The sequence below is a fragment of the Microtus oregoni genome, unplaced genomic scaffold, assembly GCF_018167655.1.
Source record: "Microtus oregoni isolate MIOR12 unplaced genomic scaffold, Mior012 000010F_ref0000083, whole genome shotgun sequence".
Taxonomy (NCBI): domain Eukaryota; kingdom Metazoa; phylum Chordata; class Mammalia; order Rodentia; family Cricetidae; genus Microtus; species Microtus oregoni.
In genome coordinates this window covers 8,488,557-8,715,592 of record NW_024543069.1, presented here as the reverse complement: position 1 = coordinate 8,715,592, position 227,036 = coordinate 8,488,557, and the positions used below count along the sequence as shown (strand labels likewise).

The window sequence follows — 227,036 nt, the reverse complement described above, 5'->3', positions numbered from 1 at the left end:
CCCAGCAGCTGCTCTTAAGACGTTAAACCTAGTTACAGTTCTTTACTCTCAACATCATTAAGTCCAATTCATAACAATCTAAATGTCTAAACACACTCAAGGTTTTATTGGTAAATATGACTTTCTCTTTCCCAGTCATCGCCTTTCACACTTTCGAAGATTACATATTTTAAAATTTTTATAGTGACATATTTAATACCTGTCTGGGGTCCAATTGCTTCTCTAGTTCTCGAGAGCCAGCAAGATGACTCACCAGTTAGAAGCTCTTGACAATTAAACTAAAAGGCTGAATCCAAGCCTAGGAGTCCACATGGTGGAATGAGGAAAATTTCTCTGCACTCATTTTCTGACCTCCATATGTAACACACACACACACACACACACACACACACACACACACACACGCACACACTGCAATAAATATTTTAAGGAATACTCTACATACAATAACTATGACTCTAGTACTCTGCTGGCCCTTAGGATTAATATTTTCTATTAAGTATCTCCTTCCTCCTAGTCTCCTGTTCTATTTTTTCATTATTCTATTCATTACGCTGTTGGAAGACTGACTTTCTTACTGCTTCTTCCACCAAAAGAAAAAGGGAAATCTTCTCTTTAGAAACTGTGTATGTTTTCATTTATTATCATTGACTCTATTTTTGCATAACTACTTAAATAGATGCTGTTTTCTACGTAGCCCAGATATTTGAGAAGCAACTTTTCATTGATCTTTGAATCTCCATGTGTTGTCACAGTTCCTGCATATCTGACAGTGTGGAAAAATCTCATACTAAGTTGTAAAAATTTTATTTTCCACTACTCCTAACTTACTGCACAATCATATCTAGGAAGAAAAATATTAAGTCTTTGACCCACAACAAATGTTTGTGTTTTTACATATCTGCTACAAAATACAAATGAGCAATCAACGAATGTTAATCAAATATCTCTCTGTGTAGTATGAAGTACAAAAGAGCAAGGTAAGTGTTACACCAATCTTCTCTGAATGTTTGCTCTCATGAAGGAATTAAAAACACGAAAAAAAAAAAGCAAACAAAATAACTGCAGGAAATGTTAAGCATCTGGGAAGAAGGAAAGAGGGAAACTAATTTTAGGGAATTCCTTTGTAAGACACCTAGCATTGTTATGGAAATCAGAGCCAGCTTCTGTGTAGCCTGCCAGGTCAAACAACAGGATCAGGGAAAGAGGTGAGATTACCAAGAGCAAACAATTCAGTTTAATCTTATCCAGATTTACTTCCACAAAGTATTTTTTTTTTTGACACGACTTGCCAAAGTCTCTCTTCATGCTCATTTTGGTTTCAAAACAAAACAATCAAAAAGGAATAAGGGAGATAAAGAGACTTAAACATCCACTGCCTCGGGTATTTCTGGAACCAGGCACTCCTGCCCTACCAGCCATTACTTGAGAGAAGCGAACTTCAAGAGAGAAGTGGCTAAATGAGAACAGACAGGCAGAAAGAATGATGCAAAGGGATTATGTGAGATGGTTTCCGCGGTAGCTACCTGTTTCACAGGGCACCAGTGACTTCCAAGGACAAAAGAGAACAGCATTTGAAAAGAAGGGAATTGGGGATGCTGTAACTGAGGGAGGCTGGGCTTTCTCTGTCTGGGCGTCATGCTTGGTTCTTGTATGTAATGACATCATTGATCAAAGACTTTTATTTAGAAACGTGAACTCCTGGTCCAGAGCTATTTCTGATCCAGGAGTCTGCTATGGCAAGGGTCCAGCATATACCTCCTAGACTGACTGATGCTCTTCTCCTAACCCCGGGGCGTCTCCTTTCTCACCTGCTGCTGCCCGCTCTGTACCACCCAGATGCAGCTTATCTCCCGGCTCTCCACGGCAAAATCCTCCACTGGCTGTGTACCTCCTTAATCCTTCAACTCACCTGCGACCCTCTTTGCAGCAGCTGCTGCCACAGCCGCCTGAAGCTTCCGCCTTCGTCCCCTTGGTTACCGCGTTACATCGGTACCCATAGCAACCAGAATGCTGGGCTTGGTAGTGCTGTTGTCTGCCTCCAGAGGGAGGAAGAGAGTCTATGATGGGTAAGAGAATGGGAATTCTGATCCTGGGAAGGAAACTGCAATGATATTCAACAGGTTGATGTGTTGGGGAGATCGTTCGGTTGGCCTGGATGGATCTACATTTACTGATCCGCTACAGCATTGCAAGTATGGATCAAAGATTCCTACATGTACCACTCAGTTCACCCTCATAGCAACCCAATCTATGTGTGAAAATTAAGGCACAGAGAATCCAAGTAATTTACACCAAATTACAAAGCTAGCAAATGACAATCCCACAAATTGACTCTAGCTGTTTAACTTCAGTAAGCCCTTCACCCATGTATAATGTTGTACTGCTTTCAAAAGACTGCCAAGAAATTAGGACAAGAATCTAGTTCTCTTGGCAAGTGCAGAATTCACTTGGTAACAAATAATTTATCCACAGGGATGTGTATTTTAGACATATGTATTAAGATATCACATGCATATACATACAAATACAGATAAATCATGCATTCAAATGTTTTAATTGAAGTTGCTCTTTGACAATTTTATATATTGTGTATAACACATTCTATCTCCCTTTTTCCCCAGCCAATCCCCCCTACAAAACCCCTTTGCAACCCACATTCAAGTCTTTTTGGTTTTTGACTAAATGAGTTTAACAGGAGTATCTGTGGGTTTGCTCTAACCCCCTGGTTGTTGGTGGGGTCACCAGTGAACACAAAAACTAAAGACAAGGACTGCCCTTCTTGCAGAGTCCCCGTAGCCTATAAATGAGACAGGAGAGGTAGGGCCCTTGAACTCTTCTCTTGCCATGACTGACTGTTTACAGGGCCAGTTTTGTACAACGCTGTAGTCAGATAATGACAGTTGTTGTACGTACATGATTACAGGGAGGGGCTGTGTTAGCCCCAGAAGGTGGTGCCTTATATGGGGCTGCACAAATTTCTTGTTTAGATCTGAGCACTCATTCGTCTCTTATTGTAGCATGTGGTGAAGCTGTGAGTCTTGGAATCCGCTGTTGTTAAATGGAAAGAGATTAAGGCTGAGAGTAGCATTCATCTACAGGTGTAAACAGTTATTTTTCTGGTAGTTTAGCACTACACCAATTCAACTAAACAGTATCAAGTTCCCCCTAATGCCTGTGAGGTACCAAGTCATGTGTTTTATTGGGTTTACAGTACCATGCAGGGACTGTCTCCTTTGACGCTAGCCTCAAATTTAATACGAGGTTGTTGGTTATCCCTGTAACAGTCACGCCACGATCACACAGATGGCTGCACCTTGATGAGCGGGTTGGTAATGTCACTTGCAGAGCTGAGTAAGATGGCCCTTGCTTTTTCTTCCTACCAAACGTCATCATACTTTACAGGACTCTGAAAGCTAGTCAACAGGTAGGAAGTTTCCGACTTAGTTTCACTTCCCTATATATCTATATGATGCAACCAAAATGTGTAATGTCTGTAGCAATAAGATTGTGTTGGACTGAATGAAAATATTCCCCATAGGCTTATAGGGAGTGGCACTGTTAAGAGATATGAGTTTGATGGAGTGCATATGGCTTTACTGGAAGAAGTGTGGAACTGGGGATGGACTTTGAGGTTTCAGATGCTCAAACATGATCCAGTGTCTCTCCTCCCTCCCTGATGCCTGCTGATCCAGATGCAGAGCTCACAACTCCTTCTCCAGCACCATGTCTGCCTGCATGCCACCATGCTTCCCCCAATGATGATATTGGATTAAACCTCTGAAGTGTAAGACAGCCCCAATTAAATGTTTTCCTTTATTAAAGTTTTCATGGTCATGGTGTCTTTTCACAACAATAGAAACCCAAATGAATACAAGGATCTTATCAACCAAGAAGAAAAACAGAAGAGTATGTGGATGTCAGGGCAACTGAGACTTCCCTGACTGTCAATACCCATAAGAACAGGGCCTACATCTGGCATTGGGGTTTGTGTTTAGTAACTCATGGCTAGAAGCAACATTATCCAGACATGTATGGTCTCTTATAATCATTTAAATTGTATTTTATCAGATTATTAGGTAATAGGTTTCCATATTGATTTTCATATATCTTTGATTTTTGATTAACTCTTTCCCAAGCTTTCTTGTCTCCATCAGCTGTCTCTACCCTCTTCCTACTTAAACTTTTCTATTTCCATTTTTCATGGCTCCCAGAGGCACTCCAAGTTAAAAACATCAAACTAAAGATTGAAGCTAGCAGTCAGATATGACAGAGAATATGGCCTTTGTCTGTCTGAACCTGGGTTAACTAATGGAGTATAATGTTTCTCCAGTCCCATCCATCATGTTTTTTATAACTGAGTAAAACCCTACTATGACTATGGACAACATTTTGATTTTCCATTCATTAGTTTAGTTAAATCTAGGCTGCTTCTTTTGTCCAACAATTGTGACTGGAGCAGCAGTAAACATGGATGTGCAAGCATCTCTGCAGTAGGACTTTGGGGACTTCAGGAATTCCCCTGGAGTGATGGACTCAGTCACATGATGATTCTATTTCTGGATTTGCTTGTATTAGAGAAATTCTGGGCTACTTTCCAAAGTCTTAATACTACTCAAACATTTTTGTCCTGAGCAGAGAGGTTGCTGTAGTGATTTTATTCTATTTTTGGCCCCTACATAGTGTTTTTTTTACATTAAATTTCTGTATTTATAGACTACAGGTAGAAAATGTGATTGATTCTACAGTTGGTTCCCCTATAACCTTGAACGCTTAGCCACAATGCATCCATCATAGCACTAGACAGGTATTCTTACCCATTAAAGTTACTATGGTAACCTCTGCACCATTGGTCTCCTGTACCCACCAACCTCCACTTGAGAAAGAGTACACTGTTTTCCCATTGCAAATTGGGTAAAAGTACAATTATTCCGCCTAAGAGAAGGCGTTAATCTGGGTTTTGGAGTCAGACATACTTGAAATTGTGGTATAATACTATAAAATTTATTTTGTCACCATAATATACTTTTCAGATAACATACCAGTACACCTATACCATAAATCCTGTAGTGTATTAAATAAAACAAGCAGCACAAAACATATTAAGTCCCTAACCCTTACTAGACCCATAGAAAGTACTTGTAAATAGTAAAAATGGTGGCGTGGCTTTCGTAGTTGCTATTGCAGATTCAATGATATAACTTTACCTGGTCCTTCCTTTAAACCTGGTAAAATGATGGATGTTAAGAGGCCAGATTAAACCTTTAGGTTTCTTGTGCACAGTGTCCTTTCTGTAACCTTATACTCTTCAAATCACCAGCCAAAATAATTTCAACATTCATTTATTCATTCATTTGTTCATGTATTTGTGTCTTCAACAAATATTTGCTGATAGTACATTGTCCTCAGTACCAAATATAAAAATACTAAGGTGGAAGCCATAATACACATGCAGAGAACCTGGTGCAGACTCATGCAGTCCCGGGGCTTGCTGCTTCAGTCTCTGTGAGTGCATATGAGCTTTGAGCATATTGGTTTAGAGGCCCTCATATTTTCTTAGTGTCCTCCATCCCTTCTTGAACTTATACTCTTTCTACATCTTCTTCCCTGGTTTTCCTAGCCCTAAGGGGATGAATTTGATGGAGACATCCAACTTAGGGCTTAGAGTTCTGTTTCTTTCCTAAGAAGATGAGGAAAGGAAGAGAGAAAGAAAGAAAGAAAGAAAGAAAGAAGAAAGAAAGGAAAGGAAGGAAATAAGGAAAGATAAAGAAAAGGAAGGAAGAGAGGATATGGATTTGGAGATCATCTGGGAGAAGTTTGGGCATAGGAAACTACAATTATAATATATTTTATTTTAATAAATCTATTTTTGATAAAAGGAAAGAAAACAAAAATGAAAATTAAGCCAGAAACTTGAAGGAGAGCAAGGAATGGTATATGGAAGGGTTTGGAGGGAAGAAAGGGAAGGGAGAAATTATTTAATTACATTGTAATTTCAAAAAACTCATAAAAAGAAAATCTATGATTCATTTGAGTTAAAATTGTTCTCAAAATTATAAATTTTAACTGTCACCCAAAGCATAGAATTCTTCATCAAATAAATTTTTGTAACACATAGAAATTATTACTGATATTCTACAAGTGGAAGAGGAACATTAGGCCATATGTTCATATTCTGAAGTGCACAGAATGCTTGCCAAGTTGAATAATAAATACAGAATCTTTTGAACATTCCTCCTTTTTTAAATCAGTAATAGTCAATACGTGTTTTATTCCATGCATTTCCCTAAGATGGATATAAAGAAGGAAACAGACATCATTTATACCATGAAGGAACTCAACTGAGAATTTACAAACATCTACTCTGCCGTGCATGATTCTAACAATTATGAGACACAGAAGCATTATATGATTATGTGAAAGCATTAGTATCATTCAGTGGAATTTCTGAAGAGTCAAAATTAGTTTATATGTCAGATAGATAGGAATAACAATCTGTGATGAGATCAAATTCAAAAGCAAGTTATCCATAATGGAAAGAAACTTCCAGTCATTTAAAATCAGGAAGAGAAGAGTCTCGGCATCCTTGCGGAAGCATATAAGATAATTTTGGCCATGATACATAGAAACAAAAGTATAGAGTGACAAGCAGACTTAAACAATAGTTATATAGGTCCAAGACAAAATGGTCCAAGTGCAGAGTAAAGCAATGCAGAAAGCAGAGGCCACATGATTAGACTGTAAACTCTCAACAAAGTTTGAAGATGAAAGAAATGTGACTGGCGAGGAACTGTGAGTGAAACTGGTGGTCTCTAGATTTGATAGCTTAGCCTAACTGAGGAAACAGCAACTGACACACACTCGAAGGACCATGGGAGAATGGACAAGTGTACTGCAGTGGGCCGGCCCATTGAGGAAGGGGAATGAATTCAACTTGAAGTCACTGAATTTTGTGATATGAATAGGGAGTAATAGAAATAAAATATAGGTCTGGTTAGTTAGAAAATGATGAGCAGCTGCAGTGTGCACAAAAGTGTATTCAGCATACAGGTACTGAAACTAATAAAAATTAGAAATTCTCATAGAAACTTTCAAATTGCTAGAATGGTTATGTCATTAATAAAGACATGTACCTCAACACTTTAGCTTCAAACCAGTTATTGGTCCTTATCCTAAAGACCTTACTGCAAGTCACTCAGAAATAAGGCTACCAATTTGGCTAAATTTGTTAGTAGATAGGAAAAGACTTCCACATTCAACTATGTGCCCTTCTGAAACTTTAGTTCGTCTTTTTGGGTTTTTCACCTCCAAGTTATTTAACAAAAGCATTTTAGTCTAATTTTGTTATTTCCAAAGCTTTGTCTCAGCTCTGATGCACTCCAAGATCTGTGAACACATCTCCTAACATTAATTTAAAAGAATTTATACTAGCTGGCCTATTGGGACTCAATTGTTAGTCATTAACTTGAGTTACAATCCTTGTAGCAGCTCCTTAGATGAGACTCACAGATGCTAGCTATGAAACATATCCTTGCATTTAGTTTTATTCATTAAAACTCTGGATAAGCCATCAGTTTTATTATCAAATTAGACAGTAAAGCTTAGGAAGGGGTCATCAACACAATCCATAGACAAAAATGCTCAGGAGATGTTTCTAATAGATTATATAATTACCACTTGCTGCTTCTCTGACATAACCAACAACAATAATCCAAATTTTGGTTTTGCTGTACGATGGTTATATATATATATATATATATATAATATATAACATATTCATATTATACAGAGGAGAATCCCACTCAAGGGTGCTTACTGCCAAAATCTAATGACCTGAGGTTGATCCTTGGGACCCACATAGTGGTAGAAAAGAATCAACTCCTGCAGGGTGTCTTCTCACCTCCATATGTGTGCTAGAGCACAGTCAAAAACACACAAAAGGTACATTTAATAGAAAAATTTTTTCAATTGGACCAAGAGCATGTATTCTGTTATATCCTTCCATATAGATAAACAGTGTACATTGCTTAGAATATGTACATGACCTACACACTGACCAGCTTGATAACTATTGGCATAGATTCCAAGCACTCTGGCCATGTCCTGTGATATGCAGAGCCAGGTAGATGCCATGAACCTAAGGCCTCATACATCTTGGGGAACCTGTTGTCTTCACACATTCAAAGGAAAGAGATTGAATGGAAGGAATTTATGAGTGACCAGCAGTCAGGCCTAGAAATCAGACCATCTTAACAAGTGTGTGCTTTAGAGGATGGTCAGGAGGAATTTTACAGGTCATCGGCTTCTAAAAAGAACCAGGAAGACTCGGGATTTAGATGAACATGTTAGGCTGTTGATGGCTGCAGGGTAACCCACTCTTCTCTAACCTTCCTCAAGGGTAGGCACTGTGACTCTTCAGTTGAGACGATGGAAAGGGGTGATCCCACTCACCCACACCTCCTGACTTACATTCCTCTTTCTCTCTCTGAAAGGTGGTGCCTGCTGGGTACTGGGCACGGAGAAGTCTGCATGTGCCATCCCTGGATTTTTATGTGAATATTAATGATCAGAATTTAGGTTTTTATGCTTGTATGCTTGCATCTGGCAGTGGTCTAAGAATTTGTCTGACTTCATCTATCATAGGCCCAAAGGATAGAACTTAAAGTCATTTGAAAGAAATTTCTTTAATATGAAATTAATATCACTATCTCTTATTTTTAAAACCAATTTCATGTTTTGTTTTTCAAGTTTTTTGTGTATTCTGGATATTAATTCCCTGCTACATGTAGAGTATAAATAGTCAATACATTATCCTATACTGTTTAGCTACTTCTTTACTTAGTTGACAGTTTCCTGTGTTATGGCCAAGAGCATAACATCACAAAATCCCATTTTCATTTGTTTGTCTTATTCCCTATGCTGTGAGTGTCCTTTTTAGAAAGCTCTGACCTAGACACATATCTCCACTTTTGTGAGTTTAAACTTTTGTGTTGAGCTTCTTACTCCTTAATCTAATGAGCCCACCTGGAGTTAATGTTGCAGTTTGGAGGGAACAGTTCTGCATTTTGCTATATTGCTCCTTGAAATTTTCTTACTTCCTATTGAAATGGAAATTTTAAACTGTGCTGTTATGCCTTAGAAGTATGGCAATCTCTCTTGTATATAAGGGGGTTTACACAAGAAGAAGTTCCCTTATACTTTCCACTTTGAATTTGAGGTTTCATAAATGTTGAAATATTAATATTATGGTGGAACTTTTGAGACTGCCTGAATTCATTTTAGATTGTAAAATGGACATGAGCCCTTTAAAGACCAGGATTAAAATGCTATGGTTTAAGAAAATGCATTAGAGTGTTAAATTGACACGCAGTAGATTCTTGGCGATTAATTTTATTAATTTAATTGGATTGGAAAAATGTCTAGGGATTAAAATAATCACACTTCACTCCCCTATTTCTGACAGTTATTCCAAAAATGATTGGATCATAAAAAGATCAGATACAATAATTAGTTTAATATATATATATATATGTTCCAAATTTGAATATAATTTTGTTAGTCAGTGAACTGTGTAAAGTAGTGTCTACTCAATAGCATTGGTTTCCAAAGGTATGTTCCTGAGAAATTTATGTTACTCGGGCCATTTGCTAAAACTGCTCTGCTCTTTTTCCTGGTTGTCATGACTTTGACTATTCTATCGCATCACTTTTTTCCTACCATGATGGACTGAAACTGATCTATAGCCTCCTCCTCTTTCTCCTCTTCTTCTTCCTCCTCCTCTTTTACATGCTCTCCTCCTCCTTCTTCTTGCTCTTCTTCTTTTTCTTTGGGGAGCAGGAAAGAAATGGAGAGGATGCCTATTAGAAAAAAAAATCTAGCTCTTTGTCAGAAATGCAAATTTTAGGACATAATTTTCACATGAAATTACTTTAAAAATAAAACAATGAGTCTGGGGACATGGCTCAGTCAGCAGACTGCTTGTCACATAAACATGAGGGTATTAGTTCAAGCCCTAGGCATCCATGTCAAAAGTTCCTACTGATTGCATGTATGTAAGAGACAGGTGGCTTCCTGTTCACTAGTCAGCCAGCCCAGCCAATTACTGAGCTAGTTCCAGGTTCTGCTAGAGACTGTCTTAAAAAAAAAAAAAAAGGTGAAATACAATTCAAAAGAAATCTGACCTCCATATACATGTTGCAGACACCCAGTTGAACATACACACATGCATTCTCTCTCTCTCTCTCTCTCTCTCTCTCTCTCTCTCTCTCTCTCTCTCTCACACACACACACACACACAATAAATAAATAAATAAATAAATAAATAAATAAATAAATAAAACCCAAACAGGTAAGTTGTTTCAGTGGGTATTCCCATCATGTTCTTGATCCCTTTGCACATATTAGTGCTCTTTCCTCTTTCTAACTGGACTTTGGGAGCTCAACCTAGTGCTTTGCTGTGAATCTCTGCATCTGCTTCCATCAGTTGCTGGATGTAGGCTCTATGATGACAATTAAGGTAGTCATCAATCTGATTACAGGGGAAGGTCAGTTCGGGTACCCTCTCCGCTATTGCTAGGAGTCTTAGCTGTGGTCATCCTTGTGGATTCCTGGGAATTTTCCTAGTGCCAGGTTTCTTACTAGTTCCATAATGGTTGCCTCAATCAAGACATCTCCTTCCTCTCCTTCTCTGCCCTTCCCCCATCTTAACCACCCCCCCTCGAGTTTATGGGAGCTCACTGACTCTGAACAGGGGAACCAGCATAGAATCAAACTAGGCCCTCTGAATGTGGGTGACAGTTACATGACTTGGGCAGACTGTGGGGGCACTGGTAGTGGGACCAGGATTTATTCCTAGTGCTTGAACTGGCATTTTGGAGCCCATTCTTTTTGGAAGGATACCTTGCTCAGCCTAGATATAGTGGAGAGAGGGAAGGGTGTTGGTCCTGCCTCAAAGCAATGTGTTAGACTTTTTTGACTTCCCATAGGAAGCCTTACCCTGACAGAGGAATGGATTGAGGAGGGGAGGAAGAAGGAGTGTGAGGAAGGGAGAGAGTGGGAACTGGGATTAGTATGTAAAATGAGAAAAGAACTTTAAAAAATTAATTAATTAAAAACAAACAAAACCCAAATAGACACATATTCCTTTTTTATTCTCTACATTTTTGAGTTAGTTGCTCTTGGAGGGTAGCTTCATGAGAAGAGTTGGGTAAATTTTCTTAGACCATTAAATGAAAGTCAAGTATTATCCAGTAGGCAACACAATACAAAGATTTTCGGCTTCTGTTATTCTGAACACAATTTAGTTTGGATTGCTTACACTTAAGAGAGAAGTCAATGATAATCTTGTTTCATCTACTGCTACTTTGGATCTTGTTATATAGCCATCCTGTATCTTAATACCATGATTAAGTCCTTAATGTAATCAGTTTGTGATTATCTTGCCTGCATGATTGCATTAGCTCTCTCTCAGGTTTGGCTGTACTCCTGTTGACCCTTTATTTCTTAGATCCTCTGGTCATTATTGTACTCATGAATATACAAATTATTTATTACTTCCCTTTTGAAAAACTTCTCAATGACCTTCATTATTAACCAAAATACTGTACAAATATATTTCTTTTTAATGTTTTAATAAACTATAAGTTATCATTCTGAGAAATGAGTTTTATACAATACATTATACTGTACATTCTTTTAATCATTCTTGTCTTGTTCTCCATCCTACCGTGTCCATTTCTCTAAACTAACAAGCTAGATCTGCTTACCCTCCATCTGTAGTGTCGTCATAGCTGACTTCCTTTTCTTTATCTGCCACACTCACACTCATTCTTCCCAACTAAGGGGAGTGATGCTCCTTCCCAGGTTGTCATGGGCTCACTGGAAACACAGTTTCCTAAGAGAGGTTCTCATATTGACATTGGTGTTTCATCACTTTCTTTCAAATTAAGGAAAATAAGTCAATGAAAGCAGTAAGTCAGCTGGTTTGTGAATGTTCTCTCTCCTACCAAAATACCTGTGCTGGAGTAGACACTCAATGTTAAATAAAGAGATGTCCCTGGAGGTCCATGTCATTTGCATAATTTTGCACTGTCGTTAGTCTTATAATTTTTGAGGATCATTCTTCAGTACTCTCTTACCTAGTTAATTCTATGTTTAGTGAATAATTTTAGTATATAACTAGTAGCATGATTTACTTTCTGTCACCATAGACTAGGTAGTTGGTATTTTTCAACACTGACTTCTTTTCCTTATTTCAAGGGGAGGATTTGTTGAGTGCTAGGCTAATCCAAGGTGTTTCCTGATAACGTGATGTATAGAGAAAGAACGTGGCTCTTTCTCTAACCCAGAAGCATCCAGTAAATGTCTGACTTCAGGACGTTGGTAGGTTTCCCCTGAGGTTCTTATATATGGAAAAAGAATACAATTCCTTTTCTATCCCCAAAAATATACTTGACAGAGACAGTAGCTCCACCCTCCACCATGGCCGTGGGGGAGCTACAGCAGCAGATATTGAGAACCCAACTCCTGCTATCTTTATGAGCCCCAAGGCATTGTATGTTCAGTCTGTAGCACCCTTGAAATATCCTGTGTTCCCTTTGTGCAACAGTGCTTGATGAGCTGCCTACTTGATTCAGTTCTACTGATTTCATCGGTATGCCATGCTATTCTTGTTAGTAAACTTGCTTGGCATAAGACATAACTCAAAAAGGACCTCCTGATCCCAAGCTTTTCTGTTCTCTCTCACTCTCTCTCTTTCTCTTCCCCCTGGTCATGTCATCTTTTTCTGTGGAACCTGTCACCTCTTTGGAACCTGCTGGTCTGAACAAGTTTTTTTCTTGTCTGCTCCTTCTAAGTTTTAGGTGTGTTGGATGTGACATTGAACTAAGTGCCTATCACATAGAAAGCATATATATATATATATATATATATATATATATATATATATATATATATATATAGTCCCACTTAATTACCCTGGAATCTAAATGTATCATTTTCTAATTTATTGTAGAAATGTTTGCATATTTTCTACACACAGAATACTCACTATTTTCATAACATTAAACCATTCTGATTCTTCTTCTTAACCATCGGGGTCAGAAATAGGTAGGGTTTCTTTGAAGATAAAACTATTTCTTAACCCCCAACACTTGAATCAGTATTCTTTCTTACTTCGTGTTCTCACAGTTTTTAGTAATAATTATTTTGAACACTTATTTGTATCATTTAGCAAGACCATGTGTTCTTCCTGTACAGAATATAATTATCAAAAACATTATCTGACAGAATACTGGGAACAGAGTTGGATTTCAATGAGCATTTGAGGAATGTCTGAATAAAACTCTCATCTACCCAAACCATCTAAGTTGAATGCTATGATGGTTAACTCTAATAATTTTCTTAGCATTATCTAGAATTTCCTGGAAAGAGAGTCTCAGATGAAAACTTGTCTAGATCAAAATGACATGTGTGCCTTTCTGCGGTGAATTGTATTGATTTCCTTAGTTTGGTTTGGGAGGATAAGCCTGTTGTTTGTGTCCTGGATTGCATAGGAATGGAGTTTGTGTCCGAATTGCATGGGAATTGAGAAAGTAGGTAGAATAATGGATTTGCATCATTCTCTGTTGACTCTGAATACATCTAACTACTTCAAGTGTCTTGTCTTGATTTCCCTACAATGGTGGACTGGGATTGTATGCAAATGAAACCATTTCTCCACTGAAGTTGATTTTTTTCAGGATATTTTATCACGGTAATAGAAAAAGAAACTAAGAGAGATGCTTTATTTTTTTTTTCCGAATTAACATGAAAATGGGCCCATGTCTGGGCAGGGCGCCCTGCAAGTGTAAGAGCTGATACATCAATGTATTCTCAAGTGGAGTGAGTCAGGACAGCTCCTCTGAAACATTTCACAGAGAAACTGTGAAGCCAAGGCTATTGTTATAAAATGTTTCTCAAAAATCTAATGAAAAATGTACCTTTGGGGACTAGAACTTTAGAACAATAAAAGTGATGAAAGAAAATTACTGTCAGACATCTTATGTCAAAGAAGCCTTGTAACTCTTGTTTTTTGCCTCCCAGCTTGAGTGCGTAAGAGAAAAATGCAAATTTTTCAAATGAAGTATAGCTAGCAGTGCATAAATCTCCAGAAGACAGGATGATACACTTATTAAAACTTGGCAAGGACCAGAAATGAATGACTTTTCCACTGAAATACCAGCCTTTTCCTTCTTAAAATTAGCTTTTCCCTACAGCTACATCAATTATAAATAATTGCACACAGCAGAAGGGGCTTAGCTAAACTTAAAACAAATAAACCAAGAAATTAAACTGGTTAAAAAGTAAACTGAATATTTTAGATTTTCGGGGAGATGATGATTTCCAAAGCATGCCAAAATGAATTTGCAATCTCATTCTAATTTAAAATTATGATAGTCAGAGATTAATGCTCTTGTAATGAGATTTTCTAGAACTCTTATTTTTGGACTTGATTTACATAAAACATTGCTATTATTTTTATAATTCTCCTTCTGGTCATTTTACACATGATTCTTTGTTCTTCATAACCCAAACCAATATATTATAGTCCAAGCAGCAAAGTGAGGATGGGTGGAGAGAGGGCACAGTAGTTCTTAGACTTCCTGCTTCTGTAGATGATCAGAGCTATATTATCGGCAACCACGTCAAATAGCTCTCAACTACCTGTAATAACTGTTGCTCTAAGGCAACTGACTTCTCTTCCAGCCCCTGGGGGTACCCCTAGTCACAGATGCGCACCACACACATACACAGAGAGAGGGGGTTATAAAGAGAAGAGACTTGGAGAATTTAAGGACCCAGGAATGCATCATGAACACATCCTTAGACAAAGTCCCCACTCACGCCCTTCTTTCACCCACATGTCCCTCCTTTTCTTTGCTCTGCTTCCTTTTCTTCTTATTCACTTTTTATCTCTGCAATCGAAATTGTCTGAACACTGCTGCTTCACCAGTCTCTCTCAGATTCAATATCACCTTTTCAGAAGACAGAATCTGAGTGAACGCGCAGATTGCTGCCATCTATACAAGGTTGTGAGGTTATTGGTGTCCACGGCAGCTGTTTACCGGTTCCTCAGTGGAAATAAGAAATGCTATGCTTATATTAAATTTGAGAGTACAATGTTCACAAAAGCGTTTTCCTTTGCAACTGATTTTTCTGAAGATGCTATCATATGGATTATAACTTTAAGTTGCCTGGATTCATTTACACAAACAATTGAAACATTTTGCTTGGGAGACTTGAAGCATTCACAAGACAGGCTTAGGAACTGGTGCTATTTATTTATTTTTCTCATGGATCCTCACTGTGACCACTCAGCGATGGATTGGCTTGTCTGCGCTGAGTGTATGAGTGACAGCTGAGGAGAACTGAGGGTTACAATAATGAATGTGTAACTAAACACAAAAGGTTTTCCCATTGCTATTGCTGTGCAGTGTGACACTCTAAAGCACAGCTGCAGATAAAATAATAGAGACAGGTTTATTACCTGCACCCAGCAAGGGAAGGAGTAAGCACTTCATTCAGTGAACCCAAACGTATCCACATTCGGAAATGCTTCTTGAGGAAGCACATTTGAACACACTTGGCACAACGTTACAGAGATCACTTTTGAAAGTGCCCAAGAATCCTTCTAGGTTTGCCTAGTATTGTGAAGATTGTGCTTACGAAGATGATACAAAAGAAAGTTATGGATATGGTTCAGCCTCCTTTATATAAAAACAGTTTGGATTAACTAAAGAAAATATCACTTCCATGTGTATTAGTTTTTGAGTTTGCTATTTGTGGCACTAGGAAACGGCCAGGGAACAAGAATAAAGCAGCTCAATCATTACTAACTGACACACTATTCTTACTAGAATTGGTTGATAACAAAAGGTGATGATTAATTTCTTAAACCCATTCCTGCCCTTAATCTCCTTATATAAAAAAAAACCATTAATGAATGGATATGTACCCTAAAGATTTAAAGTAGAGCTGATTGATTCTTTTTCATATATAAAAGTTTAGGTTTATGATTCCCTTAAGGTTCCTTATGAGAGCCAGACAGTGGTGGCTCATGCCTTTAATACCAGAACTTGGGAGACAGAGGCAGGTAGATCTCTGTGAGTTAGAGGTCAGCCAGGTCTACAAGAGTTAGTTTCCAGGACAGGCTCCAAAGCTACAGAGAAACCCTGTCTTGAGAAAACAAACAAACAAAAAAGATTCCTTATGAGATTACCTTTCAAGATAAGTAATAAAGTAATTGTCCGTTTCTTGGTAACAGCAAAATGCTACCTGCCATCAAAAGATCAGAAAAGAACACCTCGCATGCCCACATAGTTAATCTATAATGAGTTGCTTGAGTATGAATGTATGTAAGTTTATTGCTAGTAATACATAAAATGATTTTACCTATAATTCACTTGAGAAATGGAATGCAACCATTTTGACTCTTGTACTGCCTGGAAGATTTTGTTGGGGTATAAAAGCTGTGGAAAAACACGAGAGAGAGAGAGAGAGAGAGAGAGAGAGAGAGAGAGAGACAGAGAGAGACAGAGAGAGACAGAGAGAGAGACAGAGAGAGAAACAGAGACAGACAGAGACAGAGACAGAGAGATTTTGCATGTCATCTGGCAATGGATGGAGATAGAGACAGAGACAGAGACAGACATTGGAGCACTGGACTGAGCTCCCAAGGTTCAGATGAAGAGCAGAAGCAAGGATGAAGCAGATGAAGAGCAAGCAAGTCCAGACTGCGAGGGGTGCGTCCACCCACAGAGATAGTGTGACCGATCTAATGGGAGCTCACCAAGGCCAGCTGATGGAGCATGTGACCGGACTCTCTGAAAGTGGCTGACAATGAGGGCGAACTGACTGAGAAGCCAATGATAATGACACCTGGGTTTTGATTCCACTGCATGTACTGGCTTTTTGGGAACCAGTCTGTTTGGATGCTCACCTTCCTAGACCTGGATGGAGGAGGGAGGGCCTTGGACTTCCCACAGGGCAGGGCCCCCTGACTTCTCTTAGGACTGGAGAGGGAGGCGGAGTAGGGGGAGTGGGAGGGAAATGGGGGGATGGGAGGAGGTGGAAACTTTTAATAAATAAAAAAAATAAAAATATTGCATTAAAAAAAGAAAGGAGAATAAAAAAGGAAACCATCAAGAGAGTTTGTGAGTGCCTTTTCCCCAGCCTCCATCAAATAGAAAAATTTAGCGTTGAGGATTCCGTGGATTCCTTATCAAAGCCCTCTGCTGCTGAAGGCTGGACTCCAGGCAGTGGTAGATTATAGCTGTGAATGTTAATAGCAACTGTCAACACAACAAGGTCTAGAATCACTAAAGAGCAAACCTCTGTGCCTATATGTGGGCAGTATCATTCCACCTGCTGGGGTCCACAGCTGAATGAAAAGGAGAAAACCAGCTGAGCACAAGTATTCATCACTGTCTCTTTCCTAACTCTGGGCACACTGGGGCAGTTCTCCTCCCGCTCCTGTCTTCCATACCCATCTCCATGATTGACCATATCCTTCACTGAAATATAATCCAAAATAAATTCAAGAAGAGAGAGAGAGAGAGAGAGAGAGAGAGAGAGAACGGGAGAGAGAGAGAGAGAACGGGAGAGAAAGGGAGAGAAAGGGAGAGAAAGGGAGAGTAGGGAGGGAGGGAGGGAGGGAGGGAGGGAGGGAGGGAGGGAGGGAGAATGGGAGAGAGAGAAAGAAAGAGTTCTATTAGGAGGCTGGTGAACTGGTCCAGTGGTTAAAAGAATGACTCCCAACTCTGACAACCTGAATTTGATCCCTGGAACCCAAATGGTAGAAGGAGAGAAGCAACATTAGAAATTGTCCTCTGATCTCTTTGGGTACACCATGGCATTTGTGCTCTCCCCCAAACACTAAATAAACGTAATAACAAATTTAAATATTCATTAGAGGATAAACAATACAGCTTTTATATTTCTTTACAACTCTTCCTTATTTAGCTTGATGGTTTTAAGATTTGAATATCTGTAGATCTTCAGCTTTTTTCCCCTTTATTTCTGAGAATAAGCTTTTGGATATATGCCATGATTTATGTTTACATTAGCCTTTTGCTGATAATAGCTGTGGGCATGTGTATCTATTATAAATAAAGTTGCTGTTGATATTCTTGATACAGTCTTTGTGTGAATAACTATTTTCATTATTTGTAAGAATTTTAAATTTTTTGTGTAGAAAGATGTAATTGGTGAAATGGTAAATTTATTTTTAACTTCATAAGCAATTGTCAAACTTTTCAAAAACATTCCAGCCAGTAATTGACCCATTTATGACATAGATATAAACTGGAAGTTACATTATAATTTCAAGCTAAGTTGCATTAGAAAAATCTTAGTTTCTGAACCACATCTTTTTGCAAAGGAAGCTAGTAATACAGCCTGAATATGGGGTGATGGGTTCTAACTGAAGTACTGATTTTTAATTAAAAATAAGAAGGAGGGAAAATATGAGTAATTATCTTTATTTGAAGTAGAAGAAAATCTGGACAGTGAATTCCATGGAAATATTGGTGTCAGTAAGGTTTAACATGTTAAGTTTGAGATGGTGTCAGGTGTTGCTTACTGTACCAATCTGGAGATTAAGGAGGGAAGCAAGGTTAGATGTTTATACGTGTGAATCACTAGCAGAGGTACAGAATTTCAAGCTATGGAATGAGAGCAAGGAGGAGAAATGCAAGTTACAGTCGCCCTCCGATGTTTTTTTTAAGTAAAACAAGAAGAATGTTGGGCAGCTTAGCATTCCCTTTCTCCATGCACCCATGCAATACAGTAGAATCGTATGAGATTCCACGCCATAGCCTCCTTTACAGAAAAATAGAGCTGAATAGTAAATTCTTAACACTGAAATGTGAGTGACCAGCCTCTTTGTCTGGATGTCTCCCTCTAAACCAGGCCTGTGTAAAAGGAAAACTTAGCCTGTATCTTAACATAAGTGTGTCTGGCATTTATTCATTGAATAGCTTAAAGCTTCCCTTAACTGATTCATGAAGCTTTATCCAATCATATCTTAGCCTTGACTAAACAGATCTCCACTGGCATTTATTTTCTTTGTTTTAATTGTATTTATTACAATCTTGTCTGTTTGAGTTTTTTTTAGCATTGTTTACTTGGCTACTTTTTCAAAAAGTAATAGGGTGATTTGATATCTAAACTCCTGTTATCATATGGTAGAATATTAATCAGGATTTTTGTGGTGGATTTGTGACTATTTCCAGTTACTAATTGAGTAAATTATTGATTGTAAACTAAAATTTTTAAAATATAAAAGTTAATGGGGCTTTCTGAATTTCACTAAGGAGGAAACTGGAGTAGATATATTAAATTATTTCCCATAATAGCACACTAAGTTAATGGAGAAGGTGAAAGTGAAATGCAATTATCTCACTTATGGTTTTATTGAACTATTGGATTACAGGTCACAACCAATTACGAACATGACTCAAGAGCAGAAGCAGCAGGACTCTTCTGTCACGCAGCAAGCCAAGCGCTGTCTTGAGAACTTTGTAAAGTTCCTTGTAAAAATGATATCAGTTATTTATATAGATCAAAATGCAGAGATAGATAGGTATGAAATACACAAAATATATTCAAAACAGGAAATACATTTTCTCCCCTTACCAAGACATATTTCCATCTGAGTATATTTTCTCCCAAGCCCTTCTAAATCCTCAATACTGATTACTTTTGACATGGCTGCAATTATTAGCTGAAAGTTCAAATGCATTAAGAAAACACAGAATTGTGTTTCCAACAGAAGTGAAATTCAGTAGAAATCCATGTGGTGGAGTTGTGCTCTAACTAAATACTTAAAGATGTTTCTCAACGTTTATCTTTTTACTTTAGCCTTCATCTTTACACAGATAATCTCTACGCCCGTTTCTGCCTGAAGTCTTTAAAAGTGCTTTATTCCCACTAGACATTGCTCAACAAGGCTTAGTTTACCTGTTATTTTACTTCTGCTTACATCAGGTATGACCCTCATATACACAGATGCCATGTAGGATTTAAGAAGCCTTTCAAAGAACATAGTTCTGTGTTTTCTCCCAAATGTGAAGCTTTAGGAGATTAAAGAGAAAGTCATGACTGATTGGGAAAGAAGCTGTTTTGCCCTTTCAGCTCTCAAACTCACTTGTTCTGTCCTGAGAAAGAAACTTCATCTTCTGATACTTCATCTCCATGGAGACTAATGCTGATGTATTCAAGTCCGGCCCCATGGGATCCTTTAACAGGAACTGTAGAAAGCTGCCAGAATTTGAGATATACAGGGAAGTTAAGTCCACACAGAGTTCTTCCTGGTTGTGCAGTCAGGCTAATGACTGTTGAGCAGAACTGCTGATTAATGTGTATATGAATAATATCAAGCATCCATCCTGGAGGTTCTGATTTAGTCAGGACCGCGAGGGGTGCACCCACCCACTGAGACAGTGTGGCTGATCTATTGGGAGCTCACCAAGGCCAGCTGGACTGGGTCTGAAAAAGCATGGGATAAAACCGGACTCTCTGAACATGGCAGACAATGAGGACTGATGAGAAGCCAAGGACAATGGCACTGGGTTTTGATCCTACTGCATGAACTGGCTTTGTGGGAGCCTAGCCTGTTTGGATGCTCACCTTCCTAGACCTGGATGGAGGGGGGACAACCTTAGACTTCCCACAGGGCAGGGAACCCTGAGAGCTCTTTGGACTGGAGAGGAAGGGGGAAAGGAGTGGGTGGAGTGGGAGAGGAGTGGGGGAAGGGGAAAATGGGAGGTGGGGAGGAGGTGAAAATTTTTTCAATAAAAAAAAAAAAACCTTGATGATAAACATGGAAAAAAAGAAAATATTGGCAGATATTTCACTAGAGAAATGATGCGGGATTACTAACCATGTGACAACTCATTCATTGTCATTAAACACGATCACCTGTATAATTCACAAATAAACTGCTAAGTGATTATCATTAAACCTTAAGAGACTTAATATTTTAAAATATATGTTAGTAGTAGCAGTAGTATTTCGTAGGAATCACTAATAGGAACAAATTTCCTGTTGAATTTGAATTAGATGATGACCTGGATATTAATCATACAAGGCACTAATAACAAGAACTCTAAATAAAAGCTATTGGCATATGCAAAACTCAGGGATTTTACATACATACCTACATGCATACCCACACACGTAGGTATGTATGTGAATTTTTTGAAACAGTTTCTCTGAATAGCTTTGGTGCCTGTCCTGAAACTATTTCTTTTTGACTAGACTCGCCTTAAACTTAAAGAGATCCACCTGCCTCTGCCTCCCAAGTTCTGGGATTAAAGGCCCACACTACCACCACCTGACTATTTCTCTTAAAATAGTAAACAGTGCCCGGTGTGGTACCACGTGTGTTTAATCCCAGGGCTGGGGGGCCGAGGAAGACTGATCTTTATGAGTTTTAGGCCAGCCTGGTTCTTGGACAGAGTTAGTTCCAGGACAACCAGAAACCTTTGTCTCGAAAAAACAAATAGAGAATAAACATTGATGTTTTGAATGAATAATTAAAAAGCTGAGGAGTTCAAAATTTAGTAAACAAAAGTAGTGTTACTGCTATACTAAATTTACTCTCTGGGTCACAGTGAGTAAATACTAATGTATCTTTGATAAATGATTAGAAACAAGAAATAAAAACCATCTAGAAAACATGAACACACCAGGATAGCCAAAACAATCCTATACAATAAAAGTACTTCCGGAGATATTACCATCCCTGACTTCAAACTCTGTTACAGAGCTACAGTATTGAAAACAGCTTGGTATTGGCATAAAAACAGAGAAGTTGACCTATGGAATCGAATAGAAGACCCGGATATTAACGCACAAACCTATGAACACCTGATTTTTGACAAGGGCGCTAAAAGTATACAATGGAAGAAAGAAAGCATCTTCAACAAATGGTGCTGGCATAACTGGATGTCAACCTGTAGAAGAATGAAAATAGATTCATATCTATCACCATGCACAAAACTCAAGTCCAAATGTATCAAAGACCTCAATATCAATCTGAACACACTGAACCTGATAGAAGAGAAAGTGGGAAGTACCCTACAACATATGGGACAAGAGATTGCTTTCTATGTATAACCCCAGCAGCACAGACATTAAGGGCAAAATAGAATAAATGGGACCTCCTGAAACTGAGAAGCTTCTGTAAAGCAAAGGACACCTGAACTGGCCTTCCCCTGTAATTAGATTGGTGACTATCCTAATTGTCATCATAGACCCTTCATCCAGTAACTTATAGAAGTAGATGAAGAGATCCACATCAAAGCACCAGGTCTAGTACATTTATATGAGCTGTCATTTTAAAGCCCATTCCATATGGTGGGATGCCTATCTCAGTCTATATGTAGGGACAGGGGGGTTGGTTCTGCCTCAACTAAATGTACAAGGCCTGCTGACACCCCAAGGGAGGCCTTACCCTTTCTGAGGAATGGATAGTGATGGGTTGGAGGGAGGGGAGAAAGGGGGAAGAGAGGGGAAACATGATTGTTATGTAAAATGAATTTAAAAAAATAAATATATAAAAAGAGACAAAATCCTAAAGAAGAAAAATAGAAAGAAATAAACTTATGAATAAGGATTCTTTGAAATCTTTAAAGGTTTATGTCTAAATATTTTAAGGTTTATTTTGTATTTATTTACTTATTTGCATGTCTGTCTGTATGCATATACATGTAAGGGCATGTACTTGCCATATCGTGCATATATAAGTCAGAGGATAATTTTTAGGAGTCAGCTACCTGCTTCTAGGTTTAGGAATAAAAGTCAAGTGTGTTCACTTGCTGGCAATTTCATCAGCTCCTCTATGAAGATTTTTTTAAATTTTTTATTAATCCTTTGATAATTTTATGTAATATGTTTGATCAATTTGTCCCCTCTTTCTACTTTACTCCACTTCCCGAATTACCCAGCTTTGTTTTATTTCTTTAAATCAACAAGGCCAATTGTGCTGCCCAAATACTATTAGTTGTGTGGCCTTCCACTGGCGTATACTTGACTTAACAAGGACACTTTTAGATATAGCTTCTTCTTACTCACCCAGCATCTGATAGCCATCAAGAGTCCCAAGAGGAGGGATGGGATTGTGATACCCAACTCCCCTCTCCATGCTGGGATTTAGTCTAACTTGGGGTTGAACTGGTCTTGTGCCTATGGTCACAACCACTATATGTCCATACCTGCATCTGCCCTGATGTGTCTCTGTAGAAGAAGACGTTGTTTCCTGACAGTCACCCACTGCCATTCTCTCATACACAATGTCTGTCCCCCTTTCCACTATTCCTTTCCCAGTTTTTTCTAGTGCTTAGAGAAATTGTCATCACGATATTACATCTGGCTAATCCTGGAGAATAAAGACCAGAGAAAAAGGCCAGTGATCCTGTTCAATGACAAGAATAGCATTGTTTGCCTTTTCTTTTTCTTTCCTAATCAATAAATTTCTCCTTGTTCTATTTATAAACATAAACAAACTGATTATTTCTGAGATGTTGATTGCAACTTGCCTTATTCCCCATGCAAGTTTTCTTCCCAGGCTGCCTTTAGGTACGTCTACGGTCACCCAATGAACTATTAAGTTTTAATAAGTAAGCAGCACCTGGGATTAATGTCACCCCAGGAACTACTGCATGGTGTGTTGATATACCATGATATATTTCTAAACTTGAAAGTAGTCCTAACATTTCTCAATATACACAAGCATAAATACAGTTTTTTTTCCTACTTTCTAAAAAAAAATGCCGTGTGTGTGTGTGTGTGCGTGTGCTATTTCTTTGCTTTAATCTTTCTTGAAACATTGCCTAGTACTATATACTAATATTTTATTCCTAAATGTAACTTGTCAAAACAGAATTGTGTTGACTAGCAAAAGTCGTAGGGTGCAAAATGTTTCTGCTTCCAAAAAAAAAAAAAATTGTGAGCACAGTAGTCAATAAATAAAGAGGCAGGAGGGAGCCTTCTACAGTGAGAGAAATGCAGACCATGACAAAAGCTGGAAGCCTTGGAGAAAACAAATCATCCTCAGAACTTTCCCTGGAAACAACTCTGCTGTGAAAAGGAAAAATGTCCTGCTGAGTCAGCAGCTGTTGAGAGGGATGAAAGTTTAGGTGATTTTTGAAATCCTCAACAAGCTCACCGACAATTATGTAGAGCGTAGTTAAATGGATTCAATGTACTTGCCTATAAGAATTAGCTTAATCTTAGGAAAGCACAAGTTGCTGGCCAGAAAAAAATCAAGTAGAGGGAATGGAGACAGCAGTGAAGCACAGCAATCCTGATGGCGTCCTGACACACGGGGGAAAATGCGGTCTGTAGTAGGTCCTGTTTGTACTGGGACTTTTCCTTCTCGCTCTCTGGGGAGAAAATATGAATGAGCTCTAATTCTCGTTTAGTCAGAGAATGGTTCCATCAAGCAAGATGGTAATGACTCTCCACAATGGGGAAATGATTGCAGGCTTTCAAAATCTCACTTTATTTATGTTTCAGGGATGTGTCGATGTGTCAGGATTTCTTAGTGGAATTTTCCCTTCTTTTCAATATTTTATCTCATGAGAAGCAGATGATGAGTACAACTGAAAGGCAGATATATTTTGTCCTAAGTATCAGATATTGTCAGCCTGAAACAAACATAAAAGGAAATAAGGTTTCTAAAGAGCCAGATAATGTAGTCAGTAATACGTTTTCACTATAAAAGATAACCATCCCACTCCACTTAAAAATTTTGCATTGATTTCTGACCCTGTAAAAGGTAACTTCTTTACCAAAAGGATTATTAATATAAGCATTCACTTATTATGTTTTGAGTGTTACATGTATGATATACAAAGAAAAAAGGTGTGCGAATCATGAGACATGAATTGTTTTGCTGTGCTATCAAATTTTCAGGGAAGACTGGGTCCTAAAAATGACTAGGGGTACATAGCTTTTTAAGAGGGTACTCAACTGAATGAACTCACTGAAATATTGCATCTGAATACAGCGCACAACGCCTGTCTGCGCTCTCTGCGCTACCATTTGCGAGCTTCGGGCAAAGGGCTGGAGACTGAAGCACACAAAGACACACAGACAGAGACACGGACCTCTAGTCACTGGTAAGCCCCTTATTCAATAGCACCACGGAGGTTTATGTACCCAACAGTCAGGTGGGCCAACAGGTGAAAACCTTATCCTTTGATCCTCAAGGCCAAGGCAACACTTGCTCATGAAGCAGAGCTGGTAAACAACTTTGACACAGCCGTTAGTAACTCACATCAGAAGGAAAGTAAAGATCTCTAGCAGGAAAGAGCAGCTGGAAGCCGGGACTCCAAATGGTCCCAACATCTGAATTGCTACAACATGGCTATACTGTGGTTATAGCTGATTTGGTGTCTTAATTATTTAATAATGTGTTTACATCTCTTGACTACAGATGGGGCCAAGCATGGTCTCAACTACCACTGAGGTTTGATGTGTAATTTTTTTGTAATAGGTTTGTACGTAGTTTATGATAGGAAATGACGAAATAGACTATTACATATGATTTTGCTTCATGACATACTTAATTGGTCCAGGTGAAGGGTACCAATGCGTACATGTCTAAAATCTTCAAAAATTATTGATAGGAAACCTGATTTCTATCTTTCACCAGAACAATCTAAAGGCATAACGTCATGTGGGAAAGGAAATGCCATGGAGACCACTTTGGGACTCTTTTGTGATACCTGTAAAGAACTGTTGGAAATGTCAAGTGAGCAATGGAATTGGCAGGATATGAGTCCAGAAACCAGACATTCTAAATATAGTTACAGTGTTTGAAACACAGTTAAAGAGAACTATCAGATACCACACAGACAGATACAGACACACACAGAGAGACAGAGACACAGGGAGAGGAACAGAGAGAGAGAGAGAAAGACAGAGAAAGAGAGACTGTGTGTGTGTGTGTGTGTGTGTGTGTGTGTGTGTGAGAGAGAGAGAGAGAGAGAGAGAGAGAGAGAGAGAGAGAGAGAGAGAACTGGACTCTAACATCACAGTAGACAGTGGAAGATGATACTACAGCAGAGAACAAAAGGATGCCTGAGGAAATTCAATGGTACCGAGAAAAAGTACATGATGCAATCCAATGAGAAATGGGAATTTAAAAGAGCATTATCTTCAGGAGAGCTAAGTGCTGCAGAGATACTAAAAACAGAAAGATAAAAGCTACTTTTAACGAACAAAAGCTCTGCTACCAAGTAGAAGAATTAGGATGGGAATCTGACCGTGTCAAGTTAAAAACTGAAAAGAAAGACACCGTGGAAGAATATGTCAATGTGTTTTTACAGGGAGCTTGACTTTTAAGCTAAGTAGAAGTTCTTGACCTGAAATGAGTCATTAAGGAAGATATTCCTGGGACACTGTTGCCGCTCGTCTTCGGAAGCTTGGCACTTTAATTGTGAGAAAAGTGTCCCAGGTTCTCGAGCGGCCAATTGTACTCTTCCCAACCAGAAAGATGACTAGTGCTTCTTCTGGATAATTTTAATACAATTTGCATGACATCTTCACAGATACTTAGCTTTTAGCCACACATTTCATGAACAGTCCTGTCTGTGTGAATTGTCTAAGAGAGGCATTTATCTATTAAATAAGATAACAAACTTAAAGATGACATCTGCTTTTCTTAACAATCGGGTGAGCAGGTTGGGCCTCATTTTCAGCAGTGCTTACAATTAGAGAGGTTTTACAGGGAACTCATGATACTGGAAGATGTATAAACTGATTAAAGTGATTGAGAAATCGAAGTCAGTCCTGCCAATAAAAGTCCCTCTTTGGATAATCCCTGGCATGACCTCCATGAACAAATCCTGGAGAATATTTTACAGTTTATATTTCATGGTAATTGGCAAACATTCTCGGTTCTCTACTGAGATCTGTGGGAATTCAGGAAAGGAGGAGGCACCGGGAAGAACCCAGTCCTCAATGCCTCTGTAAATGATGGAAGAACTGGAAAACTTACAAGAGGGAAACTTTCGTGTGTAGAAAATTGAAGTTGAATATACATAAAAATACAACATTAAATTTTAAAAAATTCACCTTTCTCCTAGTATTTCTGGGATGGCCTCCTTGCCTACAGACACAAGGACTTGAGAAAGTGCTGATCCTTGAATTCCACACCTTTTCATTTCCCCACCTTCAAGTCCTTCCACAGGACAGTACACAGTAGTCAATGCACACTTGATCTGCTAGGTGGCGCCAGATCATCACGTAAGTTTAAGATCCCAGCAGCATGAAGCGAAGCGTTTCTAAAGTTTGAAATGCATAGATTCTCTCTCTCTCTCTCTCTCTCTCTCTCTCTCTCTCTCTCTCTCTCTCTGAATAGCCATGATTATAATCCTTACTATATATTTCAAATTTCTCCAAGAATCAAGTTAGAATGCTAGGGAAAATGCTTAAAGAAATATTTCAGATATAAATGCATTGAAGACTTTTTCTTCCATTAATGCTAAAATATTCACATGAAAAAAAATGCCTCAAACTAATGCCTATATCAATCTATGTTTTTTTTTCTAGGTAAAAAGGCAGACTTAGGTACCATATTGATTGCAAGAGCTGTGTATGACCACTATACTTACTGATATACTTGTTATCAGCGTTGAGCTGGTTTTTCCTGTTGTGCCACTAGCTTGTCACAGGACCTCTGCCCCGTCCCTAAGCAATCTCCTCCAGTGTCTCCATGCTTATCTTTGGCCATCTCATTGCCTTCTGAGGTTATCCTAAGCAAATGTAAACTCCCTCCCTATCCAACTCCTAAGGAGGTACAAACATCTTTCAGAGAGCCGGTCTTGGAGGTACAAACATCCTTCAGAGAGCCGGTCTGGCCTTGTCCCATGGAAACTATCCTCCTCCTGGGTCCTCTAATAGCAACATCCCACTACAATATCCTGGAGCAATTGCTACTTTGTTGCCTGGACTGTGCAGAAAATCTTGATGCTTGGAATGAGTCTGTGAGGGAGATTTCTGTTGTTTATTCAAGCCCATATGGTGTTCTTCCATAAGAACAGAGCTGACAGCGGTTAGGAGGATACTCAGAGAACAAGCATGTATTTTGGACTTCTCTGCACTTATTTCTGGTATACGATTTAGTTATCTCCAAGGAAAATGTATGTGAAAGGGATAAGTGAAAATTTTGACCCATTAGTTTTTTTTTTTAAAGCTCAACCTTATCATTTTTGATCACACAAGTAAAGACAATTTTTAAGGAACCACAAATTGCATTAAGCTAATGTATTTGAGACCTATATTTTAAATAGCAGTAGCTTAGTCTTTACCTAAGTAGTACTGACATTAATAGACCAGTGAACTCATCTCCCCTGTTTGAATTTTTAACACAGTCAGCATGAAGCTCTAGTTGCTTAATGACCAGGAACACCTCTAGTACAAGGATTTCCACTCTGTGACAAGCCAGCTACATCTGCTCTTCGCACAACACTAATGACTCTGAAGTCAAGCACATCGTCTTTCCACGTCCAGCAGAGTACAGCTTTAGTACAAGGCTAGGTGCACAATTGATGCTCACACACAGGAACAGAAAACGCTTGGAACTTCTAAAACTAGGGCACACTGGTCTGCTCCCTCACCTGCTTGCCCAGAAGGTGAGCCATGGAAGGGGTAAGATTTACAAGTAGTAGCCTCCTCATGTAGCTGCATAGAACATCAAGCCTGAAAACAGAGCACATTGCTGATGCTTCACCTGGCTCCAAATGTGCCAGTTCTTTAGATCAGCGGTGAATATCGGCATCACTCGTGCATCGGCATCGAATCTCTGCTTTAATGTCAGATGTCATAAAAGCACATGGATGGGGAAATGTCTTAAGATTTAATGCAACACAAACAGAAAGAACACTCTGGAACTGATCTCTCAGATGCAGGATGATAAGAAATTCAGCTTTATGATCCTGTTGGCACTCCGATGTTGTATAACAGAGTCTGAGGTCTTCCTGCTGCATGATATGAGGCCGTGCTTATGAAAGTTAGGGCACACAAAGAAAGATACCAATTTCATTGAAGGATCATCAATCTGTAAAGGGCATTGCTTGAGCGAATTCCCTGCCATGTGTTATTCACACTAATTTTGGGTACAGTTGTAGGTTTGGCCTGTCAGGTCTAGGAACCCAGATGCAGGAAGGCTCAAAAGTGATATTTAGGTAAATTTAGCAAGAACAGCAAAATGATTCATGAAAGAAAAATTTCAACCCATATAGTCTCCATAAATATAAGTAGTACCTCCATAGGATTATTCTGTACATCTTCATTAAGAAACCATAGCCAAGTGAATAAAAGCATCTATCAGGACTCTGGGTAGGTCTCAGAGAACAGAATACTGGAATAGATGTATTTTGCCTGCTTCTCCCCTGCTCTTATAGTGATGCATGTCTCCTTTAAAAGGTATTTCTTAGATTTACATTCCCTACTTTATGAAAGTCAAATATGACAGGATTAAATGTAGGTAAACTTGTGGGAAGCATAAACAAGCTTCTGCGTCTGTTTACATTCTAGCTTCAACTGTCCAGTTGTAAAGTAAAGGAATTTACTTAAGTCTCTATTTTCCCAACTTCACCTATAAAACAATTCAGAGTTGAGATAGGCCATTGCATGTTAATAAAGCATTTTCATTTTCATCAAACTTTAAAAGATCTAAAATGCTGTTACAAATTTCGAGACTCACTGGGCAAGAGGGCAAATCAAAACCCTTATATTATGTATGAGTCTTTAAAATTTGTAAAATATACCACAAATTGAAAGGGAATAATGGCCTTTCATTTGCTTAATAAGGGAACTTTCAGAACAGCTGTTATGTTTGCATCTATGCAAATTCTTTGTATTCAATGAGTTTCTTCAACAGTATAGAAGCTTTAGGAGAAGGAGCTCTTAGTCCCCACAAGGGCATCCTCATGTCTTCTACCCGTGCCACTCTGTTCTACCGTATTCTATCTAGTGGCATGTCCACCTAACCTCCAGGTCAAAACTCCATCTGTGTCCTATAAGCACACAGTCCTTAGATGTCACAATGGATATTCTACAGTGGAAAATTTCTCAGTGACAATGGACTTCATAAAGCAAACTAAGCAAGGATTGGGAGTGGACGTGAGGCTATTTACAAAATAAATTCGAAGTTGAAAAGTAAATTGTCACTGTAGAAGTTGGCTTTGAGACTTCATATATAAGCCATACCCAATAAGTCAGTTTACTTCCTGTTGCCAACACAAGATACAGGACTCTCGGCTGTTTCTCCAGCACTAGGTTTGCCTGCATGATACCATGTCTTACCGTGATGATAATGGAACCTCTCAGCTGTAGGCCACCCCAATTAAATGTTTTCCTTTATAAGAGTTGCCATGGTCACAGGGTGTCTCTTTACAGCAACAGAAACCCTAACTAAGACACTTGGCAAAAAGAGGACAAGAGGAGGTTTGTTATATGGGTCCAAACTTCCTTACCTCACGGTGAAGAACCCACTGAATCTAGGACAGAAAGCAGACAGGCAACTAGAATAGGATTGAGAAGTTAGGCTCTAGTCCTGCTTCCTATTACTGCCTCACAACTTCCGTATTTGAAATTCAGTCTTTTGAGTACACTAGTGATCTCCTATGCTATGTAATGACTTGTAAACAGGTCATACGACACCAAGTTCCTGAGTTTGGGAAAAGAAATTATGTCTGAGCACAGCTAAAAGAAAGCACAGCTCATCATAAATAAAAATATCACAGGGGTCTGTGAAAATTTCACATGAATCATTTATAAAACTCTATTATAATGATGTATGCTGTGTTGACCTAGCTAAAATATGTCTGATTAAGATGTAACTTTCTAATCTGAAGAGTAAAAATACACAAACGATTTTCCTTCTCAATAAAGTTATTGATGTAGAAACAGGGGCTCACAAGTACTGTACGACAAACCACAATGTAACTTTTAATTCCCACCACCATTAACTAAGGATAGAAATAGAAGGGTTGCAAAATACATGACTTAAGACTGGTCTTTTCTCAGCTTCTCTAGACAGGACTTAAGGGGAGTAAATCACATTCCCACCAAAACAGGTACAACTTTTGGGTGTTCTGGGAGAGGTCTTTGTTGCATGTCAAACCAAATAGTACACATTTTCTTCATTTAGGCTCTCATTGAGGAATGAGATTTAGGCTTCTCTCATATGAATGATAGTGCCTTCATACACAGAACATTTGAGAAGCATGGTTTCAACATATTTCCCAATGTTATAGGCTTCCATTGCAAGCATACACTTTTCTATAGTCATTTCCTGAAATTGCTCCAGTCTGTACTTGAATATTGGTTTAAATTAATTTGGCCAGAATCCTAAGTCCAAAGGAGTTAAAAACTCATTTCAATAAAGCATTGCTTAGGAAATCCAAAAATTCATAAGGAAAATTGTTTAGGAGACTTTCATAAAGAAAATTTGTAAATGATATGTAAAGAGTCATTTAGACATTTCTAAGGCTGTGATAATTATGTGATAAAATTAGTTGGGACTGAGATCTAGTAGGATGAAAAAACTTAATGATAGACATATTAGAAATATATTTACAAACATCACTTATAGAAAAACAGTGTTTATATAGTTCAGAAACTACTTTTTGGGAAAACTAGCATATTTTTCCATAAGCACTGGTTGTGTTATACTCTTCCTGGGTAAACATGAATGAATGTCTATTCATCCCAAATAGGGATTTAACAACAGATCAAAATACAGATAGCACTAAAGTCCAACCTGGTGAAAAAGTGGTGTTGGCATAACTTACAGTATATGGGTGAGAGATTATTAACATGAACATAAATGTCTCAAAGACAGCTGCATCACCAAAAACCCACACCACCAATGGAGACTGTTCTCAAAAGCTGGATGCCTGGAGTTCCTTTTACAACTAACAGGCAGCTCAGCAGTCTGAAGGGTGACCTTTCCAGATGGTTCTGTGGGTTTGAGCCTATCCTAGGCAGCTCCAGACTGCTTGGCGGGTCTCGGCTTCTTCCAGGCTTTTCAGCTTGAGTATATCTTAAGCATTCCACCGTGTCTGTGAGTGAATCTCAGCAGTCATTACTCTTGGTGAGATAAAGGCTAAGTAAATTTTGCAAATTTTAGGAACTTGTTGAGCTATTATGAGTTGTTTACTTCTGTCTTAAGTTTAAGGAGCTCCTCTGCTGAGTTTCACTCCTCCTCCCAGGGCATCCTTGAAAATACCCTGTCCTAAACCAAACTGTTCTTTCACTTCTCTTTTATTTCTATGTGTTAAGAAGTTTTTCTCTGATATCGAACAATTTAATCTCTGAGGAAACTGCCACACATTAACAATATTCATGTCTCGAAATCCTCCAGGAAATAGCTAATTTGAACAAAGGTGGACATATATCCTAAGATAGACCTGCCAAATTATTTTAAACCTTTGGGGTTGACATTGAAAAGTTGCAAGCCAATCTCTGCTATTGGCTTGTAAAAGGAAACTTACAAGCGTTCTATCAAGCCGTATGTATGAAGCAGCTACAAAGGCTATCTTCAAAGATAAATCAATTTTATGAAGGCTCAGAAGAGAAGAGAAGAAAAATACAGTATTATGATATTTAACAACTTTCTGCAGAATTTCTGTGTTGCTTACCTCTAGAAAGAGTGTTTATGATAGCTGTGTACTTTCTCCTTTGCCAATCAAATTTCTCTGCATACTCAAATTCTTATTTCTTATATATCATGGGAGAGTTTCTTGTAGGCAAAAGTCTTGACTATACATTAATGAATTTCTAGTTTACCCTAAAAAAGACCTCTGTAAACACTTAGTAAATTAAATGCTTTTCCATTTTGTGAATAAATGATCTCTAAAATTAGGGCCTATGTCTTTATGTACCCATAACATTTAGAAAACTTTTCCAATGAGTCTCTGAGACCTTCCTATGGCCAAATTTTACTCTTCCCTATCTGTCCTGTAGTGATGTTCTAATATCTGATTGCTATCCTTTCTTCTTTACTGTAATAGAAAAGGGTCTGTTACTACAATACTTGAAACAGTTACCCCCTAGGGCAGAGCTATTCATTGCCTCTTCCCCAGAAGCAGACACTCTGGTTGGGCAAATTCACTATTTTCTCTTTTGTTTACTTATTGTGTGTCTTAAAATAATGGTTCTCCTATGCCATTAAAGCTTATATAATCATATACAACAGTTGTATAAACTTATGGTTTCAGGAGCTATTTGTTTTTTTTTAACATTTTAAAATTTTTTTTCATATATTAAACCAAATCAAAATTTTTCCTCTCTCCCCTCCCATTTCCCATTTCTCCCAGAACCACACACCTGCTGTCAGAAAAGAGCAGACCTCCCAGGTACATCCATCAATCCTTCCTCTCCCTCCTGGGAAAGACACCATGAGTCTCACTGAATGTTGGGCTGTGGGACTCTTGCATTAGCTCCCATTAGTTATTCAATGAAACATTTTCAGTCTCTTTGGTGACAACTCTGCTAAGCTTCAGTCCCAGAACACTCTGCAGCATTTTTAAAATGTTCTGCATCCTTAGCCATCAGGAAAACATAAGTCAAAACGACTCTGAGATTCTATTTTACACCTGTCAGATGGCAAAGATCAAAAAAACAAGTGACAGCTCAGGCTGGCAAGGATGTGGAGCAAGGGGAACACTCCTCCAGAGCTGGTAGGAGTACACACTTGTACAGCCACCTCAGAAATTAGTATTTTTTTTTCTCAGAAAGTTGTGTACTATTTCTATACTTGAAAATCTGTCTTTTTCTGGTTTTGTGAAACTGGTGTAAACAAGAAATATCAAAAAGATGATATTACTACTTTAAATAGCAAAGAGAGAGACAGAAAGACAGAAAGAAATCACTGTGAATGCCCAATCCTTTAGTTGTACTAGGAGATAAAGTGAATGTAAAATGTATTTATGATAATTAATTTTAAAGTATCAGTAATATACAATCTAAATTGATAATATTTTAAAATCCCATTTTCAAAGTTAAAAAAATCACACAGAAGAGAGACTTGTCTTTGAATCTTTCTTATCTCTTTCATTTCTCTTTAGTAGGAGATAAGCCTGGCCTTTTATCTGTCTCTGCCATTATCTGTTGCATTGCATTATAACACGATTCTGGTTGCTCATAAGAGTCTGAAGGGTAACTGGGGAGAACAATTTTTAAAATTATAAGATAGGCAGTTTGACTTCATAGAGTATCAAGTTCCCTCAAGAATTTCCATACAAACTTTTATAAGCATTGATAGACAGTATAAAATAAAATAGGAATTAATGTGTTTCTTAAAAATTAATTTTTTGTATATTTTAACTGAGACAACTTAATTTTTATATTTGAAGCATTCTATATCAAATAGTTTAAATGGAAAATCATATATATATATGTTTTCTATGTATTAATAAAAGATGCTTTGATCAATAAAAAATTTAAATATTTATAGATAGTGACCTATATAATGGGTTGTTTAAGTACTGATCATCATTTAGGTAAAAATCACTAAGTTAGCAATTGGTTTGCTTAAATCCTTTAGATTACCCATGTTATTGCTTTCTATAGAAATCTTAGAATTTAGAATGTAGCTGGACCATCACAATGTTTTCCAGATTTGGTATATCATTTCACGACAAACACCTGATAGAATCAACATAAACAAGGGAAGAAGGGTGTCTTTTATCTCATCATGGTGGGAAAAACATGGGAGCGTACACGGCAGTAGACATGTGTTCGAATCCTCCTCACACAGTGGAAGAGAAGCAGCAAGAGAGCTAGACTGGAAAAGAAGCAGATATAGTCTTTAGTTACTCACCCATCCTGGCATACGGGGCCAGCTCAAAATACAGAACTGTGAGGGATATTAAAGACTCAAACCATATTATTTAGTATATATTTATCCTCACCTGCTGATTTCATTCATCTTTTTTTTCAAAATCAAAGTATAGAATTATGCAAACCACCACTGAAAACTGAACGCAGGTAAATATTTGGGATATTTGAGAAAGCCTGTGCACTTAACTCACAAACTACTTAATGATCTCTAGATAATGTAATTGATTTCTCCTACAATCTTTGGAAAATGCACCAGAGCACATGGTTTTAGATGCAGTCTACCTTTTAAAATATTTCATTTCGTGCCAAAAGCAGTGTTTACTGCAAGTATGATAATTGTTCTTTCTCCATTATGTTCATTCACAGCCCTCTGAGAAGGGAGGGAAGAAAGCATTTTTCAAAGAGGCCCTGGAAAAAGGAGAAATCTCCATGGAGGTCATGGAGGAAAAACAGGTTTGACTACTTCTCACTTTTTTTCTTTTCTTTCAGTGAGAAATGCCAGTGTAGACACAGGTGAGAAAAAAAAAGTATAAAGCTAAATAAGTAAATATTTGCTTTAAGAAGAAGAAGAAAATGGAATATTTGTTAGTGGTTTCTAGAACTTATCATGTAGGTTAACCGTTCACATGCCAGTCATATTTTACTGCTTTCATGCTATCATTTTTTGTATATAAGTGGATTTTCTATTTTTTTTTTATCTTGCAAAGATAAGTCTAGCCTGAAAGTTGTTTCACTGGCTAGTAAAAAGGCCTCTAATCCCCTTTTAAGACAAATATCAAAATTCAGAATACCAACATAGTATCAGTTAAAAAATTACTTAAAACTCAAATATAAACACTCTGTGTGTATATAGTATATATAATTTATATATACTCTGTATATCAGCACTTATATACTATACATATTTATATATGCTATATTATGCACTATATATATTTATAATCAACTCAGAAATTACGTTTAATGAACTCTCTCAATAAATACATAAACATGATGAAAATGTAATCCCCAAATCAGTCAATAGTAATAGAGACCTCAAAATGATAATGATATTGTGGTTGATTCAGAGACTTGAAAAAGATACATTTCAAAAGTATAAAGGAAGAGAGGAAGTGTGGAGAAACTGGGAGGAATAGAGGGAAAGCACGGTGTATTCAGATTATACTGCATGAGAAAACAGTCTATGTTTAATAACAGATTAAAAATTAGAAATAAACAAATAAATAAGGAAACACCTGAGTAAGTCTTTACAAAATGAAATCTCCAAAACTGTAACACAATAAATAATAGAATAAGATACAAGTTATAGCCAATATAAAATGTTAATAAGCTATAAGATAATATAAAACAAATTATATCAATCCATGAAGCAGTAAAAACATTTTAAAAATTAGAATTCTGTGTTAGGAATCAATATAGTCCACTATATATATAATTAAAAAGCAAGAAAACTAGGTGGAGAAAAAGATATTTGAAAAAAAATGGTCAAGACATTAAAATTTTATGTTATCAATAAAACGTTAGAAAATTTCCTCAATTCTTTATTTTGATGAAGTATAGATTTGAATGCTGTGGCAGGAGTCTGCAGTGATGTCGCCAGACACCTGCATTTGCAAACTCAAGCTACTGTAACACTGACTATGTTCAGCAGAGTACTGGTCTACAGATGAAAAATGAGGACTGACCGATACTATCGGTAAACACAGTTGCTGCATCCATGTAGAACTAACTGTTCAGCATCTCCAAAAAGAAAAACGTAGTTTAGCCACTTCTGCTCCATCTGACTGAGAAGTAGGGGTTTGACAGCTGCCACTTGCAAAACTAGTATCAAAGTAACAGCATAGACACGGTTTCTGTGTTTGGTTTGCTATTACTCTAACACCGCTATTCCTGCTCTGGAATAAAGCCCCCCAGAATTCCCTGACCTAAGAAAGAGGAGAGCTCCTGTCATTTTCTCAGGCTCTTTGTCGGGGAAGTTGCAGAGCTCGATATTTGGAGATTACTGAGGCATTTGAATCCCATCCTTTCTTATACAATTATCTGCAACCTTGATGTCTGCATTACCTAACGATAAAGAAGTCAGGCACTTTAAACGTTTATTTATTTGTCAAGAGGGAAAAAAAAGTGGAGGTCGCATTTAGACACAACACTGGGCAATTATCCATAAATGCATAATCACAATTTAGGCCAATCTGATTTCTGAATCTCTAAAAATAAATTGAAACCATAAACCATAAACCGTATGTACTTATTGGAAATAATTCAGTAAACCAATCACCATCAGACAAAGCAGCTTCAATTTAAAAAAGGGGCCGAATCAAGTTGGGTAGTGGTGGCACATGCCTTTAATCCCAGCACTCTGACGGCATAGGCAGGAAGATCTCTGTGAGTTCGAGGAAAGCCTGGTCTACAGAGTGAGTTCCAGGACAGGCTCTGAAGCTATAAAGAGAAACCTTGCCTTGAAAAACCAAACAATAAAATATAATATAAGAAAAGAAAAGAAAACTAAAATTATAAAGGGCAGAATTTTTGTGCTTTATTAAGTATATAACGTATGTATGGTGGTCTGAAAGAAAACGGCCCCCCATCGGGAGTGATACTATTAAGATGTACGGCCTTGTTGGGGGAAGTGTGTTGTGTTGGGGTGGACTTTGAATTATTTTGCTCAAGCTTCACTCAGTGTGACAGTCAATTTCCTGTTGCCTGCAAGATGCTGGACTCTCAGCTGCTCCTCCAGCAGCTTGTCTGTCTGCATGCCTCCTTGCTTCACGTCATAAAGATAATGGGCTGAACTTCTGAAACTGCAAGCTACCACCCCAATTAAATTTTGCCAGTGGTCAAAGTGTCAATTCATAGCAAGAAAAACCGTAAGGCAGTGTGTCATAGAACTGTCAGGTTAGCTCCTTGCTCCACAATTTGAAGCTCTGGCATCACAATCTGTAATCTTGACATTAAACTAAACTTATAAAGTTTTCCTAACTTATCCAGACTTTATTTTTGACAACTTAAACCCAGTGACCCTTCAGTGAGTACCTGTCAGGTTATAGGCTGTTGGTACCTAAGGGAAACAGGGCAATTAACAAGACTTCTTTGCAGAACAGGTTTTAAAAGACAGAATTCATCCTAAACTCATTGTAGTATAAGTATCTCACACACACACACAAAGAAAAACTGTTATGACATAGGAGAGTTTTAAGATTACTTTGATGGCCTGCTTAACAGAAGAAGGGCTTGAATTTGGACTCAGAATAAATATTGCTTGATGAAGTTCTACAAGAAAGAACAAAAAGTATTCCCTCTTAAGTTCAGCATCTTAAGCAGTCACCGGACGTGAAGATTAGGGTTGTGCTGGTTGACCAAGCACAGATGAATGATGGCTAAGAATGCACATTATGACTAGGAAAAGCTGGAGATATTGCCTAGAATCTTGCTTTTATTCTTCATGTACGAAAGGGTAGCTGTCTTTGTAAATTACTTACCATTTTCATTTTTATTCTTAACACAATCTTTTCTTGTTCTCTTTCTTTACTGAATATGATGACTCCTTTTCTATTTTCTTGTTAGAACATTCTGAGTACAGAGTTTTTAAGAAGGCCATAGGTTAAGCATTATTCAGTGAATATGAAAACATGAAAGTCAGTCACCAAAATCAGCATTTCTTATAAACTTGTAGAAATATAAATGTTTGATTATCATTTACTCTACGGTTAATATCATGTATAAGTAAACACATGACATAGTTGTCTTTCCAGAGAAGTTAGGTAAAGAGAAGGACTTTAGAGAGGGAATCGTGGATCTTCCTGGGAAGGAAAAATAAAATAGATTGTGGGGGTCTGTGGTGACGGTGGTGATGTGGGACAATGGTCTTGTCACTTATATTTTAATAAAACGTTGATTGGCTAGTAGCCAGGCAGAAAATATATGTGGGGTGACCAGGCAGGTAGTAGAGGTGGGGCGACCAGGAAATAGAGGTGGGGCAATGAGAACAGGAGAATTCTGGAAACAGGAAAGCTCAGTCTGCAATCATCACCCAAACACAGAGGAAGCAAAATGAGAACATCTCACTGATAAAAGGTACCAAGACACATGGCTAACACTGACAAGAACTTTGGGTTAAAATGTAAGATATGAGTTACAAGAAGCCTGAGTTAATAGAGCAACTTAATGTTGTAGGCCTCTGTGTGTTTCTTTGGGACTAAATTGCTGTAGGACTGTGCAGGGCACAAACCTCAGTCAACACAGTAATAAGAAGGAGCAGTGTCAGGAGAAGAAGAGAGAACCAGTGGAGACAATAAAAACAGGTGATAATTTGGGGAATTGTTAGGAAACTTAGTGTGGCGTAACTTCCTGAAATCAATGATGGAGTCCCTAGTGAAAACTCCTAACAATGGCAATATGGAGTCTGAACTGGCCATTTTCTGTAGCCAGAGTCAAAGCTTCCAGTGTTGGGACTGAGTTGCATTTTGTTGAGTTGTTGGCTGAAGTGGTCCCTTGGAGATCCCTAAACAATCCAGTCTCTTGCTGGGACAGAAAGCTGCTCTCTGAAAAATGGCAGAAGGACCCCATCGCCCACCCCAACTTCTGCGGAGCTCATTAATTAGAGAGAGGTCAAACTGGTACCTGTATGGAACACACACTCTTCCATTCTAATCTTTTTGGAGTGAGAAGGTACTCCGCAGGCATAGTTAGAGAATTCTGGATGCCAAACCAGCCACAAAATCCTTTGCCTACCATCTTTCCCACCTGCAAGATGAGCGGGGCAATGGTGCTGCAGAACTTGTGGGAGTGGCCAATCAATATTTGGTTTAACTTGTGGTCTCCTCCCTGAGAATGGATAGCTTAGAAACCTAGGATAGAACCAAATATCATTGCCAAAAACAAGAGATATGATTCCTAAGGATATTCTGCTATACTCCTTGATTGGTGCCTTGTCCAGTAATCATCACAGAAGCTTCCTGTGGCCACAAACTGGACTAGATACAGAGACTCCCAGTCAGACATTATGTGGAGAGAGTCTAAGCTGAATGTCTCCATTGGGTCCCTCACCTCAGAGATTGGAGAATGCTGAGGAAGAGAGGGAGTAAAGACTGTAAAAGTGAGACCAAATGATGACACCAGGAGAACATGTCCCACTGAATCAACTAAGTAGGACACTCATATAGGTTCACAGAGACTGGAGGGGCAAAGACAGGCCAGCGTGCGTCCGCACTGAGTCTTCTGAGTCTATGTTACAGTCATTTGCTTGGTGTTTCTGTGAGACTCCTAATAGTGAGAGTGGGCTATTTTGCCTGTTCTTGGGACTCTTTTCCTCCCTCTGGGTTGCCTCGTCCAGCCTTGACATAAGGGCTTTGGCTCTCTCTAATTGTATCTCGTTTGTCCTGTTTGGCTGCTGTCTCTTGAAGGCCTGCTTTTTTCTAAAGAGGAAACAGATGGAGGAGGGGGAGTAGATCTGGAGAAGAGGAGAAGAAGCTGGAAGGAGTGGAGGGAGGAGCAACTGTGGTCAGGATAAGCATATGAAAGCATAATCTGATTTTAATGAATAAACAGATAAAAATATAAATACTGAAACTCCCATCTCTAACCCACTAAATGAGGACTACAGAGATTGGGACTGAGTCGCTGTGCTTTGACAAATCCACCAGATAATTTTAGTGTTAAGCGTGGGAATACTGCTAACAAATGAGGGATAGTGCGATGTTAACATTCACCATCAACCTGATTAGATGCAGAATAACTAGGAAACACACCTCTGTGCTTGTCAGTGAGGGACTTTCCAGAAAGGTTTTAACTTAGCGGGGACTATGGAGAGTGCCATCCCTGGAGCTGAAGTCCCAGGCTGAGTGTAGAGAGATTTGGAAAGCAAGCCATGCACCTCCTTCTGTGTCCTGATGGGAGATGAAATGTGACCACTGCCTGATTGTTGCTGGACCCTAATGTCTTCCTCAGGGGAGGGAGTGAAAAGCACAGTGTCAACCAACACAGATGCCAGGAATCAGGTAGAAGGCTTAGAGCAGGCTCATTTACTTAACAACGAGGAGAAACTTATATAGCCTCCCAGCACCCAGGTGTTCTGATATGTTCATGGTTGACATTTCATGCTTACCCCTCATTGGTTAGGTGCACTCAGGACTTCTGAGAGTGTTTATTGCTAGGCACTCAAGAAACATTGCTTGGTTGCTCCTTGGTGGTTAGGCAATGGTCAGGACCTCTGACAGCGCCAGGCAGACTCCAGGTTGGCTCCTTTTGACTTGGTAGGCCTTAACTTCCTACACCGTATATCCTGCCACTGTACTTTCTCTATGAATTCCATACCATGATGAAATATTTTAGACCGCCCCAAACTGTGGTCTAAAATAAACCCGTCTGCCCTTCAGTTGCCTCCTATTAGGTGTAAGATCACCAGATTGAGAAATACATGTTAGAGCCAATGATTCAAAGTTTAAATGTCAAATCTACCATTCACTAGATGTGGCCCTTGAGAAGAATCTCCTTAATCTTTCAGAATTCAACTTCCTTATTTTTAAAGGTGTGAAAGACTTTGAAAGATTATGTAAGATAGTCTATATTACTCAAAATAATAATCTATCCCTAGACATTTAATACCATTTACAAAATGCAAAACATTCTCAGAAATTTTCTCTGAACATTTTCATAGATAAATGATGTAAATCATGTAAAATCAAATGATTCACATCCAATATGTGTATATAACCCAAAGAAAAGTCTGTTTCAGTTTCTATAAATGTCTGTGAAAAACTTGCTCAAATTAGGTTTTAATTTTTTGTGGTGCATTTAAGTACACACTTTTAAACATTATTAACAAGATGATGACATCATCTTTTACAAATGGGCATGGGTATTTCTTCGTCAAAAGTCTTCTCCAGTCAAGTGCTTCACTCCCCATCTATAGCTGCTGTGTGCATATGCACACTCACACACACACACATACACACACACACACACACACACACACAAGTTCTCAAGTGAGGTTATTTCTATTTTATTACAAAAATTATTCTCAACCAAGAAAGCCATGTGTGACCGCCCAAAATGCATCCCTAGTGAGCTTTCTGTTTGCTATGTATTTTCCTCTCTTTGCAGAAAAGACATTATTGTCATGGAGATGAACAATTTGCAAGGGAAAATGTTGTAGAATGTTATTCCTGAACAAAGCCACAGAATTAGGGAGATTGGGGGTAAAATACACATATTCCAAAGGGTTAGTTTACTGTGTTTCAAATATGAGGGCAACAAACACACACTAAATGCTATCTAAACCCAGGTGCCTGGAACCGTGCTGTGTATTTGCTGGTCTTAGTGAAATCCACAATATGCGGACACAGAAGACAGGATCAATGGAATTCACATAATGACTCAGGCACCGCGGCTGATATATCCTGTGTTCTCTGTTGTGTGGATTTTCATAATCACCCTTAACTTGATATCCACTAACAGAGTGGCTACAAAGGAAGGAAAGCAGGCAAACTACTTTCTTACCAATGCAGTCATATGCAACACTTACCATTTATAGATTCCTACTTCACTGCTAAAAACTGGTTCCACCATTTATCAGTCTCTAAGCCATATGAAATATAGTTTCTGGAAGGATACTGGGACAATATTTATGTGGTCTATTTTATATTTTCATGGGCAGAGATTTTATCAACTACGTTACATCTGAGCTATCTCTCCTCCTTTCTGGCCTGCCATGCCTGTTCTGATGGTTGTGGTTTGCTGTCCACCGTGAAACACCCTGCTAAAGACACAAAAAGAGCACTAGCAATTGGCACATATAACCCTCCAAATAGCAACGAAAATGTAATTCTGCTCACACCCCAGTTTGATCTTGGCATTTGTGTTTGGGGTTACCGCATGCAGTGGAGGTGTTCTGTAAGGAACTGGATGCAGAAGAAAGCATTTAGAGCAGTGTGTTTATGTGTTCATCATCTGCACACGCAGCCTATATATTCACCTCCACTAGTGATTTAAGCCTAGGAACCAATCACAATGCTCTGTGGAATAAATAAAAGGGAAGGTAGAACAAGATTCCAGGCAAGGTGACCACTGACCATCAACGACTCTGCACAGGAAAACTCTGGGCATAAATGTATGCTACCAAGATATCCTGGCCCAATGGAAAACAAACAAATTTCTTTTTAAGAAATCAGATACCAAAACAAAGAAGTGCTGAGTACATAACTCAGGGGTAGGGTACTCTCGCCTGCATAATGCCCTGGATTCAGCTCCTAGCATCATAGGGGCATTGTTACTAGACATTAAACCCTTAAAAAATGTTATTAATGCTCATAATGTGATGGACCAAGAGTCCAGTGGAAGGAATATGCTAGAAAATTAAGGTTAGATAGAAAAAACACTGCTTATCACAATAGTAACACAAATGTGTTAGTCCAAAGTTGATGCCCTGTTAAGAAGTCCAAGTTTTGGACATTTTTTTGAAAAGTAGAATTTCTCTAACTCTTCTCTGTACAGGCTAGGATGTTGAAGCCCCAGAGAACTGAAGTGACAAGCCAAGAAGCATAATGCTAAGCAGTGAGAAATATCTCTCATCCATTTCCTTCAATAGCACGCTGTCAGGATGCTCACCTGAGACATAAGAAGGCAGAAAAAAATAGATTTCTTTTTTTTTTAACCTCTATGCCTCAGATTTGTAGATGGTCGCATAAACAGTCAGGGTAGAATGAGGGGGAAGATGTATACAAGAGAAGGTGCTCTTAGCAAGCAAACAGATGAAAGCAGACTCACCTCTCTACCAAACACAGGGAGCCAGTTTGGGACTGGCCCACTCTTCTAGGTCTTGCATAGGGTAAATTTCAACACTGGGTACACTCTGTGAATTCTTACTTCATTTTAACAGATTTAAAACACAGACTTCTACTGTTACCCACCTGCAGTTTTCTTGGTGTCTTTAAGGGTTTCCAGTTGTTTATTTGATTCAGGAGAATTTCATAAACCTGATCTCCCTCAAACTAATTATTACTTATTTGTCCTCCTGTTTTCCAATGCCTAATATCACAAATGCCTCTAAAAGATGTCCTGAATTATAACTCTATAATGTTAAGTGAAGTAAATTGCAGAATGTCCACTGGAGTATATAGTAAAGAGAGATTCAAAGACAAAGAAAATTTTTAAATGGTTTACAGTGTGTTAAAAATATATGCAGACTAAAAGTTGAAGTTCTTAAAGTAAAAAACATAAAAAAAGGAAGAGAGTTGTTGTGTGTGGTAGCACACGCCTTTAATCCCAGTGCCTAGAAGGCAGAGACAAACAGATCTCTGTGAATTCAAGGTGTAGTAGTGTACACCTTTAATCCCGAATGCCTGGGAGGCAGAGATAGGCGGATCTCTGAGAGTTCAAAGACAGCCTGGTCTACAGAGTTACTTCAGGTCAAAGACACAGAGAACCTGTCTCAAAAAGCAAAGAGTTAAAAGTAAAAATAAACGAAATAGAGGTTAAAACAAAGCTGTACAAAGATGGAAAATAGACAGAGAATTTTGACACTGTATGCTATTATGCTCTCTTTGAATTATTTGAATGCTGAGGAAGGAGCAACAGCTGCTAAAAGATATTTGTTTATAAATGCTGCTGAACTAATCCAACATAGATATTTTGAATTTGTATCTAAGGATATGATACTTTGGAAAGGAGTTTCTTATTTTGTTTTCACAGAGGATGAGACGCTGTTCATTTCTTCTATTCCAATTTGGTATGATGGACCACGCCCTCCTGAAGGGTTGGTATGAACACCTTCAAAAAATTGCTTCGCTCAGCTGCCAACTGAGATGAAGCTAACACACAGGTTATACCGTGAAAGACCTAATAAACGACGCCCCCATTCAGCAGGAAGCAGTTTGGAGAGAAATAACTGCGCCCATGTTCCCAAATATGGTTTATAAACGTTCTTTTACATTTAAAGGGGGATATGATGTAGGTATGAATAATTTGCATTAGTATAGATTTTGCTTTACTGATAGAGATTTAAGCTCAATTTTGTTATATGTATAAGTGTTTCTGATTTTGATTAAGGTATTGTGATTGTGTAGTTCATTTAAATATGTACTGTATAATTAAGAAATATAGGTTGTTAATGGATAATCATCGATAATAGTAAAGATTATAGTCATGTTAGTTAGATTTTCTAGATATATAGAGATATATTTTAGATAGACATTCTTCATGTCTTTCAAAGATTACAGAATAGGACATTTAATGTTTTAATAACTGAGGACTTTTCATGACAATGAGACACTCTGCTCCTGGCAGCACCAATGTACTTCAAGAGGAAGATGGGCATCGAAGAGGATCCTTATGGAGTTTGATAGCCATTTGGGCAAGAAACTGCTCTTGCCTGGACTATTGCATAAACTGGACACAGAGAACCCGCAGAGAGAGGACTACTGAACTTGCCTAAGGTGAGATGATCTTTCGGGGTTCCTGATTCATGAAAGAGTCTGCGAGGCATTCTGCAGGACACAACAGATAGTGACTGAACTGACTTTGAATTTTCCTGCTTTATGGAAATGTCTGCTGGATACCATGGGCCTGAAGGCTGAAGATGGATGCCCCAACGGTACAGAGGAACTTTGGGTGACTGTCCAGGCAGCGAGATGTCTCTGTCATTTCTAGAGTTTGAAAGTTGCTTTTTTCTTATTTGCTTAGGTAGTAGTGTATCTTTCTTGAGTCTTTGATGGAGTTAAGAATAGTTAGTTATAGTTTTCCTTAGTTATGATAAAGATTATTGTAACTTTTACTTGATAACTGTTTTGTTATATGTAATTTTGCTATGTTTTTTTTATTGCGCAAAGAAGAAAAAAAAACATAAACAAAAAACAAGTTTCCACCTCCTCCCAGCCTCCCTTTTCCCTTCCCCTCCTCCCACCCTTCTCCCCCTCCTCCCACCCTTCTCCCCCTCCCCCCACTCCTTCCCCCCCCCTCCAGTCCACAGAGAAGTCCGGGTTCCCTGCCCTGTGGTAAGTCCTAGGTCCTCCCCCCTCCGTCCATATCTAGGAAGGTGAACATCCAAACAGGCTAGGCTCCCACAAAGCCAGCACATTAAGTAGAATCAAAATCCCCTGCCATTGTCCTTGGTGTCGCATCAGCCCTCATTGTTTGACATGTTCAGAGAGTCCGGTTTTATCCCATGCTTTTTCGGTCACAGTCCAGCTGGCCTTGGTGAGCTCCCCGTAGATCAGCTCCACTGTCTCAGTGGGTGGATGCACGCCTCGTGGTCCCGAATTCTTTGCTCATGTTCTCCCTCCTTCTGCTCCTCCTTGGGACCTTGGGAGCTCAGTCCAGTGCTCCTGTGTGGGTCTCTGTCTCTATCTCTATCCATCACCAGATGAAGATTCTATGATGATATGCAAGATATTCGTCAGTATTGCTCTAGGATAGGGTCATTTCAGGTTCCCAATCCTCAGCTGCCCAAGGAACTAACTGGGAACCTCATCTTGGGCACTAGGGAGCCCCTCTAGGGTCAAGTCTCTTGCCCACCCTAAACTGGCTCCCTTAACTAAGAATTGTGGTTCCGTGCTCCCCTATCCACCTTTCTTTTATCCCAATTCTCCTGTTTCCCAGGTCCCCCCTCCTTCCCTTCTACCTTTTCTCTCCCCATCTCCCTTTACCCCCATCCCACCCCATCCCCAAGATCCCATTTTCTCCCCGGAAATTTGGTCTACTTCCCTTAGCCAAGAGGACAACTATATGTTTTTCCTTGGGTTCACCTTCTTACTTGGCTTCTTTAGGTTCACCTCTTGTAGACTCCGTGGTCCTTATTTATGGCTAGAAACCAATTATGAGTGAGTACATCCCATGTTCATCTTTTTGGGTCTGGGACACCTCACTCAGGATAGTGTTTTCTATTTCCATCCATTTGCATGCAAAATTTGAGAAGTCATTGTTTTTTACCGCAGCGTAGTACTCTAGCGTGTATATATTCCATACTTTCTTCATCCATTCTTCCATTGAAGGGCATCTAGGTTGTTTCCAGGTTCTGGCTATTACAAATAATACTGCTATGAACATAGTTGAACAAATGCTTTTGTCATTTGATAAAGCATCTCTTGGGTATATTCCCAAGAGTGGTATTGCTGGGTCCAGGGGTAAGTTGATCCCGAATTTCCTGAGAAACCGAAACACTGACTTCCACAGTGGTTGCACAAGATTGCATTCCCACCAGCAATGGATGAGGGTACCCGTTCCTCCACAGCCTCTCCAGCAAAGGTTATCGTTGGTGTTTTTGACTTTAGCCATTCTGACAGGTGTAAGATGATATCTCAAAGTTGTTTTGATTTGCATTTCCCTGATTGCTAAGGAAGTTGAACACGACCTTAAGTGTCTTTTGGCCATTTGAACTTCTTCTGTTGAGAATTCTCTGTTCAGTTCAGTGCCCCATTTTTTAATTGGGTTAATTAGCATTTTAAAGTCTAGTTTCTTGAGTTCTCTATATATTTTGGAGATCAGACCTTTGTCTGTTGTGGGGTTGGTGAAAATCTTCTCCCAGTCAGTAGGTTGTCTTTGTGTCTTAGTGACCATGTCCTTTGCTTTACAGAAGCTTCTCAGTTTAAGTAGGTCCCATTTATTCAATGTTGCCCTTAATGTCTGTGCTTCTGGGGTTATACATAGGAAGCGATCTCCTGTGCCCATCTGTTGTAGGGTATTTCCCACTTTCTCTTCTATCAGGTTCAGTGTGTTCGGGCTGATATTGAGGTCTTTAATCCATTTGGACTTGAGTTTTGTGCACGGTGAGAGATATGGGTCTATTTTCATTCTTCTACAGGTTGACATCCAGTTGTGCCAGCACCATTTGTTGAAGATGCTTTCTTTCTTCCATTGTATACTTTTAGCTCCTTTATCGAAAATGAGGTGTTCATAGGTTTGTGGGATAAAAATCCGGGTCTTCTATATGATTCCATTGGTCGACTTCTCTGTTTTTATGCCAGTACCACACTGTTTTCATTACTGTAGCTCTGTAATAGAGTTTGAAGTCAGGGATGGTAATGCCTCCAGAAGATCCTTTATTGTATAGGATTGTTTTGGCTATCCTGGGTTTTTTGTTTTTCCATATAAAGTTGATTATTGTCTTCTCCAGATCTGTGAAGAATTTTGATGGGATCTTGATGGGGATTGCATTGAATCTATAAATTGCCTTAGGTAGAATTGCCATTTTTACTATGTTGATCCTCCCAATCCAAGAGCAAGGGAGGTCCATCCATTTTTTGGTATCCTCTTCAATTTCTTTCTTCAATGCCTTAAAGTTCTTGTCAAATAGATCTTTCACTTCCTTGGTTAGATTTACCCCAAGATATTTTATGCTGTTTGTGGCTATCGTGAATGGTGAAGCTTCTCTGATTTCCCTCTCTGCTTCCATATCCTTTGTGTATAAGAAGGCGACTGATTTTTTGGAGTTGATCTTGTATCCTGCCACTTTACTAAAGCTGTTTATCAGCTGTATAAGTTCTTTGGTGGAGTTTTGGGGGTCGCTTATGTACACTATCATATCATCTGCAAATAACGAAAGTTTCACTTCTTCCTTTCCAATTCGAATCCCCTTGATCCCATTATGTTGTCTTATTGCTATTGCTAGAACTTCAAACACTATATTGAAGAGGTATGGCGAGAGTGGACAGCCTTGCCGTGTTCCTGAGTTAAGCGGGATGGCTTTGAGTTTCTCTCCGTTTAATTTGATGTTAGCTGTCGGCTTGCTGTATATAGCTTTTATTATATTTAGGTATGACCCTTGTATCCCTAATCTCTCCAAGACTTTTAACATAAATGGATGTTGAATTTTGTCAAATGCTTTTTCAGCATCTAATGAAATCATCATATGGTTATTTTCCTTCAGTTTATTTATATGCTGGATTACATTGATAGATTTTCATATGTTGAACCAGCCCTGCATCTGAGGAATGAAGCCTACTTGATCATAATGGATAATTTTTCGGATGTGTTCTTGGATTCGATTTGCCAGTATTTTGTTGAGGATTTTTGTGTCGATATTCATGAGTGAGATTGGCCTGTAGTTCTCTTTCCTGGTTGAGTCTTTGAGTGGTTTTGGTATCAGAGTAATTGTGGCTTCATAAAAGGAATTTGGTAATGACCCTTTTGTTTCTATATTGTGGAATACATTAAGGAGTATAGGTATTAGGTCTTCTTGGAAGTTCTGGTAGAATTCTGCATTGAAACCATCCGGTCCTGGGCTTTTTTTGGTAGGGAGGTTTTTGATAACAGCTTCTAATTCTTCGCGACTTACAGGTCTGTTTAGATTGTTCACCTGGTCCTGGTTTAGTTTTGGTAGATGGTATTTGTCTAAAAAAGCGTCCATTTCTTTTACATTTTCCAGTTTTGTGGCATACAGGGTTTTGTAGTAAGATCTAATGACTCTCTGAATATCCTCTGTGTCTGTGGTTATGTCCCTCTTTTCATTTCTGATCTTATTAATTTGCAAATTCTCTCTCTGTCGTTTGATTAGTTTGGATAGGGGTTTATCAATCTTGTTGATTTTCTCCAGGAACCAGCTTTTTGTTTCATTGATTCTTTGGATTGTTTTCTGTGTTTCTATTTTGTTGATTTCAGCCCTCAATTTGATTATTTCCAGTCTTCTACTCCTCCTAGGTGAGTCTGCTTCTTTTTTTTCTAGAGCTTTCAAGTGGGCTGTTAAGTCTCCAGTATGTGCTTTCTCTGTTTTCTTTAGGTGGGCACTTAGTGCTATGAACTTTCTTCTCAGGACTGCTTTCATAGTGTCCCATAAGTTCGAGTATGTTGTTTCTTTATTTTCATTGAATTCAAGGAAGACTTTAATTTCTTTCTTTATTTCTTCCTTAATCCAGGTATGGTTCAGTAGTTGACTGTTCAGTTTCCATGAGTTTGTAGGCTTTCTGGGGGTAGCATTGTTGTTGAATTCTAACTTTAATCCATGGTGATCTGATAAGACACAGGTGGTTACTAATATTTTTTTGTAACTGTGTAAGTTAGCTTTGTTACCAAGTATATGGTCAATTTTCGAGAAGGTTCCATGAGCTGCAGAGAAGAAGGTATATTCTTTCCTCTTTGGGTGGAATAATCTATAGATGTCTGTTAAGTCCATTTGCTTCATTACCTCCATTAATTCTCTAATTTCTCTGTTAGGTTTCTGTCTGATTGACCTGTCCATTGGTGAGAGAGGAGTGTTGAAGTCTCCTACTATTAGTGTGTGCGGTTTGATGTCTGCCTTGAGTTTTAGTAATATTTCTTTTACGTACGTGGGTGCTATTATATTAGGGGCATAGATATTCAGGATTGAGACTTCTTCCTGATGAATTGTTCCTGTTATGAGTATAAAATGTCCCTCTCCATCTCTTCTGATTGATTTAAGTTTGAAGTCAACTTTGTTAGAAATTAGTATGGCCACACCTGCTTGTTTCTTAGGTCCATTTGCTTGATAAGCCTTTTCCCAGCCCTTTACTCTGAGTAGGTGCCTGTCTTTGTGGTTGAGGTGTGTTTCTTGTAGACAGCAGAATGTTGGATCCTGTTTTCTTATCCAATCTCTTAGCCTGTGCCTTTTGATAGGTGCGTTGAGCCCATTGATATTAAGTGATATTAATGACCAGTGGTTGTTAACTCCAGTCACTTTTTTAGTAGTAGGGTTTGTGTGTTTTCCTTCTTTGATTTGCGCTGGTGAAGAGTCTCTAGATGTCTGAGTTATTTTGGTCATTGTTGGACTCCTTGGTTAGTGATTTTCCTTCTATAATTTTCTGTAAGGCTGGATTTGTGGCTACGTATTGTTTAAATTTGTTTTTATCCTGGAAAATTTTGTTTTCTCCATTTATAGTGAATGAAAGTTTGGCTGGATATAGTAGTCTGGGCTTGCATCCATGGTCTCTTAGTTTTTGGAGAACATCTATCCAGGACCTTCTGGCTTTCATGGTTTCCATAGAGAAGTCAGGTGTAAGTCTGATAGGTTTACCTTTATAAGTAACTTGGCCTTTTTCCTTTGCAGCTCTTAATATTCTTTCTTTATTCTGTATATTTTGTGTTTTGATTATTATATGGCGAGGGGATGTTTTCTTTTGATCCAGCCTATTTGGTGTTCTGTATGCTTCTTGAACCTTCATAGGTACATCTGTCTTCAGTTTGGGAAAGTTTTCTTCTATAATTTTATTAAGTATATTTTCTGTACCGTTGAGCTGCACTTCTTCTCCTTCTTCTACTCCAATTATTCTTAGGTTTGGTCTTTTTATTGTGTCCCATATTTCCTGAATGTTTTGTGATGAGAGTTTGTTGGACTTGCTGTTTTCTTTGATCAGAGTGTTTATTTTCTCTATGTTATCCTCAGAATCTGAGATTCTTTCTTCTATCTCTTGTATTCTGCTGGATATACTTGATTTTGTAGTCTCTATTCGTTTACCTAGATTTTCCATGTCCAGCCGGCCCTCTGTTTGTGTTTTCTTCTTTGCCTCCATTTCAGTTTTCAAGTCATGAACTGTTTCCTTTATCTGCTTGATTGTTTTTCCTTGGTTTCCTAGGGTATCATTCACTGATTTACTCAATTCCTCGAACTTTCTATTATACTTCTCATCCATTTCCATAAGGGCGTTTTTTATATGCTGTTTAAGGGTGTCAATCACTTTCATGAAGTCAGTTTTTTCTACTTCTTCTTGATTAAGGTGTTCATGTCCTCCTGTTGTGGGGTCACTGGCTTCTGGTGGTTTCGTGTTGTTTTTCAGATTGTTGGGAGAATTCCTGCATTGGCGTCTGCCCATCTCTTCCTCCCAATACTCCCCTTTGGATCTTCTTTTACAGGATCAGGTCTTCTTGCCCACTGATGTACCTTCCCTGTGATGTCACTCCCCAGAGATGTTTCTCCACAATGATATTTCACTCGGTGCCCAGATCGAAACTCCTTGCTGCTTGGTTAGCTCGTGAACAAAGGGCCCACCCCGCTTGCTGAGGGCAGGCTATGGGAACAAAGGAGCTACCGGACAAAGCTTTGTCCTCCCGGTTCGGATTCCGTCCCAGTGTCCTAGCACGCTGGGCAGGGAGGCGCTATGCCCCAAAGGAGGGAGAGAGGGAGGGAGACAGGGGGTGTGGGGATCTGGATGTAAGCTGAATGGGATAGAAATAGAGAGGCGTTTTGGGCAGTATAGCCTCTGTAGGATGGCCTGGAAGTGTGGGCGGGCTGAGGTATGTTCCCAGCTGCCGCAGCACTCACTCACCACAATGATGTTTCACTTGGTGCCCAGATCGAAACTCCGTGCTGCTTGGTTAGCTTGCGAACAAAGGGCCCACCCCGCTCGCTGAGGGCAGGCTATGGGAACAAAGGAGCTACCGGCCACCCCTTTGTCCTCCAGGTTCGGTCCCAGCGTCCTAGCAGGCTGGGCAGGGAGGCGCTATGCCCCAAAGGAGGGAGAGAGGGAGGGAGACAGGGGGTGTCGTAATTTTGCTATGTTAAAGCCTTTTTTTTGTTTAAACCGAAAAAGGGGAAATGATGGAGGAAGGTCATTGGCTAATAAAGGCACTGCCCTGGCCCATTTTATTGGTTAGAGGATAGGTGGGAGGAGTAAACAGATCAGAACGCTGGGAGGAAGAGGAAGTGAGGTCAGAGACTCCACAGCTCTCTCGGGAGCAGACGCCAGAGAGAGGCGCCTCAGAGAGAGACGCCATGCTCCTGGCTCCTGGGCAGATGCATGCTATGAAGTTCCTACCCAGGATGGACTAGGCTAGAATCTTCCCGGTAAGACCGGTTCTCACATGTTATTAGAGATGGGTTGATCGGGATAACAGGATTCGCCAATAAGGGCTAGGGCTAAAGGGCCAAGCAGTGATTAAAAGAATACAGTGTCTGTGTAATTATTTTGGGCATAAGCTAACCGGGCAGGCGGCCGGGGATGCTGAGAACGCAGCCCTGCCACCCCTATTACTACAGGAGTACTCAAAGCTGATTGAATACTTTGTCTTACATGGGAAAACAGTATGAAATTTAAATAGACATATATGATACAGCAGCTGTTTATAATGAGTATGAATTTAATGATATTTTATATATAGATGATGTGCTTTTCAAAACCCTAACGTTTTCCAAAGTCTTTTGACAATGAAAATTACCTTTATATCATTATATTTAATGAAAAGGCATATATCTTAAAATATTTCTGATATTATAACCTTCATAGTATAGGGAAACTTTAACTACTGAGTTTAATTGAAAGGGACAATTGAAACCTAATCTGGAAGTGAATTTCCAACGGTGCTCCTAACTCTGTCAAAGAGGGAATATGTAGCTTGGGCCCATACCAGAAAGCTTGTCTCCCCTCCTCAACAGCTAGAATTTTCTATTTTTAAGCAAATAACACACCAGTAGAGAGAATGAAATTAAACAGGAGCATAATCAAACTCCCATATAAGATATTTACCTCAATAACAGAGAATTACAGTGAAACATTTAGCGATTTTTATTGAAGAAAAGCAAACACACTTTGCTTTTTAAAAACATGTTTTTGAACTTAAAATTAGCTTCACCTAATTGCAACATCTCAATTATTAAAGCGTCTCTTGCTTCCTAATCACTGTTTTCATTAAGGTCATTCATCTTGCTCTCTGAAGTCAGCTTTTTATTGTATTTGCCCCTTGTTTATTGTCTGGTAGCAATTGACAATAACACCTCAGCTCTCTGAGGCCAGAGACCTAGTTAGTGTTATACATGGGTGTATCCCAGGGCCCAGACTAGTGCCTAGAGCCTTGCAGAAGCTTCATTTAATATTTATGAAATTAAGGACTGAGTCCTAAATCAGCTTAAAATATAGAGCCTGGAAGAGGCTTAGGACTCCTGTAATACAGAGGAAATAGAAATCAAACTTTATCTTTAGAAAAAAAAAGACAACTTTATTCTTAAGTGAACTCATATTCTTCCTGAAATGGCAATGTGTTTTTATTTTGGATAGTCATCCATGTGACGTGTGTATGTATGTGCATGGATTTTGTATGTGTGTCTGTATGTGATATATGTTCACTGGCATGTGCACGTGTCTGTGCATAGGCAGGAGTTGAGGATCTCAGGTGTTCCGCTGTACCACTTTTCAATTTGTTCCCTTGAGACACGATCTCCCACTGAACCTGGAGCTGGGCTGGTGGCCATCGAGCCCTGTGATTCTCCTGCACCCATCCCCAAAGGGCTAGCACTACAGCACTGCCACACCCTACAGTTTTTGTGTGAGCTCTGGGATCTAAGCTCGGTTTCTCATGCCAAGGATCAAAATATGCCACACTGTTGGGAGGGGTAGTTTTAGCTAAAGGCAATTCAGTGCAGACACAGGAAAAGCTCTCTGCATTCCCTCCATTTACCTTGAGGGCAAAAAAAATGTTGACAGAAGGAACCTTGTCTTCTTGCTGTCCAGAAGGACAAACATTGATCACAGAAGGCTGCTTCCAGCACATCCGGACTGTAGAAGGCATCAGGCATGTCTGAATAACACACTTGAGCAATTAGCCCTTTGTGCTCTGTACCTGATCTCCTACCTCATGCCAGCTCTTACGACTCAAGACTTTTCTTGTTTTTAAATCCCCCCCCCGAATGTATTGTTTTTTGTCAAAGATTCTGTGTATAAGTTGTCATTCAAATCATATATTTGACAGGCACTAGTATTTCCACAAGCTTTTCCTATGTGAGCATGAAATATATGCATGTTTATTTTCTGCTATTATTCTACTTTTGGTACAGGAAGTCTCAAGTAAAAACTATATATAGGTCAGAGAGAAAAATTACTTTTCTTTTTCTACAAAGTCTTCTAGATCAGAGAGTTAGGAGACCAAATTTTTCCATTGTATTAATATTTTATGCCACTGACTATTTTCTGGAGCTTCTTTGAGTCATAGGTTCCACTGGAAGCAAAACAAGCTTCTGGGTACATTGAGCATAATGTACAGAGATTACCTATTTCAAAGCCTGACACATAATTAGGGTTCAATGTGGGTAGCTATTATCATTAAGCTCTCTATCAAAATTGCCATGACAAACAGATGAAAAGGTATTTTTCATCATTAGCTCAAGAGTGGTAAAAACCTATGAAATTTGTGAACTTTTATTGGAATTTAGCAACATTTTATTTCTTCTAATATTACTGACCTGGTTAGTTTCATCGTTAATTTGACAAACCTGGGAAGAAGGAATCTCAGCTGAAGAATTGCCTTAATTAGGTTTTGCTGTGGCCATGTTTGGGAGACAGTTTCTTGAATGCTACATAATCTACCAGGGTCTGGCACACTCTGGGCTGTGCCATCCTTAGGCACCTAGGCCTGGGATGTGAAGGAGGCTAGCTGAGCAAGCCAGGACGCTGGGTTCCTTCGTGGTTTCTCTGTGTGTTCCTGTCTCTGGTTTACAGCCTTCGTTTCCCTCAAGGATGTGCTACATCCTGTAGCACAGTATTTTATCAAAGCAGCAGACAAACAAATGAGATCAGGGATCAAGCTTCTCAAAGCTTCAGCAATTGTTCAAAATTTTGTGGTGTTTTCATATTTGTGTGCCATTATACTTTGCCTATATTCACCATCTCACTGGTCACCTTCCTTCCTGTTCTGATTCTGGTTTTCTCTCTCTCTCTGTCTCTCTCTCTCTCTCTGTGTCTCTGTCTCTCTCTGTCTCTGTCTCTGTCTCTCTCTCTCTCTCTTTCTCTGTGTGTGTGTGTGTGTGTGTATGTTTCTCCCCCCCCCCCCATTATTATCATCCCTTAAGATCTCAATCACAGAACGGGTCAGTGGTTACAAGCACTTACTGCTTTTCTAGATGACTTGAGTTTAGATTCCAGCAACCATATCAGAGATCCACAACCACATGTAATTCCACCTCCAGACATTAGCACTCCCTCTCTGCCCTCTGTTGGCACACACACACACACACACACACACACACACACAGAGAGAGAGAGAGAGAGAGAGAGAGAGAGAGAGACAGAGAGACAGAGAGACAGAGAGACAGAGACAGAACTGAAAGCATTTTTAATCTTTGGAAAAAGAAATCTAGGTACATATACAATAGATATACTTGGACATCCACATCACTGCCCATAATTGCCAACAAACAGAATCAGTCTAGATGTCCCTCAATAGATGAAGAAATGGATAAAGACCATGTGGCTTATACACACATTGAAAAATTTAAAAGAAGAATAAAATTATGTCACTTTCAATAAAATGGATAAAACTGGAGATTATCAGGCTAAATATGATAAACCAAATTCAGAAATGTGACTATCCTGTTTTCTCTCATGTGCAGAATCTAAGAATTATGTATTAATATATACATATGATTGAAACAGAATATAACTGTGTGGAGAAGAGGTCAAAAGGCGGCAAGAAGGAGGAAGAAACGCTCTTTGAGGAGGACACTCTCGGCTCGAATACCACCTTAGCTAGGTATTCAAAAATTATGGAAGGTCATCCTCTCTAAATCACATTAATTTGATTGCTGTTTTTATCTAAGAAACTAAGAAGTTTTATCAAAGTTCTCAACATTTCTAGCTTCCATATATGTGTATAGAATAAACCAGTAGGAAAAATGATGACAAATTTCATATGATATTGAAAAGAACAGACATATGAAATAATATGTGGAATAAGAAGATGAGTAAAATACACAAAACTCCCATACTGTCATGGAAGCTGGGTCTCTATATCACATGGTAGAGGGGGATCCACCATGTGTACGTTCTCTTGACTATATTCCTCTAATAAAACCATGATGAGAGCGAATCTGAGAGCTCAGTCTTTTCATTGTGTATCTTACACATTTTTTTGTGTGTGTACCTGTTTGTGTGTGTGTGAGGGTGGACATGTCTGTGTATGCATACACTTGGGTGCATGCGTGTGAAGACAGAGAAGCACTTAATGAGATATTCTACATGCTACAGACACTATCTACCTTTTCTGTTGTTGTTGAGACAAGTTTCTCACTGTCTTAATATTCCATGAGGACTTTAATACAGCTTCCCAGTGAGTCGAGGAGGGCGGGGATTCTGGCTCCACCTACCCAATCCCAGAGTATAAGCACACCAACAGTTGGCTGGTTTTTCTTTGTTTGTTTGGTTTCAACTGGGTTCTGGGGATTGAATTTATGTCCTTTAAGCCCTTTATCCACTGACCTACGAGCTCTTACCACATAAATTTGATATGGAGTTTTCTTAGAATTTTTGATCAATTGAGGATTTGTTTATGTTTTATATAATATTAGTGTCTTAGAAAAACATAAAAAGAAAATATTTTTTATCTGTTTTCAGTTATTTTATACACACAGTTTTAAACCAAAAAAAAAATGTTAGAAAATTTTCAAAATGATGTCATTTTGCCAGTCAACCATTCTCAAAGGGCTGTCTTGTATTTCTTTTATTTTGAGACCATGATTTTTATTCACAGTGAATCTAAGTCTCTCCCCTTCGTTGTCTGGATATCAGGATCTGTCACCCTTCCCATAAACAAAATTGATTCTAGAAAAAAAAAGAAAAAAATGACTTAGAAATTTCTGAAAGAAAAGACAAACTATTTTCTTCATGATTAAACAATCTTTAACTCATTCTTCTCTACAGGTGAAGTCTGATTGTAAGACCCTCCCCTTTGTTGAAAACACTTAGATTATTGATCATTTTTGTACTTTGAGAAGTAAATAAAACCCTTTGCCATTTATCATAGAAAATGCATTAATCTTGTTTTTCATGAGAGAGCTTTTCTTAATATAGAGCCTAACCAGGCAATCACAGCACAATGGAATGGTAATGAGCACAGTGCCGCTTCAAGCCAGAAGAATGGGCAGCCATATTTACATGCACAGAACAAGAGCCCCAGGGTTGAAAGTGTAGTTTCCCCGACCTCCTTCAGTTTGAATCAAAGCATACTTCATTGCTAAAGACAACATTTTCATATCGCTAGTACTTTCAAGTGCCCGGCGAAATGATATCACATCAGACACAAGTGCAAATACCTATTTCCAGCCATTCTATGTTTGGCAGTGACTTAGAACAAGAGGACAGACCAGGAATTAATGGTGCATCAAAACTACTCACCTTGCATTTTAACTGGGAAAGGGAAGCAGAAGAGGGTCAATATCAATGGCCATAAACTTCTTAATTGCAGGTGTAATGAAGGTTAATTTTAAAAAGTGGTAAATTTTTGCTTAAGTTAAAGCTAATTAATGAAGTAGGATTTATTTGAAATAACAGTGGGCAAGTTTCCTGCTTCGTTAACTACTTGCCATTCAGTCAAGAGACAGACATGAATTTGAAGGAGAATGAGGAGGGATATATGGAAAGGTTTGGAGGGAAGAAAAGGAAGGAAGAAATACCATAATTATATTATAATCTCAAAAAGAAATAGACACACTGTGAAGATAATCAATTACATGGATAAAGAAATAATCTCCAAATGATGTTTCCTTTATGTTATCACTCAAAAATCTCAAAATTATGTCTGAAAAAAATAAAAGTGAACACCCAGTCTTCTAATAGACAAGGGTGGACCTTCCCCAGGATGAATTTTATCACAGCAGGAGGCACCAGTGGCTGTGTCTTCATAGTGTTCTGGCATAAAATACTTCTCAGAAACTGGGAGGGATTCTCATTCACTTCTATAGGAAAAACACCAGTTAAAATATACAGGGCGGTGTCCAACAGTCCACAAACGACTTTTGTCCCAGTGTTTCCCATCTGTTCATTTCTTTTTTTTTTTTGGTTTTTCGAGACAGGGTTTCTCTGTGGCTTTGGAGCCTGTCCTGGAACTAGCTCTGTAGACCATGCTGGGTCTCGAACTCACAGAGATCTGCCTGCCTCTGCCTCCCGAGTGCTGGGATTAAAGGCAAGCGCCACCATCGCCTGGCCCATCTGTTCATTTCACCATAAAGAACAACACTAGGATGTGAGGCTTCACACACTCACTACTCTGGTCACTACTAAGTTCTGAGGGTCAGTGAAATGTCGCTTAACAAAAGAACAACAGAAGCACAGGACAGGAGCAAGAGTCAATACCGTTTCTGTTTTCTCTTCTCTTATACAGGTGCCCCCTACCTTTAACTAAAGTGTTTACTCCAGCCCTCCATCAAATGGAAGTGATTTATAACTCCTAATATTAAAATCCACAGCATTGCCAAAACATACAGTTAGATTCCAAGGTTTATTCATAAATATTATCCTAGTTACTTATTCTTTCAGCTCATCTGCAGAATTCTAAATGCAAATGAATTTTGTATGGGGAGCACGGTCGGCTTGGAAATTGTGACTCACTCCTTCCTCAGAAATGCGCATTTCATGTACTGTCTTTGTCAATATTTGTCTGGAATTCTATAGAGCTGGTGTACCCCTTCAGCTTAGGAAAACAAATGAGTTCTTTATCTCCTGTAGCTATAACAGCTGCAGATAAATAGACTGCAATATACAGCTCCCTCAGTATGAAATTCAAACATCACATAGAACTTTTACAAGAGGCATATTTGATAAAAATAAAAGTTTAAATCCAAATTAAAAAAATAGCTGCGCAAACCTAAAGTCATCTGCTGGCATACTTCAGAAACTGTCAGCTGAAAATACATACTTTGTGTAAAGCTTAAAGCCATTTCATGATCTTCTAAGTCAACAAACTATTATCATTTATGGGAAAAATTAATCACAAAGGCATAATATCTTAATATAATAGACCTTCCCAATTTCTAAATATTTTTAATTTTTTTATGTGTAGTGTATTAGTGTTTGCCTGCATGTATGTATGTGTACCATGCGTGTGTGATGTGTGTATGCAGGCCAAAAAAGGGTGTGTGATTCTCTGAATTGAAGAGCCATCATGTGTATTCTGGGAACTGAACACAGCTTGTCTATAAGACCATCAGCTGCTCTTTAACACTGAACAATCTCTTCAGCCTGTACTCTAAATTTTATGTCACAATTCAAACCTCCTGATAAATGAGGCTCTGTTTATATTATGCAATATTTGTAGTGAGCAACCCTTCTTTGGACGGCCTTATTACAATAATAATCATAGAAATTGTTGCTAAGGTCGAATTGTTAAACATTATCACAAATAAACAAGTAGAAATAAGTAAATGGGTCATTTTGCTTTTAAATTGTCGCTGCTCTCACACAAGATGAAAAGACAAGACCTAAGAACAAATGATCAATTGGAGAAACGGGATCAAAAATAATCATTCTTTAAGTCGTTTACTTATGTTTTGATGCCCAGAGTTGACTCATTTCTTGCTGTTCTCCATACTCAATAATTATAAATACCAATTATAAAAAATGAAGATTGCTCAATGGTTAGAGATGTATAGATCAAACAACCTACTCAGAATATATTTTATTACAGACACATCTACTTCTGGATTGATACTGTTTTAATACAGACTCGGTGATTTTAAAGCTGTTCCGCATTCTCAAAATTAGGTTTTTGGAAAAGTCCACCAGTATTAGCAGTATAGAGTTGAAAAAAGAGATTAGTATATCCCTCAGAGTGCCAGTAACAAAACCTTTAGTTAATCTAACAAATTCAGGCTCTCAGAATCAGTTTATAGAAACATTTCAATTATTTGTTCTTTGTTTATTGCTATTTATGTTTATTGATTCATTTTTCGTGAAAGCCTATTGTGTACTAGGAAACATGTTATAAGCTTTATGTATTCTTTTATGTTACTTTTTAATACTTATTTTTGCCAAACGTAAAAGGAAAGTGTAATTTAGAACAAATGAGCAACATGAGCTGACTTGTTAGTGGAGCTGCAGTGTGGACAGGGGTCTGCCTCTGTGACCCCATTGTCATTATGCAGGGAAACTGACATTTCCTCCAAGACTTTCTAGCATACTCAAGGTCTAGGCTGAATAAAACTCTCTCTGCTCTTCTGTGTTTTGTGACTCTCCCAGGACATTATTGTTATAATCCTAATTCCCTAAAGACAACTTCCCTTGTGTTTTTCCACTCTGCCTGATGTTTCTGTAAGAGCAAGTGCTGAAAACCTGTCAGGACAACCGGGATTTCCATATTCCACAAGACCATCTATCCCATCCCTCCTATTATAACTCATTACATTCTCTGAAGGTATGAAGTGATGTTTGGCCCCACCCCCCCTTCTCTGAGCCTCCATGAGAGCCTTTTTTCAGGACTCCACGATTCCCAATATTCACCTCCATTGTGGCATCACAGCAATTTAACTCCGTTTGTCATGCTACCTATTTTTAATTGTGTGGTACTAATCAAGCTAAGTTTTCTGTCTCTGAGCTTCTCTAAATCTCTCTTAACCAAATAACCGCTGGGAGTTAGCTTTATATAGGAAGAAGCTGTGCCAGAAGCCAGATTACCACTAACCTACTTCAGATTCTAGTTATGTCTTATGACACTACAGCTGAAGTATAAAATATACTGAACAAACATCTGTTGAAGGAAAGCATGATTTCAGATATCTGAATAACAACTGACAGCTTAATTTATCCACTACCTGAAAAGAAATTTTCGAAAGAGGTACCTGATTGGGTATGCTTCATCACAAACAGAAATGGATGATTCGCTAGAAATTGAGTTTGAGTCAAGCTCATGATCGCAGGGATGTCTACGCCTAGGAAAAAGAGACAGCGGTCATTTACATGTTTATACTTCAGAGATCCATAAACGCACACTGCAAGAGTGTTCACAGACAAACAGGTTTTGATGTAATATATCCTAAAGGCGAAGGAATTGTCAATTAATTTTAAATCACCGCGCAAAGGACTAAATATTTAACCATCAGGAATTCATTCTGATTTCACATTTCTGTTCAATGAGGAAGAACACCAAATACTAGATTCAATTTAGTGGAGGCAATGGAAAATGTCATACTTTCAACAGTAATTTTCTGCCCACTATTTACATTGCATGATCTGTTCTTAAAATGCTTCACCTTTTAATTCCTTTCCAGACATGTTTGCACTTCATTGCCTTAATTCAAGGTGTGAGAATCTTATCTCTGTTCGGAACTACCTATTATGTACTTCAATTTCTGGAGTTATTCTGTGAGCTCCACCCCCCTTCCCTGAGCTTTTAGGGTTTATATATTATGCTTTTAGGATTTATATATTATATATTGTATTATATATTATACATGTATGTATGACTTTTATTATTAAGTTAGGAGCAGATATTTTCTGAGTTATAATTACTTATTATGATAATTCACTTTATTTCAGTTTATGTGGTACTTGTGAATAATGTGAGAAATTTTAGTGGTCAGACAAATTTTCTTCCTAGACTAAATATTTTGACACTCCTCTCAGGTTCTTGCCATCTCAAATCTGGCTGACTAGGCTAAAGTGAGATCTGAGAAAGGCAACTCCTGAGAAGTTCTTGTTTGATGCCATTGCCGCTGGTCTCTGAAGTACATTTCCAGTCTCAATGTAAACTGCATCTTCGTCTCAATCCCCCTGGAAAACTGTGCAAACTCAAGGAAAAAAATAAAATCAACATGTATAGTCAAAATTGGAAAACAAATGAAACGATCTTACAAATATGACTTGACTGACACTCTTCCGTACAAAACAACCATGACAATGACCCCTAAATTTGCAGAGGATTTAAATTCACATCTGAATTACTGAGATAAATCTGAAAAGTAAAGTCAATTTTACATCCATTTTTTTCATTTTCAGTGAAAACCTTTTGTCTCTCCCTTGCTTGTGAACAAACCCCGGAGCACATCCTTCATAGTCAGAATCGCAGGCTCTTCCGGGGCATGGTTCATCAGGATATCCACAGACTCCTCTTGCCATCTTCTGATGAGTGCAAAATACTCCTCAGGGAGAATTCTAGCTTTGCAATGAGAGGCACTATGCAATAGCAAAATGGCTTAGTGTTTTAAACCAGGGAACCTGATATCAGTTCAAACTCTTGTCAATTAACAGCATGACCCCAGGCAAGCGACTTTACATCTCTGGGGCTTTTCCTTCACTAATATAATTAGAGGACTGTCATCTAATGGATTAGAACTAATTCAGCATTGTGTAAAAGTAGATGAAATTTTTGTGTTTGTGAGCCATTAACTTCATCTGAGCACATAGTTCTAGTTTTTTCAAGCACTGATAGGGTTCATCCTCTGCAATCTGTTTCTTGAGCATGGTAAAGACATTTCATCCAAGAGATGACAGAATGGAAGCCACAGCCTAGTGTGTCCCACCTAGATGTCAAAATCCATGGTACCATGCAGCAACATGAATTAATAAAGAAATCTCTAAATAGATAGAATTTGGGAGTGTTTTTTCAATAGTACCCTTTAAATGATGTACAATTTAAAGCATTAGTTAAAATCTAAGTAGTATTGGGGTATGAAAAGAGACTAATGAAGGAGCCACTAATTCTTTTTGCTTGTTTGTTTGCTTCTAGCTGATTTTGATGGAAAAAATTATTCATCAAAAGTTTTTTCCAAGTATTATTTACAAATAGCATAGTTGCTATTCAAAAGAATATTTATTCAATGAAGCGAAGTAGAGAGGTTATTCTTAAGCTTCTGTGTACTCTTGAACCACCTAGTGAATTCAGCCAGCTAGATCTGACTGAGTAGGTTTGGAATGAGACTTGAAATCTGGAATCTTTAATAAGTCCCTAAGTAAGGCCCTTGCTGCTGTCTACGCACTGCATGTGTGGTATTGAGGGCAGGCTGCACATCACAAGTCAGTGTTTGCTCTCCTTGATGTGTATGGGATCACTTACTGAAGTTTTAAAAAAATCTTAGATACAGCCAAACAGATTGAATTATTTTAAGCATTTTCTGGGCATAGAATTTGTTAAAAACTACCCAGGTGACTGTAATAAGCAGCTAAATTGTTGAACCATTACTACTGAGATAATAACAAGACTCAAATTAGAAAGGTGATCACTAAGCCAATCTAGTTAAGAATGCTATTAAAGAGGACAGGGATGGCGAACGCTCTTAACCATGAGGATTTCCGAGTCAAGTCCTGACATTTTCTCCCCAGATCCTATTAGGGAGCTAATGGGTAGTAATTATGATTCACAAATAAGAAAACTATCAAGGGATGAAGCTAAAGTGCTAATCAAGTTTTTTCCCTTTTGTGTTACACATAAAGGAAAAGATGTATGTATAATATGCACAAGCACCATTTTCTTCCTTTCTGTATACAGAAAAAGATAAAAAAGATCAGAATTGGTAGAACAACCCCAAGCCTACACCGTGCCAACCTGGCTGCCAATTGTGTTTCTCAAGAATTGGTTTTACCTGTGGATGTTGCGGCTTCACCTCCATCTTCATTTATCTCAAAGAAAACTTTCTGCATGACTCTGGAGACGTAGACTTCAGATGAATCTGATGGAAACATGACAGGGAAAATCAAAGCACTTTTGACTAGGCCCTCAAATAATTACATTTTCAAACATACAGAAACAGTGACTGAACAAACGGACTTTCTGCAATTCAGTCAGTTTTCTGTAGATAAGGGTGCTTAGGTTTAAGTATGAAATTCATGGAAAGATAGACAGATAGAACGAGTTTGCCTAGACATAAAAGGGAAGGCGGAAAGTGTAACCCTCAAATCAGATACTCCACTAGGAGGGAGATTTGAATGGACAGAGGGGATTCCCACTTTACCACAAATAATGAAATAATGAAAGATCAACTTTAAAGTAAACTTGTCTTTTAAATTACAGATTCAATTCTGATCTGACCATAAAACAAAATTCATTTTCCCTCAAGACTGGTTAGGTCAGAAAAGTCTAAAGAGACTTTGGATCGTCAGTTCGAAAATTAACTTTCAGAGCTGTTTTCTAAACATTGGATAAATGGTTTCATGTAAGATAGTGTCTTGCAACATTTATTCTGTTGTGCATGAACACTGAGGGTTCCTCTCTTCACCCATTGGTGGAACTGATGTGACATGTTTCTGTCACAGTGGCTGGCAAAGATAATCCTGACAAGTGCAATAACGAGGTAGACATCATATCAAGTCAGCTTTGCAGGACCAGCTATATCTAGCTTCTTCAGAGTCAATAGAGGCGTGCGCTAAATGCTATCTGGTGTATAGGTGATGTCACAGACACCACGCTAATAAGCCAATCAATGAACACAAATAAGCTCAGCGACAGAAACCTGTGATATGGAAAAAGGAAGAAGCCAAAGTTTCAGTGTCGATTTTCCAAAACTTAAGACAGCCATTCAGAGTGAGACACCTATACAGATTCTCCAATAGATCCCTGAAGTAGGACAGGGTTTGCAAATTAATCACACAGTTAGTGACCTAATGGTGCGGGCAGGTCAAAAAGAAGTGAAAAATTTCACCCAGATTAGCAATGGAACCAGGCCAAATGGCTCTGAGACCAGTAGGCTGAGCAGACCAAGTCTTATAAATACAACCCCTGCAGTAAGCCTTGCCACTTAAGAAAAGGACCTGAGTCACACCAGCTTAGAACAATGAACATGACTTCTATGCTCCCTCTGTCTTTGCAGTAATCATTTCCTTTAAATATCCATGAAAAGATAAGTCTACAATTGTTTAATTAAGAGAACTAAAGAAGACTAAAAATAATTCTTGTTTTTCTAGATGTTCAACTAAGCTTGTGTGTTGTTTTATTTTTATTTATTTGTGTGTGTGTGTGTGTGTCTGTCTGTGTGTGTGTGTGTGTCTGTCTGTCTGTCTGTCTCCGTTTCTGTGTGTGTGCAGGTCTTGTTATGGGAAGTTCAAAAGAGGGGTGTCAGGTCCCCTAAAGCTGGAGTTGCAGGCAGTTTGAGTTGCCTGATGTGGGTGCTGGGAACAATACTCAGGTTTTCCACAGAAGCAGAAAACAACCTTAAATACTAAGCCATCTCTCCATGTGCCAGAGGAATAGATGGCCCACATACATCTTTCTATTTTCCCAAGGTCATTAAGACATATGACTCAGATTATGTCCTAAAAGTTACATCCTTATCAAACACGACATAGAAACTAATAACATGGTAAGAAGTAAAGTTTGAATCCCAAAGTTTCAAAGGTATAAAATTGTATATCCAAAATTATTGAACTATATGAGTATAAAATATACATTTCTTGTAGAAATTATTCCATATCACTAAGATTAGACTAGTTCACATTACATTTCATTAAGATTTTATTGTTCAAGAATCAGAAAGCATAGCAAGTGCTGTGGCCTGGATCAATATCCTTCCAAAAGGCTTGCATGCTGGATTTAGGTCCTCAGCTAGGTAGGAAGTAGGTGACATTGAAAGGAATGGGTCATTGCGTTTTTAGGGGATCCTATCTGCACCACTCCATTTATCCCCCCCCCCCCGCTTCTTGTTTCCAGTATGATCAATGAGATCCTCTGCCAAATGTTCCTGTAGCCATTTGTCTGGCCCAAGTCTGGAGGACTAAACTACCATGAGCTGAATCCTCTGGTCCAGGTATCCTCTTTTGCTTGTTTATAGCAGGAATGCTCTGAAAAGTAGTACATACAGCATTCAATTGCTTATGCTGATAAATGCTGGCTTTGGTATTAAGTCAATGAGGCATGATGAGAATGTTAAAATAATTCAAGTAGCTAACCCCAGAGTGGGGGGAGAAAGCAGAATATGTTAGACATTTATTCTCTGCTTGGAGTTATGTTTTGCACAAATTATTTTATGAAGCATTTTGCAAGTATTTTAATAAATCATCTTGCAAAAGGTTTATGGAAGTTACAAATTGCTGGAGTTTGAACAGTGAGCCGCTGTTTTAATGCTTATGATATACTGAGTAAGATTCCTCGGGCCAGGAAGAAGTTAAAGGGGGAGAGGTGCTTGAAAAGTGCTTGGTTGTTTGGGTTTGGGAGGTGGCTAGGGTCCAGGGCACTCTAAAATAGCATCTTACTGGAGTGTTTAATGCTGACTAGTGTTGCTAGTACGTAGGGATTTGCAAGACGTCAGATCCAATTGTCGCTGCGAAAACAATAGCTGTGCCACGTGTGAAGGCGATAAAGAACCTGTCTGGCACCTACTGCATACCTTCCACTTCTTCCATTCAGATACATTTTCCATTCTACCCACATCCCTAAAAGATCGGTGAGTGACCAGATGGACAAATACTGCTGCGAAGTTTAGATATTTACAGAAACGTCCCAAAAGTTTTTCTATTGCATGTTATATGATGATACAAAATGCACTGGTGGGCATGTATCATCAGAGCCCTGCTTTATAATAAAGAGACTGTATTTTTTTAATTGTATTTGATATGTATGGTACCCTTTATTTCTATTTCTTCAGGTATTTATTTTCCAGCTATCAATTTTTGCTAATCACTGAGGAACTTACAGAATGCCTGGCCTAGTTATGGAGGTAAGGAGCCCAACAAGGCATAAGTCCCTAGATTTACATTAGCACAAACAATCCATCTCTGTTTGCTGTCAGTATATAAAGACCCTTGCAGGTAGCACGGTCCATTGCAGGCTTCCTGATTCCTGTCGTGACATCATCCAAAGCTTTGTGTGCTTTAATCCTACCAAAATATCTTTGAGAAGTAGTTGTCCATCTGAGTTTTACATGTCTTGCTTAAATGACAGACACCACCTTGCAGTTCCCATTATTAGTAAGGCAATATAACCAGGGCAGAATAAAAGCCTATATAATTCTTCTACTTACATAATTTTATCATATCGTGAGAATGTTTATCTAACTTAATGAAATGCTTTCTGAATTTCATTGAGAAAACCTCTTACCTGGAAGATACAGAGCATATTAATATTAATAGAAGGTTCACCCAAGGTATGACATTTATTTACTATGTATATGCTTGCTGGGACTGAATATTCTCTCATTGTAAGATCGGTTTGCTTATATAATTCCAGGAAAACAAATCAACATGACAATACAAAAACTACTTATCAACAGCATACCTGTTATTCCAGAAAGGTCACAGCCACGATTGAATATCTCTGTTACATTTAAGGAAGGCAATACTTCCTTGAAGTCTAATTTTTGTTCTGTTTTAAATCTGTTTCAAAAAGACGAATAAAATATGATTTAAAATGTAGCGCACAGTTTCTAGGAATTTTTTTATGATGTGGGTGACTTGGCAAAGATTATGCTGTGAATCTTTGGCTTTCACCAACCCAGTTTCATTTTCTGATATCTCCCGTCATTTCTATACAGCTCCATTCATTGGTTCCACGTAGCTAATATCTCGCTTCCTGGATAAACTGTTGGCGGGGAAGATGAATAGAATGATTGCAATGTGACAATTATTCCATCCAAAAAAGGTTGTTTCCTTGTTTATCATCTTTGATAGAAGTTTTCTAGTAATTTTCTTACTCAAGATTTTCAGACAAAGACGTGCACACCTCCCTACGTGCAGGAGTCAGTAGCCTACAGTCATGGAGGAAGCTTTTTGGTGACTGATATTCAGAGAGGCATTGATTTCTCAGCATTATTCCTATTTATTCTCTCACTGGCTGTGACTTTCTTCGTTCTTTGGACATTTCTAATGTCTAAAAGTGGAGACTTCATATGGATAAACATGGATGGGAACTGGGTAAAATGGATAAGATTTATCAGGTCAGGGGCAAGAGTCCGACAGTGCTTTTGATACCAGGCCATAAATTACGCCTCTGGCATACAGCTTACCTGAGTTTTTCATTCACGAAAGAACCAATTATCAGAGAATCACGAAGATTCATGGTTCGAAGACAGCTGCAGGCACTGAATTTCATATCATTTAAATAGAAGAGAAAGAGCTAGTGCCTTTTTATTTCATAGATGCTTAGAGAATCTTGTTCATTTTTAAAAGAGATCACAAGCTGTTTTTTTTTAAATGAGGTAAAACATGTGGCATCCTAGGGAAACACATGTTTTCTATATCAGTGACATTACGTGGCAACTCCCACCTCAAGGGCTATGTCTGTACACTGACAGGCTCTGTGCATAGGTGCCTTGAGAACCTTGGATCTAACACCTGAGCTAAAGTTGGGGGCTACAAATTTGATGGAATATCAGTCTAATTCAACCATAATATTAATTGATGAGTATTGATTAAATTTCTTCACTGTAATTCTTCAGAATAATGAGTATCCCGTGGGAGTATGCTAAAATTATTTCCTGACAAAATTGTATGCATCTTGGAACATGCTAAACATTCCAAGCACTAAGTAACTGGTATTGCAAGGAACTTAAAAACTAAAAATCTATTGCTAATGAAAATAGCTTATTTTATGCTGCTATTTTCAACTTCTTAGTAATTTCTTACTGAACAAAATGAAATATAATTATTTTAAAAGTATTCTCTTTTTATCATACTCTTTAAACTGAATAGCAATAAAGGTGGAAACTATATGTTCTATTATACCTACTATTTTTAGAATAATAAGCCAACAATTTCAGGAGAATGACAAGAATCCCGAAGACTTATCACAGTGTCTAATAATGTGTAATTATCAACCAGAAAGTCACCTAATTAATAGTCCCTCTCATATCAAAGTCCAGTGAGACCTACAGAAATAAAAATTCCTTCAGCCATTAGATAAAAGCATAATCTAAAGCCAATACCTAATTATTCATAATTACTGCAGCCAAGAATAGAGGGAATGAAGTAGAACATCTAAGGCTAAACACTTAATATAGACCACTGTTTTAAATGTCTACAAAAATCCTAGGACGTCAGCATTATCATGACCTTTGATGCAGAAGAAAGCAACCATAAGAAAGCTGATTTCCAAGCTCAAGGTCAAGATATGTATAAGAAATATGATTTAAACTAAGGTCCATTTTGGTCAAAGGTAATGTGCTGACTCCTTCTCTCTTCTAATCAAAATATAATTCCACTGTAATTCCAAACCATGATCTTGATCAATATATACGGTGTGAGTCCCTGTTCACCATGGTCATGTTTCAGTTCCCATCTACTTGGCCCTAAGCTAAAATTGTTAAAGAAATAGCAGCTGAAAAAAAAAGAATGGACAACAAAAATGCTGGTTAGATAAATAGTAAATTAAATAATCAAGAAATAGAATATTTAGCATATGGAACAATGTCTATTTGCTTTACATATGGAATTTGCTCCCACGTGTAAGCATTGATTTGAGAAAGGTCTCACATGGGGGAAAAAAAAGAAAAAAGAAAGAAAGAACATCTGAATTCTTGTGCTATGATAGACCTGCCTTGGTTTCTAGTCACGTTAATTAATTAATACACTGAGGGCTCTCATTAAATGTGGAAAAATTAAAACCTCTTGATGGCTCCCTGTGGGTTCCTATCCTATTATCTGAAATCCCGTTGTGTACATTATGGACTTTAGCTAGCCCTGTATTCTTTAAAGATGAAATTAACCAAACCAAATCCATAGAAACACAGTATTGGTATCAAAATATAAATTCAGAGACTGGGAGATGGCTCCTAGAAGAAAATCCTTGCTTTACAAGCGTAAGGACAGAAGTTTGGATAGACAGCAATCATGTAAAGGCTCCCATGCAGTAGAATGCATTTATAATCCCAGCATTCCCATGACAAAATAAAAGGCAGAGACAAAGAAACAAGCTAGCTAGCTTGACATTCTCATTGGCAAATAACAGACTCAAAAAAGGTGCAAGTAGAGAAATGACCCCTGAACTTGCCTTCTACGCTCTATATACAAACTTAGGGTTAGATACATCACACAGACACAATAAACACAATATTTATAATACTTTGCAAAGGGAAGTTTTGTGTAGGTAAAATTTACAAACATCTGACTTGTATTAATAAGTGCTTGTTCTCATGATGCTTCCTATATACAGAAATCTCACGCAGTGTAGGCATATGATCCAACCTATTATAACTTAATTTCTAAAATATTTACTTCGGGGATCTTTGATGGAGTTAACGAATATAATTATAACTATAGTTTTCCTTCGTTATAATAAAAGATAAAGTAGATATAAAAAATATTTACAGCATCTCATAGTACAGGTAGACAAAATGATATGAACTTCTACTAATATCCAACTCAGACAATATCTAAAATTTGATGTCTGGCATGTTAAAGACAATAAATGCTAGCTCTGTCCCTACTACATTTAACCTATTTTTAATCCTACAGGCTTTGATTCTAAACTTATTCTGTCAGAAAAGGGAAAAGGAAATTCTACAACCAGGAGCTATGATACCAACAGTCTCATGTTCCTTTCTGCTGACTCTTGTATATAAAGTCTCCTGATTGTTTGACATTGACCAAAACAAGTTACAAAAGAGCTATTTATTTATTTATTTATTTATTTGCAACAAAGCAGGTTGTAGAAGGGCTGGTGTTGTACCGAACCTAAATTATGATGCTATCTCCAAGAATTGCTAGACTCTGCCAGTAGCTAGGAAGAGTCAAGAAAATATTTGAGACACAGCCTTCAGGACAGTGCGACTCTGATACCAACTTGAGTTTATAGTTTTGAAATGAAATTAAGAGAGAATGAATTGCTGTCACTGAAATCAACTACTGGGCTCCTGTTTCTTTCTCACAGTAGCTTTGGGAAGCTGATGACTTTGCTTAAATTACTCCAAATCAATCAGATCTTCACTTCCCAGTTTTAAGACTGTTATGTACTCGTTGAGATATAAAAGAAACGCAGCTCTGAGTAATAAGCTATATAGACTTGTCACTAAAGGTCAAGCTGCAAACCTACAGTGCCAGCGCAACAGAGGCGAGGAAATCATGAGTTTGATGCTAGCCTGGGCTACATACTAACATCAAAATGAACATGGGCAACACATAATCTCCAGAGCAGAGGAAGAGGTGACTGAAACAGTCATCAGCCAACTCAAAAATATTTACTGAGGTGATGTAATTTTCTTTCCACTGTTTATATATCAAATACATATTTTTGGGTAAGAAGAGGGTTAATTTTAGGAAAATGTTAATTTTAGGATGATTGAATTAGGATGACTTTAGTTCTTTGGAGTAGAGAGCAGATCTGTAGAAGGTGAGGAGAAATAGCAATGGGAGAACGAACGTCTTCAAGGGGTTTAGAGAGTAGTGCTTAGATCTGCGAGGAGTGAAGGGAACAATAAGCAGTGGATATGTTTAAAATGTGCTATATGGCTCTGAAATCCTCAATTAATAAAACGCTATATTAAAATGTATGAAGACATGTTTGTAACACAGGGTGGAATGTAAACTATGTTATTGTGGCACACCATTTGCTCTGTAGGTTCTTTTGTCTCTCAAAAGCTTATTAGCGCATATAACCATTGCTTCTTATGAAAATCCCTTGTAATTTCAGTGGAGCGTTAATTACCTACAACTGACTACAGGGTTCCACTGATAGTTCATAACCTCAGCAGCACAGAACATGACCCACCGAGGGAGGCTGACTTCCACTTCCTTTTCCTGCAGCTCAAACAACCATCTCTGGATGTGGCGGGCAGTAACTTGTTTCTCCACTTCTTCTATGTTCATTCCTTTTGCAGGAAGGATGATGACCATACTAAACTCATTAGACTTGAAAGGCAATTCCAAAACCTGGCAGGTCACGAATGACTCAGAAAAATAACCTGAAACAAAGTTCATTCAATATATTTTTCAGTTATCAAATCCATGGTTTAATATGTACAGTTTCTCATATTACCATATTTTGCTCTCAACAGAGCCTTCATCATTGGAACCTTGACTGTTGAGCCATCTTTCTTATGAAAATCTGTCATCTCTGTGTCTTCCTTCCTGAACTTCTGTTGCCAGTCCCCTTTGAAATAAATGGCATTTACCAGGACCAGACGAGTCAGGGGGCCAAAATCGTTCTCTGAAAACATATTTTTAATTTTTCCTATAAAGAGGACGAAGAACAAAGTAGGGAGAATAATTGGGTGGTGATTCAATGGAACTGGCTAAAATAGACTAAAGCAAGAAAATGTCTTGCACAGAACTATTTATGACAAGCCATTGTGTGATCTAGCTTGAGAAACATTAAGAGCCAAAGGGAATGCTGCTAACTACTTCCCTAAAGAAACAGGTACTGACAGAAACACCAGGAAATAGGAAATGGGAGTGTTCTAGGAAAAAGTGGACAGAGCAAGTAAGGAGTTCTCTGATGAGACGATTTCGTAAGTGGATGCTCAGACAAGAAGAGGAGAATTGGAACTGTCTTCCTGCATATTTATCAGTTTCATTCAAACCTAAGCGCTAACTTGCCCATCAGTGCAACCAGACTCACTATATCAGTGCTACACCCAAGCTTATTATTCTCTTGGAACCAGTGACTAGTGATAGCCTGATTTTCATCTTCAAAACAACCAGCCTCTCCTCGTCTTATTTCTCTGTTCAGTAGACCCTTCCTTGTTCATAACAATATTCTTTCCTTATTTCACATCCCTATAAATTTTGATCCTTACCACTGAGTCATGATCTTAGTGGATGCCTCTGTGTTTGAATCTACCTATGAGGATTCAAGAAGCTACTCACACAATCATAAATTTCTAGAGTATAATCAAATAAAAAATACTATTAAGTGTCCAGTATATGTTTATTATATCACATACATTGCTATGAAAGTTTCTAATAACTACAATATGTAGTAGTGTCCTAAGTTTAAATAGAAACTTAGCATACAATGTTCTAAACTTTGAACTCAAATCTATCCTGACCTAAACCTCTATTTGATGACTTTGTAATTTTTGCTATGTCGTTTCTAAAGGTTAGATTAGCATACCTATGATAAGATTGTTAGCATTATTTTTAAACATTCGCAAAATCAACTAAAATATTTACAGTGTACTTGGGAAAAAGACATTTGGAATTGACATATCTAATATATTCTTGGACAAAAATAGGCCTCCTGTTTACATATCTGAAAAAAAATCAATGCTGGAACAAAAACTCTTGCAAAAATTCTCGCATTAAGAATGGGGCTGTCTGGAAATTAGTGCATGAATCAAGATACTTTTCCAAGCAGTTCTGCATTTTTCTAGGTTGTAAAGTCTCTTGTTAATACAGGGAGAGGAAATGGAAGATTTGATCCATTTGATCACCATAGAAAGGGGAAATACTGAGCCACTCTTTACTTTAGGATATTAAAAACTATGAATCCACCAGGAAATAGCAGTTTTATGAAAATGGGAAACTTTACCGTCTGTTTTGCTCTCAACCCAGGTGCTTATTGTCTCTGCACAAGCCTTTGCATCCAGAAAATCCACCAGTTTTGCAGCACTCTGGAAAAACTCCTTGTTGCCATGGAGATACGCTTCCTTCACAGTGAATCCTTCTTGAAGGTAGAGGGCACTGGCAAGATTAAATGTAAATTCCTGTTTCTTCTTTGAGGTGGCTGTAAAAAATGACTTCAGCACAGAGAATTCCTCTCCTACAAAATAATTATAACATGCACTCACATATTGAACAACATGAAAACAGAACCTTCTCAGCTCTGACTCTGCTCAGTGTTCTGATTCATCACCAGTTTTCCATGCTAAGACCTAACTAACTATGGAAAGTCAGATACAGACTTGGAATATTTACCTCCAATGGAATGTGGATTTTGCACAACAGCTATGTTGGACAAAGAATGACCATGTAAATGTAAATTCATTTTCAGAATCACAATTATGAATTTATTCAGGCTGAAGGAAAATGCAACTTTCTAATCACATTTAGAACATTCAATAGCAGGAAGTTTCCAGTTAAGAACAATTTCTTTGAGAGGGAATTGTTGATACTAGTGGAGATACGACACCAATGAACAGGTTTTCAATGCTACGTTTACTTATTGATTTTTTTTTGCACCTCTGTGTATGAAAATGTACATAGTTACTCAAGGGAATAAATTAGATTTTCAATGTTTTCTCGAGAAACCTAATAGTGAATATGAACCAGGGAAAAATATCAATAATTTATTTTCTAATATTTCATTATCTATGACGCAATAAACAGATTTGACAGCATAGTGCACATTCTGAGTTCTAAGACAGCTTTCTAGTGTAAGTTTGTATAACCTAGGCTATTCCTATAACAATTTCCTAATTTTTATACAAATACAAAGGAATACTCATTATAGTCATAATGTTTTGAAGATCTTATTTCTTTTCCTTTTTTTTTTTTTGATATCAGACGTAAAGCAAAATATCACTAATCATGAGCCCAGAGAAACTAGGTTACAAAGAGAACTCTAAGAGAAACATACATGAATCCCCTGGGAAGGGGAAATAGACAAAATCTCCTGAGAAAAAAAGGAGTCTCGGGATGAGGGAAGAAGGAAGGGCAGAGGAGGAGAAGGAGGAGAGAAGGGGAGGCAGGAGGAGAAGTTGAGGGAACGGGATGGTCAATGTTACTTTTATTTCAGCTTCCAGAAAATATTGCTATTTGTTGAAAAACTGCACCTGTCCAGGTTTCAAGGTTTACAAGATAAGCCCTATAATCATCTCTAGACTTATATAAAAATCTGGCATGCCTATTTGTTCAGACGCAGTAATCTATGTATTTTGGCTGTCTGCAAGAATAAAAGCCTTTAGTCATCCCAAATATAGCTACTGGGTAAAATCAACTCAAATAATTACCACCAGCAGACTATGTTCTATGTTATGCATGGCTTTAAATCTTGTCTACTCTGACGATTCTTTTTATGATTTCTTATGCATACCCTAATGTTGCACACATTTTTATGTACTTCTTACATAATCCTAGAGCTGTTCCATATAATATCTTTAATCCAAAAATTGTTTCATATAACATATTATTTTATGCTTTTATTACATTTTCAGTAAAAACTAAAATTTCATTAGTGTAACTTGCAAGTGGATAGTATTTGATTAGTCTCCATTTAATAAACCACAGTTCACCATTAAAAGGTACTCATTGAGTAAAATTATTGACAGACTGGAAGATACGGTTCAGTCAGTAAACTGCCTGCTGTACAAGGAAAAGGACATGCGTTCAATCACCACATAAAAGCTGGGGACGTCACGTCAGGCCTGTAATCCCAGCAGTGGGTAAGCAGAGGCAGAACAGTGCCTGAGTCTTACCATTGTTCCAGTAGAGCCAAATTAAAGAACTCTAGGATCAAAGAACCTGTCTTAAACAATAAGGTAGGGATTAATAGAGTGACTCACCTGACATAGAACTCTAATCTCCAAAAAGCAAACACAGAGAGAGCAGTGTACACACACACATACGCACACACACACACACACACACACACACACACACACACACACACACCACAAAATAAGTATTACTGAAAACTTCTTTGTAAGGACCAAAGGGAGATAAAGCATGAGAGAACACATTGTTAAATTATAAAGTCAGCAGTCATAATCTTTGTGTGAATTAGGGAGCTGATATTGGGGAGCCACCTCCACATGCTGTGCATTGCATCTTGCCCAGCTGACCAGAACCTATGCTTGGTCCACGACACCTCGTTGGTCTGCAGTTCTTGAATAGGTACAATCTGCACATCTATCCAGGAAGCCAGACTAGATGCACTGCATTGTATTTGAAATTTCAGATTCCCTATTCACTGAAACAGAGACAAATATATAAAAGATTTTAATTATAAAAATACATTTCATAGTACTAGACTTGAGGACCTTCATGAGTCCTGAGAACTATGGATTTCTTTACACTAGGAGATGGAGAAAGTTAAACTCTTCTGTTTGGTTATGCAAAGATTTTGGATGCCGGTCTCCAGTGTTCTGAGGTTTTACATGGCATATTTGAGCAGCTGGGTGACTTCAGAGATTACTTCCTCAGCAAAGGTACAAAAGTTTATTAAAAGAAAATAATTAATGGCAAAGGTAAAGTGACAGGATTCTAAAATAATTTTCAGCATTTATAATTTATAGACACCTCTCAAAGAATGGTAGGGAAAACAGAAAAGGAGACAAAAATAGCTGTACCTCATTTGTCAGAGCAAATGGAATCATGCCATATACTTAAGTTCTAAGAATCTGTGACAAAGAGCTGGCCTTTAATAAATTACTGGGCTCCTAAATCAATGAAAAATAATCACCAAGTAGCATAAGTTTTGGGGAGGGGATTATAAAAATATTGGGCTTATAAACTTGATTATATTTACAGGTTAATGACCTCATTTAGCACAAATTTAAAAGAATACATATGCATGGCTCCTAATCAGCAATGAGAAAAAAAGTTTCTTTAATTTCCTAAAATAGAACCACAGAGAACCGATAATGGGGATAATCGGTTTGATTATACCAGCCCTCTGGAATATCTTTTAAAATTCTAACACTGGTTCTCTTTTTATGGTGTCAAGATCCCAAAGGCTCATTATGTGTGCAGGTGATATCCAGACAAGCAAAAAAAAAAAAAAAAGTAAACCTAGGGCAGGGCCTAGGGTAAGTGGCTCAGTCAGTAGCATCCCTTCTACTAAATCGTAAGGTTCCGAGTTGGACCATAAATTCAAATATTAAAAAAAGAATGAAAATGCTGGGTTTGATGACACATGGTTGTGATCTCAGCACAGTGGAGGCAAAGACAGATGGATCCATAGGACTCACTGTCTAGACGTCCTAGTGACAAATTTCAGACCTGCCAGAGACCATCTCAAACACGGGTGTATGTGGTGGGTGGGGCTGCTGAAGAGATCGTTTGGGGGTTAAGAGCACATACCACTCTTCCAGAGTACCCATACAGTCTGTTACTCTAGGAATATGCGGTCGAAAATCTCTGTGCTCCAAAGGCACCTGTATCTCCAATGCAGCCTTTGAATAATCAGTATCATTTTTTTCAGAGGCATTATCAGGGGTTCAGAACAGTGAAGAACATATATTCTGAGCATATTCTTTGATGTTGGGTAACATATAAGTACTGAGCCCCTGGGATTCTCAGTCCTACAAAGATGCTACAGTTCAATGCATCTGTACAGCCCTATAGAATAAGCCAGGCATTAATATACCACAATAGAGCAGAGATCACAAACTGGTAGCAGGAACGAAAAATCAAGACAGATGATTCAACAGACAGACACTGATTTTATAAATCAGTGATGTGGGGGGAGGGCTAGAAAGAAGCCTCAGTGATTATGAACATTTGCTGTTCTTTCATAGGACTCAAGTTCTATTCCCAGAAAGCATATTGGGTGGTTCACAACAATCTGTATCTTAATCTCCAGGGAATTTGATATTCTCTTCTTGTACCTGCAGGCCTCTACATTCATGCATACAATTTTAAATAATAAACCTTTTTAAAGAATAAAATTTTGAGGCACTAATGGCAGAGCCAGCACTGAAGTAAGTCAATGATCTTCAGCGAAGAAATTAAATCTGAGATGTTGAAATATGCCATAATCAAGCTATATTTCAACACAGTATTGTTTTTAAAAGTAAAATGGGACCTGCAGAGATGGCTCATAAAAGGTTGGCTTCACAAACATAAGAACCCGAGTCTGGGGCCGGAGAGATGGCTCAGTGGTTAAGAGCATTGCCTGCTCTTCCAAAGGTCGTGAGTTCAATTCCCGGCAACCACATGGTTGCTCACAACCATCTGTAATGAGGTCTGGTGCCCTCTTCTGGCCTGCAGACATACACACAGACAGAATATTGTATATATAACAAATAAATAAATAAATATTTAAAAAAAAAAGAACCCGAGTCTGACCCTTGACATCCATTTAAAAACCAGGTTGGCAGTGTGTACTTTACTTGTAATCCCAGCACTGACAAAGATAGGAGGATCCCTGTGGTTTGGAGGTCAATCACTCTAGCAAAATAGTCTAGCTCCAACGTGAGCCATAGGGCCCACTTTGTGGGAGCCTAGGCAGTTTGGATGCTCACCTTACTAGACATGGATGTAGGTGGGTGGTCCTTGGACTTCCCATAGGGCAGGGAACCCTGATCGCTCTTTGGGCTGACAAGGGAGGGGGACTTGATTGGGGGAGGGGGAGGGAAATGGGAGGCGGTGGCGGGGAAGAGAGAGAAATCTTTAATAAATAAATAAATTTAAAAAAAAAGAAAAAGAAAGATGACGTCAACCTAGTGAAATAGGTTATAGCTTCAAGGTGAGCCATAGATCCCATTAGAAAAAGAAAGATGACATCAACCTAGTGAAATAGTTTAGCCCCAAGATGAGCCATAGGTCCTGTCTGAAAAAGGAAGATGATGTCAGCCACTGTCCACCAACATGCACATGAACTCACACACTTTTGCACAGTCACAGTAATCAAAATGGAAAAGGATTCGTTCTCTCTTTTTTCTAATTCCAGCTCCTGCACGACTCTGCTTGCACTGCCTGCTGCTGGCTGTCTCAGCCCTTGCTCCACGTTAACTCAGTTTGCTCCTCTCCCGCCAGGCTGTGTGGAGACCTTCCTCTGTCTTCTTGTAGTTCACTCCCTCACCTTTCTCACTGGTTAATCTTCTTTTTATTTCTTCTTTTCTAGCTTTTATTTTTCAGACTTCATTTTTATTGTTTGGCCTTTTAACTTTCTTTTCCTTTATTACTGATCCTCCATATGTGTCTTCCTGTCACTTAGAGAGTAAATGGCAGAAATATTTTGGCGGATTATTCTCACCGTTTTGCCATCTATATATACCCTTACAAGGAAAACATAAAATTTCCCTTATGAGTCTCATGGCATTGTTTTGGGAAAGAGCACTAGTCAAAATCCATTTTGCTTTGTTTTCTCATCTGCGTAGCAGAGGTATATGTATCTTGTGAACTGATTATAGATGTTACATAGTAGTTTGCAACAGATACACATAGCAAACTACATCCGTGTTTGATGGTATCTATTATTATTCCTGTGACTTTTATGCTCACATGCTACCACTCTTAAGACTTGTATGTTTCCCTCTAAGATGTATTCATATGAAAATTTAATTTCAGAGGCCTCCTTTGATAGCTTTTCATTAAATCATCTTTGCTTGCATTCATAAATAATATATTACATTTCAGAGGGGCACCATGAAATGTAATGTTTCTAAGAGTCGTGTGTTGAAACCGATGCTATAGTAGCTTCATTATATATTATTCACAAAGGAAAGCTCAATTATTATTATCAATATCATTTCTGTACAAAATTGCTTTTATTGGAAATGGAGCAATGTATGCCTTGCCAATATTTTGAGAAAAAGCAAATTCTTATGTGCTAAGATAAATATACTGAAATCAATTATGGTTATAGTAACTGAACTCTCATCAAAAATCTAGATATCTCTTCTGATGCCCAGGAAATGTTACAATGTGATAGTGATATAAGAGCTTAATTCTCAGACCACTATGAAATGAAAGCATGAGCCAGATGGCCTGGGAGATGTTTCAAGTTCGGTGTCAGATGCCCGCATGTGACTTTGGGACACTCAAAAACAACCACCTGCCGAAAGAAACTTGTGATGGTTATTTAAGAGCTTCCTTCCTCCATTTCATAAAACTACTGAGAAAGCTTATAAGTTAAATGTTGATGTTTTTCATGGTCTCTTGGTGAAGTAGCACATTACTTTTTAAATTTTATTTTGTTTTTATTCATTTATTTTCCATTCCAAAATTTACACTTCTTCCCCTTCTCCCATTCTTCTCCTGCTCCCCCACTCACCTTCCTCCCTCCCTCTCCCTTGTAAGAGAAGTGTGAGAAAAAGCCACTGAAAAAGGTTGAGTAATTAATTCCCTTTCCACAAGAATAAATAGAATGCAATATTATTTTAAATCCATTCTTTGATATTAAAAATCAGTAAGTAGAAGTATACAAACAGTTTATAGAAAAATACACAAACAGGCAGAGAATTCTATTTCTGTATAAGCATTAATTTCTATTTTTTTTAGTTTTTTGAGACAGGGTTTCTTAATAAAATATTTGTGCCACATACTTTAAAAGGAAACAATCCTAAGTGAATAAAATACATACATTTATAATTACCTGTTGGTCATAATTTGGAAATGTCTTTGCTGATTTTCATCTGTTGAAGCTCTATAAGCTGAGCTTCTCCCTGATATCCTAAAACTAAAGCTGACCGTATCTACAGACAGTTAGGTCTAAGATGCTCACCTGTTGAGGATTCCTCCATCCTTAAGGTTTTCCGGATCTGCTGTTGTGCTTTGCCTTTTGCACCCAGTTGGACCATTCCAAGAAGCACAGTCGTTCCAAGAGGGGAAAATACAACGTTGTTCTTGTGAGAGGAACAAACAGCTTGATAAAGATCCACTGCAAAGTCGGCACCTTTTTGAGCCACAGTTCTTGAAGCTTGACTTCCAAAGAACAACAGCAGAAAACTCCACAATATCATCTTGTCCATCTTGACTTCTGTGTGTTAATTTAAAATGTATTGGTTTCCAAACCAGACTTCATCACAGTAAGTTCAATAGAAGCTTTCCTATCTATTAGACTATCCTGAACAAATATACACACATGCAGAATATTCTATATGTACTACTACCAAAGAAAATCTTTTTATCATGGCGATTTGTTGTGTAAGCATCATGTAAAAGGAGAAGCTCTCACGCTACTGGTAGTAATAAGTTCCTTCAAAAGCTAACATAATATATACTTTGAGTTTCTTAAAAACAGTGGTAAATCACTACTCAGAATACTATCAGTTCTAAACTAGTTTTATGATTCTTTCTATTTTCCAATGACTTTAATGGCACACCTATTACTCTGATTCAAGGGAAACTCGAATTCAACTTGCTTCTCAAGGCCTATAGACCAAGGGCAGCAAAACCAGAAAGACAGTGCTTTTTAAGTCAACACAGCAGTCTCCAACAACTCCTTTCTCACACTCTGTGAACCTTGATTCTGAGAGCAAAATATCCCAACATTCATTTCAGTTTTTCAAAATGAAAGAAAAGGAAATGAAGAAAGATTTAAAAACAAACAAAATGACAGTCAAATATAAATAGTAAAGTCAAAACAAAGAATAAAATCTTCAAGCATTCGTTCTAAACAATTGATAACTCTAGGAATAGCAGCAACAGGAAACCATATCAGTTCACAAGACTGCCCCAGTCATGAAGTATCCACTAAGGCAATTACAAGAAAGTCAACTGTCTCATTATACCTTCACTTGAAACAGTTTGAAGCTTTGTAGAAGAAGTTTCAGTAATGCTAATTTTATTTTAAAAATTATACATATTAATAACCATTAATGGGATACTAGGAAATAACCTTTCAAAGGGAGCCAAGACTATAAAGTCTTCAGAATAGTGCTGTTAGCCTTGAAGATCTGAAGTATTACATTCCTAGAGTTATAGGTCAAGTGTTATTAAAAAGCATTAGTAGGAATACTGATAAAGAATAATCAAATAACCTCAAAAATTAAGCTCTAAGGTATTATTTTGGTTCTTCAGATTTATAAAATATAAATAGAAAAAGTCTCTATTTGTATAAATAGTTTTACAAAGAGGTAAAGTCTCAAAATATAATACAAAGCAACTAATAGAAAATAATATTGATAAAGCATGAATTCAGATGTAAATTGTTATTCATAGGACTTACTAAGCACTTAATCGATATAGTACTAGGTGGTTAGGGTATAACAGTAAAAATCCTTTCATGAGAAAAGTTTTACACATAAATGAATGTCTATATATTATGCTCTGATTTCGCTCTCTCTCAGTGTGTGTGTGTGTGTGTCTATGTTTCTCTCTGTGTGTATGCATGTGTGAATATATATATATATATATATATGGCTTTGAACTTTTTACAGATGTATATATGTTCTTTTTATGAGTATATTATTTCTCTGATTATTTCTGAAAAAAATATGCATTTACTGCTTTGTAAGTCATCAAAACATATCAGTGTCTTTTAAACAAGCTGAAATTCATTAGATATATCTTCAAGAATTTGGCCAACAATGGAATAATAAATATTACTAGGAATAATGTCACTCTTTCTGGCAATTGTCTTGGTACTAAGATAACACTCGAACTGCTACTGCTCATAATGAAATTTTACTTCTTGAGCAGCCATTTCTACGAACAATTTTCTGAGCATTTAATAAGTTATAATATCAAACAAATAACTCACTTTAAAGTTCACTTACCTCATTCAGTTTTGGGTAATATCTTACCAGAAATTCCGAAGAAACTAAGACATAAACAACATGGTGAATAGTTCTGTAAGAACTTGACCTTTCTACAACGAACAATTTTAAAATGGAATGAAAGTAATGTTTTATTTTTATAAAATAATTAATTATTCCTGCAACAAAGTGAATCCAAGCATCATTCTTCTACTGCAACAAGTAGAGTCCATGTTACTGAATATCGGCTTCTTTCAAAATCTGCTTAATTTTAAGATACTTACCCTGAATTAATTTCTGGTTGCTTACTGGAGTGTTGTGACTAAAATATACTTACTGGAAACACTCATATATGAATCACCTTATCGGTGAAGGTCAACTGTATTTATCTGAAACTCTGCATGATTAATTCTTCCACAACCAGACCAGGTGTGCACCATGCTGTCATGTGATCAAGTTAATGATCAATGATGACGTGTGACTGGGTTAAGAAAAGGGGCAATGAGACTTAAAATTGCTAAGAGATCTTCTTATTTCATTGGTTATTTCATTTCCCTTAGAAGTGGAAACAATTGGAGACTTGTGGCAGATATTGTAAATATGCCGGACTATCATAGGACTCCAAGTCAGGTTAAAAATTCTTCCCATCATGAATACTTGGAGGAACAAAGCCAAATCAAACCCACACAACAGCTGTCACAATTACACAGTGGTCAGAGACATTTCCTGTGTCTAATAGTTCCTTTCTAATTCACTGGGAAAATATAGATGTTGAAAATATATTTTTATATTTTACAAAAAAATCTCATGGAGATTATTGGTTTAACAAATTATATTTGAATCTACTGTTAACCACAGGTGATTTGATAGAGAACACTAAGGCTCCTGATATGTGATTCTAACATTCCATATGACTTTCTCTACAAGCCACCCATCAATAAAAAACATATGCATAATTCAGTGGGTTTTGTCTCATTTGCATGGTTCAGTTCAATCATCTCAGTGGCAGGAAGGCATTAAATGCATATATCATTCATTATAGCTCTAAGAAATGGGAAGTTTAGTGCACTTCCACTGCAGTAACATGGCACTCTTGATCACAAAATTTAATAGTATTTCTGCTAAGTCCATGAGAAAGAAATAAAATGTTCATATTCATTTAAAGAAGAATGCCTTAAAGTGATCACATCTTCTAAAATTTTTACCCCAAACCTTGGACCTTATTGATACTTATCAGTGTTTTAACAGGATCACGACTCAAGGACAGACCTGAGAAGCCATCATCTCCTAATTCGCTAGGTTTCATTTCTCAGCATGAAAGACTGAATCCACGCTGTTACTCATGCTAACAAATAGCACTCCCACTGACCTACATCCTAGTCTGTCAACCACTATTTTTTTGATTATAGAAGCATTCTCAAACTTTCCTTTTTAAAATATTTAACATGTTTCTTCCAACATTATATTTTTCATATTTTTATTTAAAAAATTACGTTTTCTTTTGCATACCACAAAAAAGTTCTTTTTCTAGATTTGGAGATGCTATATATAATTTTCCAAATTAGAACTGTTCAATACATGAACAGTCCCTTCTACATTGCTTTACACATAAGCAGAGATTAGAACTTCTAAGACTACCGGCCGGAGTTCTTCCACCCATGTAGTGGTACCAACAATCATAAATCACTTGCAACCTTAGCTACCAATTTATTGTGTCTGCACATTCTTCAGATGGTAATGTGATTTATCCAAGAAACAAACACTACTTTTCTGCCTTGAGAAGGAGGAGTAGACAACTACTCTGTCTTATTTTGACCATTCAATGTAACCTTAAATCAGAGCAGTTCAAATAAAGATATGCATTGTCCTATCTCTTCTGAAGTAAAAAGCAAAAACCATGAATTTTTGTTTCCACATTTAAGGTGTTTTAATAGTCAATAAAGTATTATTGTCCATAAAATATTACTGCACTACATTTAAATAAATCCACAAATTTTTTCTTTTCAGAATTCTATTTTGCCCTAGAGAATAAAAGAAATATGTTCCTAATGCAACTTTAAATGCTTTTGTATAAAATCTAGCATCATTAATAGCATTGAGTTAGTGCTATAATCTCATCACTTTTCAAACAATTTTATAGTTATTTACAACTAAAATAAACTTAATTGTAAACTTTAAAACCACAAAGTGCATTTGGCTGTAGTATGTACCCATCAAAAACAAAAAGTCAAAGTTAATTTTTCCACTTGAGCTCAAACTAATCTCAGGCAGCTTTTATTCTGTCAGTGTACATGATGTATTTTAAGTGATAAGAGGAATATAGTCTAAAAGGAAAAGGATTACATTATGTCTGGAATAGATGTACATATTACAAGCAACTATTGAAAATCAAAACACATCTTATTTTAATATGACAAGTTCCTTTCGCTTTAGAAAAATGATTTTTAAATAATTGCACCAAAATGTTAATTCCAGAAACAGGTTATAATGTTCTAGGCTATTAGCATTTGACAGGCAAGACCCTGCTGCTTGTTTAGCACAATCAGATGCTGTAAAGTAGGAAAGAATAGTAAAACGTAATAGCTGGATGTCATTCATCTTTCTTCTTGTATATGTTTTGCCAAATTATTAGAAGTGGTAACATTAAAAGAGACTTTCAGAGCTTTAAAGCATCTATTGAATATATCAAATGTACTTCGAGACAGCTCCTTTTAATTATTTTTACAGAATAGGAGAGGAAGTTCATGAGGGATGGAATTAGTGTTATACAAAGTGCCAAGCTTTGCAGACATAATAGTCTTCAAAAAAAAAAGAAGGTCTGTCTATGTGGAGCAAATTGTTACACTAATCATATCAGGAGTTAGAAATAAAAAGTGTCTATCAGAAGAACTTCTAAATTACACCTGAAAAGGTGCTATCTCATTCAATCTTAGCCTAATTAACCATTGTACTATTTGTAAGTCCACTTGAGAAAGCTGAAGGCAAGATGAGTTCTTCCTGTATATGTGTGAGCAAGTCATTTTCCCTCTGCTTTCTATAGCTGGACTTCAAATGAATAGAAGGGTGCATGCCCTCATGTGTAATAGACAAGTGTACACGGAGAAAACAGTCGTCACAAAAGATTTGGTATTCTAATTACATCTCCTTCACATCGTTATGATCCTTTAAATTTCTTGTATAATGTCTCTGATTTAATTTCCCTGTACTATCATCAACCTTTGACTCATCAATCACTGTTATGGTTTGAAATGATGGATTGTTCAATCAAGAATTCCATTCAATGTAAAAATTCTCTGCAATATCTCCATGAGATAGTTTGTTTCTGTTATAACAGCTAAAATAATTTTTATCTCAAAGCAATATTTTAAGTTTTAAACTTTTGCATCGAAATACTTTCAGATTTACATAAATTTGCCTGTATAGTACAAAGACCTACAATCTCTATGTCCTTTTGTTCAGTTTCTCCAATTGTTACCATATACCATACTTGTATACTACATATACCCTTGATTAATCTAAAAAATAGATAAATAGACAAAGAAACATAGATAGATGTCAAATCATTGAGAGACTTAGGTACATGCTTGCATACACAGATGTGTTTATGTGTTTTGAATACACTTATAGTACTTTTGAATCATTTGAGGTCAAGATGAAGCTTCTATTACATAGATTCCACATATATTATATATTTCCTTTAAAGAACATTTTCAGATAAACACCTCAACACACTCACAGGGGGCACTTACATCAGGCAGACAGACAGACAGACACACACACACACACACACACACACACACCCTCCTGGATCTTTTCCACATATTATTACCATCCAATGAGAAGATAAAGTTATAATACCTGACTCACTAGTAGCATAAACACAGGCAGAAATTAATTCTGTTCTCAGAAAAACCTTTCTACTCCTCCCATTTCCAAATCAAAATGTTTGCTCAAATAATGATGAAAACATCTATTGTTAAAGTCCATGTCATTAACTATATCCCACAAAAGTGAACAGAATGATGGTGTAAATCGTTAATCTTAGAAGTAAACAGTTCACAAAGGGAGGGATCAGAGAAAAATGTATAACTCAATAAAATTAATAAAATGAGAAGTAAACAAACCAGCGTTATAATCCCAACAATGAAATTTAATCAGTAGACAATCTCATAATCAAGAAATATGTCATCTTTCAACATGAAAATAGACAAATTTTAAAGGATTGCATATGAGATTTAAATACATTGAATGTTTTGGTTGTTGATCAAAATTATCTACCATATATTAATTATTTATTTGCAAATGTTATTTCAAGAGTTTTACAGTCCAAATATTTTAAGGCCTCTAAAATATAAGCATATGCATATAAACTGAATGAATTTACTAATTTTTCTGAAGAGTACAATAAAGAATGTTAGAACAATACTGGTTTCCTGGAGTTCGATGTACATAAAGAGAAGTTTATCACAAGGAAATCCGCTAAGTTTCAGAACCAATCATTGCCTGTGTGACTCTTCCTGGACAGTGATGTCTTTGCAAAAGTCCGGGCATTTTGCTTTTCTCAGTGTTGTTATTTTTTTTGGCTATCATACCACTCAGTTTTCAAATACAAAACCAGATTGTTTCCACAAATTAAGCTCTAAAGGCATATTCCTCTAAACAGGAATAGAATTCGAAAGTGATTACGTGGAAATACTTATTCTCATTGGACTACTACATATTAAATCTTTGTGTTGAAATATTAAGCTCAGTGCGTACATCCTCATGTTCAATGGCCATATGCTAATCAGAAATATTTGAAAATACTTAATGACTTTTAAATGTCAACATCCCCAGTTTGATCATTAATGTGTTCCAAATTTTAACACTATACACCATAAATTTGTACAGCTAAAACTTCTTAAAATAGTCATATATATTAAAAGAATACTTTAAAAGTATATTTTAAAATAATAAAACATGCTGCTATCTAATTGTCAATATCAAAATTGAAGAAAAACAAATTACCAAGACGGAGAACCTTAAAATAAACAAATTTTAAACGAGTTTTTTTTAATTTGCTAGATTTTTATATATGTTAATGAAGATTTAATAATAAGACATTATAAATGTCTGTCTACAGTGGCAATTACATGGACAACTAGGTAAAATGTTGGGAGCAGTGAGACCCCAGATCCTGAATTTCTTGTAATCTCCTGATCTGAGTGCCTACAGGTGCTCTGAGCACGAGACCTTCAGGAGTTCCTGATGGCAGGAGAGTGGTTTCTGGTGGGTTTGGCTGGGGCGTGGCTATCTCTATATAATCTGCCCCTGAACACAGTAAAGGGGGCATTCTTGGGGGAATTCGAGGATGACCCGTGTCGCTGTCTCTCTGTCTGTGTGTGTTTGTGTATTTTAACCTCCAGCCCCCTTGCCCGAAGCTTGCAAACTGGGTGCCAGCGCACAGAGCGCAGACACAGGGGCGCTGGGCGCGGCAGTAAAATACTTCTGAAATAGATAAAAACCAAATGGCATTCCTCCATGTTGAGCCAGTCTTTCGTATATTCCTTCTTAGATTAGACAGAAGAGGGGACAATTCTGAAGGAAAACAGAACTAACACAGTCTGAAGACCTAGTTTCTTGAAGTTTACAGGTGAAGCAACAGAGAAGGGGAATTCTGGATATTTCTTGGCATTTTCTGGGAGTGGTTTATGCCCCAGCGGTGTGTTTGTTTTTCTGTTTGATCATAATTGCTTCTTGTTTCTTCTTATCTTCACTTCACCACTTGTTTCTTGACACAATTGCTTGTCTTGTCTTTCATGATCAAGAATTTCTTTAGGGAACAGGTTTTTCTCATCAAATACAGCTTTCAAAGCTACAAAAAAGAGGAAAATGACATGAAAATTACATTTAGTATGAGCCCCAGTTAAATAGCAGGAAGAAATCCCTCAAGTTTCTTTTTTTGAAAAACTATGTTCTTGTACTGGGAAGGGAGTTTTTTCTAAAATTTGCTGTCTGTTTTAGTTTTAGCTTAAAGCTCTCTCTCTCTCTGTCTCTCTGTCTCTGTCTCTCTGTCTCTCTCTCACACATCCACACACACACACACACACACACACACACACACGTGCGCGCGAGAGAAAGAGAGAGAGAGAGAGAAAGAGAGAGTTGTTTTACTACTTTGTGTACGAAAACAAAGACTGGTGATTTAAGGGTGAGCACTGAAGAAGAAGCTGGTGCTTTCTGTTTCTGTTTTTTAATCTACTTTACAGCTATCAAGGGCTTGTAAAAAGCCCAGAACAAATTATTCTGTATTGCAATAAGAGAATTAAAATAATCAAAACACAGTTTGACTGTCTGAATGACTAAACACATACATCTGTAATCGCATCCTCACAAAACACTCTGATGTGCAGGGATCTGTAGCTTCAAAAAAGGGGAAAAAAGAAGAGGCAAATTATTCCTATGGCTGGTGGATACAGCCCAGCAAGAAGTGGGAGGAAATTGTGCCATGTGATTAAGGAAATAATTCTGGCTTCCAGTGTAATTCTGACATTCAACAAATGCAAATTGCAAGGACATTATACAAATGTATTGGGCTAAGGCTATAGGACACTAATATGGCTAATTCGTAGGCTTCTCTTTGAATTGATTTAAAGAAGAAGCAGTACTTGTGCCGGTTACACCATAAATATCATAAACGCTAGAACAGGATGTGAACAGAAAGCAGGTAACAGATATATTGCATATATAAATAAATGCTGTATAAGAATACATAAAAAATGGGGTAAAGCTTTAGCTACTATTTGAAAAAGATTTTGAAACCCTAACATGACTTTAGTTACTTATCATGAAGATGGAGAGGAAGAGAGATTGCCAAAGGTGAACAGGGATGTCACCTGGAAAAAGTAAAGTGTGTGCAAGTACGGAGAAACAGGAGCTACTGTCCAGGTAATGGCGTGACTCAGCACAGAGTCAGAGAAACAGGAGCTACTGTCCAGGTAATGGCATGACTCAGCACAATAAGAAAGAAAAGTAAAGGAGAGAAGCAACAAGGGATAAAACTGAAGCTTGGCTGATGAGAATGTTAAATGCCAAACCAAGGAATACTAACAGAAGAAGAAAAAAATACTAAACAACTTAAAATTAGTGATTTCTTGGGCTGGAACGATGACTCAGAGGATAAAGGGCTTGCTGCACAAACATGAGGATTGAAGTCTGGATCCACAGAATGCACACAGGGTCAAATGCAGGCTAGACTGCACATAGAATGCGTGTCTATAATCTCACTGTCTCTGCAGTGAAAGGGGAGGTGGAAGGAGAACACTAAGAAGCCCATCCCGTGTGTTTGGTTATAAGATAAAAGGAGAGAACCAACGTTGGCGGTGCCCTCTGACCTCCACATGTTCACCTGCACACCCCACCCACCCAACCAACCACCCACCTACCCACCCACCTACCCACCCACCTACCCACCCACCTACCCACAATCCTACTCCATCATATACTTCTCAACAAAGGTAAAAATAAGATAAAAGCACAAAAGTAAACAAAAATAAGTAAACAATAATACATAAAACACTCCTTATTAGTAGTATAAGCTTGGTTATGAAATTCAGTGTCTTTCCCTTTCCATACTTTATTTGGAAAGCAAGAAAAGAAATGAGAGGGTATTATTTTGTGAACAAAGAAAATACCATTTTAGAAAACCTCAAAAGGAAGAAGGAATAGAAACCTTAAGAATATGAAGAATATTCGTCACATATAGTCCCAGTAGCTGAGACTTCAGAAGTTACACAAGAAGAAAATTACACAATGGGAAGTCTAAGGCCAGCCTCATTAGTAGCAACAGTGGCAGCTCATAGAGAAGCAAAACGAAACACCAATCAACCAATCAAACAAACAAAACACTCACAGGATCTGAGAGCACCCTAGAAATATATGGCGGTGGAAATCAGACAGTTGACCATCAGCGAAGGTAGAGAAACTTAGTGTTCAACATTTTTATGAAACAATGGATGCAAGACTGGTTGCGAAATTGTGGGCATTCACAGACTCGAGACTGACAGCGGGAGAGCCCGCATGGGACAGAAATATACCCCCTGCATGAGTGCAACAGTTGTGTAGCCTGTAGCCTGGTCTGTTTGTAAGACCCCTGGCAATGGGGCCAGGTGCATGAGTTGGCTTTTTGGAGCCCATTCCACATGGTGGAATGCCGTGCTCAGCCTTCATGCAAAGGGAAAGAAGGGCTTAGTCCTGCGCCAACTGAATGTGCCAGGCTTTGTTGACTTCCTGAGGAGTGGATGAAGGCAGAGTGCATTAGGGGAAGGTGAAAGGGAGCAGGAGGAGGGGAGGGAAGGGGGAACTGTGGATTGTATATAAAATGAATTAAAAATTTAAAAAAGAAAAAGAAAAACAAAGAAGGAAATACTTGTAAGAAAACGAGCAAATTACTGAAATTGCTTAGGAATCTAAAAGAATTAGATTGGATGATCTTCTGTATGTATGCTTATTGACTAGACTCAAGATGCCTAAATCCCAAAGAATTTGTTTTCCAGGTGCAAACAATAGTTCCTAACTTTCCTAGATTCCTTAGGCGAATCTGACTTAATCTCTTGGAAGACATAAAAGCAGTCCTGAAGCTTTTTTAGGAGAAGGAAAACACTCCTCTGCCCAGAATGCCCATCTTCTCTTGCGACTGAGATCTATATATTTTGTAATTGCTTCAGGCACCCCACCCTGCCCTAAACCTCCTCCTACTCAGTATAGACCCATGTTGGTGCTATTTCCCCGATTCAGTTCTGACTAGTATATTTGCCTTGAGTCTGTTGTTTACTACAGAGTGGTGGCAAGAGATCATGAAGACAAACAAGTGAATTTGTCATGGTTCCTGTGACTTGGGACTGATGTCTGTTAAGTAATCCTGAAAACGAAGCTTGTGTCCATCAAACATGCATCTTATTTTAAAGCAGCTTGCCTGCATGGCACCCACTTAGGAACTTGAAGCACTGTCTTGAAGGCTACACAGCTTAAAATCTTGGAGTGCAATTTTCTCAGAAGGGGTAGCAACAACCATTATTAGTTGGTTCCTTGGTCACAAAGATCTTTGAAGTTTGTGAGAGCTTTCCTTCAGACTTTCAAAAAACGAAACTCCTTACCTGGGCACCATAGTCTCACATGAAGTCATCCCTGACATGCTTATCTAAATCTGTTCTTCTACATAGCTTCTCAATGAACTCCAGATACAACAACCTTTGTTCTGACTTTGCTTCCGTCTCAGCGACTTTACAGCTCTGTGCATAGTGCTTGGACTATTCTGCCTCAATGCCTTTGTTGTCTCCATCTCTCAGAATTTGCCTGACATGCAGGAGACCTGTGGGGTTGCCACTTCAGTCAGGCCTCTTCTGGGTGCTTTGGGTACTGTAGGGGATCTACATAGGAATATAGCCCTCTTCTGGATAATTTGGGTACTACATTACATTGCTTATTTTTCCTACACGACACTTGATTATCACGTAGGCTTACATTCTCTCTGATTTATTCACTCATCATGTTAGCAGTTCCATTGCTGTGACAAAGTCTGAGAAAACAACCTTGAGGAAGGGATCATTAATTTTAGTTCATTGGCTCCTTTGATCTTGGGCCCGTGGAGAGCAAGGGCATGGTGGTTGCAGCATGTGGTCATAGTTACTCAGTAGAAGATCATAGAGGTAAGGAACAGGAACAAGATACAACTCTAAAAGTCACCAGCTTCCTCCATCTCTCTAAAGTTCCCACCACCTCCCCAAAATAGCTCCACCACCTGAGGATCAAACATTCAACACATCAGAAGAACACTTCAAGCCGCAAAACTTCTTTATTGCCTGTCTCCTCTAAATGATAAATTGAATAAAGGAAAACCCTTGCCTGTCCTTGTACACCTTATGTCCTAGCACACAGTATTGGAAAAAAATCAAATATTCTATATATAAATATTATATATGTATAGATATAGATATTCAGGTGAGAGACATATCCATACACTGAAGCACTTAAGTAAGGATAAATCTTTCTTAAAGTAAAAAAATCTATTGTACTTAGGAACCATTTGCATTCATTTGATTAATATTCAATAAAACACACACACACACACACGGTCTTGTTGAAATAATAAACAAGTAAAGCGGTATTGCTCGCTACTCACTTTGGGATCCTTCCATTGTGAAGACTAGAGCTCAATGACAATGATAAACGTGTAGGTGTTCATGGTACACATGATCATATGTTTGTGTATTTAACCCTAGAGTCGGTAGTCCTGAAAAATTGAAATCTAGGGTCTGTTGAGAAAACATAGTGGGTAAAAACACTTAATGCCAAGCATAAAGCCGTGAGTCTGACCACTGGGACCCACGTGATAGAAGGAAAGAATGAACTACCATAGGTTGCTCTCCAACTTTTACATGCATCATGACATGCACATGTTCTCTCTTTCTGTCTCTCTGTCTCTTTATCTTTCATACACACACACACACACAGAGAGAGAGAGAGAGAGAGAGAGAGAGAGAGAGAGAGAGAGAGAGATGGGCCCGAGAAATGTCTCAGCACTTAAGGCCTCTTGCCTCTCTTTCAGAGGACCTGAGTTCAGTTCCCAGCACCCATCTTGGACAGCTTCCAACTGCCTGTATCTCCAGCTCCAGGAGATCCATTGCCTTCTTCTGCCTTTGAAGGCACAAATGCACATGACACACACACAGAGACGAGACATATACATGCACGTAAGTAAGAATAAATCTTAGAATAAAAATCTACTGTTCTCAGGAACAATTTGCACTCATTCTTCCCTACTAGGAAAAATATGGCATTAACTCACCACCACACCAATTCATGGTTGGCTGTCTGACAAGGTTTTCTATAATGACAACCCCAAAGTATTTTTCAAGTGATGAAAATAAAGTACTTGCTGGTGGTGAAGCACTGGAAAACATTTTTCACTGAAATAACATGATGTCCTGACTTACAAATGACAAAGCTGGTTTATCTGCTGCCATCTGGTGTTCTATTCCCTCGCTAATTGGCAACTTCATCAGACTGACAGACAATAGCTAAATTTTCAAAGACGACCTGAAAGATGTACGGCTCTAAGCAAACAGCACATAACAACCAGGTGTGGATGATCTCTGGATGCTCAGGTTTCTGAAAACCTTCTCCCTCACCCATATTTCCAGGCACATTCTAAATCCCACTCACTGTTCTTTGTCTAACTCCAGGTGCATAATAGACATGAGAACCGTTCGTTAAAATCGCATTCTGTCTCAGCCAAGGCCAGGGACTGAGACTCTGCCTCTCTAAACGCTATGCTCGCCTTGTGATGTCCTGAGTAGAACTCCTCAATAGAATTCTACATCAGCATTGTCAAAGTCCTGCTCAGTTTCAGTCTCTATTAGGTAGGTTTCAGTTAGCTGGGAGGAGCAGAGGGAAGGGAAACTGTGGTCAGGATGTTTGAAAGGAGAATCTACATTCAATTTCAAAAATCTTGACTGGTGTCAAAAGGTGGTGATGGTGTAAAGTGGCAATCTTCACATGATTCCTAACAATGTTCAGAGAGGCCATTATCTGTGTCTATTTTCCAAATATCTGTTTATTGCATTTTGGTGTTTTGTGTGCATATGTGTGTGCTTGTGTCAGGTGCATGAATTCCACACTGTGCAATTGAAGGTCAGAGGATATTCCATGGAAGTCAGTTCTCTGGCTCTACTCTGTGGGTTTCAGGGATTAAACTCTGGTCATCGGGGTAAGCTTCAGATGCCTTTTCCCACTGATTCCTCTTGCCAGCCTTAGAATATCTTTTTCATCCATTTAGATAACTTAAAGACCCAAGTGTTGGCATGTGTTTCTGAATTTAATGATGGATTTGCCTGAATAAAACCTATGTATGTATATTTCATCTGTACTGTGAAAGTCTTAGAGGGAAACCTTGTGCTTCCATGGAAAACTGTATTTTATCCTGAACACCTTTGTAGGTTGTCAGATTCAGGCTGAGTTCACTGGCCTTGATTATTTTACATCTTTGTGAATTTGCATATGAGTTTCTTGGAAGTATTACCCAAAGACTCATTTGTTGAAGGTTTCTTTCAGCAGCATATAGCACTGCTGGAGGATGGAACTTTTAGCAGATAAAGTCTATAGAAAAGAAGTATGTCACTAGTAAAGAACTAGAAGCAGATATTGGGACTTGTGCCCTTCCTGACTTTCTTCTTTGGTCCAGTGAGTGCGGTCTTCTCCTGCCACACACTTCCTGTCTGGATGCCATTCCCCAGCCATAAGCTCAGAGCTGGAAAGCTATGTAGTCATGAACTGAAACCTCTGAACTCACGAGCCATAAAATGTTTTATGTTGAATGTCCTCAATCCTTTAACACAGCATCAGACAGCTGACCAGAGCAGGAGGTTAGGAGTGGATGTGCAACTCTCTTGTCTGGTAGAGATTGAACTGACTTCTTTCTCTCCTTGGAGAGAGCAGTTTGGGTGACTGTATCTAAGTTATGCTGTAGTTGATTTCCCTGTACAAATTATTATTAGTAATTCTCATTTCTTTTTTCCCCTATCAAGTTGCAACCATCTGAATTAATTTTTCCAATTATGTCACCCCCTCACCACCACACAAAGGTATCACTACGAACTAAATCCCCTCAGCCAAGATCTGTCAAACTCTGGGTTTCCTCTTGAGGATCCATTTATCACTATGAGCTTCAGCCATCCAAAACTGCCACCTCCAAACTGTGGTTCAGCAAGTGCTGTGGAATAATCTTTCTGTGCACAAAGAATACATATTACTCTCATGGGTTAATGAAGAACTGGCCAACTGGTATCTAGGCAGAAAGCATAGGTGGGACAGTCAAATTGAGAATGCTGGGTGGAAGAAGGGCAGAGTCAGTGGAGATGCCAGAAGACACAAAGGGAGCACGAATGCTAGAGGACAGGTAAAGAAAGCCATGAGCCAAGGAGTAGTACATAGGTTAATCACAATAGGCTAATTTAAGCTGTAAGAGCTAGTTAATAATAAGCCTGAGCTACCAGAGAACATTTATAATCTATATTGTCTTTTGTGGCTATTTGGGAGGGACTGACAATACACAGATAAATTGCACCTACAAAATATTGCAGGCATTTTACCCACAAGGTTTCCCTAGAGATTACTGAGATCTTTCTTCACCATATCCAGAAGGTTTCTGGCCTCCTCTGGATTGTACAGCAGTGACTGACACCCGTTCATCATCCACAAAACAGAGCCTGACAGCAAGCACCTGCTCTTACCTGAGACTGAGCTTCTGTATAGCAGACATGAATAAGAAATCTCATTGTTCTTTTGTGCTCCGGAAACAATTACTCACAAAGACCCCAACTGCCCTCATATTACTCAGGCACACCCTCTCTATCCTTCTTCATTGTTTACAAGCACTCACAGATGACTTCTTCATTAGTGCAAAAGCACAGGCCTTCTGCCCTTCCTGAGTTGGTCTTCATTAATAAGAGTCTTCCCAATTATAACGGCCTGGATAAAATCATCTCTTTAATAATTCCTTGTAATTTGTCTTGACAGATAACAACAATAGTAACAAAACACTCTTTGCCTGAAGTGTCCCTAATATAGCACTTTTTCTACAATGGAAGTTTTAAAGATTCAAAGAATACATATGAATGGTTCTGGGAAAGTTAGTGGTAAACCTGACCTGCTAGGTTTAAATACTATTAATACAGCATACAGAAGAGGGAGTTAAAACTGTTTGAGCACCCACTGGGAACAACTTGGAAGTTAAAGAGAAGGAGCATACGATGTTTCAAGTAAAAAAATAAAGACAGAGAATACAAAAAGATATTAAAAGCTCAATAGGTAAAACTGAAAAGCCACCAGGGGATTAGGAAGTATTTGAAAGTGTCCCATCCAAAGTAATAGAACATTATCAGTGCCCGGCACGATGCCGCTTAAAGTACAATTGCCAGATAAAATTCACTATTGTTTCCATGTTTTATTCCCTTTATAAATAGACTTTCTTCCTTTAAATTACTATTCTAGAATTTATTGGGGGTAATTACTCTGAGTCCTATATTCTCAAGAGTTCCATTTCTAAAGTCCATGTTGCTGTAATGTCCACATACTGCATTTGAAATTAGATGAAAAAAACTGAACTTTAAATTAATTCTAAATTATGTCTCAGCTGTGTTGCTACTCAGTCCCCATGCTCCCTTTCTTTCCTACCAAGGCCAGTTTCCTTTCTAGATGGTCCACAGACACATCCCTGTCTCCAAATCTGGAACTGACATTTCCCAACTTTGAACCCTCTTCATATGCATTTCCTCTCTCAGTGAGGATCTTTTGTTTTGGCATAGTTATGCAACTTGAAATTTGATAGATATATATCTCTGATCAGAGCAGGTGATCCTTCTCATTGAACACTTAAACCCTTTGAAGGAAGTTATTTTCTAATGTTTTCATCTTAAAAATAATATTATGCTGCTTGGTAAGTGATGGGAGATGAGAGGTGGAAGAGAGACGCACTGCACACATCTCAACATTATACTAATCTGCCTTCAACCCAGATCCATGATACACACCCTCCACACTGTTCCTAAGAGGTTTTCTACAATATAAATGTGATCAAGTAAGTTTCCTGTTTCTTTTTCAACAATAATTTTGTTCCTGTGGAGGATTTGTTAGGCAGATTACAGTTATTCTCACACAAAGCTAAAAAATAAATCAGGCCTGATGAATATAACTAAACAAAGTTAATGCTTTCTTAAATATTAGATAAGAACCAGTAACTATGACAATTGATATCTGTCACTTATAGAAATCTGAACTGAGAGGTAGTGATGGAGCATATATAAAATCATAGTGGCAATAAGAAGGAAGAACAGACATGAGAATTGGGGGCTTCTGAGTCCTTGCTTGCATACCACACCTTCCTCCTCCCCATATGCCAGGATGCAACATGGCACTGCAGATAATCACCACATTGGGCTCCCAGTGTTTCCAGTGGGTTTCTGTCCCTTGCTTCTCATCACAGTTTAGCTTTAGCTGTAAACTAGCCTTTAACCTTGAGTCATATGGAAAGAGGGAGCCACGGCTATCTGAACAGAATAAATGGATGTTTGTGGGGCTATTACTGCTAATTGATACAGGACAGTCAGACCACTCTGGGTGGTACCTTAGTACCATCCATAAGCAGGTAGGCCTAGGCAGTATAAGAAAGGTACCTAAACAGGAGACTGGAGAGAAGCCATAAAGCAGTGTTTCTCCCTGGCCTGTTCTTCAGTTTTTACCTTCAGCTTCCTGCCTTAGGCTCCTCTCCTGATTTTCCTTTATAATGGACTGAAAGCTGTATAACAAATAAAATATTTCCTCCATGGAAAAAACAAATAAATCAGGCATATCAGCTCTTATAGTTATCAGAGGGCATGGGACAGAAACAAAGAGGAACACATTAACTAAAAGGGCAAGCAGGAGGAAATGTTTCCTAGATGACCTGACTTGGCAAAGGTTTTCGTTAGGTCATACGTGGACATTTTTAGGAGATAGATTTCTGATAGGTATGATCAAACTCGAAATAACCCCAGCACTCAAAAAGGTAAAAATTAGGGCTTTTAAGACAGTCTGAGTTACAATTAGTTCAAGATGAGCTTGAGTTACAAAGCAAGAACCGGTCTTGAGATGGAGGTATATACTTTGTCCCAAATGTTCTGATAGCTCTATAGGGCAGTAAAATATATTGGAATACAGAAAACTCAGTATCTTTGGCCAGTATTCTCTTCCACTTTCTCTGAACACTGATATGGGTGGGAAGCCATTCAGTAGAGTGGAAAACCAAAGAAATATATGATCATGCAAGATTTATAGGACAATATTCCTCTATCTAAAAAGACAGAAGTCTAACTCAGTCGTTCTAAATCAAAAGTACTCTAAGTGAACTGAAAACTGCACCTCAGCACTATCTATCACAATTCCGAGTTTTATTGGCACATGCTGACCACAATTCTCTCCACAGAACTAAATAGCCTTCACTTCAATATCTATAGAGATTTTTAAAATTTTCTCTTGAATAACAAAACTTACAAGACTTACAAAAAAGATATAAAATAATAACCAAGAATCAAGAATAAAAGCAAATAGCAAAAAACGATCCAAGATTACCCAGTGTGAGCAGACCAGATTCTAAATTGCTATTCTAAACAAGTCTTGCCTGCACATACTGTTGTAGTGTCAGCTGTATAAAAAGAGTGAGGCAGGAGGATTATCTAACTTCAGCAGTTTGAAGCCAAGGCAACAGAAATAGACTGCATTTAAAACAAAACAAAACTTTTGGGAGTAATCAATCATTTATTGATAGGATTTAAGGCCCACTCCATAAGACAGAATATGTGTGTCTATATGCATCCATATGCCCAAATATTTATGAAATCTAATTAAATAATTGACTAAATAGATATATTTTCTTAAGTTTATTTATTTATTTTATGTGTAGGAGTATTTTTTTTCTTATGTGTGGGTCTGTGCATGAATTGCCTGGTGTTTACTGAGTTCTGAAGTTCAGATCCCCTGAAACTGGAGTTATGGATGGTTGTGAGTTACATGTAGGCTCTGGAAATAAAAAGTAACAAGTGCATTTAGCCATGGAGAAATTTACCTAGCCCCTGGGATAGGCTCATTTAAAAACAGACTGGAGGGCTAGGAAAGTGACTTAAAAAAAAAAAAAACTCTCATGAAATCATTGGGACCTGAGTCCCATGCCCAAAACTCGTGTAAAAAAAAATTAATGATAAAATTCCCATTGAAAACAATACTACAGCAAGTTCTTTTGATTAAAGGACATGGTCATAGATAAAGCCTTGCTACTCCAGGTAGAAAAGCTGGACAGCATAAACAGTATTGTACCTTGAGAGCAGTCAAAGATAATAACACCAAGACATAAAAGTCAAAGCAGTTACAGAGGAGATAATGTAGACTCATTTAGAACCATGGATTAAAACACATCAGCGGCTTCTCATTTTTGAAGAAATCAATGTCAATATCCCTTGAATGGCACTGTAAGTGCACCATCTGGGTTTCTGCACATTCTTTTTGGAACTCAGCCACATAGAGCCCCATGTACTTTCCTTTGACTGCTACTCACAGTCTGAAGGCATGTTCTACAACTACCAGAAATACACACACCCCTTCTTTTCTGGCCTGCTTAACTATTGTTACCTGTGGAACCTGTTTAACTTTGATCTGTTCTGACCAACTCTTTTGGTTGAGATGTGTGTGAATTTGTGTGTATGACTGTGACCTTATGCATATAAGTGCAGCGATACATGATTGTGGCCACCCTTTGACATCATTCCCCAGAAGTCATTCGCACTCTTGGTTGTTTTGTAGGTGGTCTGGGTCTTTTTGCATACACATATTTCATTTCTTGTGCTGGATAGTTTTATATAAACTTGACAAAACCTATTGTCATCTGTGTGGTAGAAATCTCAATTGAAAAAATCCCTCCATAAGAAGGCAGTAGCAACCCTGTAGGGTACTTTTTAACATTAGTAATAGGTAAGTGAGAAGTTAATTCATTCTTTGAGAACACAGCTCTGGTCTTATGGTCCATGAGAAAGGATTTTGAGATAGTCATGAGGATCAAGCCAATAAAGAGCACTCCTTTGGGACCCCTGCGTTAGCTCCTGCCTCCAGGTTCCTGGCCAGTTTTAATTCCTTCCTTGGCTTCCCTCAATAGACTGTAACTCAGAAACAGAAACTAATTAAACCTTTTTCTCCCTGAGTCCCTTTGGTCCTCATGTTTCCACACGGTCCCAGCATAACCCACAGCTCACCCTACAGGTTAACCAAGCTAGCCAGGTTCCCCTATGATGCCCTCTCTCTGACTTTCCTAATTGCTGAGTGCTGGGATTACAGGCTGAAACCATGCACACACATCCAATCACACGGAGATGCAAAATCTAGTCTGTAGCAAACATTTGGTCCTTGGACCAATTCTTCCAGCTCACGCATTCATTCTTAATGTTAGATCATTCTGATGAAAAATAATAAGATTACAGATTGGAAGCCCCATTCCATATACCTAAAGGCTTAAAGTTTAATGTTACATACTTCAAAGAGAAATGAGCAGAAAGAAACCTCGAGAAAATAAGCAAATATGTACAAATTTAGAACAGAGGACGTTTAAGGGAGATCTAGCTAGGTGATAGTATAAGATTAGAAAGTATAGTGACAACAAATGACAGCTGTTCTTGGTGAGAACCAAAAATTGTCTCCAAGTGTGGCGATAAGAACACAGCTCCCTCCTGCAAAGGTATTGTTGAAGAATGATTTTGAACCCCGTGTCAGGCACTGGAAAGCTGAGACAGTGGGTCTCAGATCTCGGTCATGTTACTCCAGTCCTTTCAGTATCACGCACTGAAAATGTTCCATTTCCACCAGTTATTGGAAATGAGATCAATTACCGTGCCCGTAAGCCTTCTTCGTACCTCACCCAGTTTCGGGTTGTGTTGTCTGAATTCCCACGAGGCTCCTTTTGTGGGAAAGATGTTTGTACTAATATTCCTCAAATGCTCACAAACTGCAAAGTTTAGAAGAGTCTGAAAAAAATAGAGCATTCTTGTGCACATGCAGTGTCGAAATGCTCAGAGATCGTCCACTTCCATATTTCCAAGTTAAACTTCCTCGTCCTCTCTTATTAGCCCGGCACTGCAGCTGGAGCCTCTGAGACAATGCACTTTAAGTGGCCTCTATTTATAGAGACAAGGGAAGAACAGAGCCAGATTGCCAGAGACTCTTCTACCTCTTTAAAATCTCATGGTGTTTCTATCTCTGGTATCAGTTTTGAAAACGAAGGTTATTCAGGGAGGAGAGGTGCTCAGCTATGACAGATTCATGGTATCCAAGGCAGGCTTCCTGAAGCACAGCCACACAGTGAAAATATCCGTGTCATGTGTTGCAGCCATTTGGCTCTTCTTGCTGAGAGCACAGAGCTGTAAATCTTGACAACCACACCACACTTTGTTTCATAGCAACCTACAAGGCAAATATGCTGTTTGCATGCTATTCTACAGTATTTCCTTTGCCTTTCATTGAGTCGTATGAAGAAAGAATGGTGATTGGTGATTGTAGGCCACCTAAAGACTTACTTTCAGAGAGCAAAGGGAGCTCTGGGATTGGGGGTTCATTTTCCTCTGGTTCTTCCTTAAAATATTTGTCGGGGTCAAGAAGAAATGCAGGTTGAGTCACTTCAGGCAGCTCTTTCAAGCTTCTAAGGCTTAAAGACCTAAAGGTGCCTTCAAACAGCAAATTCCGGGGAAGAAGGAGAGGAAAAGCACAATGAATGTCGTTAGATCTTTGAAATGACCTAATGTGCTTCCAAATTCACTTTTTAAAATTTACTCATCTTATTACTCAGTTGGTGCAGCTGCAGTGATTACCACATCCTCCAAGCACAGCTGAAAATAAACCCAGGGTCCTTTCTGTTCAAAGGACAAAGAGGAACCAAGGCTCCTTTTTGTTGATTTCCCATTTTGTGTATTTTTCTACAACATTCCCTTGAAAATGAGTATTCTACAGTTTTGGAAAGGCTTCAATTCCTCTCTTTTATCTCTAAGAAAATTATATCCTTTGTGAAATGGAATATATCTTTCAGTGTTTTTTGAACAAAATGGCTAAAATTTTGAATTGACAGGTACTTTTTCATTCCACTATAGCATAGCCCATTGCAACATCTTATTTATTTTGCCTGCGAAGAAGTAAAAGGACTTATGTGAGCTGCACATTAAAAGCGAAGTTTTGAATGAATTGGAAAAAGTTTCTGCCTCAAATGACAAGTGAGTAATGAAAGAGAACTCAATAAATGTTAAATTCAGGTGTGGTTTTGTGCTCTGTGGCTGTTAGTCCTGTGAAGGCAGAAGCTGTGCTTTTACCATTCTGCTGTATTTGTTCTCCAAGGCCTACCCTAAGCACATGGTTCTTGAGCTTTGTTATGCATGAGAATCATCACTGAAAGAGTGTAGTAAGTCATGGGTCACCGGGTACCACCCTGGCTTCTGATTTTTTTTTTTTTGAGAGAGAGAGGAAAAGATGAATGAATGTACTAGGATTTACATTTGTAATCTGTTCCATAATGCTGCTGGTGCTAGACCTAATAACTCCTTGGGAGTCAGGGTGATGTCAAGCATCCATTGCCGTTTACTGTGTATGGAGGAAACCTTGCATGCTGTTTAATAGGTCCAGGCCTTACCTTCCTCCTTCATCAGATAAAAACAGCATCACTCATTTTATTTATTAATATGAAATGAACATTCCTCGTAGACAGCATAGCTCCTTGTCTTATTCATATTAGTCTATAAAATGCTATTCTATACTGTTTACTTACTGGCTGATTTCTGTGTAATTTCATGATAGCAAGGTTTACATGTTTTTTTCTTATCAATGTTTCTCTTCTTATATTTCAGGCTGAAATTTGTTTCTTCTAATGATCTGAAAGAGGAAGAAAATAATTAAAGTATAATAATAATTAAAAAGTTGGAGAGATACTCTCTGGCTATGGTAAAATTCCCTAAGTTTGCAAAAACTATATATCCATCCCTGTATTTGTAAGTAGTGAGAGTGACATTTGCTTAAATTAGTGAAGCCATCAAGCCTTTGAATAAAGTGCCACTACCCAGTTGTTAGCATATCAGGGAAAACACAAAGGTGAAGGCTGGGAAAGACTCTTCTGCAGCTGGGAAATCAGGGGAAATGATACAAAAGACTTCATAGAAGCACATTCACACTCCCCCTGCCTCGTGATGAGACCCAAAAAAAGCATCATTGTCGTCGGTTAGCATCTCTTAAAACAAGCCTCTTCTTTTATAGTATCCAAAAGCCACAAATGATCAGAAATGTTACATTTCTGTATGTATCTATAAGAAAACTTTAAAAGAACTGGAATACGGACAAACCTCCTACAAATGAAATATGGGGAGCTGTGCGGGCTAACTGTGGCTGTCAACTTGACTATTCCTGCAATCAGCCAAAAGTCAAGCAGCTGGTACACTTGGGAAGAATTTTATCAGTTACATTATTTGATTTGAAGACCTACCCTAAATCTGGGCCACCCTTTCTGTTGATATTCCATATAAAAGGATGTGGAAGGAGGAAGTGTTTGTGTTTTGCCTGTTTGCTCTCACTTTCAGTGGCAAATCCAGCTACCCTGCTGTGGAGGCTTCTCTTGACTGGGGTTAGAACCCATTTCTTTGTATTGCCCTATTGACTGAAGACCAGCAGCTCTCTAGGAAATGTCTGGGACACCATCATCAGATTGGAACTGCTGAGACATCCAGTTTCATGGACTGAACAACGAGATTCTTGGTCTTCCTACAGGGAGACAGCCATTGTTGGACTAACAAGAACACAGCTCATAATCCACTCGAATAAATCACACACACACACACACATACACAAGCACACACACACACACACACACACACACAACTTCTGCTCCTTTAAAGAACTCTGTCTAATACAAAAGGGAAACCATTTTATACCCTTATACATTCCTAGCAGAGAAGAGAAAACGATCTTTAAATGTTTAACATTCACTATCGTAAATGCCCATCTTAACAGACAAAACTTCTGCTTCCAAAAGTCACTCAAAGTATGTAAAGTACAGCAGACATGGATGTCCCTACCCTCCTCATGACATGTGTAAGGATGGGAACCAACCGACCCCTACTCTGCATCTCTTTCTCGCATCCCCTGGCCGTTGCCGCTGGTTGCCACTCTTCCACCTGATAACTTTTATTCCCAGTTCTGTCACAGATTTTCTAAGTATGGAATCATGAGATAATTCTTAAACACTCAGTCTTAGTTTTCTTTCTATATATAAAAAAAAACCTCTTCGTGTTTTGGAACTATTTGTGAGTGTGTGTGTGTATGTGTGTGTGTGTGTATATGAGTGTGTGTGTATATATGAGTGTGTGTGTGTATGTATATGAGTCTGTGTGTGTGAGAGTGTGTGTGTGTATGAGTGTGTGTATGTGTGTGTTTACATGTGTGTGTGTGGATGCTTGTGTGTGTGTATGTATGTGTGTGTGTGTGTGTTCCTCTCTTGCTCTTTCTCTTTGTTATCTCTTTCTTCCTTTCTTGTTCTCTGCCCCTCCACAGCAGTCCTGTCTGCTGGCCCTGTTCAGTCTATTACTTCCTCGACATGCCCTGACCTCTTCCAGATGCTTCTGCATACACTCTCCCTCATATCTACAATAGACACTCTTCCTCCAGCTATGCCCTGAAGCCTCATTTTATACATGCCAAAACCTGGAGGAACCTGGCCAGCAAGGGAGACAGAGAAGCACATGTTTCTGACCATTGCTTGACTCCCTCTCTTCCTGACCTCTGGTTGGTCTCCCAAACTTCCTGGACCCCAACAAACAGGCACCCTACTTTTGGCTAAGAAGCTACAGAACAAATTACGCTGTTATCATCAACAAAAAGTTGGAATGTCAGATCCAAAAGAAGGGGGAAAGATAGCTAATTGTGGTACCTATTAACATAGCAAACCAAACCATGGCCTCCAAGCTCTCTCAGAATCACAAATATGTGTTACAGAGTCCATGCTGGCTTCCTCCCTCTCAGCTCTTCTCACCCTACCCCCAACTTCTGCAGCTCATGGGCTTCCCTTTTGCCCAGCTTCTCATTTATATAACCCTGCCATTTTGACCATGCTTTTTATCTTCCTTCCTCGGCATCTTCTCTCTTGTCTCTATCTCTTGGTCATCCCTTTTCTTCTTCTCCTGCTACCCCCCCCTTCCTGATTTAGTCTCCTGACCATATTCAGTAATCTATTTTCTCTCCCTGATCTAGACTTCCAGGCATCTCTGACTGTACTCTCCCTCATATCTATAATAACAACAACAAAAAAACAACCCTCCTTCTCAACCATATTTTGGAGTGGGTATGGCTGTATTTTATACAAGTCTCACCTGTGATTCTAGGGAATCTCACGCCTCCTGGCCCCCATTGGCTGCTGCAGGCACATGGTACACATAAACTATGAAAAGGCATGTATATATTTACAAAGTAAATAAATTCTAAGAAATTATTTTAAAAATCATTATTAGCACCTAATTAACTAAACTCCGAATTTTGTTAGTATTATTGGTGGTGTGTTTTCTTTTTCCTTACTGCCCTTTTTCTGTAATATCAAAATTTTAAGGATCTGATTCCTGAGCTTTCTGAGGCCTAAGATACTTTCTCATATTTTCCTTGTTTATCACAATGTTGTCAGTTTTAAGAAGCAGGTGTCATATTCGTAGTCGAATAACCCTTAATTTGGACCCAATGTGACATTTTTCACAACAACTGCAGTTGTTGGTCATTTGGAGGGAGGCAGCAAGGGTGAAGTGCTGTCTTGATTACACAGCATCAGAGAAACATTGTCATCTGACTGCCAATACTAACTTTTATCTCCTGGCGAATATTATGTTGCCCGATTCACACTAATAACATCCTGACTGTGCTCACTGGAATATAATTTTTCTTTGGAAGCAAGTTGTCAAACAAGCCAGAGTTTAGGAGGGGGCGGGTGAAAAGCTATGTCTTGAGTGCCCATGTGTCTATGAGAGAATCATTTGGGGTCACATATTTTCTAGGAGAGCTTTGCTCCCTGAAAACAAACTTTGGATAGATGGGAAGTTCTTTCCCAGCAATGCTGGATTGTTTCCCTCACAATAGGTCATTGCTCTAAAAAAGAGCATATTCTCAGGATTGGAGAGGTGGCTCAGGTGTTAAAGCACACACTGCTCCTGCAGGGATCCCCTGATTGGTTCCCAGTGCCCATGCTGGGTGGCTCCAGAAGATTACAGACCTTTGATCTCCGTAGGCACCTGTATTCAGGATCACAAACCTACAGAGACATACACATAAGGAAAACTAAAAAAAAAAATAAATAAATATTTTCAAAACCAGCATATATAGTCGCTTCTGAGTTTCACAGACTAAATCTGGCATCTTCAGACTGTAAAGAAATTTTAACAGTGGGGATTTAGTAGTGGATAAGGGAAGGTTGACTGCAACATGGACAAGCCTTGTAACTATTGGATCAATAATACAATCTCCCTTGAAAAGTATCATAGGCATAAAATGACTGCAAAAGTGTGGGAGGTAGAAAAGTCCCACATCTGAATAGTTAATGCCAGACCTTGGCTTTTCCCAAAGTGTTATGACCTTTTACCCCTATTGAACCATTTTCTCTTATAGCCTCATCAAGTAGAATTTAAATTGACTATCTTTTGTAGGGAACAAAACGTGTCATGCAAAGACAGACAGATAGACAGAAGTAGGCAAAAAGTAAAAGAACCTTCCAGGAATTATAGTGTGTTGATTGCCTTATTTAAATGACCACACATAGACTAGGGTTAGGCTAATAAACCTTGAAGGCAAAGCACATCTCTGTGTGATGCTAGACTGCAAAATCATCTACATACTCTAAGGCTAAGGGTAAGGCCAAGACTATACAAAAGTACCACTTGCTTTCCACCGATATCTAGCGTTCAGAAGAATCATGAAAATATTCTGAGAACTGGAAAGGGGTGACTATTCCTAAGAGGAGGCGCACAGATAAAAATAATGAAGCCAAACAGGACATCATTTCTCTATGCTCTAGATGTACACAGGAAATATGAGAACTGTGACAGTATCTCCAGAGTCCTACATGGCCTAACAAGAAAATAGAGGGTGGTGGCTCTGATATTGTAGCAGGTACCTCACAAGATACTGGGTGACTGGAGAGGAATGCTTTATTACTTCAATCCGGTACATGCTGAACAAGCATCAGGGCATAGCATGTAAGTTTTAACTCAGCAATTAGAATGTCTGAAGCCTTTGGGTGGATATTTGATTCTCTCTTCCTGACTTTCCCAGATGTGAAATGGGAGTGAAAATAGCATCCCTCCTCCTCAAAGTATTGTGAGAATAAATGACTTAAGTGGAAAAAAACTTTAAAAGACTTTCTGAAATATGCTTCGAGCTCAATGAATGTGGGTTACTAGTATTTTATTCAACATGACTCTATTTTATGCTATGAAGAGAGTTCCAGCACCACTTCCTAGCAAGTTCTAGTACTCTTGGTAACAGAAAGATCAGACAAAACATCAAGAAATATGACACATGGACAAATGATAGCTTGTTCTTTGAAGGTTTTAAAGACTTGAATTTCAAAAATAAATAGGTCTTAGCATTTCATATATTATATGTGATAATTATCACCACAGATTGTTGGCAAAAGCTGGCTGTCAGTCAAGACATTTATGTCAGATAATCTCCAAGTTAAAATAAAATGTAATAATTTTTGTATGTTTTTCTTTAAGTCAATCCGTTTTCTAATTTACTTTCTAACATGGCATCTATTGTCAAAATAATTAGGTAATTAATAGCTATATAATTTTAAATATCAACTCCTTACTAATAAGGACAGAGCATATATAGCACACTATTATTTATAAGGTATAATAACACTAATAGTGAAGTGTAACTTCTGCTTTATGAAAACTGCTGTGGCAAATGTAAATTTTTATTTTGTTTCTCATTTGATTTTTTCTGGTTCCTTATAATTAACCCCTCTCTAAAGTAATTTTTAAAATAATGGCCAAAAGGGAAAAAATAACACACAAAGAGGGAATGGAATTGCTTACTATTTCTGTAGAGCAATAATAACCATGGAAGAATGGGTGCTGTATGAATGGATATATTTGCTTATCTAGAGTAGTGATTAAGTAGAAGAGCATGTAAGATGCTGTATGAGTGCATCTCACCGGGATTCTTCAAAGAGGGGCTGAATGTCCTAAAGATGTTTCCGAGAGCAGTCTAATATGCCTCCAATAATCCTTTCAACTTCCCTACTGAACTGTGGATGTCAATATACATATCAAAATGTTCACATTCACAAAGAACATCCAATTAAAAAGAATGAATAAGCTATCTTAGGGTGGCTGGAGAGAAAGAGGCAAGTGATCTCTTTTAGTTTGAGGGCACCCTGGTCTATATACTTACTAGGATCAAGGCCAGCCCAGGAGTACACGATGAGATGAGATTTCAAAACCAACATCTCTTGCCAAAATCACAAAAAACAACCAAACAACATCAGCAGTAAAAAGATATCAAGGGAGGACCAATGAGATTTCTCAGTGTATGAAAAGACTTGGCACCTGAGGATCTGAGTTCAGTTCCCAGAACCTGCAGGGTCAAAGGAGAGAACCAACTACAGAAAGTTGTCTTCTGACTTCCAGAATACAGTGTGGCAGATGTGCATATGCACATATTCATAAACTCATAAAACAGCAGATGCTTTATAAAACTTTACACAATAATTGAACAACATGTGGTTGATTTAATGTACATTCAAAAATGCTTTCTCCAATTTTTTTGAAAACCTTGGCCAACCACTTTGGGGTGGTGGGCTTATTAAAGAAAAAAACATGTTGTTCTTACAATGAAAATATATCATGAGGTTATAAAGTCTAAGTGTTTTATTGCGCACATAATTCCATTATGTGGGAATATATTCCAGTAAGCAGCACTCCTCCATGGCCTCTGCATGAGCTCCTCCTTCAGGCTCCTGCCCTGTTTGAGTTCCTGCCCTGACTTCCTCCAACAATGGTGTGATAGTGTGAGCCTACTAAACCCTTTCTTCCTTCACTTACTTTTGATCTTGGCATTCTTCTACAGCAATAGCAACCGTTACTAAAACAGAAGACAAGTACTGCATATTGCTATCATGTGAGAAAAAAAATACATGTTCTCATTTCCTGTTGGATCCCTTTGTTTTTCCTCCACTGCTTTTCATTTTCAAATGGTTTGGCGGTCTGGATGAGATGAACTCCATGGTCTTGGGCATTTGAATGCTTGATACTCAGTTGGTGTTGTTTGGCTCTTTGGGTGGACCTGGGAGGTGTGGAGTTGCTGGAGGAAATGTCTCTTTAGGGTGAGCTTTCAGGTTTACAAGCTTCCTTCTGTCTTCAGTTCTTTCTGTTTCAGGTTTGTTACTGGAGATATGAGCTCTCAGCTGTTTCTGAACTCTTAACCCTCTGGGACTGTAAGCCAGAAATAAGCCCTCCTTCTATAAGTTTCCTTGTTCATGGTGTATCATAGCAATAGAAACATGATGAATACAATGGTAATTGTTTTTGTTTTGTTTTGCAGAATTAAATGGAGAGAATATCTGTTTCTCTGTATCCATCACTAACTTAAAACTAAGACCTTCCTGCTAGTTGTTCAAATTCACTCATCTTCATCTTTTCAAGATTTACATTTATGATAACTTCTCACCACCTACATACTTCTCACACAGGATTTCATGAAATATTTTAATCGTTATGGAAACCAAATGTTCATGTATAAATCAAAATATAATAGGTACCAAATTAATTTTTCTATAAACTGAACTGGAGGCATTCAGGTATACTTCACTTAATTCTTCATGTTTCCTTCTTATTACTTAGTTATACGTTTTCTGTACCTCTACGTCTTTCTTACCTCATTTTTCTCATCTACATATGCTGACATCTGCAATTACCTAGTCATTAAAAAGGAAGGTTCCTCAAGCCTCTTCATATTGTCAGGCATATTGCTTCTCGTTTGCACATTTGCACAAGGACATGTAGCTGACCTTGTCTGTTCTCATGTTTACTCATTTGATTAAGTAAAAGAACTTGGGTTTCAAGAATTATTTTTCAAAAGACAATTTTCCAAGGCTGAAAGGATTTGTAAAATCTGTTTAAATGACTGGAAAGTTCAACTGACAAGCTGATAAATTTATTGTCATAGTCCTGGTCATATTCCTGGGAGAATTAAGGGTTACAACCCATAAGTCAATTGTGAGAATGTGTTGGTAACCATTTTCTTTCAATTACCACATAATTCCTAAATGACATTATTATATGCTGTCTCATAACAACAATCAGAAAGTTATTACAAGCCAATTATCTGGAACAAGCAGAAGTTTAAAGAGCACAAGCAATGGCTCTTATATGGTTTTTGTCCTTTGAAAAGCATGCTGCACAATACAGAAAACTGTGTCTTCCTATCCTCAACTTATCCATGGCCCTCAGACATACATTAACCGTGGGAAGATCTACTGGTTTAAAGAAAATCCATAAATTTTAAAGCCTATCAGCACTATTTTTCATAAGACAAGGTGTCTAGAAGTAATAAAACATAGAACAAAATGAGAAAAAAGTTCACAACACTGACTATATATATGTATATATATGTGTGTGTGTATATATATGTTGTGAATATATATATATGTGTGTGTGTGTATGATTTTCAAGACAGGCTTTCTCTGTGTAGCTTTGAAACTCACTCTGTTGACCAGGATAACCTCAAACTCACAGAGATCCACCTATCTCTGCACCCTGAGTGTTGGGATTAAACACTGACATTTTAAAGGTAGTAACATACTTTATCATAAAGAACGGGATCCTACTAAGGGTTGCAAGATGACTCATCAGCTAAGAGCACTTGTAATCCATGTCTGACAACTTGGGTTTAGTCACAGATGGAGAGAGAAAACTGACTCCTTAAAGCTTTCCTTGAGAAATGATCTGCACAAGATCTGTGGACAACTGTGCTAACTGAACATATTTAATGTACACAAATTTTTTATTAGCCAGCAACCAAGATCAGACTCATGCCTCAGAGTATTGTTGAAGCTCATAGGCATAGCAATTTTAATTAAAAAGAATGTAAAAGAATAGAGATAAGAGCAAGGAAAGAGATATTTCAATTGAGGAAGCCATCATAGGGTTAGCAAGAAACCTGACTCTAGAGAAATTCCCAGGAACTCACAAGGTTGACCCCAGCTAAGACCCTAGGCAATAGAGGAGAGGGAGACCAAAACTTGACTTGCCCTGAAGTCAGACATGATTATCTTAATTAAGATAAATATCTTAAATATCACCATAGACCCTTCATCCAGCAATTGATGTAAACAGAGGCAGAGACCCACATCAGAGCACTGGACTGAGCTCTCAAAATCCAGTTGAAGAGTGGGAAGAACGAGAATATGAGCAAAGGGGTCAAGACCACAATGGGTACACCCACTGAAACAGTCTACCTGAGCTAATGGGAGCTCACAAACTCCAGCTGGACTGGGAAGGAATGACCATAGGACCATACTAGTCCCTCTGAATGTGGGTGACAGTTGCATTGCTGGGACAGACTGAGGGGCCACTGACAGTGACACAAGGATTTAGCCCTACTGCATGTACTGGCTTTTTGGGAACCTATTCTCTTTGGGTGATACCTTGCTCAGCCTAGATATATTAGAGAGGGCCTTGGACCTTCCCCCAAAGCAATGTGGCTTACCCTCTCTGAGTAGTGGATGGGGGTAGGGTGGGAGGGTATGTGGGGGTGGGAGTAGAGGAGGGAGTGAGAACTTGGATTGTTATGTATAATGAAAAAAAGACAGTTTGTTTTCTTTTAAAATAAATAAATAAATAAGAAGCACTGGTCAACATGTCCTGGGGGGAGAAAACAATTTCATCAGTATTTGAGGGGGTTCAGAGCAACAGATTTTTTTGTTGTTGTTGTTAATTTTAGTGGTATTTTCTAGACACTACATGACTTTTTTTTATGATTTACACTTCCTCTTAGTTACTTTAGTTTTATATTTTAACATGTAAAAGCATCACTTATTCTAGTTAGTATGTCTATACCAGGGTCAGGGTTACAGACAGTCCCCAAAGGGTTGTTAACATGGTTGTCGCTATTGGGGTGTGGAAGACAGAGAAGTATTCATGCAGACACAAACAGAGTCATGAAAAGGTGTTTCTGCCTTTTAGCCATTTCACTCTGAACTCTACTTCATGGCCTCTCTCAATCTCCCCTGTCTCTCCTTCTGCCTTTCTCTGTATCTTTCTCTCTCTTTTATCTCCATCTCTCTCTCTCTCTCTCTCTCTCTCTCTCTCTTTCTCTCTCTGTCTCATAAATAAAATGAAAATTTATCTTTAAAATGGTAATCTAGCATGTTGGCTGGAACATATAATATTTGCATTGATCCTTACAGGGTTATGGAATAAAGGTTGTGGGGCTGTGTTGGCCCCAGTTAACTCTTTTGCTCATCTCCAAACTGAGTTGGTGGGAAGCATCGCATCCTTGCTAAAGTCTTTCCATTCTCTGCCTTCTATGCTTGTACATATTAGTGATGCTCTGCTTCTAAAGCAAAAATGTCCTTTTCCTGAGAATAAATTGATACTTGACATTTTGGAAAGCTACAATTCAAAGAAATAGAAGAATAAACACCAAAGTTCAATTTAGCATAGCAGGTTGTTAAAAAGAGAACATTTTTCTTTTGTCTCTGTTTCAGCAAAAGTAGAAAGCTTTGAAAAGCAAAATTATTAATTAGAAATTTAAAACAAAGGTGTATATTTCCTGCTACAAAATGATGTGGTACATTCGTTGTACTGACCCACTGTACCAAACAAAGGGATTGCTTCAAAGCAGATCTTGTAATTCCTGTGTCCACTGCCACACTGAAGAAGAGACGAACACAAATTTAATAATTTCAGAGGAGCTCTCTTCCTATCCCACTCAGCTTACATCCAGATCCCCACACCCCCTGTCTCCCTCCCTCCTTTGGGGCATAGCGCCTCCCTGCCCAGCCTGCTAGGGCGCTGGGACCGAATCTGAACTGGGAGGACATAGGGGTGGCCGGTAGCTCCTTTGTTCCCATAACCTGCCCTCAGCGAGCAGGGTGGGCCCTTTGTTCGCGAGCTAACCAAGCAGCAGCGCAGAGTTTCGATCTGGGCACCGAGTGAAACATCATTGTGGTGAGTGAGTGCTGCAGCAACTGGGATCATACCTCAGCCCGCCCACACTTCCTGGCCATCCTACAGGGGCTATACTGCCCAAACCGCCTCTCTCTTCCTATCCCACTCAGCTTACATCCAGATCCCCACACCCCCTGTCTCCCTCCCTCCTTTGGGGCATAGCGCCTCCCTGCCCAGCCTGCTAGGGCGCTGGGACCGAATCTGAACCGGGAGGACAAAGGGGTGGCCGGTAGCTCCTTTGTTCCCATAGCCTGCCCGCAGCGAGCAGGGTGGGCCCTTTGTTCGCGAGCTAACCAAGCAGCGTGGAGTTTCCTTCTGGGCACCGAGTGAAACATCATTGTGGAGCAACATCTCTGGGGAGTGACATCACTGGGAAGGTACATCAGTGGGCAAGAAGACCTGATCCTATAAAAGAAGATCCAAAGGGAAGTATTGGGAGGAAGAGATGGGCAGACGCCAATGCAGGAATTCTCCCAACATTCTGAAAAACAACACGAAACCACCAGAAGCCAGTGACCCCACAACAGTAGGACATGAACACCTTAATCAAGAAGAAGTAGAAAAAACTGACTTCATGAAAGTGATTGACACCCTTAAACAGCATATAAAAAACGCCCTTATAGAAATGGATGAGAAGTATAATAGAAAGTTCGAGGAATTGAGTAAATCAGTGAATGATACCCTAGGAAACCAAGGAAAAACAATCAAGCAGATAAAGGAAACAGTTCATGACTTGAAAACTGAAATGGAGGCAAAGAAGAAAACACAAACAGAGGGCCGACTGGACATGGAAAATCTAGGTAAACGAATAGAGACTACAAAATCAAGTATAACCAGCAGAATACAAGAAATAGAAGAAAGAATCTCAGATTCTGAGGATAACATAGAGAAAATAAACACTCTGATCAAAGAAAACAGCAAGTCCAACAAACTCTCATCACAAAACATTCAGGAAATATGGGACACAATAAAAAGACCAAACCTAAGAATAATTGGAGTAGAAGAAGGAGAAGAAGTGCAGCTCAACGGTACGGAAAATATACTTAATAAAATTATAGAAGAAAACTTTCCCAACCTGAAGACAGATGTACCTATGAAGGTTCAAGAAGCATACAGAACACCAAATAGGCTGGATCAAAAGAAAACATCCCCTCGCCATATAATAATCAAAACACAAAATATACAGAATAAAGAAAGAATATTAAGAGCCGCAAAGGAAAAAGGCCAAGTTACTTATAAAGGTAAACCTATCAGACTTACACCTGACTTCTCTATGGAAACCATGAAAGCCAGAAGGTCCTGGATAGATGTTCTCCAAAAACTAAGAGACCACGGATGCAAGCCCAGACTACTATATCCAGCCAAACTTTCATTCACTATAAATGGAGAAAACAAAATTTTCCAGGATAAAAACAAATTTAAACAATACGTAGCCACAAATCCAGCCTTACAGAAAATAATAGAAGGAAAATCACTAACCAAGGAGTCCAACAATGACCACAATAACTCAGACATCTAGAGACTCTTCACCAGCGCAAATCAAAGAAGGAAAACACACAAACCCTACTACTTAAAAAGTGACCGGAGTTAACAACCACTGGTCATTAATATCACTTAATATCAATGGGCTCAACTCACCTATAAAAAGGCACAGGCTAAGAGATTGGATAAGAAAACAGGATCCAACATTCTGCTGTCTACAAGAAACACACCTCAACCACAAAGACAGGCACCTACTCAGAGTAAAGGGCTGGGAAAAGGCTTATCAAGCAAATGGACCTAAGAAACAAGCAGGTGTGGCCATACTAATTTCTAACAAAGTCGACTTCAAACTTAAATCAATCAGAAGAGATGGAGAGGGACATTTTATACTCATAACAGGAACAATTCATCAGGAAGAAGTCTCAATCCTGAATATCTATGCCCCTAATATAAAAGCACCCACGTACGTAAAAGAAACATTACTAAAACTCAAGGCAGCCATCAAACCGCACACACTAATAGTAGGAGACTTCAACACTCCTCTCTCACCAATGGACAGGTCAATCAGACAGAAACCTAACAGAGAAATTAGAGAATTAATGGAGGTAATGAAGCAAATGGACTTAACAGACATCTATTGATTATTCCACCCGAAGAGGAAAGAATATACCTTCTTCTCTGCAGCTCATGGAACCTTCTCGAAAATTGACCACATACTTGGTAACAAAGCGAACTTTCACAGTTACAAAAAAATATTAGTAACCACCTGTGTCTTATCAGATCACCATGGATTAAAGTTAGAATTCAACAACAATGCTACCCCCAGAAAGCCTACAAACTCATGGAAACTGAACAGTCAACTACTGAACCATACCTGGATTAAGGAAGAAATAAAGAAAGAAATTAAAGTCTTCCTTGAATTCAATGAAAATAAAGAAACAACATACTCGAACTTATGGGACACTATGAAAGCAGTCCTGAGAGGAAAGTTCATAGCACTAAGTGCCCACCTAAAGAAAACAGAGAAAGCACATATTGGAGACTTAACAGCCCACTTGAAAGCTCTAGAAAAAAAAGAAGCAGACTCACCATGGAGGAGTAGAAGACTGGAAATAATCAAATTGAGGGCTGAAATCAACAAAATAGAAACACAGAAAACAATCCAAAGAATCAATGAAACAAAAAGCTGGTTCCTGGAGAAAATCAACAAGATAGATAAACCCCTATCCAAACTAATCAAACGAAAGAGAGAGAACACGCAAATTAATAAGATCAGAAATGAAAAGGGGGACATAACCACAGACACAGAGGAAATTCAGAGAGTCATTAGATCTTACTACAAAAGCCTATATGCCACAAAACTGGAAAATGTAAAAGAAATGGACGCTTTTTTAGATAAATACCATTTACCAAAACTAAACCAGGACCAGGTGAACAATCTAAACAGACCTGTAAGTCGCGAAGAATTAGAAGCTGTTATCAAAAAACTCCCTACCAAAAAAAGCCCAGGACCAGATGGTTTCAATGCAGAATTCTACCAGAACTTCCAAGAAGACCTAATACCTATACTCCTTAATGTATTCCACAATATAGAATCAGAAGGGTCATTACCAAATTCTTTTTATGAAGCCACAATTACTCTGATACCAAAACCACTCAAAGACTCAACCAGGAAAGAGAACTACAGGCCAATCTCACTCATGAATATCGACACAAAAATCCTCAACAAAATACTGGCGAATCGAATCCAAGAACACATCTGAAAAATTATCCATTATGATCAAGTAGGCTTCATTCCTCAGATTCAGGGCTGGTTCAACATACGAAAATCTATCAATGTAATCCAGCATATAAATAAACTGAAAGAAAAAAACCATATGATCATTTCATTAGATGCTGAAAAAGCATTTGACAAAATTCAACATCCATTTATGTTAAAAGTCTTGGAGAGATTAGGGATACAAGGGTCATACCTAAATATAATAAAAGCTATATACAGCAAGCCGACAGCTAACATCAAATTAAACGGAGAGAAACTCAAAGCCATCCCTCTTAACTCAGGAACACGGCAAGGCTGTCCACTCTCACCATACCTCTTCAATATAGTGCTTGAAGTTCTAGCAATAGCAATAAGACAACATAATGGGATCAAGGGGATTCGAATTGGAAAGGAAGAAGTGAAACTTTCGTTATTTGCAGATGATATGATAGTGTACATAAGCGACCCCCAAAACTCCACCAAAGAACTTATACAGCTGATAAACAGCTTTAGTAATATGGCAGGATACAAGATCAACTCCAAAAAATCAGTCGCCCTCTTATACACAAAGGATAGGGAAGCAGAGAGGAAAATCAGAGAAGCTTCACCATTCACGATAGCCACAAACAGCATTAAATATCTTGGGGTAAATCTAACCAAGGAAGTGAAAGATCTATTTGACAAGAACTTTAAGGCATTGAAGAAAGAAATTGAAGAGGATACCAAAAAATGGATGGACCTCCCTTGCTCTTGGATTGGGAGGATCAACATAGTAAAAATGGCAATTCTACCAAAGGCAATTTATAGATTCAATGCAATCCCCATCAAGATCCCATCAAAATTCTTCACAGATCTGGAGAAGACAATACTCAACTTTATATGGAAAAACAAAAAACCCAGGATAGCCAAAACAATCCTATACAATAAAGGATCTTCTGGAGGCATTACCATCCCTGACTTCAAACTCTATTACAGAGCTACAGTAATGAAAACAGTGTGGTACTGGCATAAAACAGAGAAGTCGACCAATGGAATCGTATAGAAGACCCGGATTTTATCCCACAAACCTATGAAAACCTCATTTTTGATAAAGGAGCTAAAAGTATGCAATGGAAGAAAGAAAGCATCTTCAACAAATGGTGCTGGCACAACTGGATGTCAACCTGTAGAAGAATGAAAATAGACCCATATCTCTCACCGTGCACAAAACTCAAGTCCAAATGAATGAAAGACCTCAATATCAGTCCGAACACACTGAACCTGATAGAAGAGAAAGTGGGAAATACCCTACAACAGATGGGCACAGGAGATCGCTTCCTATGTATAACCCCAGAAGCACAGACATTAAGGGCAACATTGAATAAATGGGACCTACTTAAACTGAGAAGCTTCTGTAAAGCAAAGGACACTGTCACTAAGACACAAAGGCAACCTACTGACTGGGAGAAGATCTTCACCAACCCCACAACAGACAAAGGTCTGATCTCCAAAATATATAGAGAACTCAAGAAACTAGACTTTAAAATGCTAATTAACCCAATTAAAAAATGGGGCACTGAACTGAACAGAGAATTCTCAACAGAAGAAGTTCAAATGGCCAAAAGACACTTAAGGTCGTGCTCAACTTCCTTAGCAATCAGGGAAATGCAAATCAAAACAACTTTGAGATATCATCTTACACCTGTCAGAATGGCTAAACTCAAAAACACCAAGGATAACCTTTGCTGGAGAGGCTGTGGAAGAACGGGTACCCTCATCCATTGCTGGTGGGAATGCAATCTTGTGCAACCACTGTGGAAGTCAGTGTTTCGGTTTCTCAGGAAATTCGGGATCAACTTACCCCTGGACCCAGCAATACCACTCTTGGGAATATACCCAAGAGATGCTTTATCAAATGACAAAAGCATTTGTTCAACTATGTTCATAGCAGTATTATTTGTAATAGCCAGAACCTGGAAACAACCTAGATGCCCTTCAATGGAAGAATGGATGAAGAAAGTATGGAATATATACACGCTAGAGTACTACGCTGCGGTAAAAAACAATGACTTCTCGAATTTTGCATGCAAATGGATGGAAATAGAAAACACTATCCTGAGTGAGGTGTCCCAGACCCAAAAAGATGAATATGGGATGTACTCACTCATAATTGGTTTCTAGCCATAAATAAGGACTACGGAGTCTACAATAGGTGAACCTAAAGAAGCTAAGGAAGAAGGTGAACCGAAGGAAAAACATATAGTTGTCCTCTTCGCTAAGGGAAGTAGACCAAATTTCCGGGGAGAAAATGGGATCTTGGGTGGGGGTGGGATGGGGGTAAGGGGAAATGGGGAGAGAAAAGGTAGAAGGGAAGGAGGGGGGGACCTGGGAAACGGGAGAATTGGGATAAAGGAAAGGTGGATAGGGGAGCACGGAACCACAATTCTTAGTTAAGGGAGCCACTTTAGGGTGGGCAAGCGACTTGACCCTAGAGGGGCTCCCTAGTGCCCAAGATGAGGTTCCCAGTTAGTTCCTTGGGCAGCTGAGGATTGGGAACCTGAAATGACCCTATCCTAGAGCAATACTGACGAATATCTTGCATATCATCATAGAATCTTCATCTGGTGATGGATAGAGATAGAGACAGAGACCCACACAGGAGTACTGGACTGAGCTCCCAAGGTCCCAAGGAGGAGCAGAAGGAGGGAGAACATGAGCAAAGAATTCGGGACCACGAGGCGTGCATCCACCCACTGAGACAGAGGAGCTGATCTACGGGGAGCTCACCAAGGCAAGCTGGACTGTGACCGAAAAAGCATGGGATAAAACCGGACTCTCTGAACATGGCGAACAATGAGGGCTGATGAGACACCAAGGACAATGGCAGGGGGTTTTGATCCTACTTAATGTGCTGGCTTTGTGGGAGCCTAGCCAGTTTGGATGTTCACCTTCCTAGATATGGACGGAGAGGACCTAGGACTTAACACAGGGCAGGGAACCCGGACTGCTCTGTGGACTGGAGAGGGAGGGGGAGAGGAGTGGGGGGAGGGGGAGGAGAGTGGGAGGAGGGGGAGAAGGGTGGGAGGAGGGGGAGAAGGGTGGGAGTAGGGGAAGGGAAATGGGAGGCTGGGAGGAGGTGGAAACTTGTTTTTTGTTTATGTTTTTTTTATCTTCTTTTCGCAATAAAAAAAAAAGAAAAAAAATTATTTCAGAGGAGATTCAGTGTGCATTCCTCTTCCACAAAGTGAAGCACACTTCACATTTCCTCATTTCATGCTCAGCAGTCGAAACATTGCAAGCATAAACCCTGAAATGACCTTAGAGGCTAGCAGTAGTTTGCTATGTCATTAAAACATAAACAGGTATGTAGGTAGTGTTGTGGGTAGGAACTCCACAAGTAAGCGGGAAGGAGAACACAGTAGAACATGTGCCAATGTAAGGTTATATATATGGACAGACTATACCCACACAGAAATTAACTGAAGTAGAGTTGTGCACAGGCTCTAATCTAAATACATCGTGTGTGTGTGTGTGTGTGTGTGTATCTGAGTGTGTGTGTGTATCTGAGTGTGTGTGTGTGTGTGTGTGTGTGTGTGTGTATTACCTCAGGAAACAACCAATGGGTGCATCAATTTGAAACATTCAAAACAAAGATCCCTTTATGGAGGTCACCAAAGAACCCCCAACTGTATGTATTCCTATAATAAAAGTGCAAGGTTTGCCCATGTGTTAAGCCTAGCGAAGTGTGATTCCATCATTTTCCTTCTCTTTTCACATTTCCATTTCCTATCCTCAGCAACTGGAAAACAAACAGATCAATGAGTAACAGGGAAGAAAAAAAGACAGTATGTGTTGTGAATGGTAATCTATTGGTCAACATAGAAATAAAAGAATACAGTAGCATTCAATTGATACATGCTGGGAGTTTTATAGAGCAGATTTCTTATCATTTTTAAGCATTATTTCTTTTCATATTTGGAATAAATAGTGAGTGAATTTCATTCTTTCATAAGTAAGTTCAAATGACTACCAGATTATGTCTTGTAATTATATATGTATAATGGGAACAATGCTTTTTATGAGCATGTAATAGTTGCTTCTGAATCAATAATAACATTCTGAAAAGGAGTATCAAATCCAGATAGAGTCACTGGTAAATTCTACAAAACATATAAGTCACAAAAAATACTAATTTTGTGCCACAAAATAGGAGTAAAGGAACATTTAGTAACTTATTCTAGGAAGCAGCACACAATTCTTGTAGCAAAACAAAACAAACAAAAAAATCTACAGATCAATCTCTCTCACGAACATATTTTCAAAATTTTAAAATATTATTAAGCCAATCCAACTCTACATAAAAATGAGATATATAAAACAGCCAAGTAGAATTTATTCAAATGTACAGGTGCAAAGTTTCTCCACCATTTAGGAATCAATTTATTCAATCCTCCCTCCATTCAACATCAGATTAGAGGAAATTTTAACTGATACAAAAAGAAAACAAAAAGCAAAGAAGTGCGGATTGGAGAAAAGAAATAATAATAGTTTTGTTTGAAAATGATGTTAAATGAGTAATTGGGAGAAAGACTATAACTAAAAAGACATGTAAGAAATAAGTCTGAAAGAAGAAACAAAAGATGAGGATTTAGATGATCTCAAATAGATGGAAAAACTTCCTTTAATTACAGAAAGGTGCCATCCCCAAATATGTCTATACTGTGGTCAGGGTACAGGACACAGAAATACAAGAGCCAGAGTTCAGAAGAATATCAATTACCCATAAATCTGGGTATGTTGTGTGGTAACTTTCATTGAATTTTAGGAAACAACCTTCCTCAAGACCCAGTAATACCACTTTTGGGTAAATATCCAAAGGATGCTCAATCGTGCCACAAGGACATGTGCTCAACTATGTTCATAGCAGCTTTGTTTGTCATAGGCAGAACCTGAAAACAACCTAAATGCCCCTCGACTAAAGAATGGAAAGGAAAATGTGGTACATTTACACAATGGAGTACTACACAGCAGAAAAAATAATGACATCTTGAATTTTGCAGGCAAATGGATGAAGTCTACTTTAATCCTAAAAGCAACTATTAATCACAAACTATTTTACATTAGTATGGATTTTGGTTTATTGATACAAATTTAATGTTCTGGCTTTTAGCCAGTTTGGATGCTCACCTTCCTAGACCTGGATGGAGCGGGGAGGACCTTAGACTTTCCACAGGGCAGGGAACCCTGACTGCTCTTCTGACTGGAGACGGAGGGGGAGAGGAGTGGGGGGAGGGGCAGAGGAGTGGGGGGAGGGGCAGAGGAGTGTGGGGAGGGAAATGGGAGGCTGGGAGGAGGCGGAAATTTTTTTCAATAAAAATTAAAACAAAAGAAAAAAAGAAAGTTATACTGTAGGTATATTTCTATTCTTATTTGGGGTATTGTGTTCATTCTACTCATTTAAAACTTAATGTGTAATAAGAAATGCATGTCAGTAGTTAAACGTCTATAACCATCAAACATATAGTCAAATTTAGTGCTATATTTAATAACTTAAAACTTTTCACGATGTTAGACACATCTGCTCCTGGCAGCAACAATTTACTTTAAAAAATTATTATGGGTAGCAAAGAACCTCCATATAGAGTTTATTTTATTTGTGGCAAATCTAGCGATTTGGGCAAGAAACTGCCTTTGTCTCAACTGCTGTCAAAATGTTGTTCAAACTGGACAAGCAGGACACAAAAGAAAGTGACTGGCAAACTTTGTCAAGATGAAACAAAACAGTGTTTCAGTATTTCCTGCTTCGCAGAAAAGTCTGTCAGATATTATAGGCCTATATCATAGATGGATGCCGTAACGTTGGAGGAAACTTGCCGATGACTGACCAGGAAGCCAGATGTCTGCCATTTTAGAAGTGACTCATACTGCACTTACAGTTTACTCACGGAATATTAAATCCTTCTTGAGTCTTTGATGGAGTTGAAAGCTAGATAGTTATTATTACAGTTTTCCTTAGTTATGATAGTGTAGTAATAGGGGCAGCGGGGCTGCGTCCCCAGCACCCCAGCCGCCTGCACGGCTAGCTTTACCCGAAATAACAACACACAAACTGTATTCATTTAAACACTGCTTGGCCCTTTAGCTCTAGCCCTTACAGGCTAATTCTCACATCCCGATCAACCCATCTCTAATAATCTGTGAGCACCGGTCTTACCGGGAAAGGTTCAGCATGTCTAACCTGGCGGCTTGCTTCATGGCGTGTGTCTGCCCAGGAGCCAGGAGCATGGCGTCTCTCTGAGGCGTCTGCTCCCGAGAGGAGAGCTGTCGAGTCTGAGCTCACTTCCTCTTCCTCCCAGTGTTCTGTTCTGTTTACTCCTCCCACCTATCTCTAACCAATGAAATCCAAGCAGTTTCTTTTTATTTAACCAATGACCTTCGTCCATCATGATAGAAATTAAATTAGGAACATAACTTTGGACTCAACAAAAAAGGATAAATAATGTAGTATTGTCTCCAAAACTGCAAAATAAAAATGTACTGCACATTGTAAATGTAATTTCTACATGATAATTTTTCTTATTATGTATAGGTTTACTGTGTTAGAGTTGAACCCTTTTCTTTTTATTTAGACAAAAAGGGGGAAATGTCTAATAATCTTTGGAACATTGTGAAGATGTGTCTTTCCCAGAGTGCCTATTGGTTTAGTAAAAAGCTAAATAGCCATTAGCTAGGCAGGAGGTATAGATAGGAGAACCAAACACAAAGCACACTGGGAAGAAGAAAGGTGAAGTTGCCAGGTGACACAGAGTGACTAAGACATGCTGGAGGATAGATAAAGCAACAAGTCAAATGGCAATATATAGAATAATAGAAGTGGGTTAATTATAAGTCATAAGAGCTAGTTAGAAACAAGTCTAAGCTATTAGCCAAGATTCAATAATTAATAAGAGGTCTCTGTGTTGCTATTTAAGAGCTGGCTGGCTGGATAGAAAAAAAAAGGCCTACAGTTTTTAGCTTGGTCTACTTGTGAGATGCCTAACGGTGGGAGCAGGGACTGTTCCTAATGTTGTGGCTGGATTTGGGAAACCTATTCCTTATACAGGGTTGCCTTGCCCATCCTTAATAAAAGTGGAAGTGCTTAGACCTAGAGCAACTTCATTCGTCATGCTTCGTTAATAGTCATGGGAAGCCTGCCCCTTTCTGAACAGAAACAGAAGAGTAGATGGGGGAGAGAGGAGGTAGGGGAGGGGATAGGAGGAGAGGAAACTGTGCGTGGGAGTGAAATAAATAAACAAATTTAATTTAAAAAAAGAAAACAATACCTACAGTCCTAGTACTGAGGAGATTGGGGAAGAAGAATGTTCAAGAACAACCTGGGTTACCTGGCAAGACATTGTCAGGGAGCCTCTGACCGAGATAAAGAGAAAGTGGGTGGAGAGAGAGAAAGAGACAGACAGACGACAACGAATTACACACAGACACAGAGAAAGAGAATATAAATATAAAGAGAGGGTAAGAAATAAATGGAGACAAGAAATAAAATACATAAGAAGCCCTAAGAACATATCCCTGCATGCACACTCAATATTCTCCAAACCTTAAGAAAGTTTGAAGTTGCCACTGGATAGATTCAGAGCCTCACGGGAAATTAGGCCCAACTGTACCCATTTCACATCTAAACTTCACATCTTGACAAGGATTCAAAGTACTTACAGGTGCTTTAAATTGTCTTTGATTTCTTCAGTTAGTAGAAAGTCTTCTGTCGGGGCTAAGCATGACTCCTCTTTAGAAAAGGCAGGAATTATTTTCTCACTTTCTTCTTGACTTCCACTTTCTATGAAACTAGTCCCTCTTTTAGGAAGAGAAAAATAGTTTTCAATATCCCAACGGCTTGCCTAAAAATAAAAATATATTTTATTTTCATAAAATTTATTTTCACCTAACATTTATGTGCCTTTGCCCTGTACAACATTAATAAACAAACTGTCATTGATATTCATAAACACAAATGATCAAGACCAGCTATGATCTTAGTCTTGTAACAGAGATGAAATATTTATAACTTTTGTAAGGTAGAACATGAGCTACAAGATAAGAAAGAAACAAACTTATCAAATAAGATTATAGTTAACCAAAAAAGTGATATAGGCAAGAAGCTGCTCTTGCCTGGACTGCTTGATGTTATGCTGAATGGACTGGATATTCAGGACCCACAGAAAAGTGACTGCTGGAAGTTGTCTAAAGAAGGTGAAGATAGTCTTCAGGGTTCCTGCTTCATGAAATAGTCTGCCAGATATTCTGCAGGATATGAAAGAAAGTTACTGACCAACTGCCAATATAGGCAAAACTATCTTTGAAACTTCCTGCTTCATGGAAATGTCTGCTGGATACTATCTGCCTGTAGCCTGAAAATGGATGCTCCAATGATAGAGAAGAACTTTGGGTGACTGTCCAGATAGTGAGACATCTCTGTCAATTCTAGAGTTTTAGAAGTTGCTTACAATGTACTTTTTGTTTACTTAGGTAATATTGTATCCTTCTGGAGTCTTTGGTGGTGTTGAAGAATAGATAATTATAGTTTTCCTTAGTTATGATAAAAGATAAAGTAGATATAAATATTGTAACTGTAATTCTTCCTTGATACCTGTTTTGTTGTCTATAATCTTGCTATGTTAAGGTTAAAACCTTTGTTTTTATTTAGATAGAAAAGGAGGGTGATGTGGGATTTCCCCTCTGTATGCTGTGAATACCATTGCTTAAAAAAAAAAAAAAAAAAAAAAGCTGTCTTGGGCCTGTGCAGAGCAGAATAGAGGTAGGCAGGAAAAACTAAACTGAAAGTTGGGAGAAAGAAGGCAAAATTGGGAGATGCCATGAAGCCCTTCCAGAAACAAAAGCTGGATGGAACCTTGCTGGTAAGCCACAGCCACACCCATGTGGCGATACACAGATTAATAGAAATGTTGCTAAATTTAATAAATTTAATTTATTAAATTTAATAAGTAGAAATGTAAGAGCTAGCCAATAAGAAGTTATAGCTAATAGGCCAAACAATGATTTAATTAATATAGTTTCTGTGTGATTATTTTGGGAGTCTGGGTGACCAAATAATGAACAAGCAGCCCCTTACTACAGGACAAACTCCCAACCCTGCATCTCCAACTCTGGTGTCACATTCTAGCCATATCTCCAACTCCATACAGTGTTGTTGATGTCAATAAACCTATTCCTCTTGGTTTTGTTCCACTCCCTGTTAGCAGCTTTCATTATCAGGTATCCCATGACTTTATCATCTCCAACATCTAGGGGTCCCCAAGGTAATCCACGCTTCACCTTCACAGCTTCACACGATGGCTTCTCTGAGTCTCTACGGAGGGACACTCCTGACATAAGCCTGGCCTCAACATCTTTCATTAGTTGCAGAGGGAGATTTCATAACGCCTTCCTCATATCATTGGCTTGAAATCCTTTACCATGAGGTTGAAGGTGAGGAGGGGATGAATGATCTATGGGATTATGGACACAGAGGGAAGAGAAGCTTCATCGTGTGATCTGTTGCAACGCTAGGGACAACCAAATTTATTGAGACTAAGGGAACACAGACAGAAATGGGAAGGACTGTGGGAAACCTACCTAGTTTTCTGGCTGGGGTTGAGCAGGAGGTAACTGCTGAAGTTTGGGTCTAAAAGACAGAGACTAGTGGGGATGTGGGTAAGAAAGGGACAATCTGTGGAATCCACAAGAGATGTGAACAGAGGGCAAGGAAGGCTTCAGCTGGTGATCTGTTGGAGCAGTAGGAACAAAACTCAGAATTTTTCTGAAATAAATCGTACAATAACTATGTGGAGCCATTAAGAGCTGCCATCTTTCCATGCCATATTGAAGGAAGAAGCAGTCAAAAGTACTGGTCTAAGTCCTGTGACTTTGATTTCATCTGCAGGATGAAATAAATTTCACGTTCCCAAGAAAGACCTAGGGGAGCTTAGAACTTTCCAAGAGTTGAGCAACCTCATCCCTAATTCATAGAAACAGTCATTATTCATCTTTTGTTCTTTAGAAACATTATGGTTGTTCCTAACAGCATAAAGAACAAATGAATCTGATTGGCTGGACTGTAAGGCTTGCACTGTATGTTGGTTGACAACGATAGAAAACACAAGAAAAAAAATCACTAATCTTGACTTCTGATTGGTGAAATTTGTAACTGTAACTTTGCAATAAATGTTTGTAATTTTTATTCTTATAATCTCCACTCTTGCTCTTGCTTGGGACGGTCAGGAAAAAAAAAAAAAGACTCCCGGGTCCTTGACCTGCAGCCCTGATTCATCGGGGACCAGGTTATGTGGTAAATTATTAAAATCTTTGGAATTCATAAGTGTTTTCTCTCTCCTTCCTCATGGCATGTAACAGAACAGACTAGGTATAAAAGCATGTGCCCTCCCCTTTATGGGGCTGGTTGCAGTTGGTAATGGGGGAACGTGATTATAGAGTAACAGCTGCAGCATTGCAGATCAGTCCATCCATAACCATAAACTATAGACAGTAGAGGAGACTCCCATAGAAGTAAGCATAGATTCACAATAACTGCCATGTAAATTGTAGAATAACAGAGAAGGAATGTGCGTACCTGACCAAAGACCAAGGCAGGAGCATCGCAAAGCCCAGTCACACAGACACTGCAGTCCGCAGAGGAGGAAATGATAACCAAGTGACCACGTGACTCACACATCTGCAAAGAACTTATCCGGTCCTCATGGGGTTGAAATGATCTGAGCAAGGTTGGAGGCTGGGTGATTTTGTTCCCAGTGGAATTGGTACAATAGTTCTGAATGGAAAGAAATACCCAAAAATTTTAAAAATTCAAATAATTAAATAATAAATAGGTGATCTGTAAATCAATATCAATCTTTAAGTAGCCTGATATGAAAATGGGAGTGTGCATTTAGAAATAATAACTTATGATCTTCCTTCAAGAGAAAGCTCATGATGATGAAGATTAGAAACAGCTATAGTAATGTTGACAAAAGTCTGTCCACTGAAATGATCAACTTGGGAAAAGAAAGAATAGGAGTAAAAGGGGGTAATTTGTATCTGATAGAAGGGAGCTTGACCACATGGAGACACCAAATAGTACATCATCTTATGATTTTTAATTGATTTTATTAAGCTATACATTTTTCTCTGCTCCCCCCTCTCTCTCTCCCTCAGGAGCAGGTAAACAGATGCTATATCAACTAACACAGGATGTTGATAACAGGAGATGAAGAACCAGCACACTAGATGGAATTTAGATTTTTTTCACCTAAGATGTATCCTACTGTTTATGTCCAATCAGTGCTACAGTGAAGTACTGACAAGACCACACTCCTACGATGGACAACTGACATGACTGGATATTACTATGCTTCAGCACAAAAATCTGTTTTGTTTGCTTGTGTGTGTGTGTGTGTGTGTGTGTGTGTGTGTGTGAGAGAGAGAGAGAGAGAGAGAGAGAGAATTACTTGAAAACAAATCTATGCTAAAAATATGCAAATACTTTCAATTTTTGTTTGTTTTGTTAAGACAGCGCTTTTCCATATAGTCCTGGCTATCCTGGAACTCACTCTATAAACTGGGCTTGCCTCGAGCTCACAGAGATCTGCCTGCCTCTGCCTCCCAAGTTCTGAGATTAAAGACATGCACCACCACTGCCAGGCAAATGGGTTCTTTAAAATACTTTCAACAGAATATTTCTCCCTTTATCTAGGAAATAGAAAAGCTATCACTCAGCCAAATACTTACTTTTTATCAAATATTGTGCTTAAATAATAATGGTTCTGTGAGAACATTTTCCGTTTACCTCTATGTTCCAGATTTTCAACCATCCATCGGGATCTCCAGTGGCAAGGTATTGATTTTGTTTATCAGTAGACATAATAATGGATCCAACTCCAGCATGAGCCAAAAATTCAGCCAAGAGTTCTTTCTTAAATATATCCCAGAACCTGACATAACCAGATGCTCCACATGACACCAGGTTAGCACCTCCTGTAGCATGGGGAAAACAAATTAGAAAAATAAACCCAGAAATCCCAAAGTGTCTTCTCCTATGAGAAGTGGAGAGGTCAGTGGCACTGCAAACTAGACTGAACACCACCATTTCTGATTCTCTACATTATATAATGGCAATTATTCTATGTTGCCCTTGCTGTAACATTAAGAAGAATTTGTGTGAAGCATTAATGGCATGGGTTATATATAATATTCCTCTGTTTGGTTTTCTTTTGGTCATTCCATTCTACATTGATATTATTTGCATTAAACTCAGATAAAAATAATTCATTTATTTGAGGAATTTATAAAATATTAATTTAAACATTATAGTGCTATCCTGAAAATATAAAAATATAAAGTAGATATAAATATGTATTTTTGTATATAGAGATATAAAAATATGAAACTTATTATCCCTGGTAAGCCACTAGGCATGTGCACAAGAGGCAACAACCCTCATACAAGGTCTAGATGAACGTATGCACTCAAGTCAGCACAGATACTGATTCTCTACTGAGCAGCAAATCATGGATTCTTTTCATGAGCTCATTTTTAAATTTTTCATCAGGAATTTTATTATGAGCCCTTGTGGAACCCGTTTGTTGCTGTTAATAGATCTAGAATTAACATTTTATACTTTCCATTTACATAAAAATGTTTTCTGAAAGTATTCCTCTGTGGCAAATTTATTATTAGATAAATCTGTAGATCATTTTCCATGTGTTACATAATTGTTCTGGCAATTAGCCGCAGAGTTAGGGTGGAAGTGATGGCTTGTCTTTTTCAGGAGAAACACCAGAAACCTAATATTAAGAAGAATTAGCTATTAGGAATTGAAAGTAATTTTAGGGTAATGTTTCATAATGTGAGGACAAGTATGTTTTAAAAAAATAGTTTTGTAATAAATTTCAAATTCATCTTAGATATTCCATAAGGTTTTTGAAACAAAAGGTTATTGATGATGATTTTCATGTAGATACCTTGCAGGTTTTTCATTAGCAAATTCAATGCAGAAAAGTGATTATACTAAATATGACTCAGATATGTTCATTTCTTTATCTAAACATATAATGTTCATGTCCAGATCCCAAAAGTTTCATACACACATGAAAATATTTCTCAAACCGTGAGGGCCCACAGATGTGACTGGAGGTCAGTGGGTTCTAGTTTATTTTTGCTCTTTCAAAGTTGTTGACAACAGGTGTGGCTACTAACAAGGGATTCTGATAGAGGGTTTGGTCAATTAGGATTTGGGTATAGAGGGTGATCGGCTTCACCTGGACCAAAGGGCAGAGAGTTAAAGTCTATTCTGTATATCAAGTTAATGAACTCTGTTGCCTCTCTCCTCCCCTTTTAGAGTGAAGTATATAAGCATGTAGAAATTACATTAAACACATGGGAATTCAGTATTCACTGAATTTCCCTCCAGATGCTGTTCTGTATTTCTCTCTCTTATTTCTCTCATATCTTTGGTTAACAGTTCTAATCCTCACGCTCCTACTCTGGAATGTGTAACTTTAGTCAAGGATGTTCTTCAACATCAAAATATAATTTAGTTGAATGTTCAATGAATCTTCTCTACATTAGATTTTGTAGAGCAAGATGTAAGCTGTATCCGAATCATGATACAAAAGTAGGCATATTGTTATCTTGTCTATAAACTAGTAGCCCACCACAAAAAGTCACAGGGTAGCACCAATGCTGGTATCTCTCTTCACAAAAAAAATTCAAATGAGACTCTGATCTATTGTAGGAAGTAAAATTCAAATAGCAAAGACGCTCAAACAATGTTCAATATGTAAACCAGGCAGTACTTAAAGTAGGGTATGCAGTCAATTCAAACCTTCCCATTGAGTCCAATCTCAAACCTTGTCAGTGCAGTAACAGACACTGTTCCTTTGATACGTGTCAACCCACACATTGACTCATGCGATCTATCTATGCCCTCTGCCGTCCTAAAACACCTGCATCAGATGTCTGCAGTATGAAAGAATTGCTGGAATTTTTCTTGACCTCATCTCAAAAATAGACAATGGGTAAATTATTCGGCAGATCCATTCACCACCCTCCCCAGAACAAGCTTCCTGTCCAGATGCCCCTTCCTTTCATGAACCAGTGCAGTCTATGTGGCTACACAAATTTTGTAAGACCTAGATAATAAAACCCTTTATCGCTCCCTTTCTCAAATAGCAAAGGCAGATACAAACATTTATTTTACCTGTTGCCGCATTGTTTCTTCTTCCTTCCAGGAAGCAAAGCTTCGTAACAGCATTGTTACCTTCTGTGTCAGTCTCAACTTTTCGGGCAGCCTGAGTGGCCAGCTCTGCCAAACAGTGTGCTGAGCAACTTCTCTTGGCATTAAGTTTTTGGGCTTCTGGGTCTGTGATGAAGGAAAGGACAGTGCTATCAGTGAAGAGAACTGTCTTCTCATCAAACCAGAAAACTTAAACAACAGCAGAGTCTCTCCCATCCAGGCCTTAGGTGATATGAGGCCACCAAGTCTCACAACGTATATCAAGCTAGTTCCCATCAAGCCTCTTACTATTCTCTTCTACAACCTCAACAGAAAAGTTTTTTTTTATTTCGTTTTTGCTTTGCATATGACAGGCACATTTCCTGTGTCCCTTTGTAATGAATTAATTAGAACTTTACATCTTAGTCATTGTTAACTTTGCAGAAATCTCAATATGTTTAAGATAAATATGTCTCTAATGGCATGAAATTCTAGTTAATGCTAATCTTGCAAGTATTTAATGAACATGAAATCAAATAAACAAATATATGCTTACTTAAATATCTTCTTTAACGGTTCATTTGTTAGTGGGTTACTCTGGAAAGGGCATTCCTAATGGTCGTTTAATTGTATAATTGTATCATCTTCAGGGCACATTATGAAAACTGAAAATGATTATGTCAGAATCTTGTTAGCTTGCAGTTTTGTAAAATCTCTATGCAGATACCTTCAAATATCCAAAAGTAAAAAATATGGTAATACTTGGGGTGCGTTGACAAGTCAGTAGGTACAGTGCTTACCACACAGGTAGGAACACCTGAGTTCCATCTGCAAAACCCACTTAAAGACAAAGGGCAAAGTAGTACACACTTGTGTTGCAATGCTGGTGGGGAGATGAAGACAGGTGGATCCCTGGGGTTCACTAGCCACAGTAGCTTTGTCTACTCATCTCCAGTTCACGTTCTGTTTCATGTGTGCAGTTTAAGAGGTTCGTGTTCCCATCAGCATGCCTCCACTTTGCTATTATTGCTTTACTTCTCTAGAACTAGAAATGTAAATAATCTGTTTCTTCTACAAATTGTCTTTGACCTGGTACTTTATTGCAGAAATAGAAAAATGACCAGTACAATTATTGTAACTTTTTATGTTTTACTTCTTTATCTATTTAATTATAGCCACAGTTAGGATGGTTTAAATATAGATGATATCCTCTAGAAGGCAAAGGGCGAGACAGAGGCAGAATTACACCATCCCCTTGGAATTTTGAGATTAATCTTTATAGTTGGTTTTTTGTACATGAAGCAAGTCAAAGCTTTGTGTCTGGAGTCAAATAATCCCTCAAAATCTTAAATTCTTAAATTGGTTATCTTACTCCCAATAATTCACTCTTCAGCTTTACACACACACACACACACACACACACACACACACACTGCCTCTAGTGGCCAGTACTTCAAAATTTATTATCTATGAGCTTACCCAAGTGAGCCATAGGAACTAGCTTTATAATAGGAAATGAAATAACCATTATCTAAAGAAAAACCTTTAGTTTCCTCAGAAACTAAAATAAAACATGAAAGACAATCGTGGAGACACTTTACTTAAGCATAAAATATTCATGTGCTCTGCTAACTGCTATAAAATATAATATCCTTCTGTCTAATGCTCCTCTCATGCTTCTAAAGTAAGGAATAATTTATGATATCCAGGTGGCATAATATTTATTATAAGCTTCAAACTGAGACTGAAAAGCCAATCAAGTGAGCATAGTTACCATTTTCCTACCAAGGGATAGCCAAAGTCCCTCAAAGGCTATTCTGCAACTTTTATTGGTTAAAACCAAACTAGATGAAAATGAGAGCTCTCCCCCTGCTATCAATAATACAGAAATGCTGACAGAGCATAAAGAGACAACTGGAATGTTGTGCATAATTTGCAAATTCAAGTTAGTCTCAAGATTCTTCTTAGTCAGTGTGATAAGGTTTCACTATCTCTAATGCTTGGAGCTTGCAGTCAGTCACCTAGAAATCAGGTGTACACCATATCAGACGCATGCAATAACAGACAGGCCTACTGTACCACAACTCAACTTAAGATTTCAGTTTCAAATTTGCACTCACCTAATTTAGATGTTAGCTGCCTCTGGTAATCAGGGTGAAGGACATGGTGAGCATTTTCTGTGCTGCTATTCCACAGAACAATTTCTCCATCATAGCTCCCTGTAGGAGCCAGGGCAAAGAGCATAAAGTACCAGATTATTTTACAGAAACATGCAAACAGAAATAAAAGGAATCCATTATCAATGTGTATTATATAAAATCTTGTAAATAGTAGGTATTCTAAATTTTTGCAGATATGAATGATGATGATACCTAATACTTTATTAACTGTGGAATTTCAGCACTTATAAAGTAACCCATTCAGTTGGTGGATATGAGCCATCTAGCTATCTTATTTTATTTTAATAAATCATCCTGAATAAAGGCTCTGAGGTTAAAGTGCTTGAGTCTGAGACCAGGTCCTGCCAATAATAATACACATGACATTGACTCATCCTGATTCCAAAATATCCTCACCTATAAAACTGGGTAAACAATTGTACTTATACTATGGGCTTATTTTAAGAATGAAAATTATTTAGAGTGGTGATAAACAACTGGGCAGGTATTGAGGAAGTGTGAATCACTCTTACAGTTCTGTTCCTACAGTATTTGTGTGTGCACAAAGAGAGTGCTTTGCTTTTCTTTCAGCTAAGTTCTTTGTGAAATGCTTTCTCTCATTCTAAAATTCTTTCCACAGAAAGTCATCTGTTCCTCTTTTGTTTTGTTTTTTTTTTAAAAGAATGAGAGAAAAGCTCAAACAGAAAAAATTATGAGCAAGCCTGTGCTGTGGAGAAATCACATAGCAGTTAGTGTTCAAATAGCACTCAGTGGTCAGTGAGGACAGTCCACTACCGAGCAGAGGCAAAATGGCAAGTAAGGAGCACAAAGAACAGCTGAGTTTGGGTGAAATATATTTGAGGAGAAGAAAAAATAATATTATACTGTTCTGGACAGAACAATCTACTTAGTTCAGAAACTATTAGGTAAGGGGATGGATTTCAGCTCCCCATGGCAGATCTACTATTATTCACTGTGACTCAAAATTCATTATGAACAAGTGCTTGGAAGAACATTTTCCCTGTAAAACTGAGGGTATTAGGATAAATTAAGAGCTAGATTATGCCAAAGAGTTAATTTTTGCCATGAGATACCTATAAAGAGGAGATAACATGTCATCTACTCAGATAATGAAGAAAGTCAAGATATTCTAAATTAGAAGTAATTGAGTGCTACCAAAGTATGATTCTTACCCAAAAGCTCTATTGCTGCTCTTGAAAAGTGAACAGTACAATCAAAGTTAGTGTTCACTAATAAATCTGTTCTATGTCAAGCACTATGTTAAAATATTATATTGGTTCTCTGTACCTTAACATAAGAATGCATACAAAACTATTTTTAGCCAAGAGAGCTATGAATTGACATATAAATAAGTCACAATATCATCCAGTAGCTAAGAAGCAGAGCCAGACTGTGAAACCATGACACAGCCATGGAAGCCGGTGGTCCTCACTACCACAAAAATAAGGACTTAAAGGAACTGTATGACCACTTCATTGGGAAATGGAATCCCTTTTCAGTTGAGAAAAGTTTTTCTTTCTTTTTTTAATTTACTCAAAGCCAACAAACTCTCTCTAGTCCATTGTCCAGCGAAGTCTCAATTTACCTGTAGCAAGAGTTTGTGGGGGTAAAAAGGCAGCACACAGGATGTCATCTTGGTGATGGATTCCTCCTTTCCATTCTTCAGACTGGATGGAAAACTGATTGAAGTTCTGGGGTCGAAACACAGTAACTGCTCTGTAAAATGATATAGAATTTAGCGGCGAATCTAAAATTGGCACTGATATTGAGTAGCCATTATCCACTTGGATGGTGCGGTTTGAAGAGTCTGAAAGACTCTACCACCCAAAATTTTATCACTACGTGCTATCTGCAGCAAAGTAAGCTTCCCACTGAAGTTTCTTTAGAATTCTTACATTAAATCTCTGGTAAATGCTTAATGTGGAAAATAAAGGTTAATTGTGCTTCTATGACTATTAAAACTAATGATACATCCATTTATCAGATTAACTGCTTCCAAGACCTGAAAAACAATTCCTCACATGAAACTATTAAGACTTTTATGACAATAATAATAATAATAAAATAGAGTGGGTCTATGAATAAATATTGTCATGTAGTTTAAATTACATCAATGTAATTTCTTTCATCAAAGCTGCTTCTTACGATATTTTCATGTATTCATTCCCTATGATATTTTTCAGAATTACCATATCCATAGAGTCTTGGAAATCACTGTATTTTTAAAAGCTGCTGTTTGTGGAAAGTGTTTGAAAATCGCCATCCCCAAGAACTATGAGATCTGGGAAATTGAGACATAACAGTTTTAGGGAAGTCGATCTTGAGGCACTGCCGACAAATTGGAATGTAGACCATGGAGAAGATAGAGTGGACAGTCCAGTACCTGGGAGGAAATGAGGCAGTGTAGACAACAGTTTATGGAAGAATCAGCAATGCCAAATGCCCACTCAGTGTCTCGAGCTCTGGCTGACAACCAATATTTACCCTCTCTTTCTTTACATGGCTATTATCTGAAGTGATATGCCATTTGTATTTTAATAAATGAAGCTTTCCAGAAGATCAGAGAGTAAAACAGCCACCCTGGTCAGCCTTACAGATCAGGCAGAGGTGGCACACACATTTAATCCCAGTAGCCACACTAGTTTTCTGTAGAAACCAGGCAGTAGTGGTGCATGCCTTTAATTTCAACACTACAGAGAAATATAAGACAGGAAGAAACAGCTCCCAGAAAGTCTCATTCTAGGTATTTCTGGAGGCAGGATCGCCATTTCGAACTGAGATAGAGATAGGAGCCAGTGGCTGACTGTTTTGTTTTTCTGACCTTCATGTTGAACCCCAAATTCTGTCTCCGGGTTTTTATAAATAGTGCTACAACCCTCCGTTCAAATGACCAAAGCTTGAGTCTTCACTATCATTCTTCCCTGCTTCCTGACATCATGCATCTTCACCCCCTTAGTTGTCAAACCAATGTTGGTCTACACTCATGAACAAGAAGCTACTTTTTCTTCTTCAAATTCTTGCTTTCAGTTTGCAAAGGACATTATATTGATAATATGTATTGTTTGCATTTACTGTGAAGCTGGCGCTGGGGTCAGGATCCACCCTCTCCATTTCCAGACCCAAGTATGAGTGTCTCAAAGTGTCCTCCCAGGGCCACTGTCTCCTATGGCCTGCACACCCACCAACTCTGTGACATGGAGAAGTGGGGGACAGAAAGCTAGCCCAAGAGTGAAAGCTGGTGGACAGTAAATCATTTCATCAAAGGTTCTTTCTTTTGGCACCATGATATAAAAGTTCCTTGGAAAAAGAAACTGGAAGTTCAGTCATAAGAAGCTCATCCAAAGAGAAAATGTTCAATTAGTAGCTCCAGCTGATTGCCTCAAACTTCCCCATCCGTTTCTCCTGGATGTTTTAAGCACAGGATTTGACAGTGTTTTGCATCCTACCTGTCTATCAACCATTTATACATTACTTGCTATTTGTTCAAAACAAAATGAATGACTATCATGGCTCACTCTCCAAAACGTATAGAATACATTCTTGCTTTTCTGCCTACCCTCTTTATTATTCATTCCTGAATCTCCATTTTCTTGACCCTTCTTTCTTTCACCCTTTTGATCTAAATGTTCTTTATCATCGTTGTTCCTTTTCTCTCTGTTCATTCAGAGATTCTATATTCACTGTGGATTCTAATATCAGTTCCATACAAATGGCTCTCTGCTGATCTTCATCCACAATCTTTTACCAGGATTGGATGGTTTCAGTTTGAGAGTTTGTTGTTCTATACATATTGTCCTTCCACTGGCAATATATCTTAACATATGAAAAATCAAAATTTGCCAGCTTCTATCCATACTCTGTACTGAATTCTAGAATTTGGTTTACAGGTCATCATTACAGTCCACCTTGTGTTATTTTCCTCTGGTTACAAATAATTACATTTTATTTTATCCAAGCGTAACATCTTCATTGTTTTCACTTCCCCTTTAAATGGCCACTTAGAGCTTCCTAGAACAGAGCACTTTGCCCCACCCCACTGTTTAACAATTGTAAGAGGCTCCTAACTAATCTCACTATTGCTAAGTCTCCTCTCCCCAGATGAAATCTGCTACTTTATCTTTGTATTCTAGAGCTTTTAATGTTCCCTCATTCTTCAAGCAAATATTATCTTCCCACAGAATGTCTTAAACATTTAGAACCAGAAGCCCAAAGTTAAATAAAACATTAAGTGAAATGTGGTAAGTGCTAAAGCAACCCAGGAGTCCAGAGCACAGATCACAGAGGTAGAGTCGAGGTCTGATAGTTACTGTACAAACAGGTATAACAATAAAACAATGTATAGGACATGGGAGAAGGAAGTTTGCTAGAGAGAGGAGACAAGACAATGAAAGACACGAATGAAGCCTCACTTAGAAACACTTCCTGGGTTTCCATTTCCCACATTACAAAAGTCAAATGTGAATGTCCATTTTTCCAGACCCAATAGTATATAGACTTAATCTCTTTTTTTAAGATTTATCTTTCACTATACTTCTGCATTACCTCTTAGTAATGTGTGTATGTTCATGCGTGTGTGTGTGTGTGTGTGTGTGTGTGTGTGCGTGTGTGTGTGTGAGTTTTCAATGAACTTTGGAGCAAGGCTATAGAAATCCATAAAGTAATATCCTTTGTGCAACATTGATGAAATAACATTTTAACAAGATAGAGATAATAACATACAATAAAGTACTATGTTCATTTGACTTGCACAAATAGATTACAGGGTTTCAAATCTACTGTCACACATGGAGGTTTAGAAATGTCAGGTGTATCCAGGGCTCACTTACTGAAGAAAATCATTTTGCCCAAGCCGAATTCTTATTGTTCTCTATTTTCAGATGTTTAGTTTTTGTTTCTTTTCCTTTTGTTTCATTTCCTTTTGTTTCCTTTCCTTTCCTTTATTTTCTATCCTTTTAGGGGAACTTCATGTTTCTGAGTCCTAAGCACCATCTTCTCAGGCCACTTATATTCCATAAAAATTCTGTAAGAACTAGCATATGAAGAAATAATTCCATCCTGACCTCCCAAATGATTCACTTTCACTAATTTTATTAAGATTATATCTCAAAGATCTCCAGTTAGATTAAAAATACTAAGAAAAAGTGGATCTTCATTTCCTAAACTGAATGAGGGAAACTATCTGCTTAAAGAAGCTTTCTGTGGCCAGCAACCTCAGGATTTCCCTGGACCCACCCATCCCTTCCCTGCTTCATTTTCCTTGGTAACATGCATTACTGTGTTGTATACTTTTTGCCTCTTTTTTTGTCTCTTCTGTAGTAAAAAAAAAAAAAACTGAAAAACTTATGAAGCAGAAAGTCTTCCACCTTCATTGTCAATTTTAGAATAATATTTTATCTATAACAGGCAAAGTAGAAGCATCTACCAAAGTTTAAGAATCATTCTCCTATTTTAAAAATAATAAGTTTCATATGAATATCACTAATTGAGGCTTAGAAAGATACTATAAGTAAGCAAATACAAGTTCTAAAATTCATTTTACTATCAAAATATCATGAGTACATATTTCTGAATTTATCTACTACTAGGTGAAGGAGATGGTGAGTATGGAGTGGTAGGGAAAACAGATCCATCTTTTGTCTATTTTGTAAGGCGAGTTTCAATGTCAAAAGTCTTTTTGCCAAGATTCCCATATTAAATGGATATAGATATATTCAGGGCACACCACCTAAGGCATGAAATGCTTTTCATAATATTCTACAAAAAGTATCCATTTTGACATTTGACCTTCTATGTCAAAACACTAAAAAAATAATTACCTGGCACCTTTTCCTTAAAACCTAACCTGAAACCTGGATTTGAAATGACAGTGATCCTCACACTACCCCAAGAATCCACACTCCAGTTCTCACCTCCTCTGTCTCAAACACAACTCTTTATTTTTTAAATTTGGACTTTGCCAAGAATGAAATGAAAGTTCAGATGATCCAGTTTTCAGCTACTTTAAAAGTCGAATAGAATTGTTATTTGACACTGAAGGAGTTTACCAGCTCTGTTCCATTCCTCATAGCTACGATCCGGAGAGAATTGACCTGAGTCATTGTGCCACATTGCATAGAAGCTGGTTATAAAAATAACACTATCAGTGATCTCTTCCTTCAGAGGTTGATTGCTCATGTGCTGTTGGTCCAGCTGCTTTGAATCTCATTAAATTCTCAACAATATTCATTAAGGCTTCTCCTTTGATCCATGGCATTAGAGATTAATAGTGATTATCTCAAAAACAGAATACCCATTTCTAATCAATTTGTTCTCCTCTTATCTAAAATCTGTGAGGTCAAACTTTACACGTAGAAATAATCACAAGTTAAGGCTTAGCAAGCATCAATGATTTTCAAATGTATTTATTCTCTCCTTAGTTCCCAAATGTCAAGCTTAAAATAAATTACAGCTTTAGACCCTTCCATTTTGATTTTTATTCCAATGGTAGAAATTAATTAAGTCACTTTGGGCTACTTCCTTTAAAAAGGCAATTATTAAACCTTAATGTCTTTCTTTACATAAGTTTTATTTTATTCTGGAGCAACTTCAAATTCTTAAGGGTATTTCATTTAGAAAACACTTTTAAAAGCAAATAAAAAATCAATTTGCTGAGTAGTACTCTAATATGTATATATTCCATACTTTCTTCATCCATTCTTCCATTGAAGGGCATCTAGGTTGTTTCCAGGTTCTGGCTATTACAAACAATGCTGCTATGAACATAGTAGAGCATATACTTTTGTTGTATGATAAGGCCTCTCTTGGGTATATTCCCAAGAGTGGTATTCCTGGGTCCAGGGGTAGGTTGATCCCGAATTTCCTGAGAAACCGAAACACTGACTTCCACAGTGGTTGCACAAGATGGCATTCCCACCAGCAATGGATGAGGGTACTCCTTTCTCCACAACCTCTCCAGCAAGGCTATCATTGGTGTTTTTTACTTTAGCCATTCTGACAGGTGTAAGATGGTATCTTAAAGTTGTCTTGATTTGCATTTCCCTCATCGCTAAGGAAGTTGAGCATGACCTTAAGTGTCTTTTGGCCATTTGAACTTCTTCTGTTGAGAATTCTCTGTTCAGCTCAGTGCCCCATTTTATAATTGGTTTGATTAGCCTTTTACGGTCTAGTTTCTTGAGTTTTTAATATATTTTGGAGATCAGATCTTAGTCAGTTGCGGGGATGATGAAGATCTTCTCCCAGGACTACTGAGAACTCAAGAACAATGGCAATGGGTTTTTGATCCTACTGCAAGTACTGGCTTTGTGGGAGCCTAGGCAGTTTGGATACTCACCTTACTAGTCCTGGATGGAGGTGGGTGGTCCTTGGACTTCCCACAGGGCAGGGAACCCTGATTGCTCTTTGGGCTGACGAGGGAAAGGGACTTGATTGGGAGAGGGGGAGGGAAATGGGAGGTGGTGGCAGGGAAGAGACAGAAATCTTTAATAAATAAATTAATTAAAAAGAAAAAAATCAATCTGAAGTGACCTAATAACCTGATAGAATTTCTAACATCATATACATATATATATATATATATATATATATATATATATATATATATATATGGTTCATATGGAATTGGAAGACTGAGATTTGGGAGAAAATGGGGATGATCAAATTATATAAATAATTATTTAGTAAGCACATATTTTTATAGTGGACTGTATAAAGTGTGGGGTATCAATAATTTTTTCAGAATTATTTTAAATAGTATGCAAGATTTACTTTTTATATTTGTACAAGTATAAATTTTAAGGTGATAAAATTTTCATAAACAAAAGTTCAGATATGTGAGCAGATATGTATAAGGTGATAGTTATACTAATTCATTGTTACTATTTCACAGTGTGTACAAATATTGAAGATTTGCCTGTATACTTCAAATATTAGTATTAACTGTTTTTATTTGTTGATTATACCTATGTACAGCTGACAAAAAGGACACAGATTCTCCTCTACACAAATAGAAGAGAGGAAAGTGTCTATTTTTAATGCACTGTAAGTACATAAGAAAATAGGTTCAGGGCAATTTGAAATCTTGAACCATTGTATTCGGATGATTTGACTCTTTCTGTACAGATCACATTTCTAGACTGAACAAATGCAAACACAACTAACTAGTCAGTCATTCATTGAAGTTTTCCATTTTAATATGACCAATGATCCAATGACGTCTTGTCAGTTAATTTTGTTCCAAGTCTATTTTACTTAAGATGTAATGCTGTCAATTTTTATTGGGGTTTTTTCATTATGATAGGCAGGTATGAATTATTGGGTTCTTGAAGAACATGACCTCTTTAAGTTCCTTTGTTTGTGACTGTATTTACAATAGTATTTGCCCTTCCCAGCCTTGTGTTTCATAAATTTCTTCATCAAATAGGAATTGATGACAGTAGAAATCATGGTTTTTCACAATTAACATGCTCTATTTCCTAACTTAGTGGCTTCCATCTGGGCATAGCTTTTAAGATATTATGGGAAGGAAAAGCGAAATTTATTTGACTAAATTTCAGTGTTGTTAAGTTGATAACAATATTGCGTGTTTCTTCATATGTGTGAAACTGTTGTATTAGCTTTGTTTGAAACAAACAACTTCTCAGTCATTAGCTATAATGCATATGAATGTATGAGTGCATATGGTGGTGCCTCACCATGGTTTTATTGTTCCATTTGCCAATACTTTAAGAGTGAATTAAAGAATATAGACTATGGGATAGGTTCAGCTACCTACAAAGTTTGTAACCTTGCCTTGTCTGATGACCTCTTCAAGCCTCAATTTTCCCCCATACAGAAGAAAGGTAACATTTTCTCCCCTGGTTCTAAAGACAGAGTAAATTTTAACGTCTATATTTATTATTGTTTACAAGCAATGATTTGTCTCATTCAGTAAGTATGTTTGTATATATGTGTGATTAGAATTAGACATACCATTTAAATTTATTCAGAATATTGTATATATATTAGACTCATCATTTATATATATTAGAAATATCACATATATACCATAAGAGTATCTCCTTAATTTAGCAGTATATTAGAATATATAGCTAATAGAGTGCATATAATTTTATGAATACTATACACAAAACTTAGTAATAAATATTCCTCGGTTCAACAAAGAACAAAGAATAATGTGCACAAAGACAAGAGGAAAACATATTTCCTCCATTCTAGTTGTGAAAAAGAATGTTCAAGTATTGAAATAGAAACAAATATCAACACCATTTTACAAACAGGACAGGAATTTCTAGATATAGTAGAAAAAATGAAGACCTGAAGGTGTGTAGATGATCTATTAAGCTTAGACCGGGAAATGAGCAGAATGGGGCAAATTAAAGTGCTACAGCCTTCATTCACACAGACATGGCGCTCTAAAGAATGCAGCTATAGTACTCACAGGTGCAGGTGTCCAAAACTTAGGATATAAAATGAATAAAACTTAGGACAGCTGGGTTGTGCATTGGAGGAAAAGTCAATAAAAATGGTGACGGTCTATGCCTGTGGCCATGAAGCAAAGCTCAAAATCCAATAGGCAAGCGGTGTCCGAGAAAGGACTATACAATGCGTTCAGTTTCGAACATGCTGAATCTTGAGTTTCGGAGAGAGATATCTAGTAAAAAAGTAGATGAGTGAGCTTAGAGGTAACAGCTCAAGGCAGAGATTTGAGGCTCCTAGAAGACACTGCTTGCCTACCAAGATGAAGGCAAAGATTAAATTAGATAATGTATGTAAAATACCCACTGCTTTACAGCACCATGAACAAAATAAGCCAGCAAGTGTATTTAGGTGCCTCATTCAATCAAAGCAATTTCTACTCAATCCTGAGTGTAATTATCAAACCAATCTGTATAGCTAGACAGAGCCTGAAGTTAAAGCTTCAGCTTAACCTGAGAGGCTCTCTCTGGATTTTACAGAAAGCATGATAAGATGATTGACAATCTCTACTTTTTCTTCTTTAATCACTGAACCACGCTGAGTGGTTTCAAGGCCATATTTTCTCAGCTATAACCACGCAGTTGTCTTTATAAGCTGAAAGCCTAGTAGTTAGAAAGGACCCTATCTGGTTCATGAAAGCTCTGTCCTAATGAAATGCTCCTAAGGAAACAGATTTTGGAAATCCATATCTATAAATATTGGATAATATAACTGATAATTCTTTAATGCATTCTACAGATAAATGACCCAAGTCTGACAACTCTGAGAAAGATGGAAAAAATGGAGAAAAAGAAGAATCTAATTTTCTTTTATTTTACTCTTCTTAAATTTTCTCTTAGTTATTGTAAGTAACTAACAGCTCACAAACATATACCAAAGCACAAAATGTTTCTTTAGGCCACTTTTCAATAACTCGACATATTAAACACTTTAAATTTTGTTTAAAAGCAATCATAAATACTATCTTTGAGGCTAATTTTTAACTATGACTATCTAAAAATGCAAAGAAATGCTGTCTGTGAATTCTGTTTTAATTCATTTTTTCTGTTTGGAATGTAAACTGGATCAACTGGATACCATAGCCTTACCCTTCCATGGGATTAGAGACTTCAATTTAGTCATAACCATGGTCTAGCTGTAGACCTCTGAGCCCCAGCCTGCTGAAGAGTTGTAACTTGGTAATGAATAAGGATTGATGCCAGGCCTGCGAAAAAGCCTTGTCCTTCCAGCTAAGGATGATTGAATTGGTCTTTAATATCAAGTGGAATGATCTGAACTATGTTTCCTTTCTCATCAAACTCCTTTTGAAAACAGTCCACATATAATCGTTTTAGAATTGAAAAAAATGTCTGTTCTATGATTGAGGAAAATCATCTAATATTCACTACTGATTTAAAAATGTCTTAAGCCTACTTTCAGGCCATCCATAAAAGTTACAATTATATAACAAACAATATCAGGCAAGTTACCTAATACAGCAATGTTTTATGAAGTATCAAAATTCTAAGTGAGAAATTCTTAAAACACTTAATTTTCCTGGTGTTTATGCAATGGCATAGAAACGTGCTTATCCATGAATCCATGATCCCTTTTTTCTCTCAAGAAAAGTAAACAAAAATCATTTTCCTAATAATGGCGGGAAAGAGGTGCACCTGTGGAAGGCAGAGAATGGTGGGTGAGGTGCGTTTTCCCAGTGCTCGGTGATGGTGCTGGCAGAGGGGTCTTTCTCTACTATAGCAAAGAACAGGGCTCCTACTGTGATTAACCTAACCTGTTGTTCGTAGGCCTTTAGAACTGGTTTGCGGAAGATACGTGGATTCCTTTTGAGACGCAGGTAATGAAAATGTATCAAAAGAAAAATAAAAGATTTCCTGTGCAATTGAGGAGGCGATTACAACAGTAAGAGTTACTGACTTTACGATATGGAAGAGACTTGGAAACTCATGAAATGATAATACATATTTATCTGGAACTTTTAAAATAATACTCAGATTTCCAAACCCAAAGGAAAGCCCCAAATGGCTGCCCTAGTCACCGAGATGAATAACCTTGCAGTATTTTATTCACAGAGCACCCAGTCAGTTCCAACTCACCTACCTAGACGACCAACAAGTTAATGACTCAGAAACAAATGAGACTTCTTTCATCTCCTTTTATATTTTGATTCAAATAAGAACATCCTCATTTTCACTTCTGATATTTTACGTAAGAATATCATACCTCTCCCATCCCACAACCAGGATCGTCTTCTTAAGAACCAGGATCTGTGAAATGCCCACAACTCCATCTTGCCCAGCATTTAGGCTGTGGTGACAATAGCCATTAAAGTCCCACACCTTGAAGAAAAACATGAAAACCAACAGTGAGATGGGAACCTGAGAATACCTTCCGTGTGTGAAACAACAGTGCAACAGGAAAAGTCTGTTACATATGAGTGTTGACATTCTATGTTAGTTTATCTCAAATGTCAATTGTGTGAAGTTTGAAATCACTTAGGAGGCAAATCTCTGAGTGTTTACTCTGAGGGTGTTTCCAGAGAACGCTAACTCACATGGAAAGACGTGCTCTAAATGTTCATCTCATGGGCTGAGAGCCAAGGCTGAACAAAGAGGAAACAAATGGGTGATGCATTGTCACTTATCCATCTATTTTCTGCCTGCACTTTTGGTGAGACCAGTCTCTTCAGGCTTCCCCAACATGACAAACTGTGCTTCCAACCATGACCCAAAATAGACCCTTTTAAAAGTCGCTTCTGCCTGGTATTTTATCATAGCAACTTGAAAAGTAACTAGTACAGAAAATCGGTACCAAGAAATAGATCTCTCACTGTGATGAACCTGACCACATGGGAATAGTCCTTTGGGACTGGATTTTGGAAGAGGTGTGGATAAGTTTGGGGCTGCGGGGTGTAGATGCTCTAGAATGCCCTAAGATGGGCTTGCTGTGAGGTTTGCAGGACAAAAATGTGGAGAGAAGAACCGGGCAGTGGTGGCGCTTGCCTTTACTCCCAGCATTTGGGAGGCAAAGGCGGGTGGATCTCTGGAGTTCAAGGCCAGGACAGGTTCCAAAGCTACAGGGAATACAGAGAAACCGTCTCAAAAAAACCAAAATAGAAAAAAAAAGAAGAAGAAAAGACTGCTGAGAGAGAAAAGTGCATAGGAGAAGACAAGCTCATGAGCTGTGAGAGAACGGGACCTCTAGTGAGAACTGGACTAGAAGATACTCATGTTATAATTTGGCAAAGAATCTAAAACCTTCTCATCGTGTTCTGAGAACACGAGTGGGGGCAATGACTAGCCTCCTGTGTCACTGTGTGTGTCTGCATGGGTATGTTCTTCTGAGTTTTCTTTGTCTTTTGCTATTTTCTCTGTGCTTTATTTGTTTCATTGTGGTTTATTTCGTTTTTTGCTAGCTTGCTTGCTTGCTTATTTTCTAAAGGTAGAGAGAAAAAAGGTGTGGAGCTGAAAGGGTGGAAAGGTGAGGAGGACCTGGAAGAAGATGAGGCAGGAAAAACCTTGGTCAGAATATATTGTGTGGAAAAAAAAATTTTTCAAAAAAAAAAAGTAATGGAATAATTTGTTTGGCAGAAGATAACATTCAGACACAGATACTGCTCGTTGTTCTTGTTCCCCCATGAGAAAGCAGAAAGTAGATCAAAGCAGTGTGAGGAAATAGGTCAGAGAAGAAATGATTTTGAGTGAAGTCAAATTTGCAGAAATGGCACTTGAGATAAAAACAATATAAATGTTGAAGAGATTAATGCCACTAAAGAGATAAATATTTTTTTTTTACCTAGGAACAATAGAAAAAAATGCGAAAAGGACAAGACATCAACCATCAAGGTCTACAACTTGTACAAATGAAAATTCACCTATAATAAGAGAGCCTGGACTGAAAATACTACCAAATCATTTCTTACCAGAAAACATCTACCTGGGGATGGGTATTTACAGATTCGGTCATCCAGACAAATGGGAGACACTACAGTTGTGATAGAAGGGTCAAACTATATCTCAAGATGGAAGCAGACCTTGGCAGCAGCATCCGAACTAGCACTGGTTACAACAAAACCATGGCTTTAGAGACTTGAGAATGAGGGTCTCCCAGCATCTGTGGGAGAGAAACTGAAAATTTAGATGCTCACCAGTGAGTAGAGATGCAGTTGGTCATGTCCAAGAAATGAAGCAAGAGAAACAAAGAAGCAGGCTTACGCAGTTTCTAAAGAGATGAACAGTGAGCAGACATGGAAGTACAGTGTTTCCCAGCAAGAGGAAGACACCACCCTGCCCACATGCCTTTCTCCAGACTTTTCCAACTGCCTGTTTTTCTGCATCACCCGAAATACTTTTAAATAAATGTGTGAATATAATGAAGTGTTTTCTTGATTTGTGCGAGATACTCTTGCAAATAAGTGTGACACAAAGAGGGGTTCTTAGGATTTAAAGCACATGGATTAAAGACATAGATCCCCATCTGTCCTTACAACTTTCTTTCCAGCTCTGAAGCAGTCAACTAACTAGAACTGAGTCCTCAGCCTGCGAGCTCTAACCCAATTACTGTGTAGATAGTTAAGGAACTTAATGTGTTAAGGACACCCAGCTGGTACCTACTGGAAAATTCACCACATGACTGCTTCTGTGGGGGTGGGGGGAATGTCTTTTTTTTTTTTTTTTTTTTTTAGTGATCACCAGTGTGCTATTGTATTGAATATTTTGGAATCAGTTACCATCCTTTCTGTTTGTTTGTCTTCCCTTACATGTGATATAGGCACCATATTCCTCAAGGATGACTAAAAAACTAAACATCTAATTCAGGGTCTAAAGCATACTCCTGTCTTTTGTTAATCAATCTGCCAGACCCAATCTTAAAGTATATCTAATAATGGTTCTACTCGCTACTCTGGGACTGTGGTATTGACAGGGCCAAAAGATACATTTTTACAGGGAGGGAATCTGTAGGTTACTGGCAATTAAAGGAAGCCCAAAGATGAAACATTTTGACAAATATTATGCAGAGATCAAGTTGGCACTGTGTATCAAAATTAAAACCAATACACTCTTTGACTTCAAAGTTCAACATCTGTAAACTTATCTCACAGATAGATTCATTCTCAGAACATTTTTAAGCATACCCTATAGTGCTGTTTATAAACCCTAAAATTTTGAATCAATGTGATTCCAATTAGCAGGAGACTTAAGTTGTATCATATGATAGAACCACCAGTAAATGGATCATGCTGCTGGCATTGTTCAGCAGTTAAAGCGCACGCTTAGAATGTGCACGGTACTTGTTTCATCCTGAGTAACAGCCTCCATGTGCACAAAAGAGAGGATGAGTCACCTGCTATTTCTAGACTCGCCCCGAAACCCTAACAACGGGGCCACCTTTGACTACAGCACTTTAACTCTTGGAGCTTCAGCACCCTCAGACATAAACTATGGATTTAGTCCTGCATTGCTGTGGGGGAGGGGGCTTTGTAACAGTATCTGCTGCAAAGGTAACATTTTATAGAATTTAGTAAACATCATTATTATATAGACTATCCTTATAAACTACTATCCAGGGGAGAACCCTGAAACCGCAGACCAGCGTGTACAGTGGTCTGTCATCTAGCGAAAAATAGCTCTTTGAGGATAGAAAAGTAGACGAGAAATCAGCAGTGCTGGTCTCATAAGGGGAAAGGGGAGCAGAGACTCCGTGTAGACGTTACTTCAAAGATTAATTAGTTTTCAGATCTTTCAAAACCATGGTAAGTGGAACATAATGTTAATGCTTTGATCATACAACTTCTGAATTGAGATCATAAATGTGGTTACAAACTGTCATTCATTTTTATTCCCTCACAAAATATGACCAAATAAGTTTAACCTTTATTTACACTCTAATACAGTGATTGCCAGATTTCAGATTATGTTGTGTGACTGTGATAAGAATAAACACATCTTAAAATTCAATCAGAATATTACTGCTGGGCGGTGGTGGCGCACGCCTTTAATCCCAGCACGCGGGAGGCAGAGGCAGGCGGATCTCTGTGAGTTCGAGGCCAGCCTGGTCTACAAGAGCTAGTTCCACGACAGGAACCAAAAGCTACGGAGAAACCCTGTCTCAAAAATCCAAAATAAGAAAAAAAAAAGAATATTACTTAATAGATTTTAAGGTTTATTTTGGTATGAATTTATGCATATGTGTCTCTGCATGTTTATGTGGACAAGCATGCAGAGGTCCACGGACTGGAGGCCAGAAGAAGATGCCCTCTAGCAAAAGTTCCAGGCAGTTGTAGAATGCGGGCACTGGGAACTGAACTCAGATCTGCGAAAGAGCAGAAATGTTTCTCAACTGTTCAGCCTTCTCTTCAGCAAGTAGATTTATAGTCACCACTAACAGGTTGCTACAGAGAATCTAGGGTCTTCTGGGCTCTGCATCCATGTTGTATTGCTTTCTTTTAGACAAGACTCTTACTCTGATCAGCTAAAACAATTCCCATGAAGAAATATTGAAAAGATCTGGCCATTCCTCTTTCTAGGAAATGTTTATCATGGAAATGTTTGCAGTATCTACAAGGTCTGCCTTACCCTGAACTCCATAACCAGTTCCTTCTACATAAGGGGGAAATCGGTTTTTATCCCTTCTTCTATTTTTGCCTCAGTTTTCACACTTTAAGATTGGATAATGAGGCGTTGGATGATTCCTCTTGCCTGTAAAACACTCCAGTTTTGGTTGTTGCTCTTTTATTTCTCTTCATCTGTTAGGACTGGGGTGACCAGTGACTGACTTTTACACATTGTATTAGATCTCCTGTGAATGGTGACCTTTCCATTAACAGTTCCCCGTCCTCTTCTCACTGATCCAGGTTTGCATAGCCGTATTCTGCTGATATACTGAATGTTTCATGCTAAATCCACCCTAGCTCCCTTCTCATGGTGACAGTTATCACCCCAGGTTTTCCCTTAACTTTGCCCCTAAATGTAAGGTAATGTTTCTACATGCCCAAGTAGCTTTTTGTGACTCCCCTGCACTTTAACAGAATGTATTATCTATCCCATGCCAGTGGTTCATTTACCATGGGAGGTAGTCTAACATCTTCCTGTCCCTGTTATGGACAGCTTTGGGAATCAGGTAGTTTATTTAAGAAACTGCTCTTGTTACCTCACAGTGTCACAAGTCACCAATGAAAGACTACCATGGCTGTCTGCGTGGCTCCAGGTGAGAAGTGTCACTGGTAACAATTTCTACTACTTGCCTCGGCCTTAACATGAAAATTTGGTCACGTTGCAAATTAAAATATCTCCTTCCTCACAGAACAAATAAAGGGTAGTTGTAAAATAAGAAAACTGTAAGAAATAAGGTACTGTTAGTTTAGGATGGAAAAGAAATATGATTATGATTATAGTTTTATTATCCCATCTCACCACCTCCCTATGTTCATATAACAAAAATGCAAGTCATTAAATATGTTTACTTTCAAGTGTTCATCTTTTTGAAAAAAAGGATATTACTGCCATTTAAAAACTTTATTATGTTATCCTATCCCACATTTCATAAATTTAGAAAAAAAGAAAACTAGAGAGATGTTAGTCGAAGCATGTGAAAATTATCCAAGCCTCCTGTTTTCAAAAAGTAATCATGCACTAGAAGAGGCTTTCTGAAATAAGTATGCTTGGCTATTTTATTACAAATAATTTATTCAGAGAACTCATTTATTCATCATTCTTACAGCTTCATTGTTGGCTGGTTTATTTAGCTGCTATCTGGTCTTGTCTTTCTTCTCCCAAGGCAACAGCAAGCAAAGCTTCAGTTGTGACTCTCCACACATCCTTCGAACCTCCTCATACCTGGGTAGAAGAAGTCTCTCTTTGTCCATACCTTTACAGTCCCGTCTGTGCTGCCAGTCAAAAGCCGGGACTCGTTTGCATCCAAGGCCATGGTGCTGATCTCTGCGTTGCCATGGCAACCAGAAAACTGTTTGATTTTCTGCCCAGTTTCTATCATCCAGAAGGAAACAGTAGACCCCACATCAGAGCTGATTACCTAGGGGAAAATAGCATAGTGAAGAAATTAAATACAGTTTCAGGATCAACCACTTCCATTTCAATAAAAAAAATATCTTGACTGCATTTTCGCCGCTGAGATCCCCCAGCAGTTAAACACATTTTTTGCAATGTGTTATTCCTTCTGTTTGTTAAGCTGATAACATTTCAATTTGTAGGTCAGAGCTGAAGTAATGAAGTCATGATTCTCTTTATTATAGAAGATAGTTATCTGTTTCCTTTACCCACCACACAGCCCGACTGTCTAGAGGCCATCTTGACTTAATACCTCATTGCTAATAAACATGTAAATCTTTCACGTTTATTAAAAAAAGGCAAATCTCAGAGTTATGCTACTGAGACACTATTCACTAAACAAAACGGAACTTTTAATTTGTGATCTACTTCCGTGTAACACTAATAAAACGAGGCACTTCAGGCCACTATGGGAAGTAGTTAAGGTCAACACGTTACTGAACCTGTTACTTTTTATGCCATAAGTCCTTTTCTTTCTCTTTACTCAGAGTGTTGTGTGTATCTGTGTGCGTGCGTGTGTCTGTGTGTGTCTGCGTGTGTCTGTGTGTGTTTTACAATTATTCATGTATCACTGAAAACAAAGAGCACAGGTTAAATATAAATCCACATATACATATATACTTCAAGATGAAAACAACAAAACAAATGCTAGGAGGAAGAAGATTAAATATGATAAGAATGAGAAAATTTGTGTTTGATAGAGGCAAGTCAACCACATCTTTCCACTTCAGATATGCAACATCGATAAGGCATTTTTTTGTTAAAAACTCCTTTACCAGCGAGACTGTAGAGGTCTAGTTAATGAAAGAATACTGATAAGGACGTAAACATGTAGACAGTAATTTATCTAGGGTAATACTTTGCTTTTGAGAAGACAAAGTATTTCCCTACTGTTTACATGTTAAGTGTCATTCTATAAATGCAAACTTATTGAGAAAAGTTTCTATTTCAGATCACACGTGTTGAGGGAAGCAAACGTATATTAGTAAGACTAATTGGTGGTCATCATCAACACATGCATCCATTCTACAGGCACTTGCTGAATATCCAGACAGTAGCAGAAAAACTTTAATGACAAATTCCTAGTTTCAAAAACTCTAGATCTATGGATTAAAATCTCCATGTAGCGTCCAGAGGGATGGTTCAGTCTGTAAAGAGCTTGTCACACAAGCATGAGGAAATGAGATCTTTAAAAAAGAGCCTGGACATGGCAGCCCACCACACTTATTAGCCTAGTGATCACTTGCAAGCTTGAAGGCATTAGTGGTCGATGATTTTACCAATGATTCTTGACAGGTAATTCTTTTTTCCCACCTTTTGTAACTAGTCTTGCTACCCAAGGTGAGAGTGAAACAGTGTGGTCAACCTTTATCCACTGCAGAACCCTATGATACTTAAAATTCACTTAAAAGATACGAGGACTTCTTGTTGAAAAACATTAAGAAATTTGGTGAAGGCTAAGTTCAATGCATGTGAAGGGACAAAGAAATTAATTGTCTTAGTTAGAATTTCTATTGCTCTGGTCAAACTCTATGACCAAAAGTAACCTGGGGAGGAATGAGTTCCTTTCACCTTATAGTTTGCAAGTACATCACAGAGAAAAGCCAGGGTAGGAACCTGAGGCAGGGGCAGAGGCTGGATTGCTGCTTACTGACTTGTTCCTCATGGCGTCTTCAGTCTGCTTTCTTATATCACTCAGGACCATTAGCCTTGGGGTGGCACTGCCCACAATGGGGTCGGCTCCTGCCTTAGTTACTGTTCTATTGCTATGAAGAGACACCATCCCCAAAGCAACTCTCACAAAAATAAACACTTAAACATGGACTCAAAGCCCACCGCCAGTGACAATGTCCCTCTAAAAGGCCACATTTCCAATTATTTCCAAACAATTCCACTAACTGAGGATGAGCATTCAGGCAATGAGCCCATGGGAGCCATTCCTAAGCAAACCACCACAAGCCGTTACATCAATCACTAATTAAGAAAACGCCACACTGGCTTACCCATGGCATTACCTTATGGAGGCATGGTTTATTTTTCAATTTAAGTTTCCTCCTCTCAGAGGACTCTAGCTTGTGAGAGTTGACATACAACTAGGACATAGTCATTGGGAACATGATCTCAGAGCAACTGTGATTGTCTGCACAGAATGTTCACAAGACTGGAGCTAGCAACTGTTGATCGTGGATTAAGGAAGCAGTCACATGGGACCCAACCTCTCATTGATAAACTATTGGCAACTGAAAGATTCTAGAAGAGAGGGAGTCGTTGTCTTCAGTGTGTGCCCAATCAAGGAATCCACTGGAAAGTTCCAACCTTGTGGTAACACAGACAATTCTGCTTAAAATGACTGAGTCACAAAATAAACCAAAAGTGGTATGTATGTAATAAAGGAACATATAGGCATAAAAGCGTATGGCAGGAGATTAAAGAGTGGGTGAGACCAAGAGTAATTAGAGTGTATTAATTATATACATGTATGAAATTGTCAAAGAAAAAAGTTCATGAGTTAAAAAGTGAGAGGAAAGTCATAGTTATTAAAACTGCTGCAGAGGATGTTGTTGGTAGAGACACAGAAGAGCAGAGAACAGAGAAGGGATGCAAGAAGACCACTCAGAGCCAGCTGGAATCATGCATGTAAAAGTCTTGGCTAAGCAAGTCATTCTAATGCAGAAAGGAGAGGAGGGGTTGAAAGAAGTAACGAACCATTGGTAAAGTTTATGTTTAAGAGAAACAGAAAAGAATCAGGATCAGATCGCTTTTAAGCTTTGTTCTCTTCACTGAAGCTTCAATTCTGATTAAATGATTCCTTAAATGACATGAAATATTACTATTAAGCTAGGGGAAGACATCAAAGTTGAATGACCTGTATCTTTGAAATAAAGTGACCTAATATTTTTATCATCCTAAGCATATGCTTGTTTCCACTTGATTTTGTTTGAGCACCCAGAATCTCCAGCAAATGTTCTCAAGTCTGTCTGTTTCACTAGTTAATTGCCTGAAGTTGGGCATGAAAGTCAATCATATTAATTAACCTCTATAGGCATCACTTTACCCATCTGTGATGCAGAGATAATTACAGCTAACCCAAACCTTGTTAAAAGGGCTTAAAGAAACTAATGTTTGTAAATCACTAACTACAGCATATGGCATTGCTGCAAGTAAGCTATAAAAGTTAGCCATGTCACTCTTCCAAGGCTCATTGCTGTAGGCTATTATTGATGCTCGTTCATCTTTTATGTTCTAATTAAAGAAAAATAATATATGACTTTCTGATATGATACCACAACAATGAATGAAGATGGTTATAATTTTAGAAACTAGAGTTCAATGTACATTGAAATTTCAAATATATCATGGCTCTTATCTTACATAATCATTATTTATTTGATTCATAATTTTTTACATATATAAGGTGATTTGATCAGATTCACTCTCTTTGTTATCCTCTCTTAGTCCCTTTTACTCCTAACAAACTCCTTCTTCAAACTAGTCTCTCACCTGCCATGTCTTTCATGTCATGCGTGTGTGTGTGTGCAGGTTGTGCATGTGTGTCTGTGTGTATAGTGCACTATATTTAATTAGAAGGTCATATATAAGCATGAAAGGGGGAGTATTTAACTGAACAGTGACGGCAACTTTCCAGTCTTTACATCACTAACTATTAATGAAAACTCCTCAGGGAGAGGTAGGGTTTCATGAGTTTCTCTCCCCCCATAATGAATTACTGACAGGCCAAGTCTTAATGCAGGTGTTGATCAGGTAAAACTGCTGTTTCACGTTCTGTCATGAAGTAGCCACAAAATGCCCAGAAGACAATGCTACATAAATTCTAAGGGATTACGATTCCATACTCTTTAAATAAATACAAAATTCTCTGAGCATAAAAAGCAATTTGCGATAGTAGTCTTTTTTAAAAAATGACTAAAAAAAAACCATATATGAGTGAGTACATCCCATGTTCCTTTTGGGGTCTGGCTTACCTCACCCAGGGTAGTGTTTTCTTCTTCTTTTTTTTTTTTATTGAGAAAAAAAATTCCGCCTCCTCCCAGCCTCCCACTCCTCCCCCCCTCCTCCTCTCCCCCTCCCCCCACTCCTCTCCCCCTCCCTCTCCAGTCTGAAGAGCAGTCAGGGTTCCCTGCCCTGTGGAAAGTCCCAAGTCCTCCCCCCTCCATCCTGGTCTAGGAAGGAGAACATCCAAACTGGCTAGGCTCCCACAAAGCCAGCACATTAAGTACTATCAAAACCCCGTGCCATTGTCCTTGGCTTCTCATCAGCCCTCATTGTTCGCCATGTTCAGAGAGTCCGGCCCTATCCCAAGCTTTGTCAGTCACAGTCCAGCTGGCCTTGGTGAGCTCCCAATAGATCAGCTCCACTGTCTCAGTGGGTGGCTGCACCCCTCATGGTCCTGACTTCTCGGCTCATGTTCTCCCTCCTTCTGCTCCTCATTGGGACCTTGGGAGCTCAGTCCAGTGCTCCAGTGTGGGTCTCTGTCTCTATCTCCATCCATCACCAGATGAAGGTTCTATGGTGATATGCAAGATATTCGTCAGTATTGCTCTAGGATAGGGTCATTTCAGGTTCCCTATCCTCAGCTGCCCAAGGAACTAACTGGGGACATCACCTTGGGCTCCTGGGAGCCACTCTCAGTTCAATTCTCTTGCCAACCCCAGGGTGGCTCCCTTAACTAAGAATTGTGCTTCCATGCTCCCCTATCCAACCTTCCTTTATCCCAATCATCCTTTTTCCCCAAGTTCCCCCCATCCTCCCCTTCTCCCTTTTCTCTCCCCTTCTCTCCTTACCCCCATCCCACCCCACCCCCAAGATCCCAATTTTCTCCCCGGCAATTTTATCTACTTCCCATAGCCAAGAGGATAACTATATGTTTTTCCTTGGGTTCACCTTCTTACTCAGCTTCTTTAGGTTCACCAATTGTAGACTCCGTGCATGGGATGTACTCACTCATATATGGTTTCTAGCCTTAAACAAAGGACATTGAGCCTATAATTAGTGATCCTAGAGAAGCTAAATAAGGAGAACCAAAAGAAAACCATATAGGCATCCTCCTGAATATTAACCTTCATCAGGCGATGAAAGGAGACAGAGACAGAGACCCACATTGGAGCACCGGACAGAAATCTCAAGGTCCAAATCAGGAGCAGAAGGAGAGAGAGAGCACGAGCAAGTAACTTAGGACCGCGAGGGGTGCACCCACACACTGAGACAATGGGGATGTTCTATCGGGAACTCACCAAGGCCAGCTGGTTTGGGTGTGAAAAAGCCTGGAATAAAACCGGACTCGCTGAACATAGTGGACAATGAGGACTACTGAGAACTCAAGAACAATGGCAACGGGTTTTTATTTTTGTTTTTTTTTTTTTGGTTTTTTTTTTTTTTTTTGGTTTTTCGAGACAGGGTTTCTCTGTGGTTTTAGAGCCTGTCCTGCTGTCCTGGAACTAGCTCCTACTGCACGTACTGGCTTTGTGGGAGCCTAGGCAGTTTGGATGCTCACCTTACTAGACCTGGATGGAGGAGGGTGGTCCTTGGACTTCCCACAGGGCAGGGAACCCTGATTGCTCTTTGGGCTGACAAGGGAGGGGGACTTGATTGGGGGAGGGGCATGGAAATGGGAGGCGGTGGCGGGGAAGAGACAGAAATCTTTAATACATAAATAAATTTTAAAAACAAGAAAAAAATGACTAAAGCTTGTGAAGGATTTTTAACTGTTTTCAAATCAAATTAAGCAAGTAGTATATGTCCAGTACTAAAAGATGACTGTTCCCCAGCAGAAATATACATGAAAGTATATTTGTTTATATAACGTTGACATATAAAAACCATGTTAAAAAATTTGCCCCTCTACCCTTTCGCCTATGTAGACATTGGTTCTGGGATCAGTAACGACCACCCTCGGTTGCATTGTGTATTTAAAGTTGACATTTTAAAGTCGTGTTAAAAAATTTGCCCCTCTACCCTTTTACCCATGTAGACATTTGTTTTGGGATCAGCAAATGAAAGACCCTCAGGGACCTTTCCTCCGATGATGAAGACCCCAGAACCAGGACACTCCGAGACCAAACCACAGGATGCAATTAGCAAGAGGTTTATTGAGTAGACACAGGTACCTGCGGGGCGGCAAGATCTCTTGGAAGACTTGCGGGCCTGCCAACTGGAGGGCGGGCTTTTAATAGGGAAGAGCAAAAAGCAAGTTTACAGAAGCAAAAGCGTGGTTATCGGAATGAGGCAGGGGGCATGAATGGTTTCCTCTCTCAGCATGGATCCTGTTTTGCAGTCAACCTGCTTTGTTGATGTCCTATCTTATCGATATCCTGCCTTGCAGTCTTCCTATCTCATAGACATCCTGCTCTCTCAAGCACATGGGATGTTCTTATGAGAGCAGGCTGGTTGCTGATCCGGAGAATTTTTTTTTAAGCAAACAGGACTTTCCCCCAGGAGCATGCTAGCTGCGGGTTTTGAGGAGGGGGTCTGTAGGGTCTTTCACAATGACCACCCCCTGTTGCATGGCGCACCCCCTCCCCTGCCCACCTGCTTGAGCTCCGGCACACCGGCCCTCCGTTTGTATCACTCTTCTCTGCTCCTTCAGGGCTAATTCAGGAAACCTGAATCAACTGTGGCAACAGCAGACAGCCAGTCTGATTCCATTATATGGAATTCTGCCTTCCCGTGCTGAAGGCAAGAAAGCCGTGCATTGAAACCGACCATGTCACAAATACTCAACCTGCTTTTCCTAGCTTCTATTTTTCTAGGGCAACATTGGAAAATTAGAGAAACAATGCACCTGAAAAGATTTCATGTTTAGTAAGACTACAGTTAATATAGATTGGCAGGTTAGGAAAGTAATTTAACTCCAAGACACTAGGAACTTTGTTTTTAGCTAGTGATTTTTATAAGCAATAAAGTCCAGAATAAATACTGGCAACACACTGGTGAGCTTCCTTTTGGCTACAGCAAATCTCTTTATGCATGCGGTTCAAGTCTGCTTGTCTTTTATCTGAGTAAACCGCAGCCATTGTTGACTTGCCCTCCATCTGCAGAACAGAAGTGGCCTCACCTAAAACCCACATTCCAGTGCAAATGGGCCTCACATGCTGGCCTGCTGTGACAAGAACCTAATACATTCTACGTACCTGAGCTTGTAAGTGTCTAGGAAGATATGGGATCTTTCTGTCTCTCATCTAAGGCTGTCACAGCTAATCAGACAATTTCAACAATCCATGTCACCTAATTGTCTTCTTGCAATTCCACAAATAGCAGACAAAATGAGTCATCCTTCATATGCATCCCGAGTAGGGGTCTAAGTAACAGCAGGAATCCAAAGTGATAGCAGCAGATGCCATTGACTACCAGGGGATGGAGATATGTTATTAAATTGCTGCTTATAATGGTATTTTTTAAAGTCGGTGCTATTTATGGCCCCATAACAGGAAGCAGGCTACTTCCTTTATGCTCATTTTTCATCACATCACTAGGAGTTATATTTTAGTAAGTGGAGAGATGAGGAGAATGCTAACATACCGTGAACTAGCATATAAACCGGATTCCAATATCTTAAGACAACCATTCTCTATCTATAAATTTTGTTCCTCAGATTTTGCCTCTTCCAATGTTAATTTGTAGCTACTACTTCATATTAATTCCTTGGATTCATTGATCACCATATGTTTGCAAGTATTTCTAAGACTTACCTAAAATAATGAAAGACTCTGTATCACCTTTGATGAGAAAAGACAGAGGAAAATGTGATGCAACAAAAAGTAAATGAAGAAAGGGGAGAAGAAAGAAGCAGCGCAAATAGAGAAAATGTATTAATTGTAAGAATTATACAGAGAGTACTTCAGGAGGCTTCAAAATTAAAGCAAGACCTAACTGACATGAAGGAATGAGTTACACAGAGAACTGAGAGACAAGAACTTCAGGCAACAGAGAGAGCAGTTCAGAAACCCTCCAAATAGTAACAAGGAGGCGCACAACACTTAAAAGGTGTGATGGCGTGATGGGGGAAAAGCACCACCAGCTGAGTCTGCCTGTGGACAGTATACAGGGCTTCAGAACACCCCAAAGAGCTCCGCATCACCACTTATGACAAAAGCATTTAATATAATGCATATTCTCAAACACTTTGTTTTCTTGTTGTTACGTTGTTTTGATTTTTTGATACAGGATTTCTCTGTGTAACAGTTCTAGCTGTCCTGAAACTAGCTCTGCAGACCAGGCTGGCCTTGTCTACAGATTCAGCAGAGATCTGCCTGCCTCTGCCTCCCAAGTGCTGGGCTTAAAGGTATGTACTATCACTGCCTACCATACTCTTAGAATTATTAAATTATATATATATATATATATATATATATATATATATATATATATATATTTAAAGGAAAAATAATGTACAGAATAATTCACATACATACAAATACATGCATAAATAAATACATATGTGTTTGTTCACTTGTATAAGAATAAAATAATTCATGAATCTTGCCCCTTCTATCCAGTTCTATCCAGGAATATGTTCATGCCCTTGCATTTCTCTGTTTAATTTGGGAATCTCAGCAGGGTCATTGCTCGCCTCAGAGAACCAGAATTCGGAGGAAAAATGGGCTGCATTTGGACCTGGTGGGTCTGTGAGTGGGAGGCTGGGGCCAGCCATTTCAGCACCCTCAACTCCAATTAGTGAGAGGTTAGTGGGATGAGAGGGTCGACAGGCACATATAATAGATGGCCTCTTCTGTGAAAACTTAAATTTAATTTCCTCACAGCCAACAGTGAAGAGCCCCTTTTAGCTGAGGGTTCTCTTTCTATTAGCGAGGAGCCTGCTTCTCAGGACATGAAAGAGGCACAGTGCAGTTTTTGACTCTGGTGGTGAAGGCTCTCCCTGGTGGGAAGAGACCATGACCCTTGTTTTGGGTTCTTAGGTATGGGGGGTATAGAATGTTGGGTACGAGGCTGACCTCAGGCTCTTCCCTATTTTGCATCATCGTGGGTGTCAGCATTGTAGCACCAAGAGATTGTGGTTACCAACTTGATCGATGCCTAAAATTACCAGGTGTTACTGCATCTTAGGCAAGGTGGACCATGTGATCTCCGCTGGTGGAGTGCCAGTAGCGGACCCCATGAAGAACTCCTTTGTTCCTCCTGGGTGGAGTTGGTGGGAAGTTATTAGAAAAAAATCTTCTGCAAATATTTAATTTCAGAAACAGGCAATCCTTTGGCTGCCCCCAAAAGTGCTTTTCTGTTTCAATTAATAAAAAGTGGAGCAATCCTCTGTGCCCCCTCCCAGTCACTTCCAGGGACACCCCACCCTCTGCATTTATAAGCAAGCTTTGAGAAACTTATAATTGTATTTTATATACTGCAATAGCAGCAGCACTTACATTATAAAAAATGAATAAAATAACCCCAAAAAGTGCTCATCAAATCCAGAAAGCTGAGCAAAGAGGGGGTGGAAGGGTACTTATAATACGTTTATCCTTTTGGTAAGAGTGTTACTTCTTCCAAATAACATGCAGTAAAATAGGTATGTGTATAGGTGAGCATGCAAGTGTGTGTGTGTGTGTGTGTGTGTGTGTGTGCGCACGCGCGCGCACGTGCACGTGGGAGTAAAACCCATAAGACTGGGGTAGGCCATAAGCCTTTATCATATGATCAGAGCACATGGTCTCAGGGCTGATTTATAGTCAATTACCGTTTTGAGTTGGCCAACAACAAAAAGTTGTGTAAACACAAAATGTATCCCTTGGAGCCCAACAATAAGGCAACAAGGAGAATAGTGTTATTCGTTTCCTTTCCAGTTCTGCTCAAAAGGGAATCTTACTAACTTTGTATTGAACACAGTGCTAAATATGTGGCATGTCTTGTAAGGCAGAGATAAAGCATCCGTTAATTCCACCTTACCTCCATTTATACAGTTACTGAGAGAATTAACACTGGAACTATTGAAATCCTCACGTAACTTAATCTTCATCAGCCCACCCCACCCATATAAAAATATATGCAAAATGTGCAAAAATGAAGGTAGGACCTGTGACTCAATATTTAATGAATTGTTTTATTTGGGATTGATTTCCTATGAAAGTGTGAGACTTGATCCTCAGAAATAGCGTCACTCTGGATAAAGTTACAAGTCCCAGTTTGAAAAATTTCCACAGCCCATGATCTGTGCTCCTTTTTAGGGACACCCACTGACAAGAATAATGAGAGCACAGAAGGAAGCCAGACGGCCACTGTCAAACAAATCCCTGAAGTAAGCATAGATGAGATTAACACGTGTGCACTTGGAGGGAAGATAATGCTAAAATTCAAGAGGCAGGCTGTGTATCAAATTATCAAACATGGACATCCTTTAACCTAGAAATCCATTTTCAAGGACTTCTTCTAATCAATAAAATCTTGAGTATGAATATATTTACATGCAAAAAAATCATAAGGGCAAAATAACCATCAAAGAAAGTGGATTTATAAAAATCAGATACTAAAAGATACTACTCTGCCTCTTAAAAATATTATAAGGTTAGTGATGGGGAGGTGACTGTTCAGCAAGAAAGCACGAGGGCCATAGCTCAGCATCTGTGTAAATGTGCACGATGACCTGTCGTTAGCAGGGCCATAGCTCAGCATCTGTGTAAATGTGCACGATGACCTGTCGTTAGCAGGGCCATAGCTCAGCATCTGTGTAAATGTGCACGATGACCTGTCGTTAGCAGGGCCATAGCTCAGCATCTGTGTAAATGTGCACGATGACCTGTCGTTAGCAGGGCCATAGCTCAGCATCTGTGTAAATGTGCACGATGACCTGTCGTTAGCCCCGGGACTAAGGATTCCCACATCAGGCTGGCTATCAAAACTAGTTTTATTAATGTACTCTAGGTTCACTAAGAACCCCTGCCTTAATATTTATATATGGTGGAGAGCAGTGGAAGAAGACACCAGATGTCAACCTCTGGCCTTGAAACACACACACACACACAATGTGTTGGGGAATGATGAAGTAGGTCTAGGTTTAGAACTAGGTAAGGAAATCTTTTTCAACATATTACTAATTTAAAAAGTGCGTCACACAACCATACTTGTGCGAAACAGACTCTGCACAAAGTGATCCTAAAACTTGCTGACAAAGCCTCGGCAGCACCTCCTTTCTTAGTTGAGCTTAACTGTATCGTTTCAGTTTCTTATAATTAGCATGTAGTACTTATAGGTGATGTCTTCTACAAGCTAGTAACTCTGAGAAAAATAGCAAACATTATTTATGTCCAAATTCAGTGACACCTATCTAACTTGACTACAAATATATTAAAGGAAAAGACAATTGACATCATGTTCTGTAAAACCACATGAACTTGCAATAATAAGAGGAGCTTCAGAATCATGAAACAGAAATTTTGCCTATTCAATTCCATATTATGTATTAAAAATACATATTTTTTAAATTCCCTACAATTATGAGTTTCTAAGAAAACTTTCATTTAAGAAACCTGTGCCTTCGGCACACTAAGTTCAAAAGGTCTTTCCGTGGTTTTCCCCATCAAATCACTCTTGTTCTCTGGCTGGCTGTAAGAGTGTGCAGTTGCCTTTAACAGACTCTGCATGGCTTAGCACCTTCTCTTAGAATGGAGCTTTGGGGGGCATGGAAATAAATTCTCAGAAATATGCCAAGCTACTTTTATACAAGGTTATTGTGGGGTCTCTCTGAAACCCAGCAGGAATGAAATAACATTAAAACGTGGGCAAAATGCTAAAATGGCCACATAAGAGATGGTTATTGTCAAGTTTAGTCAAAACAAAAGTCTTCAAGACGGCACAAAAGGAGATGGAGGTGGAGCCAATGGGCTACATTCTGGATCATCTGGCACGTGTTTCAAACAAAAGATGAAGGAATTTAAGAAAGTTATGAAGAAAACCAGATTCCTCAAAGCAATGATAGTCATGGGAAGAGCTACGGGTCTGGGAGAGCTATTCCAGCAAAGAGAACTAGAGGCAGGGCATGGCTGCGAAGAGAACTGCAGCCAGTCACTACCAAGGCATCCTGGGTAAGGCACAGTGCTGCATTCTGACCCTGAATTCTCTTAGACGCACACTTAGAAAAGTGAAGCCAGGAATCCACCCAGCATCGCCACCCCCACATTTCGACCTCAGCATTTCTCAAAACCTTCCGTCTTATAAATCATTGTAGAATCAAAATGGCTTTCATTTGTATTCAATAAAACACATACATAAATATAAATAGTGGAGACAAATTTGCATTCATCTATGTATAAATGCATCACATTACACATTTAAAATACAACAGCATACACTCCCGTAACCGCTAGAGCAATGACGTCATCAGCCACCGTGTGCCTCTAGAAAGCTTTTTCCCCACAGAGCTGTGGAAGAACTGACAGGACAACTACTCTTGACATCTCCGACTCCCTGAAGATTACAGGCTCCCAGGGACTGAGCTCACAATATGAGAACTATTTTGGCCTTGAGTCTGTGCTTTATTTTCTGAGATCAAACCGAAACATCGGTGAACAGCGTCCATCCTCTGGCTTCAAGCTGTGTAGCCCATCTGGGCTCCCTTAAGAACTCCCAAACTGATCGGCCCCTGTAAATTCAGAGTGCACACGGAGCTTCACTGGTGCTCTCGTTGTGTCTTCTGGCTGGCGCTCCCTCTTTTTCTTCGAGATTGCCATGCTAGCTTGTAGGGCACCCCCCAACTCCTGTTCAAAGCCCCGTTGCTCACCTTTCCATCCCTCTCTTCTTTCATTTTCAATTCTGATGGGTATCTCCCGAACAATGCATCTGAGAGTAAGACCTAGGCTTACCCTAGACAACAGTCTCCCTGAGTTTTTAGGGGTTGGGAGAAAGGAATGACAGCTTACTAATCTTTGCTTCATTTTTTTTTACACCTGATACGTCTTCAAAGCATGTTATTTGCTTTGTCCAACTACTCTGAAGTAGTAACTTGTTAATGACTGTAGGAATACAATTTTCTCTGTACTTCTCTAGAATATATTCCTAAAATGTAATGTTAAAGTGGTTTTTTTTTGCTAGCTTAGTAGCTGAGAAAGGCTGTTTATTCAGTACACAGACCTGTGTGCTTCAAAGTTATTTTTTAGTTATTTATGATGTAAGGCATAGCAACAAATAGAGATGCGCTTGACTCCACAGGGATGTTTCCTGAATCTTCTGTCACACGGGCGGGCATATTTCTTTGTCTCTATACCCTGCCTGTGTAACCTTGGTTTTATTTTCAACTCCCAAGTGGAAGATTCCAGTTCTTTCCTGTATGCTGCCAGCTGAATGCCTCACGGAATGTGCCTCATCTTATAGCTAGACAACACAGGATCTTAAAGATTTACACACAAACATGGCATTTCCACTTTACAGATCTCAATTAGCAGAATGTTCTCTAGGAAACAAATGCAGCCAGCTCTCAGCAGCCACCAGGGAGCCAAATTAACCAGTTGCCTTCATGAAGTTCAGTAAAACATTTGTGGGGGAATGTTGTTGTGCAGATGGAATTGGCACGGAATTGTTTTGTCAAGGATTTTATCTCCCAGAATAACCAGAAAACAGGGTTTGAAGTGGAGACATGACACAATGCTCATTATTAACAAAGAGCTTTCCATGTCTCTGAGCCAGAGCAGAAGCCTCCCCAGCCTTTGGAAGCAAGGACAGGTTGCGGTTATTGTTTAATTGTTCACAAGCTGGAGATCCGTTTCCTGACCCACTCCCACTCTGATGTTTCCACGGGGCCTGAGGTGAGCATGGCCGGAGACTAAATGCCAGTGGTGCCTAGAAACCAGATTTACAACTGAGCCCACTACCAGCTTGTCTGGCTGGAAGAAGTTTCTGTCATCCAGAAAGGGCCAGGATCTGGGTGGCCTCAAGCTCCTGAGGAGCTAAACTTCATTGAGATGCAGGTAGCGATCTCATAAGCAAAGGCTGCAGTGTCATTAAAGTGGTGGGAGCCAAACAACACCCGTGCTGCATACCAAGTGGAATCGCATTTAACTGAATCATTTTCTTATGAATATATTCCAGGCTGCCGCTTTGAGCCACTGGTGTAAAATATGCTGGGGGAAAATGGATCTCTGCTAATTACATTTCATGAATATTTCAGAACTTTCCATGAGGATGCAAGAGGGTGGTGATCTTAACAGGAAATCTTATAACTACGTCCACCTGCATTTTGGCTCAAAACCTGAACTAGAGGTTAATGAAGATGGGCATGATTATGTTCTGGGTTGTGCTGGCTTTAACCCAAACATTGTGATGCTTTTGTGACAGGCAGACAATGACATTCCCCTTGGAATCCACCCACAAACACATATACTGCAGAAGAGTATGTGCTGTTCAACCGTTTCCTGCCTGTGTGCTGTTGATTAGATTCACCATTATATTTTTAATTATATTTTTAAAATTATAATATAATTATACCATTTCTCCCTTCCCTTTCCTTCCTCCAAACCCTTTCAGAAAGTCCTCTCTGGCTATTTCCATTTAATGCCCTTTTATCATTAATTATTGTTATGTAAATATATATATATATATATTCCTAAATATGTCCTGCTCTGTCAATCTAATGTGACTGGTATGTATGGTTTTGGCAATGAGAATTGGATAATGGGTAACCAAATAATGTGCTCTTCCCTGGGGAAAACGATTTCTCCACTCTCGGCATTCCTTAGTAGCCTTTCGCTTTTTGTCTATGGCCTTGCAGTCTTCCCTCATCCACTTTGATGTGGTTATTTCTGCTGTCTTTGTTTTGTTTATGATGGAAGAATCTTTGTCACTTTACTAAAGCAAATAATCCCTAACTATACTCTAAATATTTGTCCTTATACCCATTCATCAGTGCAGTGCATACTCTTCATCAAGGAAACTTCTCTGCAACAGAAGGTGGCCATCACCTTTGGTTTTATGTTAGGTCAAATCGAGGAAAGGAACCACTGACCTTGGAGGATATGTCAAGACAATAGCAGACAATAAAGTGCCTTTACCTGCTTCAGGAGGGAATGGTAAAGGACACAGGTGACCCCTTTTGCATGGCTCTTCACCCTCTTGCTGGTTTCCTTTTTCATGGCCAACAAGGCAAGCTGATTATTGAAGGAGATGAAAAGTCGTCCGTGGCTTTCATCAAAGTGAAAAAGGCACCTGTAGTCTTGACTTTTAGGGAAAGCACAAGCTATCCTTTGAATGGACAGCTGGTGTTGAATATCCCAGAGTCTCAGGACCTGGGCAACAAGTGATAAAAAGGGAACATCAATTAACATATTCCTACAGTATCTTTCCTTCTCTCTCTTGACTATAAAGACAACTTAGATTTTCTAAACACTACCTATTCTTAAGCCATTTTCTCAGACAATTAAATCATAAATCTTTGAAGACAGGCTCAGAGATTATTATATTAAAAATAAATTTTCTAGGTCTTTTGTTCGTTCCAAGGTGAATAGTTCTCTGAGGTTTTATGACCCAGTCAGTGCTAATCTCTGTGAACAAGAAATCTTTCTACCAGTTTAAGAACTAATATCAAATGATTTGGCTTTAATCCAGATCATGACTATCCACTAATTTTGTCCTCAGTCTAGATCCAGTTAGTGACACAAAAGAACTCCTATTAATTCAGTTCCCTCAATCAAGTCATTTTCAAAGATGTTGCTCAATGCCACAGTTATTATATGAGGGTCATAAATTTCTCCCTTCTTTTGGGTTCAGTTAACTTCTAAAACAGAACTAAGACATGGTTCAAAATGAATATGCTAGGGACGGAAGAGATAACTCAGCTAGGAAAGGGCTTGTCATGTGTGCTGGTTAGAGCTTTGTGATCTTGACACAAATTGGAGTCATCTAGGAAGAGGAAATCTCAGTTGAAAAAAACATGTCCTTCAGACTGACCTTTAGGCAAGTCTATAGGACAATTTTTTATTGATGTATGGAGAGACATTCAGCCTATTATGCATAGTGCCACACTTAGGCAAGGGGTCTTGGGTTTTATGAAAGGAAGGAAGGAAGGAAGGAAGGAAGGAAGGAAGGAAGCCAGTAAGCAGCACTCTCCCCTGTCTCTGATTCAGTTCCTAACTCAAGACTACTGCTTGGGTTCCTTCCCCACGTGCCTTCACTTATATAAGAAATGAAAACCAAGTAAACCCTTCCCTACTCAAGTTGCGTCAAGCCATAGTGTTTATCACAGCAGTAGAAAACAAACTAGAACACAGTTCATAATTAACAACTTGTATTTAGATGTGCAGCACCCATGTGCAGTTTATATCTATATTCCCAGCCAGCGCTTGAGAGGTAGAGACAGGAGGATTCAAGAAATCAGCTAGACAACCAGGCTAGGCAGCTGGTGACCACCTAGTTCAGTGGAGACTGTCTCAAAAAATAAGGTGGAAAGTTACAGAAATCCATCTAACCTTAGCCTTCAGCCTCCACAAGCACATGTATGCACACAGACACTCTCACACATAATGTTGGATTCCCCTCTGCATGCTGTGAATATCATTGGTTAATAAAGGAACTGCTTTGGGCCTATAGCAGAGCTATAAGGGAACAGAGCTAGGTGAGAAAAACTAAACTGAATCCTGGGAGAAAGAAGGCAGAGTCAGGGAGAAGGTATGTAGCCCCTGCATAGCTGGACGGAATTTTAGCTGGTAAGCCACAGCCACATGGTGATACACAGATTAATAGAAATGGGTAAATTAAAATGTAAGAATTAGCCAATAAGAAGCTAGAGCTTATGGGCCAAGCAGTGTTTTAAATAATATAGTTTCTGTGTGATTATTTCAGAGCTAAGCAGCCGGGAACTAACTAGTGACCTCCTAGTAAGTTATGTACATGCAGCATACCCAGTGTGTATATATTTATATTTAGTTTTTTGTTTTGTTTGAGACGGGATCTTATGTAGTCTATGCTTGCCTGCAGCTTGATATGTACCTGCAGATGATCTGAAAACTTTTATTCCTCCTGCTTCTCTCTCCCAGGTGCTAGGAATAGACATCTGCACCAACACATTCAGTCAAATATGAATATATTTAATAGTAATCTTCTTGTTTGTCAATTATGTTTTCTTTTTGCTACTAAGGATAATAGATAAATTCCTAAAATTCATATTTAACAATTGGTTCAGTAATTTAAATTTTTACCCACATGTGCTGTTCCTACTTACATTTCGATGCCTAGCAACTTATAGTGCCCATACAAATTCCCATTAGTCAGGTTCTTGTTATGATTAGTCAGGGCCTGTTTGGGGCTCTTCATTTCACCTCCATCTTTATATAATTGAGATTATAGATCCCAACCATTGATTTTTTTATTAAAGCAAATTGTTTTCACATAATGATAAAGATAAACTTCCTCACCTCATTTCATACCGACTGTCAACTTTTTAATAATGTGCGATTATAATGACCATCGTGTTTATGTGTGTGAGAAGTAGAAGCCAATACATTGAGACTGCAGGTACATGGATCCTACTTTAATCCAACTCAGGTCCATGATCTTGCATGTGTTGACTTTATCCACCCATTCCCTCACCTTCCTATGAAAACACGGCTGGCAACTCAGAAATTATTTCAGTTGTGTGGGGAGAATGTAGTAAAGTTGCTCAACCCATTATCTAAATCATCCCAAATCCCAACTGAAAGTGTGCTGTGAGGACTGGATTAAGATGTAGGCCAGCACTCTGTAGTCAGGCTTTGTAGAAGAATCTTGTCAGAGCTTGGCAAAATCGCTATTATTTATATAGACACTAATAAAACTACAATAACCAAAGGTTTCACTGTTTACTACAAACATTACATTTATAATAAGTAGCTGCATGAATAGGGAGGTGCAGGAATAAATGTGTGGACAAAAACTGAGTCAGCACCGGATAAGATTTAATTCAAGGTACATGGCTTTAAAAGGTTCATAATTTCCAAATAATGACAGAAAAGTGAAGGAGGGAGAGAAAGCTGACTCCAATTATTATGTGTGGGGAGGCTTTCTAGTGTTCAAAACAGTACAGAAAAAAATAGAAAAGAGAGAGAGGAGGCGTGAGGATGCGGCTGGCTAAAGGGCTTTAAAGACTGCGGTGCAGAAGCCTGGCACTTGGAAGCCAGTTCCAAAGCTACATGGCTTAGGTGTAAAGATAAGAAGACAGGCACTGAAGTTGCTGGCTTTTCTCAGTACAACCTTATAGAACAGCTCCATTTATAGTTAAGTCTTACAGTAATAAGCAAAACCATAATCAATAAGCACTTAAAGCATGTTTTGTTTTACTTGATATAGTCTTACAAGAATGTTTATGTGGAATACATCAGCTACAGGTTTTATCCTGAATCAAGTCACAGTTGTTTGTCCTCCCAGAGGAGCAGTTAAAAGTTGCAGGGGAGAGGATGTCATATTGGTGTAGGTACTGGTTCACTGCCCCATCAAGCAAATAACCTACACAGACAGACAGACAGATAGACACACACACACACACACACACACACACACACACACACGACATAAATTAGAAAGAGAACTAGGGATGAAGAAGGGATTTTGTATGAGTGTAAGAGAAAAATGCCAAAAAAAAAAAAACATATAAAGACAGACCTATTACAATTACAGCCAACTTCTCAATGGAGACTCTAAAAGCAAGATGGGCCTGAACTAAAATGCTGTAGACTCTAGGAGACCAGAGATGCCAGTCCAAACTGCAATAGCCAGCAAAATTTTCAATCACCATAGATGGGGAAAACAAGATTTTAAAGGAATAAAGTTGTTTTCTGCCCCCTTGAGAGGTGACAATAGGACAACCTCTCTGGAAGAACTAATGTTGCAGCTCATATTGTGAGGAAGTTGTTTAGATCTGACTCTCTTTGATCCTCTCATTTGGCAACTGATTGATGATAGTACTATCCAATCAAAGGCCCTTTAGGAAACAAAATGATGTTTCATCTTCCCTGGAGGTCTAATTTCACTACAGTCCTGTAAAATATGCAAAAGAATTTTGCAGTAACAAAACAGAGACTTATCCCAGTAGCAGAAAGCCCTGCTGTTTGCTGTAGACATAAGGATTGTCGTGGATTCATGAAAGTGAAATGTATTCCAACCAACCTGGGTGACCGCATGACAAGTTTTTATAATGACACAACAGTTTAGAGACCAAAGTGAAAATTGATGGACAAAACTGCTTTGGAAATAGGCCAGGTAGGCTTAATATTGATCACAGCTGTATGCGATCAATCCTGATTCAAAATACATGTGTTTGCACTTGTCTTTAAGGTTATGAAAGCTTTCACGGAGCTCCATAATGATGAAATTCTGAGATTTGTTTCTTTTTGTCCGATTCAGATTTATTCACTTAACTATAATTTATTGAGGACCTTGCACATGTATGGCACAATCCAAGGAAGATACAGTCCCTCACTTTAAAAATATTAATGCTGAATTAAGAGTTACACTGTTTATATTTTATCTTCTACTGTGTGTTTACAATATTAATATGTGCTAGATCCTGGGAGTGATAAGAACGAATTTAACAAGTAACTGATACCTTCCAGTCAAAATTTAAAGATAAAATATAGAAACACAGGGGCTGGAGAGATGGCTCAGAGGTTAAGAGCATTGCCTGCTCTTCCAAAGGTCCTGAGTTCAATTCCCAGCAACCACATGGTGGCTCACAACCATCTGTAATGGGGTCTGGTGCCCTCTTCTGGCCTACAGGCATACACACAGACAGAATATTGTATACATAATAAATAAGTAAATAAATAAATAAATATAGAAACACAGTGTTCAATAATTGATGTCAGAACAAAGGTTTCAAAGACCTCAAAAGAATAAGACAGCTGAATGCAGGAGGGCATCCTAAGAGATCTCATTCTGAGTTTCTTTACTACTTTCTGTCCAAAGAAATAGTTCTTCACTTGGAGCTAGAAACATAGACTCAAAGAATAAAACCTAAAGTATGTGAGGGGTTGTGAAAGATACTGAGAACAGGTAAAAAAAAAAAAAAACCAATATCTTAAGCAAGCAAATTAATGATGATAATATTCTAATTAAGAACATTTGGAGCACACAGAAGGAAACACCCACGTCTACATGAGCCACTCCAAAGATCTGAAGGCTGACAAACACCTCTCTGTCGGTTATAACAGAGGACAGGAAACTCCAGGAGGATGTGGAATTGCAGGGCCAGTTAACTGTACTGTGGTAAGGGCTAAGGGTTAATACAGTTTGTGTGTGAATTATTAAATGTGAAGAGAAAGAAGTGAAGTAGACTGACCAATTGGAGAAGTGCTTCGTGTGAAAGGTTAAGAATTTCAGCGATGGCAGCTTAATGGCGTGGAGAACTGAGAGGCTAGCGGATTCTCGTTCATTCATCTGTTCCTTGCCAACTACTTTATTAGCAGAATGGAGGGAAACTTCTGCAGTAGGAAGACACAGCAATGTTTGCAGTATTTTAGAGTTAAAGAGATGAGAGTTTCTTTCTTTTGTTGCTGTTTTCTTTTGTTTTTACACAGAGTCTCACTATGTGTCCCTGGATTGCCTAAAATTTACTCTGTAGACAAGAGTGACCTTGAATGAGCAGAGGTCCACCTGCTTCTGCCACCCAAGTGCTGGGTTTTAAAGTATGCACTAATACTCCCAGCAAAGCCAAGATTCATTTTTAAAGTTAGAAAAGTGGCAGCTGAGATAAAGGAGCAAGATGATGAACAGATTTTGATGATATAATTAACAAGAATTGGCAGCCTATTGGTAAGGTTTAAGGGAAAGGGGGATTTATACCATAGATAAAAAGAAAAGTAAGTTACAATAACTAGGAAGACTAGGACATGGCTAAGGAGTTGAAGATGATTTTCTAAGTTTCATAGTTTTGCCTATTGCACAGATAGATTCCTCAAATACAGGAAAAAAGTTCTCTGAATATCAGAGACTATTTCCACTTATTATCCACTTTTTTCTTCATAGCCAAGTACCTTGAAATCTATAATTTTGTGTGTGTGTGTGTCTGTACATATGCAAATGTACCACATGCATGCCTGGTATCTGCTGAGGTCAGAAGAGGGCATTGGTCTTCTGAAACTAGAATTATGGGTGCTTGTGAACCCAACCATGAGGATGCAAGGAATAGCCTTTGTCCTCTGCAAGAGTCGCAAGTGCTCTTCACCACTGAGCTATCCATTTTGCCAAAAATCTATCATAGTTTTGGCTGAATCTTTAATGTATGGAATTATGTAAAAATGGAAATTATATAAGGCATAAAAGGCAAAGTGTTTGGAGATTAAGAAATTTACTTAATTAGATACTATAGTGTACTCAGAATTCGGTTTAGACTGCATGATTCCTGGTTTATATTCCACAATATTGAAAATGTCCCATCAAGGGCTGAGAACATAACTCAGTGGTAGAGTGTGTGTTTCTCATGTGTGAGGCTCTCAATCAGATCCCTAAAATCTCCAAATAAGACAAAACCGTGCAATCAAGGTCATCAACCAGACATTTAATTAAAATTTATTGTATACTTGATATTTTCCATTAGCTTAAATTTATAACTTAATGAATCTTTCATATTAATGTGATAATAGCCAACTGTGCCTTTTCACTCTTTTCCCCAAACAGCATTTTCTTGTCCCCACATCCATTCTTTTCCATGTGGAATTAATAAGAACTTTGGATGCTCTTAAGATGTGACATATGGAGTATCAAATTAAAAGAATTAAACCTGTGAATACATCATTTGAACACAAATTTAATGAAATGATTTTTTTTGTCCACTTGCCCAGAACTCTTATGAAGTAATTTGTTCCAAATGAAGCTCTCCCCAAGACTGCATAGTTAGCCAGTTTGCATGAACAACTGACGCCTCTCAGAGAAATTCAGGGCCCAGTGAAGATTAGGAATTGGGAGGGCAGAAAATTAGAGGTGTCAAGTGACTTACTTTATCTCTGGAGAAGCTGAAAAGTTGTTTTCTTTCAGCAAAGAACTGGACAGCTATGACGCTGGCCGAATGACCCCATAGAACACCGACTGGTTTAGAGACGACATAGGGATTCCAGAGGCAAACTTTATTGTTGACGCCAGCCGTCGCTGATCAGAATTCAAAAGAAAATAAAATGTTTTTTTAAATTATCCTTGTGAAATTAGTTTTTCACACATGAACATTAATGCACCTTGTCTTGAAGAAAGGAAAACTTGGTCATTGCCCAACTAACTTGTGGATTCGGTCGAGTGATGGGTGTGGGCTGACCTTAAGCAGTGGTTCTCAGCTGTCCTATTGCTGTAAGCCTTTAGCAAAATTTCTTGTGTTGTAGTGACTCATGACCATGAAACTATTTCATTGCTATTTCATAACTTGAATTTTGCTGCTATTTGAAACATAATGTACATAGCTGATATGCAGGATATCATGACCCACAGTTTGAGAACCATTGATTTGAGTCAGGAGTTTTCATACTAGAAGGGGAAAAAATTGTCTCCTTTAGAAACCTACCCAAGGCCTGCCTTGTAGGGAATACATTTTCTCCTTCTAGCCCCAAAATTCCCTGTTTTGGGGCCAAAAGAAATTTAGACAGGATGATAGGTATGGGGGGGGGGGGGTAAAAAACTAATTATTCACAAGTCACAAGTCAATAAATAGAAATATTAAGAGCATATTATTTTACCACTGTTTAAATAATAAAGTATGCACAAGCCACCAAAAATCACCAACATGTCCATCCTGGCTTACTGTGGAATCAAGTATTTTTATCATGGCTCCTTTATAACCTAAAACCTTCTCAAGACCAAGATAGGTACTATGTGAGGATGTAAGATGTAATTTAACTCTCTAATTCTGTCTTGGTCTATATACCTGCCCTTATTGTGTTTTTCCACAAATACCAAACAGATAAGTATAGAAGAGTTAAATAACTAGTCAGCCAGTGAGTTAAAGGGGTGATATTTGAGTCCCTGCCAAATTAATTCACCAATCCCCCCAGGTTTCTCTGATACACTTTAGAGTATTCTTGGAAATCATTCCATCTCACCAGGTCTGTGTTAATCTCAGCTGTGTATTATTCATTATTTTAAGTGTCTGTTTGTTTAATGAACAACAGTACTTTTCCTGTGAATGCTAATTACTGAATGTGGAATTGTATGACCCATGCCATAGGTTATAGAGTCTCTTTATAACTACTCTATTGATTTTTCTATAACAGATCTGCATGTTGGTTTTATAACGTTTGGACTTACATATCCATAGATCAAATTATCAACTTTCATAATATCTAGGTATTTAATTTAAAAGATTAATACCTGGAAAAGCTTATATTTCTGATACCTTTTGTATCAAAAATACTTCCTTAATAAACTATGTTTATTAAGTTATGATAGCCTATAAATTCTCAAAAAATTACCTGAAAAGATTTGCAGTTATACTGATGTGTGCAAGTGTGTATTGCTGCGGGTGTGCATGTGTGTATGCTCACATGTGTGTGAGTAACAAAGGTGATGGATTTGTTTGAGAGCAATATTTGACAGAGTTAGGAAGATGGCAGAATAACAGATGCTGTAAAAACTGTCTTCTTTCCCTATGTCATCTCCACCCCTACCAATTCTAATAAAAGACTCATTAAAGCATCGGGGTGCTTTCTCATATTTCACCCCAGTGTAATTCAAACGCACTGCACATCATATGCATCATTATCAAACATTCTCAGGCAATAAAATGTGAGCTGCTCAAGTTGGTCTCCCTGGCAATAAAGCAACAAGATGCAGTACTTCCCTGCATACAAATATGCATCCTAGACAATTTATGAGGCCCTCATAGTTATCGTGATTTATTTTACATACCAATTAGATTGATCCGAGAGTGGTAATCAAAAGCATGAACGCCCTGGGCAATGTTGAAAGGTGTCATTTTAAGGAGCCTTTTTGCCTTCTCTCTCCACGCCAGCACCACAGTGTTTGTACTGCTGGTTGTACTGGAAATGAAAGCATCTAAAGAGGCATTGTAAGTCACTGAAAAACAAATAAGAAGATAATCTTAAGTTATTTTTTCATAATAGCAGGATAAAATATTTAAATATGTGATGGTAAAAATATTATGTGTGTCGACCCATCTAAACACTCAGAACAGCTCATTCACCCATTCCCTCCAACCAAAGAATTTACATCAAGGAACTGTAGCACATTCTCCAATCTGACTTTTCTGTACTCTAGACATGCATTAAGGTTTTGTTTGCTTATTTGTTTGTTCCTTTGTTTCTTTTTATGGAACACAAGCAAAAACAGCGCTCATCACAAAAGTCGTGGCGCATTCTGTAGACAGAAAATGAACAGGTGATCCAATTTGTGTACTCTTCTTCCCAGACCTGAAACAGGCAAACAAGAAAGAGCAATCATCTGCTTGCTATAGTTCATGAGGAAATGACGATTTATTTAAATTTTGACCAATCTAGAATGTTTAAGAGTAGATATGCCAGGACTCAGAACTGGTATGATCCCAAGTGAAGCTACGATTTAGGTAAAGGTGACTGGCCATGTGTCTTCCAGACACCATGTCTACCAACAGTGATGTTGTGAAGCATAATGATCCTATTTCCTGTGCAATAAAGGCCCAATCCCCATGTGTCATGATGGGCTTTCATTTTTGTCAGAATCACAGACAAAGGTGGGTAAGTGCTCTTTGGTCACCTTAGACATGCCACCTTCTACAAAACAAGTGTAATTATAAGGCTAAAAACAGATGATGACTATTTCAAACTTGGGTTTGGAGTTCTGGCATTAACCCTCTGATCAGAGGAATGGTGCATAGCATGGAGTATTACAGATCCAAATTAAAAGCTAGACTCTGGCAGAGCCAGAATACAACTTGAATCTGCAGAGCCAGACTCCTTGACAATGGGGACTTCTCATACTGTAGCATGCAGATGAGTCACTGGGAGATTACAGATTCTCACTGTGCAAGCCTATGATTGGTCATCACTCACACAGTGCCTGATGATGCTGTTTATACTGTCTAAGGATCACACATAAAGGAACAAGATGCTGGAAATAATTCTGTAAAGACATTATTTCATACTCTGAAGTACTATTCAGCAGTTCTTAAATTTCAGAGACTAAATATTTATTCTCATGAGAACTATAGACTCCATTTGAAACTTGTGCACATAACACAAATTTGTGTATAAAAATCCAGAGTTTTAATAAGCTTCCTACCATGATCCATACATGATAAAGCTGAGAAACTCAGGCAATAAACCTCTGAGGCCAAGGTAATGTTGGATTAAAAGAAAGCTCTCTACTTGCTTTCTTAATGTGGCTCTTCATTTTTGATTATTGGAAAAGGGTTTTGATACGCACCCCAGGTTATAGAGGTATATTATTTGTATTTAAATAAATAAAGCTTGCCTGAAGATCAGAATGCAGAGCTAGCCACACTAGTCACCCGTACAGGCCAGGCAGTAGTAGCACACACCTTTAATCCCAGCTGCTACCACACTTGTTAGCCACAGAGGCCTGGTCGAGGTGGAGCATGCCTTTAGTACCAGCACAAGAGAGGAATATAAGGCGGGATGTCACAGGAACTTGTTCTCCTTTCAGTTTGAATATTTCATAGAGCTAAGAGCTCTCTAGTGCTTGACTGCTTTGCTTCTCTGATCTTTCAGCCTGAATCCCAATATCTGTCTCTGGGTTTTTAGTATTCGTGCGACACCAAGTTGTCCTGGACTCACTATAAGGACCAGTCTGAACTCACACTCACCACCCTCACACGTAAGACTCAAAGAGCAAAGACTATACATGTGTGCCATCATGCCTGACATTCCCTGCGTGATCCATAGTGTTTCTTTTACTAATTAATTTTATCTACCAAAGCACAAAATAGATTCTGTATTTTATTTTTTAATTCTTTAGTACAAATACATGTAATCATATTTCGAACTGAACACAATTTCTTCAAGAAAAACGGGCAGCTGAGATTCAAAAGAGATTTCAGGAAGAGAAGCATCCTCTGGTACACAGAATAACTCAGTATGAAATGTCATGAAACAGAAGGGAAACTCCAGAAAAAGATGGTCCATGTTTCCAGTCTGTTTCTAGCTTATCCACCATTACTAATTTCCCTTGCATTTTGGACTATTTTTTTATAATGATGAAGGTGGCTTGATGAACCTTTCTCATACACCAGGCAGCATGCGTGGAGCTCTTGATCTATCATAATCTTCATTGTGTAAGCTATTTGAAGTTTGCTAATGAGGAGACGGATATGGCAAAACTAAACTTGCCCTGGGTCATGTGGCTAATTACAGATGGAGATGGGACCGAACTGACTGTGAGCTCTCCTTTGCTCTCTGATTATATTCATCCTAGACACTCAGTCACACCGCCACCCACATGCCAAGACCACATCTGGGAGTATTTCTAATGCCAGCTACATTTCTGTTCCGTGTGGCCTCACTCCCAAAACAAATTCCCACTAGAACGTCAGTCTTCCCTTCCCTTGAGTCCTTCATGTTGCTACTAAGTTTATAGGAGAACCATAGTCCCTTGTCTTCCTGAACAACTCCATTCTTCTCTCTCATCCATTGTATTTCTTTCTTGTGAAAGAGAAAAAGAGAGACTGATGGAGAAAGGTGGAAAGCAGGAAAGCCTAAAGAAACAAGCAGTTCATGGAAAGACAAGTGCATTGAGTTTTGTTAGATGTTAGCGAACAGTTCACTTCAGGGGTGGTCCACCTGTTGCCTGACGGTTGCTTTTCTAGATATATCAGGAAAAAAAATTCTGCAAGAGTGAAGTACCAACCAGAGACTCACTCAATACATTCCTTTTGTCTATGGAAAATGTTTAAGCTTACTATAGCATGTCACTCAAAATCAATATTATAAGGTCCAAAATATAAATCATTGCACCATAACCTAAATACCATCCAGAGACTCATTCAATACATTCCTTTTGCTCATAGAAAATGTTTAAGATTACTATAGCATGTCACTCAAAATCAATATTGTAAGGTCCAAAATATAAATCATTGCACCATAACCTAAGTACCATTCAGAGACTCATTCAATACATTCCTTTTGCTTATAGAAAATGTTTAAGATTACTGTAGCATGTCACTCAAAATCAATATTGTAAGGTCTGAAATATAAATCATTGCACCATAACCTTATCATTAAATCCACAGAAATTCCATAATGTGATTATAATAGAATTAGAGCAAAATATTCCTATCCTGAAAACTACATTGTCACGTGTTTCCAAGTATATCCAGTTATCATCTTTGGTTTGGGGATCTCTAAGACACAGAGCTTAATGTTGCTCTAGTTTCAATTATTGTTCTAAGATTCAAGTCTGTGGCTTACTGGATGACATTTATCGGTCTGGAAGGTTACATATTAGAGCTTCAATAATTCACACCTTGTATCTAAATCAAGATATAGCTTGTTTCTCATTAGATTTTAGAACGGCAGAGCTCCTGGGGAACATATGAGTAAAAGATAACAGAAGAACCATAGAGCCGTTGCTTTCAAACCAGGTTACCTGAAATGTAAAAATGTCTTTCTCACTTCTTCAATTGTAGTAAGGAAAATACACACTGTGATGAAAATAAAATTTAAAAAAAAATTCTCTCTAGAGCATTAGTTATGGAATAAGATGAGCTGGACAAATTAATTGTTTGTTTTTCACACTCCTGGTGAGTTTGAAAATTAGAAGAAGAAACATTTTTAACATAATTTTACATAATGTTTTAAGAATAAAAGACAAACTCCAGTGTTTTTATCATTATACATACTTGTTTGTCTAAGAGGGACACATATGGGTCCCAGAAAGGGGAAATAGTTAACATCTCCTGGGTAAACTGGGAGAAGGGATATAGGGGAGGGCACAGGAAATGGGAACTTAAGGAATCAAAATGTCCAACTTGAGGAGGGACGGAGGGGAAGAGCAGTAAAAGATATCTTGATAGAGGGAGCCATTATGGGGTTAGGGAGAAACCTGGTGTTAGGGTGGCGTAGGACCTCCTGCTGTTTATGTGTTGCTTTTATTGGTTAATGAGTAAAGAAGCTGTTCTCAGTCAATGGCTGATAACCAGGCTGGAAGAGATATATCTAGAGAGAGAAGGCAGCATCAGTGAGATGCCATGTAGCCACCGCTGGGGACCAATGCCTGCACTGCAGCCCATCGAAACTTTGCTGGTAAGCCACAATCTCGTGGTGATGCACACATTAATGGATCTGGGTTAGTTTAAGATATAAGAATAAGCCAGACACGCGTTTAAGCTATTGGCCAAATAGTATTACAAATAATAGAGTTTCTGAGTGATTATTTCGGAGTCTGGATAGCCGGGAAACAAACACGCAGTCTCCTCTAACACTAGGGAAATTACCAGGAATCCACAAGGATGACAGCAAAGACTACTAGCAATGGTAGGGAGGGTGCCTGAACTGGGTTTTTGGAGCCCATTCCCTATGGTGAAATATCTTGCTCAGCCTTGATACAAGCGGGAGGGGGGGGGTCAAGGGGGGAGGGGGGGGGGCTTGGTCTTGCCTCAACTTGTAAGCCAGTCTTTGCTGACTCCCCAAGGGAGACCCTACCTCCTCTGAGAAGAGGATGGGGCCAGAAGGTAAAAGTTGGAGGGGCAGGAGAAAGGGAAAGAGGCAGAACTGGGGTTGGTATGTAAAATGAAAAACAAAATAAATAAAGAGAAAAATAGGAAATATAAGAAAAAATGTCTCTTTTTTTTTTTTTTTTTTTTTTTTGGTTTTTCGAGACAGGGTTTCTCTGTGGTTTTGGAGCCTGTCCTGAAACTAGCTCTTGTAGACCAGGCTGGTCTCGAACTCACAGAGATCCGCCTGCCTCTGCCTCCCGAGTGCTGGGATTAAAGGCGTGCGCCACCACTGCCCGGCTCAAAATATGTTTTTAAAACCAAAATCTATACTGCTATGTAACTTTTAAAATAGAAGTGTAATTAATTTCTGGAATTCCCGGAATTTCCAGAATGTCAGGCAGAAGTGTGTGTATAGTACAAGCAGGCTGAGGGAAGAAAACTGTTTCATCAGTCGTCTCAGGTCATCAGCTCACAGCTAATTTCTACTGTGTTAAACACAGCGTGACTCCTGGCAATAAGGACAACATGGTCTAGCTACTCAGTGATGCAATCTCCTTTACCTGGAAGGGATCATTTTAGTTCTGGGAAACAGAGCAACACAGGTACATGTCCCCAGATCCAACTTCCCTTGCTAGCACATTCCCTAAGGAAACACAACCAGGTCTCTGTGCTTAAATTCTCTGGCAACAGTCTATTAATTACTGCACCAATTATGATTTTGTTATAATTGTCAGTTGATGTTATCACCTTCTGTGTGTGATCAAAGTGAAAGAATATATTTTTATGTGATTAACAACTCATGGTTTTTGGTTTAGCAATATTTTTCCAACTACCAGTGAGTGACAGTCCAACCACTTGTGTTTGTTTCTTCATTTGTTAGAAGCAAGATCGTTCTCCATGGCTCAGGATAAACTTGAACTGTCTGTGTAACCCAGGCTAACCTCAGACTTACAATCTTCCCATGGAAATTGAATTCTAGAATTAAAGACATGCACCACCACACCTGGTTCATGTTTCTTTAATAGCTACACTCTCCGACAATAACTTCTGAATCATGCCCTATAGAAGACCATTCCTAAAAAGGAAATTCTCTGAGATTCAAGACAGTCTCTACAGTACTGCCCTAAATCGCTACATTCATTTGCAACAATTCCAGAATGCAGTTATTTTTCTATTAAATTATGACATAGAACCAATCAGAACACATAAAATTATTTTCTTTCTCAAAATTTTAAGTAGACTGAATCTTAACTCCCATTTAAAGAATATGTTAACATACATATAACTAAAACTAAATTTCTTCTCTGATACATCCACATAACAAATATTTTACCCTTAATTGTGCTAAGAATATATTTTCATAGTTGTGTTTCTTTTTTCACTTGTTTATTCTCTTATACTAAGCAGAAAATGCCCAAATATATGCTTGAGAAATTATAAGACTATGATCCATGTTGCTGCAGGGCAATGGGTATCAAATCCAAGCAACCATCTCTTGGTTCCCTTGGCAGAGCAGGTTTTAGAAACCAAGGAACCATGTCCATGATTGCTGCAAACCCCAGTGACATACAGTTTGTTCTATCTTCCATTTCTCCTTTCTTCCTCTTCAATTTTCTCTTCCTCCCTTCTCCTCATACCAAAACAATCAAACTACAGACAACAGTCATATTTAAGCTGGTGTCTGCTGTTGTGTCTCAGAAGATCCTTTTTCACTGATTAAGAGTTCAGTAGTCACATGTTTAGAGGCAGTTGAGCCTTAAACCTAGAAAGTGAATAAGGGAAAAATTTCAAATTACTTATGTGTGTATACATGTGGACTTGCCTGTGTGCTTGTTTATGTGAGATAAATTGTGTTTCTTTAAGTATGAGCTGTTGTGTTTTTCTCTCTGCCTTCCTCTCTCCCTCCCTGTGTGTGTGTGAGTGTGTGTGTATGTGCATATCAACATGTGCTAAGACCTCATGCAAGCTAGATAACTACCTTACCACTGAGCCATATACCCAGCCTTCTTTTCTGTTTAATTCTGAGATAGAGTCTTAGAAAGTTCCCAGTCTAGCTTTAAGTTCACTCCACAGTTCAGACAGTCATGATTGCCTTGACTTAGTACTGAGAATCTATGGATGGATATATTCTTGAGTACAAAGAAGATGTTTGAACATCACTCATCTGTAGAAACTCTTACTTGATATAACCTCAGCCTCTTCAAAAGGATCATACTACAGACTACTTCTTATTTCTCCATGATACTATAAAATAATGTCACCCAAATAGTAGGCTAAACTTCATGCTGCAGGTTACATCTTACTTATCCATGTCAATGTAAAATAATGGAACCCAAATAATACACTAAACTTCGAAGACCCACTACACTAGATTTCAGAACTTACTGCTTTGTTTTTATAATCTGTTCTTTCATTTAAGTATAGATATATAACATTTAATTCAAAATCAGCTCCAGCAGTTTCCTTAAGTTCATCTCCAGTACATTGATCTAATTTTGGTGTCACAAAAATTAGACACATAATTTTCTGCCCGTCACAATAGGAGATGGTGAGAAAATGTGCAATTTTGTTTTCCCCAACATATATCCTACCAGAATCAAAGGAGAGAGAAAATGTACCAAGTGTATAATTTAAACTAAAGAAAAAGTCATAACAAGCTGTCACTTGTATAGAACTTGATTTGAGGCCACATGGTAGACGATCATTTACAACAACATGAGATACAAAGATCATAGCTGCTGGAAAAGACAACAATTGATACCTTTGATTATCTCTTCTTTAAATTATATTCAAAGTTGACTGATAATATTAATTTCATTAGATATTATTCCAATCAATGAGATTGCTAATATCTATTCTTTTGAGTGGATCTTCATTAAGGTAGCAATTTTGGCATGAGAAAAATCACCATAGTCTTTTATATAAGTACAGATATTGTACACATTGTTCTTGAAATTATCAAATCCAATTTTAAGAATTAAAATACTTATGAAAACCATTAAACCATTAGTGATTAAGTTTTAAGAAAGTACTAGTGTTCTATAAATACTTATTTATAAAATTATCTTATCACAAAGAACTACTACTCATGTGCTTTAGACAAGAAGCACTCAGACATATCAAGAGGGAGATAGGAGGGAGGAAAAATGGAAGGGATGGGAGGGAAGAAGAAAGGGAGGGATGGAGAGGGAAATAGAGACAAAGAGAAAGATTTATCTATAATTTGAAGGCAGAATAACAAGAATCACATGCCTGAGCTGTATAATGAAACTTTTTCTAAAGAAAGAAAGGAAAAAGAAAGAAGAAAAAAATGAGTATAAAATGACTGTCTTAGTTAGAGTTTCTATTGCTGTAACAAAATACCATGCTTAAAAAGCAAGTTGAGAAGGAAAGGGTTTATTATTGTTTAGCATCAAAAGAAGTCAGGACAAGAACTCAAATAGGGCAAGAACCTACAGGCAAGAGCTTATGCAGAGGCCAGTGTGGGGTGCTGCTTACTGCCTTATTCCAGCTGACTCTTTTATAGAACTCAGACCCAGAGACGGCACTGCCCACAATGACCTGGCCCCCTCCCATCAGTCACTAATTAAGAAAATGCCTTACAGCTGGATTGCAGGGAGGCATTTTCTCCAGGTTCCTTCCTTTCGGGTAGCTCTAGCTCGTGTGTCAAGTCACTAGCAAGCACAGTGATTTTCTTACAAAGTATATTTTAAATTTTAAACATGTATGTATACATAACTAAAATAGTAAAAGTAAAGACTAAAATATATTTAAAAATTGTCAGTAAAAACCAATTATGAGTGAGTACATCCCATGTTCCTCTTTTTGGGTCTGGGATACCTCACTCAGGATAGTGTTTTCTATTTCCATCCATTTGCATGCAAAATTCAAGAAGTCATTGATTTTTACCGCTGAGTAGTACTCTAATGGGTATATATTCCACACTTTCTTCATCCATTCTTCTATTGAAGGACATCTAGGTTGTTTCCAGGTTCTGACTATAACAAATAATGCTGCTATGAACATAGTTGAACAAATGCTTTTGTCATATGATAGGGTATCTCTTGGGTATATTCCCAAGAGTGGTATTGCTGGGTCCAGGGGTAAGTTGATCCCGAATTTCCTGAGAAACCGCCATACTGATTTCCAAAGTGGTTGCACAAGTTTGCATTCCCACCAGCAATGAATGAGGTTCCTCCACAACCTCTCCAGCAAAGGCTATCATTGGTGTTTTTGATTTTAGCCATTCTGACAGGTGTAATATGATATCTCAAAGTTGTTTTGATTTGCATTTCCCTGATTTCTAAGGAGGTAGAGCATGATCTTAAGTGTCTTTTGGCCATTTGAACTTCTTCTGTTGAGAATTCTCTGTTCAGTTCAGTGCCCCATTTTTTAATTGTGTTAATTAGCATCTTAAAGTCTAGTTTCTTGAGTTCTTTATATATTTTGGAGATCAGACCTTTGTCTGTTGCAGGGTTGGTGACGATCTTCTCCCAGTCAGTAGGTTGCCTTTTTGTCTTAGTGACAATGTCCTTTTCATTGAGTGATGGAGGAAGGTCATTGGCTAATAAAGGCACTGCCCTGGCCCATTTTATTGGTTAGAGGATAGGTGGGAGGAGTAAACAGAACAAAATGCTGGGAGGAAGAGGAAGTGAGCTTGGAGACTCGACTGCTTTCCTCGCTGGAGCAGATGTCTGAGAGAGACGCCATGCCCTGCTCCCGGGATGAAGCTCGGACCCAGGATGGACTAGGCTAGCATCTCCCCGGTAAGTGCACCTTGGGGTGCTACACACAGATGATTAGGAATGGGCTAAATTAATATGTGAGAATTAGCCTAGAAGAGAATGGGCCAAGCAGTGATTAAAAGAATACAGTTTGTGTGTTGTTATTTCGGAGCATAAGCTAGCCATGTGGGCGGCCGGGTGTGGGGGACGCAGCCCTGCCGCCCCATATTACTACAGTTGGCGCCCAGACATGTGGACAGCCGAAACCCACTTAAAAAACCTGAGAAGGCTTAAAAATAAGGGAGAGAGAGTTTAACACAGATTTTTGCTGTTTGTTGGTGTCGTGCTGTAGAGAGATTTCCTGATTCAGCAACAGTAGCAGAAAAACCACTTTGTCATTTTAAATCGCAACTTCCTGGGGCTGTGCCGCCATTGCAGGAGCCAGAGCTTTTGAATAGAGCATTTGGAGTAAAGTGCTACGATTTGTTTGATGGCAACTTGACTCGCTGTGTTCTCGGGTCTGCTCTGCTTGCTAGAGGCAAGCGGGCGCGTCATCTAAGAGAGGCTTCCTGACTCAGCTTTAGCTGCAAAAGCCTGCAGCTCATTAAGAGGTCCTGCCACAAAACACTTAAACGGTTAAAGCTGAACGCATGCTTTTCGGTTTTCAGCCATAGCAGGAAAAAAGCTGCACCATTTAAAAATGCCGGCTTTCTGGACTGTCCTGCCAGGACAAACTCTGACTCTTTTACGCAGGCGGTCCCTGCGGTTTGCAAACACAGGCTGCTGAAGCTCGCTTGCTGGCTACAGCCAGTACCTCAGCCATGAGGCTGGAAAGCTAAGGAATGGACTGGATCTAGCTGGCAAAGCCACGCCTTTAATCCTACCCATATTGCTCAGTAATTTAAAGGCTCGTGTGGTCAGAAAAAGAGAGATATACAGTAAAGAGAGATTCAAAGACAGAGAAAATTTCTGAATGGTTTAAAGTGTGTTAAAAATATATGCAGACTAACATTTAAAGTTCTTAAAAGTAACAAAAAAAAAAGGAAGAGAGTTGTTGTGTGTGGTAGCACACGCCTTTAATCCCAGTGCCTAGAAGGCAGATGCAATTAGATCTCTGTGAGTTCAAGGTGTAGTAGCATACACCTTTAATCCCGAATGCCTGGGAGGCAGAGACAGGCGGATCTCTGAGAGTTCAAAGACAGCCTGGTCTACAGAGTTACTTCAGGTCAAAGATACAGAGAACCTGTCTCAAAAAGCAAAAAGTTAAAAGTAAAAATAAATGAAATAGAGGTTAAAACAAAGGTGTAATAAGATGGAAAATAAACAGAGAATTTTGATACTGTATGCTATTATGCTCTCTTTGAATTGTTTGAATGCTGAGGAAGGACAAACAACTGCTAAAAGATATTTGTTTATAAATGCTGCTGAACTAATCCAACATAGATACTTTGAAAATGCCTTAAATTTGAAATTTGGATCTAAAGACATGATACTTTGGAAAGGAGTTTCTTATTTTGTTTTCACAGAGGATGAGACGCTGTTCACTTCTTCTATTCCGATTTGGTATGATGGACCACGCCCTCCTGAAGGGTTGTTGTAAACGCCTTCAAAAAATTGCTTCGCTCAACTGCCAACTGAGATGAAACTAGCACACAGGTTATACCATGAAAGACCTAATTAACGACGCCCCCATTCAGCAGGAAGCAGTTTGGAGAGAAATAACTGCGCCCATATTCCCAAAAAATGTTTATAAATGTTCTTTTACATTTAAAGGGGGATATGATATAGGTATGAATAATTTGCATTAGTATAGATTTTGCTTTATTGATAGAGATTTAAGGTCAATTTTGTTATATATATATATGTGTTTCTGATTTTGATTAAGGTATTGTGTTGTGTAGTTCATTTAAATATGTACTGTATAATTGAGAAATATAGGTTGTTAATGGATAATCATCGATAATAGTAAAGCTTGTAGTCATGTTAGTTAGATTTTCTAGATATATAGAGATATATTTTAGATAGACATTCTTCGTGTCTTTCAAAGATTACAGAATAGGACATTTAATGTTTTAATAACTGAGGACTTTTCATGACAATGAGACACTCTGCTCCTGGCAGCACCAATGTACTTCAAGAGGAAGATGGGCATCGAAGAGGCTCGTTATGGAGTTTGATAGCCATTTGGGAAAGAAACTGCTCTTGCCTGGACTATTGCATAAACTGGAAACAGAGAACCCGCAGAGAGAGGACTACTGAACTTGCCTAAGGTGAGATGATCTTTCGGGGTTCCTGATTCATGAAAGAGTCTGCGAGACATTCTGCAGGACACAACAGATAGTGACTGAACTGACTTTGAATTTTCCTGCTTTATGGAAATGTCTGCTGGATACCATGGGCCTGAAGGCTGAAGATGGATGCCCCAACGGTACAGAGGAACTTTGCGTGACTGTCCAGGCAGCGAGATGTCTCTGTCATTTCTAGAGTTTTAAAAGTTTCTTAGTTCTTGTTTACTTAGGTAATATTATATCTTTCTGGAGTCTTTGATGGAGTTAAGAATAGTTAGTTATAGTTATAGTTTTCCTTAGTTATGATAAAGATTATTGTAACTTTTACTTGATAACTGTTTTGTTATATGTAATTTTGCTATGTTAAATCCTTTTTTTTTTTGTTTAAACCGAAAAAGGGGAAATGATGGAGGAAGGTCATTGGCTAATAAAGGCACTGCCCTGGCCCATTTTATTGGTTAGAGGATAGGTGGGAGGAGTAAACAGAACAAAATGCTGGGAGGAAGAGGAAGTGAGCTTGGAGACTCGACTGCTTTCCTCGCTGGAGCAGATGTCTGAGAGAGACGCCATGCCCTGCTCCCGAGATGAAGCTCGGACCCAGGATGGACTAGGCTAGCATCTCCCCGGTAAGTGCACCTTGGGGTGCTACACACAGATGATTAGGAATGGGCTAAATTAATATGTGAGAATTAGCCTAGAAGAGAATGGGCCAAGCAGTGATTAAAAGAATACAGTTTGTGTGTTGTTATTTCGGAGCATAAGCTAGCCATGTGGGCGGCCGGGTGTGGGGGACGCAGCCCTGCCGCCCCATATTACTACAATTGAGTCTATAATCTGTGATCCTACAGAAGTTAAATAAGAAGGTGAACCCAAAGAAAAACATATAGTTGTTATCCTGGGTATGGGAAGTAGACAAGATTGCCGGGCAAAAATTTGGGAACTGGGGGGGGGATGGGGGTAAGGGGAGATGGGGAGAGAAAAGTAAGAAGGTGAGAATGGAGGGAACTTGGGGAAACGGGATGATTGGGAGAAAGGAAGGTTGGATAGAGGAGCATGGAATCACATAACTTAATTAAGGGAGCCATCTTAGGGTTGGCAAGAGACTTGAACCTAGAGGGGCTCCCAGGTGACCAGAGTGATGTCCCCAGTTAGCTCCTTGGGCAGCTGAGGATAGGGAACCTGAAATGACCCTATCCTATAGCCATACTGATGAATATCTTGCATGGAAACTTCATCTGGCGATGGATGGAGATAGAGACAGAGACCCACAATGGAGCACGGGACTGAGCTCCCAAGGTCCCAATGAAGAGCAGAAGGAGGGAGAACATGAGCAAGGAAGTCAGGACCATGAGGGGTGCACCCACCCACTGAGACAGTGGGGCTGATCTATTGGGAGCTCACCAAGGCCAGCTGGACTGTGACTGAAAAAGCATGGGATAAAACCAGACTCTTTGAACATGGCGGACAATGAGGGCTGATGAGAAGCCAAAGACAATGGCACTGGGTTTTGATCCTGCTTCATGTTCTTCTGGCTTTGTGGGAGCCTAGCCAGTATGAATGTTCACCTTCCTAGACCTGGATGGAGCGGGGAGGACCTTGGACTTTCCACAGGGCAGGGAACCCTGACTGCTCTTCAGACTGGAGAGGGAGGGGGAGAGGAGTGGAGGGAGGAGGAGAAGGGTGGGAGGAGGGTGAGGGAAATGGGAGGCTGGGAGGAGGCTGGAATTTCTTTTTTTTTCTTTCAATAATAAAAGAAAAATATTGTCAGTAAAATGAAACAAAAGGCTAAAAAGAAAGAGAAAGAAAAAGGTAAAAAAATTTTAAAAGTTACATTGTGAAGATAGCCAAACTATGTTTCTCATAAGAATACAAAGAAAAAAGGGAAAGAAAAGAGAAGGACTTATGGGGAATTCATTAAATTCTTTACTGAGCAGTGTGTGAATGACTGACACAGGGTAGGATCAGAGTGGAGTTGAAGCTGGAGAAATTCTATGACAATTTTCTTCTGTCTTTTGAGATCTCTGAGAAGACAGTTCACCTGAATTAATTGAATGAAGCGTACATTTTAGAAGGAAAGAAAAGAAGTAATTCCTGCTAGCATTCAAGGGATAAAGTAAGCCTAGCCCCAAACCTCCAGAGAACCAATTATCGGTTTCTAGATTTAAACATTCTGTGTGAAACATTTTCATCAAAGAATCTAAATGTCCACGTTGAAAATGACTTTCTCCTCCTGTTATTGTTCAAACTCAGTACCTTGCCGGACCCAGACTCCACGATGAAGTGTGTGTTGTAATACATGACAACACTTGTGACATCCAGAGAGCAGCTCTGACCAGCCAATCGTCATTGTGGCTTCTTCATCTTCACATGCATTAGCAGGCCGTTCAAAAAGGGAAATGGTGGCTGCCGTGAAAGCAATCCCTTGAACCTTGAATCATTGAAAGAGAAGCAAACATAAGCGGTGTAAGAGCTATTCGACGGTTCTATGTACTTTAAGATTAGCGCAGAGTAGGATCATGAGCTAGAACAATTCTTATCCAATATTACTTAAAGCCCATAAGCTGTGACAGGGAGAACCATTACACACTTGGTAAAGTGGCTTTCTAAGCACTGCTTTTCATTTCAAAAGGGACTTGACATTGAAAACTATAGAAATGGAAACTTTCACAATCATAAAAGAGAATTGATCGTTCAAACCTCTTCAGTGTCTGACTCACTCCAGTGTCATTGAGGAAGTAGCGATGTTTCTCATCTAAACTGCACTTTGATAGGAGAAGGAACGACTGTATCCATTGTCACAGGCGGCTCATGCCTCTATTCCTCTGCTATGTGACACTAAAAATTAACACACTCTTGGCTCTATGATAATGAACATCCTTCATATCAAAACAATTATCTTATAATGTCCATAGGAAGGTAGTTCAGAAATGTAATAGTCAATATTTATTTATATTGAGAACCAATGGATTAATTATTTTATAACATCAATTCTGTAACTAGAAAAAATATGGCTACAAACAAAACAGAAGATCATATAAGGGTCTGTATTTTATCACTAAAAGGTGAAATTGTAGTATCACCTCATCTCTCACATGTCTAATGGGTATACCCTCATAATTTTTAATGTAGAAAGTCATACTCAAAGTGTTTTAATTTCTACTTTTCACTACAATTTGAGGATTAAAAAATTCTTATTGTGTCTTCTTATCTTTCTTTCCCTCACTTACCTTTCCAGTTATATCCCCAAAAGAAAGGATGGATTCCTTGGGATCAAGAGGATCATACCAATAATCCATGCAGATGGGAGTTCCTTTCAGGCCTTGGAGTTTGTATTGACAAGGAAATTCTTCTTTAGACAGTAGATCATAGAAACAAATCTCTTTGCTTGTAAAGGCCACTGCTATCTATAGTGCCCAAGTAAAAAATAATCAAAGGATATTTATAGTAGATTTAGTGAAATTAATATACAAAACAGGCATGCAAATCTAATTTCTGAGTGAGATATAGTTCTCTGAGTGTCGTTACAATGTTATGGAAGTATGCATAGCACAAAGGTATTCAATTCTAACATTGGACGTTAGCCAAAAATCAAACCAAAACAAAATACTTTAATCATGAAAGGCATCCAGGCACCCTTTTTGCTTATTTCAATCATACATCCACCAGCATCCTCCATCCCTAAGAATGATGACAATTAACCACATTCAAAAGGAAAAAGAGAAAAATATATGAGTCACTCTTTATCTGTGATGTCATTTTAAGACACTCAAGATAAAGGCTTTGGAAAGCAAATACTCCTGCTCACATCACCTCCAGGTTTGATGAGAGTCCCCAAAGATGTATGTGGCTCTCTGTCACTGCTGGTATTGCACTTGGTATTGACCAGAGGCTTTCCCCCCAAATTTTCTCATCTTTATCATAAGTAGCAAGTGTATTTATAAAGGTTTTGTACCTTGTTAACATTTTCCAGAGAAACCAAACTTGTCACCCAGAGGTGTTTGAGTTTGCTAGCATCTGAAGTGATAGGAAGTGCTTCTTGCAATTTTAAGTTCTCTCCCCAGACTCCTAGTAAGCCTTCCTTGCTGATAGTCAAATAACGACTTGACGTTTTTAAGAAAACTACTTTCTGAATGATGTCCTTGTGTTTTCCTGGGAGAAATACAAGGTCCTTCCATTGAGGAACCACTGTTGCCTTTGCTCGTTCATCTCTCTCATAAAGTGATAGCAGTATAAATGAAGTCAGCTTGTCCCAGTCAATGAAGCCATCCCGGGCCACATCCACTTTGTCAAAGAGTTCTCCAAATTCTTGCTTGGTGCCCCAGCCCAAAGTCTCTGGCATCTTCTGTATGAATTCTTCCCTGGGCATACATATGGTTTGTCTTGGATCTTGGGACTATAGATGGGAACAGAAAAGTAAGACAACAGAAGCATCATCACACAGAGAAGAGCATTGTGCTGTGTCAAGGTTGAATTTAGTCAGCAATTCCTGAAGCTTGGGAAGAAAAGCATCTTCTGTTTGAGAGTGGTGCTATCCTTACAGGATTTTGGCAGGAGAGACAAATAATTTATAGTACTAGAATCTACATCCACACTTCCAGTGTAGAGGCAGGAGAGTTGGAGAATATGTGTTGATGGAAGTAGGAATTGCAGAGATGTGAGACATTTTACCATGAAGCTGGAAAAGGCAAGGAATCAATTCAGAAGGGAAAGCAATTCTGGTAACAGCTTTGCTAGCCCAGTAAATCTCATTTCGGACTTTTGACCACTACACTGTAAGTCAACACAATGGCATACGTACACAACTAAGTTTGTGGTGATCTTTCATAGAAGCAACAGAAGGCAAATATGGTGGCTTATAGGAGAATGAATGTAAGGTTTGATAGAGCCAGAAAAACAACATAATGAAATTTTAATTCAAGGATAAGAAATATACTCTGCAGCATACTATTATAAAAGACACTGTAATAATAGTTATATTCCCTAAAGTATGTGCAAATGCTAAGGTACCAGATACAACAGCATGACTCCCAAAGGAAACACAAGGGTGTGTTTCTTCAAATCTCTAACCACCCCATTCTCATAAGGTGCTAATGACATCATTCTATTTGGTGTGTTTTTCTACTGAAAGACACCTTATTTAATGTCATTGCTATTTCTTTGTGACTGAATTCATGAGCAATAGCATTGTAATTCATTATGTAGTTTTTGGCATTTCCCAATCTTCTTGAGCTTGGGAACATCAGCAACACCTCCCAAAAGTACTCAGGGACCATTTTAAACAGCAAATCATCAGGTGGGAAATGTGGAAAATATGGCTCTAAAGAGATGGGGAAGACATCATTTCCTTGTATTATAGTGGCAGATCTAGAAGAAGGCAGCAGAATTGTCAACCTTGTTTGACTTTGTGAGTCTAGAAGTTTTAAATTTTAACTATTCTCTACATGCTTCAGATTAGGAAAATTCTGTGAGTAGTTATTTGTTGTTTACAAAGAAATTTGGGGTGGAAGGCAAATCCACCATCTATCTGTATTTCAAGTAATAACAGAGCTTAATATCAATAATGGGATTTGTGATGAGGGAATCGACTTTCCGAATTAGGGTGCCAAAGAGTGTAGATACACCTAGTATCACTTAGTATCAAGGAATAAGACGGCTCGAACAAATGGGTGTTTTGTTTGCTATGTATTGGTGCCATTTGTCCTCACCATTGCCCTCCCCGATGAATGTGTATTTCTGGGTCCATTCAGATGAAGGAATTATTGGCACATTACTTCACTGCTTAGTTTTAACTTATCCACTTGTAAGATGGGTGTGTCAGCATCAGACATAGCAGTATTGTCATAAAAATAATCTCAAGTATATATTGGGGTAATCAGTAGGTTGATGGAGATTTTTTTAGTTACTTAACTAACTAAATCAGTTTTCTGAAAAAAATAATTATATTAAATGCTTTGACATTCTTCACTAATTTATTTTTAGTCTGGAAAGTTTAGATAGATGAAGTATTTCAAGGGTCATATTTTCAGTATAAACAAAGATATATTGATCTAAGTGTACTCCATCATAAACAAAGTTGAAAACTGTTTTTAAAAATTAAGTCAATTGTGATCTTTATTGTAAGACACTACAGCCATGGTCCTCATCCTGTGGATGGATCACAGCCCCGTTGGCAAATCTGTCTCCATAATTGTTTACATTACAGTTCAAATCAGTAGCAAAACTACAGTTATGAAATAGCAACAAAAATAATTTTATGGTTGGGGATCACCACAACATGAGGAACTGTATTAAAGCATTCAACATGAGAAAGTTTAAGAAACACTGTGCAGCAGAAAAGCCTGCACTGTCTGATCATATTCTAGTTCATCGGTAAAACAACATTTTAACCCAGACCTTCAATATCTTTTCTACGAACCAGTAACTGTGCTATATTGCTAAGAACAGGAAACCTGATAAATACAGAGACAATTTTATTTTGTGTATTTAAAATTATAGAATTACTAATCTAGCATAAAATAGCGGTTACATTCCCTGAAGTAATATAAACGGCTGCATGACAACGTTCTGCATTTTTGATAATGCCAACATGCACTCAGAGAAGAGATGAGAATTACTCCAATTTATGAACCTGATAAAAAGGCACAGAGGTACATATGACTTCCACGATGGTTCCATTAGTCATGGTTCATACATGGTTTACGCATTTGGTTTAAGTTTAAAGATAAAACCATTTTTTACATGTTTGTTTAAAATGTCTGTGTCTGCCATTCCTAGCATTAGCTCCATAAAACTTATATTTTGTGAATATGTGAATAAAAATATGTACTAAGTTCTATGTTAGCATGAGTAAGTTGACAATTAACATATACTACATATATAATATTATTTATACATGGTGTCTGATATAATTTAACACATGTGGACAATGTGGCTCTCAGGAGATGGGAAAAACAGCCTTTCCTTGTGTGACAGTGGCAGGGCTAGAAGAAGGCCTCAGAATGTCAGTGAATGGAAATGATCTGCTCAAGGGCTTAAAGAATTCCCTGATTAAAGGATTAAGGAAGACTCCCCAACCCCAACAATTGAACTTCACAAGCAACAAATTCTGCTCTGCCCCCAAACCTCCTATCCCCTGAGACCTCAGAGGACCTCTGAAGCACAGGCTGAGACTGCCAAGAAGTAAGTGATCACCCACCCAGTGGATCGCCCCACTCTCTGGGCCCTCAATACTGGGGCAAAATCCTGGACTGCTCCTCCACCTGCCACAGCCTCTCTAAGCAGCTGTCAGGCAAGCTCCCTGAAAGTAGGCTGCTCCAACACTTTTACCCCATTGATTGGACCCTGTATTCTACAAGATCTACTCCACCCCCAAACCCTCCTATCCTCCAAGACCTCAAAGGAACTCTGAAGCACAGGCTGTAACTACACAGAGTGGACCAAAATGGCACTCCAATAGAGTGGACCAAGAGAGACCTCAGCAGCTTCCTGAGACACAGACAGTAACAGTACAGAGCAGATCAAGAACAACTCCCAAAGACCAGTCAGCAACTGTAAGGAATGGACTAAGAGGCAAAGACACTTCTGGCGCCAATTAGAAGAAGAGATGGGTAGGCACCAATGCAACAATTCATTCAACAACTTCAAAAGCAACAAGATAACACCAGAACCCAGTGGTCTTACAATAGGAAGACCTGATCAACCTAACCCAGAAGAAGCAGAAGAAAACAATTTTAAATGTGTAGAATTCTACCAGAACTTCAAAGAAGACCTAATATCTATACTTCTCAAAGCGTTACACGTAATAGAAACAGAAGGAACATTGCTAAACTCTTTTTAAGAGGCTGCAATTACCCTGATACAGAAACCACACAAAAACTCAACCAAGGAAGAGATTTACAGACCAATCTCCCATGCAAAAATACACAATAAAATACTAGCAAGCCAAATCCAAGAACACACCAAAAAAAAAAAAAATCATCCACCATGATCATGTCCGCTTCATCCCAGAGGTTCGTGGATAGTTCAACATACGAAAATCTATCAATGTAATTCATCATATAAATAAACTGAAAGAGAAAAACATATGATCATTCCATTAGGTCCGTGGCGGGCAGCTTTGGGATTATAAAATGGCTTGAAAAGGGGGGAGCTTAAAATGGGAGGCATGTGTAACCCGTTTGCGTCTCCAGGCCATGTCAGGAGGTGAGAGAAGTCACTGTAGTCGAGTGGGCAGGAATATGGCCGGTCCCAAAGTTAGAGAAAAGCACAGAGAGATGGTGGCAAGTAACCAAGGACAGAACCAACACATTATTAGTCTCTGAAACTCCTTGTCAAATCCCTCTTCAAATTATTAGATAAATTTATATTCTTATTAGCAAAATCTAAGGTTATCTATACTGAAGACCCTTACCAAAGTAGAGATTTGTTCTCAAAAGACTCATCAGGTAATGACAAAATGTAATTTTTTGTTTGTTTGTTTGTTTTTGTTTGTTACAGGGTTTCACTGTAGTTTTAGAGCCTGTCCTGGAACTAGCTCTTGTAGACCAGACTGGCCTATAACTCAGAGATCCGCTTGCCTCTGTCTCCCAAGTACTGGGATTAAAGGCGTGTGCCACCACTGCCTGGCTGAAATGTAATTTTTTTGAACTACACACATGTACATCTTTCTGAAAAAGATCAATATATCCTCAAAGCAAATATTTAAGGTCATCTTTCAAATTCTGCCAAACCTGTATTCCTAGCCATTTAATAATAACAACAGTGCTTATAATAAAATGCATAACATTTACTCTTTTTTCCTACTTAAAAATTTGCATCTACAAAGACAAAAAATGCACATGAAGGTTAAATTTAGGAGGAAATCAAAATGCAATTTGATCAAAGTCTAGATATTTTCTCTTGCCAAAGTCTGACAATGGATTAATAGTGATACTGGTCTAAGATTCTTTATCTTCATTCATTAGGTATTTGCCATCAGAACCTGTAAATAAAAGTCAAAACGTTAGATGAAAGATTTTCCTCCACCCATGCACCCTTGCGAAATTATGCAAGGATATGTATGCCATGCCATACAAGGCATCAAGGATAGGTTTGTTTATTCATTCAACAAACATTGAATATCCATTCCATGCCAAATACTATTATAAACACACAGAATTAACTTCAAAAAAGGTAAACTCTCTTGAAAATACTTTCATTTCAGTGGAAGCCAAGATATGTCAGTCATAATGGGTAACACATGCTCCCTAAATTACTAAAAGTCTAACGAAGGCCTGAATATCACTATGTTGTTTTTCTCATATTAAATACCTGGCATTTAAGCTTGATGATATTATATAAACATCAGTCTTAAAGAGATCAGAACCTTTTCTTTTGTTTGTACATTATATTTTTGCTTTTACTACAGACAATTAGAATTCAACAATGTTGCCTTTTCTTTAAAAGTTCAAAATCAGTATCTAAATCTTTTCTCGAGCCCCACTAGTTTTTCTAAGCATTTCACCAAATTAATATTTTTTTTTTGGTCAGGCAGTCAGTGTGAGTTTTTGTTAATGTTCCATTACAGTTGAATGAAGACACACTATCAAAATGCATCCTCTCTCTGTCTTTATAATTAAATTCTAAATTAGCATGCTGCTTTCTCATGCTCCATTCCATTGTGGTTGCCTCAATTTCCCTTGCTTATAAACCATGCTGCTTATGAATATGTATTAGGGCTCTCTGTCAAATGCTGTGAGCATCTTTGAAGCAGAAGAGAAGGTACATTATTTCAGAACAGATGCATCCCTCTATAACATCCTCTGTAATCTCCATCTTTCCAAGAACAGTCACGAAAAACAGAGCAACAGGACAGGAGAGACCATTTGACTGGCTCAAGTTCATTGTTTCCTCCTGCTTCAATGGGCTTAGTTGGTTTCAATGTTCACTTACTCTCTCAAAGGAACTTGCTAGCACAAACACATGCCTTAACATCCCAGTACACAATGTACAAGTTTACAATAAACCCTGTGGTGTTGGAATTGAACTGAAGACATTATAAAGTCATTATTTTTTAAATCTATTGATCAATGATGTATATATATTGATGTGAATAAGTATAAATAAATTCTAACTCTGTCAAATAAAAAGACACAGTAGAAATATCAGCCCCAGTAGTGGTAAGGACCCTGTTTCTCAAATCTTAATTGTCTAAATAGTATTCTCTAATAAATGGAACTAGAGTCTTGAAAAAGTGGCAGACTCCAAGTCTTGGGCACTAATGAAAAATTGTGCTGGAAAAATAAAAATAATAGGGAATATTAAAAGGATACAGAAGTTCTGAACAGAGGTGGCACATGCCGTTATTCCCAACATTAGGGAGGTAGAGACAGATGGACTTCTGTGAGTTCAAGGCCAACTTGGTTTACAAAGCAAGTTCTAGGATAGCCAGACACAGAACAGCCCTGTTTATAAACCAAAAAGAAAACAGGAAAAGAAGAGAGGGAGAGGAACATACACACACACACACACACAGAGAGAGAGAGAGAGAGAGAGAGAGAGAGAGAGAGAGAGAGAACAAGGATAAAGAAACTGACTCAAAGGATTTGAGGGAAGTTTAACCTTACAAAGATTAATGATGGTTATGACTAATGAAATAGTATTATAAAATATCAATTCATGAATCTGTAGTATGCTCAGATGATATAAAATGAGAGTGAAAAGGGACGAGAGTGAGATAAAGAAGTCTTATAAACAAATGCCATCCTGAGAATAAAAAATGATTGATTACATTGAATACATCATTTTCTAAATACTGTTTCTAGCAATGATCATTAAAAGTAAAGCAATAATCAGACCAATGAGAGAAAGCTTGTTGAAAAATAGTCCTAATGTAATATGAAAACATCACCTAAAAAGTGCCTTTGTACTGGATAACTCTGGTGGAGCCACTTTAATCACAGATCAAAATACTATATGTATATGCTACTTATATCTGTGCCCCAAAACATGACCGAACAACTTACAAAGAAGGAGAGAGTTGCATGGACTCATGGTATCTGAAGGTTCAGTATATATTTGATTTTCTTTGTATGCTTGGCTAGTATCTCTTGATGGTGGAGCTGTGTGGCAGAGAGCTCTTCTAACTTCATGTTGTGTGGAAGGCAGAAAATGTTATAGCAAAAAGGAACAGACCAAAGTATACCCCTAAGGACACACACCCAGTGATTTACTTCTTCTGATTAAGATCCATTCTATACAATTTACCATCATAATATATGCTACCACATTATAGCTCCATCAGGATATTGATCTATTCCATAAATGAGAACCTTTATGATCTACATGTTTCTAGAAATGCCATCGCAGAGACTTCCCTTCCCCCAGAGGATCCTTCATTAATCCCCCAGGTGTTTACCAAGTTAACAATTAAGATTACCCATTTTTATGGTATTATTCCTTATGCCAGACAAGCAGTAGACAGAATAGATCCTCGGCTGTGTCCTTGCCAAACATTAGAGGGCCTAAATCTAGGAGTGAAGAAGCAATAATCAAACCCCAATTGTCATTTAAAACACCCTATTGGCACAAGTTCTTTGAAACATCCATTTCATGGGAGATGAAAGAAAGAACTCCTGAAGATGAAGGGAAAGCAAAAAGAAAGACTGACTCAAGCAAATGACTAATAGCCCAGGCCCTGGCTTAGATCTGTGAAAAAATATATATACTATAGAAATATTGCAAGGAGATACGTAGGGATATTTTAATAAGGATTTTGTTTGGTAATATGAGGTTAAGCTTTCTTGGTACAAAAGGGCATTATGGTTATGTAGAAGAATGTATTTGTTTCTAGCAGGTGTGTGCTAAGCTAACTAAGGCTAAATTAAGATGCCAAAGTTATTTTTAAGTAACTTAGGTAAAGCCTTTTATATAAAATATGTATAAAGTGAAAAGTAAAATGTCAAAATGTTAATTGTTAAATTTAATTGGAAGGCTATTTTTACTGCAATTGTGCTCCTAGCTTCATGCTTTCTGTGTGTTGGATACGTTTTAAAGAAAACTCAGAGAGACCAGGTAGCCACTTCTTCCATGTTCCCTGACTCCACCTTACTCAGCCTGCCCAATCAGTCAACAGTTGTGTGCATGAGAGCTATGAATTTCATTTTAATCTCTCTTCAATCAGAAACAAATCTGCTGAACTAGCTTTCTAATTCTCTCTTCTTTCTCTCTGCCTACTGCCGATGCCACAATTATTCCCACAACGTTCCAAAACTACCTCCAGCTTTAAAGTTGTTTCTGAACTATCAATCTTCTTGTGTAACTTCCATAATTAAAATGTGCCAAGCCTCTTCACAGACACCAAGATAAACCTTAGTCCCTTCAACATGGTTCCTTATGTCCTTCCTGATAGGGTTGTGGCTTGGTCCTGAGTCTCATCTTTATTACCTTTTCCTTCACAGATGAGTTCTAGATGCCTGGAAGTAGGTAGCAAAGTGCACCTTACTGGCCAGATATGAAGTCACATCTGTAATCACAGCATGTGGGAAGCTAAAGCAGAAGGGTCAAGAGTTTGAATTCAACTCAGGATATATAAGGATTACAAGGCCAACATGGGTTACACAGCAATATCTTGTTTAAATCAGTCAATCAATCAATGCCTTATCTGCCCTTGTACTCCCTTGGTAACATAAAGCTTTGTGGGTTTTTTTTCTGTTTGTTTGTTTTTGCAAATGGATTTCTTAACCCCCATTCTACCTACTGATGTCCTTACCCGCAAGAAGGGAACCTGAGTATTTCTGATTTGAGAAATGCTTCTGGGAAAACTCTCTCTGGTATGAGAAAGTAACTTCTTGCTTGAGCTTGAGCTGCTCCCCAAACATGCGTGTGTTGAAGGACTTTTTTATGCCATATGACGAGCTTTGAGAAAGTGGCTGGATCATTAGAGCTCCATCTTCCTTTGCAGATTAATTAACTACTGAGTGTCTACTTTGATGGCATTATTGAGAGATGGAAAAAATTAGGAAATGGGGCCTAATTGGAAAAAGTGGATCACTTTGAGCATGCCTGAGAGGATATGAATGCTCTGGACCCTTCTTTTACAAACTCTGATTCCTGGGAATCAGTAAATGATTACTTTTCCTATGTATAACCTTCTACCATGATGTTCTATCTTCCAGCAGGCCCAGGAACACCGAGCGAAGTGAACACCCTTACTGAGATCTCCTCACACTAACTAAAGATATCCTGAGTCTGAGTCATTTTTATACAAGTAATAGTGTTTTCCCTAATAAGAACATCTGTGATAAGAATTATCAAAAGAGCCTCCTCTGATCCCCTACCTACAATCTCCCAGTCGTATACCCATCTCTGTAGCAAAAAACCTGTTGTGTCTCCCGTTCCACACTGACACCATCCCCAAGAAATTACAAAAAACTTTTCCTCCAACCTTACCTCCCCTAACTCATCCCAGTATGCCAGCCTCTGGCACCAGCAGACATTCCCTGTGAATACACCAGCTGAGCAAATCAGGAAAACAGGCAGCACAAACCATCACACTCTATCTTCTTACTGACTAACTTTTATATTAACTTAACCCATTTCTATTAATCTGTGTATCGCCACGTGGCAATGGTTTACCAGCTAAAATTCCCAGCATCTGTCTCCAGCAGCTCGATGGCATGTCTCTGATTCTGCCCTTCTTTCTCCCAGCATACAACCTAATTTTCCTGCCTAGTTCTGTTCTTCCCTGCCATAAGCTCAAAGCAGTTCTTTATTCATTAACCAATAAATGCAACACATAGACAGAAGGACCTCCCACATATAACTCCTAGAGACAGGGAGTTATTCCACAAAGTACAAAAAGAAGGAAGATTACCTAATTAACAATATTGATATGAGGCCACAGTTATCCTGATACCGAAACCACATAAAGACTCACTAAGAAGGAGATCTATAGAACAGTTTCCCTTATGAACATAGATACAAAAGTGCTCGTGAAAATATTTGCAAACCAAGTTTAAGAACATATCAAAAAGGTCATTTGTTGTGCAACTCAACCAGATCACCGCACTGACTCTTTGGTGATGACACTAGTTTCTAACATTGCCATAAATCTTAACAAGTCAGATAAAATTGTCAAAGAATCCCTCTGCTAACTTCAGTGGTGATTTCCAGCTGTAGGAGTGTTAAGTTTGTTCAGGCATCATTGCCTTGGTGCTGAGGAGCAGGACCTACAGAGCTGGCCTCATTTTCTGCTTCCATCAAAACTAAGTGTTGGATTCCAGTAAGGGAGCTGGGAAAGAAAGTGACTGGCTTGCTGCTTTTGTTCAGCAGGTGCTAATTGATTGTGGCTACTGAATGAACTTTGAGCCACATAATAGAGTTACAGATTAAGCTTTGCCCATTTCCCTCGCACAAGTCCACTGGGATGCCTTTAGAACAACAACAAAAAAAAACTAATAAAAAATGTTATGGGTTATTCTTATCTTTTTTTTTTCATCAAGCTTTTCCCTGCAGTGATTTCATCGTAGGAGATTTTTATTTGTTGATTATGCATTGACTTCAAGTTAGAAGAGCGCAGAGCCTACACAATCTCAACTTAATGGGCTTGCTCTGAGTGAAGGCTTTATCTTATTTAAATTGAATTCTCTATAGCGCCATCTCAAAAGAAACTTTTATTGGGCTTGTGGATCCTCGAGACTCACTGGCAAGCCAGCATAGCACCAGGGCGATGGGAAACTGTAAAAAAAAACAAATTGATAATGACTAAGGGGTGAGAGCCAAACTTGTCCCTTGGCCTCTAAATGCAACCATATACATACATACATACCTGCCCACACATTTGCCCCCTGCAGACACATACATATATACACATATGCAAAACAAAGGAAAATAACACTAAAAATTTTGCAGGGCATGCACGGGCAAATGATAGAATACAATAGGTAGGGCAGAACCAAGCCAGAACCAGAATGCATGAGCCAAGGGATGAAGTAAACATGGCTGCTGGGAGAAGGAATTCAGACCTCAGACCAGGGAGCCAAGTGTGCTGGATAAACTGTGGCCCAAACCAAACCAATGATGGAGCAGCCATGAGCAGAGGGAGGAGTTCCTGACACATCAAGGTACACGATAAAGAGTGGGAGGAAAGAACTGTTTGGGCACTTGCATGGGAGCTTCAAAAAAAATCTCATTTCCCTTGGACTATAATCTCCACCTCTCACCATTCCTATAGAACGAGCAGCCACAGCCACTCCTTCTCACGCAATGGCTGACTTTTGAAATTCTAAAGAAAATGTAAAATATGGTTGCTATCAGAATAATATAAGAATCTAGAGACTGTGTCATTTCTCTGAGCTTTGGAAGCTCTGCTGGAAAGTTGGAATGGTAGCATTTCCCAGTTCTATAAATAATCACTGCTTCACTCCCATCCAGCTGCTGCGTGGCCCTTTGACACCATCACTTGAAAGAAAATGAAACCCTCAGTTCCCTTGTAGTCCCTCTAGCCCTTCACCTTCTTTACTCCAAAAAAGGATCAAGACATCAATTAAATCCCTTTGTCTGCACATAGAAATGTGGAATAAGAGGAAATGATGCCTTTCTACTCTCTGTGAAGATTCACCTGAGTAACTCTCGCTTCATATCACAAATGAGAAGAATACAGAAAAATTATGGTGTGTCATTCAGAAACATTACTTTCTTTAGGAAACCTGAGCTAGAATCAAGACAATGTTAGATGTTATGTGGCTCAGTCTCCACTAATCAAATGTATGACAGCTTGTGTTCATTGAGAACTTCTCCTGCAAGGCAAACACTGGTCTTAGTAATTATACCCCGCTTACTTTTAACAAAACTCCTATTTCTCCATGATAGATTAAAGGAAAATGAGACTCAGTGATACTGGTTTTCATAGTAACATTGTAAGTGGCAAAACTGCCCAGCAGGTTTGATTTGTGACTCTCAGACACTGTGATAATTTTAACTCATGTATAATGTGATAATTTTAACTCAATGTATAATGGGCATAAGGACTCACTTTGTTCCTGAATGTTACTACAACAACTAAATAATAATATGGTGTAAGATATTTCATGTAGAGATTGATGTAAAATGTGTAATGCCCATTTATACAGGCTTAATACATACTCGTGTGTGTGTGTGTGTGTGTGTGTGTGTGTGTGTTTTCAGTTGCTCGTGCACTTTTGTGCCCTTGCATGTAAAGGCCAGAAATCCAATGTTTTCCTCAACAGTGTTCCACCTTGCTTCTTAAGACAGGGTATATCACTGAACCTGAAACACTTATTCAACTAGAACGGCTGTCCAGGGAGCCCTGTTTCCATTTCCCCAGTGTTGGTATTAAAGCTGTGCTTTGCTGTGCCCAGCTGTTGTCCAGGTGCTAGGGATCAAACTCATGTCCCCAGGCTCATGAGTTTCCTCAGAACCTCACTGCCAATCTAAAGACAACAAGTTATACTTTTCTTTCTGTTTCATTTTTAAAGTTTTATTTATTATACATCACACACACACACGCACACACACACGCATATGGGTGGCATATACCATAGTGCACACATGGAGGTCAGAGGACAACACTGTGGATTGGTTCTTTCTGTGTGCTTTCCATGAGTCTCTGGGATCAAGTTCAGGTCTGACAGAGTTTCCAGGCAAGTGCTTGTTAAACCATCTTTCTGGCTCTGATTTTGTTTTAGAGAAAGGCCTTCACTCTGTTCTCAAGCTTGCACTGAGCTGGAGGAGCTCTTATGTAAACTTCCCCAGTACCAGGATAAATGGAGGCATGTTTGTTTGTTTGTTTGAGACAGGGTTTCTCTGTGTAACAGCTCTAGCTGTCCTGGAACTAGCTATTGTAGGTCAGGCTGACCTCGAACTCACAGAGATCCTCCTGATTCTGCCTCCCACGCACTGGGATTAAAGGAATGCGACACCGCCGCCCAGCGGAGGCTGGTTCTTATCGCGATATTTTCCATCTAGTGCTGGTGACCCACCCAAGGTCCTTGAATATGTAATACAAATGCTCTCCTCCACAGAGTATGCCTCCAGTCTCTGTTTTTTATTTAAACACTGCCTGTTTTTAAGGAGCTGGATGTAAACCAATGCCTAATAACTCTACAGACTCAAATAAGCAGTCTTTACAAAAAAACAAAACAAACAAACAAAACTTAATACAGAGTCAGTCCCAGAGCCTGATGTTTCTAAGACTGTTCCATGAATGGGCCTCGTCCACCACTCTTTAGGGTACTGTGCTGCAGCTGTGTTGGGGAGCCACTCCCTCTGTGGTGAGATGGGTTCTGGCGAAGCCTCTCTGCATTGGCCCTTCTCTGTGCTGTAAGACTTTAAGACAATTCTGAAGCCATTTCTGACAATTCTGAATCCTCTCAGCCTCTGTGCCATAGTGCTTCCCCTCCTCCCCTGGGAACCAAGGACCTAACAGCTACACTCGCATGTACTCAGTTCCTGAACAATTACCCATATACGTATGTTTTGGTTCAGTCCCCTGGGAAATGGGGTCAAAATGACCTCTTACCTCATCTGATCTGGCAACAGCTCTCCAGCCAATTATTGGTAATAGCCCTTTCGAATAAGCCAATCAGAATAGTCAAAGAACAACCCCCCTTGCTTCTGTGGCCCCTTTTAAAAGTAGACTATACCCGCTATTCAGGGTCCCTCGGCTGGGGGACCCTGCCATGACATAATTAATAAAATCCTCATGCTTTTGCATCAGCTGTGGTGTGTGAGGTGGTTTCTGGGGGTGACTCCTCCTCATTGTTTGGACACTAGAGTCCAACAATGCTTGACATCAGCCTTGGTTGTGTGCCTGCCATCGGGTGTGGGTCCATCCTGTCTGCTGAGAGTGTGAAAGATGAACTTCTTGTCTTTTCCCGCACATTTTAAAGGGTAAACTATCATAGATTATCAAGGATTGTGGGAGCTTGGAACAACATCTTCTTTCCCTTTCAGTTACATTCACTCACTCTTGTTTCTTCATCTTGAAATTTCAAAATAAATGGTCAGCCATTTGAAGATTCAATGTCACACCAGCAAACTTCCCTTGGAGGTTGAAGAGTGGTTTGGGTTCATCCAAGACTGATGTGTTTCAAATGATGCCCAGTCCCAACATCAGGAGCATTTCTCGGACACATCTACTTTCTAACACCTTAGCTCCCATAGACCCCAGCGTTCAAACCCTTTGTGTTCTCAGCATCAAAACAAAACTGCCACATTTCTGTTCATTCTGGAGCCAAAGCTATCATAATCCACTGTTATATTTTCTTGATTGTCCTCAAGCTGTCAAAATGTTTGCAGTGACTCTCAAAACATGCCAAATTTATCTGGGGCAGTGGGCATGAGACACATTGAAATCTCTCAGACAAATGGATTAGATGAATAGCAAATACATAAAGATTAAAATAATGAAATGCAGTATGTTCAGTGTTACTAAATATGATAGATTTTTGTTATCCAGGAATAATTGGTATTTATATGTGTAGAATCTGAATTATTATATAAAGCAATGCCAAGTAGATTTTCCACAGCAAATGTCTTTTTAAAATTCATTCTCTCATTCTCTCTCTCTCTCTCTCTCTCTCTCTCTCTCTCTCTCTCTCTGTGTGTGTGTGTGTGTGTGTGTGTGTGTGTGTGTGTGTGTGCCCACAGGGGTCAGAGTCATTAATGCTTCTGGAGCTAGAGTCACAATAGGATATGAGCTGCCTGACATGGAACTGAACTCAGGTCCTCTGATAGAACTTTACAAAGCACTCTTGACTATTAAGCCATCTCTCCAGTTACCACATCTGGATATCACTTTGTGATAGGTAAAGGTTAAAAATAGATGCCAATTATAGTTCAGTATAATTGCTAGATTTCATGTTTTATTAGCTTTAAGACTGAATTCCAAAGCATTATATGTCTGCTTCCAATTAATACAGACATTTCAAACACCCCCAGAGAAGAGTTCATGGGGGCCTGAGGTCACATCTTAGCAAGTGTAATTAAGCAGAAAGTATACAAGTTTATGTCTGTCTAAATTCCACAGCACTGAATGACAGTATTCCTACCTGCACTGGAAACTTAAATTTCACTTTGAAGTATGCTATTCATATATATAGTTGCAGAATTCCAAATTAATTAGCTAAGATAAGGAGGAGGAAATTATTCAGTTGTGGTTATCATGTGTTTTATTTTCTACATAGAATGAGAACAAAATCCTCTGTTTGCCTTGACTGGCATTCCCCAGAGGAGAACACGAGGCCTGGAAAGTAGGTCTCTTGTCGTAGATTTGCAGACCAACACAGTACCCATATCGGATTTAAAGGGGGCTGTGTCACTCAGAGGGTGGCAGAAAAGAATCTTCACAAACTGGATACATGTATTTGCATTTTCCTCATTCTTATGACTTTCTTAATGATTGCAAGGGCATTTATTTACCAGGGGATTAATTTAATCATCTGACTTTCCCTGTTCATATTCATAAGTTTTACTTTCTGGCAAAATGTATTAATTTCTAAGAAAAATACAATAATACATTGTACTCTTTGATAGTGATCATATTTTTGTGCATCAAATTCAAATTAATTGTTAGTTTTTGTCCCAGAGAACTGAAAGATAATGCTGCAAGGACTTGATGTTAAGCCTGAGCTCCTGACCATTCTCAAGTCCCTGCTTTGACTATTAAATATACTGAAACGTGTGTGTGTGTGTGTGTGTGTGTGTGTGTGTGTGTGTGTGTGTGTTATTGCATGCAAATGTGTGGAATCAGTCTCAAGCATCAGAGGGAACATCCATGATGTATTTTGAGATGGGGCACTCACTGGAAATGGCTGGCTCACTGACTCTGCAGGATGGATGGTCAGTGAAGCCCAGGAGAACTCTTTGCTTCCACTTCCCCAGCACTGAGATTATGAGTGAGTGCCTGTACATCTAGCTTGTCACATGGGTGCTAGGTATCAGATTCAGGTCTTTATATGTTACTGATACTGTTAACTCGGTTACCTCTCAGACATGCGATTCCAGTATTTTTAACCAAAAGTGCGTGTTTCATAGTATTGTCCCTTGTAAACAGCCCACATCCTCTGGTCAGTCAGATAAACACTCACCTCAAAGACCTGCTGCATCTTCACAAAATCCTCCACACGGAGCTGGTTTTCAAGGAGGCTGTAGTCTTCACTCACAGAAATGTCCTCTGTCTTCTCAAGGCATGTTGGCTCCACCTGTGGCCCCATGTTTAACTCAAGTGCAGCATCAGGATGACTCCGAATAACTTCACCCTTTCTCAGCATCCTAAAACTCTGTGTTTATTTCTTTTGTTGCTGCTGTTGGTTCCTTCAATCGGCTCCTTTGGAGAGGAGCCCAACTTAGAAAAGAATTTTAAATTAAAGTTCCTACTATATAATTATGAAGCAAAATATTGGAACAAAATCATTTTTCCCTTCACCTGGTGGTGTGCATGCCCCCAAAGGCCACCTCCCCAGCTAATGTGAAGTTGTTTGTTTGCTCTATCCTGGTGCTTTTGTGTGTTTCCTGGCAACCAATATCAAGCCAACTGACTTTCCTTTTTCCTCCCTGTGCCTGACCAATGACTGACTTGAAGGTTTTAATGTTTAAAGTCATCTTTAAGTTATGTTTTAGAAGAATAACTCACATTACTCTTTTTAAGTTAAGGTACACCCTCTAATATTTAAAGACAACTTTGAAAAGTGTATTTTCTGTGAAGCCTGTGTATACAGTTAGCCAAAAAAGAGAACCTGACATTAAAGAACTTTATATTTTCTGCTCACAAAATGTCTTATTTTGATTTAATAAAGGTCTGCTCCTTATAGTCACTTTGTCATAATCTTTATGTACACATTGTAAGGGTAACTCAGGAAAGGTTTCAGCTCATTAAAACTAGAAAAGGAAGGGAAACAAATATCATCACTTAAAATACAGTGGTAGTTTAACAGCATCACTGTATCTATCTGTACCACCCCCAGTTCGGCTAATAAACATGGAAAGGAGAAAAGGGGAGAGGAGGAAGTAACTGGTGCTTGTTTGATGGTGTTCTGTTTTTGTTTTGGTGTTTTTAGTGTTGTTCGTAACTTTTTTTGGAGGGGGTAGTTGTCATGTTCCATTTTCCAGGAACTACACTTGGAAATTTCTGTTCCTTCTTTTATTTGGACTCCAAACCACTTTACGAAGCATGTACTATCATTATTCCCATCGTGTGAGCGGTGCAACAATATGGAGGAGTAAGATGTGGACCACAGCAGAGGGGCTTTCCCGCATCAATCCTCGTGACTCAGGTGGTCATTTTGCACCTTATTTTCATCTTGTTGAAATGAGAACCTGGCAGAAAGGCTTCCATGAGTTCTGATCCTGTTCCAAGCATCTAGGAGCTCCACAGTGCATGGTGATGCTGAGAGCCTCTCCCACAGCACAGAGGAGACTTTCTGCAAGCATTCGGCGACAGCTTACTAAAAGAAAAACAACATAATTTCACTCATGCATCTATCTACTCACTCACCTATTATATGTTCAAAAATCTATAAGAATTATTTGGACTTAGTGTCTGATTTTGTGAGGCTTACAGTTTAATGCAGCAATTATCTGTCTATCTTGTCTTTCAAAACAGATCTAACCTCTTGCTGCTTACAGTGCTATGTTCAGAAAGACATAGGTGCAGAGAAAAGATGGTATTACAGATTATAGATAATGTATCATAGATGCAGAAGGGCAGATGGAAGAGCTGACAAGTTTATCTCTTATTTGTGTGTTTGTGAATGCTCATATCTGTGTGGGTGTACATGTATGTGAGCACATGTAGAAACAAAGGGATATTTCAGGGTCCTGCATCAACTGCCCGCCACCTATTTCTTTCCTTTTGTTTTATTAAGTCAGAATCTCTCCTTGGGTTGGTCTTCCCAAACAGGGTTATTTAGTTGACCAGCATGATCTAGAGATCTTTCTGTTTCCTGGCTCCATCTATCACTGCTGAAATGGCAAGACTGTGCCACCATGCCCAGTTTGTGTGTAGGTTCTGAGGGTCAAACATGAGTCCTCGGGCTTGTAAAGCAAGCACTTGATTAATGGAATCATCCCCTCAGCAACAACACCTGTCTTTCCTGGATTAGGCTCTATTACAAATTAGGAAAGCATTTTTAAGACTACAATCATGTATGCTGCTAAGTTCTCTTACATAGGGACAAATTTTGTCTTCTTACCATTTTATTAGATAAGTTCCAGTGGTTTGTTTCAGTTAGATCAGTCCCATGTGTGTTTGCAAAATATTTTCTAGTGGTATTCTATAAAGTTGAGCTTTGTTCAGTAACATACACTAGTAAAGGAGGAAGAGGGAATAGAAAAGGCATCTATAAAGCCAGATCGGAAGAGGCAGGTGTCCTACTGGTGATAATGCAAAATTCCCTGATTATTCTAAGACCATTAAGCTGCCTGGCCTACTTAGCTTCCATAAAGATGTATCTGTAAATGTTCTCATTAGTGAGACAGGAATGTGTAATGAGCAACTAATTGTGCTAGGAACTAATCAATTCACACAGTTGCCTTTCTGGAAAATTATGGCAACAGAAATCATTCTTGATAATAAAGTCTTAATAGATCTAATATTCATTATGGTCATATGGGTAATTTTCAGGTTACATTTTTGTAGTCCTGTAAAATCCATAACCAGGCTCTTGATGGTTGAACTTGACCTCCTTTGCCATCTTCTGTGAATCAATTACAGTTCTATAAGGAAAATCAGGATGAAGTCTATGTGCCCAGCATTGATATAAAGCTAAGGCAAAAGACTTATAAATTAATTAAAGCTCACTTCTCCTTTAGGGATAGGCCAATTTAAATCAGCACAGTAGAGCATCCAAGGGTCAAATGGGCCAACACACCCACCTGTCTTTACTTCCTTTGCAATCTTGGGTCTTAATGACTTTTTCTACTCAGCAGATACCCTATCTGTGGCTTTATCTCTACACTCCAGTGAAGTAATAAGGGCGGTGGCGGGGCTGCATCCCCAACACCCCAGCCGCCTGCCCGGCTAGCTTATGCCCCGAAATAATTACACGGACACTGTATTCTTTTAAACACTGCTTGGCCCATTCTCTTCTAGGCTAATTCTCACATATTAATTTAGCCCATTTCTAATCATCTGTGTATGGCACCCCAAGGTGCGCTTACCAGGAAGATTCTAGCCTATGTCCATCCTGGGTCGGGGCATGGCATCTCTCTCAGGCGTCTGCTCCAGAGAGCAGAGCTATCGAGACTCTGAGCTCACTTCCTCTTCCTCCCAGCGTTCTGTTCTGTTTACTCCACCCACAGGGCCAAGCAGTTTCTTTATTGACCAATGACCTTCCTCCATCACTCCAGCCCATACCCAAATCCCTTTGCTTTTCCCCTCCCGCAATTACTCGGCCGTGAGGTGAATTTCTGTCCCTCTATCTTTCTTGCCCTTTGTTGCCCCTTTTATTGAACTGGAGTTACATCTGACTTTCTTTACTCTCACTTAGAATTCTCTTTCTGTCTCCTCATTGGAAACCATACCAAGTCAAAGCTGCAGCTTCTCTGAGTCAGAAGAGGAGAGAGGTATAAGGCCACTATCCTATTGTCTCCTGAATGCCTTCCCAACATGGCCCCACTGACCAAACAATTAAAACCAGCTTCTTCCCAGAGCCTGGGGTGGACCACAAGGTTAACTTCAGCATCTTTTTAGCCCTGGGTAAAAATTAGTTTCTTACTCCTTTTCTCATCATCTTCCGGGTACAATTAATTGTTCTGTCTATTCTGCAAACACAGCGTTTTCTTTTACTTTTGTAATTTAGCCATAATTGTGCTTTTCTGTATCATAGCATATCTGTCTGTGTCTTTCCTTCCTACTAGAGTAACACCTTGAGAACAAGACTTTACCTCAGGAATGCCTGTGTCCTTACAATGCCCTTCCAAAAGCTGATCAATAGCGCAGTGATGTGTGCTAATTCTTGAACAGCATGAGCAAAAGCAAAACTAATCTACAAGGGGCCCTGCAAACAGATCTCACTGAGTCGTAAAAGAGTCATAATCGTATTAAAAGGCAAACAATATTTGAGAGTCTGTCCTTTTGATGGTTGGTCTTGACTGCGCATAGATTCTGTCTTCTTGACAGAATTTAAAAACACACCTCCAGAAGGATTCGTACCACATTCTCAGAAAGTTGAGGAGTAAGCCCAATGATATCTTTGCAAGATACTTAGTGTTTTATCTTTTTGCCATCCCAGTCCACACAACCTCAAATTGCGTGCCATACTAGAACCAGTGCAGTCAATACTAAGAACATTCCATAGATAACACATTCTGTTCTCTTGCAAGCCCTGTGCTATGTGCAGTATAACTGCCACTAGATTTTAATGAAGAAACTGAGGCGCACATAGATATGAGCCATATAACAAAGAAACACCAGGACAAGATGGAATCCCAAACTAGACTTGTACATGTACTTCCTTCTCTAAATCCCCAGAAAGAGTAACCTGTTAAAAGTTACAGCAAATTCCCTTCCAGTTTAGGAGCTAAGATGTACAAAAAGTAAGGAAACATGAAAGTAGATGCTGGACAATGCAAGAGAAGGTGCATAGAATTCAGAGTCAGGTCACGCTCAAGTCTTAGCTCTCACTTTCAATCCTATAATCACAGGCAGGTTGAAGAAAATGAGGACAGTAATACTGTTTAACGCACAGAACCATTTTCTCAGCTTAAATGGAATATTATAGTGAAAATTGAAATGTATACTCTAAACACGCTATGCACGTAAGTTAACGACAGCATAGAAAAGGCATCGTCCTGAAACCTTGCGGAGATGCGGTAGGATTTTGTAGAGGACTGGAACATTGCAATTGCATGCCAGAATGTACTAATTTAGTCACATCAGGGCATGCCATGTCTACATTGTGATTCTGTAACCACTTTTATTGCTTCTAGGAAGGTCTAATGTCTAAAGCTATCCGGGAGAGATATGCCATATCAATATTTCAATATTGTCATGAAATTTAATGATGAGAGGTATGAGGGTGAAAGGACTCATCATTTTGTAAAATCATCTTCATCTTTAACATTAGGCAGAGCTAATGGCCATTGCAGCAGTTTTTACTAAGATATGGTCTGCTTGGTACTAAGGAATAATTATTAAAAGCTGATGTATTCTTTGGCATATAATACAGTCCAGGCACACTCATCCCTCTAATCTCTCCTATCTCTCTCTCACAACACCAATCCCCAACCATTTTCCAGCAAAGAAATCCCACTTTTACGTCTTTTCTTTTCGTTTTTGCTTTTGCTTTGTAAGCTACTGGATTTCACCCGGGTCTCTCACGCGGCATTTGTGTGAAACTGTCCACTGGAGCATGCATCACTAACTCACCGGGAGCTACGGAACTGAAGACAATGATTTTCCTCGTCTGCAGCAGCCCTGGATTGCTGGTAGCTTCCCTAGGTGGGATGTAGCCCCATAAGCCTTTTCCCCATCAACAACTGTTTCCTGGTGCAGATTTATACAAGGTCTATGCAGGCAACCACAGCTGCGGGAAGTTATTGAGCACCCTGGCCATGCCATACCCATAAGACAGTTGTTCATAGACCTCTTCCCTGGGATTTGGCTCTTACATTCTTTTTTCCCTGTCTAAAATTTTTAAAAACAAGATATTTAGTATATTATAACTATAGTGAAATTGAGTGTAACCCTGTTGAATTCCGGGAACACACAAATCACCCAAATCAGATATTCTTTCGTATTTATAATTACAAATTTCATTCTATATTGGAAGTGCGTTCTAATTCCACATCGGCTCACTATATTGAGTACACTTAAGTGAAAACATGCTGAAATAGAAATGATACATTTTATAGATAGGGACAGATCGAAAAACATAAACACACACCATATACAAGCATGTATATACACACACAAGCAGAACGGTTATTTGCTGAATGAAAAATTTAGTATAAAATGTTATAGAAAAAGCAGTAAATTGCCATTAAATATATCCTTTAAATCTATTTCATGTCCTTTGTTTTATGCCCTCTGTTTTCTGTTTTCTTCTTTTCCTCTCCACTTACTATAAAAACAAAGAAGAGAGAAAATCACATCAGCTCACACTCATGTGAAAAATGCAGCCATTTCACCTTTGTTTATGGCAAGAAATTCTGTGTAAAAGAGAAAAGAAGAAGGGGGTAATAACATGGAATTCAAAACTTGTAAAAAAAATCAAAGTTCTGAAGCAAACTGCATTTTAAAAGATTGAAAGTTACAGTCTCAGGAGGGAAAAACCACCACAATAAACACTTCCCCCAGCACATGGTGCTCCTGAACACAGTGCTTCTAATTAAATGCCCAGAAGATCAGGGCTCTATTTCTTCACAGCCACAACAGCAACTGTAAAATTAATATTGGAAACCCACCTGAAAACAAACTGTTGGGAGTGCACCCAGAGAAGTCATCTTCGGAAACGCAGATGGTGCTTTGCAATCACTGCTTCAGCCAAATGCTGCCACAGAAAATGCATCTCAATTATTCAATGCATTTTAGCTGTCTACTTTTCAAGATAAACTCTTCACCCTGTCTGAAGAAATATGAGATTCTTTGGGGGAAAACCTTCAAAATACAATCCGGAGTTAGGTAGGGAGATATCCATGTTCAGAGCCAAAGACTGGAGAGCTAATGACATTTTCATCTCCACTGCAGATGGGGGCAGCAGTTAGTGCTGCAGGAAACTCATCCATCTTTCGATAAAATTTAGAAGGAGAGATATGTTCCTTATAGACTTACCAAGTGGGATATTAATTTTAGGAAGATGAGGTAACTCTTTAATTACGTGAGAAATACACAGATCTGACAGTAACCAACTGCAGGACCTTAAGGGAATCACTTAATATTTCTAGCATCAGAATTTTCTTGTTGAAAATGAAAGAATAAAATCGCAGGATCACTAAGGTTCCTACAAACACTTACATTATAAATCTTGGAGGAGGAAGCTCAGGAATGTAATAAGCTCTGTCTGATACGAAAAGCCACTATGTTCCATGCAATGGCATTGCATGCACCCCTGAAGCATAAAGAAAATATAACTTTTCAGCACCAGGACTTTTTAAAGATGGTGGATGAGATCATAACATACGCCAAGCATGAATCTGTCACTCAAACATCTGCTATGTCAGCCGCACTACCTGCTTCTGGTGTTGGAAGAACGGTGGGATTTTAGCACTTGCTTGTATGTAGTAAATGGATTCTCTCAGAGGAAGGCAATTTGCATGCATTTGATTATTTGATTATCATCAGCCACTCACTTCCTTAGGCATTGATTGAACATTCATTAGATAAGCTGACCTTTGCTTGCATGAGAGGTACAGTCTACCAAGTGAGATAAGCTAGGAATTGCTGTACATTTTTACAAGAACACAGTGAGGTTCTGTCCAAGGAGGAGTACACAGGGGCGCTTAGCCTGCAGTTGCAAGATTAAGAAAGGAAGATACATTGAGTGAGTTTTCCCTATGGCAGCACTCCAGTGATGATTAGGTAGCTAGATCAAAACTAGAAGAAAGAAGGTCAAGCTGAGGAAACCATCTTTTCTACGTAAAAAAGAAGAACAGAAGAATAAAACAGATACTATGGCCTTAGCCTAACCGCTCTACCATGCATGCCTCAAGAACAAAGTACACTCTCTTATAGACAAGCACTGCATCTCAGAGCTGTACCCCTTGCTTTGGTTTCTGTGAGCATTTTATTAGAGGAAAGTATTGAGTTAGGAAGTCACTATTTTACAAACGCCTCTAGTAATCATTGAACCAGGAAAAGGATGGTTATCAATGGATGATGATGTTTTCTCAGGAAATAAAATATTTGTATCACCTCAAAGTAGCTCCCCAACAGACTGCTTACAATTCCAGCAGAGGCCGTGCGTTGCACTAACAGGAGTTACCAAAGTTAACCCCACTAATGATGAGGTAAACTGACATTATATGTCTTCTAATGTGATGCACGTGGAGTTACCTAACATCACATCCTCAATAACTGGGGTAACACTTAACTGAGAAGGGGAAAATGTAAGAGGAGTGCTGCAAAACAGTGTCTTTTGGACATGATAGGACCACTGAATCCATGAGTCATAATATATAATATATAAGATCTGCCCAGGCCATTCTAAGTCCCAGCATATATAGGGAGGGGCTCACAAAGCCCTACCCCTAGCTAAGGATCTGAAGGTTTTTAAGTTAGGAAAGAGTCAGTTTTCTTCAGGGAAGTGGCCCCTGCTGGTTTTTTTCAAACTCCAGTGGGCAGCTCTAGACCCATCCACGAAATGATCCACTGAACAAATTCAATGGTTTATGAAAAATATAACTGAACTTTGATACAGTGTGGTAGGAGGCAGGCTTTGGAGGTGTTGAAAGGGAAGTGGGTGATTGACAGGATCAAAATCCATTGTTAATGTGTATGAAATAATTAATGATAATAAATAATATATATAATGGAAACTAAACATGAAGTGATAAAGAGACAGATGGAACTCCATAACACATTCTTTGTCTTTGAGAAAGTCAGTGATACAAAAACTTGAAGAAAGCTTAAGACTGAAGACATGTAGCTGGGAATCCCAGTTTGAGAGTCTGGGTTGACTGCTTAAAGGGTATGGGGAAGACTAGGTTAAGACTGGGAAACACACACACACACACACACATACACACACACACACACGTATTGTAATGTTTTAGAATAAAGGTTGTGATACTTAAAATAATTTCAGCAAATCCAATAGTAAGAGATGGCAAAATATTAATAATTTGCACATATGTATATCAGACTATTCTTCTGTTTTACACAATTTCTTCTAGGGATTTACATTTTTTAATTAATAAAATAGAGAAATTAAATTTTGAGGATATGGCCCATAGTCATTGCAGCATCAATGGACACCAAGCTGAAGGGAGTGAGGGCAACCTCACTGAAGAAACTAGACATTAAAACTCTAATTAACCCATCGTACAGATTACACATGGGAAGATTTATTTTATTGTTGTCTGTTATTCTGTTGCTAGTATGAGATGGCTCCACTTTCTTTACGAAGGCATTCGACACTTAGCACAGCCTCCATAGTGTTCCATAAGTTTGAGTGTGTTGTGCATTCATTTTCTTTGAATTCTAGGAAGTCTTTAATTTCTTTGTTTCTTTTTTGAACCAATGGTGACTAGTTAAGAGTTGTTCAGTTTCTAGGATTTTGTAGACTGTCCGGTGTTTCTGTTGTTAGTCTAATTCTGCTTTAATCCATAATGGTCTGATAAGCTACAGAGAGTTATTTTAAATTTTTTCTCTCTGTTGAGAATTTCTTTGTGACTGAGAATATGGTCAATTTTTGGAGGATGTTCCATTAGGTGCTGGAAGGTATGTTCTTTGTGTGGAATATTCTGTAGCTATCTGTTGGGTCCATTTGTGTCGTAATGCCTATTAGATCCCTTATTTCTCTGTTTAGTTTTTAACTCAATGACTGTCCATTTGTGAGAGTGGGGTATTGAAATCACCCACAATAGATGTGAGAGGTTTGATAAGTGATTTAAGCTTTAGTAATGTTTCTTTTACAAATGTGGGTGCTCAGAATTTGGAGTATAGATGTTTAAGAATTGTAAAGTCTTCTCAGTGGATTTTTTTCCCTTTGATAAGTATGAAATGTCCTTCTCTATCTCTTTTGATTAATTTTAGTTTGAAGTCTATTTTGTTATGTATTATTATAGGTACATTAGCTTGCTTCTGAGGTCTATTTGCTTGGAAAATCTTTTTCTAACCCTTCATTGTGAGGTAATATCTATCTTTAGTTTTGGAATGTGTTTCCTGTATGCAGCAGAATGATGGATCCTGTTTTCATGTCTATTCTGTTAGCCTATTTCTTTTTATTGGAAATTGAGACCACTGATTCTCCTCCATTGTTGAGAAAACCTAAAGCAGGAATTCAGGGTAGGAACCTGGAGACAGAAACTGAAGCAGAGACCATGAAGGAATGTTGCTTAATGACTTCCAGTAGCTTGCTTTGTCAGACCAGCCCAAAGATGGCACCACCCACAGTGAGTTGGCCCTTCCTATTTCAATTATTTATCAAGAGAATGCCCACCCAGACTTGCCTACAGGGCAATTCATTGGGGGCAGTTTTTCAATTGAGATCTCTTCTTAGGTGACTCTAGCTTGTGCCAAGATGACAAACAACTAATAAGTACATATGTCAACTATTTCAGAGGGTGTCCCAATAATTCGTGGTGTTTCTGTGCCCATATGAGATCTAACTTCGGTTCAGTAGACTGAAGACAGCAGGCTGTCTGCATAATTAGCATGGGCCCAACCTGTCCTGTTAAACTGCAATGAAAGGAAAGAGCTCTCCCTCCACTGAGTGCCGGCACATGCTCGTGCTCATAGTTTTTTTTTTTTGTTTGTTTGTTTTTTGTTTTTTTTGCCTGGCTCACAAGTTTTATTCTTTTTTTTTACATCACCATTTTTTTAATTTATTTATTTATTAAAGATTTCTGTCTCTTCCCCTCCACCGCCTCCCATTTCCCTCCCCCAACTAAGTCGTCCACCCCCCCCCCCCCCCCCCCCACCCCCCCCCCCCCCCCCCGCTCAGCCCGAAAAGCAATCAGGGTTCCCTGTCCTGTGAGAAGTCCAAGGAACCCCCACCTCCATCCAGGTCTAGTAAGTTGAGCATCCAAACTGCCTAGGCTCCCACAAAGCCAGTGCATGCAGTAGGATCAGAAACCCATTGCCATTGTTCTTGAGTTCTCAGTAGTCCTCATTGTCCGCTATGTTCAGAGAGTCTGGTTTTATCCCAGACTTTTCCAGACCCCGGCCAGCTGGTCTTGGTGAGTTCCCAGTAGAACATCCCCATTGTCTCAGTGTGTGGGTGCACCCCTTGTGGTCCTGAGTTCCTTGCTCATGCTCTCTCTCCTTCTGCTCCTGATTTGGACCTTGAGATTTCAGTCCTGTACTCCAATGTGGGTCTCTGTCTCTGTCTCCTTTCATCGCTTGCTGAAGGTTAATATTCAGGAGGATGCCTATATGGTGCTCATAGTTTTGAACACGACAATGGATTGGGCTGAGACTTTGGTTCGTTTTGAGTCTTGGGCATGATAGTCTTTGGACACAAATTAAAGCACAGCCTCTCCTAGGCCTGAGACGTTTAGCTATAGATGGAGCCCACTCGAGGTCTCCAGCTTGTCGGCATGCCTTGCAGAGTTGTCAGTTTCCATTATTAACACACCTGCCTCAGTCTTAAAATGTACAAATGAGACTGCATAATATATGGCTGTTTTCTCTGGGATCAGCCTGGCAGAACGGTCCCACTGCTCCCGACAGCCCATCTTCTCCGAGAGGGCAGAATGAATAGAAAGAAGTGAAGACACTATTGAGGGTAGTTTCTCTAAAACAGAAAGATCTGTATGGGGGCAGGGAGTGGACCAGTTGAAGCCAGCATACAGAGTAAGGGAGGGGAATGTGCAGGAATGTGCAACATACAAGGGTGCACGAGTTTGAAAGTATTATAAAGAAATACAGTATTCTTATGCTCACAAATATAATTTTTTAACAGATTTTTTTTATTAAGAAAAGAAGAAAAAAATAAACAAAAAACAAGTTTCCACCTCCTCCCAGCCTCCCATTTCCCTCCCCCTCCTCCCATCCTTCTTCCCCTCCCCCCACTCCTCTCCCCCTCCCTCTCCAGTCCACAGAGCAGTCCCGGTTCCCTGCCCTGTGGTAAGTCCTAGGTCCTCCCCCCTCCGTCCATATCTAGGAAGGTGAACATCCAAACTGGCTAGGCTTCCACAAAGCCAGCTCATTAAGTAGGATCAAAACCCCGTGCCATTGTCCTTGGCGTCTCATCAGCCCTCATTGTTCGCCATGTTCAGAGAGTCCAGTTTTATCCCATGCTTTTTCGGTCACAGTCCAGCTGGCCTTGGTGAGCTCCCAGTAGATCAGCTCCACTGTCTCAGTGGGTGGGTGCACGCCTCGTGGTCCCGACTTCTTTGCTCACGTTCTCCCTCCTTCTGCTCCTCATTGGGACCTTGGGAGCTCAGTCCAGTGCTCCAGTGTGGGTCTCTGTCTCTGTCTCCATCCATCACCAGATGAAGGTTCTATGATGATATGCAAGATATTCGTCAGTATTGCTCTAGGATAGGGTCATTTCAGATTCCCAATCCTCAGCTGCCCAAGGAACTAACTGGGAACCTCATCTTGGGCACTTGGGAGCCCCTCTAGGGTCAAATCTCTTGCCCACCCTAAAGTGGCTCCCTTAACTAAGAATTGTGGTTCCATGCTCCCCTATCCACCTTTCCTTTATCCCAATTCTCCTGATTCCCCAAGTCCCCCCTCCTTCCCTTCTACCTTTTCTCTCCCCATCTCCCCTTACCCCCATCCCACCCCACCCCCAAGATCCTAATTTTCTCCCCAGCAATTTGGTCTACTTCCCTTAGCCAAGAGGATAACTGTATGTTTTTCCTTGGGTTCACCTTCTTACTTAGCTTCTTTAGGTTCACCTATTGTAGACTCCGTGGCCCTTATTTATGGCTAGAAACCAATTATGAGCGAGTACATCCCATTTTCATCTTTTTGGGTCTGGGACACCTCACTCAGGATAGTGTTTTCTATTTCCATCCATTTGCATGCAAAATTCGAGAAGTCATTGTTTTTTACCGCAGCGTAGTACTCTAGCGTGTATATATTCCATACTTTCTTCATCCATTCTTCCATTGAAGGGCATCTAGGTTGTTTCCAGGTTCTGGCTATTACAAATAATACTGCTATGAACATAGTTGAACAAATGCTTTTGTCATATGATAGAGCATCTCTTGGGTATATTCCCAGGAGTGGTATTGCTGGGTCCAGGGGTAAGTTGATCCCGAATTTCCTGAGAAACCGAAACACTGACTTCCACAGTGGTTGCACAAGATTGCATTCCCACCAGCAATGGATGAGGGTACCCGTTCCTCCACAGCCTCTCCAGCAAAGGTTATCCTTGGTGTTTTTGACTTTAGCCATTCTGACAGGTGTAAGATGATATCTCAAAGTTGTTTTGATTTGCATTTCCCTGATTGCTAAGGAAGTTGAGCATGACTTTAAGTGTCTTTTGGCCATTTGAACTTCCTCTGCTGAGAATTCTCTGTTCAGTTCAGTGCCCCATTTTTTAATTGGGTTAATTAGCATTTTAAAGTCTAGTTTCTTGAGTTCTCTATATATTTTGGAGATCAGACCTTTGTCTGTTGTGGGGTTGGTGAAGATCTTCTCCCAGTCAGTAGGTTGCCTTTGTGTCTTAGTGACTATGTCCTTTGCTTTACAGAAGCTTCTCCGTTTAAGGAGGTCCCATTTATTCAATGTTGCCCTTAATGTCTGTGCTTCTGGGGTTATACATAGGAAGCGATCTCCTGTGCCCATCTCCTGTAGGGTACTTCCCACTTTCTCTTCTATCAGGTTCAGTGTGTTCGGGCTGATATTGAGGTCTTTAATCCATTTGGACTTAGGTTTTGTGCACGGTGATAGATAAGGGTCTATTTTTATTCTTCTACAGGATGACATCCAGTTGTGCCAGCACCATTTGTTGAAGATGCTTTCTTTCTTCCATTGTATACTTTTATCTCCTTTATCAAAAATGAGGTGTTCATAGGTTTGTGGGATAAAATCCGGGTCTTCTATACGATTCCATTGGTCGACTTCTCTGTTTTTAGGCCAGTACCACACTGTTTTCATTACTGTAGCTCTGTAATAGAGTTTGAAGTCAGGGATGGTAATGCCTCCAGAAGATCCTTTATTGTATAAGATTGTTTTGGCTATCCTGGGTTTTTTGTTTTTCCATATAAAGTTGATTATTGTCCTCTCCAGATCTGTGAAGAATTTTGATGGGATCTTGATGGGGATTGCATTGAATCTATAAATTGCCTTTGGTAGAATTGCCATTTTTACTATGTTGATCCTCCCAATCCAAGAGCAAGGGAGGTCCATCCATTTTTTGGTATCCTCTTCAATTTCTTTCTTCAATGCCTTAAAGTTCTTGTCAAATAGATCTTTCACTTCCTTGGTTAGATTTACCCCCAAGATATTTTATGGTGTTTTTGGCTATCGTGAATGGTGAAGCTTCTCTGATTTCCCTCTCTGCTTCCATATCCTTTGTGTATAAGAGGGCGACTGATTTTTTGGAGTTGATCTTGTATCCTGCCACATTACTAAAGCTGTTTATCAGCTGTAAAAGTTCTTTGGTGGAGTTTTGGGGGTCGCTTATGTACACTATCATATCATCTGCAAATAACGGAAGTTTAACTTCTTCCTTTCCAATTCGAATCCCCTTGATTCCATTATGTTGTCTTATTGCTATTGCTAGAACTTCAAGCACTATATTGAAGAGGTATGGCGAAAGTGGACAGCCTTGTCGTGTTCCTGATTTAAGTGGGATGGCTTTGAGTTTCTCTCCGTTTAATTTGATGTTAGCTATGAGGAATAGGAATGGCTAACAGTTGGGAGTGAAGATTTGCTTCTAAATTTTGTAGAGATAAATCTGAAGCCTGGTAAGTTATGATTTATATAAGAACATCTGTTGGGTATAAAACAGAGTAGTGATCCAGTCTACAGAGGGACTGGGGAAAACACAGTTTACAATGTAACATCCATTTCCAAATAGGCCCCAGAAAAACACATCAATTGGAACATCTTTGTATCTAGGTGGGGTTACTTTTGTATTGGGGTGGCATGCAGGAGTTAACTATCAGTATGTGACCTTCACTTTTTCATTTTCAGCTGTTGTTAGGTTTGGTCCTTTTGACTGCCATCTTCTGTTCTAGAGAACTCATCAATCTATACTCAGTGCTACGTTTGGCTGGTCTTTCCTGTATTCTCACAGGAAGGGCCAACTCACTGTGGGTGGTGCCACTCTTTTTGAAGTGGTGGGGATCACATGGTAATTTCCCAATATGGTCAACATCACTTACTTTGCTTGGTGTTTTCAGGGGCACAAGTCTTAGTACCATACTTATCCTCCAAGAATTCTGAAATTCACCATCATGGCAGGCAGCATCTTCAGTTCTGTGAACCAAACTGAGTCTACCTAAGACTGGTTTTGAAACCTTACCCCTTGCACATAATGTACCTGGGAGGGGCTTTAAGGAAGTAAGTGTAAGATGTCAACAAGCCATAGTAATGCCATTAATACTCTTTTGAAAAAAGATGGCAAAGATTTTTATCTGACTCTCTCTTTGCTGCACTTTGAATTCAAAATGCCCCGCAATAGATTCTTTATATATTTTGGAAATTAGTCCACTATTGAATGTGGAATTAATAAAAAAAAAATGTCTTCTAGCATTCTGTAGGCTGTCCTTGTGTCCAATTGATGGTGTCCTTTGCTTTACAGATTTTTGGTTTCCTTAGGTCCCATTTAATGTTGATCTTAGTCCCTGGGCTATCAGAGTTTTGTTCAGAAAGTCATCTCCTGAGACAGTGCCTTCAAGGCTATCAGAGATTTGTTCAGAAAGTCATCTCCTGAGACAGTGCCTTCAAGGCTATTTGCCAGTTTCTTTCTGTCAGTTTCAGTGTGTCTGGTTTTATGTTGAGGTCTTTGATTCACCTGGAAAATTTTGTCTAGGGTGATAAATATGGATCTGTTCGTATTCTTCTACTTGCAGACATCCAATTTGACCAGCACCATTTGCTGAAAATGGTTTTTCTTTTCCAGTGTGTAATTTTGCTTCTTTATCAGAAATCAGGTATCCATAGGTGTCTGGATTTATGTCTGTGTCTTTGACCATTGACAAGCATGACTCTTTTTTATACCAATACATTCAGTGTTTATTTCTGTAGTTTTGTACTAAAACTTGGAAACAGGAATGGTGGGTTCTCCACAGTTCACTTTTATTTTAGCTACCCTGGGTTTTTTCTTTTGTGTGTGTGTGTGTGTGTGTGTGTGTGTGTGTGTGTGTTTCCATATGAAGTTGAGAATTGTCTTTTCAAGATTTGTAAAGAATTGTGTTGGAAATTTGATAGGGATTGCATTCGATCTGTAAATTGTTTTTGGTAGGAATGCTATTTTATGATGTTAATACTATTAATTCATGAGCATAAGAGAACATTCCATATTCTGATACCTTCTCCAATTTCCTTTTTCAAAGACTTTAAGTTTTTGTCATATAAGTCTTTCCTTGCTTGGTTGAAGTGTCTTCAAGATACTTTATTTCATTTGAAGCTACTGTGGAAGGTATTGTTTCCATGATTTTTTTTTCTCAGTCCATTTGTTGTTTGCATATAGGAGGGCTACTGAGTTTTGAGTAAATCTTGTGTCCAGCACTTTGCTGAAGTGTTCTTTAGAGGATTTTTAAGGTCACTTATTTACACTATTATATTATCTGCAAATAACAGTAATTTGAGTTCTTCCTAATTTGTATCCCCTGGATCTTTGGTTACATAATTGCTATAGTTAAAACTTTAAGTACTGTATTGAATTGAGAGCAGAAAACCTTGTCTTAGTCCTGATTTGAGAAGGATTGCTTTGAATTTCTCTCCATTTAATGTCATATTGGCTATATGTTCCTTGTGCCCCTAATCTCTCCAGAACTTTCATCACAAAGGAGTATTGGATTTTGTCATAGTTCTTTTCTACATCTAATGAGATAATGTCTTTTTTTTCCCTTACAATTTGTTTTTGTGGTGGGCTATATTTACTTATTTTCATATATTGAACCATCCCTCCATCTCTGGGATAAAGCCTACTTGGTCATAGTGAATGCATTTTTGATGCACTCTTTGATTTTGTTTGCAAGTATTTTGGAGTATTCTTGCACTGAAGTTATGTGTGGCCTGGGTTGGTCTTTTTTTTTTTTTTTGACTTTAAATGGCTTTTCTATTTTCCTGGGGATTATAGGTCTATTCAATTGTTTATCTGATCTAGAAAACTAGCCATCTCTTGTACCAGGCAGAGATTTCAGTGGCAGAAGTAGGTTGCATTTAACTGAGTTGTTGGACAAGGAGGTCCCATGGAAATAGTGTAGGCTGTTGCTAAGACAAAAGGCTGCTCTCTGCAAACTGAAAGCAGGGCCCCATTGTTGAGGACAACAGTCACACAACTCATTGAACATGGAGAAATTGAGCTTGTGCCTGCATGGAACCCCTTACCTCCAAAATCCTAGTCTCTTATTGTGGACAGGTGTTCTGCAGGCTACCAAAAGAAAAACATGGACACCAACCCGGTCCCCAAAACTTTGACCTACAATCTGTACTGTCTGCATATATGCCAGGGCAATGGTGGTACAGAACTTGTGGGAATAGCTAAGGTCTCATTTGATCTAAGGCACGTTCCTCGAGGAACCCACACCTGACACTTGAGTGATAAAGAACCAGAGACTATACAGTCCACAGATCTAGGGTAGAACCAAACACTATTGGTTTTAAAAACCAAAACAAAATAAACCCACAAGACAATTCTGAATGATATTCTGCTATACTCATAGAGAGGCTTCCTCTGGCAGAAGATGGGAACTAATACAGAGAGCTACAGATAGATGTGATGCAGAGAGAATATAAATTGGAAGTCTCTATCAAATCCCTTCCCCCAGAGCTCAGGTAATCTTGAGGAAGAGGCAGAGTGTACGATCAGAAGGGGTGAAGGATTCCGGGAGAGCACGGTCCTCTGAATCAAGCAAGCAGAGTGAATACAAGCACAGACACTGAAGCAGCAAGCACATGTCCTACTTGGGTCTGTACCAGGTCCTCTGCATATATATTATAGCTATTACCTTAGTATCTTTATAGAACTGACTGGGACAATTAGGTCTCTGACTCTTATGCCTGCTCATGGGACTTGTCCTGTTGGGTTGCCGTCTTATTTCAATATGATAGTTTTTGCTTCATCTTGTTGTATTTAATTTTGGCATGTTCTTTTCTAATGGAGAAAGGGAGTGGATCTGGAGGGGATGGGAGATGGCAAGGAAATGGGGTCAGTGGGAGTTTACCTGAGCTAATGGGAACTCACCAACTCCAGCTGGACTGGGAAGGAACAAATATAGGGCCAAACTAGTCCCTCTGAATGTGGTTGATAGTTGCATGGCTGGGGCAGACTGAGGAGGCACTGGCAGTGGCACCAGGACTTATCTCTACTGTATGTATTAGCTTTTGGGAACCTATTCTCTTTGGATGTATACCTTGCTCAGCCTAGATATAGTAGGGAAGGCCTTGGACCTTCCCCAAAGCAATGTGGCTTACCCTCTCTGAGGAGTGGATGGGCATAGGGTGGAAGGGTGTGTGTGTGGGGGGGGGGGGGGATGGGAGGGAGAACTTGGATTGGTATTTTTTTTAAAAAAAAATCTAGGGGGAGAAGGGTGGGAGGAGGGGGAGAAGGGTGGGAGGAGGGGGAGGGAAATGGGAGGCTGGGAGGAGGTGGAAACTTGTTTTTTTTTTCTCCTTTTCTCAATAAAAAAATGGGAAAAAAGAGGATAGACTTCAAAGCGAAAAAAAAATAAATAAAATAAAATAAAAAATCTAATAAATTAAAAAAAGATGGACATTGTGGGACCCTGGTCTCTTCCTTTCTCTGCAACATCCCAGCTGTGATGTCAATGACTCAGTGGTAAGAATGTACTCTTACCATTTAATTGTTATAGGCCTCAGCATCAGTCTTGTGTAGAAACTATATTCAAAATACACCTTTCCTGTATCTGCTGATTATTTCAATTATTCGAAGTTACCCTAATGGAACGCCTTCTCTCTTGCTCTAATTATCTCTTTTCTCTTTGCCAAATTGGAACTCTGGTTTCTGACTCCTGCTATCTGAAAAGTGAGCAGATTTTTGTTAAGTGAGCAACCTATTGAAGTTTGCTATCCTTTCCCACCCAGACTAATGGTGGCTTTGCCCAATCAATAATGAATTTTACTCAAACTGTATATACTGTTACATCATTATCATGGTGTTTTACATAGTTCACCAGACAACTGGAAATCATCTCTGAACTTAATAATCACATTTCTTATGTCTTCTTTTGTTGTATATTGCCTAATATGGCCTTGAGCCCAACATGTAGTTCAGGCTAAACATGAACTCAAGATCTTTTCCCCTCAGTTTCCCAAATACTGAAATTACAGGCAGGCTTCACCATGCCAAGCCACAAACTTTATTTATGTTGTTGTTCATTCATAACATTAGATGATCATGTTGTAACTGATTATCAACACACCATTCGGAACCTCTTCAGATAATTGTACTTGAACTTACCCTGCTAGTTAACTGTAAGCACAGCAGGGAAGAATGGGACAGAGTTATTTCCTAGTTTTGCCTAGGGCACAAGGAGAAAGCGTAGAGTGCACTGTGTTCAGTATGTCCTCGGAGGAACAACAGTGAGTTAGAAGAGCCATCTCCAAGACTCAGCTGCTACTACTATACAGTTCTCTGGAACTTTAGAAATTTATTTTTAAAACAGCAAAGGAGGTTGGCAGTGGGATGGCTAAGGTAGTAATGATTCTTGCCATCAAGTCTGATGGGCTTTTCAATTCAGGACTTGGGGAAAAAAGGAGAAAACTGCCTCTTGCTAGTTTTTCTTTTATCTTCACATGTGTGCTGCAGGACACAGGTTCATAGGGAACAAATCTTCCTATTTAGTGAGGTGAATAAGATAATTCTAAGACTCTCTAAGGTACAGTTCAGTGATGAAGAAGTAAAGTGATTAGAACCATTGTTTCAAGGACACCGAAACACAGAAAGAAGATGACAAGAAAGAACTGCATTTGGAGTTGTGAATTCATGTAGGTAGGCATTTCCTAGTTTGTCTGTTGAATGGACTAGAGGCAATGAAAACAAAAGGTTTAAACTTTTAGTAACTTCCTTCTGGTTCTATGGAGAAATTGTTGATCACAGCTCTTGGGATACTTTCTATGCAAGGTTAGTTACTGGGGGAGGGGTGTTTCAGTGACACGCGTCAATATACAAACAGAAACGAGAATTCACAGAGCAGAGGAGCCAGCTAGAAGGGGTATCTGCCAAATTTAAAATAATCTGAGTACGAAAGTATGGGATATTAACCACCAGGAAAACAACAACAAAGGCTTGTGAATCTGTGACATTTGAATTGGGGTGGAAACATTGCTGGATGAATGAATAGATGGGGAGAGGAACTCTGCAGTGCTGACCGGTCCATGTAGAAAGACACACCAGACTGGAATAAGAAACATCAATGTATGTTCATCCCTCGAGCAAGATGTTAGCGTGTACTTAAAAACCTCCCAGATATTGTTAGCTGAGAGATTATACTATACATTGGAGAAATGTACTGCATTATAAGCAGGTGAGAACTAGAATCATCTGTGAAAGGCGTGTTCACTCCAAATCCCATCCCCATGACAGCCACTAGTGCGATATTCTGACCAAGGATGTGTAACTTGGATCTCGTAAGAAAACCTGGAGTGAGGAACAAACTGTAACAAACACCGAGGCTGTGAGACAGTCAAAATCATCCTGAGCAGAGGCAATGCAAGGCAGGGCAAGCAGATAAGACAGCAAAAGCGATATAGTTTTTCCTTTTTGCTACTAATATTCCTGAAAGTTTCCTGAGAGTTTGAAGTTATCGCCATATGAAAAGTTAAAAAATATTAAAAAGCACAGACATTGGTTTCTCACCCATTATCACGCCACCCAACACCTAAGATGTACTGTGGTATGTTGCTTAAGCCTATGGGTGGGCATTGGATGTGTGAAAATAAGCAGCATCATTATCATTTAT

At 38.8% G+C, this 227,036-nt stretch overlaps 2 protein-coding genes across 2 annotated transcripts; both read right to left on the bottom strand.

Moving 5' to 3' along the window:
• Nucleotides 1-57,288: 57,288 nt before the first annotated feature.
• Nucleotides 57,289-81,028, bottom strand: Serpini2 (serpin family I member 2). The gene is made up of 8 exons (XM_041658875.1): nt 80,782-81,028; nt 73,924-74,154; nt 72,430-72,624; nt 72,163-72,355; nt 67,738-67,835; nt 64,115-64,201; nt 61,376-61,465; nt 57,289-57,365 (listed from the first exon to the last, which is right to left on the bottom strand). The coding sequence occupies exons 1-8, from the start codon at nt 81,026-81,028 to the stop codon at nt 57,289-57,291; spliced, it is 1,218 nt and encodes a 405-aa protein (XP_041514809.1).
• Nucleotides 81,029-88,292: 7,264 nt separating this feature from the next.
• On the bottom strand, nt 88,293-206,596 carry Wdr49 (WD repeat domain 49). Its single transcript, XM_041659531.1, has 19 exons — nt 206,414-206,596; nt 190,279-190,719; nt 189,554-189,730; nt 188,580-188,754; nt 174,556-174,723; nt 172,664-172,812; nt 165,753-165,986; nt 150,551-150,715; nt 144,908-145,023; nt 134,799-134,929; nt 133,154-133,252; nt 131,019-131,180; nt 128,607-128,794; nt 127,395-127,592; nt 124,484-124,665; nt 119,600-119,605; nt 103,119-103,222; nt 101,884-102,030; nt 88,293-88,610 (listed from the first exon to the last, which is right to left on the bottom strand). Exons 1-19 carry the CDS (start codon nt 206,594-206,596, stop codon nt 88,480-88,482), a joined length of 3,156 nt encoding a protein of 1,051 aa, XP_041515465.1. The 3' UTR covers nt 88,293-88,479.
• Nucleotides 206,597-227,036: the final 20,440 nt, after the last annotated feature.

Excerpts from the sequence above, each read along its gene's own strand:
- Serpini2 (XM_041658875.1), bottom strand. The coding sequence starts at position 81,028 with ATGGACAAGATGATATTGTGGAGTTTTCTGCTGTTGTTCTTTGGAAGT. Across the intron at positions 74,155-80,781 it reads GATGGAGGAATCCTCAACAG|GAGAGGAATTCTCTGTGCTG; the intron begins GTGAGCATCTTA and ends ATTATTTTGTAG. Across the intron at positions 64,202-67,737 it reads TGACCTTTCTGGAATAACAG|ATTCATCTGAAGTCTACGTC; the intron begins GTATGCTGTTGA and ends TGTTTCCATCAG.
- Wdr49 (XM_041659531.1), bottom strand. The coding sequence starts at position 206,596 with ATGCTGAGAAAGGGTGAAGTTATTCGGAGTCATCCTGATGCTGCACTT. Across the intron at positions 133,253-134,798 it reads CCCACAAACTCTTGCTACAG|GGAGCTATGATGGAGAAATT; the intron begins GTAAATTGAGAC and ends TGGCTCCTACAG. Across the intron at positions 88,611-101,883 it reads GCTCCCTTTGCTCTCTGAAA|CTTTGAAAGCTGTATTTGAT; the intron begins GTAAGTCTTTAG and ends TCTTTTTTGTAG.